This window comes from Eschrichtius robustus, chromosome 2 (genome assembly GCF_028021215.1).
Source record: "Eschrichtius robustus isolate mEscRob2 chromosome 2, mEscRob2.pri, whole genome shotgun sequence".
Classification (NCBI taxonomy): Eukaryota; Metazoa; Chordata; class Mammalia; order Artiodactyla; family Eschrichtiidae; genus Eschrichtius; species Eschrichtius robustus.
This window is the reverse complement of record NC_090825.1, coordinates 127728019-128016376: the sequence shown is the minus strand read 5'-3', so window position 1 is coordinate 128016376 and position 288358 is coordinate 127728019. Positions and strand designations below refer to the sequence as shown.

At 45.2% G+C, this 288358-nt stretch overlaps 3 protein-coding genes and 1 pseudogene across 10 annotated transcripts in view; 3 read left to right on the top strand and 1 right to left on the bottom strand.

Annotated features, from left to right (window-relative positions):
- The window catches only part of SPARC (secreted protein acidic and cysteine rich), a 22821-nt gene extending 19754 nt beyond the window's left edge, over positions 1-3067 (top strand). The window contains exons 9-10 of the mRNA XM_068536251.1: positions 1228-1376; positions 1843-3067. Of these exons, the coding sequence (XP_068392352.1) occupies positions 1228-1376; positions 1843-1871 (178 nt within the window). The 3' untranslated portion in view covers positions 1872-3067. The remainder of the gene's footprint in view (positions 1-1227; positions 1377-1842) is intronic.
- A 55174-nt stretch (positions 3068-58241) lies between these two features.
- SLC36A1 (solute carrier family 36 member 1) lies at positions 58242-220229 on the bottom strand. 8 transcript variants are annotated; one of them, XM_068536247.1, is made up of 12 exons: positions 220121-220229; positions 208696-208843; positions 202640-202730; positions 201689-201777; positions 201120-201215; positions 198987-199071; positions 198192-198410; positions 192314-192412; positions 187921-188087; positions 177367-177536; positions 131783-131861; positions 130161-130334 (listed from the first exon to the last, which is right to left on the bottom strand). In XM_068536247.1, the coding sequence occupies exons 2-11, from the start codon at positions 208836-208838 to the stop codon at positions 131800-131802; spliced, it is 1221 nt and encodes a 406-aa protein (XP_068392348.1). In that variant the 5' UTR covers positions 208839-208843; positions 220121-220229; the 3' UTR covers positions 130161-130334; positions 131783-131799. The 8 variants fall into 8 exon arrangements, with proteins under 8 accessions (XP_068392350.1, XP_068392348.1, XP_068392344.1 ...); XM_068536249.1 differs by lacking the exons at positions 130161-130334; positions 131783-131861 and adding an exon at positions 58242-58336; XM_068536243.1 differs by lacking the exons at positions 130161-130334; positions 131783-131861 and adding an exon at positions 163019-167467.
- Positions 63329-64208, top strand: LOC137758541 (uncharacterized protein NKAPD1 pseudogene; annotated as a pseudogene).
- Positions 90185-151644, top strand: FAT2 (FAT atypical cadherin 2). The gene is made up of 23 exons (XM_068536241.1): positions 90185-93437; positions 95210-95524; positions 101690-101748; positions 103112-103423; positions 104417-104627; positions 106188-106327; positions 106975-107256; positions 108325-108535; positions 111803-115861; positions 117681-117877; positions 119942-120095; positions 122383-122616; positions 124946-125329; positions 127471-127685; positions 128636-128773; positions 129383-129526; positions 131160-131357; positions 135214-136024; positions 138985-139130; positions 144261-144702; positions 147153-147306; positions 149592-150049; positions 151106-151644. The coding sequence occupies exons 1-23, from the start codon at positions 90185-90187 to the stop codon at positions 151642-151644; spliced, it is 13056 nt and encodes a 4351-aa protein (XP_068392342.1).
- Positions 220230-288358: the final 68129 nt, after the last annotated feature.

The following is a 288358-nucleotide window of genomic DNA, read 5'->3' as shown; positions in this document are numbered from 1 at the left end:
CTCCCCTCAGGGAAGCTCACCGCTCCCTCCTGGTCCAGCCCCTGTGCCTGGAATCTGCCCACCCTGTGGGTGATCCGGGGGGCCTGGGGTCTCCTGAGCACCGGGAAACTCCCTGCTGCTTCTCTCCCAGGCTCTTTCCGTGGCTGGGATCCATCTGAGTCATACTGTGGAGGGGAGGGGAGGGGAGAAGTCAGGGGAACATCTGGAGCTCAGGCTGAGCAAGGAAGGGGCCAGGAGGGAGGCTTCTGGATGGAGCTGCAAGGACTGTGAGTCTGGGAAAGCGCTTCAGCCTGGGTCAGGGGATCCATCCTTCCCCTCTCCGTGTCCCAGAGCTGCCTGGTGACCTTGCTTGAGTCCCCGCCCCTCTCGGGGGCTCAGTTTTCTCACTGGTATATAATGAAGGGGGGAGGGTTCAGTTCAAACAGTGTGTGATTCCTTCCACGAGCTGGGTGGGGCAGGAGGGCCTGGGGGTCAGAGAGAAAATTGGAGTCAAGTTGTAGTCCCTTGGGGAAGAGTGTTTTGAGGACAACTAATTGAGGGCTCTGGGGAACAAGGAAAAAAATCATACATGTGCTCCGGAGTCCAGGCCAGCTGGAAGGACAGGAATGGAGGACAGTGGGAGAGAAATCAACAGGCCTCCTTCTCACACATGACACAGTATACAAATGATAAAGTTCTATCGACCCTCCCTGCCAATCCCAGTCTCTTCCCACGCTCCTCCCCAGAAGTCAGCGCTTTCTTCATTTTGATGCATCTCTTTTTAGCCTCTTTAATGTGCATTTGCAGCTGTGTAAATGTGTGTCCACAGAAAACATGCATTGTTGTTCCATACCAGATTTTGATCTACCAATAGCAGAAATGCTGAATATTTTCAGTTTAAGTTTCTGTGCCCTCAAATCTTAGCCAATTAGGAAACAAATGCACCAAGAGACCTGTGTTATGAACCCACGGACATCAGAGCTGGAAGGGCCCTTAGACATTATGGTCAACTCCTCCCCCTTTGATGGAGGGGCAAACCGAGGCTCAGGGTGGGGCAGGGCTGTGCTCTCAGAAACACAGCAGGTCAGTGGCAGAGCTGGGGAGGAGACCCAGGATTCTGGCTTCTCGTCTTGCATTGAACATCCTTTCCTTCGGCCCCGAGGGGCAGGCTCCCTGCCCCCGTCTCCCCATGCAGGGGTGTGGGGCTTTCTCAGGCTCTCAGGCTCTCCCCCACCTCATCCCCTGCAGGTACCTGTCTCACACCGAGCTAGCCCCACTGCGTGCGCCCCTCATCCCCATGGAGCACTGCACCACCCGCTTTTTCGAGACCTGTGACCTGGACAAGGACAAATACATCGCCCTGGACGAGTGGGCTGGCTGCTTCGGCATCAAGGAGCGTGAGTGTCTGAGCAAAGGGGCCGCCGTCCTCTCCCTCCCCCTTCGCTGCCCTCTCTGCCGTCTATCTCTGCTCTCTGTGCCTCATTAACTTCTGTCTGCTCTCCCCGCCTGGGTGGGCCTCGCTCTCTCAGGCGGCTTCCTGATCCTTCTCTGTCCATCCATCGGGTGTCTCTTTCTCTCTCCCTTCCTCGAGCATCAGCATGCACTCTGTGTCTAGCACTCCTCTGGGAAGTGGCAGGCACCTGGAGAGGAGACAGGGAGTGTAACTTGGCAGTGGGTGTTAAGTGACAAGGACCGGCCAGGGAGGGGGAGACCAAAGTTCTCAGTCATAGGCTCCCTGGGTGACCTTGGACTGGTCACCTGGCCCCTGGTCCCGGGGACGGGTGGGATCCGCCAACTCCTTGGGAAGCACATCTTCATCAACACCGACCTCCAAGTCTAATGCCGCTTCTTCTTGCTTTACAGGGGACATCGACAAGGATCTCGTGATCTAAATCCACGTCTCCACCTGCAGAACCAGATTCTTTCTCTTTGACCTTCCCCCTCCTGTTTTCCCCAATGTTTAAAATGTTTGGATGGTTTGTTGTTCTGCCTGGGGTCAAGGTGCTAATATAGACTTAAATGAGTACATTAACGGTGCTAAACATGGAAATTTTAACCCAAGTCATGCCATTCTTAGCTGTAACTCAGCTATCACGGCCTCTTGCTCATCTACTAACGGTCCCACTTTTGTCTTAACATTTGCACCTCTGCCCATCGTCTTAGTGGCATATAGGTGGAAATTTTGATCTGTTCAAGTCTGCCTTCAGCACACGTTGCATCTTTAGATTTTCTACTTTTCTGTTTGAAACTAATACTCACCGAATCAGACTTTGTGTTAATTTTATTTCAGGGTATTGGCTGCCAGGGGGTCATCCCTACGCGGTCTGAAGGTGGGCAAAGGGAAGTAATAGACATGTGACGTTGGCAAGGATGTTTCTGGGGCTAGAGGATCAGTGGTGGGGAAAACCTGCAGAACCCACCAGCCAGAACCGCAGATAACAAATCTTGTTTGCCCGGGGCTGTAACTGAGAGAAAGAATGCAAGACTGTGTTCTGGGAATACATAAACTCTCACATAAACCCGGTTCCTCACCATTCCCCGACCCCCTCACTTTTCAGTGCTGTTTCTTTTCATATGAGGCTGTTTGTTCAAACTTTTCAGAGCCGTGGACCATCAGTTCTCTAGAATCCACCACACCTCTGGGGGGCAGATCACCATATTGTACAGGGCTGCTCCCCTCCGAACTGTCTTTGGGAGATGCAGGAGTGGGAGGGTGTTTCAGCCAGAAAGGCCAAAATCAAGAAGTGAGGCTCAGAATGTTGTAAAACAGAAAAAGTGCAGTTGGTGAATAGGTTTTGTTTAGGGTATTTTTTGGTTTTTTCCTCTTTTTTCACATCTGGATGGCTGTCATGAGGGATCTTTCCTTTGGTTGCTAGCATGTTGCTCCTCTTCTCCCCCACCCCTCTCTTTTCTTTCTATTAATCAAAAGAAACTTCAAAGTCAATGGGATGGTCGGATCTCACAGGCTGAGAACTCGTTCACCTCCAAGCATTTCATGAAAAAGCTGCTTCTTATTAATCATGTAAACTCTCACCACGATGTGAAGAGTTTGACAAATCTTTCAAAATAAAAAGTACTGACTTAGAAACTGCCTTCCTGAGTGGTTTTGCATGTGTCTTAGTGACCTCATTTCCCTGACACGCCAACACATGGACATACGTGTCCGTACACAACTGTACAAATGCAAAGTTTTGCAAACACACTTTTATGCTTTTGTACACACACGTGCACACACACACACAGGCTTGCTTATACACAGGGAAGGTATGGTGCTTATAAGCACAGATTTAGCTTACTTTTAATTTTATGACCTGGGGGCTGACCTTTTTCATGACTGCACTTCATTATCAGAGCACCAGGCTAAGCAACTCTCTCCCTTCACTAACCACTCACTCATTCAACCATCCATCCATTCAGTAAATGTTTATGACATACCTACTCTGGACAGATCCCTTTCCAGGTGCTATAGGCACAAATGTGGCAAAGCAGACAAAGCATTTGTTCTTCTGGCTTTTACAGTCTAATATGGAATGGATTAAAAAATGTACAAATAAATATAAATTACAAGATGTGATAGGTACACTGAAGGGAGAGTATAAGAAACCAGGAGTGTGTGTCACAGGAGGACACAGGATTATTCTAGAGTCCCACTATCCCATATGGTAGCTTACGACCCATGCATGGCTATTGAGATTTAAATTTAAATTAATTAAAATTTAAAATTGAGTCCCTCAGTCACTCTAGAAACTTTTCAAGTGCTTAATAGCAATACGTGGCTAATGGTTACCCTACTGAACAGGTAGATCCAGAACATTTTCATCAATACAGAAGGTTCTATTGGACAAGGCTGTTCTAGGGCTTCCTTGAGAAAACTTGAGCTGAGTCACAGAGGAAGAGAAGGAATGAAGTGTTTGGAGGGGCAGAGGTGAGAGAGGGGAGAGGTTGGGGAAAGGGCATTCCAGGCAGGGGGAACAGCCCAGGCAAAGGTCTTGAGGGGATGGGGAGCATTATGAGTCCCACGCCAGTGTGGCTGGTGTGTAAAACGAGGGCTTATACTGGATGAAGCTGAAGAGGTGGGCAGAGGCCAGACCCTGCAGTCTGGTAGGCCATGATATGGAGTTTGGATTTTATTTTTTTTGTTTGCAATGGGAAATTGTTGGAGGGTTTTAAACCAGAGAAAGCGAGAGACAAGATTAGAATGGCTTTAAAAATAACACTCTGGTTCTGGAAAGATAACGGCATCCTAAGTCCACAGAGCACATTTCGAAGCTCTTGAGTGCCCACCACGCTGGTATGATATTTCAGGCTGGTGTTCTGAGGCACCCCTTCGAGACAGAGAAACAGTTCCAGGAAGTGTGCTCCGTTGCAATGGACCACAGAGCTAGGTCTTCAGATGCCAAGCCGAGAGCTGGTTTATTCCTCACTTATTTTAAATTATTTTCAAACTACTAACATAATACAAACTCATTAAAAAAATCATAAAACTCATCTCATAAACTTGTATTCTGGTGTTCTGTTTTCACACCAGAAGGAGGAGAGACTGGCCAGTTTGGTTCTGGCCATTTGAGGAACTCAAGACCAGCACTAGTCTCATAATCTCTGGGAATCTAGGCAGAGACGGATAGGGTAAATTTCGGTAACGGCTCATTCATTCATTCAATGACGTTTACCAGATGCCTGCACTACGCTAGGCATGTTCTATGTTCTCATGAGTAAGCTCGGGCATGGCCCCTGGTGCCCTGGAGCTTTCATTCTGGCTAAGCAGACAATGCACAAGTCAGACCATTTTGGGTAGAAACATGTGCTGTAAGGGAAATAAAGCAAAGAGCTCTGATGGAACATGGCTTGGATGGGTTGTTCCTTTGGGTAGGGAGGGAGATGTGATGTGACATTTTCCCTGAAACTGTAGCATGCAGTCCTTGTGCCTTGGTCAGCCTGGAGCAGATCACCCGTGCAACACACAGCACCCACTATCACAACAGCTCTGCCACCAACTTACTCACAGATGAGGAAACTGAGGTTCAGGGAGATTGAGTGACTTGACCATGTGACGAGGCAATGAAAAATGGGGGGAACTGGAATCCAGAGCTTTCTCCCCCATATCTGGATGCCTCCCTCTAGGGAGTTTCTCAGAGTTTTCAAGGGAAAGGCAGCAACAGAGAGGCAAGGAGCATGAATCAGCCTGGGGCCCTGGGAGGACAGGGTGGGGCTTCACTGCCTGCTGGCTGCAGCAACACTGATCAGCTGAGGTGAGAGGGGCCCTCAGAATCCTTAAAGGCAGTGTTTTCACATTCTCCTTCTATCTGCGCTTCTCCTCCCTTTAAGTCAAATCTCTTAAAAACAAACAAAAAACAAAACAAAACAAAAACTTACCATTTAAAGGAACTTATCTCATTACCTTGGGTGGGAAACCAGTATCATTTACCATAAATAGAGATAAACCTTAAAGATAAATTTAAAAAAATACAGTGGAAAAAAATGTCACCCAATTATGAATGTCCCCTGTGCTTGAAGGATGCTCTGTTTCTTGTCAAAAGAAGAAATCTAAGAGACTTTCTCTCTGATAATCCAATGATCCAGAAGAGAACTGAATTACACTTAATTCAGTGTTCATTCATGCCAAATCTGTAAGTCTCCTAAAATCATCTCCTGCTCCAAAGTGGTGGGTATCTCTCCCTTTGAGCAATTCCTCTTTTCCTTGAAGGGGGTATGGGTCCCTTGGAGATCATCTAGATCCTGGTAACAGAAGCCAGCCTCCCTCCCTCCCCCCCTCCCAACATCTGCTGCAGAACTGGATTGAGCCCCATTTAGTCCAATGAGCAAACACTGAGCTTGTTTTCCTCACCTGTAAAATCCTGATGATAATGGTCAGGAGGAGGATGATGATGATGATGATATTCCCAACTTAAATGTGAGGGGCCTGCTCTTTCCCCACTGCCTGGACTGGTCCTTTATCCCTGGTCCTCTCTCACTTGTACGGTTTCAAGACCACATCCCCCTTGAGAAGGGACTCAGGCATGTCACAGTTGTTAGGCTGTGCTGGGCTGCCTGGCGTCTGCGTTGGTTTTGGCTTTAAGACTGCAAGGGCTAAAATATGTCCAGCAGGAAGCAGAAATAAGGGCACCCTAAGGAGGTGAAGAGGCTCTGGATAGGGAATCAGAAGTCTAGTTTCCAGGACAAGGGTGTGAGCCTGGACAAGTGCCTTCCCCTCCAGGGTCAGTCTCCCCTTCTATATAATGGTAGAGGGGGAGCTGGGTGAGATGGTCTCATCTTCAGAGACTCCATGAGATCTCCCCATCTCTCCTTCTGAATAAGTTATCCTAGGGATGAGTAAGGACCTGGGGCCATCGAAGCCTAGCAACCCGGTTTCCAGATGGCCCCCCAGAGCCAGAGGGACCGAGCAGTCTGCTCCCTGAGCCATAGGCCTGGAGCCCGCTGAGCTGAGCCAGGGCGCCCTCTGGTGAGGCAGGGGAGAAGGGCTCCCAGAACAGTGGGATGCATCTAAACTGACTGCTACAAGCATCCAAGCCATAAGAACCCACAGAAGTCATCTAGCCCAGGCCCCCTCATCTTCCAAACGGGGAAACTGAGGTTTGCAGGAGCGGAAGATACCCCCTCAGGTAGGAATGCCAGATAAAACACAGGACTTCCAGTTAAACTTGAATTTCAGATAAACAACAATTTTTTTTTTTTTAGTGTATGTCCCATGCAATGTTTAAAACATGCTTCTATTAGAAAATTATGCATTAGCTATCTGCAATTCAAGTTTAACCAGGTGTACTGTCATTTTCTTTGCTAAATCTGGCAACTCAACCTCCAGTCTACCCATTGAGTTAATGTCTGAGCTGGGACTGCAGCCCAGATATGGGTCAGGTCTTCTTCCCCACAAATACCTGACCAACGTCTTTTGCTAGCAGCTCTGCCCAGCACTCAGGCACATGGAAAATACTTGTTGACATTATTCTGGGGGAGAGCAAGTGGAAGGATATCTGAACATGACTTTGATGATCCTAGCAGTGTTTCAAACAGAACAAGGGAGATGGGTCCTCCTCACTCCATGCCCCTCTCCTCCCCACCCCTGGCAACCATCAAAAATCCACCTTTTTGAGGTTTGGGTCATAGAGCTGCCTGACATCCCTGCCCCAATCTGATTTACAAGGTTAGGGAGGAGACTGGGCATCTGCATTTCTAAAAGTTCCCCAGGTGACCCTGATGCATAGCAAAGATTAAGACCTCCTGAGTTGGCTATAAGGAAGAACAGGCAGCTGCTTGATGGGGCAGATTTTAACTAGCATATATCAATAATTGTCAAACTTCACTATGCATAGGAATCGTGGTGGGTGAGAGAGGAGGAGGGAGGATGGATTGTTAAAAATGCACATTGCCAGCTCTACTTCCAGAGATTCTGAGTGAGTAGACCCAGGCTAGGGCCTTGGAATCTGCACTTCGACAAACACTCAGGCTTCACCTGTATTTGTAACGTGTTTTATTTCTTAAGAAACAAAAACAGAACTGTAGCAAATATGGACGAATGGTAAAGTTCTTAAAAGCAGATAGTGAGCATATAAATATTCGTAATTCTATTTGCTATAACGTAAACATTTCACTAAAAACACTTTCAAAACTTAGGAACATTTTAGGGGACTGTGATACAGGTGGTCTGAAGACCATAAGAAACCATAAGACCTTGAGAAACATTGGCAAGAGAGTGAACAGAGCCGCCTGCTTCAACACATACTAGGTGTCCCCCCCATCACCCATGTCTAAGAGCTGGGAGAATCAGGGGAGTTTCTGGGAGGAGATGGATAGGAGCTGGTCTTGAAAGGTGGATAAGATTCAGAGAAGTAGAGGGAAGTATCATGGTCAGGAAGCAAGCAGTCTGAGCAGATGGGAAAGTAAGTGCCAGGAGACAGGGTTGTGTCTTGTTTACAGATGGTGTCTAATAAATGACCCCTCTAGCCTTGTCTCCTAGCACACACCCGTCAGCCACTATACTGGAGCCACGATGGCCTCCTTTGTGTTCCTGAAACAGCCGAGGTCTGCCCTGCCTCAGGGCCTTTGCACTTGCTGTCCCTGCCATTGGAACTACACTCTTTCCCCAGCTTTTCATTAGTAGGCACATTAAAACAGTTTCATTAGTAGCTTTTCATTAGTAATGAAAATATTGCCTCTTCACCACTGTCAGGACTCAATTCAAATGTCACCTCCTCAGAGAGACCTTTCAGGTCTACCCCTCTTACTCTCATTTCCTCCCCTTCATATCAATAATCACAATTTATAATTATTATCTTGTTTATTAACTTTTGTTACCTGACACCCCTCCCCCAATGAAAATGTAAGGTCCATGAAAACAGGGACCTGATCTCTTTTGTTCACTGCAGTGCCCCTAACCCTGAGCACATTTCTTGGAACATATTAAGATTTCAGTGAATATTTGCTATGATAATTAATTAATTAATTAATGAGAGGTGGGGCAAGGTCAGAGTAGGAAAAGCCTTGTAACCAAGAAAAAGGGCAGGTGGACACTGGGTCTGAGAAAACAGGGAAAAACTCCTTGACGTTGGTCTTGGCAAAAATTTTTAAGTATGACACTAAAAATGCAAGCAACCAAAGCAAAAATAAACAAGTGGGACTGCATCAAACTCAAAAGCCTCTGCACAATGAAAGAAACAATCAACAATATAAAAAGGCAACTTACAGAATGGGAAAAAATGTTTGCAAACCATCTATCTGATAAAAGATTAATATCTAAAATATACCGGGAACTCATACAACTCAACAGCAAAATACCAAACAATCTGATTAAAATATGGGCAGAGAACCTGAATAGATATTTTCCCAAAAAAGATATTCAAATGACCAACAGGTACATGAAAAGGTGCTGAGCATCATTTATCATCAGGGAAATGCAAATCAAAACCACAATGATATATCACCTCATGTCTATTAGAATGGCTGTCAGTAAAAACACAAGGGTAATGGTACTGGTGAGGGTGTGGGAAAAGGGAACTCTCCTACACTGTTGGTGGGAATGTAAATTAGTATAGCTACTGTGAAAAACAGTATGGAAGTTCCTCAAAAAACTAAAAATAGAGCTTCCATACTATCCAGTAATCCCACTTCTGGGTATATATCTGATGGAAATGAAAACACTATTTCAAAGAGGTATCTCCATCCCCATGCTCACTGCAGCATTATTAACAATAGTCAAGACATGGAAACAACCTAAATGTTCAGGAATGGATGAATGGATAAAGAAAATGTAGAAAAAAAATGATCACATGGAAACTAAACAACATGCTACTGAAAAACCAGTGGGTCAACAATGAAATCAAAAAGGAAATCAGGGCTTACCTGGTGGTGCAGTGGTTGAGAATCTGCCTGCCAATGCAGGGGACACGGGTTCAAGCCCTGCTCTGGGAAGATCCCACATGCCGCGGAGCAACTGGGCCTGTGAGCCACAATTACTGAGCCTGCGCATCTGGAGCCTGTGCTCTGCAACAAGAGAGGTCACGATAGTGAGAGGACCGCGCACCACGATGAAGAGTGGCCCCCGCTCGCCGCAACTAGAGAAAGCCCTCGCACAGAAACGAAGACCCAACACAGCCATAAATAAATAAATAAATAATTTTTTTTAAAAAAGGAAATCAGAAAATACCTGAGACAATGAAAACACAACCTTACAAAATCTAAGGGAGGCAGCAAAAGCAGTTCTAAGAGGGAAGTTCATAGCAATATAGGCCTTCCTCAAGAAATAGGAAAATCTCAAATAAATAACCTAACCTATCACCTAAAAGAATCAGAAAGAGAAGAACAAACAAAACCCAAAGTCAACAGAAGGAAGAAAAAAATAAAGATTAGAGAGGATATAAAATAGAGATTAAAAAAAACAATAGAAAAGATCAACAAAAACAAGAGTGGGTTTTTTGAAAAGATAAACAAAACTGACAAACCTCTAGTCAGGCTCACCAAGAAGAAAAGAGAGAGGACCCAAATAAACAAAACAAGAAATGAAAGAGAAGAAATACCAACCAGTACTGCAGAAATACAGAAAATCATTAAGAGAATACTATGAACAGTTATATGTCAACAAATTTGACAACTATAAGAAATGGACAAGTTTCTAGAAACATAGAGCCTATGAAAATTGAGTCACAAAGAAACAGATAATTTGAACAGATTAATCACTAGAAGTGAAATAGAATGTGTAATTTAAAAAAAACAAAAACAAAAAAACAAAAAAACTCCCTGCAAACAAAAGTCCAGGACTGGACAGCTTATTGGGGAACTCTACCAAACATACAAAGAAGAACTTATACCTATCCTTCTCAAACTATTCCAAAAGACTGAAGAGGAGGTAACACTCCCAAATTCATTTTATGAAGCCACCATCACCCTAATACCAAAATCAGAAAAAGACACTACAAAAAAGGAAAATTACAGGCCAATAAGTTTGGTGAATATAGATGTAAAAATCCTCAACAAAATATTAACAAACCAAATCTAACAATACATAAAAAGGATCATACACAATGATCAAGTTGGATTCATTCCCAGGATGCAAGGATGGTTCAACATAATACAAATCAATCAATGTGATACACCATATTAACAAAAGAAAGGACAAAAGCCACATGATCATTTCAATAGATGCAGAAAAAGCATTTGATAAAATTCAACATCCATTCATGATAAAAACTCTCACCAAAGTGGATACAGAGGGAACATATCTCAATATAACAAAAGCCATTTATGACAAATCCACAGCCAACTTAATACTCAATGGTGAAAAGCTGAAAGCCTTCCCGCTAAATTCAGGAACAAGACAAGAATGCCCACTCTCACCACTTCTATTCAACATAGTATTGGAAATCCTAGTCACAATGACCAGACAAGAAAAGGAAATAAAATGTATGAGATTGGAAGGGAAGAGGTAAAACTGTCATTATATGCAGATGACATGATACTCTATATAGAAAATCCCAAACACCCCACACAAAACTATTAGAACTGATAAATGAATTCAGCAAGGGAGCAGGATACAAGATTAATAAACAGAAATATGTTGCATTTCTTTACGTTAGCAATGAAATATCAGAAAGTGACCCAAAAAAATCCCATTTAAAATTGTGTCAAAAAAAATACCTAGGAACAAACTTAACAAGGGAGGTGAAAGACATATACCCTGAGAACTATAAAACATTAATAACGGAAACTGAAGATGATTCAAAGAAATGGAAAGATATCCCATACTCTTGGATGGGAAGAATTAATATTGTTAAAATGGCCATACTACCCAAGCAATCTACAGATTTAATGTGATCCCTATCAAAATACCCATGACATTTTTCACAGAACTAGAACAAATAATACTAAAATGTATATGGAACCACAAAAGACCCAGAATTGCCAAGGTAATCCTGAGGAAAAAGAACAAAGCTGGTGGCATAACCCTTTCAGACTTCAGACAATACTACAAAGCTACAGTAATCAAAACAGCATGGTATTGGCACAGAAACAGATACACAGATCAATGGAACAGAAGAGAGCCCAAAACTATATCCACACACCCACAGTCAATCCATGACAAAAGAGGCAAGAATATACAATGGAGAAAAGGCAGTCTCTTCAGCAAGTGGTGTTGGGAAAGCTGGACAGCTACATGTAAACCAATAATATTAGAATACTCCCCCACACCAAATACCAAAAAAACTCAAAATGGTTTAAAGATCTAAATATAAGACATGGGACTTCCATGGTGGCTCAGTGGTTAAGAATCCACCTGCCAATGCAGGTGACATGGGTTCAATCCCTGGTCCAGGAAGATCCCACATGCCACAGAGCAACTAAGCCCATGTGCCACAACTGCTGAGCCTGAACTCTAGAGCCTGTGAGCCGCAACTACTGAGCTCACGTGACACAACTACTGAAGCCTGCATGCTCTAGGGCCTGTGTGTTGCAACTACTGAGCCCGCGTGTTGCAACTACTGAAGCCCACGCACCTGGAACCTGTGCTCCGCAACAAGAGAAGCCACCACAATGAGAAGCCCGCACACCACAACGAAGAGTAGCCCCTGCTCGCCGCAACTAGAGAAAGCCCACACGCAGCAACAAAGACCCAATGCAGCCAAAAAAAATAGTAAAATAAATAAATAAATAAATAAATAAATAAATAAATAAATAAATAAATAAAAGACATGACACAGTAAAACTCCTTGAAGAAAACGTAGGCAAAACAGTCTCTGACATAAATTGTAGCAATATTTTCTTAGATCAGTCTTTCAAGGTAAAAGAAATAAAAGCAGAAGTAAACAAATGTGAACTAAGCAAACTTAAAAGCTTTTGCACAGCAAAGGAAACTATCAACAAAACAATAAGACAACCTACAGAATGGGGGAAAATATTTGCAAACCATGTGACTGACAAGGAGTTAATATCCAAAATATACAAACAGCTCATACAACTCAATATAGATAAAACAAACAACCTAATAAAAAATTGGGCAGAAGACCTAAATAGACATATCCCCAAAGAAGACATACAGATGACCAACAGGCACATGAAAAGATGCACAACATAGCTAATTATTAGAGAAAAGTAAATCAAAACCACAGTGAGGTATCAGCCCACACCTGTCAGAATAGCTATCATCAAAAAGTCTACAAATAATAAATGCTGGAGAGGGTTTGGAGAAAAGGGAACCCTCCTACACTGTTGGTGGGAATGTAAGTTGGTGCAGTCACTATGGAAAATAATATGGAGGTTCCTTAAAAAAAAACTAAAAATAGAGTTACCATATGATCCAGCAATCCCACTCTTGGACATATATTCAGAAAAGACAAAAACCCTAGTTTGAAAAGATATGTGCACCCCAATGTTCACAGAAGCACATTTACAATAGCTAAGACATGGAAGCAACCTAAATCTCCATCAACAGATGAATGAATAAAGAAGATGTGGTATATATACACAATGGAATACTACTCAGCCATAAAAAAGAATAAACATTGCCATTTGCAGCAACATGAATGGACCCAAAGAATATCATAAGTGAAGTAAGTCAGACAGAGAAAGACAAATATTACATGATATCACTTATATGTGGAATCTAAAAAATAATACAAATTAATCTGTATACAAAACAGAAATAGACTCACAGACATAGAAAACAAATTTATGGTTACCAAAGGGGGTTAGAGGAGGGGAAATAAATTAGGGGTATGAGATTAACAGAAACAAACTACTATACATAAAATAGAGAAGCAACATGGGTTTACTGTATACAGGGAACTATATTCAATATCTTGTAATAATCTATAATGGAAAATAATCTGAAAAAAATATAACCAAATCACTTTGCTGTACACCTGAAACTAACACAATAGTGTAAATCAACTATACTTCAACAAAAAGAAAAGAAAATGTGTACATACACACACACATCACACACACACACACACAGAGATTGCAATATTATTCAGCCATAAAAGAAGGAAATCCTGCCTTTTGTGACAACATGGGTGGACCCTGAGGGCATTATGCTAGGTGAAATAAATCTAACAGAGAAAGACAAACACTGTGTATTTTCACTTCTATCTGGAATCTAAAAAAGCTGAACTTACAGAGGGTAGCATGGTAGTTGCCAGGGGCTGGGGAAAATGGGGAGATGTTGGTCAAAGGGTACATACCCCCAGCTATAAGATGAATAAGTTCTGGGGATCTAATCTACAACCTGGTGAATATAATCAAAACGTGTTATATACTTAAAAGTTGTTAACAGACGTCTTAAATGTTATCACCACACACACAAAAAGAGGTAATTTTATGAGGGGATGGAGGTGTTAACTAACCTTAGTGTGGTAAGCATTTTGCAATACGTACGTATATCAAATCATCACATTTATGCCTTAAACTTACATGTCATATATCTGTAATATCTCAATAAACCTGGAAAAAATTAGAAAATAAAAAACAAACAAAATAAAACCTCTGCATTTCATATACCTCTGTTAATTTAGTAACATTTAGCTCTCCATCTGTTAAAAGAAGTCTCAGGTCTCTCTGGTTATGGATTTGCCAAAGGATATGGCTACAAATGCACGCAGATACAAGTGGGTGGAAATGGGGACCACACAGGTGTCCCTGGTGACGTGGTTTTATGAGACGGTGAACAACTCTTGGTAAAGTTCTGGACAAAGCAAAGAGCAAGCATCATCGATTTACAGGATGGTTGCAATTCAGTAGACCCTAAAACAGTGCAAAACAGAACAGCAACAAACAAAAACGCAAAAGACTTTGTTAATGTTTGTAAAGGAGAGTGAGTTTCAGGCTCAGACAATTGTGAACAGGATTTCTTCATTGGTTCATTCAAAAGCCATGCAGGATGTGAGACAATTCTTCACTGTGCAGGACTGTCTCAAGCCTTGGAGGATGCCTAGGGTCTCTCAGCCCCTGCCCGTTAAATGCCAGCTGCGCCCCCCCCCCAACACCGCCACATCCCCAAACAACTCCACACATCTCCAAAGGACACCCAAGGGGCGGTACAACCACCCTTCAGAACCTCTTTCTTGGAAGCTTCCTGAGCACTTCCTGAGAGGCCAGCAGGGGGAAACCTGACACAACAAATGGGAACTCCCAGGCTTGTGTGCCCCAACTCTGGAGGTTTGCCAGGAGCAGCCTGGCCTGTCTGCCCCTAGGACACTGAGGGATCACCTGCTCCACCACACTCCCTGACACACACACACACACACACACCATGTTACAGGTGGGGAAACTGAGTCTCAGGGAGGAAAAGGGAAAGTGGCTCCATATCTATTCTTAGTGGCACAGCCAGGAAAGGAATTCCAGAAGCAGAATCCCAAAGCCCTATAATGTCATCATTCCTGTGCCTGTAAGTATCATGAAGTATCATGAACATAATAAAGACCTACCCAACAGCAAACTCCAAACTGTGCAGAAGGACATAAAATGTAATTAAAAGGTCTTCTCCTCAGCTTCCATTTCATTTCCTCAGCTGTTAATATTCTTTATATATCTTTTTGGAAATATCATAATAACACACAAGAATATATGTGTGTACATACATATGTATATATACTTTTTGTTGCACAAATTGGGTTATACCATATGCTTTATTGTGTGCTTTATTTTTCATTTAAAGTATCACCAGTAATCTTCCCTTAGCAATGGTGTATATTTGCCTCCTTCCTCCTCCGAGTGCCTGCACAGTATTCCATAAAACGAATGCCCCACAGGTTATGCTGCACCTACCGATACCCACACCCTGTGCTGTCTCTGGGGTTCTTGCACCGACAAAGTGTGCACTACAGTGAACCTCGTACACACAGCTCTGTGCACACGTGCAAGGATTTCTGTAGGATGAATTCATAGAGTGGAATTTCTGGGTCCAAGAATATATGTGTGTTTAAAACATTGACAGATGTTGCCAAAGTGTCCTTGAAAATGCATCCATTCCAATTCCTCCTCTGGCATAGAAGGCCACCTCCCCTGCTGGCCAGCAAGGGGAAGTACTCACCTTTGGGGTCTCAGTCTTTTCATCCATGGGATAAAGGTTGGACTGGATGATACCCACGGTCCCTTGCAGTCCTAACTTTCTAAATCTGTGATTTTTTTTTTTTTCCTCCAAGATGTCCAGCTTGGGGAGTGGGACTGAGCCTGGAACTTTAGCAGGTCTCTGCTCCTCTCCACTCCCCTCCCCTCCCTCCCTCCAGTCCCAGGAGAGTGGAAAACGCAAGAGGCTGCCAGGTAGCAGACCCAGTCCCTGAATTGCTGTGGGAAGGAACCGTGTAAGTCTCTCCGCGCCTGTCTGTCCATTTCTCCACCTGGTTCAGCAACTTCTGCCTTCCCTCCCAGGGCTCCCATGCGGGTCTCTTGAGATAACATCTTATGAAGTCCTGTGCCAAAAGCATGCCTTTTTCTGCCCCTGGAAGGAATTATTTTCACTTGTTCTGAAGAAGAGTCTCTGCATGTACTTGTAACTCCTGCCAAGAAACCTGAGAGGTCCCGAACTCCTCGGCGCCTGGATCCCAGAATCGCCTAATCTGCCGGCTGCTCCCTTCCAAGGGGCACTGAGATGATGGAGTTATGAGCTGCTTAAAGGCTTAGAGAGTGTCAGCCTGAAGGGAGAAGAGAGTGAGGGAGCGTCTGCCACCACTTGGTTCAACCTCGCAGATGAAAGAGTTTGGGAGAAGGGAGTGTTTTTGGGGATCAGTGCAGACACCCTAGAGGGGCCAGAGTTCCCCTTGGGCTTCCCAAAGATGACAGAGGCTTGACATCATCAGAGCCCCTGAGGAAGACTTTCTACTCCTAAGTCACTTAGCATCAGGATCCTAAGAGCCTGAAGGCTCATGCGGATTGAGCTGCTCATGCAGTCAGGGCTGCTTCACCTTGCACAACTCCAGGGGGCTCTGTTTACGTTAACTACACAGTGAATGGTGCCCTGGAGAGGTACAAAGTGGTGTTAATGACAACACTACAGCAGCCAGCGTGACTTTTTTAATGTTAAAAGAACTCTAATGATTTCTTGTTATACTCAAAACAAAATCCATACATCTCTCTGCACCATCCAGCCCCATTTTCCTCTCCAACCTCATGTCCTGCCATCACCCTGGCTCCCTAAGTTCCAAACACATTGCCTGTCTTTCTGATCCCTGGTGGCCCAGTGGCCCACTTAGTTCCTGCCTCAGGGACTTTGCACAAGCTGCCTCTAGACCTTCCCAAGTTTGGCTGCTTCTTGTTAATAAATGCTTACTTTGCTTTCGGACATGGGCTCTTTCTATTCACTCCCATCTTACATTCAAAGTTCTATCCACAAGGAGCCACAAGTATCCATTCTCAATTCGCTTTTCCTTTTCCCTACCATATTATTTCCCTACCACTTATCTCACTCATGCTTATATCCATAGAGCCAAGACAATGCCTGACACCTTATAGATGCTCAAAATTATCTGTTGAACTGTTGACCTACAACAAATAGACTGCTGGATAGTTCTCCAGCAAAAATGAGTTTATTTGGGATCAGCAAAGAATTGCAATTTGGGAAATGCAACCATGGTGAGCTATGTGCAAGTCCCTGCACAGCTAGGAGAGAAGAACTCTTCTATAGAGGGGAAAAGGCAGGTGGAAGGGTTGTAGTTAAACAAGAGTCCATGGCTTTTCATTGGCTGAGTCCTTGCTAGCAAAGAAGAGGAGTCTTTCTTCTTCCTGCTGGGCTCTGCAGTGGTGCTGGGTGTGAGAGGTCCCTCTTCAGGTCTCCAAATTCTATTTCATTGAGGCTTCTGTTTATTAATTTTTTACAGAACAAGCATTGAATTGAATCAGGACAGTGACAGCACCTTGGAAGCTGTAAAGTGCTACACCTTGGTGAAAACCATCCCAAGCAGCAGAAAAGCAATGAGTGTTAGAGAAAACTTACCGTCTCCTAGTTTCATGAGCAGTTCTTAAAAAGCAGAGAACTTTTTTTTTGGTGGGGGTGGGGGGCGGTCAGCCCATCATTTTCTCCCCCCCGCCAGCACCCCACTTACACAGGCTGGTAAATGGTGGGGCTGGTGGTAATCCTTCCATCTAACCCCTTTGCCATAATGATGGGAAAACTGAGGCTCTCCCCAAGGGGCAGAAGATACCAACGTTGATAGCTGAACCGAGACTAGGGGCTCAGGTCCCCTTCTTGCTGGGCCACAGCACCCCAGCGTCCATTGCATAGACAAAGAACGGAGGGGGAAGTATACTTGAGGGGCAACCTGATCTGCCCTGAGAAACCTGTCACAGTGCCTGGGTATTATGTCTCCAGAAGATTCCTATTGAAACAGAAACACTTTTGCAAAATTTCATCTCTTAGAAGAGATTTGTTTCTGAGATAAGCCATGTGAAGAAGCAAAGAATGACACCCTGAGGGGGGGGGGACATTCCAACGGTGGTGGTCGTGGTGTCTGTTATAAAGGGGAGCTTGGGGTCTAGACTTGGGCAGGAGAGTGGAAGAGAGGTGTGGCACCCATGTCTACCTCTGCCAATCTCATTTTGCCTCAGGCTGGCCTCAAAGCTGAACCACAGAGAACTGTTCAAATGCCGACAAACAAACACAAGCAGCAAACAAAGAGGTGTTTGTACTGGGGATAACCAGTCCCACGGGTGGTTTGGGTGTAGCGGAAAGCAAGGTTTGGATTTTGGAACAGATGGCGTTTAGAAAGCTGAGGAGGAGAAAGGGTCGTCCCCTACGGCCCTGTGCCACCCTGCCCAGCATCCCTGTGGTGAGGGAAGAGTCTGCATCAGAGGCACCTCCTGGGGGGCTGGACCACACAATCAGAGCCCTTCTTCATTCCTGCCCTCCTGGAGGGTGGGGTGGGGAGGACGCAGGGGGCTGCCTATAACTGCTTGGACAGCTGGAATAGGCAGAAAACAAGCAAGTTCAGCAAGACTTTGATATTCTAGCTAAAAAGCTCAGAACTGTACACACCCGGCTCCCTGCAGTCAGCAACTAGAAACATCTATAAGAAACTCAATGGAACAAGTAATATCACCAGTGGAAGTGGACCTGAGCATCCCCTGGTTTGTTCCATTCATCCTCTGCTCCTCCAGGGAGGGAAATGAGGCCAGGACCTGCTGCCAGACCTTAGTTTGAGGGCTGCTGGGTGGGCCTCCAAAGTGCATAGAGTTTTTCCTTCTTCTCTCCCTATTCAAAAGCTATCACTTCTTAAAGCCTCAGTTAAAGTCCTTTCCAGCCCATGGCGGCTCTCTTCCCCCTGAGCGCCAATGGCTGTTTTCGTCACCTGGCACTTTGCACAGGCAGCCTCGCGTCACCACTGCTTATCAATGCCTTACATCTCTCCCCCGTTCATCATCAAGCTCCTTGCAGGCACGGTGCTGAGCACATAGTAGGAGACCCTGATAAAAGCCTGGCGCTGGATGGAACCTGAGTCACCATGATTGTACACTCCCTCCATATTACAGATGGAGAAACTGAGACCCAGAGAGGGCAAGGGGCTTGCATGACAGACAGCTGGGGAGGGCTGGGGTATTTGCTGAACTAAGAAACAAGGATAATGGTGGTCCCGGTGGTGTGTCTGCATTGGCAGGCATGGAAGGCAGCATTTCAACTGATGAATCTGAGATGTTCTTCAACTTTTGGATAACTGCATTTTAAGAAATCAAATCCTATGTTAGCTCTTTGGGGGCATTGTGGTTAAAGAAATTATACAGGATATTGTTCCTTAAAAGTCAATGATCAGTCAAGAGTCTCTAGTTGTGAGCAACAGAAACTGACTCCAGCTAATTCAGGAGAAAGGAAATTTACTGAAAGGATGTGGGGGTACTCGAAGAATAGAAGGAAGAACTGAGACACCAGGATAGGAAAGGGCTGGGAACTGGGCAGCTTTGGGGATCCAGGTAGGAGGAACCTGCAACAGAGACACCACAAGCGACCACAGGTTTGATCAGTTTCAACACCTTGTCCTTGCTTCAAGATAGGAAGGCCAGATAGAAAGGTCCAGCTTGGGCCATGTGCCCACCTCTTGGCCCGAGCTGGGCAGGTTACCTTGACCAACAAGATCACACACAGGCAACTGAAAGTGTGGGTGCAGGAGGCGAGGAACACTGTTACACCTGCTTGCCACATTTTAGCGTATTGGTTTAGAACAGGAGTCAGCAAACTGCAGCCCACTGCCTGTTTTTGTAAATAAAGTTTTACTGACACACAGCCACGCTTGTACGTGTTTTCCATGGCTGCTTTCCTGATACGGCAGCAGTGTTGAGGAGTTGAGACAGAGATCCTGTGGCCCAGAGTCTAAAGTATTTACTACCTGTCCTTTCACAGCAAAAGTTTGTCGACCCCTGGTTTAGAATCCTGTGCCACCTCCATCAGTCCCTCAAGGCCTGACTTTGAGCAAGACCTTTATTCACCAGCCTCAGTTTGCTCATTTGTTAATGATGAATTTGAGCTGTGCCTTCCTTCATGTGTCTTTCCAGAAGACTTAATTTAGCTCCATTGTTCTATAATTAAGCTGGTACAAGTAGTTTTAAAAAAATAGTCTTTGCTTCACGCCCATTAGGGTGGCTATTACTGAGAAAAACAAAACAAAACAGGAAATAACAAGTGTTGGCGAGGATGTGGAGAAACTGGAACCCTTGTGCACTGTTGGTAGAAATGTAAAATAGTGCAGACACTGTGGAAAGCAGTATGGTGGTTCCACAAAAAATTAAAATTAGAATTACCATATGATCCATCAATTCCACTTCTGGGTATACACCGCAAACAATTGAGAGCAAGGTCTCAAAGAGACATCTGTACATCCATATACATAGTAGCACTATTCATAATAGCCAAAAGGTGGAAGCAACCCAAATGTCCATCTGCAGATGAATGGATGAAGAGAATGTGGTATATAACACAAGGGAATATTATTCAGCCAAAAAGGAGGGAATTCTGATATACACAACAACATGGACAAACCTTGAAGGCATTATGCTAAGTGAAATAGGCCAGTCACAAAAAGACAAAGGCTGTATGATTCTATTTATATGAGATACTTAGAGAAGTCAAATTGATAGATAAAGTAGAATGGTGGTTGCCAGGGGCCTGGGGTGGAGGTGGACAAAGGGGAGTTGTTTAATGGGTATAGAATGTCCGTTCTGTAAAATGAAAAAGTTCTGGAGATTAGCTGCACAATGAAGCAAATTAGCACCACTGAACTATACTCTCAAAAATGGTCAAAACGGTAAATTTAATGTTATGTATATTTTAGCACAATGAAAAAAATTTTTTGAAGAAGTCTTTAAAGCTCTTATGTGATTTAGCAAATCATGGACGTTCCCCGAGGGCAGGGATTTTAGTCTGTTCTGTGCACTGCTGTACCCCTCACTCCAGAACTGCGCCTGGCATGGAGCAGGGGCTGAGTACATACTTACAGAGATAGAGGGACCCCCAGCCACTTTGCCACGCTGTTTTAGTCACAGCCCCTTTAAGGGTGAGGGTGACACTGCAATTGCTGTTTGAAGGTCAAGCCAAACCCCAGAGGGTCCTTGTGGGACTTGCCCTTTCACCTGCTTCCTGCCACCAGCTGAACTGGCACAGCTGGCGCCAGGGCAAGGCAGCAACCTAGCGTGGGCTGTGACAACCCACAATCTAGCCTGCATCACACCTCACTAGCATTCTTACAGGTGACTTAAATAAACAGCCATGTCTCAGAGCACTGTTAATTTGCTCTATCACACATGAATATGTCAAACAATATCTGAAGCTAGGATGAAACAAAACAAATAACTCTGTCCAAGAGGCACAGCATACCTCACTTCTGTTACAGTAAACCTGTTGTGGCCGTGTTGGGTAGGAATCCTTCTCTTCTCTGACTCCAGAAGGCGGAGAGCTGTGACTGGCTTTTATCCTTTCTTCTGCATTCTTACACAATAGTGGGAGCTCCTCAAATGACAGCATTTTAGAGAAAGAAGAGCTGTTATTATAATTTTTTAAAAATAATTTTATTTATTTATTTATATTTTTTGGCTGCGTTGGGTCTTTGTTGCTGCGCGCGGGCTTTCTCTAGTTGTGGCGAGCGGGGGCTACTCTTCATTGTGGTGCACGGGCTTCTTATTGCAATGGCTTCTCTTGTTGAGGAGCACGGGCTCTACGTGCGCGGGCTTCAGTAGTTGTGGCTCGTGGGCTCAGTAGTTGCGGCTCGCGGGCTCTAGAGCACAGGCTCAGTAGTTGTGGCACACGGGCTTACTTGCTCTGTGGCATGTGGGATCTTCCCGGACCAGGGCTCGAACCCATGTCCCCTGCACTGGCAGGCAGATTGTTAACCATTGCACCACCAGGGAAGTCCCTATAACTTTCATTATGCAAAATTTCAAACAGATACAAAGGTATATAATATGGCATAATGAACCCCTGAGACCCATCCCCTAGCTTCAGCAACTCACATCCAATTTGTTTCATCTCGATTCACCCATTCCCTCTGCTATCTCTTTTATACTTTATGTAAACGTTTATTGAAGCAAGATATATATCCAGAAAAGTGCCCACATTGTAAATGTACAACTCAATGGATTTTCACAAATTGTACACATCCGTGTAACCAGTGCCCAGTTCAAGAAACAGAACATCGCCAGCCTCCAGAAGCCCCCTCACGTTGCCTGGAATGACACTGAATTCTGGTCCAATATTTTCATTTCGTAAAGGAGAAAATTAAGGCCCAACAGGGAAAATGGCTGTCCCAAAGTGACAAAGTTCAAGGCGCTGCTACTAGTTTATAGTCTTGGAGATACAATGACTCCCACACAGAACATATCTCTCCGGGCTGCAGGCACAAGCATGTACAGAACATAACACGCTGGGTACCTAATGCCCTCTGCCTGAGTATGCCGAACTCAGGGCATGGTCCGCATCTGCCCTTTGCGGGGATGATTTTTACATCCTGGCCATTCCCAGGGTTTCATACAGAACTCTCACCTGACCACATGCTCCCAAGAAGCTCTTAACAAGATTGTGCCAGAAGGACCCTCAGAGAACCAATCATCATATGGTTTGCTTAAAAAAGAAAAAGAAAAAACCCATGAAATCTTATTTTTAAAATTCTCTAAATTAGTGGGTGGTTATTATTTTTAAAATTCTAAAAATAGAGAAATATACCAAGCCAACGTAGAATATTCCCTTGCCTGGACTGTAAATTAGTCAGGAGTACAGGTGGCTGTGTGGCCAATAGGTTTTATATGTGTGTGATTTTTTTAACAGCTAGAGGAGAGAGCTGCCTCTTTTTCTTCCCTCCTCCTTGGCTTTCTCTCAAAGTCACTGTTTTGCTGCCAAAAGCTGGATGGGGAGGAGATGGGAAGGGGTAGAGTGATTGCCACTGGCTATGTACCACAAAAGCCCAGCTTCTCATTCACTTCTGGTGTCGTGCCTTTGTGTGTGATAGAAACACAGAGCAAGAAGGGTATTCTCAGCACTAAGGTCTCTATAAACAGGACCATGTACTAGAAAACACAGAAGGTTGGAGTGAGATGCAGCCTTAGTGTCGACCACGTGATCCTTTGTATGGATGATGATGGGGAGACCAGAGCAGCTGTGCGGTCTCCCAGGCTCTCTCTCACCAGAGCTTGGATTAATTGCAAGTCTCCTGGCCACCAGTGCAGTGCTCTTTGAGCTATTCCACTTGAGTTCCCAGGACAATCTCAATTTTTCTACTCTGTTTTATTTGCTCCCCAAACATGTATTTGTACTTGTAGTACTGTGGGTGTCAATTCTGGGTTTGTGAAACAAGCAGGAACTCAGAGAGCCTGCCCCTTTGAAGAGCTGAGTTGGCTGGTAATTTTTTAAGGTAGGCATGTGTAGCCATCAGAACCAATTAGGTTGCAAGTGACAGAAACTGAGATTAAATGAGTTTAAGTAGAAAGATAAGTTATTAGTTCATGCAACACATAAGTTGAGACTTCAGGCATGGCTGGATCCAGGGCTCTCTTCTCTCCATCTCTCAGTTCTGCTCTCTCTGCCTGTTGGCTTCTCTCTTTTGCTGCTGTTGAGCTTCCTCTACATGAATGGGTGTGTGAGCTGAATAATAGGCCCCGAAGATGTCTATGTCCTAATACCCGACTTGTGAATATGTTACCTTACGTGGTAAAAAGCAATGTGTGATTAAGTTAAGGATCTTGTGATGGGGAGGGTATCATGGATTATCCAGGTGAGCCCAGTGTAATCACAAGGGTCCTTATAAAAGGGAGCAGGAGGGTCAGAGTAGAAGGAGATGTGATGACAGCAGAGGTTAGAGAGGGAGAGAGAGAAAGAAAGAGCTTTGAAGAAGCAGGAAGGAGTCATAAACCTAGGAATGGAGATGGCCGCCAGAACCTGCAAAAAGTCAAGGAGTCTTGTAGTCTCCCCTAGAGCATCCAGAAGGAATGTGACCCAGCTGACAACTTGATTTTAGGACTTCTGAGCTCCAGAACTATAAGATAATAAATTTTAAAAATATATACTTATTTATTTGGCTGCGCCGGGTCTTAGTTGTGGCACATGGGATCTTTAGTTGTGGCATGTGGGATCTAGTTCCCTGACCAGGGTTCAAACCCGGGCCCCCTGCATTGGGAGTGCGGAGTCTTAGCCACTGGACCACCAGGAAAGTCCTACAAGATAATAAATTTATGTTCTTTTGAGCCACTAAGTTTGTGGTAATTTGTTACCACAGTAATAGGAAACTGACACAATGGGCTTACTTCCCCAGGTTTTTATCTTCTCACATATGGATCCAGTAGTCAGTCCATGGGGGCGGGGAAGTTTCTTTCTCCCAAAGTCCCCACAGGACTCCCAGAGGAAGATTCTCTTTGGTCACAGTCAGGTCATGGGGTTGCCTGTTGTCGTACCAATCACTGGTGCCAGAACAGGGGAGTGAGAAAGTCCGCCCAGCCTGGGTTACCTGCCTGGGTGGGGACACTGAGCAATGGGCCCTCTGAGTCACTTACAATGGAGAGAGGAAGGCCTGCTGGACAAACTAAAAAATAACACATATGCCCTACATTTGGGAGTATTTGGAAAGTGATGTGAGGAGCTGAGACCAAGGGCTGGATTAGGAGGTGCTGACCATAGCAGAGAGGTGAGTGAACCAGGGGAGGGGACGATAGAATTGCCTGGAAGGTTCTGGATCCTTCAGAACCACATGGGAATTTTGTTGCTACGTCACAGAGTTGTCAGTGTGATAGTGTTGGAAGAGAAGATTCGGGGGTGCGTGCGTGTGTGTGTGTGTGTGTGTGTACACACACAGGAGGTAGCAGAGTGCAGTGGTTAAGTTCTGAAAAGTCTGGGTTCCTTATCTCAGCTCTGCTACTTACTGGCTGAGCAACCTCACACAAAGTTCTTCATCTCCCCTAAGACTCGGACTCCTCATCTACCAAATACGGACAACAGTCATCCCTACCTCGTGCGACCATTGTGAGGAGTGAAAGAGATCAGGCATGTAACGTGCACAGCAGAGCGTCCAGCCACAGTAAATTCCACATCAATGGTACCTGTTATTATTATTTTAATTAAGGAGAAACACCTTCAACACATGAAAGATTTTCAGGGGACAACTTGCTTTGTGCAGTCCTGGAGGGCAGAACCAGGGCCAAAGAGTGGAAGCCATAGTTCAACACAAGGAAGAACTTTGTCTGGAGTCTTGGAAGAAGGGCCAGGCTGCCTTCGGAGGTGGTGACCATCCATCACTGAGGTACTCAGAGTGGAGGACCACTTGGAGGGGATGCCATGGAGGGGATGTATTTTAAATAGGAGGTTGGTGTGGTCACCTTTTAAGGGTTCTTCTTGTTCCAAGAGCCAGTGGTTCTCATCCCTGAGGGGAGCATTCCCCATGTGAGTTGGGCCTCTGTGGTTTCAGAAACCCTCCAGGATCCACTGAGTCCACACATATTTGGTTCTGACACTCCTGGCCTGGGATTACTTCCAGGCTTTACACTTGCAGCTCCAGAACTTGACTCCATCTCCGACTTGTTCAGCTGCAGCTTAGCGAGCAGAGGAACTGACCTGTATTCAGTAACCACCTCAGGAATCATGTGTGAAAGGCTTGGGAGAGTAGCTTGTCTTGGGGATAAGATCCCAGCCCTCCCAGGAGAGCTGAAAATAACAGCATTAACAGTCTTTGACCACTTCCAAATTGTCTGGCACTGTGCAAACTCTGGTATCAACTAGAATTCAGCATAGCAAAAAAGCCAAATAACCATAGTTTACACATAAAAGTTTTGTTTTTCTTAGGTACAGAAGAAGTATGGACACAAGCAGTTCTGGGTTGATGTGACGACGCCATGCAATTACCAGGAGCCAGAATCCTTCTACCTTTTTCTCTTTAGAGCAGCATTTCTCCAAAGGGTGTTTGGTCTGATAAATTTGGGACACACTACAAACTATAACCCTTCTTTTTTTTTTTAAATAATTTTAATTGGAGTAGAGTTGATTTATAATGTTGTATTAGTTTCAGGTGTACAGCAAAGTGTATAACCCTTCTTTAGAAGTCACAAATGAGCCCCAGAATGCTCAGGACCTGCACTGCTTCCTGGTGCTTTTTTTTTTTTTTTTAAAGGAGCTCAGAGGGAGCTCTCTGCCCTCAAAGGTACTTCTTTCTATCTATCTATCTATCTATCTATCTATCTATCTATCTATCTATCTATCTATCTATCTATCTATCTATTTATGGCTGTGTTGGGTCTTCGTTTCTGTCCGAGGGCTTTCTCCAGTTGCGGCAAGCGGGGGCCACTCTTCATCGCGGTGCGCAGGCCTCTCACTATCGCGGCCTCTCTTGTTGCGGAGCATAGGCTCCAGACGCGCAGGCTCAGTAGTTGTGGCTCATGGGCCTAGTTGCTCCGCGGCATGTGGGATCCTCCCAGATCAGGGCTCGAACCCGTGTCCCCTGCATTAGCAGGCAGATTCTCAACCACTGTGCCACCAGGGAAGCCCCCTGGTGCTTTCTTAGTATCTTTTTTTTTTTTCTTTTTTCTTTTGGCCACACCGCATGGCATGTGGGATTTTAGTTCTCCGACCAGGGATCAAACCCGTGCCCCTTGCAGTGGAAGCTCGGAATCTTAACCACTGGACCGCCAGGGAAGTCCCTCCTGGTGTGCATTTTTATGAATAATTTTTTCAAAGTATTTGCTTTTTTAACCACACAGTTCATATTTGCTATAAAAAACGTTCTTAAATATAAACAAAGCTGAAAAAAAAAGAATAAAAAAGAAATTGTCCATATCTTTTCACTCAGAGAGAACCCTTATTAGGAAGTTGGTATGTTATCTAGATTAGATATAAAAAATATACAAACATAAATATGTACAAAACTGGGATCATTCCCACATACTATTCTATAACCTGTTTATTCCATTCAGCAAGATATCCTGACCATCTTTCCACGCTGAGAATTACGGTCACAGCATCAAATTAATTCATTTGTTTATTCAACAGTTGATTCAGTGTCTAGAAAGTGACAGGTGTGAGCTATTCCAGGTGGGTTGGACAAAACCAGAAGCTGTCTCTTCCTCTTGGAGCTCATGGCATTGCTCCCCGCACTTTGTTTCACCTCACGGATGCATGACCGCACACACACACACACACACACACGTTTATACAGATATGACTGTTTATTGACATGTACATAGAGTGAGGGGTCGACACCTCAGGAGCGCAGCTCGATGGACTTTTCCACAAGCATGCATCCCCGTAACCACCACTCACATACTGAACATGTCTGGAACCCCAGAAAGTTCCTTCCTGCCCTTTCCCAGTCACACAGAATCCTCTGAACGGAAACCCCTTTTGGAGTACGTGGATTTTTTCACGGGAGTGAGTTTTGTCTCTAGAACTAGACAGAACTTGAGCTCCTCGGCACAGCCCCTCCTGGGCTGGGCTCCCCTCTGGCCCTTTGGGACAGGGCAGGCCGGTGGGCACTACTGACGACTGTGGGTGCGCCCCCTGGGACCTCCAGACACCTACCCTCCCTGGGGGCACTGGAGGCAGAGGCTTAGGCGTCCTGTGCTCCCAGGTCAGAGAGCACAAAAGCTCTCCTCGCGGCGGCACCTCCTGTTCTGTCTGGCCTGGGCAGGCCTCAGCGGAGCGGGCAGGGGAAAGGGGCCCTGAGCAGGAGGCAGCGGGTGAGAAAGAAAGGATTAAAGGCCTGAGTCAGGTTCCCCAGGTGAAAGGGAGGGGCACAGGGGTAATGAGTAAAAATAATCGCCAGTTCTGAGGTGGGGCTGGGGGCACGACTGAGGACATTTGAATATGGACAGTATATTAAATAATGACACTGTATCCAAGGTAAATTTCTCGATTTTGATCGTTATACTGTGGTTCTGAAAGGGAAATATTCACTAACGCACTGAGGGATACTGTATTTGAGTTGACCTCAAATCGGGGTGTGTGTGTGTGTGTGTGTGTGTGTGTGTGTGTGTGTAAAGAAAATGGGGCAAGATATAAACAAATGGTGAATCCGGGTGAAGGGTTTCTGGGAGTTCCCTGCACTATTCTTTCAACTTTTTGTCAAGTAAGTTTAAAATTATAACACCAAAATCACAGAACATAATGGTGTCTGAGACCTGCCTGAGTTTCAGATGTTTCCATTCTGGCGCCGGGGAACAATGTGATCTTGGGCAGCTTCCTGTCTCTTTGGTCCTAATGTTCTACTTTGTAGGGGTGAAACTGGATACCAGATGGTCTTTGTGAGACAGATCAGCTCTGGCTTTCTGGAAACTTAAGGCTCTGGGTTTGTACGGATAGAATCACAGGATTACCCAGGTGACCCACCAGGTGACTGATGGGTATGGGGTCCCTCTATCTTAACCTTCCCATTTTCACCAGATCACCTGGGGCGTGGGGTTTGCTTCCTGCTGGGGAGGATGAGAGGAGAAGTGGTGATTTTCCAGTGGTTGCCTGTCTCCCAAATTTAAAGTAACAGAAAACTTGTAAGTATGGAAAATAGGGAAATGACACGCAAGTAGCCAGGCCTCTACAATCCCACTACCCTAATGTTGGCACTTATTCAACAAATACAGGCTGTTAGAATAGAAGGGAATCCCTACTCGCTGTACTGCTGGGGAAACTGAGGCTCAGAGGTGGGGAGTGACTTGCTCAACATTCCATAGATGCCCCCTAGTGGCAGGGTCAGGATTAGAGACTGTGTTGTGACTTTCAGACTAGCCCAATATTGGTGTTTATTATTATTATTACTTTCTTGGCCAGGCCTCACGGCTTGCGGGACCTTAGTTCCCCGACCAGGGATTGAACCTGCACTCTTGGCAGTGAAAGCATGGGTTCCTAACCACTGGACCGCCAGGGAATTCCCCCAATATTGGTGTTTGATATATGTTATTTTCTTCTCATTATGTAGGAAATATAAAATATGGAAAAGTCTGAGAGGCCATATCAGATGGATTTGCTTGATGGCTTTCTTGCTCTAAGAATCTCCAGATTCCAGGTGGAGCGTTCCTCTCTGCATTTGGGTCCCACACCTGGCCCTTCCTTCATCCAGCAGCCTGGGCAGGGCAGGGTTGGGCAGGGCAGCGCAGGGCTGGACTCCATTCCTCAGCAGGGTGTTAGTGGCTTCCAGCTGACCATCAGTAAAACACTCAGGCCCTGAAACTTCCCTGATGGTTCCTTCTCATCCCCCCATGGAAAGTTGGGCTGGGGCTAGCCCATGGGCTGGATGTTGTACAATATGCGCCGCTCACAGAACCTGGCTTTGGGGGATCAGGAAGATAAACCACCTGTGCATCGTTTTACCTGAAATTTCACAGTTAATGCTTCATTCCTTTAACTTAAACTTTGGCCAAATTCCTCCGGTAGCCAGGTCCACCTCTAGAGTTCATCAGAAGATGGGGGTCACTCTGTTTGTGGGGAGAGGAGGTATCCTGCTCTTCTTTTTCTCACTCCCCAGAACCCCTTTCATGCATATTTTCAGCGAACATCTGTGTTCTGCTCTGGGGCCATCCCTGGATGGGGCTTATTGTGATCTTGAGGTTGGGCAAAGTAAGAATGTCTGAGGGCAGATCCATTTAAGTTGTTTTATAAAATAAAGCAAAAATAGTGATGAACTTAATGTTCATCGAGCTGTTATGTTGGGCTAGGCACTCTGCTAAGTGTTTGAAATGCATCACTTCTTTTAATGCTCACAACGGCCCTATGAGGTGTATATTTTCTTCTCCCTGGTTTATTCTTGTGGAAAAACTGGCTAGAGAGACTAGATTACACACAACTGGAAAGAGTAGTAGGGATGGGGTCAGGGATGCAAAGCCAGGTCTGGCTCTGGGAGGAGGGGTCACCGTTGCTATTGGGGATTGGCTATCCTTCAACCTCTAGACCGTGTCTATCGCTATGTCTGGCCCTGGGCAAAGGCTCTATCCCTTCTCCCTCCCCAAAGCCCCACACCCTGCTCACACTGCTGCCAGGTGAGACTGGGAATTGCCCTCAGAGATGATCCACACCAACCCTCGTCCTCACTTTTCGTAGGAAGCTGAGATGGGAGGCAAGGCCGCTGGGTTGCACAACTCCAGGGGCATCGTTTCACTGTCTTCCATGTGCATGCTACTCCCTGGAGCTGTGCGACACAGGGCCTGTGAGGGAGAGGCAGGGACTAGCCCAAGGCACCCGGACTAGAAGAGCCAGCCCTTGAACCCAGAGCCAAGGCCTTTCCTGGCAGTCAGGGCGGTCCTTTCGGTGTGTTTTGGGGCACGGGGAGGGTTAAGTCTTGCAGGGGTGTCTGCCCTGGAGGCAGACCTCGGAGGCTTGGCGTCCACTCCAGCCATTCCTCAGGGCAGCGGCCCCCAACCTCTTTGGCACCAGGGACTGGTTTCGTGGAAGACGATTTTTCCATGGACTGGGGGTGGGGGGAGAGGGGATGGTTCAGGCGGTAATGCGAGCGATGGGCAGCGGCAGATGAAGCTTCGCGACCCCCGCTCACCTCCTGCCGTGCGGCCCAGTTCCTACCAGGCCGCGGACCCGTAGCAGTCCACGGCCCGGGGGTTGGGGACCCCTGCCATAGTGGGGCGGCCTTCTCTGCAGGAGGATCCACAGCCTCCTGTATTTGGCCCCAGAGCACAGCTGGGAGGCAGAGGTGCCCGTGTGCAGCTGTGCAGCCTGACGGGGAACCCTTCTTAGCCCATCCTGGCAGCTCTTCTGGAAGGCCCAGCAGACAGCAGGAAGTGGTCAGGCCTCCTCCCAGAGCCGGCCCCTGGCCTGGTGCCCATCCTTTCACTTGTTGCCGGTGAGCACAGGGCATAGCAGGTCTCTCCTCCGTTACAGAACCTTCCAGGATGCCCCACAGCCTGCAGGATGGAAGAGTCCAGACACTTCTGCCCACCTTCCAAGGTCGGCCATAACCAGGTTCTACTTTTCCAGCTGCATCTCAGGCCACAGCTTTCTTTGCACTCTATCACCCCCAGACCACTTACAACTATCACCAATCACCTTGAACTCTCCTGTCTCCTGCCTTATCTCAGTTTGTTCTCAGCTCCCCAAACACCTTTCTCCTTTCTTTTTTTTTTTTTTTTTTGTCTTGCCTCCTACATTACTTAAGAAAGGAGCTATGAACAGTTTGTTCCCTATATTCAGCTTAAAAAATTCTGGAGACCAGAGTAAGCTGAAAGCATCGTTTTTTGTGGGATGCTTTGGGTCCCAGAAACTATTTGAGAGACCTTCCTTTCTCCTTTCTAACCTCTTGTTCTTACCCTGCTGAAATCTTGCCCATCCTTAAAGACTCTAAGAAGTATTATAATCAGAATTAACTTCCCTCTGGGTTCTGAAAATATTCAACTGACCATCCATCCATCCATTTATCCAACCATCCATCCACCCACCCATCCATTCATCCATCCATCCATCCATCCATCACTCCGTGTCCTATGCTTAAAGATTAAGTATTTAATAAATACTGCTTGGACACTGCCGTCAATTAGCTGTAAGTCAGAAGGCAGATAACTAAGCAAGGAATGTTGTAAGTGCTGCCCTGGGGAAAGAGAGGTCCTCAGCAAAAGCCTCACAAGGAGATGGGACAGTCAATTCTCCTTTAATAAGTAAAGGAGATCTACGTGGATTCAACTCCACACTACATTCGGAATTAAAAGCATAGTTGTTGGTGACAAGCAAGTTGTCCAGCATGCACTGTTTATCACCAGCATAATTGTGTGCCCTTAATAACTCCCCATATTAATGTTTTGCTTTATTTATTTTGCTGCATGCTTTCTTACGCATTCTCACTTGGGTCCCACGATAATCCTCTTATAGATTAAGACACTGAGGGTCAAATAGGTAAAGTGACTTGCCCACACCACACAGCTAGTAAGAGGCAGAGCTGAGACTTGAACCCAGGTGTTCTGATTATAATCCACTGGCTTTTCATTTCCATCTCAGCTGCCTCCTTTTGAGCTTCTCGCTTATATCCACTGGCTCCATTTACTGCACAGCCAACACAATGGACACAGATGCTCCCTGCCTTTATAAATGTGGAAATTACAGCCTCTCACCTCTAGCTTATTGAGGTGGTCAGCCATACTTTGGCTGGATGACCTTGGGCAAGTAACTTAACCTCTCTGGGCCTTGATTTCCTTATTTATAAAGGGGGAAATCCTTTCTCCATATATATGTTCATTAACTACTTTTAACTCCCTTTGGAGGAACTTATGATTTAATATATATATATATATAACTAATAAATAAAATATATACGTAATATATAAATATAAAATGATGATTTAGAGCTTGGGCTCTGGAGTCACACAGATGTAGTCACACAAATCCCAGTTCTGCCACTGACCGGCTTTGTGACTCAGAGTCACTTAACCTTTCTGTGACTCTGGTTTCATGTCAACAAAATGGGGATAATAATTGGCAACTTCCCAGGGTTTTTGAGGAGATTAAATATTACATGAAAAGAATTTAGCTCAGTGTCTGGCATTTTATTTTATTATTATTTTTAATTTTAAATATTTATTTATTTATCTTTGGCAGCATTGGGTCTTCGTTGCTGTGTGTGGGCTTTCTCTAGTTGCGGCGAGTGGGGGCTACGCTTCGTTGCGGTGCGCGGGCTTCTCACTGCGGTGGCTTCTCTTGTTTTTGAGCACGGGCTCTAGGCGTGCAGGCTTCAGTAGTTGTGGCACGTGGGTTCAGTAGTTGTGGCCTGTGGGCTCTAGAGCACAGGCTCAGTAGTCGTGGCGCATGGGCTTAGTTGCTCCGAGACATGTGAGATCTTCCCGGACCAGGGCTCGAACCCGTGTCCCCTGCATTGGCAGGCAGATTCTTCACCACTGTGCCACCAGGGAGGTCCTTTGCTTGACTTTCTGTTTTAACATTTTACCATTCTCTCCTCCTCTCTCCTCTATCCCTAACATCTAATCATCTAGAAAAACTGTCCAACTTGTCTTGTTTTGGTTGGTCAATGAAAAGACATTATCCTATTTCTTCTTTTCTTCAATAAACATCCCCTAATAAGAGCCCCTACCACATCCCAGGTGCTGCAGCCAACAGAGCAAAAAAGACCAAGAGGGTCCCTGACCTAGGTGGGGAGGCAATGAATAATGAAATAAGTCCATATGTAATTATAACCTGGAAGTGCTCTCTGGATGACACAGCAGAGGCAGGGGAGAGCTCAGGTATCTTAGACTGAGGTCTTATGTAGATGTGGTTTGGCCCATGAGACTGCAGATGGGGTGCATTTCACATCGGGACAAAATCAGACAGTGGAGGATCCCCATTCCAAGTGTGCCCAGGTGCCTGTAGGTGTAGCGAGTGTGGGGATGGAGGAGGGCCGTGCTCAGTAGGACAGCTGGTGCGAACGGGGTCTGCTAAGTGACTGTGATGAATCACCCGGCCTCTCTGATCTGCTTAGCTTATGTAATGGGAGCAAGAAAACTGACTTCCCTCGGTCCCAGGAGGGTATGCAGAGTCCTCTGACATGAGGGAATTATTCACGTGTACCTTCATTTATTCGTAAAAGATTCCTTGAGTGCCTACCTACTCCATGCTCTGTACAAGAGGAAGATGAACCCATGGGCTCTTGAGAGGCTCATCTTAACAGCCAGGATTTATTGAGCTGTTATTATGTTTCAGGCACTTTACCCATATTAAGTCATTTTATTGTCATAAGACTCTTATGGCAACAGTTATTACTGTCCCATATTTTATAAGCATGGAAATTGAGGCACAGAGAGGCTGACTGACTTGTCCATCGTTCCCAAGAGTTTGGCCGTAATCACTACACCAGTGACTCTCATGGAGTGGCCTGGGGAATCCTGAGGGTCCCAGAGACCTTTGTTCATGGTCCAAAAGGTCAAAATAATTTTCTTTATTAGTAAGAACTTGGTTGCCTTTTTAACTCTCATTTTCTCATGAGGGCACAATGGAGTTTTCCAGAATCTACATGACTTATGATATCACAGCAAGCAGCTGGTAGAATCCCGGTATCTTCTGCAGAGATGTGCAAAAATGTAGAACAATGCCACTCTCCTCACTACTTTTTTATTTATTTATTTAATAAATTTATTTATTTATTTGTTTTTTATTTTTGGCTGTGTCGGGTCTTTGTTGCTGCGCACGGGCTTTCTCTAGTTGCAGCGAGTGGGGGCTACTCTTCGTTGTGGTGCGCGGGCTTCTCATTGTGGTGGCTTCTCTTGTTGCGGAGCATGGGATCTAGGCATGTGGGCTTCAGTAGTTGTGGCACGCAGGCTCAGTAGCCGTGGCTTGCAGGCTCAGTAGTTGTGGTGTACGGGCTTAGTTGCTCCACAGCATGTGGGACCTTCCCCAACCAGGGCCCGAACCCATGTTCCTTGCATTGGCAGGCGGATTCTTAACCACTGCACCACCAGGGAAGTCCACTAATGTTTTATCTTGAAAACATTTTTCATAAGGATACTTTTTGTGAATATATGATGGGTTCATTGTTATTTTTAAAATAAATTACTCCAGATTGGAAGAATTAATATTGTGAAAATGATTATACTACCCAAAGCAATCTACAGATTCAATGCAATCCCTATCAAATTACCAGTGGCATTTTTTACAGAACTAGAACAAAGAATCTTTAAATTTGTATGGAGACACAGAAGACCCCGAATAGCCAAAGCAGTCTTGAGGGAAAAAAATGGAGCTGGAGGAACCAGACTCCCTGAATTCAGACTATACTACAAAGCTACAGTAATCAGGACAGTATGGTACTGGCACAAAAACAGAAATATAGATCAATGGAACAGGATAGAAAGCCCAGAGATAAACCCACGCACCTATGGTCAACTAATCTATGACAAAGGAGGCAAGGATATACAATGGTGAAAAGACAGTCTCTTCAATAAGTGGTGCTGGGAAAACTGGACAGCTACATGTAAAAGAATGAAATTAGAACATTCCCTAACACCATTCACAAAAATAAACTCAAAATGGATTAGAGACCTAAATGTGAGACGGGACACTATAAAACTCTTAGAGGAAAACATAGGAAGAACACTCTTTGACATAAATCACGGCAAGATCTGTTTTGATCCACCTCCTAGAGTAATGGAAATAAAAACAAAAATAAACAAATGGGACCTAATGAAACTTAAAAGCTTTTGCAAAGCAAAGGAAACTACAAACAAGACGAAAAGACAACCCTCAGAATGGGAAAAAATATTTGCAAATTAATCAATGGACAAAGGATTAATCTACAAAATATATAAACAGCTCATGCAGCTCAATATTGAAAAAACAAACAACCCAATCAAAAAATGGACAGAAGCCTTAAATAGACATTTCTCCAAAGAGGACATACAGATGGGCAAGAAGCACATGAAAAGCTGCTCAACATCACTAATTATTAGAGAAATGCAAATCAAAACTACAATGAGGTATCGCCTCACACCAGTTAGAATGGGCATCATCAGAAAATCTACAAACAACAAATGCTGGAGAGGGTGTGGAGAAAAGGGAACCCTCTTGCACTGTTGGTGGGAATGTAAATTGATACAGCCACTATGGAGGTTCCTCAAAAAACTAAAAATAGAACTACCATACGACCCAGCAATCCCACTACTGGGCATATACCCTGAGAAAACCATAATTCAAAAATACACATGCACCCCAATGTTCACTGCAGCACCATTTCCAATAGCCAGGTCATGGAAGCAACCTAAATGCCCATCGACAGACAAATGGATAAAGAAGATGTGGTACATATATACAATGGAATATTACTCAGCCACAGAAAGGAACGAAATTGGGTTATTTGTAGAGACGTGGATGGATCTAGAGTGTCATACAGAGTGAAGTAAGTCAGAAAAAGAAAAACAAATATCACATATTAACGCACATATGTGGAATCTAGAATAATGGTACAGATGAACCGGTTTGCAGGGCAGAAATAGAGACACAGATGTAGGGAACAAAGACGTATGGACACAAAGGGGGGAAAGTTAGGGGGGGGTGGTGGGATGAATTGGGAGATTGGGATTGACGTATACACACTAATATGTATAAAATGGATAACTAATAAGAACCTGCTGTATTAAAAAATAATAATAAATAATAAATAAATAAATAAATTACCCCATAAAGATTTAGAATATTCTTCTCAGTTTTAATTTCTAATAAACTAAGAGTGTAAAGGGGTCCAGAGACCAAAAAGCTTGAGAACCATTGTGCTACACTAAACAGAAATGCTCCCCAATCATTGTAACATGAGACTAATGCTCTAAGAGGCCTGTTGGAGGTGTGGTCCCAGTGCTGCTTGCCAATATCATTAGCATTATTAAGAGACAGATCCCTGGATCATGTGACATGGTGTGGCCTGTGTGAGAACCAGCCCCATCCCAAATCAATGCCTGTGATTCAGAGCGTCTGCCCTTGTGACTTGCAATATGGGAGTTAAATTTTAAAACCCTCTTTGTGTTTCTCTTTCTACAGCTTCCTCAGGGCTATGGCTTGTCTCTCTTGATCAGCCACCCATCCAGGGTCTAAGATGACTTCCCTACTCTTTGAGATGCCCCCCACCTGAGCCTTGCAAAATAAATTTTGTTTCCTACACAGCTTATATTTTACACAAGATGCTCACAAACATTCCCACTAAATTTGGTGACCATCCATCTAGTTGCTTTCACTTGATAAGGTGACAAATCAAAACTGAATAATAAAAATGATAACAACAATAATACCAGGAATTCAGTAAACATTAATGGCCTGGAGACAAATGCCAAACCATGGCAGATCTGAAGAGAATTCTGTGAAAACTTTCACAAAATCCGTGTAAGTGTCCCTTGTGGGGGAGTCTGGTCTTCTGGATGACAATCTTGATATTATCTTTTAGATTATTCTCTCTACCTGGAACTCTGCAGGAAGCTTCTTGGAGGAATTCCAAAGGACGTATATTTGAAAAGAATTTCATTCCAGAGATACTAAGTTACGATCTGACACGAACATGATTCTAACTTACAGTGTTTCTATAAAGGTTTCTTCAAAAGACGAGAGCTAAGTTTTTCAGCCACACTGGTTAAATTACTACACTTGTACAGGGTGTGTTAAGTCTCTATACAGACTCACCACAGAGCATTCTATATCATGCCTGGCAACTTGGCTTCACCTGGCTCTGCTCGGAACTTTGTAACTCATTCAGAGGCTTGCCTAAGAGCTGATCTTGTTTTGGAAGCTTACGACAGCACGGTGTCAAAGGAATGAGCTTCAGATCTGACCTGAAAAAAATAGTGCAGACCACAGATTTCAGCTCCTGAATCAGGATATTCCTGTGTGATCCTGGCTGAACTGTTAGACATTCTAGAGCTTCAGCTCCTCAACTGTCAAACGGAAAAAGACATCTACGCTTCTTAGCCTTACAGCTTTGTTCTAAGGATCAAATGAGGTAAAACACTTTGAAAAACAGAAAGCTCTTGTCTCTCTCCTGAGGCCTTCGCACATGCCATTCTTACCTGGAACCAGCTCCAACCCCGCTCTGTAGCTGCTCCTAAGCTATGGCTTGCTCTTGTCCAGTCATGCTGCCCTGCCCTGCAAGTCTGTCTCAGGACCTTCGTAGCTGCCATGCCCTTTGCATGGAATGCTCTTCCCTCAGGTACTGCGTGCCCGACTCCCTGATTTCCTTTAGGTCTCTGCTCAGATGTCACCTTATCAGAAAGGTCTTCTCTGGACACACTACACAAACTAACATCCAACCCCCAGGAGTTGGATGTTATTCCCCTTACACCACATCCATGTTCTTCAGAACATGTGTGCAGTTTATAGTTGTTTACCTGTTGATTATCTGACTAAAATGTCAGTTCGATGAGAACAGGGGCTTTGCTTTGTTTGCTATAACCCTAAAGGTTAGAACCTAGCATGCATGCCCTCCTCCACCAAAAAAAAAAAAAAAAAAAAAGAAGAAGAAGAAGAAAAATCAGCAGACAGCCATATCAGGGTACGAGACAGGGTGGGCTGGGTGGAAGAGACTCTAGTGGGGCAGACCAAATAGAGTAAAGAGGAGGCCCCATGTTCCCTCCTGCTCCGACTCCCACCTCTTGGCTTAGATGTATTAGAGCAAATCCTTAGCGTAATTATGGGTATTTGGGTTGTTTACTCCCTGTTAACCACCCTCTTTGCTCACTTAATTGATCCAAAGCCTGTGGCAGGAGTAACTAAGTGTGCAGCAATTTGGCATGCGGTGAGCCGGCAGCGGTGGTGTGATCGCACAGTGAGGGCTGCACTTGCACTAACCAGGCTCTGGGTGCTCCTCGTGCAGTAATGGAGTTCAGACGGACGGCTACCGCTGCCCACAGCACCTTTGATGTCCTGGCAAACACACTTGGCAGGACTTGCTCAACCCCAGCACCTTTACTCTGGGCTTCTCACGGGGGTCTGATTGGTTGCTCAGATTCCATGCTCTCTGAGCATCCTACCCAAGTCGGCAGAGTAATTCACATCCCTGCTTCAGGGGGAATAAAACCCAAGCTGCGTATGCATGGCCTGGCTTCTGCTTGCCTGGCCACCTCACCTCACAAGTCTCTCCTCCACATTCAACTCCTACTTCCTCTCCTGTACAGGTCCTGCCTCAGGCCCTTTGCACTAGCTGTTTTCCCATATCCTCACATGGCTACCTCTTCTTATCTGTGTATCAGCTTATATGAATGATTGGATGACTTTGGGCAAGTCCTGGTCTCTCTCTGAATCTCCATTTCCCCATCTGATAAATGGGTAGATGGAGTCAAGGTCTATGTTCCTCTCTAAAACACATGTCTGAGCGCTGTGCTAGTCATCTAATGAGGCCACAAAAATTTTTGGAGACTTTACTGTGTACTGGGTTCTAGGGGTTAGGTAGATAGTGGTGAAAAAAGAAGATAGAAATCCTGCCCTAAAGGGGCATACGTTCTAGTGGGAAGAGATTGACAGACCATAAACATAGAAACAGATAAATAAGATAACTTCAGTTATTGTAAGTGCTGTGACAATAAAAATAAAAGAATGTGATGGAGAATGAGTGATGGGGGTGGGCTTCAGTTAAAGTAGTCAAAAAAAAAAAAAGTAGTCAAGGAGGGCCTCTTTGAGGTGGTGACTTTTGAGTTGAGACCTAGACAACTCCCAGTTGAGCTGGGATGAACATTCCAAGAAGGAGCAGTAATTTCAGGGACCCAGAGAAAGGAACAAAGTGTCATCTTCTAGGAGTAGGAAGAAGCAGGGAAGATGACCAGTAGGTAGGAGACAGAGTATGAAGGTTTTGTCTAGGGGCCGTGGTGCCTCTGCACCTCTATGCGTTTCATGCTAAGGGCCATGGGATGTCCGTGGAGGATTTTGGGAGAAGAGTGACTTACATCTTACAGCAAATCATTCTGACTGCTCCTCTGAGAACAGACTACAGCAGGGAGGCAAGAGTGGAGGCGGGGGAACGGCCATCTAGGGGATAAAAGGAAGCAACAACGGAACTCCCTGGTGGTCCAGTGGTTAAGACTCCACACTTCCAATGCAGGGGGCGCGGGTTCAATCCCTGGTCAGGGAACTAAGATCCCACAAGCACACGGCCAAAAAAAAAAAAAAAAAAAGGCAGCATCAACATCTGGGTCAAGGACAGAGAGGCTGGTCAAATTTGGGGTGTGTGTTTTGGAGGTAGAGCTGGGAGTGCTCACTGAGGGACTGGATATGCTCGTGAGAGAGGGAGAGGCATGTGGGATACAGTTAACACATGTCTGATGAATAATAAACATAGCTCTGTGATCCCTCCGGGATGCAAGTTTGCCAGAGACAAACTCACCTCATTGGGGTTTAGGCACATCTAAAATGACAGAGTGATCTTTGTATTTCCCACTTGTCATTGTCCTCGAGGGCAGGAACCATGTGGGTTTGGTTGCTTTACCCGGGGTGCCTAGCACAATGCCAGGCACAGAGTGGCACTTATAATGGTTACAAATAGCCCCTGGAGCGTCTATCTTCCAGCGACTTCACAGGGAGCCTGGGCCAAGAAGGCACTCCTGGGCTCACAAGCCACATGATACCTCATAGTCCTATCGGCCCCTTGATTAACCAATTCCAGCAGGCGAGGCAACCTTGCCACATAACCACTGCCAAACACAGATCACCCAGAGCCCTCTTCCTGTCCCAGGCTCCCAATTTTGATGCAATCTGGCTACTTTCCCAGCTCAAAAATATGCCCACTGCTTAAAAGTCACCAATAGCCTGGACCCCCAACTTCCTTCTTCCCCTGTGCGTCACATACACATTCACAGAGGCCTTTGAGAGATCCGGGAGTCTGTTTCATACTAAGGGTGGAATTTCAACTGTATGGGGGAAATGTTAGGGGCAGGGGTACTTTGGGGAAGGGGTGATCTGTATTAATCCAGGCTTCTTTTGGCTAAGGAGCACCCCACTTTGTCTATGACTGGGGCTGGTACAGGAAAAATATACTCCTTTTTCTGAAGGTCCCCCCAAGATACCTCCAGAGGGGGGGAGAGGGCTGCCCCAGAGAGCTTCTCAGGGAAGAAACTCCAACCCTTGCATTCTTGGCTCAGCCTGACTATGCAGGCTTCGCCCTGTTCCAGGGCTAATAAGAAAGCACAGCCCCAAGGCACTGGGGCTTTGTATTAAATTTTTAATAGCCACAGTGGGTTTGATCCCATACTCCTGGGAGAATTAGTCACTGCAAGTTCAGGTGAGGAATTTATGGACAGGCCTCAACAATCTGCTTCTAATTTGGGGATGGAAATTCTTTGATTCAAGAATCCCAAGAGGCAATATGGTATAGACAAGGAGGCCTAGGTTCCTACTGTTCACAAATTTGATTAATCTATGTGTCTGGTATTGTGCTACTCCAAGCTCCTTCCTATGAGTCTAAAGCTGTGTGATCTTGGGCAAGTTCCTCCCCATCTCTGGGCCTCGGCCTCCTGACTTGCAAATGATAGTGTGGGACTCTTCCCAGCTCTGATGCCCTGTGTCTGGGTCTGTGAAGGACAAATGGCATTTCCAGCTGCAGCTGCTCTCTGGGAGGCCTCCCTTACGGAAAGGTGGCTTTGGAGGCAGAGCAATTCCTAGATGCCCAAGCATGCCCTGCCGTGCAACCCTGCTTGCCCTCCTGCTGCTTGGGGAGGCATGGAAGGGGTTAAAGTTGGTTCAGCCAGGCAGGGAAAGACTCACTCAATCCCCTCCCTCTTCAGGTCCTCCCCTCTTTTTGTTCTCAGGGATTTGCTCAGCTTGCTGAGGTTAGATAAGCCTTCCTGCTGGGCCAGGAGCCATGCCCCTCTGCCTCTCTGCTGTGTGAGAGAGCTGAACTGTAGCAACTTGCCCTAGCTCTTCCCCCAGGCAAGAAATCTGAAGCTACCGCAAGGGGTGGAGAAATCTTGGAACCTGAGATAGTGATTCCAGCTGGAGCCAGAAGTGGCTTTAGAGATTATTGAGTCCAACTAACTCCTTTTGCAGATGGGGAAACTGAGGCCCAGAGAGGGGACTTTTCTTAGGTTCACCTAGAGAGTGAGGGACAGACTCAAATGCAGGTTCCCAGACTCCCAAGCCACTGGGCTCATTTCTGGAGTTTGGTGACAGTCTTTGGGGCTGAAGGTGTCATGAATAGGTCATGTCGGGGTCGGGGGCAGGCAGAAGGAAAGCAGAGGGGGCATGATTCCAGGTGTCATGAAAGCAGGAAAAAGGGCCTGACTCTTTGTTGATGCTTCTTGGAGCTGCCTTCTTGACACTTATCCCTGCCTCTACCAGGTTGCTCCAGGCACCCCAAATGTCTACCCCTCCAATCCTCAGATTGCAGTATACAGGTGTGTTTTTACTAAGAACCCGGTTTGGATGGAGGTTCCTTTGTTTACAGCCCAGTTTTGTAAACAGACCCCTGCCTCAAGCCCCAGCTTCTCTTCTTATTAGCTGTGTGACCCTGGGCAAGTTGTTTAACTCTTCTGACCCTGAGCTACCTGTCTGAAAAATGGTGGTGCTAATAGTTCTTTCTTCATAGCATTGATGAGAAATGAACAAGATAATGTAGGGCCGGGCATAAAGTAAGTGCTGGAGAAATCACAGCGGTTACTATCACTCCTCAGCTTCCTTCTCTTCTCTAGAATGGACCTATTTCTGGTCCTGCCCTCCTCACAGGATAGTGTGAAGCTCTAATAAGACAATGGAGATAAAGAAGCTTTATAAGGACAATATGCAACCAGTGGTCTCTCTTGGTGGTCCCTCTGGCTAGACTGTCCCATGGCGCTGGACAATCCCTGGGTTGACCAGTTGTCAGTCGGCTCAGGAGGTGGTGTAGGGGAAACACCAGGAAGCCAGATGCACTGGGATTCATCCTAATCACCTGTGAGTTAAATGGCTCTCTCAGATAGTTATGCCCACTGCAAAATGGGACAAGAATCCCTGCATTTCCTAATTCATAGGTCTATGGTAAAACTGCAAAGCTTTAGGCCTGCTCTGCATTCATTCCCCCTTCCTCTGGTTCCACATCTGATTTTCATGAAGGGTCCAGTCGACTCTAACCTTCAATTTTAACCAGTGGTTTTGGGGCAGATGACCCAACCTTTGCTCCAGGGTTGGGGCTGAGACATGGCCTTGCCAATCAGAGCCCTGAATTCCCTATGGTCACCATGATTGGCTCGGGAATGGGCCTGTGACCCAATCACAGCCAACCAACTTTCACCCTGGAACTTCTGCTTGTAGTGACAGGGAGAAATGACTCACTCTCTTTTCTGCTAGACCAGAGGTGGGGTGAATGAGAGCTTGGAGCTCCCAGGCACCATCGGGTGAGGAGAATTTACCTGATTATTAAGCAAATACAAAAGAAAAAAAAAAAAACAGAAAGTGGAGAAGGGCAGTCTTCTGCTAATGCTGTTTGCACATTTGGCCCCAGACTTACCTAAAGCCAAACTATTCCTGGGCTTCTCAGGAAAATGAGTCAATTAATTTCTTTTATTATTTCCCTTCCTTCTTTCTTTCCTTTTTCTTTCTATTAATTTTTCTATCTATCCATTTCTTGATTTTTGCTTAAGCCAGTCTAATTTTGGTTTCTGTCATTTTCAATCAAAATTTCCTAATTGAGACCAAAAAAAGAATGATGATAGTTACTGGGATAAACAGTGTTAGCTGCTGACCCAATATCTATTTTTCCCTCTTCTTCACTAACAGAACCCTGGATAGAGGTTGGGAACAGGGAGAGATGGCGTGATAAGTCCCAGGAGTGATGTTTGGTCTAAGCTAATCATGACACCCCTGTTTCATGTTTTTCAGAATCCCTTGTACTGACAGTGGTCACGTGACCCAGTTCTAGACCATGAAACAAGGAGAAATCTGCTGGGAAAGGAAACACAGGGAAAACAGACATAGCCAGCATCACTCTATCTCCCTCTTCCTGACTTGAAAGAGGATGTGATGGCTGGAATTGCAGCAGCTACATTGTGACCATGAGGCAGAGGCCAAAAGAACTGCAATGACACCAGTCCTGACATAATTGAGCCACTGAACTAATGCCAAGAGCTCTCTACCTGTGTTTTTCTTGTAATAAAAACAAAGACCTATTTGTTTAGGATACTGTTAGTTGAATTTTCTGTTACTTGCAGCTTGAAGCATAGGAATGAGTCATCTTAGTCATGCAGAACTCAAGCAGCTACCCAGCAATGTCACTGACCCAAAACTCAGACAGGAATACTAGTTAAGAATAAAACAAATAACCCTTATTGAGTAGCTACTATTGCCAGGCAGTGTATAAAGTGCTTTTATTGCATATAACTTTACATTTAGTTGCAGTAACCTTACAAGGCAGATACTATTATTCATCCCATTTTATAGATCAGAGCTGTAGAAATATCTTTTTAGGCTCACATGGCTAATACATGCTGGAAAAAAATGGCTTCTGAGTAGCCACAATAAATTCTACCATGTATTTCACTCTTAGGAGAGCCCCTTGCTTAGACAATATATGTTCTCATTTTCTACACAACGTAGATGTGCAGTTATCAAACAGATTCACTGTTGTAAATAGAGCGAGAAGGGCCCCTAAAATAAGTGTCAGCTGATACTTCTGCAATGAACAAAGAAAAAATATGAAAAAGAAAAGCCTGGGAACTTCCCTGGTGGTGCAGTGGTTAAGAATCAGCCTGCCAATGCAGGGGACACGGGTTCGAGCCCTGGTCCGGGAAGATCCCACATGCCGCAGAGCAACTAAGCCCGTGTGGCACAACTACTGAGCCTGCGCTCTAGAGCCTGCAAGCCACAACTACTCAGCCCATGCACCACAACTACTGAAGCCCACACACCGCAACTACTGAGCCCATGTGCTGCAACTACTGAGCCTGTGTACTTAGAGCCCATGCTCTGCAACAAGAGAAGCCACCACAATGAGAAGCCCGTGCACTGCTACGAAGAGTAGCCCCTGCTCACCGCAACTAGAGAAAGCCCACACACAGCAACCATGACCCAATGCAGCCAAAAACAAATTAAAAAAAAAAAGAAGAAAAGCCTGGCTCTTGCAATGCAGGGGCAAATAGCCTAACATACCTTCCCAGCCCTTGAAGACATTCCAGCATTAACACTCAATTCAATCATTAATGTTTTATAATGGCCCTGAGTCATCAAGTAAAGATGAAGTCACGCTTAGCCTCTTGTTTGGGAAGGCAGGGAAGCAGTAATACTGTACAACTAGGGAAGGTTCCCACCTGAAATACTTAAATGAAGGTTGTAGCATGTTAATCAGCAATACCTTTCCCCTCGCCCCCCACCCCCCACCCCAACTCTCCCTGGAAAAATCAACTCACAGAATGCTTCCACCCCCAGAGGCCCAGAGGCCAAGGTGGTAGAGGACTGCATTTTTCATCACCATTTTCCCAAAATGTTCCCTTCCCAAGCCTATAAATGTCAACCAGTGGGCTTCTAGCAAAGGGGATCTTAATTATAATGCCTGGGGATTACCAATGGGCACTCACAGCAGAGAACACAGCAACAGCGTGAAGACTCAAAGAGCAGGACTTGGTTGGGACCTCGGTTCACAGCCTGAGCTGGGATCAGGGGAAGTTGTACAAGGAGTGGGAGAAGGATCTGAGAGAGGCAATTAAATCAATCCAATGTCAGGATAGACAGGGGTCACTGAGCAAAGGTGTTGAAGGTAAAAACCACACCACGCTGGACTTCCCTGGCCGTCCAGTGGTTAAGACTCCGTGCTTCCACTGCAGGGGGCGCGGCACTGCCAAAAAACAAACAAACAAACAAACAAACACCACACCATGCTGAGACTGGATGTGGCCTCTGATGTCCGTTAAGTCCAACTTGCTCTTTTAACAGGGCAACTGAGGTCCAGAGAGGGAAAGAGACTTACTCAAGGTCACACAGCAAGGTTATAGCAGAGCTCAGAGCTTTGTTTCATGACTTTTGACCAGGGCAGAAGGGGACAATGGACAAAAGTCTGAGGGTTGGAGAGGTCAGCTGACACTTGTGTCCTGAGCTAGGAATGGGATCAACCTGGCTGAAGTCCCTCTCGCATCCCCCTGTTTGGGACTTCTGGAGCTTCTCAGGGAGCTGGGCCAGGTGGGAGCCTCTCTGAGATATTAATTCAACAAATGGTATTGAGTATCTATTATGTTCCCACAACAGTGAGAAAAATAGGAAGTGGTGCCTGTCCTCAAGGGGCTAACAGTCAAATGCGGTGGTTGAAATTACCGGTTGTGGGATCATATGGCAGGAGCCAAGCTTGGGGTCTCTTGCTTGCTGCACTAAGACAGGTCACAGAGGGAAAGACAGACCTGTAGATCCGCACAACAGAGACACACCGGCACAGGTGCAGAGTGACCTACACATTCACACACAGACGTAGACACTGCATACAGAGACACAAACACATAGATGGGTGTATAGACAGGTGTGCCCAGAGACACACACGAACCTATCACATGCAGACACATGCACACATGCACACATGTACACACATGAACACACACACAGAGCCTTCTCATTCCCCCATAAGCATACTGCAGCAACTCGAGAGATGACATCTACATATTTTCCTGGAAAAACAGACTTCTTCAATGCTGCCTGACCCAACACCAGGGGTGCTTGGTTCTCCATCCCCCCCACCTCCCTGGCTGCTACAGGTATTTGCTGAGTAGAGGCTGGAAACCAAGATCCGAGCCACTCCTGCCTGATTCACTCCTCTCGGGCCGCAGAGCTTCCTCTTGCCTGCTCACAGCCGCTCCCCAGGGCTCTCAGCACCTCGACTTCTGCCCCTGACTCATCCTGCCTTAGCACAGTACACAGGCCTGTGGTTTGCTCAAGTCAGGGCACAACCCAAGGTGGGGATGGGGTGATCTTGGCGGGGGTTGGGGGTCATTATTAGGTAAGGGCCCAGGAGGAGGTAAGGGTGTGGGCTGTGTGCTCACAGGGAGTACAAGGCGTGGGTACCAATCAGTCCTGCTGGAAAGCCGGCTAATGGGGCAGGGAGGGGGACCTAGCAGTAACCCCAGGATCATTTGCAGTTAGGATACCCCTCACGCTGGAGCTACGGGACCCTGCCCTGCCCCTCGTCCAGTGGCATTCTTCGCTTGGGGCCAAGAGTCTGCGGGGCCAAGGGGATGGCTCACCCCAAGCCTGTGACCCCTCCCGCCCAGTTCCCTCTGCGTCAGGCCTCTGCCAGGTGCCTTCCTCCAAGGGTTGGCAGTGCATCCCTAGGGAGATCTAAGCAGGGGCCACGTTGGTGCTGTTTGCTGGGCAGGAGTTAGGGTGGTGTGGGTGGACCTTGGGCTGGGAGGTGTAAGCATCTTCCTTGTTCGGAGGGAACAGGTAAGAAGGGAAGGCAGGTGGGCTGGAGCCACGGGGCCTTGCATTTGGACTCTTGCTTGTCGCTCCACACTATTAAGGGTGCGCCTGAAGTTGGTCGCTCCTGGTTCAGGGATGTGGAGGCCTCCCAGAAGGGGTACACCAGGCTGAATTTCTATTCTAGAAGCAAGAAGCATGAAGCTGAATGTCGGAGAACCTGGGTTCTGGCCAAGTTCTGCCTAAGTGTTCCACTGGATAGGAGTAGAGGCTCTGGGGTCAACTACTCTGGGGATTTCTAGCTGGGTGACCCCAGTCAAGATCCCCTCCACGAGCCTCAGTTTCCTTCTTTGTCACGTGAAACCAATAATTGTCTCTACCTCGTGCTGACTGATTAGCATGACCATCTGTGACCTTGATAAGTCCCTTGCTTTCTCTGAGTCTCAATTCTCTTTCAGGAAAGGGGGAGGGGTTGATGATGCTAAATTCAATGATCTTTAAAGTTCCTTCAGACGCTCTTAGTTCAGGATTAGGCCCCAGGGAGATGCGTCTCAGTGCCCTGAACGCCCCACTGACAGAGAACAGCAAGCACACAGGACGTTCTCCAGCACCAGCTCTCTGCTCTAACGGATGGTTTGAAACCGCAGAGCCTCATCAAAGGGCTCAGAGAGGAAAGTGGTTCTCAGAGAATCATACTCCCCACCCCAGGGCCTTTGCACATGTTCATTCCTTTGCTGAGAACACTTGTTGTCTTCCACTTCTTACCAGTTAACTTCCACTTAGGTTTCAGGTTTTAGATCAAGTAACCTTCCTCAGGAAAGTTCAGACCCTCTGTTATAGGTTCTCCTTGTTCTTTGGATCTATTCCCATCTATAATCATATATCTATGCAGGTGACGTTAGATGTCACTTCCTCTAAGGCCTTCCTTTCAACCCTGTCAACGTCTAGTGCCCTCCTGCCATGCTCCCAAAGCACCTGCACTTTGCGTTTCGCCTTTCATCCTGGAATTCTTTGTATTTCATCTTTGAGGAGTGGATGAAATGTCGTCTCGTCATGGAGGCACCGGATCGAGACAGGCTGCCCTGCCGCATGTTCCCCTAGAGCTTCTTACTCTCCTTTCACAAAATGCACTGCACCTGTCAAACTTGTCATGAGTTACTGAATGTCTGTCTTCTCTCACCAGAACAGGAACTTCCTGAGGCAGGAACACACTTGTCCTCTGCACAGCTGTATCCCTAACATATAGAACAGTGCTTAGCACATTGAAAGAATTAGAGCAATATGCCTACCCTTTCCCCTCTGCAAACAAACACACACACGCACACACGCAGACCTGCTTGTATCCTCAGTGTCTATGACAGTGCCTGGGACAAGGTAAAATTCTCAGTGAGCACTTGTTGAATGAATGATTCCCCTTTATTGGATTAGAAGCTCTGGGAGCCAGGGATCATGTCTTCAATGATGTTGTTTTCCATCTCCTTGTGAAAATGGGATCAAATGAGATCCCCAGAGAAATGTCCCTGTTATAGGATCAGATCTCCTGGCTTCCATTCCACGCAGACACATCAGGGCCTCCATTTCCTCACTTCTCAACTGTTCACAACCTGCCCCATTCTCCCATCTGGTCCCAACCTCTCTTTCCAATCTTAATTTCCACAGTCTCCCCTCAACCTTGGGTCTCAGCCATGGGGCCCCTCCCATGGTTCCCTGAAGCCCCCTGGTTTTCTCCATTGTCCAATAGCTACCATGGAGAGCCTCATGAGAGAAAAGGTGCACAAGTTCAATGGCATAGGGGGAAACTTCATTGAAACAGTGATATTTGACGCTGACCTTGAAGGGTAACTATCTAGCTAGCCAGGCTGAGACTGTGAGGGGTGGAGTAGAAAAGAGCAAGGGAGGAAAGGTATTTCAGGCAGAGAGAATGGTCAGCAAAAGCTCAAGGCAGAACCAGCTGAAATGCCCGGCAATGTGGCTACTCCCCTAAGGACACTGGGGTCCAGCATTATGGGGGTAGCAGAATGATTGACAGGGGCTGGAAGCGAACCCGAACCTCGTAGCGTTTTAGAAAAAAGTAGTATTATCATCAGCAATAGAAAAACTAAGAGGTGACCTTTCCTTTTAAAGAGACCATTGTGTAACCGTCCGTGGGACCTTGCCTTCCTTAGGCCTCAGTCTCCTGATCTATCAGATGAATGTTTTGGTTGAGGCGATCCCTCCAACTCTTTCCAGCTCTGAAGTCCTGTGACTGAAACTAAAGTCTTCTCTTGGCTTCTCATTCCTGTTTCGGGCCAGCCCCAGGACTTGTGACCAGATATGAGGTCAGTCTTGCAGATTTCAAGACAAATGAGGGCTCAGTCTGTGCAGCTGGTGCCCATTTCCTGTGCCCAGGGTTTTGCTCTTGTGCTTTGTGCAGCCGGCTGTCATCACGTCCATGGCGTCACCTGCTCCTACCAGCCTTTCATCCTCAGGGATCCTGGAGCATCCCTGGAACTTGGCCAGGGGGAAGGTGGCACAGCAGGTAAGGGAGGGTAGGTGGGCAAGAGGGATCCTACAGAGGGCTGGCAGGGCATTGCGGACACCCTGATGGTCCTTGGCTCGATGGCCAGGCTTCCGTCTTTTTTTCCTATACCCACATATGTTTTTTGCAGCCAATAGATTTTGGAATGAGTCAGACCTGGCTTTGAATTCTCTCTTCTTGCCACTTAATAGCTGTAGGCATTTGGCCTAGTTTAGTTGTCTGTTTACTACTTATTTCATTTGTCCATTAGCTCAATTTGCTTGTCGATGCATCCATGCATGCATTCTTCAATAAATGTTTATTGAATGCCTACTATGTGCCCACTCAATGCAAGTGATGCAGTGGTCAACAAGCTGACTCTGTCACTGCCCTCATGACAGCGTGACAGGAGTGTTGGCCTGTGTGTCCAACACAATAGCCACTAACCATCCATGGCCATAGAGCACTTGAAATCTGGTTACTAAGATTAAGGAACTGAATTTTTAATTTTATTTACTTTTTATTAATTTAAACTTAAAAGCACATACTTGGTTCACTTTTAAGTATGTTTGATATAACTCAGGAATGTGAAGCTACTTTTTCAAATGTAAATTTTGTGAAATCTAAACACAGCTCAAACAGTGCTGATGAAAATTTAGCATTTGAATCAAGATGTGCTGGACAGCTATAAGAACACACTGGATTTTAAAGTGTTAGTAAGGAAAAAAAGAATGGAAAAATATCCCACTAGTAAATGTTTAAATGTTGATTAATGTTGGAGAGGATAGCATTTGTGATATATTGAGTTAAGTAAAAGTATATTACCAAAATGAATTTCATCTGCTTCTTTTTACCTTTTTAATGTGGCTCCTGGAAATTTTACATCACATATGCAGCTCACATGGTATTTCTCTTTTTTTAAAAACAAATTTTATTTATTTATTTATTTACTTTTGGGCTGCCTCGGGTCTTCGTTGGTGTTCGTGGACTTTCTCTAGTTGTGGCGAGCGGGGGCTGCTCCTCGTTGTGGTGCGCGGGCTTCTCATTGTGGTGGCTTCTCTGGTTGCGGAGCACGGGCTCTAGGTGCGCGGGCTTCAGTAGTTGTGGCACGCGGGCTCAGTAGTTGTGGCTCGCGGGCTCTAGAGCGCAGGCTCAGTAGTTGTGGCACACGGGCTTAGTTGCTCCGCGGCATGTGGGATCTTCCCAGATCACGGCTCGAACCCGTGTTCCCTGCATTGGCAGGCGGATTCTTAACCACTGTGCCACCCGGGAAGCCCTCACATGGTATTTCTATTGGACAGTGCTGTGTTAGGCAATTAAGCAATGTGACATAAACTGACAAGATTGTGGTGAGCATTAAATGAGATTCATTTAAAGTGCTTAGTTCAGGGTAAGTACTCAGTCAATATTAGCTACTTCTGAACATCAGACATTGGGCAGTACCCCCGCATCACTGCTTTCCCTCATCTTGACACTGGTGCCTTCTTGGGGCCAAGATCTGGTTCCCCTAGTGGAGGGTGACTTTTTTCCCAGGAGTCTCTTGGGCCTTTCCTGCAAACAGGGTCTTCCAGATCCCACCTCTCAGCCCTTCAGACACTCTAAGACGTACCTGTTACACCAAGGCCCCACTTGATGCCCTCTCTGTCTTCCATTTTCCTCCCCAGGAGTGCACACTCTCTGCCCTACCTCTAAATCTGACCCACTCTCCAGAACTTTCCAAGTCACTTTTGGATCTCACAGATTGATAAAATTCCCCACAATTTTGCGGGCCCAGTACAGGATTTCTTTTCTTTTTTTTTATTTTTGGCTAAATAAGGTCTTTAAAAATTACTGTCTTCTATCACTTTATTTCATAAAAGAAAGAACACTTCTAAAAATGAGACCTTTTTTGGGTAGAATTTGACAAACTAATTCCAGAATTTATATGGAAATGCCAGGGACTCAGAAAAGCCAAAACAATCTTGAAAAAGAAGAGCAAAGTTGAAGGACTCATACTTCTCCATTTCAAAACTTACTACAAAACCATAGCAATCAAGACTATGTGGTACAGGCAGAAGGACAGGCTTATAGGTCAATGGAAGAAAACTGAGAGCCCAGAGATAAACCCTTACATTTATGGTCAACTGATTTTGATAAGGGCACTGAGACAATTCAATATGGACATGATAGTCTTTTCAGCAAACGGTGCTGGTATAATTGGATACACAATGCAAAAGAATGAATCTGGACCCTTATATATCATCATATAGGAAACAGCTCAACATGGACCATAGACCTAAATTAAAGCGCTATAAACTCTTAGAAAATACAGGTGTGAATCTTTGCAACTCTGGATTAGGCAATGATTTACTAGATATAACACCTAAAGCATAAGCAATAAAAGAAAAAAACTGATAAATTGGAGATCAAAATTTAAAACTTTTGTGTTTTAAATGACACCACCAAACAAGTGAAAGGACAACTCACAAAATGGGAAAAAAATATTTGTAAATTGTATATCCAATAAGGGACTTTTATCCAGAATATATAAAGAACTCTTACAACTCAACAACATAAAGACAAACAACCTAATTCTAAAATGGGTAAAGGATTTGAATAGACATTTCTCCAAAAAAGATACACAAATGGTCAATAAGCATATGAAAAGGTGCTCAACATCCTTAGTCATTAGGGAAATGCAAATCAAAACTCCAGGGCAATACCATTTCACACCTACTAGGTTGGCTATAATCAAGAAGGCAAATAATAGCCAGTGTTGGCAAGGATGTAGAGAAACTGGAAACTTTATACACTGCTGGTGGGAATGCAAAACGGCCGCTTTGGGAAACAGTTTGGCAGTTCTGCAAAATGCTAAGGATAGAGTTACCATATGATCCAGCCATTCTACCCAAGAGAAATGAAAACATATGTCAAAAAAGAAAACCCCACCCCATATACATATGTGCATAGCAGCATTATTCCTAATTCCTAAAAAAAAGTAGAAAAAGCCCAAATGTCCATCAACTGGTGAAGGGATAAACAAAGTGGGGTACACCCATACAATGGAATTTTATTTAGCCACAGAAAGGAATGAAGTACTAATACATGCTACCACATGAATGAACCTCAAAACCATTATGCTCAGTGAAAGAAGCCAGGAACAAAAGAACACATATGATTCCATTTATTTGAAATGTCCGGATTAGGCAAATCTATAGAGGCAGAAAATAGATTAGAGGTTGGCAGGGGCTGGAGGTGAGGCATGGGGATTGGGGAGTGACTACTAATGGGTATGAAATTTGGGGGTGGGGGTGATGAAAAGGTTCTCAAATTATATTAGGGCAATCGTTGCATAACGCTGTAAATAAACAAAAAGCCATTGATTTGTACACTTTAAATGGGTGAATTTTATGGCATGTAAATTGCATCTCAATAAAGCCATTGAACATAAAAGTCAGCCCTAGGACTGATGGCATATTGGTTAAGAGGGCAGAGCTCTGTGTCCCAAGGGCCTCAGAGTGTCTCAGCTCTGCCACTTTTCAGCTGTGGGACCGCAGAGAAATTAGTTGACTGTGCTAAGCCTCAACTTTCTCAATTATATGGGGGGCGTGGTGAGGATTAAACAAGAACATTTGTGTAAAATGTCCAGGACACAGCCAATGCTCAACAATCACCAGGCGTTTTTGTTCTTAGATAGGTTTTCATCTCTGATTCAAGTACAGTCCTTTAAATGAAATAAAGTAAAATTTCTGGAAATCTCACTGGCTTATCCTTCTTTTTCTCATTTTGTAAAAACTAACGAACGCCTCTTTACCAGCCAGCATCTCCCCCGACCCCCCAGGTAGCAGGGTGCTCTCACCCACAGCTGCATCCCTCTCTTGGAGAAGGAGACTGCCAGGGCTGGAAGATCTTTAGGGATCATTTACTCCAGTCCTTTCCAAACATGTTTTAGAAGTGGAATCAGTCTTCACATGAAATTAAAACACTAATAACCACGATAATAGCTAACGATTATCGAGCCTTTACCATAAGCCAAGTTCCAAGTGAAGCATCTCAGGTGCGTTATCTCTTTCAACAACCCTCAGGGTACTCAAGGTCTGTTAGTAAGAAGCAGAGTCCTCAACTCAAGACCTTATTAGTTTAATACAAAACACCTGTACTCTGAATCGGGGGCCGGTTAAAAGGGGCCTGACCACAAGCCTTTGCCTCCTAGCTCAGATCCTAGACAGAGTACTTAACAGCTCAGAGCCTCCGTTTCCTCATCTATAAAATATATATGCTCATGATACAAATACCATGCAGGGTAACTGCAGTAAGCACTCTGCACACATTAGCACACGTAATCAACCAACATCGTGGGAGGGTTCGGTGTTTATTTTCGTTATTACTACACATACTTCCTCATGAGGAAACCCGGAGTGTGAAACAGATGAAAGTAGGCGGTTCTGGTTGAAAAGAGTGAGGGCCCCACTTCTATCCGTCCTATCTTCTGCTGCCCCTGCCCCCAAGGCAGCCCTAAAAACCTCTCTTTGGGACCCGAGGGCTTCTTGAAGCATAATTTGAAACTACGCTTCTTACCACATCCTCGTTAATTGCACAGATGAGACACCTGAGGCCCAGAGAGGGCAGGATACCCACGCAAGTTCACACGGTCACTTGGGGCAGAGATAGGACTACAACCCTGGCTTCCTGGCTCCCGACCCAGTTGTTGCTGAGGCAGTTGGGGTCCCCAGGTCTCCCTGCTGCCTCAGAGGAGGTTGTGTGGCTGTCAGAGCTCCCAGGTTGGGCTCCCTCCCCTCCCCCAGTCTCAGGGATAATCCTTTAAAGAATTAAGTGCCGCAATGACGGGGCTGAGACGGAGGTTTTGTTACCTTTTGGGAACCGTCGGGCATCTTGCAGGGTCTCATTTACTGTCAGTTGAGTACGCAGAGAGAAACCCTCTCGCTTTCCACATCTCCATCAGAATTTCCTCCCAACCACCTTCCCCTTCAATTCACGGCAACTCCCCCCCGCCCCCCGACACCTCCTCTCCTGGCGCTCCCAGCTAGCGCAGCAAATCGCACCAAACAAGCAAAAACCAGAGCAAAACCCCAAGCAATAAATAGTCTCAAGCTACCTTCTAGCGTACGGTTCTCCTGTTCAGAGTGGAGGAAGGAGTTGAGTCTTGGAGGAAGCACAAAACAAGGCCTGGCTGCTGCTTTTCCTTCAGCCTGGAATGTTCCTCTCTGACCTGTGTGGCTGGCTTCTCATCACTCTGGGGTCCCCTCAGGGGTCATCTGTTCAGAGCGGCCTTTGCCGGCCACCCCACCGGCGTGATGCCAAGCCACTCTGGCCCTTCCTCTGCTTTATTTTCTTGAGCGCTCACAGTTAGCTCCCATCATCCAATTGATTGATTTGCTAATGTGTTAATTCTGTCTTCTCTTGCAGTGGAAGCTCCGGCAGGCAGGAAACGTGTCTATCTCACTCACTTACTGCAGGCCCAGCACCTAGAGCAGTGATTGGCATCTGGTAGGGGCTCCACAATACGTGTTAAGTGAACGGCAGGAGGAAGGAATGGGGAGAGCAAAGTGCAAAGAAGTGGGAGTTGGGAAAGGATTCTAGTTCCACGTCCATCACTAACTTGCAGCGGGAACTTGGGCAAGTTTCATAGCCTCTCTGGTTAACCTCCTTTTCTTCAATTGCAAAATTAAAGAATTAGAGTTAACAAATCTTTCAGCTGTGTACTCACATCTCTCTATAATGATTTTCACATTGAAGTATAATCTTGTCTCCAGACATCTGTCTCACCCACTAAGCTCTATGTTCCTTGGAGGCAGAGACCAAGTTTTAGTTTCCAGTCTAACCTAGCACAGTACTAAACATACAGGGGAGCTAACAGTGTTGGGTGAGTGGATGGATGGATGGATGGATGGATGGAAGGCTCCCAGAAGTTCCTGCCAGGCCTCAAGACTTAGGGTTCTAGGGTTCCTGTAAGCATGGGCAATTAAAAGAGGAAGTAGGTATCCAGGTGTTTGTCTCCTTTGGTGTCTTAGCTTGGATGTCCTCCTCAGAGTCTTCCCAAATCCATTCCCGGGGTTTCAGGCTGTTCCTCCTCTCCCAATCCCTAAGGCAGAGAACTATCTGCCCCACCGGAGGTAAGACTGTGGAAGGAGTGGTACAAAGGTGGCATATGACACTGTCTCATTAAAGAGTATAGACAGGGCAAATTATCTCATTATCCAGACAGCACAGCCTGTAAAGGTGATACAGCAACAATCCCGTGGACTGGGGGGACCTAGAGCACAGGCTGGCACACTTTTTCTGCAAAGAGCTGGACAGTAAATATTGATATTTTAGGCTCTGTGGGCCATACTGTCTCTGACGTAACTCCTCAACTCTGCCATTGTATCATGAGAGCAGCCATAGACGGTACCTAAATGAGTGAGCATGGCTGTGTTCCCATAAAACTAGGTATGGACACTGAGATTTGAATTTCTTTTAATGTTCACGTATCACAGAATATTATGCTTGATTTGATTTTTTTCAATTATTTACAAATCTAACACCCACTCTTAGCTTGCGGGCAGTACAATGGGCTGCGCTGGCCCATGGGCCATAGTTTACTTGCCCTTGACCTAGAAGGGAGAGGACAGGGTTAGGTGGCCTATCTGGGGGGGCTTTCTGGAGGAGGGACCTAGAAGCCAGGGAAGGAGTTGGCTAGGAGAGCAGTGGCGGTTCAAGTCCAAGGTGAGCTAGCAGGGCACACGCTCAGATGCTAGCAGAGGCCAGGGAGACCTAGGGCATGAGAGAGGCCAGCCGGGAGGGACTGGGGGAACTCACATGCCTGTGTCCCATCGAAAATCTGCAGCATCTGAGCTCCAGTCCTTTGCTGCCGACATGCCCATTTTTCAGATCAACCAACATTTCAGGAGAAGCCTGGATTTAAAAAAACTCATTGATAAAAATGAAAAAAACCTGGAGTGGGTTAAATAGAATGTGAGGAGGGGTGATTGTGGCTCAGGAACCATTAGTTTGTGACTCTCGGCTTTGGATGTTTATGGAGATCATTCAAACTGGAGTGAGGGGGAAATCTTCTTAACTTGGGAGTGTGCCTCCAAGGAGAGGGGACTGAAGTCCACTGGATAAACAAGGCCTATACTCCTGAAGAGTCCACTTTCCTGAAACATTCTGGAGGAAATCATTGTTAAAGTGCAAACATATTTGGATAGATTGCAAAAATTACATGTTTTTTCTTTTTTTTTAATTAAAACATTTTTTAAAAATTGGCATTACATACAATAAAGTTCACTTATCTTAATAAGTACAGCTCAGTGAATTCGTTTTGCCTGTTCCTGAACTTCATGTACATGGAGTCATATAGCATATTGCTACTTGGGGTCTGGCTTGCTTCTCTCAATGTGTTGTCTGAGATTCATCCACGTTACTACGTGTAGCAGTGGTCTGCTAGTTTTTGTGTTCATGTACTATTGCTTAGTTTACTGATTTTACTGTTAATGGACATTTGGCTTGTCTCCAGTTTTTGGATTCTATGAATGACATCGCTATGACCACCCCTGTGTGTGTCTCTTTGTGGACATAAGCACTCACTTTCCTGGGGTATGTGCCCAAAGTGGACTTCCTGGCAGTCTGGCTGATGTGTGTCTCAAAGGAAAGATGTGCTTGCTGTGAGTGATTTCAGACTCTGACCCCATGCCCTCAGGGGCCCAAGCCCTCTCTCCTTTGCAGTTAGGTGCCCCCACTGGAAAATTTGAGAACAAATATAGGGGCAAGAGCATGGAATGAAGAGCCAGAAGACAGAGGTCAACAGATGGTACCATTATTAGCATCCTTTTGCACTAAGGCTCAGTCAGAGAAGTAGGCTGATTTGTCCGAGGTCAGGTAGATATTAAGGAGAGACCCTGGGTTTAAATCTAGATTCATCCAACTCCAGGGTCCTATTTTTAATTGCTCTGCTCTTAAACCTGGGAGTGGGCACCTGTATTTTCACCCACTCAGCGTCCATTCCTCTCCTTTTGGTAACAGCGCCACAGATACCCCTTGGGGAGGCATCCAGGGGCTATGTGATGCAGTCTTAGCGGGCTGTCACTCCAGGTACCCTCCTCCCTGGGCCAAGGTGTAGGACCAGCACTAGGGTGAGGGGAGTCAGGTGTCTAAGGCCCCCCGGGTGCAAAATTTAAGGAGGCACTCACTCTCAGGGTCACACAAGTGCAGGATCAGCCTCGCCCTCATCCCAGCCCTGCAAGGGACCCAAGCTCAGCCAGCCCAACCCACCGGCAGCAATCCGGATCTTGAGAAGACCAGCTCACAGAGAGGAGGGGCATCCTTCTGGTGGCGACGGCCTGAGTGGGTTGCCCATCCACTCCTGGCTCCTGTCTTTTGGGAGGTCTAACTGTGAACCCTACACTCTCATTTTGTGTCGCTCATAACTGTGCATTAAATCCCCCTTCTGCGTAAGTTGGGCAAGGTTGATCTCTGTGGCTTTTAAGGAACACGCTATGCGTTCTGGGGCACGTTGCCTGACGTTTCTGAGTCTCACTTACTGCATCTGGAAAATGGGGATTCAATGCTTAGCACTCCAGCTGGAAAACACAGCAAGTCCCTGGGTAAGGGATACCTCTAGCCATTGCTTCCCAGCCTTGGCTCCACATTGGCATCACCTACTGAGACTTAACAGTCCGATGCCCAGGCTTGCAGACATTCAGAATCTCTGGGGTGGGCCCACATAATATTTTGTAAAGTTCCACAGGTGATTCCAGGAGGCAGCAAGGGCTGAGAACAACTGCTCTCAACAACTTGGGATTTCTGTGGGTAATTAGCAGCTCTACCTCCCCTGCAACGTCCCCGTGGCTCCTTGCCTGGGACTTCAGCAGCACATTAGCGTGGCTCCCATCTGGGCAGCAGGCAGATGGCAGGAGAAGCAAGAACCTCTTATCTCCATTAGGCCTCCCTTATCCCTGGGTTTTCAAGGGTCCTAGGAGCAGCCTGGTGAAAGCCGGAGGGCTTAGTTCAAAATCCTCGGGCAGTTGGAGAGGCTTGTGTCTCAGAGCTGCTGAGGAGTCTGCAATCTCAAAGCCTAGGGCCATGGAGAGGTCATTTGGGCCACTTCCTTGCAGGAGACACTGGCAGAGGGGCTGGAATAGGCAGCAGGAGAGCTGGGTTCAAGTCTCAATCCTCAACATCAACCAGTGAACCTGGGAAAACAGCAACAGCTGCAAAATGAACAGATGTTTATTGAAGAATCATTGTGTGCAAGGCACCAAGCCAGTATCCTCACCGGGCACATCAAAGGACACTGATGTAGAGGATGGAAGTGGGACCCCAGAATCTGTACTTGTCAGTGGGCATCCAAGTGATTCTGATATTGGTGGGCTCTGGATACTGACCCTGAGGCTGAGTAATCCAGGTGATTCTGAAGAGGGAAGCAGAGTTTTTTTTTTTTTTATTTTTATTTATTTATATATTATTTTTTTAACATCTTTATTGGAGTATAATTGCTTTACAATGGTGTGTTAGTTTCTGCTTTATAACAAAGTGAATCAGTTATACATATACATATGTTCCCATATCTCTTCCCTCTTGCATCTCCCTCCCTCCCGCCCTCCCTATCACACTCCTCTAGGTGGTCACAAAGCACAGAGCTGATGGGGAAGCAGAGTTGAGCGTCACCGCAGAAGGTGCTCTGTTCGGGAGGAGTGGCATGCTTTGGATGGTGAGACAAAGTGAGTAAAGCCAGACACTGACCTCAAGCAGTCCCCAAACATCAGGCCCTTAGTTTGCTCCACAGGTACTTGATAGAGTAGGTCCTACAGCTGTGTAATGTACATTCCAGCTCCTACATCTATTCCTCCACCAGTCTCTCAATGTGCCAGTTCTGCATTGTCCTCTTTGTGTATCTAGGACCGAGAAATCCTTTAGATTTGCTTATAACCACAATCCTCTGACACTTACATGCAGCTTTATGCAGTTCTCCCTCTCATCTACTATTTGAGACAATTCTTATAATTTCCTGGGGAAGGTGACAGGTTGGACTGATAATCCCTGTTGTCAACACAAAACTCTCATGGTCACGTGGCCAATAAGAGTCAGTAAGCAGAAGGGCCCAAATCCAAACTTGGACATTGGACCCTACATCCGGTGAGCCTAGACTAAGATTATCTGTCTGTCTCTCTGCTTGCTCATCCATTTGTCCGTCATCCATCCATCCATCCACCCATCCATCCGTGTGTCCATCAATCCACGTGTCCATCCAACCATGCATTACTAACTTACTTTCATCTGCTTATTTCTGTCATCTATTTAATATACTCATATATTTATATTTATCCATTTAACACAATTTGGTATCTATAACAATCTGTTTATTGCAAATATTTATCAAGTCTGTCATGTGTCATACTCTCCCTATCTCCTGCTTTCACTCTCCACATACCTCATTTTCCCTCTGAGTGCTTTCTCCTCTGATCTCTTTGCAGGACCCTTAGTCTGTGTGACCACAATCTCCATTTGCCTGTCTCCTAACCCACACTCTTCCCTGATCACTTGTGAGCCGACCCCTTGTCCTTCCATGACTGCCCTGACCTGGCTCCATTCCTCCCCATGCTAGACTCCAGGGAAATACTGATTGACTCGATGACTGGACCCCCAGCTGGGCTGTCTGCAACTCGAGGGCAAGGACGATGTCTTTCAGGGTTCCATCCGCCTCAGTTCTCAGTCTAGGGCTATGCACACGCTATGCATTTTGTTCACACTGGTTGGCTGGAATCTGCACTCCTTGGGAGTTGGAAGGGGCTTTTCAACTATTATTCATTCAACAAATCTTGCATAATTTTTCTTGCTAGATGCTCTTGCCAGGCATAGAGATTAATGAGTACAACCTTATGGACAGATGGGGACAGGGAAGCCCTGAGAAGGATAAGGGCTTCTTCATGGTCCCACAGCTGTGGCAGAATCTTGAGGACAGTGAGGAGAACATCACTACTCCAGACCCAGACAGCTCCTGGGTCCCCCACTGAGCCAGATGGCATATGCTGGAAGGTCCCCAGCGAGGAGGTATTGGGAAACCCTGGGCTGCTTCACCAAGTCAAACCAGTTAGCCTCCATCAAGAGCCATGGGGAGCTGCCTTCCGGGTGGCAGGGAGAGCCTGAGTCAGCCTTGCCAGCACAGATGACATCAGGATGACCAGGGACTGGCAAGGGAGGGAGGGAGTGGCCCTGAGAGTGCTAAGGGAAGGGAAGTAGGGGACCCTAGCTGGATCCCAGGGTACCACACCCTTGATACGGGATATCTGAGCAATGGAGTCCAGCTCCAAGGGCCAAGGACACTCTAATTAGGCTGGACCTTCCCTCATGGCTGGAAATATCCTGCTCTCCCTGCCCCTACCTTATGCTAAAATTAGACTCATAAGATGTGATGTCAGAATTCATCTAGCTCAGAGGTTCTCAAACTTGAGTGAGCCACAGAATGAGCTCCAAGCGTGAGGTGGAGCTATGTGTACTCCACGAAAAGACCCCAATACACACCACTGACTAAAAAAGTTGCAGAAGGACACACAACATGCTGCTTTAACAACCCCCATTCCCACCCCCTTGAAACAAGCAAAATACCCAAATGCTATATATTTCCTACTGGTATGTATGTATATATATATATATTTTTTTAAATTAATTAATTATTTTAGGCTGCATTGGGTCTTCGTTGCTGTGCGTGTGGGCTTTCTCTAGTTGCGGCGAGCAGGGGCTACTCTTTGTTGCGGTGCGCGGGCTTCTCGTTGCGGTGGCTTCTCTTGTTGCAGAGCACGGGCTCTAGGCATGTGGGCTTCAGTAGTAGTGGCACGCAGGTTCAGTAGTTTGGCTCGCGGGCTCTAGAGCGCAGGCTCAGTAGTTGTGGCGCACGGGCTTAGTTACTCCGTGGCATGTGGGATCTTCCCAGACCAGGGCTCGAATCTGTGTCCCCTGCATTGGCAGGCAGATTCTTAACCACTGCGCCACCAGGGAAGTTCCCCTACTGGTATATTTATGTGTCAATGTAAGTATCTCGAAACGTTACACACCTAAATGATTATACTGTTTGCCTTTGGAGAAGGTATTGGTGGTGGCGGCAAAGAGGGCTTTAGCCTTAAATGTAACATTCTATTATTTTAGAAGGAAAATATACCATGTATTATTTGTGTAAATGCAACACTTTCACTCATTTTATCTGGTTGGAAGTCTGAGAATCTGCATTTTAGCAAAGTTTCTGTGCTTCTGTGGAGCTGATCCATGAACTGCACTTTGAGCAAAGCTGGTCTAGTCCCATCATTGTACAAATGAGTAAGCTAAGAGTCAGAGAAGGTCAGGAATTTGCCTAAGACCACACAGCATGGTAGTGACTGAGTTGGGACTTGAGCCCAGGATGTCTTACTCTCTTGCACATGGTGACATGAGAAGGAAATGCATGAGGAGAGAGGAGATGGGGTGGGGGGGGGCGTGGTTGTCCACAGGCAGAGTGTGAGCAGATGGGGCTCGGTGTACCACTGAGCTGGGATTGTTAGCAGCCTCTGTGAGGGACAGGGGTACAGGGATGGCGGTGGGGAAAGAGGGGGAATTATTATCCATCTTTCTAACTTTTCCTTGAGCCACCCTGTTCTCAGCTCCTTTTCCTTTCTGGATTTCCCTGCTCTTGTGCATCTTGTCTCTGAGGCCCTCTTGTTTCCATCAGGGGCAGTGGCTCCCGTTTGGACAGCCTGGTTGCTAGGTAACCTTGGGCCATTCTCTTCCCTCTGTTGACTGCATCTTCTTTGTCTCTCATCTATACAGTGGACGGAATCAGAGGCTCCCAAACCTGATTTTGCACCCTCTTGGAGGCTCATTTAAAAATGCAGAATGCTGGGCCCCTCCATAATGGGGGCGGTGGGACCTGGAACATGCATTTTTTAACAACCTGTCCCTCCATGAGGCCTGCAGAGTCTTAAGTTAGAAAACCGCTGTGCTGCTAGTCTTTTTCCTCATGAGCAGCTCCCATAGCACCCCCAAAGGAGCCTTGGGCCTTGGGCGGCCTGAGGTCTGGCCTGTGAGGAGCACTTGTGGTGCTGAGGAATCCAGAGCGCCAGCAAGCCTGGTCCCCAGGAGACCTCTCTCCTTGCCATCCCCTGTCTAGTGGTTCCGGATTTCCTCCCTCCGGCTGGCCTCTTCCTCGCCTGGGCAGAATGTCTGGAATGTGGCTGCCGAGGGAGATGGGGCTGGTGGGGCTGCCAGAGCTGCCTCTGGAATTCAGGCAGCAGAGAGCAGACTCCTGCCCCTGAGGGGCCCTGCCTTGCTGGCCTGCAGGTGACCCAGCAGGACCCGAGCACCCGAGCAAGCAAGGAAGAGAGGGCGGTGGGCCCCTGAGCAGGCCAGGAAATCTCTCCAGGCCTCAGTTTCTGCATCCGTAATCATGTCCTACTCTCTACACGTGTGGCATTCTGGCACTTGCAAAACAATTTCACATCTATCCCTCCTCTGCACCTACCACATTTCATTAGCACTATATGAAGACCTATTGGAAATTCATAGATGAATTAGACTCCAAACTGATCCAGAAAACTACCATTTTTCGCCTCAGGCACACTGCTTAGTTTTACTGATTCATTACCTTATTTAATCCTGACAACCCCTGCAAGATAAGAACCCCATTCGGCCACCCTCCATTGCCACCTCCATTTGGCAGATGAGGAAACTACTTCCCAGAGAGGTTAAGTAACTTGTCCAATGTCACACAGCTGCAAGATGGCAGAGCTGGGTTTGAATCCAACTGTCTAATCTCAAGTTCAAACCGCCCCCTGTGCCCTACTCCCCTCACAAGTACAGCAAAGGGGAGGAGGACCACACAGTGGTATCCTGCCCTGACCTCACTGTCAGACCAGAACACAGCAATCTGTGCTCCACAAAGAGCACAGAAGCCCCAGCAGTTCATGGGGAGGTGTGAAGAGGGAGGCCAAGAGACGCTCCTGGATTGGGCAACCTTGTGATGGATCTGGTAGGTGCGGGCGGGATGGCAATCCAGGTAGACACCCAGCATGAGCCAGTGGAGGGTGATGGGCTGAGGCTGGCTGATCTGCAGAACCTGCTACCTCATCTGCTTGGCCCAGTGCAAAACGACCATGGGTGAACCTCATTCAAAAGTTATTGGGGGCGGGGCTGCAGCGCATGGATCGAGGGATTGAAGAATGTCCTGAGTTCCCTTGGGGACAGTCCTCCTGAGGGACGTCATCCGGCACATAGATGCTCACAGTAAGATTCAGGAGGAATCAGATATGTGGAAAATAAGAGAAGTGGAGAAACAGATGGAAGATGCGTACCGGGGGACCAAAAGGAAAATGTTACCCAGCAGTTCAAGCCGGATGCGTAGTGATGGTTTTGATGAAGAAAGTCAAAAGAGACTACTGGAGGCCAAAGGATGAAATTTCTGGGGCACTGGATGATGATCTTCTTAAGGCTAAATCCTGGAACAAGAAGTTACATGATTATGAAGCTAACATGCCAGACAGATGGGGTCACAGTGGATATAAAGAGTTATACCCTGAAGAATTTGAAACAGTAGTGATCAGCAAGATATTACCAATGGGAAAAAACCTCTCCCCAGGTAAAAATCATCTACCCATGAATCTCACAAACACAAGAAGTCAAAGAAATTCCACAAAAAAAAAGCAGAAAAAAATGTCACACAAAAAAACAGAAGAAAAGAGAAAAGGAAGCCACAGATATAACAGCAGATTCCTCAAGCGAGTTCTCAGAAGAAACTGGGGCTTTTAGTACCAGGAAAAGGAAACAACCCCATAAGCGCAAGAAAAAATCCAGGAAAAAGTCTCTCAAGAAATCTGCTTTATTCTTAGAGGCAGAAAATGACACTTCCCAGTCAGATGATTCTGCATCCAGCAGTTCTGAGGAAAGTGAGGAAAGAGACACAAAGAAAACCAACAGGAAAAAGAGATAAAAAAGCCCACATCCCGTATAGCTAACAATGAAATACAGGAGAGGACAAACAAACACACAAATTGGAAAGTGGCTACAGATGGAAGGTCTGCGGAGCATTCAGAGGATGACTAAATGAGAAAGAAACATTCTTGTTTCCTGCATGACTCTGGATATTTACAGCTCTTACACCTTGGGGATTTGCCAATGACGTTATTGCTCAGCACAGGGGGCCTGAGGTCAGAGCTGTCCTGTGCCATCTATAGACATTCTGACAGACTTCTTGTCTTCTATTTTGGCTTGTTAAACTTGATCCTCTAATTGTTAATAGGGAATCTGTTATTTTGTTATGAAGGTTTCTTGAAGACACTATTATTATTATTATTTTTTGTACTTAATCACATTTAGTGTAGAGTGCATATGCAGCCAATTAAAGGACCCAGAAAGCTGAATCCAATAATGACCTGGGTATACCAATTGGAATGTTGAATTTGGGGAAAGCAAGGGCTGGGGTCAAGAGATGGATTGGAACTAGTGCTGTATACAATGGTATGATAAGGGGACATCGTGTTGCTCTTGTCTATTTACATAGTAGGTGCCACAGCTTGACTTTTTTTGTCTTTAGCCTTGGTGCTTGGACCTTTCTGTATTTTGGGCCCACAGGTGTGGTCCAGTTTACTTAATGAGGAAATGAGCATAAGAACATTTTCTATTCATGATAACATCCATACACAGCTGTTATTGGAAGAGACTAGGAGTTCTTGTCAAATTTCCCTGCTGGACAGGGTCTGTGGCTACACTCAGTATATCCCTAAACATGGTAATTGGATCGTAAAAGTTTTCTAGTTCCATTGTTTATTGCCTAAATGGACTTGTGTTCAGAATTATTTCTTCAGTTGTCTTAGGTTAAGTCCTCAACCAAATGAGGAAGAATTAGGCATTAGTTGTGCTAATAGGGCTCTGAACAGGATTCAGGGCAGCAACAGCTATTTAAGTGTTGTCTTCCTTGTTCATTTCTTAATCTGTTAATGAACTTAAGATTTTTCCTGAAACTAGGTGGAATCAGTTCCAAAGTGAAACAGGCTTCTCGGGGACATATCCATTTCTTCCTAGTCTGCCTTTGGATTAAAGCACCAAGGAGAGACCTTGTTACTTCCCTTTGCCATATACTGTGATCCCTACTATGTTAATTCTTAAGAAACCAAAATACCACTGGAAGAAGGCTGGCAGAACACAAGTGAATTTTTTCATTAAGGCAGGTCAAGTGACATTGTTTTTTCTTGGTTGTCACTTCATGGGTGGAGTAAAAAGCTTGAGAGCTCAGACTTTTGGTCTTGGTTCTGCCATTCATTGGTTATGAGGTCCGGAGCAGGTAAGTCAACCTCCCTGGCCTTACTTTCCCTATGTGTAATACAGAAATACTTCATGGTAGCATGACAGTGTACGACACTAGCAATAGACTATAACTATGACCACATTCCACGAGGTGGTAATGTTTTGCAGTTCTAAACTATTAAATTTGTTCTCTTTACAGAACAGACTTCCAATAAAATGCTTAGTCATAAAATAAAAAAAAAATTGTTTAAGTTATTGGGATTTGTAAGACAGAGACAGCAGAGCATTGAATCAAGAACGGGGCCTATCTAGATATAGGCAGCATGCCCATGGATCCAAATCCTGTGATTGGATTGGAGCATAACAGAGGGCGGAGGTTAAGAGCACAGGTTTTAGATCTAGATAAACTTAGTTCAAATCCCGGCTCTGCCATTTAAAGGTATGACGACCTTGGACAAGTCACTTTAAACTCTGAATCTCAGTTCCTTCCTCTGCAAAATGAGAATGATAATAGTAGTACCTTACTGGGAGGATCTCTCTGAGGATCAAATGAGATGATGCTTACTTAGCCTAGTACTTAATAAATTAGAACAAATATCAGTTATTCATATATTCACCACAATTGTTATTGTTGTTGTTACTATACAAGAGGGAGAAATGGGAGATGATGCTGGAAAAAGTGGTTCGTGGTTGTGGAGAAAGGGACATGGGAGGGATACTGGTTCTCAGGGGGGGGCAGGGCCACATCAGAGCCCCCCGTCTGGGGGCAGGTAAAGGTGGGGATTACATCAGGGGTTCCATTTCACGTCCTCAGAGTGGCCCCCCGTCTCCCAGCTCCCTGTTGGGGTGACCTAACCAAAGCCACTGAACCAGCCAGCCGGGCTCTAGGAGCTCTCAGCGCCACCCCACCTCCCAGCACCAGCCGGAGGCAGGCTGACTGAGGGCTGGATTGGGCAGATGAGCTCATTCCTACTATAGCCTCACCAACCAGGCCGGACACTTCTCCTGGCAGGAGCCTGTCAGAACTGCCAGCTGGGGGTCAGGATGAGCTGGAGGGCCTGGTGGTGCCCAGATGCCCATGGCCAGCAGGTCTGCTGAGTGTTTGATTACATTCCCGGGCACCCCAGGCAACACCAGGGCTGGCGGTTCCCACTCCTGCTGGGTCCCGTCTGTCAGCCACACAGCTGACATCCCCAGCTCGGCCCCCTCAGCCCACCTGCCTTCCACCTTCTGCTTCTTCCTCTTGGCTGCAGGCTGCAGCCCTCACGGAGCCAGGTGGCCTCATCCCCTGATGACTTCATCCTCCTTAAAGGCATCTTGTCCCTTGGACAGCCAGGCCTCTGGAGCCTTTCCTGTCCACAGGTCCACAAACCAGGCTCCAGGGTCTCCACTCCGTACCCACTCCCATCCTGCTATATGTGACTCTCCCCGGGAAGTATGACAGAAGGGACCCCAGCCCTGGATATGACAGCTTGCGTCTCGTGTTCATTGAACATGCTGTCTCACGGTAACCAGTCCATCAGCCAACTGGCCCTATGAGCTGAATCTTTTCTCCAGACTGGTCCTCCAAGTTGGGCCACACTCACTCTGCACCTACTCTGGGTATGCGACTCCTGTGGGGCAGTGATGTAGCAGTTCCCTCTATTAGGGTGACGGACGGTTCCCATTTCCCTGAAATGGCTTCCCTGCATCCCCGGAAGCCCCTCAGTCCCGTGCCAACCAGGATGTTTGTCAGCCAATCCTGCACATGCATCTGTGATGCGCTTTCATGATTCGTGTCTATGATTTTCACTGAATTAACCTGAGCCTTTAGCCTGCCCCGGAAGGAATCAGAGGGGTTCAGTCTATTAAAAATGAAAATAATACTCTCTGTGCTTCCAGAATCCATGGACACCCTGAAACTTGTCATCTGGTTAGAATCTTCATCACTGCTCAAGCCCCTCATTTATACTCTCTACCCCACGGTGAACATGGACAGATCGCTCTAGGAAGGAAAACCTAGGAGGGAGGGAGGAAGCGCTCACCCAGTCCAGCTTTCCTCAGGCAAGTAGGAGAGTGGACGGTGATAATTTGCCAGGTCTTTCTCTTGAAGCCTACAACATCCGATGTCAAGAATGTTAGAGCTTTAGAATACTAGAGTTAGATGTCAAAGATCAGAGTTCAACACCTGCTTCAGTGAGACGGGGAAACTGAGGTCCAGGCAGGGGATTCCGAATCAGATGTAATTCTTTTAATGCCTACGAAGTGGCTGACACTGCTGGGAAAAACTGATGCCCGGGGCCCGCTCCCAGGGAGTTTGATGTAATTGGTCTGGGGCGTGGGGCCTGGGCACCATGATTTGTAGAAGCTTCCCAGGTGATGCCAGTGTGTAGCCTCGGTTGAGAACCCCTGGGTTAGACAGAGATCCATCCCTGAAGAGCTTAAACCAGAGTGGGGTGGGAGGTGATGTGAAAAGAGGCACCCACAAAAGTAGAACAAAGCAGAGGGGCACACAGGAGGTTCAGCCAGAGGGCTTGCGGGGAGGAAGGGGAGAGCTGGGGTAGTACAGCCCGGTGGTTAAGAGGGTCCAGACAGGGCTTCCCTGGTGGCGCAGTCATTAAGAATCCGCCTGCCAATGCAGGGGACACGGGTTCAAGCCCTGGTCCAGGAAGATCCCATATGCCACGGAGCAACTAAGCCCGTAGCGCCACAACAACTGAGCCTGTGCTCTAGAGCCCACGAGCCACAACTACTGAAGCCCACGTGCCACAGCTACTGAAGCCTGTGCGCCTAGAGCCTGTGCTCCGCAACAAGAGAAGCCACCGCAATGAGAAGCCTGTGCACCTCAACAACGAGTAGCCCCCGCTCGCCGCAACTAGAGAAAGCACACGCACAGCAACGAAGACTCAACGCAGCCAAAAATACATAAATTAAATAAATAAATTAAAAAAAAAAAAAAAAGAGGGTCCAGACAGAGCAGGGCTTGCAACTTAGCTTAGTCTAGACCAGTGACCTTGGGCAAGTAATTAAAGCTTTTCTGAGCTTCAGTTTCTTCATCTGAAAACTAGAGAATGATAACAGCGCTTAATCCATTGTGGTGGCGTTCAGAGAAACGAGATAATCCCCGAAGAGTGCTGAGATGAGTGCCTGACATAAAGATTAGCTGCTATTATTATTATTATTACTTCTCACTCAGGTCAGGGCCATGGTCTGGGGGAGCTCACAGAGGGGAGCTGGCATATGGGCTGTACCAAGATGAATAGGTACCATTTTTGATGTCCGGGAAGCTGTGAGCAGGGGCTCAGGAGTGAGAAGTTGCAAGCATGCTTGGGGGCAAGTGAGGAGTGCAATTTCCCTGGGGGACTGGAGGCCAGAAGGTCGCCCAGTTAGGTCCTGGGACCCGCAGAGTGGGGGATCAGGGCCTGGGGCAGGAGTGGTGGAGGAATTGGGGAGGAGGGGACGGATGTCAGCAGCGTTCTGCGGTTCTGCGACCCATCCCAATCCTCATCGCCCCCTTACCCCCAGGCTGCAGACATCCCTGCACTGGACAGCCTGGAGGCCAGCCTTGGCCAGGATGGGGAGCCCAAAGGCAGATGGTCACACACGACTAGCCAAAGGGGCCGCACAGCCACCTTCCTCGGGTTAATGCCTAATCGGCCCAGACTCGGAGACTTGGGTGGCAATCAGCCGAGTGGATAATTGCCCAGGTTAGCCTTCCCATTGGCGTTGATCGCAGCAGTCCCCCTTATGCTGTAAACCCCTAGGCCTCTCATGCAGCTTGTAGGAGGGACGCCTGGGAGACTCTTCCTGTTAGGGGGCCCCTCTAGATGTCTTGGGCAACACGTGGAAGCTGCTCGACACATGTGGTCATCCCTGACGACGGTGACAGATCCCTGAGGGCATGGCCCACAGTGGCTGCAGCCACTCCATGAATGAATATCTCCTGAGGGCTGGGAAACCACCAAGAGCCTCACTACTCTTCCATAAACAAGACCAGAACCTTAATGCTTCCACTTAGCCATAGGGTCCAGACTGAACTTCTAGAAAACCAAGTCCTAGCCAGAGAATCAGGCCTTAGGTTTTGTCACATGGCAGAGGAAATAGATCTGTTCTGAGTGGCCCCAGCAGTTTTGAGCCCATTTAACAAATGAGGAAATAGAGACAGCAAGCTGACATCATTTGCCTTGAGTCATATAGTTATAATAATAGTAATAATAAAGATATGTAGACTTCTTGTTTATTAACCTTCTTGTTCAAGGGCTGCTGCTCAGCTGAACATCAGGTAGAACTGCTGAGTCAGAACTGACTGCTGGAAGAGGTAGTGAGCTCCCTGTAAGTAGAGGTACGCAAGCAAAGACTCATTTATTTGCCAGGGAAGCTGCAGAGGGGTTGTAAGTCTGGCGGCCGGGGGAGAGCGGGGGGATTGAACAGGATGGTAACAGAGCCATTTTCAGCTCTGTGGGGCAGGAACTATTTCATTTACCTCTATGTCACCAGTGCCCAGTACAGTACCTGGAAAAGAGATGCCAGGCACTGTGCTTTGCACTTTACACACATTATCTGTCTCACGATTCTGCACAACCTTATGAAGTAGGGATTCCTGTTACCCCCATTTCACATCTGGGGAAACCAGAGCTCAGAGAGGTTAAGTCACTTACTGAGGACGGCACAGCTAATAACAATGAGAAGAAGAATTACCTTTTATGGGGGGACTTTCTCTGCCAAGTGCCTTCCCTCAACCGTTATCTCATTTAATCCTCATAACAACCTCAGGAGGTAGCGAGTTATTAACCAGACCTTGCGGGGAAGGGTGACTGTGGTCGTTCATCCAGATCTGCAGCGTGGGGAGGAGAGAGGAGAGAACACTGGCCGGAGAGCTGAGCGACCTGGGTCCTTTCCCAGTGCCTCATGGTCTCTCTGTGTCCTCAGGCAAGTACAACCTGTCCAGGGCCTCAGTTTATCCCTCTGTAAAACCGAGAAGGGAGGTGGAGATGGTCCCGATTTCTCAGCAACTCTCCAGCCGTCATTTTCCATAACTTGATTCCCCACTGTGAGTTCTGGGCCACAACCCAGTTGGCTCCCTCCCTCCACTCCAGAGCTGGCAGGAGGGGATGATCCGCCTCAATTCTCCCACCTCCTTTTTCCTCCTCCTCCTCCTGGGCTGGGACACACCTACTCCAACTTTCTCAGCAGCCTCTTCGAGTGTGCGCCTTCCTGCTCTGAGGCTCTGCGCCTCCCTCCCGAGCTTGTCAGCCTGGGGCTTGTGAAAGGGGCTCCAGACCAGCAGCCCACCCCGGGGCACCCTCCCCGACCTGAAGGGCACAGGTAAGAACTGCTGGAGGATGGGAAGTTAGGGGGTGGGAGTTGCAAAGTTCATCCATTCTGGTCCCCTGAGCAGGGGCTCCTGGAAGGTGGCGACAGAACCAGGAGATGGCTGGGGCAGGCACAGCAGGGGTAGGACAAGGATACCTGGGTCCTGGTCACCTAGGTACACTGAATGAAGCCAGCCCGAGCCTGGGGGCTGGGGATTGGGGCCCAGGAATGGACAAGGCTAGGGCTTTGATCTTCGGGAGGAGCCAGGTCATATTTGCATGTATGGAAAGTTGGGCTCCTTTTCTTGGAAGAATGAAATCCCCTGCTCAGGCTTTCTGGGGCTGAGCCTTCAAGGGGATGTGGAGACAATTTCCTCCTTGATTTTAGGAGGAAGGGCTGGGGCCAGGGAACCGAGAGGTGCTGAGTTCTCCTGTGTGTCCAGGAGGCACGGGGTCCCTAAAACAGACAAAGCCACCTGGTGAGGGGGAGGGAGGGTGGGAGGGCCCGAGGGAGAGTCAGACAACCTGGCTGGCTCTGGCTCTCGTGCGACTCTTTAGAGGCACCCAGATTAGAACCTCAGCTTTCCTGGCTATCGGATGGGGGTGCTCGCTGTCTCCGAGGGCTGCGAAGTGGCGAGTCTCAGAGGCCAAGGGCAGCCCTGGGGTGGGTGTGGGGAGTGGGAGCAGCTCTTGGGGGAAGCAGGAATCTGATGCACATCTGTGGGGGAAGGAGAGCTAGAGTGGAACACTGAACAGAGCCACCGGGCCAGAGTTCAGCCCTCCACCTGGGGGGGGGGGGGGCGGGTGCTATTTGCCCCAATGTGGGAAGCAGCAGGCCATGCTGAGGTTTGCTAAGGGCTCAGAAAGGCTGCCTCTGTCCCCAGGCGCACAGCACTCAGGGGCAAGGCCTGGGCTCAGGAGAGCAGGGAGGTAGAGAAGCAGGCTCAAAACGCAGCATTTCCAATCCTTCAGCTCCTTTTAAAATGGGGGTGCGGAGCCTGGGCAGGTGAGCAGTGCCCTCCACGCAGAATCAACTAACAGTTTTTATCCCAGCTGATACCCACTGGATGCTTCCTGTGTTTGGGGATGGGGCTGAGGATACACGGTCATTTGAAAATGTTGGGTGTTCAAAGCAGGCAGGGGGAAAAGAGAATTTCATTATTCACATCCCTGTAACTCAAAGGCGGTGTGGCCTGAAAGAGTTTCATACTGCTCTGGGCCTACCTATTTCCTTACGTTTTCAATAATGGTGGTTGGATTATTGTTAAGATCTGTTCTTTTTTTTAATTAATTTTTTTATTGGAGTATAGTTGCTTTACAATGTTGTGTTAGTTTCTGCTGTACAGCAAAGTGCATCAGCCATACATATACATATATCCACTCTCTTCTAGACTCCGTTCCCATATAGGTCATTACAGAGCACCGAATAGAGTTCCCTGTAAGATCCATTCTTAATCAATTGACCCCAACAAGGCTGCTGGGTAGGCAGAGCAGGAATGATTGCATTTTGCAGGTGAGGAAGCTTTGGAACTCACCACCCTGGTGCAGGAAGAGGCAAGCTCGGGTTCGCCCCAGGGCTCTCCACGGAGCACAGGTTACACTTCTGGCAGGAAGGGGCTGAGTCCAAGAGTTGGCCAGGGTGGTGGAGTGAAACAGTGAGGCCTCGTCATCCACAAGCTCACTGGGTCTCAGTTTCCTCATCTGTAAAGTGGGGAGGAACTGGAGGGAATCAAGGTTTCTCTAGAACTCCCCTGTTTCCATGACTCTTAGTGGTCTCCTTAAGGACTCAGAGAACCAGACCCAGAAAGACACTGACACTCTTCAGCCCCTACGTGTCAGCTGTGCCTGTGCTTTCCACTGGGAGGGGCTGCCAGGCCCCCCTGCCCCAGACCTCTGTGAGCTGGGCCGCCACGCTCCGCTGCCTGCACGCTCTTCCCCGGGTATGAATGAACTCACCTCGGCCTGGCGGCTTTCCTTCTTGTTCTCGCCAAGTACGCGAGAACGTGGGGCAGCCTTAGTGGAAACCAGTGTGTGCTAGGGACGATGGGGTGGCATAGTTGGGGACCTTCCTGTACCTGCCGGATGGGCCCTGCCTTTTGGGTTCCTTCAGTAATGTGTGCGCAGAGCCCCTGAAAGCTTCCCATGCTTCCTGGGTCCCCAGCACAAGCTGAGTTAACTCAGAAGCTCAATGTTACTGTTTCTGTGACTAATGGAACTAAATGCTTACATTTACAATAGGGGTTTCCAGACAGGTTTAAAATGAAGAGTGTGGGCCCAAATCCTGGATATTATCGGTTGTACGACCTGGGCCTCAACTTCTTTAAACCTCAGTCTCCTCATATGAAAAAATGGGGCGAACGATAGTCCCTTTCTCAGAGATTGATGTGAAAATTAAATGAGATAATGCATGTAGTGCCAGGGCCTTGTTTATGCTGGTCACAGTCATCAATTATTTGCCTCCTCTCCGCTTCCCCCTGGGGTGGAGATCATCTCACGGCACCCTGAAGTGTTCCTTCCTAAGACAGATCACAATTGTAATTATTAGTTATTTGCGTATATTTTGTTTGATATGGTCTCTCCTACTAAGGGCTGCTCACTGCTCCGGAACCCGTGTCTAGCACAGCACCTGGCACGTAAAAGAAACTCACTGCATATATGTAGAGAGAATGAATGAATCTTCACTTCTAATTCACAGATGAGAACTGTCGCTCAGAGGAACTAAGTATTAGTCCAACCCCATCATAGATAAGAGTGGAAGGGTCCCTAGAGATCATTGAATCAGACAGGTAGAGACACGGAGGCCTCCTTAGAGAAGGCTGATAATTTGGCTGCGGTCACACAGTGAGTGAGTGGGGAAAGCAGGGCCACGACGCAGATCTTTTCACCCTCCTTTTCCTCTCTTTGCCCCGCCCAGCTCAGGAGACAGTCCTGCTCCCTGTGTGGGTGGTCAGCCTCAGAGGCCAGTGAATGGCCCCCATACCCCCTGGAGGCAATTTGGGATCAACAACAAGATTGATCCCTAAACTGTAAGATGCCTTTCAGGGGACAGGGGACATACACCTCATCAATCAGACCCCTCCCCTAACACCTATCAACACACACACACACACACACACACACACACACACACACACCCCTGCACACCATTCCCTCACTATTGCCAGAGAGTCAGCAAGAATCTGCAACTGTACAAGTGGAAGGTGTTCAGGAGTTCCCTGAAGTCTCCCGTCAAGAATTACTGGTTCCATTTCACAGATGGAATCATAGATTTGGAATTATTTGCCTAAAGTCAGTAGCCAGTTTCCAGTGGTGTCCTGGGTCAATGCACAGCCCTGAACATGGGATTTAAAGGTTGAAAAGAGAACTCTGATATACTGAGCCCCTCGATGTGCCTGTCACCAGGTTAGACTGTGTCACATATACCTTCTCTTCTACTCTGCACAACCGCCCTGCGGGCCCGCAGTCATGATCCTCTACCACTTCTTTTTGTTGTTGCTATCGCTGTTTTCAGCGTGGACATGAATAGAGACTCAGAAAAGCTAAGCCACTTCCTTTCAGTCGCACAGCTTCTGTTTTCTCAACAGATCCTTAGTTCAATAGACACTTAGCACTTACGATGTGTCAGGCCCCCAGAAACTCACAGCTGGTAGAGGCGGCTAAGTGGGTGGTTTAATACCTCGAGGTAGGTGGTAAAATAGAGGCAAACTGGGGCTAGCAGTGGGGCCCAAGGAGCCATACATAGATAGCCCAGTTATGAAGTTGGTGGAGGAAGGCTTCTAGGAGAATCTGAGACTGAACATCAGTTTTGAAGACTGAATGAGGCTTAAAAAAAGAAAGAAAAGTGGGAAAGGCAATTCAGAAAGAAAAAGTAGCATATGAAAAAGCATAGCAGTTAAAAGAAAACGGCATGTGTGTGCAGAAAACTATCAGCTGGGTGGGGAACATTTGGAGACGTGCTCTGAAAGGCAGGATGGGGTCAGGTCACTGAAGGCCATGTGTGCCAGGCCAAGGAGTATGACTTTTAAAAAAAAAAAAATATATATATGTAATTTATGTATAATTTTTTATTAATGAGAAATTATAGAAATACCAAAAGGAAGCAAAAGAGTATTAAAAAAAAAATCACTCAGCTTCAATAATTATGTTTCCCCTATACCTCCACCAACTCTTCCCTGATCAGATTATTTTGAAACAAATCTCATATACATAATTGCATCTGAAAATATTTCGATATACATCTTTAAAACGTTAGGATTTCAGGGAATCATCATAGGGGCATGGCTTTTGTTTTGTAAATATTGGAGGACCACGTTGAAGAAGTTTAATTCAAAGAGTGTCTAGGCTGTGCGTGGCTGTGGGGTGGAACCAGAATTTAAGGAGGGGTCAGAGCAGAAGGTGATGATATCCTGTTGTCTCCCCCTTGGCCAATCACAGTGCCCGACTGTCCACCATTACCCACTGATTGACAAACTACCTCCTGAATGAGGTGATGCTGTAAGCGTTTTCCAGTTAGGAGCCTGCAGAAGAGACAAATGCCTTCCCTGCCCGCCTTTCTCCATTCCTGAGACTTGTGGGTCACTGCAAGGTGACCTGGAGTGGCAGGTAAATGGCAGCTGCCCATCCCCTGGCTGAGGGCAGGGAGCCCACAACAGAGAACTCTCCAGTTCCCATTCAGCTCCAGTGCCCACAGCAGTTGGCCTCGGTGCCAGCTGAGCAGGATTGTACATGCCAGCTGTGGGGTAACGTCAGCATGTATGTGCCTGTTGGCCCACATGTGCTCACGTGTCCCAGGTTAGAGCTGCTGTCTGTCCCTGCAGCATCCCCTTCCCTCTGGGTCCTCCCAGCAAATGCAAGGCTAGACGGCACAAAATGCATCACTGAGATGCTTAGACACTTAGCCTTGGGAAGCGGCAGACCTTAATAGCAGTATGGCACCATGATGCCATACTGGAGCCAGGGTGCTGGAGATCTGGTCCTGGCTTTGCCGCTTTCCAGCTCTGTGACCTTGGGCACATCATTTCACCTCTCTGAGGGTTGTGGGCTGGATAATGTTATCTATCAATACCTCACAGAGCTGCTGTGAGTGGGTCCATACAAAGCTCTTAAGTTCTTAGCATAGCAGTCAGCACATGCCAAGAGCTCACTAAACGTTAGCTACTATTACAGATTTGGGGGCTCCTGAAGTCTTGGGAATTGACTCAGAGAATCACAGCATCTTGGAAAATTCAAATCCTAGAATCTCAAACTCTTGGAAGCATGTAATTAGAAGAACTCTATTGGATTTCTTGTATAAATCTCTACTCTGCGTAAAGATTGCTTCTACGGTGTCTCTGACAGATGGTTGGCCTGACTTTTTTTTTTTCCTTTTTGTAAACATTCAAAAAGAGGGTGTATCAACTGTAAGTTATAGCTTGATGAATTTTTACAAAGTGAATGCAAACGGTGGCAAACCAGGAACCAGAGCAGACATCACCAGCACCAGCGCCCCTCAAACGCCCTCCAGATGCCCCTTGTCAGTCACTGCCCCCCACCCTAAGCATAGCTATTATCCAGCCAGTCGGGCTGTTCTCAAATATCTTCTGGAGGGGTTGTGTACCATTGTTAGGAGGACTCTAATTATTAGAGAGGCTCAGTGAGTTAATCTGGAAGCTGCTAAATTAAGCTTAACCTTTAAATTATCTTGCTTTTACTGTCTTATTTCAGTGGCAGCCAGTTTAGAGCTGAGCATCCCAAATGCCTAGGGCTGTTTTTAAAAATACAGATTTCTCAGCCCCATCCTGAGTCTACATCACTGGAATGTGTGGTCTGGCGGTGGAGCCAGGGAATCTGTATTTTTACAAGCTCTAAGGGAACTCCAGGTGAGGTCCAACTGGGTTTGGGAACCACTGGACTGGCGGTTCAGAGCTTCGACTCAACTCAGACCATTTCTTCCAATCCATGCTCCACACTTACTAGGCATTGACCTTGGACAAGGCACTTGGACTTTCTGACTTTTCAGTTTTTTCATTTGTTAAAATGGAAATGATATGATAGTACCTACCTCCTTGGGTTATTGTAGGCTCTGAGACATTCCCAGGGAAAGTGCTCACTAATTGATAGGTGCTATAATCAGCATTGCTATTACTGGGAAGAGACCATCTGCAGTGTAGCCAAGGAAGTGTTGGATTTGGTATCTGAAGCCTTGTGTTTGAGTCCTGGCTGGGCCGCTTGCTAGCCCTTGCTAGCTTTGGACAAGTCTTTTGAGCCCCATCTCGGTGCCTCAACTTTCCCATCTAGAAAATGGAAATACTTCTTGCTCTACATTTAGGGTCTTTGAGGGGATCAAAAAAGAAAATGGGCCAGAAAACTGCTCTGAGGACAGAAAAATGCTGCATGAAGCAAGCCCCAATGAATGCGAACTCAGCTGAACCTGGGAATCCAGTGCAAAATGGGCTGTCATTGTCCTTGCGGTTCTGGGGAGGGCGGGCCATGGGGGGGTGGGGACAGGAACTGCTGAGGCATCGGTTTTCCACAGCCCTGGTAGGACCTGGCATGGCGCCCGAGCTCTTGGGTTCTGAGAATTGTCTCCTTCCTGGTTCCTGGGACAGGAAGAGTCCACGATCCCATAGCCATGAAATCCCATGCAATTTGCCACAGTCAGAAGTCACCTGGAATTCCCTTTTATTATTTAAATGCTTTTCCTTTTATTAAAAGTCTTCTTTGAAGTCCTTTACTAGCACTTTTAGAAAACTTTTACATTAAGTATAATATGCATACAGAAAAATGCACAAATCCTAAGTGTGCAGCTCAATGAACTTTCCAGAAACTGACCAGCTCCCAGATAAAGAAACAGAACATTACCACCATTCCAGAAACCTTCTTTGTGTCCCTTCCAGTTACTAACCACCCCTCTTCCCCTGCCCAAGGGTAACTTTATCCTAATGTAATCCATAGATGAGTTTTGCCTGTTTTAAAGCTTTATATAGTTGGAATAGCACAGTATGTACTCTTTTGTATATAGCTGTTTTCACCCCACATTATGTGAAGGGGATTCATCTCTGTTGTTGCCTAGAGCAATACTTTCATTTTCTTTGATGTATAGTATTCCACTGTATGACCAAGCCACAATTTACTTAGCCATCTGCTCTTGATGGACACTCAGGCTATTTCCAACAGAGGGCTATTATAAATAGTGCTGCTCTGAACATTCTCGTGTGAATCTTTCATGAACATATGTACACACGGCCACTGTGTAAATGCCTAAGAGTGGAATTATTGGGCCCTTGAGGTATGTGTGTGTGGCTGGAACCCTTTGATTTTTAGCTCAGTTCTATTCATTGCAAGGGGAACATGGTTCACGGGGCTGTGTCTCTATCTGGGACAGACCTGTCCGCAAGAAGGTAAACAGTTGTCTCTGGGGTTTGAGATGCTATTGAGTGGAGAGATTTGCAGACTCAGAGACTTCCAGGTGAAAGGCGCAGGAATCAGATCTGTTGTTTCCCTCTCCTGTCTGCTCTTCTGTTTGACTTTAGAGATAACCTTGTGGCTGCTCTGCCCGGGAGCCAGTGTTCCCCATCTACAGGGGCAAACACACCCTCCGAGTTCTACCACAGCCCTATGAAATCAAACTTCTTAAGAATGAGGCTGTGATTTTTAACACACTGACATTTGAGAAGCACTTGTCTAGCCTAAAAGAGTCAAGGAGATTTCAGTCTTTTCCTAACTTCCCCACCCGCCTCTCTCCACTGGGGCCAGGAGAAGGCCACATATGGGATATCAACTTTGCAACAAGGCATGGTAGAACACAGGATCCTAAAGAAAGCGATTACCACCTTCAGCGAATCCCAAACACCAGTCACGAAAATCACCCCAGGAGCTTGTTAAACATCTATCCCTGAGCCCCACCCCTAAGGGTTTTGATTCAGTAGATTTGGGGTGGGGCTTGGACTATGTATTTGTAACCCCTACACCCACCCACTTCGGGAATTCCCAAGATGTAGCCCCTGGTTCAATTCAATGGCCAGCCCTGTCTGATGAGAACACAGCAGGCCCAGCAGTTCTGGTGAGTTCTGTGTCCGCCAGTGGCTGGGTGGAGCACAGAGTTACCATGGGTAAGAGGAACCGGTGTGGACAGAGCCCAGGGGGCTTGAATGTGGGACTCTGGGCTTGAGCTGGAGTCCCCGGCAGAGGTTCATTTGCATCTCATTGGTATGCACCTTGATGCTCCCAAATCATCCCTAACCCCACTCTTGCCTCTGGCCCTACGGTTCAGGTTCAGCCAGCTCCACAGCAGGACCGCCAACAGCGGAGGGAGCTGCCTGTCTTGCCCCACTGCTAGAACCAGCCCCTCACCTGCCAAGGCCTGCCTACTTGCCAGCTTTGTCCTCAGCTGTTCTGCTCAGAGAGGACTGGACTTGGACGGACAGACAGCGCTGCTGGGCTGAGGGAAAGAGACAGACAGCCAGAGGGAAAGTGATGGAACTGGAGATGAAGGCTTTGCTGAGAATCTGTGTTTGCTGGTGGGAGAGGACATACGGTTATATGATCCCTGGTGTGGGGGAAGGATCATAAAACTCTCCCCCTCCCAAGAGCTCTTTCCAGGCTGTGGGCATCGGCAGGGGGCAGGCCAGGGAACTGTTAGACACCCAGGTGATCTGAGTTTTAATACTGCTTTGGTTGCAAACTAGCTGTGTGAACTTGGAGCTTAGGTAACCTCTCTGAGTCTCATTTATCCCTTCTGCAAAATGAGGGTAATTACAGGGTTGCTGTAAGCCAGCTTCAAACTGATAATGCATGCCAAGCGCATACCACAGGGCCTGGCGCATAGTAAATGTTCAGTAAACATCAGCTATGACCAGGGCCTGTGCCTCTGTAAACATTTCCTATTCCCCCAAATGTTGCCTTCTTCATTTGACAACAGCTCAGTGGAGGGTTACCCAGGAAGGCAGGAGAGCAGGGACTAATCCCAATTCCCAGATGGAGAAGTGGAGGCCCCATGAAATGGGGGGGTTTGCTCAGGGGTCTCCGGCTCGGTCCCCTCCCGGGCCCTCTGATATATTACCGAGGCCCCTCGGCACCAAAGGAGTGCTAAATGCTTTGCATGCGTAAGCTCATTAAATCCTCCAAGTAGGTAACCGTTGCTAGCCCCATTTCACAAATGGGGAAACGGAGGCTCGGAGAGAGGAAGCCAGGCCCCCAGACGAAAGCAGAGGCAGGATGGGGGAGCAGGTCTGACCCCGAAGGCTGGCTCCTTCCCCTGCACTCTCCTGAGTAGGAGGCCCTGCCTGTGTGGGTTCCTGAGGACCCCCAGGTTGGGAGAGGAGCCGGGTCGCAGGGAGCCACTTGGCCAGTGCAAAGCGCCCAGGATGGGGAGACCGGGTTCTGGTTCCAGGTGCGCCACCAACGTGTGATGTGACTTAGTACATGGCACTATGGGACTTCCCTTCTTGGGGCATAGTTTTCCGATCTCTACAAAATGGAGATTAGACTCCTAGCAGTTTGTAAACTGTGCCCTAGGGAGGCTTGGGAACTTCACAGGGCTGCCTCAGAAGGCGAAGGGGGGAATGAATGGGCACGGGGCTCAAGGCAGCAGCTGGGTTTCAATCCAGTTTCCATAATGATAACGATCGTTTTTAAATAACAGCCAATATTTATTTAGCAGTTGCTAGGTATCATGCACTGTGTTAACTGTTTAATATGAATCATCTAGTCGAAACTTCAGAACTATCTGAGGTGGGTTCAGTTAGTATCTCTCTTTTAAAGATGAGGAAAACAGAGGCTCAGAGGTTCAGTTAGTGATCCAAGTCACCCTGTTGGAACTTGATGTCTAGATATCTGAAAACTCATCCATAGTTCCTGGAAAGGCACAGGATTTCATTGGATCAAAGAGTTGCAAGGAATGCAGAAGAGGAAGAACCCCGCCTGATGAAGTCCATGCAGCAGGGACATTCTGGTCTCTGCAATCTTTTCTACCCTCTGAAAGGAGCTTTCCGGTCCCCCGGGGGAGTCTATCTCTTGACGTCAGAACACAAACTTCCAGGCTTGCAGAGAGCCATCCCCAAACCCAGTCCTTCAGGGCAGTCTCCTCCCATACAGGAGGCCTCCTGGTCCCTGCCTGGCCAGAGGCTGCCCCACCAGGAGGAGAGACTCCAGGGTTCCCCCTGGCCTTCCATAGGGCTGAGTTCACACTGTGCCCTGATGGATCCCAAGGCACAAACGCAGAACTTAGAGGAGGTGCTCTGCTCCTCTTGCTTTGTCTCCAGAGCTTCTAAATGATAAATAGGTTCAATGCCCTGCTGAACTGGAGCTGGTTTTGATCTTACAAACCCCTCTGGACAGAGAGCCCTGGAAGAAGTGGGGCAGGATCCGCCCTCCGTCCAAGCCCTCTGATCCTGGGACGCCCTCTGATTTAGGGAGTTTTCAGCTCCAGATGCAAAGCTCATGGACCCATACAGGCAACCCCAAGACGAAGAGATCCCTTGCTCTCTCTGGGGCTCAGTGAGTGTCAGGGGCTCCAAACTCAAATGTCTACAGCTGGCGGGAGCCTCAGGGGTGAAGCAGGCCCAGTGTGTGGACAGAAGGCCATCCTGGATTCTATTTTCTTCACAGTTTGGAAAGAGGTGTAGGTACAGATGTGTGTCTCTTCTATTAGAAAACTACCTTGGAGATAAACGGTAGCTGAAATGGCCTCCACATCTGGGAGAGCCTGGGGAGGGGGGACTAGAGAGCCCAGGCCCCATCTAAAGGGGGCAGCCACCACTCAACTCCAGCCAACCGTGCCATGGGTGCACACAGACAGTGCCCTCCACTTTGGTCAACAGAAGCTGGAATCTAGATTTTTGGGTGAAGCTTCCCAATGTTTATATGTTAACTAATTAAGTAGAAAACTGTCAAACAACAAAACAATGTATTACAGGCCCAACAAAACTAATTGCAGCTGGACAGCTTGTATACCACCCCTTGGCCACAGGGGATGGTCTTGAAAGGCTCTAAGATTTTATGTCCAGCAGCACGACCCTCCCTCCTTCTGCTCCTTATAGAACCATCATGTAAATCCTGTGATGGGATCCCACCTCACTACAGGTCTTTTCTTTGGGCTGAATTGCCCTGGGCCACCTCCCTGATCTTGCAGGTACCCCTCTCTCCTTGCTCCCTCTAGTCTGTCTGCGGTCTCCTTGCTCCTGCCCCAGGGCCTTTGCACTGCCTGTTTCTTCTGCCTGGAACTCTTTCTCAAGATGGCTTTGTGGCCCTCCCTCTGCGCAAATGTCACCTTGTCACGTAGGATTTCCCTGACCGCCCTTTCAAAAACAGCGCCGCCTCCATCACTCTCTAACCTTGCCTTGCATGATTTTCCTTCAGATCACTTTTCATCACCTGATGATAGTGTATATTTTTTTATTTATCATCTCCCTCTCTCTGCCACTAGAATCCAATCCCCACAAGAGCAGGGACCTCACCTGTCCTATTCTCTGTTCTAGAATGCCCTCACAGGGTAGGCCCTCAAAAAAGAAGTATTGAATGAGCGAGTGAATAAATGACTTTGGCAGAGGAAGTCCAATAACAAAACACTTTCTCATCATCTCCCACTTTGTCTCTTTTCTTCCTTAAAGCCCAGGTGCCTGGAAGCCCTGTGTTTCCTTCAAATGTCTATCTCCCCAGGGTCACATTCTGACTTTCAAGGGCCCTAGTCACCTTAGCTTTTGTGGGCCCCTTCCTCCATGAAAAAAATTAGAAATTATATTTAAGGACAACATTGGTATAAAGATGAATATATGGGCTAGTGGCTCCCACACTGGACAGCTCAGACATAGAACATTTCCATCATTGTAGAAAGTTCTGATGGAGAATGCTGCTCTAGAGAATCAGCCCCAGCCACTCCAGCCCCCTCTGAGTCTCTCTTCTTGGAATATGGATTCCTGTTCTGGGTCAGTACTTGAATCCACCACCTACTAGACGGGTAAACCCAGGCAGGAGCTATCCAATTATCTGAGCTTCAGTCTCTCATTTACAAAATGAGAGTGATAATAAGTGTCACAATAAGGATGGGGTTGATACAATAACTAACTGGCACTGAGTGTTTCCTGTGCTGGGAATGTACCATGCATTGACTCTTGCAGCCTTCTCAACAGTTCCATGAGATAGCTGCTACTCTCATTTCCCTTTTTCTGGGACCAGAGAGGTTAAATAACTGCCCAAGGTCACACAGCTGTTGAGTAGGATTTGAAAGCAGGTGTATCCGACTCTAGAGACCATTTTCTTACTATTAATTCTACGCAATAATGGGTCTTCTCCCCGAAGACCAACTGAGAAAATGCATGCAGATGTGTTTTGAAAACATATAGATTACCATCCAGATGTAAGACAGTACAATTTTTGTCATCAATAATAATAACCAGAATACTGATAAAAAAGGGGACCCCAAGTCCCAGCTCCCTTTCACCCATGCCCTAGGCGAGAACTTCCTTTTCAGTCGTTTCTCTTCCCCTTAATTCCAGGCTTGGATAGGCCTTGCCTTTACAAACAGCTCTCCTGAGACTGCCTCTCAGTCCACTGGTGGTTCCAGCTGCCTTTTACCAAGCCATTATTGGTCCTAGTAAGGTGTTACTCTGCGTCTTTCCTCCCTATGCTTTCTCCTATCATATTACCTGTCTTTCCTCCAGCCCTGGGAAGTAGGTAGAAGTAGCTACTATTATCTCCATTTTACAGACAGGTAAATTGAGGCTCAGAAGAAGTTCTGTGGCCTTCCCAAGGTCACATGGCCCATCCAGGGCTCAAGCCTTTGGTCCTTTTCCTGCTCGTACGCAGTTCTTTGATTTGTTTTTGTTACACGAGGACCCAGCAGCGGCTGCCTACAAACTAGCACATGACTCAAGTGTTCATCCAAGTTTCTCAGAAGTAAATCAGTCCCTCCTACCAATTCCTGAATTCCAGTTGGCTTAAACCAATAGAGCTGGTGTTCAAGCCCAGTCCACACTAGAGTGGGAATCTTGAATGTGAAAATTCCCCTTTTGATCTGATGTTAGATTACTCTTCCTAGCATATAGTTCTGCTCTGGTCCTGCTTCTTCTCTAAAACCTTCAATAGCTCCCAAAGACTAAGTAGAAAAATTATTCCAGTAGCTAAAGACTTCCTAACAAGCAGGTACCTGGAATGTCAACATTCTTTCACTTAACGGTTTTAATCTGGCTCAAAGGCACAATCCCTCCTAATTCCTGCTCCCTGGTCCCACGCTCCCCCACTTCCCAGCCTTCGTCATAAACAGAATATATTTAGGATTCTTTCTTGAGAGCCATAGGAGCCAGCCCTAACACTGGATGCCTGGGACAGAGATGGGGAATGGGGGTGGGAGGTCGGAAAATAAATGCTGAGGGCACCCAAACCCATGGTAAATTCACATTCAGATTTTTGGGGGAGAGTATGGACCTTCTGCAATCCAGAGGGATGAATCCAGTGACTCCTTCCTTCATGAAAGACTCTCCAAACTTTGAAAAATATCTTCCCTCATTGCTTCTCCCCTCAGTCTAGGAAATCCAGAGCACCCAGCTTCAGGAAATCCGGCTCTCTGTTATCAGTACAGCCACCCCCTTCTGGGTGGCCTTGGGTGTGCCAGGTAAACCTCAGTTTGTCTTACCTGAGAAATGGGAGTAAAAGGACAGATGCGTTTCCTAGGAGTATTCTGTGGCTATTAGTTAATGTCTGTGTCATGCCTAAGAAAAGGGAAGGTGCTGGGCCACGAGGGAGAATGTCATTGCTGATCTGTGCCTGGGTGATGGGAGGAATTTCATCGTCAGAAACAAAGCCTGGGGACTTCCCTGGTGGCACAGTGGTTAAGAATCTACCTGCCAATGCAGGAGACACGGGTTCGATCCCTGGTCCGGGAAGATCCACATGCCGTGGAGCAACTAAGCCCGTGTGCCACAGCTACTGAGCCCGCATGCTGCAACTACTGAAGACTGTGTGCCTAGAGCCTGTGCTCCGCAACAAGAAAAGCCACTGCAATGAGAAGCCCGTGCACCGCAACGAAGAGTAGCCCTTGCTCGCCACAACTAGAGAAAGCCCACAGGCTGCAATGAAGACCCAACACAGCCAAAAATAAATTAAAAAAAAAAAGAAACAAAGAAACAAAGCCTGGCATTTTGAACAAATTCGGTAGGAGCTTCTTTAGTGGAAGTTTGATTTGGCTTTGAATTCCTTCAAGTACATCTGCTTCCCCATGGAAGGGATAGAATTACCGACAGCGTCACAGGCTCCTAGAACTAAAATGCCTGAGCCACTGCACATGGACCATTACGGATACAGGTCACAGAGCATTAGAATCACAGAACATCCAACCACACCGCTTAGAACATGTAGGCAGGACACAGGACGTTAGCATAGCAGAGCCCCCGCTTGTCAGATCTGGAGGGGCTCTTAGTCCAGTTTTTCAAACCTGTGCTTCCCAAGGGAGTGAGGGACAAACCTGGGGGCAGGGTCCTAGGCCTCGAGCCCTGCTGCAATAGTGCAGCTCTGCTTTTATCTGTTTATAGGCTGTGTTTCCAAGTAGAATTTCAGCAGGAAAAAAGAGATTCTGCCCCTGAAAGCAATAGAGGGGTCTGAAATCACAGATCCATTCCCGCCCCTTCCCCCAACATACACACATCATTTACAGATGAAGAAGGAGGTCCAGAGGGCTTAGGTGACTGATTTGACCAGTCACGGGAATAAGTGACTTTAGACCTAGGTCTCCTGAGAGCCAGGTCAGCTTACTACACTGACCCCTGAATAGGCATCGGCGAATGATTTTCCTGATCCACAGCCAGAGGAAATCCCATAGGCCTGCACAAGCCGAAGAACCTACCTGTATAAGATGGAAAGGACTTTAGAGCTCTCCTTGTTTCCCCCAAGGGCACCTATCCCGCTAGAGTAGCATATCCTTCCCAGGTGGCCACACAGAATCTGCTTGGATTCCCCCAGTGACGGGGAGCTCTCCACATTGTGAGATGAGTCGTTCCAGAATTGCACTTGAGATCACTAACCAAGAAAATGAGGATAGATCTCAGAGCACTTATCCTGCCAGTTGTGTTCAGACTTTTATCAGTGACTCGGATAAAGACACGGATGTTACAACCACCAAGTTTCTGAACGTTAGAATTAAGATTCTGGGATGCTGGGGCAGTGAGTGAAACACAAGGAGAAATGAATCACAGTCTCATTAAAATCCTATGTCATTTAGTTGCAGAAGATCAGCCTGCACAAGAACAGATTGGGGATGACGTGAAAAGACATCTGAGAGTTTTCATTACCCACAAACTCAACAATCAATAGTCTGAGTTGGCTGCTAAAAAGTAATAGTACTTCATAATATTTTTCAAAAATTGTGCCACACGCCATGTTCAGCATTTATGTACATTAACTCATTTCATTCTCAAAATGGTATTATGAAGTCAGGAAACTAAGAATCAGAGAAGGTAAGCCACTTGCCCAAAGTCACACAGCCAGAAGCTTTGTGCTGTGAACCACCTTCTGCTGCCTTCCCCATGCATGAAATGGGGTTGGGAGTTACATGGAGACAGAGTTTGATTTACACATATGTCCTAAAAGGGTCCATTCACGAAACCCCACACCTGCACTTGCTCACACCCGTGTACACGCAAGCCCCACAGTTACCAGTTTATTTACTCACACAGTACGCATTCTGCCAAGCAGGCGCACACAATTAGCGTACCCACACAATTATTCAAAATTGTCTCCTAAGTGTGTGTGTGTGTGTGTGTGTGTGTGTGCTTTCTTGCAAATGTGCACATTCACCCACATGCAGATTTCTCTCTGAGTCTGGGGAGCCAAGAGCATGAGGCCCCACCCCAGACAAGCGCCTGCTCGCAGCTTCCCAGCAGAGCCTGCGGCTGGGCCAGCAAGCTTAGACTTGACCAGGGACCAGCGGATTCCTGCTCCACTGGGGCACAGGCTGGGCCTTCCACAGGGGGTTCAGTCTACCCCACCCTCACCCCGACCTCAGGCTTTGATTCTGCTTTGGCTTTGAGACTAATATTTATTGAGTGCTTTTCTATGGGCCAGGCACCAATGCTAAGCATATTAATGTACATGATCGTATTTCATCTTCATAAAACCCCAGGAAAGCAGTACTGTTAATAGCCCCATCTTACAGATGAGGAAACTGAGGTTCAGAGAGGTTAACTTCCCCAAGGTTATACAGTTAGCAAGTGGTGGAGTTGGGCTTGAACACAAACAGTTGGATTTACAGGTGAACACAGTTTCTCTTTCTGGCAGCATGGTTGGGAGGAAAGAACCTGGCTCTGGTTCTCACCCTGTGACTTTGGGCAAGTCCCTTTCTTTTTTGGGGACTTTATTTTCCAGCATCAAAAAGGAAGGAATGATTGCTAAATGTTCTTTCAGCTTTCAATCCGTCATTGATTTCCCTAAGGCCAGATCCTTTCATTTTTCAATTAGTATTTATTGAGCTCTGTTATGTACCAGGCACTGATCTAGGCACTGGGAATTCGTGCATGAATAAGATCAAAAAGCTCCTGTCTTCATGGAGCCTAGCATCTAGGGCAGGAGACAGTAAACAAATAAATAAGAACATGTTGGGAGGTGACAAGTGCCATGGAGAAAATGGAGTGATGTGACAAAGAAGGGCATTAGGAAGGAGGCTACATCAAACTGGGGGTTAGGCGGTGACATTAGAGGTGAGAAATGGATAATAACAAGAAGCCAGCCGTGGGAGAATCTTAAATAGAGGGAAACAGCAAGTGCAAAGGCCCTGAGGCAGATCCCAGTTTAGTATGTTTGCAGAGGAGAAAGAAGGCCCTTATGGCTGCAGCTTGGTGAACAATGGGGAGAGTGGTGGGAGGTATCACTGGAGATGCAGGCAGGGCCCAGATGGTGGGGAGTCTTCCAGGCCATGATAACAAGTTCAGATTTTCATCTAAATGCTGTGGGAAGCCACTGGAAAATTTTAAACAGGGAAGTGATAAGAACTGATCTATGTTTTCACAAGAGGATTCAAAATAGTGGTCCTAGGTGCCATGAGGTGGGAGGGTAGCCCAGGGAGCCCATGTGCCCCTGCACCCTGTAAGCCTGTTCACCTGCCCAGGTGTGGTGCCAGAAACAAATATCAGACACAGGCCCTTCCCCCAGCAAACCACTCACCAGGTCTGTGGGTCCCACGGCTTGAACAAAGCCATGGGCATCAAACCCCTACACAAGGGTGCACCCCCTTTGGCATCTTATTGCCCCCCAGGGAGACCCCATCCCTGATCCCTTCCCTGCAGCTCATCTTAAGGACTCCGGCTCTCAAGGCGCCCCTGCAGCTGCTGAGCGGAGTGTCTTGTTGGGACCTGCCCTCCACAGGTGCTGACCTGGTGAACAGGAAGCTTTCCCCAAAGCAGGGCAGGCAGAGCTGGGAGGCTGCACGCACCCTGGGCTCGCCGGGCCAAGGAGTGAGTGTGGACCTGGGACTGGGGTAAGCACTCATTTCCCCTGGGTCTTCAACTTCAAAAGCAATACCATCCTGGGGGAAGGGGTGGGGTCCAAATGATTCAGGGGTCCCCTTGTGCTTGCAGGGGATTGTGTCAGGGATGGGTGAGCGTGGCTTTTGCCTGTGGCCGGGTCCTTCATGGGCTGCGGTGGCAAGCAAGGGGTGAGAGCAAGGGGGCAGTAAGGGTGGGGAGTAGACTGCATCTTTTTCTGTCCCTGGCTTTAGGACCCTAAGCATAGAATCTACCTCCATCCTGCCCCCTCTCTTCTGAGGTGCTGGGTTTAGGGCGCCACCAACAGGATCTCAAGCGAGGGATGGTGGTAGGGAGGCTGGAAGGAGGAGCCCTATTCAAATTCTTCTCTGTCACAGGCTTTCAGAGGCCAAGTTAGGTTGGCTTTTCCATTTCTGCCTCCACCCTCCTTCCCATGTTGGGATGCAACCCACGAGGTCTTAAAGAACCTGCATTTGTTTCTCTTAGGACTCTGGAAAGACAAGGATCCAAGCCTCTCCCTTTCCCCCTTGCCCTGGAAGTTTAACTCTTCCTTGCCTTTGAAGACCAAGGCAACTGGAAAAACAAGTTTTGCCTGTTTCCTCCAAGAATGCTCGGCACATCTGGCTGGTAGCCATGAACTCCACGGAGTCAAGACTCCCAAGGGCAGGCCGGCCACCAGCCTGGTGTACGCAGCCTCACACATTGCTTCTAGAAGACCCGGTTTGGCAACCAAACTCTGCCCTCCCCGGTCCCCCTCCCCATCCTTGGCTCTGATGAGTCTCACATTTTGACCCAGGCTGGAGTTCAGGGACGAGGCATTCGGGAAGCAGCAAGGAAGAGGATGGGGAAGAGCAGCAGGTCTTAGAGGGTGAAGCGTTCACTCACGGTTAGTTCAACAATCTCCAGGGGCTGGTTCTTACCTGGCCACCCACCTTGGGACTTGGGGCAAGACCCCTCCCCCACCTGGGGCTCTATTTCCCCATCTATGCATGAGAAGAGGGATCTGAGCTCCATCATCTCTCAGGGCCATTTCAGCTCTGACAGTCCAGGAAGGGAGGGGTTTTCTCTGTTCAGGGTTACAAGGCGAGTCAGAATCAGGCTCTGTCCAAAGGAACTTGTGGTGGGACAGGTGTAGGTAAGCCTGGGATGGGGGAAGCAGCCCTGGCCTGTGATGCAAGGAACTCCAGGTCTAATTCTTGCTTTGTTTCTATCTAGCTGTAAGGCCCTGGGCAGGTCCCTTCGCTTTATGAAACTTAGATTCCTATGACTAATAATAGCTAATATTACCTTAAAACTTACTATGTGCCAGGCACTATGCTAGGTCATTTACCTTTGTTATTTCACTTGATTTTCACAACAATCCAATGAGGTAGTTAATATCCTTATTCCTATTCTACAGAAGAGGAAATCGAGTCTCACAGAGGTGAAATTGCCTGCCTAGAAAGTCACCCAGTTAGTAAGTGGTGGAGCCAGGCCTGACAGCCTAGCAGCCTGATGCCAGGCCTGTGATCGTGGTCCCTTTGCTCTTCTGCAGCCCCTACATATGCAGACACAGCTCAGTTCAACTGGAGCTGAGCCCTGATGGAGGGGTCTTATCAGAAGTACTTAGGGCCTGACTGCTAAGCTTGGGTACCTGGTCAGAATGATTTCACCATCACTGGGGAGCCGTTGAAGGTTTCGGGAAAAGGAGGGAAGTGGTAAGGACAGTGTTGTATCTGCCGGATGCCCTTCAGAAAGCACTTAAACTAGTCTGTTATTCTTCAAACACAAGGTTTCGCAATCTCAGCCCTACTGACTTTGCTGTGGGGATCTGTCCCGTGCGTTGTAGGATGTTTAGCAGCAACCCCGTCCTCTATCTACTAAATGCCAGTAGCACCTCCTGCACACAAGCTGGGGTAGCCCAAAATACCTTCAGACATTGCCAAATATCTCCTGAGGGGCAAAACCACCCCAGTTAAGAACCACAGCAGTAGGAACCATTTCTTTCCTAACTTGTACCCTTTCTTTTTCTGCCCAGGGTTTCGGGAGGTTTTCCATCATGATTATTGCCCTGTTGGGGTTTGCCATTTTCTTGCTCCATTGTACAACTTGTGAGAAACCCCTAGAAGGGATCATCTCCTCAGCCTGGCGCTTCACACACCCCCTTTATAATGTGACCATCTATGAAAACTCTGCTCCCAAGACCTACGTGGAGAGCCCTGAGAAAATGGGCATCTATCTCACAGACCCCCAGTGGGCAGTGAGGTACCGGATTATCTCTGGAGATGTGGCCAACGTGTTTAAAACAGAGGAGTACGTGGTAGGCAACTTCTGCTTTCTGAGAATAAGGACAAAGAGCAGCAACACAGCCCTTCTGAACAGGGAGGTGCGAGATAGCTACACCCTCATCGTCCAAGCCACGGAGAAGACCTCGGAGTTAGAAGCTCTGACCCGCGTGGTGGTCCACATCCTGGACCAGAATGACCTGAAGCCCCTCTTCTCCCCGCCTTCATACCGAGTCACCATCTCTGAGGACATGCCCCTCAAGAGCCCCATCTGCAAGGTGAGCGCCACGGATGCCGACCTGGGCCAGAACGCCGAGTTCTATTACACCTTTAACACAAGGTCGGAGATGTTTGCCATCCATCCCACCAGCGGGGTGGTCACCTTGGCTGGGAAGCTCAACGTCACCTGGCGAGGGAAGTATGAGCTGCAGGTGCTGGCTGTGGACCGCATGCGGAAGATCTCAGAGGGCAACGGATTCGGCAACTTGGCAGCCTTGGTCATCCATGTGGAGCCTGCCCTCAGGAAGCTCCCGGCCATTGCCTCAGTGGTCTTGGCTACACCAGAGAGCAGTGACGATGCCACCTATGCCACGGTGGTGGTAGATGCAAAGAGCTCAGGTGGTGACGTGGACTCACTGGAAATTGTTGGTGGTGACCCTGGAAAGAACTTCAAAGCCATCAAGTCTTACGCCCGGAGCAGCGAGTTCAGTTTGGTTTCCGTCAAAGACATCAACTGGATGGAACACCCCCATGGATTCAACCTCAGCCTGCAGGCCAGGGGTGGGAGCAGACCTTCTTATTCCCAGATCAGGGGCTTTCACCTACCCCCTTCCAAACTGGCTTCCCTCAAATTTGAGAAGGCTGTTTACAGAGTGCAGCTTAGTGAGTTTTCCCCTCCTGGTAGCCGTGTGGTGATGGTGAAAGGAACCCACGCCTTCCCCAACCTGAAGTATGTTCTAAAGCCATCCTCAGAGAGTGCAGCGTTTAAACTGAATGCCCGCACGGGGCTGATCACCACCACGAAGCTCATGGACTTCCATGACCGAGCTCAGTACCAGCTACACATCAGAACCTCACTGGGCCTGGCCTCCACCACTGTGGTCATTGACATCATGGACTGTAACAACCACGCCCCCACGTTCAACAAGTCCTCCTACTATGGCACCTTTGATGAGAACATCCCTCCAGGCACCAGCATTTTGACTGTTACGGCCACAGACCAGGATCACGGAGAGAATGGATATGTCACCTACTCCATCGCTCGCCCAAACTCTGTGCCCTTTTCTATCGACCCTTACCTGGGGATCATCTCCACCTCCAAACCCATGGATTACGAGCTCATGAACAGAATTTACACCTTCCAGGTATGGGCATCAGATTGCGGATCCCCATTTCGCCAGGAAAAAGAAGTGTCTGTTTCCCTTAGGCTCAAGAACTTGAATGACAACAAGCCTATGTTTGAGGAAGTCAATTGCACTGGGTCTATCCATGAAGACTGGCCAGTAGGAAAATCAGTAATGACCGTGTCAGCTATAGATGTGGATGAGCTTCAGAACCTAAAATATGAGTTTGTGTCAGGCAACGAACTAGAGTATTTTCATCTAAATCATTTCTCTGGAGTGATATCCCTCAAACGCCCTTTTAGGAACCATACTACTGGTCAACCAATCAACTATTCCCTGAAAATTACAGCCTCAGATGGGAAAAACTATGCCTCGCCCATGACTTTGAATGTTACTGTAGTGAAGGACCCTCATTCTGAGGTCCCTGTAAAGTGTGATAAAACGGGGGTATTGACACATTTCACACAGACCATCCTGCACTCTGTTGGGCTTCAGAATCAGCAGTCCAGTGATGAGGATTTCACTTCCTTAAGTGCCTATCAGATCAATCATCATACCCCTCAGTTTGAGGACCACTTCCCACAGTCCATTGACATCCTTGAGCGTGCTCCTCTCAACACCCCCCTGGCCCACCTGGCAGCCACCGACCCTGATACTGGCTTCAACGGCAAACTGGTCTATGCGATTGCAGATGGCAACGAAGACGGCTGCTTTGACGTTGAGCTGGAAACAGGGCTGCTCACTGTAGCTGCCCCCTTGGACTATGAAGCCACCAGTTTCTACATCCTCAATGTAACGGTGTATGACCTGGGCACTCCCCAGAAGTCCTCCTGGAAGCTGCTGACAGTGAATGTGGAAGACTGGAATGATAATGCACCCAGATTTCCTCCTGGTGGGTACCAGGTAACCATCTCAGAGGACACAGAAGTTGGAACCACAATTACAGAGCTGAAAGCAAAAGATGCCGACTCGGAGGACAATGGGAGGGTTCGCTACACCCTGCTAAGCCCCACAGAGAAGTTCTCCCTCCATCCCCTCACTGGGGAACTGGTTGTCACAGGACACCTGGACCGGGAATCAGAACCTCAATATATACTCAAGGTGGAGGCCAGGGACCAGCCCAGGAAGGGTCATCAGCTCTTCTCTGTCACTGACCTGATAGTCACATTGGATGATGCCAATGACAACTCTCCCCAGTGCATCACAGAACTCCGCAGCCTTAAGGTCCCAGAGGATCTGCCTCCAGGGACTATTCTAACATTTCTGGATGCCTCTGATCCTGACCTGGGCCCTGCGGGAGAAGTACGATATGTCCTGTTGGATGATGCCCATGGGACCTTCCACGTGAATCTCATGACGGGGGCACTCAGTCTGGAGAAAGAGCTGGACTTTGAGAGGAGGGCTGGGTATAACCTGAGCCTGTGGGCCAGCGACAGTGGGAAGCCCCTGGCCCGAAGGACCCTCTGCCGCTTGGAGGTGATCGTCCTGGATGTGAATGAGAACCTCCACCCTCCCCGCTTTGCCTCCTTTGTGTACCAGGGCCAGGTGCAGGAGAACAGCCCCTCGGGAACCTCAGTGATGGCAGTGGCTGCCCATGATGAGGACAGTGGCTTGGATGGGGAGCTCCAGTACTTCCTGCGGGCTGGCACCGACCTTGCAGCCTTTAGCATCAACCAAGACACAGGTACTGGGAGTGGGATGGGATGGGAGGGCCAGGTGCTGCGAGAGGATGGGCCTTAGGGAATCAGGCACTGTGTTGAGAGAAGTCAGGCTATAGGCTAAAAAGAACAATAAATAGGGACACTCCTTCCTGTCCCTTTTATTTTATTTTTAATTTATATATATATATGATATATATAGTATATATATATGTGTGTATATATATATATATATGATATATATAGTATATATATGTATATATACATATGTGGGTTTATGTATGTATATCCATTTAAGTTGAATCAACCATCTCACACACACATGTATACATATACACACACACAAAACCATATATTACATATATATGCTTATAAAAATAATGTATCATAGTTATAAAATTTTTATATATAATTTTAAAATGAATGTTTCTCTGTGTCCCATCTCCCCAGATATAATCTCTATTAACAATTTGTCCTATAATCTTCTAAATTTTTCTCATTGCATCTGATATATTATCACTTTTCATTTTATTATTATGAAAACATAGTACAACAGATACTAATTCTGAAACTTATTTTGTCACCAGGATATCTTATATGTCAGTACATATAAATCTTCTTCGTTCTTTTTTAATGGCTGCATTTGTTCATATACTTTTACTCATATGCAATGAGTCTCTACAGGAAGAGCTCTTAAAAATGGAGCTCTTGGGTCAAAAGATAATATTAATAGATATATAATATCCATATATCCATATATCCATCATCCATAGATATATAATTAATATCAATGCTACTAGATATTTCCAAATTGTCCTCCAAAAAGGTGGCACCAACTTATTTATTCCTCTGAAGCTCCACAGAAAATAAATGCAATTCAGCAAACACTTACTGGGCACCCTCTACTTGTGAGGTCCTGAGGTAGACACCTTGGGAGAGATCCCAGGTGAATAAAAGTAGGTCCTTCTTGATGGGATGATTTCTCTCCGGGGTAGAGGGCAGGGTGATGTGGTAGAAAGAGCATTAGATTGAGAGTCAATTCTAGACCCAGCTCTTCTGCTTACTTGCTACATGATCTTGGTCAAGTCATGCTCTTTCTCTGGGCCTCCGTTTCCCCATCTGTCAAAGGAATAAGGTTCCTTCAGCTCTATGATGCTATGGCTCTGAGTACAGATTTTGCCCTCTCATCTGGGTCTTTCCAGCTGAGTGTGACCCATAAGAACTTAGGCTACAAGCCTCTTCTACTCACTCTTGGACCCTCGACTTCTAGAACAGTGCTAGTTCATAATAAGCAACTTGTAGATGAGTGAACCAATGAATGAAGCCAAGTCTCTAAAATCATGAAGATGAGGAGAGGGGAACAGCAATTTATTTATCAAACCCCTACCCTTGAAATGGTATCTATAAGGACTTGAAACTTGAAGGAACCAGTCTAAGGACAAATGTAAGGAAATCCCACTTAGAGAATGTGAAATGAATAAATTGGACTTGGCTTGAAGTAGTCAGGAGAAAGTAGGTCAACTACCATGGTCTTCTGGAAACACTGCATATGCCCACATGCCCGAGTCATGAGCCTATCTTAGCAGATAAAGGCTCTGAGAGGTTCTACAATAAGGATATGAATTTCCCTGTGTTTAACTCAGCAGCTCCCATGCCATATCAGCCATAGTTCCCTTTTCTCGTGGAATACTTATTAATATCCTTTCCACAGTACCATTTCAGGATTGTTAGGTAAAGTGTTTTCTAAAGCTACTTTGAGCTCTAAAATATTTTGGGTTTGGTGATCGACTATCTCTAGGAATGATTCAGACTTTCGCACCCCTGGACCGAGAATTCATGTCCTGCTACTGGCTGACGGTACTGGCAGTGGATAGGGGTTCCACCCCCCGCTCTTCTGTAACTGAAGTCTACATTGAGGTTTTGGATGTCAATGACAACCCACCCCAGATGTCCAGGCCCGTGTTCTACCCCTCCGTCCGGGAGGATGCACCCCTGCACACCTCCGTGCTTCAGCTGGATGCCTGGGACCTGGACTCCAGCTCCAAAGGGAAGCTGACCTTCAATATCACCAGTGGCAACCATATGGGATTCTTTGTTGTTCATCCTCTCACAGGTAAGGACCTCAGAAATCTGGGTGCATAGGATTATCTACAACAGTGCTTCTCAAAGTGTGGTCCTAGAATGGCATCATGAGCATCACCTATGAACTTGTTAGAAAGTCAAGTTCCCAGGCCCCATCTTAGACCTACTGAATCAGAGCTCAGGGTGGGGACCAGAAATCTGTATTTTAATATGACATCCAGAGGATTTTGATGTGTGCTAAGTTCGAGAAGTGCTGCTCAACAAAGTCCATCTCTATGGGAGAATAAGAATATGTCAGTTTTCTTTCCTTGGAGCCTAGGGAAGCTAAGCAGGTTCCCTAGGTGGTCAAGCTGGGACTATTTCAGACCTCCAAGTGCTCCCAACTGACCATTCCTGAGAATCACGAGCCACAGGTTGAATCTCTTAACTCTAGTCCCAAACTGATCTCAAGCCTGCTCACGGCACGGTGGCCACAGAGATCCACTTCAGAGGAACCAACCGTCTCACAAAGGTCTATCCTCGGTCCAAGCCCATCTTGGATGGTTTAGAGGAATCCAGAGGTCATTGGCTTGCAGCCGTGAACCAGATGTAGCCCACAAAGGTGTTCTGTTTGGCCTGCACAAGCTTTAAACAGTGATTTTTCAAGTTGTTGCCAACATTTAAAAATCTGGAAATTTCGCAAAACATTCCAGATTTCTGGTTGTTCTTAAAATAACTAGAAGATCTGGCCACATGGACCGCACATCCCGCAGGGCCACCACTGCCCGGAGCTGACAGCAGCTCCCTGTGCACAGCAGGTGTGTCCTCTGTGCCCACAGTCCCCTCACGCCCGACTGTGTTATTCCCGCCTGCTTCCTGCAATTATGCTGCCTGCCTGGCTCCCAGCAGAAGGTGAGAGCCAGCTCCCATTGCTGCAGGTACGGCTCCAAGGCCACATGTCCCTCTTGACCATGAACAACAACCCTACTGCAGAGAAGGCTGACATTCTCTCCTTTGAACCCAACTTCCCATTCTCCAGCTCCAACTGACTCTTGTCCTGGAAGGACAGAAGTCTGGCAAGATTGGAGGAAGGAGAAGGGGAGAGTGCTGGCAGCAGCTTCCTGACCCTTAAGGCAAAAGGGAGTCAGGAGGAGTGATGGGCCTGGGGATCCTGAGGCAGACAGTGGGCGGGCGATACAAGTGCCTCTTTGCCCTGTGACATCTGTTTGGAAACTTTGACCTCAGGGAGTGAATTAGTCCTCCTAGAAGGAGGATGCTTTTCTCTTGAAAAACAAGCCTAAGCTGGCTCTCTGCCTGGGCCCCCCCGCTGTCCCTCCCTTTTTGGAAGAGGGAAGAGATCTCTCACCTAAGGCAATAGGTTCTCTACTTCTTCCAAATCCCTGCTCTGTTTACTGTCAACAGTTCCCTGACACCAGGTCTGGCAAAATGCCCCAGAGGGCAGGGAGCTCTGAGTCTTCCTACAGTTGAGAAGAAATTTTTATCAGCATGAACATTTGAAAATAAAATAATAAGTCAGCAATGATCCCCCCCCCACCCACCTTTCTTATCCACATTATATTGTCCTACTTCCATACTTGGATCCCTTGGATGGCTTCCCTATGCCCTTAAGATAAAGCCAGACCCTGCCGTGTCCCACAGACTTGTGCCTGACCGGACCCCTGCTGACCTTTCTGGCTTCATCTTGCCTCTCTTGCTCTATCACTTTCTGGATCCAGCCACATGGCCTGCCTTGGTCCATGCCCTCTCCTGGCACAGGGCCTTTGCACATGCTATTCCTTCTGCCAGGAGTCTCTTCTCTCTGTTTTCAGGCTAACTCCTGCTCTTCTTTCAGATCTTGGCCCAGCTGTTCTTTCCTTAAAAAAGTTTTTCCTGACACTATAATACATCTCCCAGCAGCATCTACTTTTTAAAAACACTTATCACTTAGCACATTATATTCATTTATGTGATTATTTCATTAATTATCCATGTCCTTCACTAGACTTCAAAGGCTTTCCTGAAAAGGAACCTTGATTATTTTTGCCCACTATAATATAAAGTCCTGGCACACAGTAGGACCTCAATAATTGGGAAATGAATGAATGAATCTCTGCCAGCATCCACAATCTTTTGTTAAGCCCAAGACTCATTTATTCAGCAAACGTTTAAAGGTGTCTGCCCTGATGAGGCATTTAAATTACGTGCTGTAGAGAGAGGGGAAGATATAAAACATAATTTCAGGCCTTGAGGAATCCAATCCATCAGGACCATGAAGATCTGGATATAAAAAAAGCTATAGAACCAGTGTAAAGAGTACCACATTGGGACTTCCCTGGTGGTGCAGTGGTTAAGAATCCGCCTGCCAATGCAGGGGACACGGGTTCGAGCCCTGGTCCAGGAAGATCCCACATGCCGCGGAGCAACTAAGCCTATGTGCCACAACTACTGAGCCCACGAGCCACAACTACTGAAGCTTGCGTGCCTAGAGCCCGTGCTCCGCAACAAGAGAAGCCACCGCAATGAGAAGCCCGTGCACCGCAACAAAGAGTAGCCCCCGCTCGCCGCAACTAGAGAAAGCCCACGCGCACGGCAACGAAGAGACAAAGCAGCCCAATAAATTAATTAATTGATTAATTTTTTAAAAAATTATATATAAAAAAAGAGTACCACATTGTTAAAATATGAGTAGATGTGGTGCTGTGACTGTTTATAGGAGAGAGGAAGCTGCTCAGTGTGGTAGACCAGCAACGGCTTCATGGAACAGGGGTGGCTATGCCGAGCTGAAGGATGCAGAGGATTTGACAAGCAGCAGTCTGGCAGGGCACTTGGGCAAGGACCGTGACAGGAGAAATAGCCAGGAGGGAAGAAGACCCAGGTCTTGTTGAAGACAGAGCAAGTACGTCCATTTTCTTTTTTTCTTTTTTTCCTTTTAGTTTTTTCTTCTTTAAAAAATTTTTAATGGTGAAATAATTGTAGACCTACAGGAGAGCTGCAAAGAGAGTTCTCATACACCCATCACTCAGCTTCCCCTAATGTTAACCTAGTACATTTATCAAAACTAAGAATGAATACTGGTGCAAGGCTATTAAGGAGAATACAGACTTTACTAAGATTTCCCCAGTTTTCTCTGCTAACGTCCTTATTCCCATCCAGGACCTCACACTACCTCTAGTCCTCACGTGTCCTTGCTCTCCAGTGTCTGACCGTTCCTCAGTCTTTACTCGTCTTTTATGAGCAAGTAGGCCCATTTTCTAAAGGCATAGCCATTTCCACCACTTATCAAATGTAAGATCTTGGGGAAGTTACTTAACTGCTCTATGTCTGAGTTTGCTCACCAGTAAAATGGAGATAATAATAGCTACCTCTTTGGTGGTTGGGAAGACTAAATGGGTGAATAGACGGAGATATATGAGGAGCTTTGAAGAACGCCTGGACGTGTAAGAGCTCAGTGAGTGCTGGTTCTTATGATTCTGAGGAAGGGCAGAGGGGGGAGAGGAAGCTGGCAGGGTAGGTGGGGTAAGACCTAGATGGCGGTGGGTCAGGGTGAAAAGAGTAGAAGAATCTAGAATCCATTAGAGGTGGAATCAACAGTAGTTATAAAACCACTGGATGAGGGAAGGGACGGAGCGGGAAGGGGCTGAGATGGGGTGACAGCAGGACATTTGTTTGGAGGAGAGAAATGATAAGAGCTGAATCGGCTGAATGCCCGCCTCGTGCCAGGAAGGGTCCTTGGTGGACCCTCACACAGCCCCTTGGGGGTGGTTCTGCCATGTCCCCATCCTACACGGGCACTCCCTGGGAATCCTGACACCAACCTCAGAGGGGAGATGAGGCTGAGAACAGGGGCAATGGCCCAGGAGGCCAGGCAGCAATTCCAGGGACACCGGCCCTGAGAAGATGGGGGGGAGGCAGTGGTGAGAGAAGGGAGAGAGAGAAAAGAAAAACCAGAGATGAAGAAAGAGCGACAGATTCCAAGATGCAAAGAGCGGGGAGGGAGAGAGGAAGCTCTGGGAAGGCAGAGAGAAGGAGGATGGTGAGGGATGAACAGAGAGAGGGGAGAGGGGATGAAGAGAGACCAGCAGCGGGAGGAGAGCAGGACTGAGCCGGAAGGAAGGCTCCCAGCCAGGGCCCTCTCATCCCCACACTCTTCCTGGGGGGCACCCGGATGCTGGGCCTTCCCCATGAGGCCCCTCAGCTTGGGGCCAAGCTGGGTGGGGCACCTGAAACAATATTCACTCTGTCCTAGAGGAATGCATCTTCCTCTCTAGCTGTGGGGCTTTCCAGGAGCCTTCTCGGATTCCTCCCGTGCCTGCCTTCATTGAGGGAAGAAAAGGTGGGATGACACGAAGGCAGGAACATGGCGCAGACAGAGGTCACTCCTCACACCACACTCCCATTTCCAGCACTGGACGCCTCATCCCCAACACCGGATCCCCGTTTCTCTCATGGAGCCCCCATCCCCACACTTCAGTCCATTACTCCATCATTTAATTGCCTAAACAAGATGAAGAAACTTACTGAAAGTTTTTAAAACACCCACTGACCCCCTACCAATAGCTCTGCTTTCATCGAAAAGAGACCTCCCTACCCAGCTAGGACCTCTCAGTCTATGGGCGTGGATGTCCCTCCGGGCCCCCGAAAACCTTGAGCTTGACTTTCCTGATGCTTGCAGAGAACTGGCACCTTCTCGCCTTTATGGCCTCAGTTTATAGCCATAGTGTCTAGAAAATGAAAACCAGAATTACAGATCACTAAGTTCACCTTCCTGAATTTACAGAGGAGCGCTCCTCTGGCTCATCTGTGCCAGCCCGGCATGGGAAGAGCCGGTCCTAGGTCTCAGATGAACAAGAGAATTACAACAAAGGAGTAAAAAGCCACCCCTCTGTGATTTCTCGTGAACTGAAGGCAGTGACCGTGATCCCTGTTGTAACTCCTGATGAGCTGCCTTTTTCACTCAGCAATATACTGTGCTCAGCACCCTCCTCATGGTGAAAGCAGGAAGTAGGTGGGAACCTCCGCTCATGCCATCACCTCAGCTGTCCTCTCCCCTTCCTCTCTTCCCCTCCTTTCTCTCCAGAGTTCCATTTCCCCTTCATGCTCTTGCTCTCCAAAGACGAGAAGAATTCTGATCTAGGCTTTGAGTGTAACCCTTGAATTCATCCCAGTAAAATGGCCCTGGGCAGAAGACCTAAATAGACATTTCTCCAAAGAAGATATACAGATAGCCAACAAACACATGAAAGGATGCTCAACATCACTAATCATTAGAGAAATGCAAATCAAAACTACAATGAGGTATCACCTCACACCGGTCAGAATGGCCATCATCAAAAAATCTACAAACAATAAATGCTGGAGAGGGTGTTGGGAAAAGGGAACCCTGTTGCACCGTTGGTGGGAATGTATATTAATACAGCCACTATGGAGAACAGTATGGAGGTTCCTCAAAAAACTAAAAATAGAACTACCATAGGACCCAGCAATCCCACTACTGGGCATATACCCTGAGAAAACCATAATTCAAAAAGAATCATGTACTGCAATGTTCATTGCAGCTCTATTTACAACAGCCAGGACATGGAAGCAACCTAAGTGTCCATCGAGAGCTGGATGGATAAAGAAGATGTGGCACATATATACAATGGAATATTACTCAGCCATAAAAAGAAACGAATTTGAGTTACTTGTAGTGAGGTGGATGGACCTAGAGTCTGTCATACAGAGTGAAGTAAGTCAGAAAGAGAAAAATACCACATGGTAACATATATATATGGAATCTTAAAAAAAAAAAAAGTTCTGAAGAACCTAGGGGCAGGACAGGAATAAAGACACAGACGTAGAGAATGGACTTGAGGACACGGGGAGTGGGAAGGGTAAGCTGCAACAAAGTGACAGAGTGGCATGGACATATATACACTACCAAATGTAAAATAGATAGCTAGTGGGAAGCAGCCGCATAGCACAGGGAGATCAGCTCAGTGCTTTGTGACCACCTAGAGAGGGGTGGGATAGGGAGGGTGGGAGGGAGACGCAAGAGGGAGGAGGTATGGGGATATACGTATATGTATAGCTGATTCACTTTGTTATAAAGCAGAAACTAACACACCATTGTAAAGCAATTATACTCCAATAAAGATGTTAAATAAATAAATAAATAAAAATAAAATGGCCCTGGGAGCCCTTTGCTCCAGTCTCCCTCCAACCATCTGTCCCCCAGGTCTCCTATCCACTGCCCAGCAGCTGGACCGAGAGAACAAGGATGAACACATCCTGGAGGTGAGTGATGCTGCTGAACCCATCCACTAGATTTGAAAACCTCCTGCAGGAGGCCAGGCTGGAGCCAAGCCAGGCCTTGGGGCCACACGCACGTTTCCAGGCAGCGGCTGAGGAGGGTGCTGACTCAGAGAGGAGTTGCTGCTTAAGCTGAGCCTTGCTGTGGTTGGTGGTGGAGACTCTCAGGGTCTTCGCTGGCTCTCAAGCACTGTGAAGGGAAGGAATCTGAAACCATGTGAGGGCTGGATAGGAAGCACTGATGGATTAGCAATGCCTGCAGTGAGTACAGGAAGACGCAGCAGTACACATGGGCTATGCACTTGTCCGGTCTGCTTCCCAGTCCATCCCTACGCTCTAGAGAGAGTCACCCAAGGTCAGACACTAGGTCAGTAGCAGAGCCAGGATGAAAACCCAGACCTTTGTCCTCTAGCTCTGTGCTCTTTCTAGGACATCTCTGAAATCATATAAGCATCCCTGGCGACCATTCCAATGAGAGGCGTCGGTCTTGACTCAGAGGGGATTAAATCAGAAGGAATCTAGTTATACCCCCTCCTGCACTATCCACAACTAATGAACAAGCATCTCTTCTAGTCTTAAAGACGTCAGCTGGGAGGGACACATATTCCTCAGTAGGAATTTTGCCTTCTATGCTCCCAGTCTCTGGACATTCCCTTTGTATGAAACAGGCATTACTAGTAAGCAGCAGCCAAACGGCCCTCTAGGGACTGAGGCATTCTCCATAGTTCAGTAGAGGCATTTATCTTTAAACAGCAGAATATATTAAGAACTCGGAATCATTTAAAGTGGAAATGTCCCTTCTCATACTGATGCATGGGATGATTTGCCCCTACCTGAAACAGCCCGATTCTGAAATTGTTTTCGTGCCTTTACTCTGTCTCTTGATATCATTTCATGCATTGGGCGGCATGTCTGACTCCAAAGGTACCACCCATGCCTCCATTAACATCTCCTCAATTATTTTTTTCTAACCTCCAGTAGCTTAAGGAAAGCGAGAACAAAGCTTACCAGAATTACAAGCAAATAAAAAGTAAATGGTCTCCGAGAAATGGCCATTTGCCTCCTGAGTAAAGAGTTCTAGCTTTTGTCTAGAGCCTCTACGACTCTTCTTCCAGTTCTTTCTGGTTTCTTTCTCTGTTCTTGCTCGCTTTCCTCTGGGCGACGTTAGCAGAGAGCTGGGTTCCAAGAAGGTGAGGTTATGATAATAAAAATCACGAGCGTATACCAAGCAACAGATGGACGGGTATTTCCGGGCTTTTGAAAGCAGGGGTAGTGGCAGAACTGTGGTGGGTGGCGGTACATATTCACTGCCTTGCGTTTGTCAACTCACACTGGATTCTGTCCCCAGGTGACTGTGCTGGACAACGGGGAGCCCTCCCTAAGGTCCACCTCTAGGGTGGTGGTACGCATCTTGGACATCAACGACAACCCCCCTGTCTTCTCCCACAAGCTCTTCAATGTCCGCCTTCCAGAGAGGCTCAGCCCACTGACCCCTGGGGCTGTGTACAGGCTGGTGGCTTCAGACCCGGATGTGGGTCTCAATGGCAGGGTCACCTACAGTATCGAGGAGAGTGACGAGGGGGGCTTCAGTATCGACCCGGTCACAGGCGTGGTGTCGTCCAGCAGCGTCTTCCCAGCTGGAGAGTACAACATCCTAACGGTAAGGGATGGATGGAGGCCGTGGAGGGGGAGTGGCATACCTGGTCAGGGATTTTCTTTGAGGATACAGGAGGAGGGAGACAGCCTTCAGGCTTGATGGAGGTAGTACCCTCCTCTGTGGCTTTCTCCCAAAGAAACTGGGAATCCCGACTTCAGCCAAAAGATCAAAATTCTGGGCCTTTCTCTTTGAGGGCAATAAGGTCTTTGCCTGGGAAATCCCCCCTATTCTTAGAGACAAAGATTTTGGTGAGAGGAGCAGGGCTTTGAAATCAAGATAAGCCTGGGTTCCAAACCTAGCACTGCCATTTTACAACTGTGTGGCCTTGGACAAGTCACTTAACCCTCGTGAGCCTTTGTTTCATCATCTGTAAGATGGGCATAAGAACATTTTCCTTATAGAAAGCCAATAGAGCAAGTGGCTAGGGCCTCGGCTCTCATGTCAGTAGCCTGAATCCAACCCCAGCCTCACTACTGGCCAGGCAGTCATCCCAGGCAGGTGAATTCACCATGGTGAGCCCCGGTTTCCTCCTGCCAAAGGGAGGTGATAACAGTACCTCTCCGAGGGCTGTCAATAGGATTAAATTAGATATTGCACAAAATGCTTTTAGAGCAGGGCCTGATAATAGGGAGAGCTCAAGAAATTCTAGTTTATTATGTTGATGGCTGTTGGGAAGGGTAAAGGGCCCATGCTTGGAAAGTCCAGTTCAGGAAGTAGCACACAAAGCCTTCAGATAATAGTGGCTTTGATTCATTTTTTACTGCCTATGAGTTTCTGGAGCACAGTTCTATGTTCTGTTCACCACTGTGCCTGCTGCAACTGGCTTGGTGCCTGTTTACGTAAGCTCTCAGCTGTGTGTCGAATGGATGAACCAGTGGACGAAAGGCCAGCTCAGTCAGTCACAGGGTGCTCTGTCTCCTGGCCTGGCCACCTGGGTCTTCTTGTTCCTTAACCCCAACCCTACAGTCAAAGCCTCAACTTCCGGCCTCTTTTCAGGTCAAGGCAACAGACGGTGGGCAGCCACCGCTCTCGGCCAGTGTCCGGCTGCACATTGAGTGGATCCCCCAGCCCCGGCCCTCCTCCACCCCACTGGCCTTTGATGAATCCCACTACAGCTTTACAGTCATGGAGACAGACCCCGTGAACCACATGGTGGGAGTCATCAGTGTCGAGGGCCGACCTGGTCTCTTCTGGTTCAGCATCTCAGGTGAGGGTCCAAGGGTCCCATCCTTGCAGACCAGCCCTAGTCCTTAGGACACAATCCTCCTGAGCCCTCTCAAGGTCACGCTCCATGGCAGCTGCTGTTTTGGCCATGAGTGGTGATTGCCTCTTCCCTGGTCCTTTGGGGCAGTGGGTAGTCAGACCACTGCTTCTGCCAAGCTTTCCTTCACACCAGCTGTGATCTCAGGTGCAACCTCCACGGTCTCACTGGTAACCCCAGCCAGAGCCAGACAGGGCCTCAGTTATCCCGAGTTCCTGAGAGACCTAAGACAGTGGTCCAGAGAGACCCAGAGGAGAAAGCACAAGTTTTATGTTTCCTCTTCTGCCTCAATGTGAACATCAGTGTAGAGCTGACTTCATTGACCATGAGCCCGAGGCCAGCTGTACCCTGGGGCCCTGCTTAACGTTCTGGTCCCAGGTTCCATCCTCAAGATCAGGGAAAGGGTCCATTCTTGTAGTAGGAGACACTTGGGTCCAAGCTCTCATGGCCTCCTCTGAAATTCCTTTCTGTTTCTAAATCAAGATTTTGTTAAAACATCTTGGGGTGGGGCATGGTTCATAGATTCCTTTGGGAACCTGATGAATGTTTAGGTCTTCTTCCCAGAAAGATGCATGCGATTGCACGTGCGCGCGCGCGCGCGCACACACACACACACACACACACACACACACACACACACACACCCCTGCATGCAAATTTAGGGGTTTTATAGATTCTCTGAAACCCAGTCAGGGATTCCAGGTCAAGAATCTCTAATCTAAGCTTCAGTACCCCCTGAACCATGAAGTCCTATTACAGAGATTCCCAGCCTGCTTCAGAGGTTGGATACCAGCCTGTCTCAAGCTTTTTGACCTCCTAGATTTACTTCTGGTTCTGATTCACTGCTCTTTTTAAGTATTTGACTTTTTTTCTTATAGAACATTTAGAAAACACAAATGAGTACAGAGAAGAGAATAAAAATCACCTAAACTCCCACCAATCCGAAGATAATCCCGTTATCATTTTTATGTTTCCCTCTAGTCTTTTTCTTTATACACCCATACACTTAGGATTATATGAAAATATTGTCATATAACCTTTTAAAATATAATATATCATGAACATATTTCCATGTCACTAAACAAATTTCTACGAGCAGACATTTAAATAGCTGCATGCTAATTCTATATTTTGGATTCTCATAGTTTATTAAAACAATTCCCTCTTGTTGAACAGAGTTACTTCCATTTTTTCCTGTGTCTAAGCTGCTTTAGACTATGCAAACTACTTGTAAGCCATGATGCAGAGCTCCATTACTCCTGCATGTTTCAATGCTGGTAGCAGAATACATTCTAGCGCAAATTTTGGTCTTCCTCTGGGACTCTTCAGTCCTTATAAGTGTACCTTTTCCTGAATCATCACTTGGATCTTCAAAATAATTTGACAATAAGTTGAGAGGATCAACTACCACCTCCTCTAGATCTGCCAGCCACATCCCATAGTGCTTGTGTTACTACTGCCTACATCACTGAGGTCGTGTGTGCTTTCCTCCTACCACCCGTCCAGGTGGGGACAAGGACATGGACTTTGACATTGAGAAGACCACAGGCAGCATTGTCATCGCCAAGCCTCTCGATACAAGGAGGAGGTCAAGCTATAACTTGACCGTGGAGGTGACTGATGGGTCCCACACCATTGACACCCAGGTGAGAGGCCTCACTGGGAACCCTGAGTTGAGAGGAGATGGGAGGCCTCCTTGGTTGGAAGGCAGCTGTGCTCACCACTGTGCCACCATTGCACACTGGGGCCTCTTTGGTTGGGATGAGGATACAGAAGGCTCTCTGTGCATGTGGTGTACCTCAAAGAATACAGAATTTGGAATCAAGGTTCTGTGCTCTAGTCTTGTCTGATCACTCTCTATGTCTGTGATCTTGGGAGAATTCTTGTTCCCACTGTGGATCTCTATATAATGAGGGGTTTTGTCTAAATGAGCAGTTTTTAATTAAAGGTAGAGTGCCACAGGGGCTACCATAGACATAAGGAATGATGGTAAGTGGGGCTCTGGATTTCTACTCTGGTTTCAGCCAGTTTTATTTGTTTCATATACTGGAATTTCACCCAAAAAATTGCATCTGAAGAAAAGGCCCTTTAACAAGAATTTTGTTTTTGAAAACCACGGAACTGCATACCATCTGAAAGCCCTGTGATTTTGAAATCCTATCATTCATTCAACAAATATTTATCAAGTGACTGCTATGTGCCAGGCCCAGTTGTTATGGTGGAGAACCAGACAGACGAGGTTCCTGACCCCCTGGAGCTTACAGTCTATCTTCTCTTTCATTCTCCTCCCTAGGTCTACATCTTCATGATTGCCAATGTTAACCACCATCGGCCCCAGTTTTTGAAGCCTCATTATGAGGTCAGAGTTCCCCAGGACACACTGCCTGGAGTTGAGCTCCTCCAAGTCCAGGCTACTGATCAAGACAAGGGCAAGGGCCTCATCTACACCATACACGGCAGCCAAGACCCGGGAAGTGCCAGCCTCTTCCAGCTGGACCCAAGTAGTGGTGTCCTGGTAACTGTGGGGAAATTGGACCTGGGCTCGGGGCCTTCCCAGCACACACTGACAGTTATGGTGAGTTAACTGAAAAACTGGGTAAGGATGTGCTTGCATGCGATGTGTGGGGTGGACATGCTAGGAGGCGTGCTGAAGGTTCCCTTTCTCCTGCTGAGCCAGATGTACTGATGCTCATAATGATAATCCATGAGATGAGTTGTGACACTTCACAGCCTGCCAGAGGCACCTTCCATAATGGATGCCTGGGAGTGAGGAAAGAGATGGGACAGCTGCCAAAGAACCCCCTGCAAACTTGGCTTTTTCTGGGCTCACTCCAAATATCCCCCAAGAATTCTCTCCTTGCTCCATGACTGCATGATCACACAAACTCACATAGCGTCAGAGCTGGGAGGGACCCAGAGACCATCCCACCCAGAACAAGTAGGTATATAGGGCACAAATGAAGGAGGACTTGACTCTTAGGGTCACGTGCCTGCAGTTTTATGACCCTGAGAGTGACAGCTTCCTTAAATTTATGCCCTACATACCTCATTTGCCTCACTCTAGTCCCAGCCCTGGTCCCACCCATTTCTCTTATCTTACACCTGAGGCCCATAGAGGAAGAGAGACTTGCTCACCATCATACAGTTCTTTACAATGGAACCCAAATCAGAGCCAAGCCTTCCCGACTCAAGGTTCTTATGTGTTAGTTTATCATCATCTGGGCACTTAAATATGTATTAAAGGCTCTGAGAAGTCCTGCAGCAAAGAAAACTTCAACTTCATTTTAGTTCAGTGCTCCCTAAATTTATTTGACCATAGAATTTTTTTTTTCCTAAATAATGTGTTGACATCTTGAAGAACTAATATTCTCTGAGAACCAATTTGGAAAATACTGCTTCTCTGCTTATTTCTGCCTTTCTCCTGAAACGGAATTATCCCTGAAAATAGCTAAGCCTAATAATCACGAATCGATAAATTTATTTAAGAAGAAAAAAGAACGTAACTGAGAGCAAAATTTAAAGGAATACAGAGAGTTACAATTGTGTGCCTTTTTCACTGGCATTCTCTGTCATCGACCTTAATCTAACCGTGCCTCCTCCCATTCCACTTGCTGCTCATCCCATTGACCCCTTGGACCCACAGGTTCGCGACCAGGAGATGCCCATCAAGAGGAACTTTGTGTGGGTGTCCATTCACGTGGAGGATGGAAACCTCCACCCTCCTCGCTTCACCCAGCTCCACTATGAGATGAGTGTTTCTGACACCACAGCCCCCGGAACAGAGCTGCTCCAGATCCGAGCCATGGATGGTGACCGGGGAGCCAATGCTGAGGTCCACTACTCCCTCCTCAAAGGTGAGAGGCCTGAGTTCGGGACATGAGGGGAGGGACCTTGGCAGTAAGGGAAAGCACCAGAGGCATGGATGTGCAAGTTATTCAAGTGCCAAGCTCACTAAGCTTTGGCAAATTATCATTCTAAAGCACTCCCTGGGACTATAGTGACCTAAGTTAATGCACTTTCAAAGGTGGAAAGAACAGTAACAAAGGATTACTCAAGTTATGGGAGAATTTACATAGAGAATACATATATATTCACCAACAACCACACATGTAAAGGATGCTTATGAAGTCCATGCAACATTTTAAAAGATAACATCTTTGTGTATGTACAATAAAAGGGACCTATAAATACTTGATAAGATATACGGCATAGTTTTAGGAGTATTTTCTTCTAAGGCCACATCATGATTTCACATCTATTATATATTTTTTAACCTTAAAAATAGGAATATTATCTGTGCCAGAAACTCGTTGTAAAGATTAAAAGAGAAAATGTATGTTAACACATGCTGTAAACTGTAAAATATTATACAAGTGCCAGGGGTTATTACTATCATTGATAAGTGTTAATTATAAGTAGTTAATAGGACAAAAATGATAATATCCACTACCCAACTAATTAATCACGGTTAGATTAAGGTCGATGACAGAGAATGCCAGTGAAAAATACACACAATTGTAACACTCTGTATTCCTTTAAATTTTGCTCTCAGTTATGTAATGTCTGATAATTCATAATTGATATTAAATAATTATTGTTATCTTTAATATTCATTAATACTTCATAGAGCTAGCTGCTGTGGACAATCAAAGATGAGAGTGACTTGCTCTCTGCCCTAAAGGGGCATAATAATGTTCATTTATTGCTTGTCAGTATCTTATATACTTTAAGGATTCAGAACTTTTTACATTTTCTTTTTTTGAAGAAATGGAAGTTGTCATACCGTGTCATACGGCAGAAATCTATTCATCCCTGAGGAATAATAATACAAATTATAACCCATTAATTGCTTACTTTTTGTGACTTATGAAGTATAATCACATCTTTTATCTCACTAACAACCTCATTGATATCATTAATTTTATTTTACAGATAGGGTTAGTTTTAAAATATTCTTCTGATTATAGAAGTAACACATGCTGATTCTTTAAAACCTGGAAAAACCAGGAATGTATGAAGGAGAAAATAACATTCAGACATGGTTCTCATGACCTAGAGAAAATAATTTCATGTATTTCCCTCTTATTTTATTCTATGCATCTTTCTGCAGTGGTAAGATCAAAATGAATATACGATTTTGTTCCCTAATTTTTTCTCTCAGCAGTAAAATAAAAAATTATGATTATGTTAAATAGTTTACTTGGCTACTTTTAATGGAACTACTTTTAAATTGCTGTTTACTCATTAAAACCATGTTCTTTGACCGAACGTAGGATTTGTATCACAAAGGCAAATTGGGAAATCACCTCACTAGTCAGCTGGAAAAGGGCTTCCATGAGTGGGAGAATAAGATGGAAGGTTTTGTGGTAAAGCCTGGCTATTTACTTTGCCACTGAAATAATAAAATATCATAAAATATGATAAATGAAATAAGAATAGTAATAAGCAGTACTCCTCTGAGTGAAGGACCTGTACCCCTGAGCAAAATTATTCAGGTGTACGTCATGGTGTTAAACAGGTAATGGTCTCATCACAAGAAAAAAATGTATTTGTAACTATGTCAAGTGATGGATGTTAACTAAATTTATTGTGGTGGTCATTTCACAATATATACTTATATATATATCAAATTATGTTGTACACCTTTAATGCAATGTTATATGTCAATTATATCTCAATAAAACTGTAAAGAAGTACCAGTTATGCAAGCTGAATACGTTCTAGAGATCTCTGTATGACATTGTGCTTATAGTTAACAATACTGTACTCTAACCTCTAAAAATTCAAGAGGGTAAAATCTCATGTTACCTGTTCTTACCACAGTATTAAAAAAGGAAAGGAAAAAAAGGATAGTTGCAGTCCAAGTAAGGTCAGACTCTAAAAACTGTGATAACTTTGAGAATTTTTTTTTAGGAAAATATGATTAGTTTTCAACATTATCTTTTGTGAACTATGTAATGTCGCATAATCACAACTTTCCTCAAAACTTAAATTTGAAATGGTACTATGTATTTATCTAAATAAACATTACATTTAAAAAGGATTACAAAAATGATAGGTAATCAGACATGGAGAAATTACTCCATTTTCGATTCTCATTTGGGCTTCCTCATAAGTCAAGGAAGACTCCTTTGGGTACTAGAATCTCTTCAGTTCTCTAATACTCTCTACTCTTCGCCAAAGAAAGCCTGTAGTTCTCAGGCCCAGACCCTTTTAGCAAGCAATAGATTTTAAGAAAATATTTTCCATTGACTGGTTTTTACGGTAACCTCTTATTTATGACAAGCAATAATGGTTTTCTTTTTAAAGTACCAATATAAAGTTGCCTGTTAAAAATATTTTAAATTTAAAAAATAAACCAATTTAGAGTAAAATATCCATTAAATAATGATATAAATCATATACTATACTATTGTATAGGTAGTGGCTGAATATTAAAAAAAATTGTAAAGGTGGTGTGAGAATGCCTGAATTTTAGGAAATCCAGGTGTGGTGGAAAGGGCATTTGATCAGAAGCCTCAAGATCTGTGTGTGCTACCCAGTCCCTCCCCACTCAACCCGTTGCCACTCACTCCCAAGCCTGACAATGGACTTTCCCACAATAGACTATACGAGGACTAGACAAGGTGGTTTTTCCAGTCCGTATCAGTTTTGACAATTTATGACTCCATATTTACAATATTCATCTATCAAGTATATAATCAAAGCTATTACAAGTTATCTAAAGAATGGGTTAAAATTCTAAATAATGTAACTGAAGTTTGTCCTGTAAAAGTCAACACTGAAATACAGAGTGGAGTGTGCTTTTCCTACAAAGTATGTCTCGTTTCTTTGCTCCAAAAACCTACTACTGCTTTGGTTTATAGCTTAAGTTGCAGCCCAAACACTTAGTGATCATTGAAGCTTCTATTTATGGAGCACCTAATATGAAAACCACATAAGGAATTTTGTAAAGTATATATCTACCCTACACATTATATCATAATTAAATCCAGGGTGGGGCAGGATGTGGATTTTGCCCTGTCCAACTTCTGTGCGATTGCCTTTTACTGATCTAGAAAGCCTAGTTGGTACCTCTTGAGGGTGTGGTAAACTTCAATTTATCTTGTCTTTTGTTTCAGGGAACAGCGAAGGTTTCTTCAACATCAATGCCCTACTAGGCATCATAACTCTAGCACAGACACTTGATCAGGCAAATCATGCCCAGTATACTCTGACAGTGAAGGCAGAAGATCAAGGCTCCCCACAATGGCATGACCTGGCTACAGTGATCATTCATGTCTACCCCTCAGATAGCAGTGCCCCCATCTTTTCAAACTCCGAGTACTTTGTAGAGATCCCTGAATCAATCCCTGTTGGTTCCCCAATCCTCCTTATCTCAGCTACAAGCTCCTCAGAAGTTACCTATGAGTTAAGAGAGGGAAACAAGAATGGTGTATTTTCCATGAACTCATATTCTGGACTCATTTCTACCCAGAAGAACTTGGACCATGAGAAAATTTCATCCTACCAGCTGAAAATCCGAGGCAGCAATATGGCAGGTGCATTTACTGATGTCATGGTTCTTGTTTATATCATTGACGAAAATGACAATGCTCCCACGTTCTCAAAGTTGACTTTTGTGGGCCAAATTAGTGAAGCAGCTGCACTGAACAGCATGATAGTGGATGAAAACAACAACCCCCTTGTGATCCGTGCCTCTGACAGTGACAAAGAAGCTAATTCCTTGTTGGTCTATAAAATTTTGGAGCCAGAAGCTCTGAAGTTTTTAAAAATCGATCCCAGCATGGGAACCCTAACCACTGTATTAGAGTTGGATTACGAGAGCATGCCCTCTTTCCAATTCAACGTCTTTGTCCATGACCAAGGAAGCCCTGTCTTATTTGCACCCACGGCTGCCCAGGTCATAATCAATGTCAGAAATATAAATGACTGTCCTCCCAGGTTCTCAGACCAGATATATGAAGTAGCAGTACTGAAGCCCATCCACCAGGGTATGGAGCTCCTCATGGTGCAGGCCAGTGACGATGACTCAGAAGTCAATTATAGCATCAAAACTGGCAATGCTGATGAAGCTGTTGCCATCCATCCCATTACTGGTCGCGTATCTGTGTTGAATCCTGCTTTGCTGGGACTCTCTCGGGAGCTCATCGTCAAGGCTTCTGATGGCCTGTATCAAGATACTGCACTAGTAAAAATTTCTTTGACACAAGCCCTTAACACAAGCTTACAGTTTGACCAGGATGTCTACAGGGCAACAGTGAAGGAGAATTTGCTGGACAGAAAGGCACTGGTGATTCTTGGTGCCCAGGGCAACTGTTTGAATGACACCCTATCTTACTTTCTCTTGAATGGCACAGATATGTTTCATATGGTCAAATCAGCAGGCGTGTTGCAGACAAGAGGTGTGGCGTTTGACAGAGAACAGCAGGACACTCATGAGGTGGCGGTGGAATTGAGGGACAGTCGGACACCTCAGCGGGTGGCTCAGGCTCTGGTCCAAGTCTCTGTTGAGGATGTCAATGACAATAGCCCTGAATTTAAACATCTGCCCTACCACACAATCATCCAAGATGGCACAGAGCCAGGGGACGTCCTCTTTCAGGTATCTGCCACTGACCAGGACTTGGGGGTGAATGGTGCTGTCACATATGCATTTGCAGAAGATTACAGATATTTTCGAATCGACCCCTATGTTGGGGACGTATCATTAAAGAAACCCTTTGATTATCAAGCTCTAAATAAGTATCACCTCAAAGTCATTGCTCAAGATGGAGGAACCCCATCCCTCCAGACTGAGGAAGAGGTACTTGTCATTGTGAGAAATAAATCCAACCCACTGTTTCAGAGTCCTTACTACAAAGTCAGAGTGCCTGAAAATATCACACTCTATACCCCAATTCTCCACACCCAGGCCCGGAGTCCAGAGGGACTCCGGCTCATCTACAACATTGTGGAGGAAGAGCCCTTGATGCTGTTCACCGCTGACTTTAAGACTGGTGTCCTAACAGTGACAGGCCCTTTGGACTATGAGTCTAAGACCAAACATGTGTTCACAGTCAGAGCCACAGACACAGCTCTGGGGTCATTTTCCGAAGCCACGGTAGAAGTCCTGGTGGAGGACGTCAATGATAATCCTCCCACTTTCTCTCAATTGGTCTACACCACTTCAATCTCAGAAGGTTTGCCTGCTCAGACTCCTGTGATCCAACTGTTGGCTTCTGACCAGGATTCAGGGCAGAACTGTGATGTGTCTTACCAGATTGTAGACGATGGCTCGGATGTTTCCAAATTCTTCCAGATCAATGGGAGCACAGGGGAGATGTCCACAGTTCAAGAGCTGGATTATGAAGCCCAACAACACTTTAATGTGAAGGTCAGGGCCATGGATAGAGGAGACCCCCCACTAACTGGCGAAACCCTTGTGGTTGTCAATGTGTCTGACATCAATGACAACCCCCCAGAGTTCAGGCAACCTCATTATGAAGCCAATGTCAGTGAGCTAGCAACCTGTGGACACCTGGTTCTCAAAGTCCAAGCTCTTGACCCCGACAGCAGGGACGCCTCCCGCCTGGAGTACCTGATTCTTTCTGGCAACCAGGACAGGCACTTCTCCATTAACAGTTCATCGGGAATAATTTCTATGTTCAACCTTTGCAAAAAGCACTTGTACTCTTCTTACAATTTGAGGGTAGGTGCTTCTGATGGGGTCTTCCGAGCAACTGTGCCTGTGTATATCAATACTACAAATGCCAACAAGTACAGCCCAGAGTTCCAGCAGCATGTTTATGAGGCAGAATTAGCTGAGAATGCAAAGGTGGGAACCAAGGTGATTGAGTTGTTAGCCATAGACAAAGATAGTGGTCCCTATGGCACTGTAGATTACACCATCATCAATAAACTAGCAGGTGAGAAGTTCTCCATAAACCCCAGTGGCCAGATCACCACTCTGCAGAAATTGGATCGGGAAAATTCCACAGAAAGAGTCATTGCTATTAAGGTCATGGCTCAGGATGGAGGAGGACGAGTGGCCTTCTGCACTGTGAAGATCATTCTCACGGATGAAAATGACAACCCCCCACGGTTCAAAGCATCTGAGTACACTGTATCCATTCAATCCAACGTCAGTAAAGACTCCCCAGTCATCCAGGTGCTGGCCTATGATGCAGACGAAGGTCGGAATGCAGATGTCACCTACTCAGTGGACTCAGTGGAGGACTTGGAAGACGAGGTCATTGAAGTCAACCCAACCACTGGTGTTGTCAAGGTGAAAGAGAGCCTGGTGGGATTGGAAAATCGGGCTTTTGACTTAAAAATCAAAGCCCAAGATGGGGGCCCTCCTCACTGGAACTCTCTCATGCTGTTACGACTTCAGGTGGTTCCTAATGAAGTATCCTTGCCCAAATTTTCTGAACCTCTATATACATTTTCTGCATCGGAGGACCTTCCAGAAGGGTCTGAAATTGGTTCTGTTAAAGCAGTGGCAGCCCAAGATCCAGTCATCTATAGTCTAGTGCAGGGCACCACACCAGAGAGCAACAAGGATGGCATCTTTTCCTTGGACCAAAACACAGGGGTTCTAAAGGTGAGGAAGGCCATGGATTATGAGTCTACCAAATGGTACCAGATTGATTTGATGGCACATTGCCCCCATAATGACACTTACTTGGGTTCCTTGGTCTCTGTCAACATCCAAGTGAAGGATGTCAATGACAATAGGCCTGTATTTGAGGCTGATCCATATAAGGCTGTTCTCACTGAGAATATGCCAGTGGGGACCTCAGTCATTCAAGTGACTGCCAATGATCAGGACACTGGGAATGATGGCCAGGTGAGCTATAGGCTGCCAGTGGACCCTGGCAGCAATATCCATGAGCTCTTCGCCGTTGACAGTGAAACTGGCTGGATCACCACACTCCAGGAACTTGACTGTGAGACCAGCCAGATCTACCACTTTTATGTTGTGGCTTATGACCATGGCCGGACCATCCAGCTATCTTCTCAGGTCCTGGTTGAAGTCTCCATTACAGATGAGAATGACAATGCCCCCCGATTTGCTTCTGAAGACTACAGAGGATCTGTGGTTGAGAACAGCGAACCTGGTGAACCTGTGGCCACTCTTAAAACTTTGGATGCTGATATCTCTGAGCAGAACAGACAGGTCACCTGCTATATCACAGGTAAGTACACCTATCTTGGAACAGAGGCACTGGGGTGCATTGAAAAAAGTCCAATAAGAGGTTCCCTAAGACATGGCTCTGCCACTCATTAGCAATGTGACCTTGGGTAAATCACTTAACCTCCCAAGACCTCAACTGCTCCATCTATAGACTTGGCATGCCTGTTCTCATTCAACTCACAGGGATGCTGGTAAGATCTAACTTGAAAAAGCTTTGAGAGCCCCCTATACATTGCGAAGTGCATTGTAAAGAGGATTTCTTATTACCTTAGATGGAGTAGATAGACTAGAAGTGAGATTCTGCAACTGTTCTCAGTTAGCTTCTGGGAGGCAGAGAGGGAATCAATAGTTGTGTGGTCCATGAAAACTCTGTGAGGTGACTGTCCTTGTAGAGTAGTATTCTGCCTAGGGCAAGTTGTTGATAGTAGAAAACGCTGCCTAGTCAACCATAGTACTTAAGTGTTGGAGCAAAAACACTTTCTTGGATATGATTCCAGCCCAATCCCCTCATTTCATACATGGGAGAACCAAAGCCCAGATAGGGGAAGAAACTCAGCCAAGGTCACACTCCAAGCTTGCATCAGGGCTGGATTAAAACCATACCCTACAAACTGCTTTCCCCAGTGGATACCTCTTGTAAACCTACATTTCCCCAATCTCTGCCCAGTGGCTAAATGAGCCAATTGGTGGCTAAAAGAGAGTTTCTTTACTCCTCAGTGTCCCTTTCCCCATCTCCCGGATACCATGTCATTCCATTCCCATAGTCATGGTTTCTTCTGCTATCACATCTGTCTGGTGGAGAGTTAATGAGCCTAAAGTTCCAACCAAGAATCATAGACTCCTGGAGACAGATCCTGGATCAGAGCTGTTTGAAATATGGAGTCTTAGTGAAATAGAATCTTGTCATCTTATAATATCAGACTCTTAAAAACACAAAAGTCTTAAAATCTCTGAATAATAGAATAATAAATGTCAATATATCATCAACGCTTGGAATAGTTTAATCTTAGGACTCTGGAATCTTAGAATCTCAAAAATCCATCTCTCCTCTCAGTGATTGGTATCAAGGAAAGGTAACTCAGAAGCAAATCTAGTGATCCATCTGAACCTCCACTTAGCCTGTGTCCTCAGTCATAAAATAAAGCCTCAGAGAGTTTATTTATTTATTTATTTATTTATTTAATTTATTTTTGGCTGCATCGGGTCTTCGTTGCTCCGTGCGGGCTTTCTCTAGTTGCGGCGAGTGGGGGCTACTCTTTGCTGTGGTGCACGGGCTTCAGTAGTTGTGGCACGTGGGCTCAGTAGTTATGGTGCACGGGCTTAGTTGCTTCACAGCATGTGGGATCTTCCCGGACCAGGGCTCGAACCCGTGTCCCCTGCATTGGCAAGCGGATTCTTAACCACTGCGCCACCAAGGAAGCCCCCGCAGAGAGTTTTTACTGATCACTTCCCACCCCTCCACTGTTGAACAGATACTAGATACTAGACGGTTCTTTTCTAGAATTGCAATCTGCTTCCCTTTAACTTCCTCCGATGCCTTCCAATGCACAAAAATAAAAAACCTGCCCTTCAGCCACATATTTTGGAGCAGTGTTTCTTGCAGTGATAATTCCATTTAATGGAGGCCTTTGAAGTTGGTAGAGGCTTCATAACACCAGATAAACTGACTCGTTGCAGAATTATGGGTCCTTAGTTAAGGGAGGAAATTTTTGCCTTTCCCAACAATCCTAAAAAAAGTGTCAGGTGGGCAGCCACATAGGGCACAAAGCCTGGTTTGTCCCTGTTGCTTGGATTCAGGAAACTCTGTCCCATCTTTTTAGAGGGAGACCCCCTGGGCCAGTTTGGCATCAGCCAAGTTGGGGATGAGTGGAGGATTTTCTCGAGGAAGACCCTGGACCGTGAGCACATGGCCAAGTACTTGCTCCGAATCACAGCTTCCGATGGCAAGTTCCAGGCTTCAGTCCTCGTGGAGATCTTTGTCCTGGACATCAATGATAACAGCCCGCAGTGCTCAGAGGTGAGAGCCTGGTGAGGGTGGGGGAGGAGTAGAGGCAAGGAAGCTGGAGTGAAGGGCAAGAGGAAGGAGAAGAACTCAGGGTACCATCTCTGGGACTGGACATCGTTGACCACACTTGCCCTTGCTTCTCCTTGGCTGGCCTCGTAGACTAGTGCCCTAGGCAAGGGCGATTCTAGGTGATTCCTCCTGCCCCCCCCCCGCAAAGGGATGTCACCAAGCTCTTTAGGACCCATGGTCCATACCTCTTCCCCTACACTCCATAAAAAGATCCTTTTCTCCGCAAAACATATCCAGAAGTAGAGTAACTTCTTCATTCTCCAAACAGCCTGCTATGCCCAGTGGGAAAGCCCCTCCACTGCTCAGCTTGTTAGCATGGCTCATTGTTATCAAATACATCCAAAGAGACCTGCCCCAGAGACGCCCCACACCACTCGCCATGCCTATATGGGCCTATCCCTACATATGGATAGGTTATACAGACCAACAGAGACCCTACTCCAGGTTATATGTATAAACAAACATGCAGACAGGGCAGTTACACTTTTGAGAAGGGAGACTTTCCTGAGGACTTCATGTAATTCAACACTAAATTTCCCAAGGAAAATGCTGAATGGTGTGTGTGTGTGTGTGTGTGTGTGTGTGTGTGCGCGCGCGCACGCACGCGCGCGCGTGCACATGCGTAAGGAGAGGAACTGCATTCTTAGAGGGCATAAATCAACAACCACTGTCATGTAGCATTTCTTTTAAACATTTTTTTTAAACACAGTAAATAATTTTTAACTTTAGGGAGATTTGCATTACTTCAAAGTTTGCAGATAAAGTTAAACTATTAACATTTAAATTTTATAACATCAAATTAGCATAATTCAAATTTATATAAAATCCAGCTATTTAGTATATATACATAAATGCAAACTAATACGTAGGTACTCACACACATGCATAGTCAAAGGATCATGTACAACTCTCTATAAATATGCAAATACCTATATATATATATATATATATATATATATATATATATATATATATATATACACACAAGGATACACATAAGCATACACCTACATACCCACAACATTCATCCATAAGTATACCCATCCATATACACAAATGTACATCTATAACTCACACATACTTACATATGCATGTGAATATATATATACTTCAATTCTTCATACTTTATTTGTCCACACACATATATACGGACACACACCTTGGAACACACAAAAATCATATATCCTATCACCTTTTCTTCCACTGTCTTCCACGCTCCAACCTCATAGAAGCAGAGTAGAAAAAGAGAACCTGGGTTATCAAGTGGGGTGCATGGAAAAAGTCTTTGCAGGATCCAAGATGACCAATTTTTGGGTGGTCTCAGAAGGGCAGCCTTTTGGGGGAGAATGGTAGCCACACCTTCCTCCTCTTTCCCCTCAGCATCCTTCCAACCAGCCTGCACCCTCCCCATGCTGGAAGAGGCTGGGGCCAAGTTCACCCTGGCCTTCTCAGAGGTGGTCAATAGCATCACCAGAGCCAGGGGAAGGAGGCCTGGGGTCTGTCTCCACACAGCCCCCCAGGCACAAAGCCCCCACCTGGAGCACGTACAGGTGTCCATGCTCAGCCACACCATGCAGTGGGGGGACTGGTTTGCTTGGAAGCTGTGCCCAGAGCCAGCAGCTGGAAGAGCACTGGGTTCTCAGGGAACTCCAGCCTCTCCCCTGTGCCACCCCTTCTGCAATGTGGCCCCTGTGGAGTAACAGATTGTGGCAGGTCCTTCTAGCCCTGAGTGTGAGCTTTCAGATGGTGGAAATTCTCTCTCATTCTTTGCTTTTCTGACTATGTCTCTTGTCATCATTCTCCTTGTTTTTAACCTCTATTTTCCTTGCACGTTCCATCTTATTCTGTTCTCCTCTCTCTCTCTCTCTCTGCTTCTCTCCCCTATCCCCTTCCATCTCTGCTCTCTAATCTCTCTCTCTGCTTCTGTCTCCCTCTCTGTCACTCTGCCTCTCTCTGAATCTCAGTGCATCTCCCATAATCCCCCTCTTCTTTGTCTTCTATCTCCAGCTTCTCTACACTGGCAAAGTCAGTGAAGATGTACCTCTAGGACACTTCATTTTGAAAGTTTCTGCAACAGACTTGGACTCCGATACCAATGCTCAGATCACATATTCACTGCATGGTCCTGGGGCAGATGAATTTAAGCTGGATCCTCACACAGGTAGGTTTCCTGAGCTGCAGGATCAAGCAAAGAACTTATACACTGAATAACCAGTGCCCAGTACCCAGGCTCCTTAGAAAAGACACAGGAATTTACTTATCCATCCATCCATCCGCTCAGCAAACATATATTGGCACTGTGTGTCGAGCATTCACTAGATGCTACGGACATAAACTGATAAGACAAGACCTAGGTCTTTACAATCCAGTGGGAAAGGCAGTCATTGAATCAGTGGTTTGACGTGTGCTAAGAAAAAATGCAGGATGCTAGGGGAGGTTTGACAGTAGGACTTAAATTTGGGATCAGGGTTAAGTAAAACTTCTCTGAGGAAATGTAGCCAGGGGGTAAGGGAGTGGTAGGGATGGATATTCAAGGCAGAAGGAGATTTTATACGAGGACCTTGTTTTGGGAAAGAGCACGCACATCTGAGGAACTGAGAGATAGCCAGAAATTGGTACACAGAACGGGGGGAGGGAGAGAGATCAAAGGATGAGGCCCTCTGAGCAGGGGGGCCAAATCCCACCTTTAGAGCCATTAAAGGATTCAAGCAGGTGAGAGTCATGGTCAAAGACATGATCTCAAGATTGTATGCTGCAGATTGAGATAAAATCTCATCGCATTGTTGCAAGGATCCCAACAAATAAAGTATACAGAAATCTAGCCCAGGTCTGGCACATAATAAGAATTCAGTAGATATGGTTTCCATTGTCAATTATTATCAGTTAGGGGACAAAGCGGAGAGTGGGAAACAGAGAGCCCAGCAGAGCGGACCATGAATACTTGGGAGAGGTTGGCCTGTGAGCATCTGGTGGAGAAGACAGGGTAGAGACTGCTTCCTTTAGAAAAGGAGGGATCCCTGTCCTGCTGCTACAAGGAAGGGTGTGGAGACGGACAGCACAGAAGGCCCAGGTGACAGAGAGCCAGCTGCTGACACTTGACTTGGAATCAGTCGCTCGAAGGATGCCTTGGAGATTCCTGAGCAGGGAGGTGGCAGGTGAGAGCTGGCATCCCAGAAAGCTGTCTGGATAGGAGGAGACAGCATTGGGACTTCCCTGGTGGCGCAGTGGTTAAGAATCCGCCTGCCAATGCAGGTGACATGGGTTCGAGCCCTGGTCCGGGAAGATCCCACATGCCACGGAGCAACTAAGCCCGTGCGCCACAACTACTGAGCCTGCGCTCTAGAGCCCCCAAGCCACAACTACTGAAGCCCACGCGCCTAGAGCCTGTGCTCCACAACAAGAGAAGCCACTGCAGTGAGAAGCCCACGCACCGCAATGAAGAGTAGCCCCCACTTGACGCAACTAGAGAAAGCCCGTGCGCAGCAATGGAGACCCAACACAGCCATAAATAAATAGATAATAAATAAATAAATAAAATAAAATAAATAAAAAGGAGACAGCATTACCCTTTCTGACCCCAGCATGGGCATACTGAGTCACCCCAAGTAGGTGACCTAATCTCTGTTGCTGTTTGTCCAGCTGCAGGATGATCGGTGGGGTCTTAAAAAAAAAAAAACTCGGCGGTTTTTCTGAGTATGGAAATAATACACGCTCATTATTCAAAAATTCAAACCACGTAGGCATGTATTATGTGGAAATTGGAAAGTCTTCATGATAACCAGCCTCTCCCCCAAAGATAAGCACTCTTGGTATATATTCTATCAGACCGGTTTTCCACGCATCCCCCAAATCTCTATGTAGCATACTACTTTGTGACTTGCTTTTTTCTCATAGCAATATCTTGGTGCTATTAACAAGGCAGTACATAAAGCTCTATCATAATTCCTTTTCTGTTGCATAGTATTTTACTATATAGCTAAATGATAATACATTTAACCAGTACCTTTTTGAAAGACACAGGATATTTTCAGTATGTTGCTATTTATAAACAATGCTGCAGAGAATATCTCTATATGTATATTTTATCTTTGGGTTGATTATTCTATAGGATACATTCCTAGAAGTAAAACTGCAGGCCAAAGGATAAACCCATTTTATATGCTGTTAGAAATTGCCTAACTGGCCTTTTAAAATGTTGTGCCTCTTTGTAGCTTGTTGGCGTGGATCTTAAATTGGGGATGTGGTGGTGGAATGCGACTAGGGAGGCGAGCAGGTGTGGGAAGCTACAAGAATGAACCTCTTTGCTAACAATTTGTACACAGGACTGACCCCTTTTCTCTGTGACAGCATACCGTATGGCTGGGTTTGTCTCACATAGACATCGGGAAGTCACATGCTGGGGTCATGGACCCCAGAGAAAACTCACTTGCTGTCCTTTCTCCGGCCAGGGGAGCTGACCACACTCACAGCCTTAGACCGAGAGAAGAAGGATGCGTACAGCCTTGTTGCCAAGGCGACGGATGGAGGCGGCCAATCGTGCCAGGCAGATGTGACCCTTCACGTGGAGGATGTGAATGACAACGCCCCCCGGTTCTTCCCCAGCCACTGTGCTGTGGCGGTCTTCGACAACACCACGGTGAAGACCCCCATTGCAGTGGTATTGGCCCGGGACCCAGACCAAGGTGAGAAAGAAGGATTGGAGGCCATTTGCTTACAGGATCACCCTGGGCGAGGGTTTGGCTTTCTCTGTGTTGCTCTGAGACTGGCAATACCTCACTCCTGAGCCTACAGACACGTACAAGTAGAAAATGTCCACAAACTGCATACCTAAGTTCTAGGTATGAAAGATTTTGGCAATGTTTCAAAGCTGGTATGGGGCATTTGGCAATGTTTCAAAGCTGGTATGGGGCATTTCAGCCTCATTGTTTCTCACTGCCACTTAGACCTGGAGCCCTTTCAATTCCACCATTTAACCTCAAGGACATTTGAATACAAACATTTAATGTGAAATATACCAATCAGAATTATTCAGCTGATTAATTGGCCACAAGAAAGAAACTTAGGGCACAAACTCCATTAAGTCTATTAAATTCTTGGATCAATTTTCTAGTCAATGAAGTGGAATATTTTACATTTTATTTTGCATTTTAATTTTAATGACATTGTTTTCATTAGGGTTAATTCTTTTCCTTTTACTATTTACAAGGCAAACTGGATTCATCCAGGAGTCTTCATTCCATATTATACCAATTATAGCTTCTGACATCATGAAGTGTTTCATTGTGGAGCTCTCTATATCTATAGATATATGTATATATATACATGTTTATATATATATATATATATATATATATATATATATATATATAGACACATATACGTGTGTGTATATATATATACACATCCAATTTTCTTGAATTACATTTTATAATTTAGGTGGGGTAAAAAATACCCTCAGGGTCAAAGTTGCCAGAGGAACATAGGATATGACAATGATGAAGATGATGATGGTGTTAAAAGAGGAATCAAAACACCCTGCTTTGTTTGACACCAACAGAGTAAATTTAAGACTTCTTAGAGGAAGTGAGTTTTAGCTTGGCATTGAGGAAGGTGAGAGATTTTGGAGGAATGCAGGGGTCCTAGGGAGGGCAAATAGCAGTGCAAAGGCATCTAACATCTAAGGCCCTGCAAATGCTCAATTAGCCAGTGCTTGCACACCTCCAGGGACAGGAAGCTCCCTACTTCCTAGGCAGCCCCTTCCTTCCATGGTACCTCAGATAATTATCAAGTGTTACCTTTTTGAAGCAGACATCTGTCAATCACGGTCCTGCCCTCTGCAGCCACACAGATCTCCCAGACCCTCGCCCATGACAGCCCTTCAGAGACTAGGAGGCGGTGACTATCTGCTCCAGCCTCAAGGTTCCCTTTCTGGGTAGAAGGGCCCTAGTTTCTTCAATCTCGTGTTTCCAATCCCACCTCTCTTCTAGGATTCGTCCTGTGGCCTTGCACCAATTAACCATTAACGCTTCAAAGCTGTTATTATTATTCTAACCCAAATATTCCACCTCAATATTCCAAATGTAGCCTGACCAGCACCTCTCTCTCTCTCCAGAAAATTCATACATGGGAGAATGTGCATAGTATGCACATTTATTTCATGTAAATTCAATGAAAGGGCTGTGTGTCCCCACGTGTGTATAAGACTCAATCCCTATAGACTCAGAGCCTGTGCTTTTCCCACTGGGTAAGGCTCTCATGGCTGAGCACTAAATGTTGGTGTTCTTCAGACCCTATGGTCCCTACACGAGCCAACTGCTTCATCTGGTCCACAACCAAAGGAAATAATAGCACCTGAGTCAGAGCTGGAAAAACACTACATGCTTTGATTTACTAAGAACTTTCCGTGGGTGTGTGTTTTTTTGTTTGTTTGTTTTGTTTTATTTTGACATAATTATAGACTCATAGGAAGTTGCAAAAATAGTACTGAGAGGCCCAGCACCCTTCACCCAGCTTCCCCCAAAGGCAGCATCTGCAGTATGATATCAAAGCCAGGAAACTGGCCCTGGGACATTACTGGTAATTGGACTCCAGTCTTATTCAGATTTCACAGTTTCTATATGCTCGCATTTGAATATGTACGCAAACACCACCACAATCAAGATACAGGATTGTTCTATCACAACCAAAGAACTCACTATGGGTGCTTTTGATCTTGCACAATTTTTATTTTGTGAGCTGACACTGGACCCTAACCTCCACATAAACAGCTTCAGATATCCTTAAGGGTTTGCAGAACAACCCTCCCCTTCATAAGAACCTTTCTATGAGGCCTTGAACCCCATCCTAGTCAAGAACTCTCACATGAGAGAGTCTCACTGCTAACAGCCTAAGCATGTTAGCCTTTATGGGGACCCTGCCCGCCAGGCCCTCCTCTGGCTGAAAGCTCTGCAGCAGGCAGGGCCAGAGGAGGGTCCCTCTGTATGAATCATGCGCTCTGTCTGCCCCCCACAGGCACCAATGCCCAGGTGGTTTACTCTCTCACGGACTCTGCCGAAGGCCGCTTTTCCATCGAGGCCACCACGGGCGTGATCCGCCTGGAGAAGCCGCTGCGGGTCAGGCCACAGGCAGCACTGGAGCTCACCGTCCGTGCCTCTGACCTGGGCACCCCAATACCGCTGTCCACGCTGGGCACCGTCACCATCTCCGTGGTGGGCCTGGATGACTACCTGCCCGTGTTCCTGAACACCGAGCACAGCGTGCAGGTGCCCGAGGACGCCCAGCGTGGCACGGAGGTTCTGCGGCTGGCCAGCCTCACTCGCCCGGGTGCCGAGAAGACCAGCTACCGCGTGGTCAGCGGGAACGAGCAGGGGCGGTTCCGCCTGGATGCCCGCACAGGTGAGGAAGCAGCCCCCCTACACACACACACACACACACACACACACACACACACACACACACACACACACACACACACACACACACACACAGAGTCTTGGGGAACACTGGATTCCGCGCATACCATAGTCCCTTCCCAGTATCCTTCAGCCCCTTCTTCACTCTCCATCTCTCCAGGTACCAAGTCCCTTCTTGCAGCATGGGGCCAGCTTATATGGAAACAGCCCTCATTCCACTACATCCCCACCAAAGCCTCTGTTGAGGACTCTCTCCTCCCAGTTTGCAGCTTCACAGTCCTGGCTCACACCCAGCCCCGGGAGGCTGAAGCCACCCTCCATCCTTGGCTGCCGAGGCATGAAGCACTTGCTAGAATCTGGGGCTTAAGCAGCCCAAGGCAAGGCTGCCTGCTTCCCTCCTGAAGCCTTCCCGAAACATCCGGGGACCCCCGAATTTGCCCTTAGTCTCATAAAGAGAGAGAACTAGGAAACCGGCTTTCTTCTATCCTCCTAGCCACAGAAGGATCTAAGTCAGACTCCCAGAATCCCATGGAACGGAGGATTCAGAGGCTGCTCAGGTCAGACCAGGCTCCATGTGGATTCCTCACCATAACACCTCTGCAACGGCACGCTCTACCTCCTAAGGCAGCCGCCTTACTGTTGAGCAGTATTTTTTTAGTTTTTATTACAGAGACTTTAAACATATAAAAAATAGAGGGAACAGTATAATGGACCCCATGTTCCTATCACCCAGCTTCAGTAATTATCAATATTTGTCTAGTCTGGTTTCATCTTTGCCCCCCATATCCACCCACTGCTGAGTTATTTTAAAGCAAATCCCAGACATGATATCATTTGGTTTGTAAATACTTTGGTGTGTATCTCTTTCTAAATGATAAGGACTCCTTGTATAAACACAACCATAATACCATTATCACACCCAAAAGATAATAATTCCTTAATACAGTCCAATACCCAGCCAGACAATTTTTCAGATTATCTCATAAATGTCTTTTAGAAGTTGATTTGCTTGTCAACATCCCCCAAATGTCCACATATTGCATCTGGTTGATAGGCAGTATCTTAAGCCTCTTTTAACCTCTAATGTTTTCCTCTCCCTCTTTATTTCCTGCTGCCATTTATTTAATGAAATATTGGGGTCGTGTGTGAGGCAGGATTTTTAAAATAATTTTGGATTGGCTAATTGTATCTTTATGGTGTCATATAACATATCCCTCTAGCCCCTGTATTTATTATAAATGACATTTGGATCAAAGACCTTGATGCGCTTCAAGCTCAATTTTTTGCCAACAAAGCTTCATAAATGATGCTGGGCTCTCCTTTGCACCACATGAGGAGGCACATAATGGCTGATTGGTTCTTTTTTCTGAGGTCAAGATTGATGGTGGGTTCGGGGGTTGTCAGCCTGATCCATCCAGCTCTTCTTCTAATGGTTTTAACAGCCTTTAATGATAATTTCCCAGACACATTATTTCATTAGGGGCTGCAAAATGGTGATTTTTCTAACCTTATCATTCCTCATTCATTTACTAACTGGAATTATTTTATAAAGAAGAGTTTTCTACCATTAACTATTCAGTTATCCAGGAATGGCAGGATAAATCGTTGTTCTTTTATTTTCCAGTGTTCACAATAATAAATCTCTGCCCTAATAATTTGTTAAACAGCTTTGGGTATTATAAAACTCTATAATCTAAGTTCTGTCATTTACCAGCTGACTGAGCTTGGGCAAGTCACATAGATGTTCGGAGCATCAGCTGACTTACCTAGAAAATGGAAATCACACTTGTTCCTGCTCTATAGGGTTATTAGAGATCTACATGAGATAGAGTCAATATTATAGAATTAAATGAGATTTCAATGAAATTATACATAAATAAATGAGAGAAACACTGCTGTTGAGAATGGTAATAAGGAAAATGAGAGGAGATGGAGGGGAAGGGGGAGGCTATGGGAGAGAGAAAATGAAGAGGGAGGTGAGATGATGGAGGAGGTGATGCAGGAGCTCTGTCTCTCCCAACCCAGTTGAGCTGCTTCTCCTGGGGTTTGGCTCAAGACCCCCTCAGTACTCTGCCTTTGTGGTCCCAACTGCCTCAGTGCTCCCATCACCCCTTGTTTCCTCAGGGATCCTGTACGTCAATAAGAGCCTGGACTTTGAGACAAGCCCCAAGTACTTCCTATCCATCGAGTGCAGCCGGAAGGGCTCCTCCTCCCTCAGTGACATGACCACAATCGTGGTCAATATCACTGATGTCAACGAACACCGGCCCAGATTCTCCCAGGATCTGTACAGCACGAGGGTCTTAGAGAATGCCATCATGGGTGATGTTGTGCTCACGGTAAGGATCTGCAATTTTGCACTTTTGAGGGGCACAGACTCTGGCGTGGGTTCTTATCTCCCCCTCCCCCAGTCATCTATGAACATGGATTATTTTATCAATTAATACACTACAGACTTGACTCTGACTTGTAGCCACTCAACCAAACTCTCTCATGATAAAATTTCTCAGAGCCACATTTAATAAGAACTAGATCAGGTACAGAAAGAATGGGGCCTGGGAGAGGCCCCAGAGGATGGCCCGACGGACACTGAGTGTCAGCGTGGGAGGGGAGGAAGAGAGGGGACACCAAACAACACCTCTTTGCATTTAAACATGTAATTGCTCCCCACTTCATGGAGTGAAACCAAACTCTGTATGTCCACATTCGAGGTTCTCATCTCCTTCCACCCCCTGACATGCACCCTATGCTCCAACCACACAGGAAGAGGTACCTTTCCCCAAACATCCTCTGTACTTTCATACCTCTGGGCTCATATTGTTTCTTTTGCCTGGAATGCTGGCTCCACTCCCAGAAGCCTTCAAGTCTTCATGAATCCTCTTCTAATTTCCCCAGGTGAAATTTATTCACCATAAAGTTGATCATACTTTGCCCCAAATTAGACTTGTCCATAAAATTAGACATTAAGCTTCCTGAGGGCTTATTCATTTTGGCACATTCCTCAACTCCTAGCACAGGACCCTAGCACCCTGTCAGTTATGAGTGAATGAGTGAATGAATGAATGAATGAATGGATAGATAAATGAATGAACCATGCATGCTGACATCCATACTAGGATGTAAATGAGGAGATTCCCTTGGCAAGGACGACTATGGTCCAGGGATTGCCAGCCCAAGGGCAGTCTATGGGGCAGGGACACATCTGTGCCCCCTACACTCCCAGGCGCCAAGATTCCTTTCTGTTCCTTCTTGTCTCTCCAATCACAACTGTCACCCACCTCTACTGCAGGTGTCAGCGACTGACGAAGATGGACCCCTAAATAGTGCCATCACCTACAGCCTCATAGGAGGGAACCAGCTTGGGCACTTTGCCATCCACCCCAAGAAAGGGGAGCTACAGGTGGCCAAGGCCCTGGATTGGGAACAGGTGAGTCATGTGGGAGGGGCCCAATCTGAGCTTATCAGAGCAGAATATAGCCCTGCTGCATGTCCAGAGGGTGAACTGCGTTCAACACCCCATCCTGACACTTCTCCAGACCTGCCCTCAGGGTCTTCCACTCCTTTTCTCTGTGGGTCCCCTGTGACCTGTGAGGCCAGCAGCAGAAGAGGGGCTGAGTAACCTTTAACCTTCCTGAAAGAGCTCAGGCCAGCTTCTCACTATTAACCAGGGATCATTAGATCATTACAACAAGTTATCACTTATTGAGCACCTGCTCTGTGCCAGGAACTTTGCTAAGTGATGTACATACATTACACCATTTGGTCCTTAAAGTTATCCTAGGAGGTAGGTCCTGATACCGTCCTCACATAAGTTTAGTCACTTTCCCAAAGTCTCACAGCTAGTAAATGGTTAAACTGGAAGTCAAACCTACTTCTGCCTGACTACAGAACCTGAGCCCTAAAATGCTATGGGAGAGTAATGGGGGCAGGCATAGGGGAGTGTCTCCATCTTATTTTTCTAAAAACATTAGTCATGAATCAGGGGGCAGAACTGAGTGGTCTTGTTGCTAACTCTCCCCTGGGCATCTTGCTGTAGATTTGTAGCTACTCCCTGAGGCTCCGAGCCACAGACAGTGGGAAGCCCCCACTGCATGAGGACACAGACATCGCTATCCAAGTGGCTGATGTCAATGACAACCCACCAAGATTCTTCCAGCTCAACTACAGCACTTCCATCCAGGTATGCTCAAGCTTCCCAAAGCATCGTAAATCCATCTTCCCTTCACTTCCCTCCTAGTGGAGGGCACTCACCACCAATACCAGTCCACCCAAACAGTGACTGTGACCTTGCATTGATATCCCTAATGGCAACACGGTCTGCTGAAGGGGATTATGGATTACACAATTAAAAATTATCAGGCACTGTGCTAGGCAGGTCCACATCCATTATCTCATAGGGGACTTACACAGCCATATGGAAGTAGACAGTACCCATTTTATAGATTTTTTAAAATGGAGGTATAGAAATGTGCCACAGTCAAAATGTGGCAAATTTGGGATTTGAACCCAGAAGATCTTCCAGATCCCAATCTATTTCCACCATACTAATGGTTTGTGAATGGGATTTGGAGAGAGTCTTAAGATTCCGTGGGGAATTGTGACCACAAGGGGTGAGGGAGGTGAGGAAGTAGGTAAGAGGACAGAGTTCTGTGTCCCACTATGCATCAACCAGGGTCACCCCACTTACACCTGTTTTGTATCATGAGTATGAGTTAGGATGCTTTGGCTGCAAATAACAGATCACCTGACTAAAAGCTTATCAAATAATAAGGCCTTATTATTTCACATAACAGAAGGTCTGCTAGTGGGAAATTCTATTCCAGAATTGGTTATTTCAGCAGGAAACTGATATCACAACTTTGGGTTACCTTCTTCAAAATTCCTGTACCTTCTTCCTCATGGTAACAAAATGGCTGCTGCAGCTCCAGCATCACATCCTTGCTAAACCATCTTCAAAGGCAAACAGATGGGGACTTCTTTTGCAGAATCTGTTTTTATCAAAGAAGAAGACTTTTCAGAACCCCCGCCTGGTAGACTCCTCCAATGATCAGAACTGGATTACGTGATCACCCTTAAATCCAAAAACTGGCACAGGGACTCAGATTATTGTAACTGACTTAAACCAATCATAGTCCATCTCCTCTTAGGAGGGGTATATCTTTGCTGAGGATATTGCCACCCAACACCTGAACAAAAGTCGGGTTTTGTAAGAAAGGAAGGAAAGAATGCCTGTTGGATAGGCAACTACCAGTTTCTGCTCATAAGATACTGTTTGTAGATAAGGTTATGATGCTAAAAAAAGACAGTTAACAACCACTGTGTTACAGCATACTGAATCCCCGTGTTATAGAACAATGACTGGAACAATATCCAGGGGATCCATTTTTCTCTGTTAATTCCTAATCATCTTTGAATCTTCTCATTGGCCCTCTAATCAGAAAACCATTTATAGGTTTTCAATGGACCCTATGAATCACAAAATTCCCACATGGACCCCAGGCACTAATTTATATACATGAGTCATCAGCTATGTGACTTCGGCAAGTCACTTCTATAGGATAAAGGGACTCTAAAGACCCTTCCAGCCCCAATGGGCTTTGTTTCTAAAAAGCAGCACTGCCCTCAGGAAGCTCAAAAGTCAACAACTAATTCACAGATGGGCAGAATGAATGAATGACATCTCAAGATGCAGACATGACCTGGGAGCAGCCAGAGTGCTGAGCACTCATCCCAGAGAAGGGGACCCAGAAAGACGTGAAAGAAAGGAGTGGGACTCATTTTGCTCTTTGATTTCCTGTCTCTCTTGGTCTCAGGAAAACTCCCCCATCGGCAGCAAAGTCCTGCAACTGATCCTGAGTGACCCGGACTCCCCAGAGAATGGTCCCCCCTACTCATTCCGAATCACCAAGGGGAACAATGGCTCTGCCTTCCGAGTGACCCCGGACGGATGGCTGGTGACCACTGCAGGCCTGAGCAAGAAAGTCCAGGAATGGTATCAGCTTCAGATCGAGGTGAGAGCTGTGTTGGGCCACTGGTGGTGACCATGGGGACAGAAAGTGTGCAGACAAAAGCACCACCAGTGCTTCTCTTATTAGAAAAAACAATATACAGAACCCTTCCTTTGTGCCAGGCACTGGCCTAAGTGCTTCACGGGCATCACTGCATTAAATCCCCACAACATGCTTTACGGTGAGTACAGTTATCACCCCCAGTTTCCAAATGTGGTAAGTGAGGTACCCAGAGGTTAAGTTACTGGCTGAAAGTAATGCTACTAATAAGTGGTAGAGCTGGGCTGCTTCAAACCCAAGCGCTCTGACTCCAAGCTCTTAATTCCTCCCCTGCTCCCAGGCAGAACAAAAACTCCCTCACCCTGGCTCTAACTCCTTAAGTTTGGCCAGGACAGCTCTCTGAACTTCAAGTCTTTTTAAAGACCTACCTCGAGAATTGGTGTTGTTATCGAACCAGGTTCAGTTTGTCCAACCGCGCTGCAAACTGAAATGCTGAGATGCCGAAGTCTGCAGTAAAGAGAGGGTTTATTAGCAAGGCAGCCAAGCAAGGAGATAGGAGAACAAGTCTCAGAACCGCCTTCCAAAAGGCAAGGGGCTTGGGGCATTTATGGAATAAAAAATAAAGGAGCAGAGCAGTCTGAGGCGTGGGAAGCATGGGGAGCAGGGGGAAAGGTGACTGGAAAAAGGTGCAGTAATCATAGTTCTGCCGCAGGTGTAACTAAGCTACAGGCCTCTGCACGTTCAAAAATGGAGGCAGTTAGCACTATCTGAGGGTTTTCTGCCCTCTGATGTCAAGGTCGCCAAGCAGAACCTTGGGCATGCCCAGTTAAAGGGTCGGCGGTCCTACCCAGTCTTAACCAGCTCAACTCCAACTAGTCACGGTTGACTCCAAGTCCTGGAAAATAACTCTGGCAAACATCTTATTGCTTAGGATATGTGCAGATGCAAGCCTTTAAATGACCTTGTTTAGTGAAGGCAGGTGAAATGAATTTGACTAATCCATGGATCCACTAATCCATGATTACCCACAGTTTCAGTGCAGAGGTCAAATGAGAGAACATATACATACATGGAGGGGATTATAGTGATATTATTATGGGTTGTATGAGAACTGCCCAAGGAAAAGTGGCCAAGATGGTGATCAAACATTTCTCCCTCATTTCATTCCCCCAAATCCCTTTCCTAAATCTCAAATCTAGTGGATCCTACTATTCTGTGAACTTCTCTGGGCTCACGATGACGTAGTCATCCATTCAGCCAGCCAAGCAGCGAGCCAAGCAGCCAGCCAGCCATTCGTCATTCAACAAACGTTTATAAGTACTTATCATATACTTAACATTTATGAGTACTTATCATATGCCACATGAGTACTTATCATATGGCATGCTAGCTGCTAGTAATATAGCAGGGGAAAAAAGGGGATGATCCCCATCCCCGTGGGCTTTTGATTCTAATTATGGAGATAAGCAATAAACAGATGAAGAAAGTGACAGGAGGCTCATAAGGCACAAGAGAGACACTTTCAGAGGGTGGCAACCCTTGTGAGGAGGGGGCATTTGAGCTGAGATCTGAGGAGCTGGCCATGTGGAAAGTGGGCAGGAGAGCATCACAGGCAGGAAGAGCTAGATGAGACCAAGTCCCAGGGTGGGAAAGAGCTTGAAGTGACCTGAGGTGTTGCCACGTGGTCAGTGCATGGTGAGCATTGGTGGGAATGAAGTTGAAGAGATGGGTTGGGTGGATCATGGGGGTCTCATAGCTTGGATGACCATGTTATTTGAGGCCCAAACTGTGATATTCTTGAGAGTGAGAGAGGCACTAAAAATAGTTAATTGGTGATAAGTGATCCACAAAGGTGAAAATCAAGACTGTCCTGGGCTAACCAGGAAGTAGAGTCATCCTAATGATAAGCCTTGATAATACGTTTAGATTCTAATCCAAGTGCAGTGAGAAGTGATTGAAGGGTTTCAAACAGAGAAGTGACCCTTCTTGTGTCTCAGGAGGCTTGTTTTTGAAGCTCTAGAGAAAGTCAGTTGAAGGGGGCAGGAGCGGTTGAGGGAGACCAGTGAGAATTCATCTAAGCTGGAGGTAGTGGTGATGAGATCTTGAGGTGATGGTGAAGATGAACAAGTGGACATATCTGTGACAGGTTTTGCTTGGAAATAAATGGGAGTCGGTGGTGGATTGGATATGAGGAGAGAGAGAAAAGAGAAGAATCAGGACCACTCCCAGGTTCCTGGCTCCAGTAAAGTCTGGATGGTAGGGCCATTTATGAGACTGGAAGGACTTGGGGTGGGGGAGAGACAGGTTTATGGGGTAAAATGAGGGCTCTGCTTAGCATATGTTACCTTTCAGGTGTCCATGAAATATCTAAGTAGAGGTGTCCAATAGGCAGCTGGGAATGGGAGTCTGCAGCTCAGAGGACAGGTGTGGGCTAATGTAGAGGGTCCTCAAAGCCAAGGGCATGGGTGTGATTGTCTAGGGAGGCAACAGCTTCCTGACCTCTGTGTACTGGCCCAGACAATCACTCAGTAACTATTGGCATCATCACTCTCTCTTGCATTTGTCCTGTATTTCTGCTTCCGTTCACTGGGAGGCACTATAGGCCAGCAAAGAAACAGGCTATGAACACAAGAAGAAGTTCAGATTCTGCTCTGGCCTTACCTGCTGTATGACCTGGGCACATCACTTCACCTCTTTGAGACTCAGTTATATCTTTTGTAAAATAGGACACTTCAGGGTACTTACCTCATAAGAAAGATAAACTATGATCATGCATTTAAAGCATTCAAAAGTGACTGGCACACAGTTTGTACTCAGTTAATATTAGTTATATATTATTCTTAGTAGTAATATTATTACTGTTGCTATTTATATCTCATCAGTGTTATGCACAATTCCCAGCAGCAGGTGTAATATTGCACCTTTCTCCCGCACTCAAAGCGAATCCACATGAACAAGATATTACCGTAGGGAAAACTGTGAAGACCCTGCTGACAGCTGAGAAAGTGATAACGTTACTGAGGAGAGGAAGGAAAGCTTCCTCCTTGCTAAGTCCAGACAGAAAGTTGCAGAGATGCTTGGTGAAATGTGCAAGGGAAAGGCATTTCTAATTTACAATCTTTCCTTGCTTAAGTGAGGTCACGTTGATTCAAACCTGCAGTGGCTTTTCGGGCCTGACTTAAATCCAACCTCGTGCTCCTCAGCCCATCAGCGACGGCCTGGGCTTCCCTCTCTACTCACCTCTGGCCCTCGGCCCTGCCCGCTCCTCCAGCAGCAGTGGTCCCTTCCTGCTGTGTTGAGCATTCTTTCCCACTAGAGGGCCTGACGCTTGCTGTTCCCTGTCTGTCACCTCTTCTCCGCACCTCTCTTTTCTCCTGATCATAGCAGAGGGCCTGGCCCATACAAGGCGCTCAATAAATATTTGTTGGCTGAGCTGAAGAAGACATGCCTACCCCGACACCGACCCCAGTCACATAGTAAAGAGGAGTAAGAGAACTTCCTTAGGCTGACAGGGGCCATGAAGGATGTACCCTAGAATCACTAGGAGACCTTTGATGACCCTCCTAAGGAAAGAGACAGAATGAGAGAAGCTCAAGAGGTAGGAGGCCGCGTGTGGCTGGAGAGGCTTAGGACGGGCTCAGAGAAGTGTCAGATGGAAGGTGGAGTTAAGTTTTACCACCCACACCGGGGATGTGGGATGTAACTCCCTCCACAGAGCCCTCAGCGCTTTTGGAGTTAACGATTTTCCCTTTCAAATGCGACAACACGCTGAGCCTGCCCTGGGGCAGAGGGACGTGGCTCCCGGGGAGGCCCCGACAGCCACGGTCCTATGGTAATTCAGTGCCCCCTTCGCCCACAGGTGTCAGACAGCGGCACCCCGCCCCTCTCATCTTCCACGTCGGTCAGGGTCCACGTCAGGGAGCAGAGCCACTACCCACCCTCCGCCCTCCCACTGGAGATCTTCATCACCATCGGGGAGGAGGAGTTCCAGGGCGGCATGGTGGGCAAAATCCACGCCACAGACCGAGACCCACAGGACACGCTGACCTACAGCCTGGCAGGAGAGGAGAGCCTGGGCAGGCGCTTCACAGTGGGCACGTCTGATGGCAAGATCATCGCCACCCAGGGGCTGCCTCGGGGCCGCTACACGTTCAACGTCATGGTCAGCGATGGGACCTTCTCCACCACTGCCGGGGTCCACGTCCACGTGTGGCATGTGGGGCGGGAGGCTCTGCAGCAGACCGTGTGGATGGGCTTCCACCAGCTCACACCGGAGGAGCTGGTGAGTGACCACTGGAGGAACCTGCAGAGGTTCCTCAGCAACAGGCTGGACATCAAACGAGCCAACATCCACCTGGCCAGCCTGCAGCCTGCAGAGGCCATGGCTGGGGTGGACGTACTCCTGGTCTTTGAGGGGCATTCGGGGACCTTCTCCAAGCTCCAGGAGCTGGCATCCATCATCACTCACTCAGCCAAGGAGATGGAACACTCGGTGGGAATTCAGATGAGGTCAGCCATGGCTGTGGTGCCCTGCCAGGGGCCAACCTGCCAGGGACAAATCTGCCAAGAGACCGTGCACCTGGACCCCAGGGTTGGGCCCACGTACAGCACAGCCAGGCTCAGCATCCTGACCCCGCGGCACCGCCTGGAGAGGAACTGCTCCTGTAACGGTGAGAAATGGGACTTCCCCAGGACAACCAGCGCTGATGGCCCAGCCAGACTGACTCCGGGGATGGAGATCCCAGCAGGGGGCTCTCCGGGGTAGTTAGAGGGACATTTCAACAGGGTTAAAGAGCAGGGACCACCACGAGACAGGTGCGGCCTCACAAAATCTAGTCATGGAATAGCACCCTAGCTCTGGTCACTTTTTGGAACTTTGAAAATAATGGTAAGAATTCAAGAGGCAGTTCAGCATCACAGCTGAAAGCATAGACTCTGGCATCAAGTTGCCTGGGTTCAAATCCCAGCTATGCCACTAGCTAGCCAGGTGACCTTAGGAAAATTATTTAACCTCTCTGTGCCTTTGCACTGTTGTAGGGATTAAATGAGAATTAAATATCAAGTGCTTGCTTAGAAAAGCGCCTGACCTATAGAAGGTGGTCAGTTAACCCGAGTTACTAGCACTACTACTATTATTACTATAGCCTGATAGTTTTAACCTCAACGTTTAGACTGAGCAGCTCAGGTTCAAACCCCAGCTCTGTCATTTACGAGCTGTGTAACTTTGGGTGGATTACTAAAACCCTCTGAGCTTTTTCCTCATCTTTGAAATAATGAAGATAGTATCATCTGCCTCCTTGAGTTGGTTTGGGGAGTAAATTACTTCATGGATATGAAAGCATTTTAACCCCTTAGCTGTCTCACACTAAGCACCCCATCAGTGGTGGCTGCCATTCACACGGTGGGAGTTGTGGCTATAAGGACTCTGCTATGTGCCAGTCTCTGTGTGTATGTTACCTAAACTCATCACCACAACCTTAGGAAGCAGGATCATTAGCTCCATCTACAGTTGAAACAGGTATGGGGATTGTATGGGTTTGCTTGAAACTGTACAGCCTCCAGTGAAGGGCTGGTTATTCAAATACCTGTGTCCCACTCTAAAGCCTGAGCTCTTCGCCAAACTCTTTGGGAACTTGGTGTTCTGACAGGACTTACCCCAGTCCCCCTGGCATTAGGACCAATGCCCTGGATCAGCTCAGGTGCATTTGCAAAAGGGGAATGACATCACCCCCGCCCCCTTGCCCCCTGCCTGGCCTGGCCTAGGGGTCCATCCAGATTGCATTAGGGAAATTCTAGGAAGATTTCTGGACTTTCTCCAGGGCCCTCTGGATTTAGGCTAGGTGAGCTACTCTAGGGGTATGGGGTGGGCTGGGGCGGCAGGTGTTCCCTTCTTGTGTCTCTTACCCTGGAGTGGGCTGCAGGGAAAGCTGTGATGGCTGAAGGTTCTCTCTTGACCCCCTGGCATCAGATAGCAGAGGTTCTAAAATTCAAGATTATGCAAAATCACCTGGGGAGCATGTTTATAAAGTGACCTGCTCCTGGCTGTCACCTCCGGAGTTTTTTATTTAGAAGGTCTTGGGTGACGCCTGGAATTGGCATTTTTAGCCAGCACCTCAAGCATTTCTGAAGCAGGTGGGCCAAGGGCTGCACTTTGAGAAATACTAGGTAGGCTGGCTCACCTAACACCAGAATCACTTGGAAAGAAGTTTGGTTTCTGTTTGTTTGTTTGAACATTTTAGTGAAACAGGACATACAGAAAGATCCATGTATCATAAGTGTACAGCTCAACAAGTGTTCACAAATCAAATACACCGGCGTAACGAGCCTAGATCAAGGTAATCACCTAGATCAAGGACCAGAATATGATCAGCATCTCAGAAACCTCCCTTGGGCTCTCTTCCAGTTGCTACACCCATCATGGGGCGATTTTTAAAATACAGATACCCAAGTGCCACCAGAACTACAGAATCTTACTCACTAAGGGTAGAGACTAGCTTTCTGTATTTTAAAAGACTCTTCAGCTGATGCTGATACTCAGCCAGGTTTGGGGATTCTTGATCTAGATCATCTGCAATATCCCATCCAACAATGACCTACCGGAATGGAATTGCCAGCATCAGAGCGTTTTAGACGTACGATATGACAGCATCTTAGGATCTTGTAATCCCATGGGCCTCACTTTCTGGTTCTTCCTCCTCCTTTTGGCCTGTGTTCCCTCTCTTCAACAATCCTCTTCCCTAGGAATCTGGAGCCTGTACTGCTCACCCCTTCTCCTGACAACTGATAAGCTTATTCACACTGAGGTTTTAGGGATTTAATAACTAAACTCGCTTCTGAGGAGGGTGGATTTAAAAAAAAAAAAAATCTGGGGTGGGCATGGCTTAATATAACACAGCATGTCCCAAAGGAGTTTCCACAGAATGCTATTTCCAAGGGCTAAGGGTACGTAGTCCACACTAGAGGGTCCCGTGGTCAAATAAGCTTGAACAACTCAAGTTTAGGTGAAGTCTCAGACTCCTCACTGTGCAATTCTGCATTAGCAATTGCTATGGAGGATGGAGCATATGGAAGTTCTGGCCACACAATTTATCACTACCTTCTTCCTTTACCACAGAAGTCTCTCGACTTCTCAGCAGCATTTTGTGTGGGAAGTGCTTACCCAAATGATTACACTCCTGATGATGAAGAAGATGTCTTGAGGCAAAAAGCCCTCGTGGTGTCCCTGAAATCACACATATATGCAAAATCCTCTCCAACTCGACCTCCTTCTTCCCCAAGTGATGTCAGAAATCACATGGAAAATATGGAGGATAGAAGTTTTGACTTCTGCACACTTGACTGATGACCTTTCTGGCTTGATTCTTGCTTTCTTAATGGTTTGAGTTCATAGTTTCTGATCCAGGCCAGGACCCAAGGCGAGGGTCCCTGGGGCCAGAGGAAGGTGTGCCGGGTGATGGCCCCTGTCTAACTGTGTGACCCTGGACAAGTAACCCCACAGCCTCATTTCATCTGTAAAATGGAAGCAATGACCTTGCTTGCCACCCAAGGGTTGAATGAGACAAAGTCAGTTCCAGGGCTCCGTGGGGACCACTTTGTGTGGAGGTGACAGTGCCTCTGGTTGCTTTCACAGGTAGTGGCGCGAGGTTCAGCGGTCAGAGCTTCGGGCGGTACAGTCTCCCAGAGGCTCAGAACTGGCACATCCGTTTCCGCCTGAAAACACTCCAGTCACAGGCCATTCTCCTGTTCAGCAATAAGACAGTGTGTCTCTCCCTGAAGGTAAGGCACTGCCAGCCTGAGAGATTTCCTGTGGGTGTGCCAGGCTGGGGAGGTGGGGCGGCATAGGGGTGGCCAAGAAGGCTCACTTCTGCAAAGAAACCCCTGCGTGGTTTTCAGGGGTACTGGGTGTGACTCTTAGTTAGAACACGAGACTTTCCAGCCATGACGGCCAAAGCCTCCCCACCTGGCAATACATGTCCAGGTACAACAGAGGTCAGGCTGTTCTGTGGGATGACAGAGAGCCTCTGAAGATAGAAAGAGAGATGGGTAAGGCCACCTAGACCTGGTTGATGCTTTTATCATTTTTGCTGAGTAACAGACCAGTGTTTCCCAAGATGGGTGGAAGCCTGGGGTACATTAAGGTACGTGGAATCCACATGGAGGAAAATGAATTTCCTTTCAAGGGTCTTTTAGTCCTTCTGATTACGTCTTGTAGAAAGTGTCAGAGTACCTGCCTGATCTTAACATCTCTATCACAGGTGTCCATCTCCCATTTTGACAAAGAGAAAGCAGACTTTGGCAGTTAGTTAGAATTTAATCCATTCAACAAATATTTATGGAGCAGCTACTATGCAACAGGCACTCTTCCAGGTGATTGGGTCTCATCAGTGAAAAAGACAAAAACCCCTCTTAGAGCTTTCATCCTATGGTGGGAGACTGACCATAAACGTAAAAATAATAAATCAGAAAATTATAGAGTTTGTTCAAATGTGATAAGTGCTTTGGGTTAAAAGAAAAAAAAAGGTTAAGGGGGATCAGGAATGTGGGAAGTTGCAATTTTATTTTTTTTTTATTTTTTTTAAACAAAAGAGAGAATTTTATTGGCTCATGTAATGGAAGAGTCCAAGGATTGACCTCAGGCTTGGGTAGATCCAGGTGTTCAAAGTATATCAACAGGATCCTTTTCCTTCCCGCTGTCAGATCTGCTTTTGTTCAGAAGACCACAAATATCCCCCCAAGTGATGGCAAAGGTGGTCCCAGCAGCCCAGGCTTTCATTCTGCCACCGAGCCAGCCCAGCAGAAAGGGAGCATCTCTTTCCAACAGCAGTAAAAGTCCCACCTCAGACATTGATTGGCAGGTCTGAGTCATGTGACTATCCCCAAGGCTGCCAGGGAGAGGGGCCAGCCTTTCCAGAGCAACGTAGACTAAGTTGAGAAGGAGGGGGAGTGTCCCAAAAGGAAAAGAAGAATGAGGGGCACAGTAACAACTATTGTCCACCCCTAGCCTTGTGGACCTGTCCACCTGCAACGCGGAGCCCTGCAGCAGCAACTTCGCGGAGGTCAGCTGCTCAGAGAGCAGGGTGGTGTGCAGGAGAGGCAGCCTGCAGAATATTTCTCTTCTAGAGTCACAGTCCTTTTGTGCTTTTAAAGCTCTCAAATAAATCATAAGCCTGGAGGTTATGATTTTCATGGACAGTCTTCTTTATATTTTCCCTTTTCTGCTATATTATTCTAAATTCTGAAAATAGCTTTATGGGGTTCTTTTTAATAAAAATGACAGATACTTATTGTAATAAATTAAAATGCTATAGGGAAATATACTGAAGAGAGCCAGTTGTTCATGTCAGGTGCCTGTGACCAGCACATGTGCATGGCTGAGCTCCCATTTTCCAATCCCTGCTCAGGCACTCGGTCCTTTGGGCCAGAGCCTCAATCTCACTACATCTCGATTTACTCATCTATGAAAATGGGACTCATCCTTTTAGAGTGGTCATAAGAAAGTACTGAGCCCTTGTTGTGCCAGACACCTTATTGCCTGTGTTATAGCATTTAGTCCTCGAAAGAGCCTTGTAAGGTGGTGACTGTCATCATCCTTGTCCTACAGATGAAGAAACTGAGGTCTTCTGCCAGTGTTCAGTAGGTGTTCTGTAGGAGTTGTTCCACATATAGATGTAGTTTTGATGTATTTGTGGGGAGGAAGGTGATCTCCACGTCTTACTCCTCCAGCATCTTGAAGGTGCCTCGTACATTCTGTATTATAGCTGCTTTTCTCCCTCAATGAAGACGAGCCTCTAACTGCTATGTTGTCTACCAAGCCAGAGTGGAGGAGATCATGCTTGCATTCTGCCCTTTTGTGGGAAGTTGCAATTTTAAATAAGGTGGTTAGGGAAGGCTTCATTGAGGTGATAATTGAACAATAATTTGAAGGGGGTGAGGTAGTTAGCCACGTAGACTTCTGGGGGAACAGCATTCTAGGTAGAGGGTATAGTCATTGGCAGGATATTGCTTGGCATGTTTAAGGAATAGCTCAGATGTCAATATGACTTGAGTGAAGTGAGCAAGGGGACAGTAGTAGCAGGAGTTGAGGTCAGAGATGTAATAGGATGGGGTCATACCTATAAAGGTCTCATAGGCTATTTAAGGACTTTGAGTTTTATTCTGAGCAAAGTGGGGGGCATTAGAAGGTTTTGAGCAGAGAATTAACATGGTGTGACATATGCAAAAAGGGTCCTCATGGCTACTGTGTTGAGAATAGATTTTAGAGGAACAAGGATGGAAGTGGAAAGACCCAGCCAAAAGGCAGTAATTCTGGTGAGAGCTGATGGCAGTTTAGATCAGGGGAATGACAGTGGAACTGGGAAAAAGAGTTCAGATTCTGGAGAGATTTTGAAGGTAAGGTCAACAGGACTTCCTGATGAACTGAATGAGGGCTGGGAGAGAAAGCAAGGAGTAAGATATTGACCTGAGCAACCTGAAGGAATGGAGCTGCTGCCAACAGACCCGGGCAAGGATACAGGCGGAGCAGGTTGGGGAAGGGGGATGACCAGGAGTTCCGTTTTGGACATATGAGCTTGAGATGACTATTAGACCTACTAGTGGAGCTGGACAAACAAAATCTAGCGAGAAAGGTCTGGGCTGGAGATGAAGATCTGGGATTCTTCCACGTATACATAGTATTCAAAGCCATGAGACTGGGGAGATCACCAAAGAGTGTAGACTGAAAAGAGAGTAGACTAAGGATTTATCCCTGAGATACTCCCAACACTGAGAGGTTGGGGAAGAGGAGGATCCAATAAAGGAGAATGAAAAGATACAACCAGTGATGTTGGAGAAAAACCAAGAGAGCATTGTATCTGGGAAGCCAAATGAGGGATGTGTATCAAGAAGGAAGCAGTGATCAGCTGCGTAATATGCTGCTGAGAGGTCAAGTAAGATGGGAAGTGATATCAGTCATTGAATTTGGCAACACAAAGGACGCTGAGTACCCTGACACCAGTGGTTTCAGTGTCATGGTGGGTGGGAGTAGAATTTTGCTGCAAAGGGAAAGCAAAGAAAGAAAGTGCTATCTGGCAGGAAAAGTGGGTTCAAGAAAACTTTTTTTTTTTTTAAAGATTAGAACAATAACAGCATGTTTGTATGATGACTGGGATGATCCAGTAGAGAGTGAACAAAGATGTAGGAAGGAGAAAGGAGAGTCAGTGGCATCTTGTCCTTTAGGAGGTAAGGGGGGTGGGGTGGGATCTAGCGCATGAATGGAGAGATTGGCTTTGGACAACGTGGACAGATATGATGGTGAGAGTGCCTGGAAGTTTCCATCTGATTGCTGAGAGCGAGGATGGGGAGAGAGGCATTAAGGGTCTGAGGAGAGAGAAGTTGTGAAAATAGTCATCTGAGAGAGTGAGGGGACTAAGCAAGATAGTACGATCATTGGGTAGCATGAAGGGCTCATTTGAGACTCATGGTCATGAAATTAAAGGGAGACCAATAAGCAAAAGCTGTGTGTTTTTCTCCAGCCATGTTCAGCTCCGTGATACTTATATATAGAGGGAGAGTTGGATTTTACCGGATTTGTGTATTTGCCAAGTGAGTTCTACCAAGTAAAACAGGGACAGGAATTTGGTTATGGAATTTAAGATTGGTAAGGAGAGGAATGAGGACATTACAGAGGGGAGAGACAGTGAAAAGATGGAGGGATCAACAGATCTGTGGTCCTAGGTAAGTGAAAGGAGTGATTTAATGACAATGTTTTGTATAAGTTGTACTTATTTTTGTCATTGTCTTTTCTTAATGGCAAGTTATATTGGTTTTCTATTTACTATAATAATACTGTTTTCTTTTTAAGGAAATAAAGGTATAGGTAGAATTCAACCAGGGCAAAAATCAGGAAGATGGTGTACAAATGTCTAACTTCTGGAAAACACTGGGTTAGATCTTCACATTTCACCCAGAGAAAGCACTACCTAACCCAGAGTGACAGGAAAACTATTTGGCCACAAGTAGTCCCACTTCTTGAGGGTGAGGGGAACTAAAATGTTCTAACCCAGTGATTCTCAGACTTTTTGATTTTGGGACTTTTTGTACTCTTAAAAATAATCGAGGATCATCGGGAAGTTTTGTTTATGTGGGTAATAGCTATTGGCATTTTCATTATTAGAAATTAAAACTGAGAAGTTTTAAAATAACAAGAAACCCATTACATGTTAACATAAACCCATTACATGTTTCCATATTTTTAGGAAAAATTGTTCCATTTTCCATATTAAAAAAAGAGTGGCATTGTTTTACATTTTTGCAAATTTCTCTTACATCTGGCTTAATAGAAGCTAGCTGGCTCGTACCTACTTCTGCCTTTATCTGTTGTGATGGCGCATGTCTAGAGATCACCACTGTATATTTGTGACAGAATCAGAGTAGAAGAGGCAAATAATGTCTTGGATTATTATGAAAATAGTTTCACCTTGTAGATGCCCTGAAATCATCTTAGAGACCCACTTCAAGAACTGTTGAACTGTTGAGTAAGGGAGTTGGGGTGAGAGGGAGATTTCTGGTATCCCTGAAGGCTGAGGAGTATAGAATACTGGAGAGGCCTGTGAAGAAGAATCCAAAAGACAGGGTCTTGATCAGCAAGGCATCTCTGGGCCTCAGTTTCCTCATCTCTGAAATGGACATATCATCCCTGCCTAGGCCATCCCATGGAGAGCGGCGAAGGCCAAATGAGACCATAGAAGAGCACTTTGAGGGTTTCTACACTCTATAAATACAATGTCTAAAACAGCCTTGAAAATCACCAAACACTACCCCTCCTACCTGTGAAAATAAACTAACATTCTTTGCACTGGCAGCTTCTGAGCAGGGATTTTTATAAATACTTCTTGGCTTTGCTGATGGCCATTTGGATTTTCTTTACAGCTGGTCGATGGAGTGCTCCAGCTGGAATACCACTGCCCAGGTGGCTTCTACAGAAACCTTTCCTCCCGGTCTCGTGTGAATGACCAAGAGTGGCACTCCGTTCTGGTGGAGGAGACAGACACTTCCGTTCACCTGTCGGTTGACAGTGTAGCCAACACCTCCCTTGCGCTCCCAGAGAACTGCTGGAGTCTGAGGCCTGAAAGGGACCTCTTTCTGGGTGGCCTCGTCCTCTTGCATTCTTTCCCAAATGTCTCCCAGGGCTTCGAAGGCTGCCTGGATGCTGTCATGATCAACGGAGAGGCGCTGGAGCTGCTGGCCCATGGCAAGAAGGTGGCGGGCATGCTGGAGAGGCGGGCCCTCACCCAGTGTTGCCTCCACAGTGACCAGTGCAGCCAGAACCCGTGTCTCAATGGTGGGAAGTGCTCACAGACCCGCGGGGCAGGTAAGGCTAGGGCTGACCCCGAGGCTTATCCCAGGAGGCTCTGCAGAGGACCCTGCCAGGTTGAACTAGCAATCGTGTATCACCGTAGAGTTTACCAAGCAGATTCCTCCACCACAGTCCCATGAGGGAGGGAGCAGGGTTGGGGGGAGCGGGGAAGAGAGCCATTAAAGCTCCATTTTACAGCTCAGGAAACCACTGGGCTACGTAAGGGATACCCAGAGAGGTAAAGGAACTCACCCAAGGTCACAGGGCTGTTAAGCGAGAGGCATGCTCAGGGTGCAGATCTCAGTGGAAATATCCCCCTCTTCCCCTTACTGTCTGGTGAGTAACGAGTTGGGATCTGCTAGGTTTACACCAGGGGAGGCCAGGAGTCTTCTTTCTCCCTCAACAAGAACTATCTTTCTTTCTCCTTTTTTTTTTTTTTGGATGGGGGAAGTGTACAAATGGGGACCTCTGATGTAGAAGGCTGAAGTCATCACACATCTCAGTGTCATCATTGGTGCACGCTAAGTTTCTCTCTCTTTTTTATTAAAAAAATTTATTAATTTTATTTTTGGCTGCGTTGGGTCTTCGTTGCTGTGTGCGGGCTTTCTCTAGTTGTGACAAGCGGGGGCTACTCCTCGTTGCGGTGCGCGGGCTTCTCATTGCGGTGGCTTCTCTTGTTGCGGAGCAGAGGGTCTAGGTGTGCAGGCCTCAGCAGTTGTGGCTCATGGGCTCTAGAACGCAGGCTCAGTAGTTGTGGCGCACGGGCTTAGTTGCTCCGCGGCATGCAGGATCCTCCGGGACCAGGATTCTAACCCATGTCCCCTGCATTGGCAGGCGGACTCTTAACCACTGCGCCACCAGGGAAGCCCAGTTTCTCTTTCTTATTGCCCTTTATACTCCACTGCCTTCTCCCTTCCTCAAACCCATAGGCAAACGTTTAAAGTTTTAAAATGAGTTCTTCCAAAATGTAAGAACTGTTTGTCACATGCTTCAATTTCTAACTTATATAACTGGTATATCATGTTTTACACTTTTCCATCCACGCTGCCACGAGTAATTCTTATTCGTTGCTTTTAATTGCGGCTCAATACTTCAAGGTGTGCATGCGCTTACCTTTCCCCTCTGGACTCTCCCAGCAATGGACATCCCACCCCCATCAACAATGCTGCACTGAACATCCTCCCACGTCATCTTACAAACCTATGTGAGAACTTTTCACACATACACACATACATACGCACCACCCAGAGATGGAATTCACATACCCAGAATATGCAAATAGTTACTTTGACTAAATCGGGTCAGACTGCTGTCCAGCATGGCCGCAGCAGTCTGTACTTCCAGCAGCAAGTGTGTGAGATTCCTAGGCACCTACATCTCTGTCAACACTTGGCATTCTCCCATTTTCTAATCTTTGCCTGACAAATAATACTGTCATTTCTACCTAAGATACCCAAGGAGTCCATCACTTCTGCGTCCCCACCGCCATTGGTCTGACCCCAGCCCCCATCACCTCTCTTCTTTTCTTCTGCACCAGCCACCTCCCTGCTCTCCTGCTTCTCTCCCTCCACTAGCATCTTCCAGCAGGGCACCAGAGACATCTTTATACAATGTAGATATGAGCACAGCGCTTTCCTGCTTGGAATCTTGCAGTGGCTTCCCCTTGCTGTTCAGATGGAGTCCCAATTCCTAATTCCTGCCTGTGGCTCCTATGCCCTGGCCCTTCCCACCTGCTGGTCTACCCTGGTGACATGCCACACCCTCTCCTCCAAACCTTTGCACACGTTCTCCTCTGCCTGAAACATCTTCATCTTTGCCCCTCTATCTTTTTGCCTGGCTAATTTTTACTCATCCTTCAGGTCTCAACTAAAATATCACTTCCTCCAGGAAACCTCCCCTGGCGCCTAGTTTAGGCTAACTCCTACCCCCAACGCTTCCCTTCAATAAAACTAATTTTTATGATAATTACTAATATACTGATGTTATCTATAACTGTCTCAGTTTGAACCCCCAAATTGCCATTTGCTTGCTGTGTGACCTTGAGCAAATGTCATGCATTCCCTGAGCCTCATTTCCTGACCTGCCATCAACTTGTACCTGTCCCTGATGAGGACAATATCAGTAACCAATCTCAGGGCTGTCGGGAGAATCAAATGAGCTGATACATGAAGATTCTTAGAACAACTATTACAATAAATAGTGTTGTCTAGGATGACGATACCCATTATTATCCTTTAGATGCCTATTCTCTGTAGTCTGTAAGTTGTTTGAGGGCAGGGATCCAATCTTCTTGTCCAGCAGGGCACCAGTGCCTACCATGGTGCATGTGGCAGAGAGAGGCACTCAATAACTAAGTGTGAACACTGGGATCTGCAAACACACGAGGTCCCCCTCCATCCTGGAGGACCTGTCCCCTGGGGCTACTGGACCAGCGTGCTCTCTCATGGCCCTGCCCTTCTCCCCAGGCTACGTCTGCACGTGCCCCTCACAGTTCTCCGGGAGGCACTGTGAACAAAGGAAGGAGAACTGCACTTCGATGCCCTGCCTGGAAGGTGGAACTTGCATCTCTTCCCCCGAAGAAGCCCCCTGTATCTGCCCTCACCCCTACATGGGAGACAGGTAAGCACAGGAGAGGTACCCTGCCATTGGTTCCTCTCCCTGAGTGTGGCACCACTGGGGGATGACCTCTGCACTCTGACCCCTAGAGAGGCCAATGGGCAGCCAGGGGCTGAGTGCTCTGGTTACCTGGCTTCTTGGCCTTTTCCACGTGTCAAGGCTTCTCCCTCCCACCACCTGCATCAGAACACCCTGGAAGGGGAGGTGCTCGTTACAAAGACAGATTTCCCAAGCCCTATTCTGAACCTACTGAATTGGACTCACTAGGCTGGGGCCAAGGAATCTGCACTTCCTACCAGATCCTCGGGCAGTTCTGATCGTTGCTGAAGTCTGAAAGTAGCTAAAGTTCTTATTCTCTTGCTCTGGACCATGACTTTCCAGAAAGCGGCCTGGGGGTAATGATTCCACTCGATACAGGCACTGCTGTGGGTCTCAAACCCCACCACTAGCTACCTGTGCCTTGTATTATGCTGGCCTGGGGGGGTTGTAAGGGAAGGAGAATCATCCCTAGAATCCTAGATGTAAAGAGGCTTTGGCAATTCTCTCATTTTATGGCTCCCCAACTTGGAAACCTTTAAAAATCATGAGGGAGACTTGTGAAAAATACAGATTCCTGGACCAACTAAACTGGAATCTCCAAGGAAGGAGGCCAAGGATTCTATTTATAACAAGCTCCCAAGGGACCCCCTTGCTGTCAGTGGGTGCCTAAGAGATCCAATGATATAGTCCATCCACCCAATTTACAGATGAGGAAACTGAGGCCCAGAGAAGGAAAGGGCTTGTCCAAGGCTCCCCCTTGTGTTTAAGATCCAAGTCCTTTCTCTCAGCACCTGGCATTTCCAGCCCCACTGTGCGCCTCACTCTGCAGCAGGGGATTCTCTCCATCCAGTAGATGTGTTAGGGCAGGGGTCCCCAACGCTCGGCCAAGGACCGGTCCGAGGCCTGTTAGGAACCGGGCCACACAGCAGGAGGTGAGTGGCGCGTGAGTGAGCGAAGCTTCCTCTGCTGCTCCCGATCGCTCCCCATCGTTCACATTACTGCCTGAACCATCCCCTCCCCACACCGGTCCATGGAAAAATTGTCTTCCATGAAACCGGTCCCTGGTGCCTAAAAGGTTGGGGACCATTGTGTTAGGGGACACTTCCTGGCTGAAAGTGGTGTTTGCATTTTAAAAGAGAATTTGGGGAGGCCAACATATAACCCAAAGGACAAACTGTTGGTGGTGAAATTTCAGGCACTGGGACTCACGTGGGATGGAGGGAGCCTTTCCCAATGTCCCTCAAAAGTATGCTAACGCATATATACGGAACCAAAAAAAAAAAAAATGGTACTGATGAACCTAGTGGCAGGGCAGGAACAAAGAGGTAGACATAGAAAATGGACTTGAAGACATGGGGTGGGAGGGCAAAGCTGGGGCGAAATGAGAGTAGCATCGACATATATACACTAGCGAATGTAAAATAGTTGGCTGATGGGAAGCAGCAGCATAGCACAGGGAGATCGGCTAGGTGCTTTGCAATGACCAAGAGGGGTGGGATAGGGAGGGTGGGAGGGAGGCTCAAGAGGGAGAGGATATGGGGACATGTATAAGCATATGGCTGATTCGCTCTGTTGTTCCACAGAAACTAACACAGTATTGTGAAGCAATTATACTCCAATAAAGATCTATTAAAAAAAAAAAAAAAAGTAGGTAAAGCAGACTATAGAAGTCTCCTAGGAGCCTCACACCAATGAAAGCCAAGCTGAAGGTGACCTGAGAGGTCATATGGTTCTAGGTGTTCTCTCTGAGAAAGGTGTCCCGTGTAAGGTCTGTGTGGAGCCATGCTGGGTTCCTGCAACCTCCTGGTGAGGGACAGAGGGAATACTGGCGCCTGGTTGCCATTGCTGGGTGACTGCTGACTTGTATCTGGGACCCTGACCCGAAGGACAGCTAGGTTGCTGGCTGCCTCTACCGCAGTATATGATTGGAAAATTGACCTCAGTTGTAGGCAGTGTATCCAATGCCTAGATCTCACGGGTGGAACATAATGGACTTGCCCAGAGCCTAGATTCGAATGGTCATGAACAAGGGTATTGCTGAGTCTCATGCCTCACTGGTAGAGGATGATGTGAAACTGAAGTTGATGTGTTGATATGTGTGATAATTACTTTTTTTTTTTTTTTTTTTGGTGGGAAATTGGAGAGGCAGGCTTGAGTGCAGGGGTTTTTATCCCATATATCTTTTAAGAGGGGACATGGAAAGGGCAGTATAGTGACTCAGTCCCCTGACTACTTCTCCGTGTCTGCAGGTGTGAAATGGAATCAAGGGGCTGCTCAGAAGGACACTGTCTTGTCACCCCTGAGATCAAAAGGGGGGACTGGGGACAGCAGGAGATTCTGATCATCATAGTGGTCCTACTGGTCATCGTCATAATCTCTGCTGGGCTTCTCTTCTACTGCCGCCGTTGCAAGTCCCACAAGCCCGTGGCCATGGAAGACCCAGACCTCCTGGCCAGGAGTGTTGGTGTTGACACCCAGGCCACACCTGCCATTGAGCTCAACCCCCTGAGCACAAGCATCTGCAACAACCTGAACCAAGTGGAGCCCAGCAAGACCTCAGCTCCAAATGAACTCGTCACTTTTGGACCCAGCTCTAAGCAACGGCCAATGGTCTGCAGCGTGCCTCCCAGACTTCCGCCAGTGGTGGTCTCTTCCCACTCTGATAATGAGGCCATCATTAAGAGGACCTGGTCAGGCGAGGAGATGGGTCAGTACAGCCACAGGCCTTTAGCCTCTGGGATTGATGGAACAGGGTAATAGACTGAAACACTCCCTTATCTGAGCCACCATCCAGTCCATGAAGGGATGTGGTCAAGGTCACGGGGCACTAGTGGGCTGGACCAGATCCCAGGCCTCTGGACTCAAGAGTCTGGGCCTCATCCCACCGTACCATGATCTACTCCTCTAAATTCCAAGACATTCCACAGGATTGATGTCCATGGCAGAGACCTGTAGACCCTGGATGGGGTGGGTAGGATCCCTGAGGTGAAAAGGGGGCTCCTGTATATTTATGCGTTTCTGGAAAGGGAAAGAGAGGCAGTCGTCCAAGCTTCTGGTTGCCCAGTCTAGAGGTACAGCAGCCTTGGGCCAGACCTGGCTGACCCAGAGGAGGGACCTTCACCCCCTCTCATCTTTGGCTCAAAAGGAGGTGTATTTGTAAAGCACTTTATATTTTCTGGCTTATTCAGTAATAGTCAAAACAAGTATTTGCTCTTTCTGACAGTAGGGTAATTGGGACCCATAAAGACACAGTGACTTATTCTAACTCACCCAACTATTCAGTAGCAAGGACAGAGGGAGGACCAAGGATGCCTGATCTCCAACCTTCCAAGCCACATCTCATTTAACCGCCCTCTGTGATAGATGCCATCACACCTCCTAGTCCAAAATATGTGTTTGTTTCCTTCAATTAAGGAGAAAAAACTCACCAGTAGGACTTGGGATAGAGCTGCTGTCTCCAGGAATGGGGGTGGGATGCATGGGGCCATTCAGATTCTTCCCTTATTCACTGACCCTTGGATCAGTGGCACAAATTTACAAGATGGGCTGGCTTTGAGTTAAATCTCTGGCTTTGAACTTGGCCCCATTGGATTCTAGATATTAATCTAAGCTGCCAGAGACAACACACACAGACGGGCCACATACCCACCAACTCCTCGGCCCATCTCTACCACATGCTAAGTCATGCAGAGCAGCTCTAAGGCCAGCTGGAACTTTCACCAGGGAAACTCAGAGCTCACCCTATCTTGCTGTTCCCTTTCAGTGTACCCAGGTGGAGCCACAGTCTGGCCCCCAACTTACTCCAGGAAGGAACGCTGGGAATACCCCCACTCCGAAGGGACCCCCGGCCCTCTGCCGCCATCGCCTCGCTGCCACCGGAACCCAGCTGTGATGCCGGACCCCACTGGCCTCTACGGGGGCTTCCCCTTCCCACTGGACGTGGGAAACAAGCGAGCACCCCTCCCACCCCGTTACAGCAACCAGAACCTGGAAGATCTGATCCCCCCACGGCCCCCCAGTCCCCGGGAGCACCTGCTGGCCCCCTGTCTCAACGAGTACACAGCTATCAGCTACTACCACTCGCAGTTCCAGCAGGGAGCAGGAGGGCCAGGGCCCTGCCTGGCAGAAGGGGGCTACAAGGGGGTGAGCATGCGCCTCAGCCGGGCCGGGCCCTCTTACGCCGACTGCGAGGTAGGGGGCGGGCATCCCACGGGCCGGGGCCAGCCCCCGGCCCCCCCCAGCTATGAGGGCTCTGACATGGTGGAGAGTGATTATGGGAGCTGCGAGGAGGTCATGTTCTAGCTGTCCTCAGACAGAGGCAAGGGGGAGGCCGAGGACTTGGCGCCTTCCCCTGTCTGGCGGGGAGCGAGTTGAGCGTGGCTGGGAAAGTGGGAGGGAAGCCTCCATACCCAGTCCGGGCTGCCACATCTTGAAATGTGCTCTTCCAGACCCCCAGCTAGTCCCTGAGGATGAAGGGAAGCTGAGGGTACAGCTCCAGAAACAGGACTAGGGCCCCCAGCAGAAAGGGTGTGCACAGAGCCGTTACCCTGGAAACCCCAGGAAAAACTGACTCCTGGGATGGGTAAGAGGCAGTGTGCGTCTCCCTGACAGTCCCCAGGGAGTCAGGGCCTGAACGGGCCTGTCTGGCACGTTCTTAGACCTGCCTGTTGCTGCACTCTGCAGGCTGAGGTGGGATCATGCCTCACAGGCAAGCACCACACCTGCTGAGAGACAAGGTCCAAGGTCACCGACCCTGCAGGGCAACAGGGTGTCCTCCTAGGGGCTGACAGGTGAGCAGCAGGGGAGCAGCTACCACATGTCACTTGTGCGCCCTGCCTGCCTCGCTCACATGCTCGCTGCAGAGTCTGCTCCACGTCAGGCACCGAGCTAGGCATCGGGCATAAGACAGTGAACCATGGCGACAAGGGTTCCCGAGGAGCATCACTTGGCCTCAGTCTCCTGGAGGTCCCACTCCTCTAATCTAATTCCAAGCACCTTGAGCCTCCTCTCTAAGTCTGACGTAAAGCCTGACTTTCTACCAGCCAGGGCCTGCCAGGATCTGTGTAGCCCCTGAACCGTCTTTGTTAAAGAATTCAGACCTCATGGAACTCTGGGTTCGTCAGCCCAAGTTTCGCAAGCACTTTGGGCCAAAGGCAAGAAGGACATCATTCTTCATTTTTAAAAAAATTCTTAGGCACTTTTCAACCTTGCTGTCTGGATGAGTTGCCCCAAAGGGATTTTTCTTCCCTAGACACAAGGAAGTCAGAACTCCTTTGCAGGGAACGGTGGAGAAGCAGGGAGCCGGACATCAGGAGTGTCCTTTCCTGCCCCTCTGTTTCAGAGGCCTGCCAATCCAAGTGTTACCTGCAGCGACTCAACCCTATGCATGGAGGGTCATTGTGGGCACGTGTCTGCACATGTGGGCGCTCACGTATAGTACGTGTGTACACATGTGCAGAACATATGTAGCCAGGAGTGGTAGGGACCAGAGACTTCTGGTGGCCTTGCCACTCCCTCGCCTGCCAATCCCCGTCTCCGGTCCACTGCCTTTTCATGTGTGTTGCTTCTGGAGACAAAAGTCTAAAGGAAGAGCAAGAGCCACTCTCACCCACAGGGCTGCTGCCTCCAGCAAGAGGGAGCTGTGTGGGTGACAGGGTGTTTGTGTGCATGTTTCATGGCTGTGCGGGCGACTGTGGGCGTGAGTGATGGGATGCCTGGTTTCATTGGTCATTTGTGGTTGTTGTTTTTTTTTTAACAATAAAATATCTTTTTTACTGTTATTTTCCGTGTCACTTAGGCTGTTTGGTCAGGGGAAGGTCACAAAGGTCTACAGGCCCTTCCAAGCTGAGGTTCGTGGGATTTGGGGGCTGGAAGGGACCCCAGAGGTCATTAAGCACCATGATTCTCAAACCTTGCAAAATGGCTAAAATACAGATCTCTGAGGCCCACACATACAAAATCAGAACCTCTGGGAGAAGGGCCCAGGACACTATTTGGAAAAAAGGCCTCTAGTTCGGATACAACTGTGCATAGTTAGTGGACACGTCTGCTACGCAGCAGGTGAATGAAAGGCCCTGGACAAGACTTCAGGACTGCTGACCGCCACCCCCCGCAACCCCCGGCCAGCACCCTTGGCAACACATCGCACTGGTCAGGGAGAGGGGACAATATCGCAGGTCTTGGGAGGCCAGCCTCCTGATGCCCAGAGTCAGACTGTGGCACTGCTCCACAGCTCGCCCCGAAGCCCAGCTGGACATGAATGTCTCCAGGCAACCTGGTCCGTGCGGGCCTTGAGGGTACAACACCAAGACTGGACAGTCCAGTCCCTGCCGACAGGCTCCCAGTGCAGGTGGGCAGAGAAGGCACATCCATGGGAGGCACCACAGCAGACCGTGGCTCTGGGGCCCAATGGGCTCGGTTCCTAACCTGCTGTGCCACACACTAACGTGGTCTCAGGCAGGTATGACCGGGCCTCTCACTGTTCAGTAAAATGAAGAGTAAATAATATCCCTATTCTCAGGGATAAGTTCAAAGAGCTTATAGCAGTATAAACAGTAACTGGTGACCATTATGCTAGGGAACAATACTGGGTAGTACACAAATAGGATTAACTTATCAGAACTGTGCGGGAAATCACAAATAATCTAGTCCAGTGTCGCCCAAATTTCTGTTGCTTTGCTTACCACTTTTATGATTTTTGTCCTGATAGAATAACACCTGTACTATTATTTATTTAATTTTTTTTAGTGTATTTAGATTTTAAAAAATGTTTTTATTCACCTTAAAAGGATAATATCCATAAAAGAAAAGATCTGAAAATTCCTATTTTTTGTAGCGCACATGAAGATACATAAACATTCTGGTTTTCCAAATGACTGTCTAAGGCCCTCTAAATCATCTCTGGGAAACACAGATCTTGTCCATCTTTGTTCTCAATGTTCCTCACCCTGAGGCCTGCAGAGGAGAAGGGGTTTGTGCGAAGTTCCACAGGTAGAACTTCACAGCAGTGAGACCACATTCAGGTCGGACACCAGCCTTGGCATCTCCCTAAAATACCACATGCTCTTCTCCTGGATGGGGAGCCTCTCTCCACCCAGCCCACCTCTCTCCCCACCTGGCCCCTCCTTCCCTTTGTCCTCCTGAGCCTGCACCTTCATGGATCAGCCACTAGAGGGCTCTCTGGGACCAAGAAGCAGAGCCGCAGAAGAGAAGGTTGTCAGGGAAATCCTCGCATCTCAAGGCACTGGGGTTCTGATTCCAAATGTCCTGAGTCTGACACAGCATGACAGTGGCAGAGAAAGGCAGAGACCCAGACCTCGGCCTCCTGACTTGACCCAGGTGGAAACACAGTTCATCATAATCATCCTCACCACCACTACTGGCACTTGCTATATGACAGGTGCTGTGCAAGCACTTGGCATGTCTTATCTCATTTAATCCTCACCAAAAACCCATCATGTAAGTACTGTCATCTCTGTTTTACAGATGAAGGAACAGGGGGCATCCAGAAATTAAGTGGCTTGTAACTTACAGTAGTGACTCAAAGTGAAGTCACCCAGTTCATGAGTGACAGGGTCAGGATTCAATCCAGGGCTGCCGGACTCCAGAACTATACCTTACATTTGGGTTCATGAAACCAGTTATAAATACAGGATATCAGAAGACTGAAGAACAGCAGAAACTAGTCCAAGGATCCAACTGAGTTCAGAGGCCAAGAACGTCACTATAATTCTAAGTGGTGTTAACAGCTGGAATGTCTGCTCAACCCCAAGGCTCAACTCCAGACCACCCTTGTAATCCTGCATCCAGTTCTGAGGCTGGGCCTTAAGAGCAACACGGTAACCTTGGGCATTGCTAGAGGAGAGCAGCTAGGAAGGGGGCGGGGCTGGGGGGGCGCGGCGAGGGCTCACAACCATGTCCCACGGGGAAGGGCAGCCGTAATCCACCAGGGGCACCTGTAATCCACCAGGACCAATGGCAAGGGAATTGTGAGACAGCTCCTCGGATGGACAGCCTGCACTGCCGCACCATCACACGGAGTTTCTCAAGGCCTTATGGAGAAGGTAGATACATCTTCCAGGAATCAGAGCAGTGCTCTGGAGGGACACACGTCAGGTCTTGGGGGTAGAGCCACAAAAAGTGAGTATCTGGGGGTGGAAGAAGGGCAGACAGAGCCAAACCACTCTCATGTGGACTGAAGATTATGGAGATTCTATAAGATAGAGGGGGAAAAAAGATACAGTATGTAAAGTTTTAAGATATGGAGTGACTTGCCCAGGGCCCACGCTGGTTCCGTAGAGAACAGCTGCCCCATCCTCCTGGTGCCACACCATGAATGGGTGAAATGCCTGCCTGCGAAGACTCCGGGCCCAGGTGCAGAAAAACAGCCCACGCTGCAGCATCTGAGGACAGCCTTTGGGAGTTCTTGGTGACTCTGCCAGCTCCACCTTGAGGAGAGGCACAGGCTGCGGCACCGAAAGAAGAGCAGGATCATTCTCAAGGACAGGGCTGGGGAATGACAAGCCTTTAGAATTTTCTCATGATTCCTCAACAGACCTACAAGGTCCAACCAAGGAAAGTGCTTGGTTAGATCGACAGGAAACTCAAAATAAATAGAGTGATGTCAACTCCTCACAGGCAGGGACACCATTCTCTCCTGAAGGAGATGACACTGAATTTAGTAACCAGCCAATTCCAGATACATGATTAGCCCCACAGACTGGCACTCAGCCCGATCCGATCAATACCACAATCAACTCATGATCTGGGGAAGTGGCCAAGTAGTCACGTCTCTCAAGCATCAGTAGCGAGGAGGCTAACCAGAGAAGCAGTGTTACAGCATTACTGAGAAGGAAGCCATAAATTCTGACAGAAGCGGCCAGGGAAGGTTCTAGAGAGCAGCAGCCATTGGAGCGGGGTCTTAAAGTTGAGCTTCAGATTGAGCACAGGGAGAAGGGCCAGCTGGGCTAAGAAAACAGCCCAAGAGGAAGGCCTGAAGGTTTTCAGTATTTCAGCAGTGCTGGGTAGTTCTGATGGGTGGGAGTGGAGGGACTGTGGAGCACAGGGCGGGGAAAGCATCCTGGGGTCGGAAGGCGGGAGGAGCTAGGTGCCCAGACCAGGGCCTGGAGATATACTGTGTCCACCCAGGGATGTGAGGGGAGGAGTGACAGAATCAGGTAGCAGGGAAGTGAATCCTACGGGCAAAAACATGAGGTCTGGAGTCAGACAGACCTGGGTCCACCATTTAGAAAATGTGTGATCTTGGGGACTTCCCTGGAGGTTCAGTGGTTAGGACTCCGCGCTTCCACCGCAGGGAGCGTGTGTTCAATCCCTGGACGGGGAACTGAGATCCCGCATGCCGTGTGGTGTGGCCAAAAATAATAATAATGATAATAGAAAATGTGTTATCTTGGGCAAGTCATTTAACCTTCTATGCCTCAGTCTGAAAAGTGGGGATATTACCAGCACCTTCCCTCACTGGATCTGAGCACCGAAGAAAATAATATAGGTAAAGTGCTTAGCACGGTTGGCATAGTCAATGTTTAGAAGATGTTAGATATTTTATCACTGCTATTAAAGAGGCAGATCTTTTCGTAGTATCCATGACCACACACCTTTGTTCCATAGCCAAGACAAAAAGACATCCCCCCAGCTTGGGGTAGTTAGGGGCTAAGTGTACTAAGGCAGTGGTTCTTGATAGAGAGGGTGGTGATTTCCAAACATGCCCCTGCCCCAACACACACACACACACACACACACACACACACACACGGACCTTTGACCATGTCTAGAGACACTTTGGGTTGTCATAACTGGCAGGGTGCAAGTGGCGTCTAGTGGGTAGACTAGGGATGCTGCTAATCACCCTACAGGGCACAAGACAGTCCCCACAGCAAAGAACAATCCAGCCCAAAATGAACATAATATCAAGGCTGAGAAACTCCGTCCTAAGGAAACACATGTGGCCTTTAGGTAACACGGTAGCAGCTGGGAACCTGGCCTGAGGCAAAAGTACACGTAGGCCAAGAATTGCAGTTACGGCATATGGTTTGCTCATTTATAAAAAGGCACCATTCTGGGGCTTCCCTGGTGGCGCAGTGGTTGAGAATCTGCCTGCCAATGCAGGGGACACGGGTTCGAGCCCTGGTCTGGGAAGATCCCACATGCCGCGGAGCAACAAGGCCCGTGAGCCACAATTACTGAGCCTGCGCGTCTGGAGCCTGTGCTCCGCAACAAGAGAGACCGCGATAACGAGAGGCCCGCGCACCGCGATGAAGAGTGGCCCCCGCTTGCCGCAACTAGAGAAAGCCCTCGCACAGAAACGAAGACCCAACGCAGCCATAAATAAATAAATAAATAAACCCAAAGTTTAAAAAAAAAAAAAGTTGTGCCATTTAAAAAAAAAAAAAAAAAAAAGGCACCATTCTGGATCCTACATTTGTCAGAGTAAATATCAAGGTGAGTGAAAAACAAAAAACAATTCATGTATATATTATGTATAATATATATATATATAATATAAATATTCCATGACCAAGTGGGATTTATTCTAGGTAAGCTAGGCTGATTCAATATTCAAAGATGAATCCATTTAACCTACCATATTGGCCAGTGAAAACAGAAAAAATTTAAGATTATAGCAATTGATGCAGAAAAAGCATTCAACAAAATTAAGCCATTCAATGTTTTCAAGAAAAATCTCTCAATACAGGAATAGAGGGGAACTTCTATAAACATCTTACAGTTGGCATCATATTGAAAGGTGAAAGACTGAAGGCTTTCCCTGTAAGATCAGGGACAAGGCTAGGATGTCACTGGAACCACTCTTTTTTAACACAGTACTGAAAGTTCTAGCCAGTGTAATAAGACAAAAAAAAAAAAAAAAAAGGTATATAGATCAGAAAAGAAGTACAACTACTTCTATTTGTAGACAACATGTGGTATCTACACAGAAAATCCCAAGAATTTTAACCAAAAACTCATAGAACTACAAAGTGAGTGCAGAAAGGTCATAAGACAGGTTTAACACTCAAAAATAAATTTCATTTCTATATACTACCAATGAACATGTGGAAACTGAAATAAAAAACACATTACCATTTACAATTGCTCCAAAGAAAATTAAATACTTAGGTATAAATCTAACAAAACATTTACAAGATCTGATAAATGGCTAAAATAAAAAATAACATCACCAACCAAATGCTGGCAAGAATGCAAAGAAACTGGATCATTCACACATTGCTGACAGAAATGTAAAATGGTACAGTCACTCTGGAAAATGGTTTGCAAAATACTTTTAACACTAAAAACGGGCTTGCCATACAACCCAGCAATTGTACTCCTGACATAACATCCCAGAGAAATAAAAACTTATCTTCATAAAGAAACTTGTACATGAGTATTCACAGCAGCTTTATTTGTAATAGCCAGACCTGGAAGCTATGCAAATTTCCTTCAATGGGTAAATGGATAAACAAACTGTGGTACATCCATGCCACGGAATACTACTCAGCAATGAAAAGGAATGAACGCTTCATACATGCACCAACATCAACGATCCTCAAGGAAATTACACTGAGTGAAAGAAGCCAAACTCAAAAGGACACATAGAGTATAATTACATTTATAGAACATTCATGAAATAACAATGACAGAGATGAAGGACAAACAGATTAGTGGTTGCCAGGGGTTAGGGGATGTTGGGAAGGTGCAGGGCATGGCTGTGTCTGTAAAGGGGTAGCATGAAGGAGTCTTGTGGTGATGGTACAGTTAAGCATCTTGATTGTGGTAGAAGAAGCCACACATGATAAAACTGCTTTGAGCTACACACACAAACACACATACACGAACATGCACACACTCAAATGAGTGCATATATAACTGGAGGAACAAGAATGAGCTCTATGGATTGTGCCAACGTCAATTTCCTGGTTTTGATAATGTACTATAGTTTTCAAGCTGTCAACACTGGGAGAGACTGGGTGAAAGGTGCACTGGATCTCCCTATTTCTCTGCACCTTCCTGTGAATCTATGATTACTTCAAAATAAAAAGCTTAATTTTTTTAAAAACCAAATTTTAAAGGAGGAAAATTATTTGAATGAATAGCTTACTAAAGAAGATAGACCAGGGGACCAGGGAACCAAGGAATCAGGGAACTTGGGAGCCAAGAAAAGAAGGAAAATGGTCAACTTGATGAAGAGGAAGGTGAAGGAGGAGGAGACAAGGTGATCAAGATGCTGGTTACATGGAGTAACAAAACCAAGAAACAGAAAACAGCCTTGTGCTTGCTGCCGGGGAATGAAATACTACAACATGGACCTTGACAACATTATGCAAAATGAAAGAAGCCAGAAAAAAAGGTCACATATTGCATGGTTCCATTTATATGAAATATCCAGAATAGGCAAATCCATAGAGACAGAAAGCAGATTAGTAGTTGCCAAGGGTTAGGAGGAGGGGGTGTATTAATCATGTTTTCTATTTTCTGTATTTTATGATGCTTTGACATCTTGGGGCCTTGTGGACCCAGAGGGGGATTGCCCCTCCCAGAGTCAGCTAACTCCTGGAGAAAGCAAACAGCTTGCCTGAGGACATCCCTTTGAAATGCAAATCAATCAGTCCTGAGTGCAAACCCCAACCCAACTCATTTAATCAGTCTGGAACACAGTCTCTGCCCTCAATCACCCCAGGACCAGTTATGGACAACTAGGGACCACCTCTACAGCCCAGGCTGCTCAAAGTGTTTACCTACCTAACCCTAAGTCTGCTCAGCTTGCTAACCCTGCCCTGCCTTGCCTTTCCCACAAAAACCTCAATAAAGGCTCCTGCCCACATTTCCCCCTCTCTTCTTCTGCCTCCGGATCACCCCTGGCACTTCGCCAGGTGGCTCTGCCTCCTGTTTCTATGGATCTGTGAGTATAAAAACTTCATCCTTTGTGACAGTCATATCTGTTTCTGTGTGCCTTACCATACCTAATTAAAACAAATCCCAGGTACATTTTAAAATGGGGGAATAGGAAGTGTTTCATGTGTATATGGTTGTCATTTGGGGTGATAAAAATATTCTGGAATTAGCTAGTGGTAATGGCTGCACAGCACTGTGAATGAGCTAATTGTCTCTAGCGGTAAATTTTATTCTGTATTTCTGTACTTTGCATTTCTACATGGACAATCATGTTGTCTATAAATAAAAGGTTTTCTTTCCAAAAAAAGGCCAATGGTAAATAAGTCCAGGAAAAGATGCACAGCATCAGTAGTCATTAGGCAAATGCAAATTAAAATCACAATGAGGTACTACTACATATCCATTAAGATGGGTAAAATTTTAAAAACCACAATATGAAGTATTGGTGAGGATATGGAGCAAATGGAACTTTCACAAATTGTTGGTAAGAATCCAAAATGGTACATCCACTTTGGAAAACAATTTTCCAGTTTCTTATAGAGTTAGTATACACTTAACCATACAACCTCACAATTCCGCTCCAAGGTATTTACCAAAGGGTAATAAACACATATGTCCACACAAATATCTGTACATGAATATTTATAGCAGCTTTATTCATAACACCCCAAACTGGAAGCGACCCAAATGCCCAACGACCGGTAAATAAATAAACAAACTATGGTTCAGCCACACAACAGAATATTATTCCACAATAAAAACAAACTCCTGATACATGTCACAACAGAGGTGAATATAAAAAGCATTATGCAAAGTGAAAGAAGTCAGACAGAAAGGACCATACTTAACGTTCCATTTATATGACATTCTAGAAAAGGCAAAACTACAGACAGTTCAGTTGTTTCCAAGGGCCAAGTGGCATGGGGATGGGATTGCAGAGGGGCGCAAAGGACCTTTGGGTGGTAAACATTCTGATCTTCATTGAAATGGTGGCCGGCTGACTGCATGCATTTGCCCAAACTCATCAAATTGTGCACTTAAAAAACAGGTGACTTAGGTAAATTATACCCCAAATTTTTAAAAAAGAGGTGGGGGAGACCAAAGGCCAAGGGTCTAGTAAAGGGTACCAGTTGAAGACACACAGTTTCTTGGCACATGTCTGCAATGGGCTGGGTCTGAGGAAGCCAGCCTACTTGGCAAAACGCCCTAGCTAGACTTAGGACCCAAATCCAGTCCCTGTCACTCAATTTATGTCCGTGCAAGTGCAGTGGGCTTACCTTGAGGGCCTTGGTTACCTGGAAGGGGGGATTATGGCATTATGTACAGACATGAGCAGGAATAAAAACATAAAGAGGTGAACAGTCTAAGAAGGGTTGAATGCTCTGCCCAAAGCCAGTGAGCAAGACAAGATTATAATGAATGCATAAGCAAAAAAAACAAGTAAAACTGCTTTTCTCTAAGCCTTGGTTTTCTTCAATTCAGCTAATGTTTCATAAAATGTTTCATAAGCCCTTCATGCCAGGTACTTTATAACATTCTCTCTAACCCTCTCAACAGTCCCTAAGGGTGGCCCTCCCTCCTGAGGCTGCAACAAAGAGGGCAAGGCAGCCACTGCCTTGGGAAGGGCTTGGGTTCTGCAACCACAGGGCTCGCTCACGTATCCCAACTCTGCCCCTTGCTGGCTGGTGTCCTGGAACAGTCACTGAATGCCTTTGACCCCCCTATCCACCCACCGCCAGTTCCAGTAGTAACACTGATCGTAGAAAACAGTCATCATACTTTCCCCACCTTCCTCTGTCAGTAAAGTTTTACACCTCAACAGTGTTCCTTGAGGGCTCTGCTTTTAGACATGTCTAATCTAGTCAGCCAATGAAGATCAGTATTCAAATCATCTCAGGGGCAGCTTGGATGGCCTTGTTTTTCCTCTTAAATGTGACAAAAAGGGAGTCATCTCTTGCATGTCCTGAAATCTATCTTGTCAAGGTAGGTGTTACCTCTTGTATCAGTCAGGTTCTTCAGAGAAACAGAAACAGTAAGATGGAGATATTCATACTTACATATATATAGGAGGTGGTGGGGGGAGAGAGAGAGGAGGAAACAGAGAGAAGGAGAGAGAGACACAGACAGGCAGACAGACATTTCAAGGACTTCAGTGATTGTGCAGGCTGGCACGTTCAGAATTTACAGGGCCAGCTAGCAGCTGGAAACTCTCGGGCAGGAGTCGATGCTGCAGTCTTGAGGCAGAATTTCTTCTTTCTCAGTGAAGCCTCAGTTTTGCTCTTAAGGCCCTTTAGCTGATTGGACAAAGCCCACCCACATTTTGAGGATAATCTTTTTATTTAAATGCAACTGACTGCGGACATTAACCACATCTATAAAACATCTTCAAGGCAACACCTAGGTTAGTGTTTGACTGAATAACTGGGTTATTCACTACAATCACCCAACCACCTTGACACTTAAAACTGACCATCACACCTGTCCTGGGGGGTCATCTGACACACACAGAGGGGGCTGAGAATTCCTACTCAAGTTTTTGAGAGAAGCAGGAGCACACTTAGGAAGGGCAGGATTGTCTAACAGAAAAATAACTACCGCCCTTTCTTGGGGAGTCTCCATCCACAGATGGTTCTGCTGTTCCCACTACACCCCTGGATGAGCTCTGTGACATAAACCAGAAACATTTTGACATAAGATCTAGTAAAGGGATCTGAGTGACCAAAAAAAAAAAAAAAAAAGTGAAAACAAGGACACAGACTGCAACCTCTCAAAAATCAAAAATAAAATTCATTTATTAAGGAAAAGTTTAACACATGATGCGTGTGCAGAACCCAAAATAAGATCTTCCATGAGCTCCAGCATGCTCCACATCCCTATACATACCATGCGGAAAACACACATCCAACGCAAACACATAACATATACAGGACTGTCTTGTTATTAAGACCTGCTGGACAGTAGTTTTTCATATTCCTCTTATTCACACATCCACTGACATGTTCTACAACAGAGCCACATAATTTTATTGTTCAGTAAAACAAAATCACTTCTACAGCACCACCTTGATTGAAACAAAAGAACACAGCTGACAACAGGCACCCTCACCCTCACTCCCCACCGCAACTCTGGCAACCTTAGATCAGCACCATTTATGTCTCCTGGGCAGGAAAGGACCCAGTGGTACAAGGACAGGGAAGAAATGCCACAGGCAGATGCTGTGAGAGCAAACAGCCTTGCAACCAGCAGGACTGCCTACAAGTATTGACCGTGATTTCAAAGACAAACCACTCTCTTTTCCCCTTGGAGACGTGTAATGTACTTTGAAAAATTTAATTCTAAGGCAGACTTCGAGCCAACTCCTGTACACCAAGTCATGCCACCTGCATTTTTTATTTCCACTGTGACAAAGCAGCTTTGTGTTCTGACCGGGGCCGATGCCGGGTCTCGCCTTAACATCCAATCGGCCATGAAATAAACTGATACAGACCCTCTAGCGGTGAGTAGTGAATAGAGAGAGCTGTAAACAAACATAAATTGAGATTCTGCACTTCCAAAAAGCATGAGGTGAACATGTAGTATTAAACAGAGATGATGTCCTACAATTGAAGAAGGGAGAGATTTTAGAAAAAAGAGAGACAGGAGAACAGGGAGGGGGAAAAGGTTTTCCTAATGTACCTGCTTGCCTGGGGCTAGAGAGTGAATGGTGAGCATCAGCCCGTGAATTTGGCTGGAGAGGTGAGTGACAGAGAAGGAGGGTGTAAGCGGCAGGTTCTAGGCTAAGACATGCCACACAGTCACATATCTCTGGCCAGGGCCTGTGCAGATGAAGGGCTCCTAGCAGCTGGACGACAGCACAACATAAATATAAATAATGCCACTGGTGAATGGTACAACTTCTAGGAGAAAGTGAATAGCAGATGCCAGGTCATGCTGTTCCCAGCAAGAACCTACATTTACGGAGAGGTATACTGCCTACAGGGAGCTGGAAACCTGCTCCCGATAGTGGCATTTGCAGGACAGAACAAGGGGCTCTGAGAAGCTACCTCTGGGCTGATGGAATCTGGGGTTGCCCTGGGGAGACTGGAGAAGGACACAGAGCCGAACAGCACTGGGCCCGAAAGCCCCACGGTTTGGTTTGTTCTGGCAGATGTGGTCTCACACTCCTGAAAGCCTTTGCTCTGTTGCTCCCTGATCAGTCTCTTACTGATGCTGGGGCTTTCTCACCAGAGACTAAAGCAGGGCCCAGGAAGAGGCTGGGCAGCTGGTCCCTGAGAGCACTGGGAGGAAAGCAGGGAGGGCTCCCTGACTGAGAAGCCCTGTGGGCAGCAGAGGAGTAAGCTTCCCTGAGCTGGCCCCGCGGGCTGCTTCCAGAAGACGAAGGGCTTCCGCCACTACGACCTCTGGCCGACCCTTTACTCAACACCTCATTGCTGTGCAACTGCACAAGCGGGAAGGTCCCCATGGGGTCCGCCTTGCCTAGGTCTCCTGAAGCAGCCATGCAATCGGGCTGTCAAAGCAGCAAAAGCACGGGAAAGCAATTGAACAGGACGAAGGCCAGGCCAAACTAGCTTCCCGAAGCCCCAAGGCTAGACCTGTCTCTCCTATGCACCACCTTCCCTGGGCAGGGGCCCTGAAGCAAGAGACCTGGGGCCAGAGGACCTCAGTATTGTGCCATCCGGTCCTCAGGTCCCAGCATCACAGGCCGGGTCTCAAGACCCACCTGGAGAGGACTGCCTCTAGCAGTGCCCAGAGCCTCTGCCCTGGAAGCTGTGGGTGGGATACACATCTGACTCCCTTCTACTGGCCTGCACCTTCTCGCTGAAAACAACTCTCAGGACTGCTCTGGAAAGACTGCTGGAACCGGGGCTTGCAAACAGGAGCTGACAGTTCTTGAAGTTACATTTTGGTACTAGAAGATACTTAGAAAGCCCGAGGGCAGGGAAAGCCTTCAGCAGGCAGGGCTGCTGCCACCTCCAGCTAGAACCCTGGTCATGTAAGCACCTGTGAGTGACCACCAAAGAGCAGAAAGGATGGGGGAAAGTGTCATTTTCCTAAGGGAGACCAAATCACCACTGACTGCATCTTCCTAAGTGAATAAATTATTAGGTAGGTCAGGAGTCACTGCAATGAGAGAATCTGGCTTTGGAACAGAAGAGAAAGAAAAAGCTGGGGCTGTGAGGGCGAGTCACAGCCCCTAGGAGCTTTGGTGAAATACAAAAACAAAACCCCTGATAAAGTGGTGCTGTTCTCCCCACTTTCAGGTAGGAGCCTGGTAGCAGGGGTGGAGGACAGCAGAACCCTGTTATATATGCAGGGGAGCACGCACACACACACACACACACACACACAGAGCTCAAGAGATGGAGAGTCAATGAACACCCTTCTGCAATACCTCTCACACCAAGAGGGAAGACGGGGCAGCCAAAAGCAAGGCAAGGGACCTTCCTCTGCCTTCTTGGCAGTTTGTTCCCAAACCTGAAGGCCGACCTTGAGGTGAGTCAGCCCTGAGGCTGTTTCTTTTCTGATACCCAGGGAGGCATGCGGGGGCGGGGAGGGACAAGGGCACGATTAGTGTTTAGAACACTGGAGACTGAAGTCCCAACCAAGTGGTTCCTTTAGAAGTCCAGGTCCTGGAGGCAGCTTGGGGCGGGGCACTGTTTCTGCCCATCCTCCTCATCCTCCGGGGATTGTAAACAACTGAGCACCACTCGTAGTGTCGGACCAGCTGCTGCAAACTCTAGGGACTGAATTTCACACGCTCTGGGCACACTGGCCTCGTCTTCTTGTCCATGGCAAGAGTCTGGGTGTCTTCCTGGACGCTGCCGTGCCACTTGTCTGTCAGGGGCTGAGGCTGGGGAACAGGCCTGAATGCACAAAGCAGCCATTTTCTAAGGCTCCTATGGAGAGAAACACCCCACGTGGCCATCCTTCCCCTCGGCCTTGTGCGCCGGCAAACATCTCCTGAGTCCTACATGTCTTCTCAGTAGGAAATCTGGCTGGTCAACGGGAGGCAAAGCCCATGGTGCCCCACAAAGGTCCACACTCTGATGATCCTGATGAAAATCTCTGGGGTCCTGGGCCAAGGGTGCTGAGGGTCTAAGCAGACATCTCCTGCACTAAGCTTCTCCTCAGCGGGAGAAGCTGAGTAAGAGTTTACTGAAGAAGGAACGATTCACAATAGTCCCAGATCCAGAGACGGAGTCTAAAAACAAAGGCTGATTTTAAATAAAAGATAAATATTTTCAATTTTGGCAGCACTTGATACCTTCCAGGAGTTCCAGCAACTAAGATAATAACAGTACCGTGACCCACACGAGGAAACCGGAGAAGAGGAGGTGTCGCCGAGGATGACAGCATGCCAGAGACAGTGAAGGCTAAAAACTCCAGCTTTGGGCAGCTGGTTTTAAACTACTAGGTAGGCTCCACTACGAGGTGGAGACTTGAACAGGTAGGAGAATATTGAGGTAAAATATTTGGGAGAGAGATAAGAGATGGGCCTGGCAAGGGCATAAAGAAGGGCATTCCCACTGACTTCATCTAGGCCTGGCCCGGGCAAGGAGAAAACATGAGGTGAGAGACACTAAAATTTTTAAATAAAGTGAGCTGTGCAACAGGAATAATTTGGATGAGGTGGGTCAGAAGGAGAAGGGCAGGCAGTAAGGGAGGAGGCGTGATCAGGGAAAAGAGTTGAAAAGTTCCGGGTTAAAATAAGTACAAATGAACAGAGATGGCACTGCCCCTAGAGGTACCTCCTGCATATCTGCTGCCCACCCTCTACCTTGCCCTCATCCCTACCTGGCTCAGGGAACCCAGGTGCCAGGTAAGGGTACGTGGATGGCAACCTTGCCTTTCCCCAGAGCCTGGACCCTACCTGAGGCTCTGGGGCCAGGTGCTGGGGAACATACAGGGCGGAGTGGGCCGGTGCAGGGAACGCACCCAGCCTGCTATACAAAGGCACTGGTGGAGTTGACGAAGACGGGAGTGCTGCTGGGCTGGATCAGCTCATAGAGGGTCACATACGTCCCCACCACAAAGCCCACGAAGCCCAGGAGGCTGATCAGGGCGTCCTTGGCGATGGTGACGGGGCTCATGCCCTCTGAGTGGTAGGTGGCGATCTCCAGGAGGGGCGGGATGATGAGGGCCAGGGCACTGCTGCTCACGGAGCCCACCAGGGAGATGACCAGGTCCAGGCGGGGGATGAGGATGGCCAAGACGCCTGTGGGAGAGAGGACACGCCTGTTGATGACTGCCCAGAGCTGAGAGAGACCGCCTCACTGTTCAGCAAGTCTAGCAAGTGTTCTTCTCATAGTATGGAGAGCTCCAAGGAAGCTGAGACATCATCCAGTCCAATCTCTCATTCCACAGATGAGAAAACTGATGCCCGGAGATGTGGCATGACTCGGGTCTCACAGCAAGATGGCAGAACTGGGACTGGAAACCAGAGTTCCCAGCTTCGCCTGCCACAGTCCTTGACTTCCACCTTTCTGAGGAAAAGGAGCCAAATTACATTCCAGGGTCACCCTGTCCTAACAAAGGAGAGCAAGTGGAGAGCAGGAGAGGAGGTGAACCTTTTCTGAGCAACTGCTCATCTTCTTACCGCTGAGGGTACCTCCGACACAAACCGCTCTACTTGAATGACAAGAAGCAAGGCGGGGAGAACACCCTCCTTCTTCTGGAACGATCCCATGTCAGCCCCATTGCACAGAGCGTTTTCATACAGGGAAAGGAGAAGCAGGTCTGTGGGCAGGCCAACCTCAGAAGCAAGGCCCCCCATGAGGACTGCGTCCCTGTGCCAGGACAAACCAGTGGCTCCCACACCTGAAACTCAGCCCAGGTGTACACGAGGAAGGTGCAACTGATGATAAAGGTGAATGGGGAGGGACTTCCCTGGTGGTCCAGTGGGTAAGACTCCACGCTCCCAGTGCAGGGGGCCCGGGTTCGATCCCTGGTCAGGGAACTAGTTCCTGCATGCCGCAACTAAGAGCCCACATGCCGCAACTTAGGAGTCCACATGCTGCAGCTAAGAGGTCTGCATGCCGCAACTAAAGATCATGCGTGCTGCAACTAAGACCCAGTGCAGCCAAAATTAAATAAATAAATAAATATTTTTTAAAAAGATGAGTGGGGGCTGCATGAGCAAACGCCATCGGCTTCCAGAGCACACCAGCACCTGTACCACCAGCCAGCTGGCCAGACGGCTCCGTTTAAAGCCAAGGGGAGGAGGCTCCACTGACCACACTTATTCCAGTGCCCACTGACCCCACTGCTCCCACCTAACTCTGCTCTCCACTCGGGGGTGAAGGCCAATGTTTCACAGGTTTATTGAGGATTATGGCCTCTGGAATCAGGCACTTGTGTGCGAACCCTGGCTCTGCCTTGAGTGACACATGGCTCCTTTCTATTTTCCAGTTTTCTTGTTGGCAAAACAGGGATACAAAAAGCTCTTACATCACAGAGATGTTGCGATGATCAAAGGAGATTACACAGGCACTTAACTAGAGTCCTGGTGTACAACAGGCACATAATACAGTTAATATTATTCATCACTGGTATATATCTTGTTGCTTATGGAAAGTGCATTGTTAACTCGTTAGTCATCGAATGTATTTTGATGGATCGTCCTCCCCGCTGCGGGGCTCCAGCCGGAGGTCCTGGGCATTGAGACAGCGATCCAGGGCACATCTGTAACCTCACTGATCCCTATGAGAGGCTCACACCAGACACGGGGGTTTCAGTTCTAACTTCATTTCATAAAGTAGAAATGTAGTTAAATTGCTCTGAGGAAGGCACCACAGTGGTGAGAGGCCAGAACGTCTTGTATTGGCCAGAGTCCAATACAGCCTTTTTACCCTCCAGATGGACTGTCTGAATCGATCGCTGCTTCTTTGGCTGAGCACCAGACGAAAGCAGTGGGCTGCATCTAGAGGCCAGGCTTTATGAGAAACATCTACTTTTAAACTGGAATACCACTCCATGCGGTAAAGGGAGAGGCATGCTGGGAGCCGGGATTTAGCAGGGGAGGAGCAGGGTCACATCACCTGTCTTACACTCACTCTGCAGCTGTGCTGTCCGATAACGCCGCAGTCACTAGCTGTCTCAATCTAAATGAATTCATTCCCCAATCACACTGGCCACATTGCAAGGACTCAACTGCCACCTGTGCCTAGTGGCTACTGTCCTGGACAGCACACCTAGAACACTCCCAGAACATAGACCGCCTAGTGTCTAGTAGACAGCACTGGGGAGCATCCACTCACTGAGCTGAACTTCCCTCTGCTCCACGGGTACGGAACTCCACAACATTATTATGGTCCCTGTGGAAGGAAAGGTCAGAAGAATTTAAATGATAGAAAGTGACAGAGCTGGGACTAGAGTCCAGGACCTCAAGCCCCTGCTACAGTCACATCATAGACCTGATGATCAAGAAAATACAGAGTCGGACTTCCCTGGTGGCGCAGTGGTTAAGAATCCACCTGCCAATGCAGGGGACACGGGTTCGAGTCCTGGTCCGGGAAGATCCCACATGCCACAGAGCAACTAAGCCCTTGTGCCATGACTACTGAGCCTGCGCTCTAGAGCCCGCAAGCCACAACTACTGAGCCCAAGCACCACAACTGCTGAAGCCCACGCGCTCTAGGGCCCGCGTGTCGCAACCACTGAGCCTGCGTGCTGCAACTACTGAAGCCCGTGCACCTAGAGCCTGTGCTCCGCAACAAGAGAAGCCACCGCAGTGAGAAGCCCGCGCACCGCAATGAAGAGTAGCCCCCACTCACTGCAACTAGAGAAAGCCCGTGCACAGCAACGGAGACCCAACGCAGCCAAAAAAGAAAATACAGAATGATACATGCAGCAGGAGGGAGAACAGGGGATCTGGCTGATCGGCGGAAAGATCCTGTCTGCGAAGAACTGGGGGAGTCTGATATCGGGTTAGCTTTCCCAGGGATGCACCACAATCGTGTGGTAGAGAATCCGGTACAGGTCAGCCCTGACCTCTCTCTGCTTTGTAGAGGACACCAGACAACGATTTTGAAGCCTGGATAACAAAAGGGGGTACAAGGAAAATGAGTCTCAGATCTGCCTCTGCCGCCCAGGGTTTTATAGCACTGGGGCAATCCCTTCCTCTTTCTTTCTTCTATATTCAACCATCATGGCAATTATCCATGAATGCCCTCACTGTTCTGAAGCCTTCAGAAAGTCTAAAAAAAGGATAAGCTTTTAACTTGCTCTGCAAGTTAAAAATAGTCTGTTTCAGCCTTTAGTTATTTCTAAATAGAGTTGGTGATGTCCCTCAAACCTTCAGGGTTGAATATGGAGGAAAGGTGGAAGTGAAGTGTCTGTAGGCTGATGACAAAATGGCATTCTCATCACGGATAACCTGACGCTCAACAAATGTTGATCTGCTGTGTGACCTGGAATAAGACACTTGCCCTCTCTGGGGTCTGGGTCTCTCTCTGCCTAATGTTTAACCACACAGTGGTGGCTCCAGATGTTCTAGTTTGGGTGAGCAGTGGGGTGGAAACAGCTGAGGCAGCCATCAGACCTAAGCCTGGGAGAGGGCTGGTATAGGAGTGTGATTAAAGGTCTGGACTCAGAACCTAGGCTCCAGTCCACCACTGACCAGCCAGTTACTTAACCTGTTTAAGACTCATCTCCCATACTGCTAAAAAGGGATGGTCAAATGAGATCATTCACGTAAAGAACTTAGACTGCTACACACATAACAAGTGCTTCATACATGTTAGCTAATAGCATAACCCGTCCCTGCTCAGTAGTAGGCTGTGTGTGACCTGGGGGGAAATCAGTTCCCATTCTGAGCCTCAGTTCATTTACCCATGAAGCATGGTGATTGTATTAACATTGGATGATCACTCAAGTCACACTCGACTCTGAAATTTTAAGGAACTGTGCAATGCAGATTTAGTCACGTAGGAATGTGTTCTGGGATATGTCCCTCAACTCACTGTCAACTGGGAAGCAACGTGTGCTGCGCCAGAGTGGCAGAGCGGAGAGACGGGATTCCGCTCTAAGAACACATGGTTGGGCCGAAAACGTAGCTTCTAGCCTGCCTGCTTTTGTACGGTTAAAGGGAGTGTGAGTTATTCCTCCTGGTCCCCAGGATGATCCAGCCCACTCAAGAGAAGGGAGGATTTTATCACAGACAATGAGCCCCTGGAGGAGATAAGTCAGAGGACCTGCCCAGTCCTCCCAGCTCTGACAGTCTGTCCTCTCCCTTCCCTCTCTCATATTAGCCTGGAGGACAGATGGGTGCTTCATGATATGAGTTAAGTGAAGTCACTCGTGCGTCACTCTGATAAGAATTAAGTGAAAACAGAAACAGAAGCTTGTGAGATCAGAATCTTTTCTCAGATTGGATGGAGATGTTCCATTTCATCATGACTTTAAAAAGCAATCTAAACACTTGCTCTTGTTTTTACTTCAACAGATATACAAGATAAGTAGGTTTACCAAAAATATCCTTAATAGAAATGTTTTTAAAAGGGCAAAACTTTTCTTTTAAAGCCAGGACCATAGGGTTGCAAACGGAGCACTGTCTTCCTGTCCTACCAGGCCTGGATATTCAGCTGAACCAAAATACAGCCTGGCATTGGAGACAGATAATGGAGGGAGGAGGCGGGAAGAGTGAGCCTCCCGCTAATACACTGGGGGAAGAGGAAGAGAAAGGGACCCAAACTGAGGGCTCACTAGCCAAGGCATCTGTTTACCACAAGGCAAAATGTGGCAAACTAGTCTTCACTAATTCCAGAGGTGGGAATCAGTACTTGGGAAAGATACAGGAGCAACTAAAACCTCTTCTAGCACTGAATGTCTTTACTCCATAAGTTAAAATAAAGCCCTCTAGAAAGAGAAACCCAAGAAGGCAGAGATCTCGGGAAGCAGCCAACTGGGAATACCCTATCCCTACTCCTCCACGAAAACAGCACTCCATGCAAAGAGGAAGACCACAAACTCCCAACTGGCAGTTGCCAGACCTCTGCATTAGCTTAGCTGTGGCATGAACAGAAAGGGGGCCCTGAGGACAATCAGACCACATGATTAGTGAAGAGGGCTCCAATTGTATTACAAAACATCTTCCCTTTGGGTTAAGAAACACTGAAAATGTGACTTTAACTGCTGAAGCAGCAGGAGGCCAATGGCCATGTTCAGAGAAGGAACTGATTGGGATTCTGGAGCCTGTGGTTGTAGACCAGCGGCAGAAAGAGCTGACTTATGCACAAGAGGACAGAAAGCACTTTAGAGACAAACACGCACTGACAGAAATCCCTTGGATACTTACAGCTCCCGTGTCCAGAAGTGCTTACTGCTATTTATTATGATCAGTGCTGGTGAGGCCCACCTGTGTGACTCTTAAATTGCTAGAAATCTGCCTTTAAAATTAACAGCAGTCTTGGACAGGATATACAATTTCATTTAGTGGGAGTATAAATTTTAAAAATAATACAAAAGCACGGGAAACAACTTACATGTCCAACATTAAAGGAATAGTTTAGTAAATACAATTCATCAATAAAATGGAATACCATGCAGTCATAAAAATATTTATGAAGGATATGTATATTCATGATGTAATTTTAAACAAAATGCAAAAGGCAAAGTTATATGTACACTAGGATGGCAACTATTTGTAAAAAGCGCCCATGAGGGACTTCCCTAGTGGCACAGTGGTTAAGAATCCGCCTGCCAATGCAGGGGACACGGGTTCGAGCCCTGGTCCGGGAAGGTCCCACCTGCCACGGAGCAACTAAGCCCGTGCGCCACAACTACTCAGCCTGTGCTCTAGAGCCTGTGAGTCACAACTACTGAGCCCACATGCTGCAACTACTGAAGCTCGTGCACCCAGAGCCCGTGCTCCACAACAAGAGAAGCCACTGCAATGAGAAGCCTGCGCACCACAACAAAGAGTAGCCCCCGCTCGCTGCAACTGGAGAAAGCCCACATGCAGTAACGAAGACCCAACGCAGCCAAAAATAAATAAAATTTTAAAAAAGAAGAAAAAAAGCGCCCATGAGGATTAACACAGAAGATAAAATGCAAAAAAAAATTATTTTAAGTCACTGGGATACTGGGAATTTCATTTTTACTTACTCCAGATCTAGACAGTCTTCAGGTGTTTTTACATTAACTTTCTTTTTTCGAGCAATACTTTGGTAGAAATTCAAAATCAGGCTCAAAGTAGCTGTGCAGCATCACAGAATTTTAGACATGAGGCGATCGGATACCCTTCATATCTTACAGATGAAGAAGCTGAAGCCTTGTGACCATCCCCGCGGTGGAGACAGGGAGTACGGTGTACAGCTATTAATGCTGCTGCCCTTTTTCTTTACAGCTGCAAGACCAAGATGTGGGAAAGGCCAAAAGGCATTGAAAAACCGCTTTGTTTGGACCTGGAAGCTTCATGCTCTAAAGGGTCTGGCTGCTTGGAATGTTCTACATTTTAGTCTAAACAGGCTTCTTAATTGAGACGGTTTTGTTGTTATTCTATCTTCAATAACAGGTTTGTGACATTCTCGTACCTAACTGAAGTAAAATGTTTCAAGTGGCAAATGCCACAGAGAATCAGTTCGAACCACTGAAGGACAGGTTAGGGCCTCAAGGAATCCAAAGAAACTACTCTTCGTACAGCCCCGGCTGCCCTCAGGTGGAGCCAGCCTCTTCCAGCCTCTTGTTCTACACAAGTTCTGGACATAAGGTGGCCTGCTAAGCCTGCATGTCCAAACATACAGGCTGGCAGTAACTACTGTCCCACATGAAATCATAAGAAAATGAGCACCAGTCTCTGACGTGTGTTATTTTCCTTTCCTTTCCTCTCCAACAGTGTGAAATTAAGCATCAAAAAGTAGACACAGGGCTTCCCTGGTGGCACAGTGGTTAAGAAACCGCCAGCCAATGCAGGGAACATGGGTTCCATCCCTGGTACGGGAAGATCCCATATGCCGCAGAGTAACTAAGCCCGTGCACCACAACTACTGAACCTGCACTCTAGAGCCCATGAGCCACAACTACTGAGCCCGTGCGCCACGACTACTGAAGCCCACGTGCCTAGAGCCCGAGCTCTGCAATAAGAGAAGCCACCTCAATGAGAAGCCCGTGTACCGCAACAAAGAGTAGCCCCTGCTCGCCACAACTAGAGAAAGCCTGCGTGCAGCAATGAAGACCCAACGCAGCCAAAATTAAATAAATAAATACATTTATTTTAAAAAAAAAGGAGACACAGCCATCTTTGGTGGATGGGGAAGAGTGGTGAGAAGGTTGAATTCCAAGTGGAAAAAAAAATGAGGCTGGACCAAATGCTCCTGCTTCCCTTGGGGTCAAGGGTGAGGAAGAGGAGAGAAAGTTGAGACAATGACAAGAAAATATCCAAACTCGCAATAAAATGAGCTGCCATTAAAATTTATAGGTATAATTGAAAACAAACAGTTACAGCAAAGATCTAAAATCACATACCAATTAACCTTCTGCAAAAGGATCTGAAGGTACAGAGAAACAAAAACAAATGAACTCAGATAAATGCAATTAAGTTGGTGCTACAGTAAAATGCCTCTCCTGAATCCCACAATTACTTCACAGTCTCCAGGGAAAGCAAGAGAAGCCTAGGGCTGGGAGATGAAGGGGTTGCACCCTTTAATAAGATGACAATGTAAGGCTAAGTCACAAGCGACCACAGCAGAAGGGAAAAACAACCCAATGCGCTTGAAGATCTAAAGCGGCTCATGTTGGGCTTCCCTGGTGGCGCAGTGGTTGAGAGTCTGCCTGCCAATGCAGGGGACACGGGTTCGAGCCCTGGTCTGGGAGGATCCCACATGCCGCGAAGCAACTGGGCCCGTGAGCCAAAACTACTGAGCCTGCGCGTCTGGAGCCTGTGTTCCGCAACAAGAGAGGCCGTGACAGCGAGAGGCCCGCGCACCGCGATGAAGAGTGGCCCCCGCTCGCCGCAACTAGAGAAAGCCCTCGTACAGAAACGAAGACCCAGCACAGCCAAAAATAAATAAATAAATTTATAAAAAAAAAAAAAGCGGCTCATGTCATTTGAGAGTCATGCTGTAGAAGGGAGGTGAGACCCACAGACAGTGCCAGGAAAAGCAAAGCGAAAACCAAGAGGCATCTAAGGATAGTATGAGGTCTGTGAATCAGAGACTGCTGGTTCCTGCGGGGCGCAGCGGAGAGGAACCTGGCAGGAAGCACAACACATGGTAGCAGAGGCTAAGCCAGGCTTGAGAAGAAAATGAAAATGGGGCGGTGAGAGGAGTCAGGGCCAGCTCAGTGCCCCAGCTCTTCCGGCAGGGACAGCACATTGTACCCAGACAGACCTGCCTTCTCTCGAGGAACCACTCTGAAACAAAGCCCATTATTTGAGCTATCCCTAACCTTTCTTCCAGCGCCCCTTGGATTCAAGAATCAGGGCCCTGAGAGTTGACATTATGAACACTTTTCACGTGGAAGCTGTCTCCTCAACACTCAGAGCTAATCCATCCACAGAGGAAACATACATATTTGATCAAAGCCTCCAGAGTTGCCAGCAGGAGACAGGAGTAAAATCTAGAAGCGTCCAAGCATCCTATCTTTTCACACATTAAGGCAATTTACTGGAAAAGCAAGCTATATCACATTCCTTCCTTTCAGTCGCTTTGGGGCAACAGTGGCCTGCAGGCAGTGGGTTGTTTCTCTAGGCTGGTCTAGGAGAGAGCCGGAAGGGCTGTCAAATAAAGGCTATAAGGAGTCAGATTCTCGGTTGCCATCAGCTCTCTGGGGCTGGGGAATCCAAGGTACCCAAGGTCCTACCCAGGTCCACCCTATAAGAAATCTTCAGCAGGAGAGCTGCCCAAGATTAAGGTCAAGGGACAGTCTTTAGTTCCTCAGCTCCAGTAAGCTTTTTCCACGCAGATCCAGGATGCTGAACTTCCACCTACTGTCCTAGAAGTAATATCAGGAAGACAACTGTAGGTGGCTTGAGGAGGTCCATTCCAGGATGGGCACTAGTCTGATTCCCACGTTTGCTTGGGTAAGGATGGACAGCCTCTTCCCTGTCCTCCTCTTGCTAACAGTTAACCAATAAAGTCATTTCTGACTTTCCATACTATGAGTGCATGCTAGACAACTTTCACATCATTCATCCCTAAAACATTCCATTCTGGTCTAATTTAAAAATCACATAGACCTATCTTTACTTTATAGAGGCTTGGACTGGATAATTTAAAGAAAGTCCCAGGGAAGTCTCAATATAATAAGGAAAGACGTTTCTTTTCCAAAAGAATAAAATGAAGGGGAAAAAAAAAAAAAAACTTAAACACAGCCAAAAAGAGAAATCTATGATTGAAGCATTCAATTTGGAAAGAAACTGCAAATCGCCTAGAAATTTAAATTAGATATTATAGACCAATTTATTCAAGGATTCTCTATTCTATCAATTCACAGAATCTTCAAAAAAAAAAAAAAAGAATTTATTTTTAGTTTTGAACTTATACCAGTTTTAACCAAAAGCAAATAGGGTGATATCTCGTCTCTCAACTCATGCTCCTGGGTGTGTGGTCAAGGAAGAGGAATAAAACACAAAGTGATAAGTCAAACACCTAGGTTAATCAACAGAAATTTTCTAAGAAACATATTTTAGTAAGACCAACATCCAAAAGTGTCTAGAATAGTATCAAGCAGTCTCAAAATGAAATCCAAGGAATAGACTGTCATATTGGAAACACGATTATTTGAAAAAACAAACAAACATACACCTGCTATCAAAGTAACCTATAGTACTCATTATGCATATGGGTTAAATGGCTCTCTTTTAAACTTTTGCCATATTTCATATGGAATAGTAATTGCGCATGTTTACCATGAATTATGACCATCGCCATTGCATTTTAGGCCATATCTACAAATAAAGCACCATTTCCATTCCTGTGTCCTTTAGAGCACATCTATAATCAATTCACTCCCTTCATGGACGTGCCTCAACTCTGAAGCTGAGACTGCACCCCAAGTTCTCTGCTCACACAGCACTGGCCATTTCACTATGATACAAGTTCTCTCTCATGAAAGCCCTGGGGACTCAGTGCCCTCTGGAAGAAAACACACAAGGCAATGATCTTGCCCTCTACTCACACGTCAGGCAGACCAGCATGGTGCGCATGGATAGGTCTACCACCAGCTTCCAATGCTCAGGCACACGGGCCACGAAGAAGGGGATGATGATCTCGGCCGGGACGTAGAACTGGAGGGCGTAGGTGAAGAAGATGCCGATGGAATAGAGCAGCTTAACTGACTGGTACAGCCTGCAGAGAGAGCCGAGACACATTCAGAGCCGGCTCTGCACGCTCATACACCAGCAATGAGAGTGCAAAACAGTCCCAAGGTGATTTGGCCATATCTATCCAAGTTACAAGCGCACGTGCCCTTTGGACAAGCAATTTCAGGTCTAGGGATTTATCTTGTAGATATACTTGCACATGCGCACATAAACTTACATAAAAAATATGTCACTGCAGCATTATTTAAGTCTGAAAGACTGAAAAGAGTTTAAATGTTAATCAGTGGGGAACTGGTTAAATAGATCATGGCACCCCCATATAACTGTTAAAAAGTAGGAGACAGAACTCTAGGCGCTGATATGGTACGACCTCCATGATATACGATGAAGCAAAAAAAGCATGAAGCAGAACAGTGTCAACAGTATGGAAACAACTGTCTAAAAAAGGAAAAAGAGGGAAAAACACTCCCCTTCACACACACATACATGTGACATTCGTACATACACCAAATCTTCAGGAGGAAACACAAGAAACTGGTAATACGGTTGTCTCTGAAATGGAAAATTGTAAAACTGGGGTCCTGGAGAGGCAAGTGGAAACTTAACATTTTCTGTATGCCCTCTGAACATTTGGAGTCTTTTCCACAGGCATATATCCTTTCAAAAATAAAAACAATTAAAAATACAATGTGGAGGAGCTTCAAGATGGCAGAAGAGTAAGATGCGGAGATCACCTTCCTCTCCACAAATACATCAGAAATACATCTACATGTGGAACAGCTCCTATAGAACACCTACTGAACGCTGGCAGAAGACCTCAGACCTCCCAAAAGGCAAGAAACTCCCCACGTACCTGGGTAGGACAAAAGAAAAAACAGAGACAAAAGAATAGGGACGGGACCTGCACCTCTGGGAGGGAGCTGTGGAGGAGGAAAGGTTTCCACACACTAGGAAGCCCCTTCGCGGGCGGAGACTGCGGGTGGCGGAGTGGGGGAGCTTCGGAGCCGTGGAGGAGAGCGCAGCAACAGGGGTGCAGAGGGCAAAGTGGAGAGATTCCCACACGGAGGATCAGTGCCGACCAGCACTCACCAGCCTGAGAGGCTTGTCTGCTCACCCGCCAGGGCGGGCGGTGGCTGGGAGCTGAGGCTCGGGCTTCGGTCAGATCCCAGGGAGAGGACTGGGGTTGGCTGCATGAACACAGCCTGAAGGGGGCTAGTGCACCACAGCTAGCCGGGAAGGAGTCCAGGAAAAAGTCTGGAGCTGCCGAAGAGGCAAGAGACTTTTTCTTCCCTCTTTGTTTCCTGGTGCGCGAGGAGAGGGGATTAAGAGCGCTGCTTAAAGGAGCTCCAGAGACAGGCGCAAGCCGCGGCTATCAGCGCAGACCCCAGAGACGGGCATGAGACGCTAAGGCTGCTGCTGCTGCCACCAAGAAGCCTGTGTGCAAGCATAGGTCACTCTCCACACCTCCCCTCCCGGGAGCCTGTGCAGCCCGCCACTGCCAGGGTCCCGTGATCCAGGGACAACTTCCCCGGGAGAACGCACGGCGCGTCTCAGGCGGGTGCAATGTCATGCTGGCCTCTGCTGCCGCAGGCTCGCCCTGCATCCGTACCCCTCCCTCCCCCCGGCCTGAGTGAGCCAGAGCCCCCAAAGCAGCTGCTCCTTTAACCCCGTCCTGTCTGAGCAAAGAACAGACACCCTCAGGCGACCTACACGCAGAGGCGGGTCCAAATCCAAAGCTGAACCCCGGGAGCTGTGCGAACAAAGAAGAGAAAGGGAAATCTCTCCCAGCAGCCTCAGAAGCAGCGGATTAAAGCTCCACAATCAACTTGATGTACCCTGCATCTGTGGAATACCTGAATAGACAACGAATCATCCCAAATTGAGGAGGTGGACTTTGGGAGCAAAGACATATTTTTTTTTCCCTTTTTGTCTTTTTGTGAGTGTCTATGTGTATGCTTCTGTGTGTGATTTTGTCTGTATAGCTTTGCTTTTACCATTTGTTCTAGGGTTCTGTCCGTCTGTTTTTTTTGTGTTTTTTTTCACTATTTAAAATTTTTTTCTTAATAATTATTTTTTATTTTAATAACTTTATTTCATTTTACTTTATTTTATTTTCCCTTCTTTCTTTCTATTTTTTCTCCTTTTTATTCTGAGCCATGTGGATGAAAGGCTCTTGGTGCGCCAGCCAGGCGTCAGGGCTGTGCCTCTGAAGTGGGAGAGCCAACTTCAGGACACTGGTCCACAGGAGACCTCCAAGCTCCACGTAATATCAAATGGCAAAAATCTCCCAGAGATCTCCATCTCAACGCCAAGACCCAGCTTCACTCAACGACCAGCAAGCTACAGTGCTGGACACCCTATGCCAAACAACTAGCAAGACAGGAACACAACCCTATCCATTAGCAGAGAGGCTGCCTAAAATCATAATAAGGTCACAGACATGCCAAAACACACCACCAGACGTGGACCTGCCCACCAGAAAGACAAGATCCAGCCTCATCCACCAGAACAAAGGCACCAGTCCCCTCCACCAGGAAGCCTACACAACCCACTTAACTAACCTTAGCCACTGGGGACAGACACCAAAAACAACGGGAACTACGAACCTGCAGCCTGCAAAAAGGAGACCCAAACACAGTAAGTTAAGCAAAATGAGAAGACAGAAAAACACACAGCAGATGAAGGAGCAAGGTAAAAACCCACCAGACCTAACAAATGAAGAGGAAATAGGCAGTCCACCTGAAAAAGAATTCAGAATAATGATAGCAAAGATGATCCAAAATCTTGGAAATAGAATAGAGAAAATACAAGAAACATTTAACAAGGACCTAGAAGAACTAAAGAGCAAACAAACAATGATGAACAACACAATAAATGAAATTAAAAATTCTCTAGAAGGGATCAACAGCAGAATAACTAAGGCAGAAGAACGGATAAGTGACCTGGAAGATAAAATAGTGGAAATAACTACCGCAGAGCAGAATAAAGAAAAAAGAATGAAAATAATTGAGAACAGTCTCTGGGACAACATTAAACGCACCAACATTCAAATTATAGGGGTCCCAGAAGAAGAAGAGAAAAAGAAAGGGACTGAGAAAATATTTGAAGAGATTATAGTTGAAAACTTCCCTAATATGGGAAAGGAAATAGTTAATCAAGTCCAGGAAGCACAGAGAATCCCATACAGGATAAATCCATGGAGAAACACGCCAAGACCCGTATTAATCGAACTATCAAAAATTAAATACAAAGAACAAATATTAAAAGCAGCAAGGGAAATACAACAAATAACACACAAGGGAATCCCCATAAGATTAACAGCTGATCTTTCAGCAGAAACTCTGCAAGCCAGAAGGGAGTGGCAGGACATATTTAAAGTGATGAAGGAGAAAAACCTACAACCAAGATTACTCTACCCAGCAAGGATCTCATTCAGATTTGATGGAGAAATTAAAACCTTTACAGACAAGCAAAAGCTAAGAGAATTCAGCACCACCAAACCAGCTCTACAACAAATGCTAAAGGAACTTCTCTAGGCAGGAAACACAAGAGAAGGAAAAGACCTACAATAACAAACCCAAAACAATTAAGAAAATGGGAATAGGGACATACATATCGATAATTACCTCAAATGTAAATGGATTAAATGCTCCAACCAAAAGACATAGACTGGCCGAATGGATACAAAAACAAGACCCGTGTATATGCTGTCTACAAGAGACCCACTTCAGACCTAGGGACACATACAGACTGAAAGTGAGGGGATGCAAAAAGATATCCCATGCAAATGGAAATCAAAAGAAAGCTGGAGTAGCAATTCTCATATCAGAAAAAATAGACTTTAAAATAAAGACTACTACAAGAGACCAAGGACACTACATCATGATCAAGGGATCGATCCAAGAAGAAGATATAACAATTGTAAATATTTATGCACCCAACATAGGAGCACCTCAATACATAAGGCAAATACTAACAGCCATAAAAGGGGAAATCGACAGTAACACAATCATAGTAGGGGACTTTAACACCCCACTTTCACCAATGGACAGATCATCCAAAATGAAAAGAAATAAGGAAACACAAGCTTTAAATGATACATTAAACAAGATGGACTTAATTGATATTTATAGGACATTCCATCCAAAAACAACAGAATACACTTTCTTCTCAAGTGCTCATGCAACATTCTCCAGGATAGATCATATCTTGCGTCACAAATCAAGCCTTGGTAAATTTAAGAAAATTGAAATCGTATCAAGTATCTTTTCCGACCACAACGCTATGAGACTAGATATCAATTACAGGAAAAGATCTGTAAAAAATACAAGCACATGGAGGCTAAACAATACGCTACTTAATAACGAAGTGATCACTGAAGAAATCAAAGGGGAAATCAAAAAATACCTAGAAACAAATGACAATGAAAACACGATGACCCGAAACCTATGGGATGCAGCAAAAGCAGTTCTAAGAGGGAAGTTTATAGCAATACAATCCTACCTTAAGAAACAAGAAACATCTCAAATAAACAACCTAAACTTACACCTAAAGCAATTAGAGAAAGAAGAACAAAAAAACCCCAAAGTTAGCAGAAGGAAAGAAATCATAAAGATCAGATCAGAAATAAATGAAAAAGAAGTGAAGGAAACAATAGCAAAGATCAATAAAACTAAAAGCTGGTTCTTTGAGAAGATAAACAAAATTGATAAACCATTAGCCAGACTCATCAAGAAAAAAAGGGAGAAGACTCAAATCAAAAGAATTAGAAATGAAAAAGGAGAAGTAACAACTGACACTGCAGAAATACAAAGGATCATGAGAGATTACTACAAGCAACTCTATGCCAATAAAATGGACAACCTGGAAGAAATGGACAAATTCTTAGAAATGCACAACCTGCCGAGACTGAATGAGGAAGAAATAGAAAATATGAACAGACCAATCACAAGCACTGAAATTGAAACTGTGATTAAAAATCTTCCAACAAACAAAAGCCCAGGACCAGATGGCTTCACAGGCGAATTCTATCAAACATTTAGAGAAGAGCTAACCCCTATCCTTCTCAAACTCTTCCAAAATATTGCAGAGGGAGGAACACTCCCTAACTCATTCTACGAGGCCACCCTCACCCTGATACCAAAACCAGACAAAGATGTCACAAAGAAAGAAAACTACAGGCCAATATCACTGATGAACATAGATGCAAAAATACTCAACAAAATACTAGCAAACAGAATCCAACAGCACATTCAAAGGATCATACACCATGATCAAGTGGGGTTTATCCCAGGAATGCAAGGATTCTTCAATATATGCAAATCAATCAATGTGATACACCATATTAACAAATTGAAGGAGAAAAACCATATGATCATCTCAATCGATGCAGAGAAAGCTTTTGACAAAATTCAACACCCATTTATGATAAAAACCCTCCAGAAAGTAGGCATAGAGGGAACTTTCCTCAACATAATAAAGGCCATATATGACAAACCCACAGCCAACATCGTCCTCAAAGGTGAAAAACTGAAACCATTTCCACTAAGATCAGGAACAAGACAAAGTTGCCCACTCTCACCACTATTATTCAACATACTTTTGGAATTTTTAGCCACGGCAATCAGAGAAGAAAAAGAAATAAAGGGAACCCAAATCGGAAAAGAAGAAGTAAAGCTGTCACTGTTTGCAGATGACATGATACTATACATAGAGAATCCTAAAGATGCTACCAGAAAACTCCTAGAGCTAATCAATGAATTTGGTAAAGTAGCAGGATACAAAATAAATGCACAGAAATCTCTTGCATTCCTATACACTAATGATGAAAAATCTGAAAGTGAAATTAAGAAAACACTCCCGTTTACCATTGCAACAAAAAGAATAAAATATCTAGGAATAAACCTACCTAAGGAGACAAAAGACCTGTATGCAGAAAATTATAAGACACTGATGAAAGAAATTAAAGATGATACAAATAGATGGAGAGATATACCATGTTCTTGGATTGGAAGAATCAACATTGTGAAAATGACTATACTACCCAAAGCAATCTACAGATTCAATGCAATCCCTATCAAACTACCACTGGCATTTTTCACAGAACTAGAACAAAAAATTTCACAATTTGTATGGAAACACAAAAGACCCCGAATAGCCAAAGCAATCTTGAGAAAGAAAAATGGAGCTGGAGAAATCAGGCTCCCTGACTTCAGATTATACTACAAAGCTACAGTAATCAAGAAAGTATGGTACTGGCACAAAAACAGAGATATAGATCAATGGAACAGGATAGAAAGCCCAGAGATAAACCCACGCACATATGGTCACCTTATCTTTGATAAAGGAGGCAAGCATATACAGTGGAGAAAAGACAGCCTCTTCAATAAGTGGTGCTGGGAAAACTGGACAGCTACATGTAAAAGAATGAAATTAGAACACTCCCTAACACCATACACAAAAATAAACTCAAAATGGATTAAAGACCTAAATGTAAGGCCAGACACTATCAAACTCTTAGAGGAAAACATAGGCAGAACACTCTATGACATAAATCACAGCAAGATCCTTTTTGACCCACCTCCTAGAGAAATGGAAATAACAACAAAAATAAACAAATGGGACCTAATGAAACTTAAAAGCTTTTGCACAGCAAAGGAAACCATAAGCAAGACCAAAAGACAGCCCTCAGAATGGGAGAAAATATTTGCAAATGAAGGAACTGACAAAGGATTAATCTCCAAAATTTACAAGCAGCTCATGCAGCTCAATATCAAAAAAACAAACAACCCAATCCAAAAATGGGCAGAAGACCTAAATAGACATTTCTCCAAAGAAGATATACAGATTGCCAACAAACACATGAAAGGATGCTCAACATCATTAATCATTAGAGAAATGCAAATCAAAACTACAATGAGGTATCATCTCACACCGGTCCGAATGGCCATCATCAAAAAATCTACAAACAATAAATGCCGGAGAGGGTGTGGAGAAAAGGGAACACTCTTGCACTGTTGGTGGGAATGTAAACTGATACAGCCACTATGGAGAACAGTATGGAGGTTCCTTAAAAAACTAAAAATAGAACTACCATACGATCCAACAATCCCACTACTGGGCATATACCCTGAGAAAACCATAATTCAAAAAGAGTCATGTACCAAAATGTTCATTGCAGCTCTATTTACAATAGCCAGGACATGGAAGCAACCTAAGGGGCAAGACGGGAATAAAGACACAGACCTACTAGAGAATGGAATTGAGGATATGGGGAGGGGGAAGGGTAAGCTGTGACAAAGTGAGGGAGTGGCATGGACATACATACACTACCAAATGTAAAACCGATAGCTAGTGGGAAGCAGCCGCGTAGCACAGGGAGATCAGCTCGGTGCTTTGTGACCACCTAGGGGGTGGGATAGGGAGGGTGGGAGGGAGGGAGACGCAAGAGGGAAGAGATATGGGAACATATGTATATGTATAACTGATTCACCTTGTTATAAAGCAGAAACTAACACACCATTATAAAGCAATTACATTCCAATAAAGATGTTATAAAAATAAATAAATAAAAATAAATTTAAAAAAAATACAATGTAACTCCAACAAGCCTATTTATATCCTTCCCATCCAACTCTGTGCTCCCTAGAATCAGACAGTGACCACACAGGGCAAGAGGCAGGAGCAAAATCCATCTTTCCATTCCACTAGGGTTACTATCCTACTACTGCTTCATGGGTAGCTTCTCAGGGAGACTGCTAACTCACCATGGGACATCTCTATCTTATCCCAGGCCTAGGACTGTGCAGAGGAGAAAAAAGGCCTGATCAGTAAGTATTCACAGATCTGACTTGATCATTAAAGGGAAGGACACTGCCCCTAAGCAAAGCTCCACTTCAAATAAGACCCTCATGCATTATGAAGCGAGAAACACGGACCTCCCTCCCTTGGAAATCTATTTAAAAGTGGTGATTATATTGTGCATGATGCATACTGAATTCCTCTGTGGTCGAAATTAATACCTAGAAGATGTTCTAATGCTATGAGCAGAACACCCTGGGAGAAACTGAGATTGACAAAACGTCTTACTTGCTCCAAGAAGAGATGATACAAATCCTTGGGGAAGAAACCAGCTAGTGGCTCTATAATTAAACTCAGTGCAGCACCAAAGCCTTCTGGAGTGCTGGGAAGTCTAGAATCAGGATAGTCACCTGCTGGGATGGCCAAATAAATCACACCCGAATGGAGGCAGAAAGATTAGGGTAGGTGGGTTTGAAACATCAGAGGAAAGAAGACAGATGCTCAGCTATGGCTTCAGATTATGTGGGCTGCTTCTGCGGCTCCTGATCCATTTATCTTCACTTACGCGAGCTACCACCCGACTCTTCTCTCTTGAAAGGGCAGGAACATTTGGAAATTTAAAAGCAGGCATCAGAGGGAAAGAGAAGGACTTTCAGAAAACAAAAGCCCATTTCAGGGCTACCACTTGGCTGGCCATACAACAAACCTAGTTCCCAGAGCCCTGCTGATTAGGGTGTCCTGTGGGAAACACTGATACTCCTGAAAAAATGTTTTTCTCAATTTTCTCAATCTGTCCTTGTACAATGCATCACTGATCAGAGCTCTAAAACCAGACTGGCCTGAAAGGTTATTCTGATCCCTAGGGCATTCGACAAGCTTCTCAGAATCTGCTCACGGCTGCTCTCTGCAATGAAATTGTAATCTTCCGAAAAGAACTGCTGCTTAAGACACACCCTGTGACATCTACCTTCTTAGGAAGCATTTCAGTATGTCTCAGTGCTTCTCTACAATACAGCAACCATGACTTAGGGAAAATGAGATACAGAAGGGTTCCCTAGCATCCCAGGCCCACGGTGAGAGGCTCCAGCTGCACCTGCACATGGAGCAGGTGACAGCCATGGGACAGGCACAGCAGAAACTGGGAACCAAGCAGGTTTGCCCTCCTCTTTCTCTGTCTATTTAGAATGGCTCAAGGTCAATGGACTGGATGCTTGACCCTTCTGGGCTCAGATCTCTGGGGAGAAATGGCACCGTCAGTCAGGGGATCAACCAATCCATGCAGCATCCATTTCCATCAGAATGACTCACCCAAAGCATAAAGCTCTCGCAGCATCCTACTTCTCCATAGTGCCAGTACAGTATTAGAAAGCTCACACACATCTTTTGATCTTCATGACAATCCCGGCAAAAATGACTATTCTTATTTCCCAGAAAGGGAACTGAGGCAGTGAGAAGCTGTGATCTGTCCAAGGCCATAGAGCTGGGACACGGCAGATCACCTCTATCCTCTGTGCCCCACTGGCTTCCTGGTAACCTCTCCTCATTTATAAATGCCTCACAGTCTCAGCGCTTAGTCCTCCTTTTCATTCAAAAACTTTTCACTGGGTTTTGATCGTATGCCAGGCATTGTGCCAGGGGCTTGGAGCAAAATGAAGAACTGGACAGTTGCTGCCCTCAGAGCTTACAATGTAGGGAGATCACAGTACAGGTAAACGGACAACTACAACACAATGGGAGAAGAATTAGGACAGGATCCTCACGGGACTCCAGGGCAGCAGAGAGGAGGGCCACTGACCTAGACATGAAGTTGCTGCGGCTGAGACATCAGAGAAGTTTCTCAAACAGAGTGACACCCAGGCTGAGTCCTCCTCACTGAGAAGGAATAAGGTAGGGGTGGGGCTAGAGCCTGAGTGGCCCTGACTGTACCTGAAGGTTTCCTCTTTATCATAAGAACTAAAGGAAGCCTTTGAACCTTCTCAGTGGGGAAGTGCATGACTGGACTAAGGGTTAGACGGCTCACACGGGTAACAGGAAGAGAACAGATCTGGAGAGAGAGTCAGACCCAGGCAGGGAAACCAGCCAAAAGGCTTACTGGGCAGCCAAGGAGGGATGGTGCTAGGCTGGGGGCTGGTGGCAAGGGAGAGCTAAAGTGAAGTGGGCTGGGGCTTCCCTGGTGGCGCAGTGGTTAAGAATCCGCCTGCCGGTGCAGGGGACACGGGTTCGAGCCCAGGTCTGGGAAGATCCCACATGCCGTGGAGCAACTAAGCCCGTGTGCCACGACTACTGAGCCTGTGCTCTGGAGCCCGCATGCCACAACTACGGAAGCCCGTGTGCCTAGAGCCCGTGCTCTGCAGCAAGAGAAGCCACTGCAATGAGAAGCCGGCGCACCGCAATGAAGAGTAGCCCCCGCTCGCTGCACCTAGAGAAAGCCTGCCCGCAGCAACGAAGACCCAACGCAGACAAAAATAAATAAATAAAACAAATAAAATTTTTTAAAAAAGTGAAGTGGGCTGATTTAAGAGATAGGGAGGAGGAAAAATACAGATTCTGACCCTCATTCATTTTTAAAAAAACCCGGTGCTCCCAGGGTTCCATCTTCCCCCACATACCAACAGTTGGGCAGGTTGAGGGTTATGCTCCCTTGGATCTTAGCTCCAAATTGCAGGTATCCCAGACTCCCCAGGCTGATGTAGAGGACAGTGATGATAGCCATTCCCCCATAGAGGATGAACGAAAACTTCCCGGGATCCTTCATTTTGTTTTCAAGGGGCAGAACCTAGGAGAGTAGTGAGAGAAGAGAAAGCATAGAATAAAGCAACATTAATGGCCAATGACAACAACAAAGTAATAGTCTCAGAAAAAAGTAACTTCTCTATTCCCAAATTCCCCCAAAGCACATCTGTCCTTGACTAGACAGACAAATGCAAGCTGTTCCTCATTAGTTACGCTTGCCGAGCTGGAGGAGCTCTGGAGCCTGCTGTCTAAGCAGGAAGTCCCAGGAGGTAAGGGCGGGCAGGTCCCGAAGCCAGGACTCCTGGCACAGGCTGGCTCTTTGCCTCCGGCTACAAGATCCCTGTGGGCTGGGAGTGCAGTTTGCCCCTCGGATGCAGGTGGCATGGCACCCAGCAGGCCCTCTCGCATCATGCCCACCCAGCGCAACAAGGAAGAGACACGGGTGGTGGCCCAAGCCAGCTGTACCTCACCTGAAATCACAGCTCTGCTAACCTGTCCCAAGAATGCAAAATGCAGGTCAGGGAAAACTGCCACTCCAGTTCCCAGAAACTGTTTCCTTACCTCAAAAGGGGTAGGCACTAGCAGTGACAAGTGAAATCTCCAAGTTAGAGAAACCGAGAGGACCCTGGAGATTGAGGATCGTGGAGATGTATAACAAAACCCAGTTTCCAGACTCCTATTTCAAACCACTGATACTCACGGCCTTCTCCCTCACAGCAGAGGACTTTTTTTTTTTTTAATTAAATGTATTTATTTTATTTTTGGCTGCGTTGGGTCCTTGCCGCTGCACGCGGGCTCTCCCCAGCCGTGGCGCGCGGGCCTCTCATTGTGGTGGCCTCCCCCGTTGTGGAGCACGGGCTTCAGGTGCATAGGCTGCAATGGTTGTGGCAAGCAGGCTCAGTAGCTGTGGCTCACGGGCTCTAGAGTGCAGGCTCAGTAGTTGTGGCGCCCAGGCCTAGTTGCTCCACAGCATGTGGGATCCTCCCGAGCCAGGGCTCAAACCTGTGTCCCCTGCATTGGTAGGCGGACTCCCAACCACTGCACCACCAGGGAAGCCCAGGACTTTCTTTAACATTAGCCAAAGCCAAGGAAAGGCCCCTTTTTTTTTTTTTTTAGTACTTATAATTTTTATTATGAAAATTTTCTTTTAAAAATTTTTATTGAAGTATAGTTGACTTACAATGTTGTGTTTAATTTCTGCTGCACAGCAAAGTAACTCAGTCATACATATATATATTCTTTTTCATATTCTTTTCCATTATGATTTATCACAGGATATTGAATACAGTTCCCTGTGCTATACAGTAGGACCTTGTTGTTTATCCATCCTATATGTAATAGCTTGTATTTGCTAATCCCAAACTCTCAATCCTTCCCTACCTCTGCCCCCTTGGCAACCACAAGTCTGTTCTCTCTATTTGTGAGTCTGTTCTTGTTTTGTAGATATGTTTGTTTGGGTCGTATTTTAGATTCTAATATAAGTGATATCAGACGATACTTGTCTTTCTCTTTCTGACTTACTTCATTTAGTATGATAATCTCTAGTTGCAACCACATTGCTGCAAATGGCATTATTTCATTCTTTTCAATGGCTGAGTAATATTCCATTGTGTGTGTGTGTGTGTGTATGTGTGTGTGTGTGTGTGTGTATGCCACGTCTTCTTTATTCATTCATCTGTCAGTGGATATTTAGGTTGCTTCCACGTCTTGGCTATTGTGAATAGTGCTGCTATGAACATAGGGGTGCGTGTATCTTTTCAAATTATAGTTTTGTCTGGGTAGATGCCCAGGAGTGGAATTGCTGGATCACATAGCAACTCTATTTTTAGGTTTCTGTTTCAATAAATTTATTTTCATTTATTATTTATTTATTTATTTAGGCTGTGCTGGGTCTTCGTTGCGGCGTGTGGGCTTAGTTGCGGTATGTGGGATGTTAGTTCCCCAACCAGGGATCGAACCCGCTTTGGGAGCGAGGAGTCTTAACCGCTGGACTACCAGGGAAGTCTCTGTTTTTAGTTTTTTGAGGAACCTCCATACTGTTAGGAAAGGCCCTTAATGAAGGCTGGTTCATATAGGGACAGGGAAAATAGCAAGTGTGACTGTGACAACCTTCATGATCTGCTGTCAACTGCCCCTGGCTGGTCTGACTCCCGAAACGTGACTCAGGGCAACATCAAACTGCCCCACCCCGTCCCCGACTGTCTTTGATCTTGTCATTATGCTCATTTTCCTTGAGGGCCTGCGGCCACCAGGCAGAGCAGGTCTGAGCCAGACACACCCGGCGATGGCAGACACTGCGAGCCTGCTGCAGGCCTGGGGCTCTGGGGCGCATCACTGCTCTGCATCTCCAACTGGCCCTCAGCAACGCCCCCGACTGGCTCAAGGGGCTCAAGCTTCAGTTGATCCACATCCAATGAGAAACAGTTTCTAAGCTTTCCTTCGGTTTCTTTCTATGGAGAGTCTCAGGAGCCAGAGGGCAGGGTGCCCGTCTCCTCCAGCCCGGCCAGCCCAGGCCAATGGTGCAGAAACAGAGAGAGCACGGGAAACCCCAGTGAGTCCAGAGCTCTTACCGGTCATGCCCAACAGCCCTCAGATCCAAACTAACAGTCAAAACAGCAGTGTCTATTGTAAAAAGAGAAAACATGGACAAATCTTGAAGTAACAGATAATGACAATTACAGAATCACTCCGTATCCAAGCCTCAGCTAATGAAATGAAGCAAAGAACAATTTCTGCCCTGTGCTGTTAGGGAAAACTGACAAATGCAGTACAACGTTCCTTAAGAACCCAGGCAACTTTCCGCACTCACTCAGCCTCTTCTTTCCAGCCCCGAGTGCTCAGGACCTCTTTCTCCTGCTATAATACAGGCCCCTTCAGGCCTCTCCCCCAGCAGCAGGGAAACCTTATATGTCTGTGAATCAAGATGAGACATTCTGGGGCTTCCCTGGTGGCGCAGGGGTTAAGAATCTGCCTGCCAATGCAGGGGACACGGGTTCGAGCCCTGGTCTGGGAAGATCCCACACGCCACAGAGCAACTAAGCCCATGAGCCACAACTACTGAAGCCCACGCGCCTAGAGCCTGTGCTCCACAAGAGAAGTCACCGCAATGAGAAGCCCACGCACCACAACGAAGAGTAGCCCCTGCTTGCCGCAACTAGAGAAAGCCCGCACACAGCAACGAAGACCCAATGCAAAAATAAAATAAATAATTTATTTTAAAAAATTAAAAAAAAAAAAAAAAAGATGAGACATTCTTCTTGGGCAATGAGAAGCCCCAAGAGCAAGCACAGGGAAAGGTTCAAAACCTCAGGACAATCACATACACACAATCACTCAAAAAGCCTTCCCCATGTTGTTAGAGCCTCACATTCCATGGACACCACCGGGGCAATTCCTCAAATTGTGACAAAAAATGTCCAGCTTCTAGGTTTTCTTAAAAGTGTATAAGGTGACAGGACAATCAAATGGGGACAAAAAGATATTCCATGAAAGAAGTGTCTTCCCATTTCCTAAGCCCTAGGCCAGCAGAGCTAATAACTTTCTTCAGAGAAGAATTCTGGACCTTTATTATGAAAAACACAAATAAAAACCAAAATAGGTACACCTGAGTGACAGATTCCTCCCTTTAGGAGAAGAATTTGGTGAAATCACAGCACCAACATGGGGAAGCTGAGCTAGGAGTAAAGGCTACTCATTTATACAAGGAAAATACAGCTCAACAGTGTTCCAGGGCAGAGAATTCATTCGTATGTTTATTGATATAACAATAAAATCAATAGTATTATTAACGAAAATAAAAAGTACTTAATGCTCACCATATGTCAGGGACCATACAAAGCACTTTACACATATCTCATTTAATCCTAACAACTACTAAACATTAAGCCCACTTTTCAGAAGCAAACAATGAAGGCTCTGAGAAGGCGAGTCCTTGCACAAGGTCACACAGCTACTCTCTGGCAGAGCCGGGACTCACCCCAAGTCACTCTGAATCTAGACCCTGTGTTCAGAATTGCCCTGCACTGCTGCTTACTGCACACACAGGAGGTGAGTGTGCAACAGAGAGGGACTGAAGGGAAACATTCTCAAATTACATACAACTTACTTCCAAAAGCTGGAGCTGGGAAACTTCAGTGGAGTCTCTGAAACACTGTTCATTAACTGGCCAATAAGACTCAGAAGATAATTTCTAATAGCATTTCCTCAGCATTCCTTAAAGCAGACCTCAAGGACACTGAGGGCACCAGAGAATCACAGTGCAACTCTTACCATCCCGATGCCTTCAAATGCAAAAACGGCCGTGCCAAAGAACAGAGGGTAGGTCTGCCAGGATGCCACCAAGGGGAGTAAACTGGGGTCTGGGATATCCTGAAAGAGAGAAAATAAAACAGAGCAAAGGCTATATAGACATTCATGATTTCAACCCCAGCATCAGACAGGTCAAAACTTTCCTAAGTCCAAGATCCTCTGAAGGGAGAAAGTCTAACATTTGACAGATGATTTGGGGTCATTTATAGCCTTTCTTTTTTTTCTTCCATCAAGCCGAGAAAACCCTACTTGCTTTGGGGAAAGACTAGCCCAAAGTACCATTAAAAACTCAAATGTTGGGACTTCCCTGGTGGCGCAGTGGTTAAGAATCCGCCTGCCGGGGCTTCCCTGGTGGCGCAGTGGTTGAGAGTCTGCCTGCCAATGCAGGGGACACGGGTTCGAGCCCTGGTCTGGGAAGATCCCACGTGCCGCGGAGCAACTGGGCCCGTGAGCCACAATTACTGAGCCTGCGCGTCTGGAGCCTGTGCTCCGCAACAAGAGAGGCCGCGATAGTGAGAGGCCCGCGCACCGCGATGAAGAGTGGCCCCCACTTGCCGCAACTAGAGAAAGCCCTCGCACAGAAATGAAGACCCAACACAGCCGTAAATAAATAAATAAATAAATAAATAAGTCATTTAAAAAAAAAAAAAAAAAAGAATCCGCCTGCCAACGCAGCGGACATGGGTTTAATCCCTGGTCCGGGAAGATCTCACGTGCCACGAGCAACTAAGCCCGTGCACCACAACTACTGAGCCTGCCCTCTAGAGCCCACGCTCTAGAGTCCACGAGCCATACTACTGAAGCCCACGTGCCACAACTACTGAAGCCCATGCGCCTAGAGGGCTGCTCCGCAACAAGAGAAGCCACTGCAATGAGAAGCCTGCGCACCACAACGATGAGTAGCCCTCGCTCGCCGCAACTAGAGAAAGCCCACGCACAGCAACAAAGACCCAACGCAGCCAAAAATAAAAAAATAAATTTATTTTAAAAAAACTTCAAATGTTAGAGACTGCATAAAAAGAATCATGTTCTTTCACTAGGTAATCCCATCCCCAGAAATATAATCTAAGTAGGAAAAAAATGATGAAAATATGAAAAAAGTTGAGCAAGGCTTTTTAACAGTAAGTGATAACAAATGCTCCCAAACATCTGAACAGTTAGTTTACTGCACATCCAATAAACCACAGAATGTTATGCACTATTTAAAAAGTAAAGAGTGGGATAACTAAGTAGTACATGAAAACTGCTTATGAAATAGTAATGAGAAAAATATTTTTAAAATTTATATATTCACCATGATACAACTACATAAACACTCCACACAGATAAAGCTGAGGGAAAGGTGGTAGATTTTTAGATGAGCACTTTCTCTTTTTTTCTCTACTTCCCTTTCTCTCTTTTTTCAAAAATTCTGTAAATCAACACTTGGAAAATATTTTTGATAGGCACACGACAGGAGTATTGGCACATATGGGGAAAAATATAGCAAAAACAGCATTTTTAAAAGAAGGCAAATAAAAACCAAGGCACTTGATAACTGCAGGTACAATGTAAGCATGTACCCACCTAGCTGACCAATGGGCAAGAGTCTCCAGTGATGGACAGTATTGAAGGAGCAGGACTCAGAGGAGAGAGAAGCTGCCATCCTTTCAGAATTTGGCCTTTAGATTAAAAAATGACTTTAAAACTGCCTTTTACAATCTTTTAAAACTGATTTCACTAAAGAGGTCTCTAGAAAGATATGGGGCATGTTCTAATAGTGTGATGGAATAATATCAGAGAGCAAAAAGATATCTACTATTCCTCTCTGTAATAGGCTTCTCTTTAAAAGATTTCAAAGCAATTATATTATAGTCTTCCTAAAATATAAAGGATTTTTTAAATGCTTTCTTTTTTTTTTTTTTCTGAGCCCCTGCTAAGAAATCAGTTAGATCTCTCATAAGAAGCACTTCAGGGACTTCCCTGGTGGCGCAGTGGTTAAGAATCCGCCTGCCAGGGGACATGGGTTCGATCCCTGGTCCGGGAAGATCCCACATGCCGTGGAGCAACTAAGCCCGTGTGCCACAACTACTGAGCCTGTGCTCTAGAGCCTGCGCTCCACAACTACTATAGCCTGCCCGCCCTAGAGCTCATGTGCCGCAACTACTGAAGCCTGCACGCTGTAGGGCCTGCGTGCCGCAATAACTTAGCCCGCGTGCTGCAACTACTGAAGCCCGTGTGCCTGGAGCCTGTGCTTCGCAACAAGAGAAGCCACTGCAATGAGAAGCCTGCACACCGCAAAGAAGAGTAGCCCCTGCTCGCCACAACTAGAGAAAGCCTGCGTGCAGCAATGAAGACCCAACACAGCCAAAAAAGAAAAAAGAAGCACTTCAGTTCCTAGAACGAAGAGAAGACTCGTAAATATTTTTGTTCTTTGATGAAATATGAGGGTGAGATCACCCCGTAATTATCCCTGAGTCACAGTGTAACTAAAGTTCCTGAAAACAGGAGGTTAGTGGATCTGTTGGTTAATGGATGACTACTGCCCAGAGTCATACATCAGATTGGGCTGAGATATCAGAGAGGGAATTTCAAAATACATATCTGGGGATACAGGGGTGAATGAGACCAGCAGAAGGAATTTATAATTCTACATATGTAATGACTGCTACTGCCTTACACCCCAACGAATTAAACTTGGGGAAAAACTTTCATTTACAAAGAAATGTACAAATTAAAATCGGCTCACTTGCAACATATTATCTCCTCATTTGTACCACATTATCATATAATTGTAACAGCTTTTTGAAAAAATGCTGTTAAATGTACATAAGGATTGTCAGATGTACTCCAATTTTGGAAACACTATTAACTGTGAAAAAATACATCTCAGAACCAAGGATATCCCTGGCAGCCCAGTGGTTAGGACTCCGAGCTCTCACTGCCATGGCCTGGGTTCAGTCCCTGGTCAGGGGACCTAAGTAAGATCCCACAAGCTGTGCGATGCGGCCAAAAAAAAAGAATTAAGGATATGCAGTGATAACACATTTATTGGATTTATTGGGAGCCCTTCTGGGCAAGGCACTCTGCTCAGAACTGTGCCATTTGTCATGCACATGATGAAGACACCTGCTCGCGTGGAAGGCATCAGGCGACTTCCTACAATGGCATGAGCCTGAGGCGCAAGAGCACGGTCACGTACAGGCTCGGGTTTAGGTGAAAATTCAGGAACTTTGGACAGCAGGAGGAAACATCAAGGTAACGAGGGCAAAATGCCAAGATGAGACAGAACTAACAGCAACAACAAAAACAACCCAGAGGGACATCTTTAGCTGTGTACCACATCAAAATGAAGCTCCTGGACACACAGCCAGACCTGGGCAGATAGCACTATCAGATCACAACCTACCTCCTGGCTGAGCCCAGAGACAGGCTCAGAATCGCTCTCGGGAAGTCAGCAGGGCTGCCTCATCCAAAAGTGCAGGTTGTACGAGGCACAGACAATGCCCTGGATGGACACTACCTTCAGGGGGAACTGAGATGCTATGGAACCCATATTCCCATCCCAGCCCTCCGATCACAGCAACGACCACAGTCCAACAACCTGCAGTGGTTTGAAATTAAATGCGGTGTCTACGTGAGCTGGCATCACCCGTTTTTGTCTTTAACGTTCACTGCAGTGTGTCCTAGGCACTGACTGAGATCTCTAATTACAAAGTTAAATCATACATTCATTTACCCTTGCTTGTTTTAACTTAATTGGCCAGATAGGGAAAGAAACTCTCCGGAAATGGTCATTCATGTGTCCACAGGTCCTCTTTCCAGTCCCATAAAAAAATGGGACATGGACAGCTGTCTATTTTCTGCATTAGAAAACAGTTCTGCTTAGATCCTTGGCTAGTTTGATTTGGTATTCTTGCACCTTGACTGCTAGTAAGAATATTGCAAGGCTTTTTATAAAGGATATCACTTACGTTACCAGAACCATAAAAGATACTAAAATAAAGCTATAAACAAAACTATGAATAAAATATATATAATGAAGACATATACTTACATGATTATTATATGTAGATTATATATTTTAAATCTTTTTATATTGTTTTTGCAATATGTTTTTGTTTGTTTGTTTGTTTTTTGCTATTTATGATGTTAGAAATGGTAAAAAGCACCCAGAATAAAAAATTTGTATTCAGAAAAAAAGAAAATAGTTCTGCAGGAGAAGAGTCAATATCTGCCATCCACCTGACTTACTGGGAGAAGGAAATACCAGTGAATGCTCACTGAGGACACTGTTAGTCTAAATGCATTATGTCATTTCCTCAGTACAGGAAGTCCTTGTATTTCATGACTCACTGCTTTCCTAGAAACCTCATCAGGGGGTAACCGGGTCACTGTTAAGCAGACTGTGAAAATGAGGCAAAGTTCACCTGTCAGACTGAGCCAAATTTAAAAGATTGATACAGTGTGGCTAGAAGGGGTTGCTTACAAACTGTGGAAGGGAGTCAACGTGAAATTGGTAAATAGCTTTTGGAAAAAGCAACTTGGCAACATAAGAAATTGTACAGTGCACACTGTCTAGCAATTGCGTCTCTAGCACCTCTAGATGCTTATCTTGGAGAAGTATTTATACATGTCCACAAAAAGGAAGGCATACGAATATTCACTGTCATAATACTAAATGACACTACAGATGATACATGACTTGACAGGCTATGAAACTACAGCACGTCTATTCTCTGAGATACTATTTAGCAATTAAAAAGAATGAGATAAAACCAGGTATATCAGCATGGAAGTCTTTCTGAGACACTGTCAAAGAAAAAAAGCAAGGCAGATGAACACTACGTATAATAATTTTTTAAATTATGTTAAAAAACCCCCACCAATTTTTGCTTTATATATTTCTCTACATAGGAATACAGTGTGTAAACGCATTCGCAGAACCTAGAAACACACAGAGGGTCCCAGAGTGGAGGAGACTCAGGGTGGAGACGGAGTGTTCAAAAGGTACTTGTGTTGTCTGTATTTTAATAAGTATGTATTGATGAGTTATTTGGGGAATTAAATTTACATACCTTTTTTAAAAGTTATTCTTTTATTCACATGCTTTCAATTTTTCCTTTTCTCAAGTCTTGGCAAATGTCTATAATCAACCAGTGTTTAAGGGCCCATTTTCCTCAGCCTGATCTTCTACCCATCTATATACAGATGTCTTCTCCTGTACCTCCCCACAGACCTGCCCACATGGGCTATGTGAGGTGGAATAATCACCGGATTTACCATTCTGACAAATAAATATAAAACTGGAGTGGTAAGGAATTATTTACTGTTTGAATAAATATAAAACTGGAGTGGTAAAATAATAATATAATATTCCTTATTACAATATATTGTATAATAAGATGATTCTTATATTATTTAATATAAGAATATAAATGTTATGAGTTAATATAAGAATCATCTTAATATTTTTCTCTCTTTTCCAATCTATACAATGATCATGTCTTAATTCTCTAACTGGGAAAAAGTCTAAACCAGTGATCTCAGTGGGGGTGATTTTGCCCCCCTGGGGACATTTGGCAACGTCTGGAGACACTTTAGGTTGTTGTAACTTGGGGAGCGGTTGTTACTGGCACCTAGTGGGTAGAGACCAGGATGCTGCTAAACATCCCACGATGCACAGAAGGGCCCCACAGCAAAAGGGTTATCCGGCCCAAACGTCAACAGTGCCCACTCTGAGAAGCCCTAACCTAAGTACACTGCTCATAAGTAACAAACCCCTATTTATGTTCTACTTACTCACTTTCTTTGTTTCTCTGATTATTTAAGAGGTGGAGCGGGGAGCCTGGGGTCATACCTGAACAATGAACTGGTAGATCATAACTAGGCTGACCACCATGGTGATGTTGGCCAACAGGGAGAAGATGGACAGGGCTCGGAGGTTTCTGACGAACACCAGAAGCACCAGGAAGGGCAGGAAGGCGAGCATGTAGAGTCTCGAGTCCATGGTGGGCGTCAGGATCACCGTCTCGTTGTTGTGGCAGTTGGTGGTGGTCCCATTGGCTGCTTCTATCACCTAGAATGAGGGGAAGAAAAGCAGCAGAGAAACCCTCTCAAATGACAAAGGCCAGTGGCCCTCCCACCGGAAGGGGTTCTTGGCTAAAGGCTCAGTGTGTGAAGAAGGCCACATAGAAAGTTAGTGGTCGGTGAACTGTCTTTGGAGATCTTCATAATTGTTAGCCACCTGAATGTCTGAGCTGGGTTTGATCACATCTTACCTAAAGACAGGACAGCAAGATATCTTGAGGTTTCTCGACACCCTGGGTCTCTATAAAGTTTTTTTTTTTCTTTTAATTTTCATTTATTTATTTATTTTTTATTTTTTTTGCCACGCCGCGCAGCATGCAGGATCTTAGTTCCCTGAGCAGGGATCGAACCTGTGCCCCCTGCAGTGGAAGTGCTCAGTCTTAACCACTGGACCACAGGGGAAGTCCCACGCCCTGGGTCTTTAGATAAAATCAAACGACACTGACACTGTTCTACGTAAAGTGTCAAGATCTCAATTCTTGTGTTGAACAAAACTGGCTTGGAAGAGATCCTAAACAGAAAGTCCACCCATCTCTTGCCAGTCTCTCTTTTTACCAGGGCCTACCTGTTTGAAGTTGTCAGCCAGAAAGACAAAATAGACACAGCAGAATCCCAGCTGCGTGACGATTAGGAAGAAGTCCACAATGTGCCTGCAGGTGGGGAAGGAAGGAAGACAAAGATCGTAATGATAGCAAGCAAGACTGCCAGAGAGACAGGTGTTTGAACAGCGCTTATTCCCAAGTCATCACAGACCCTTCCCATCAGGTGACAAGGATGAGTGTGCCCAAGAAAGAGGAGAAAATGTGCCATGTGCCACTGGTCTAGAGCCTTGGAGGAAGGTGAAGGAGGTGCTATGTGTGTGGTTCCCCAGGTCCCCTTCCTGGCTTCGTGTCAGGAATGCTGCACGTGGTCAGGCAGACTCGAGATAGTCCTGCGACTGTACTGGCCGGGGCGGAGCACATACACCAGGACCACTACCCAGCCCCTTGGCTACCCTCCTTCCCATGGCCCACCTATCCCCTCTCACACTGTTTGTCCTAAAGCTACAGGGAACCCTCAGCATAAAAGCCCAAGAAGTGGACCCCTTCACGGATCTCTTTCTATAACTTGGATCTAAGAACCAACTGACTCTCACATAAGGACACAGAAATAGATGTACCGAAACAGGCTGCTGGTTGAAGCACTGTTACAACAACAGCTGGTAACAACCTAAGGGGTCATCAAAAGGAAAATGATTAAATTATAGGTCATTATGAGATAAAACAGAATACAGCAGGTAAAAAGGATATCTTAAATCTACGTGTGCTGATAGAGAAATGTCTAAGACCTTTAAGGGAAAAAAACAAAACAAGTTTCCAGTCAGTATGCATAGTATGGTAATTAGTGTAAAAAATGTTAAGAATGTGTGTATGTTTGTATATATTCAGAAAATTCCAAAAGAAAACCCATGCAACTGTAACCAGGATATACTTTTACTCTTCACTTTATGTTCTCCTATCTTGTTCCCAAAAAAAAATTTTTTTTAACCACAAGCACACATTAATTTTATTAAAGGAAGGAAGGGAGGGAGGGAGTAAGGAAGGAGGGGGAAGATATGGGGCTAGAGGGAAAGAGAGGAGGAGGAGAGAGGAAAAAACAGAGATGAAGAAAGGAAGAGGAGAGAAGAAGAGAGAAGAAAGAATCAACTAACAGCCAACCAACCAACAGTGGTCACTTGGCAATCTGGCTTCTCCCAGGCACAGAAAACGACTTTGCTGAAAGAATTACATAATCCTGCATCACAGGAAGAAGCTGACTATGTGTGAAGGTAAAAGTCTCCCTATGACCACAACAAGGAGTTTTTCTGGAGAACATAACTTTAATGTGATTCAATTTTTTTTAAAAAAATGATTCAGCCCTCGATGTTATCAATTTTCTATATCTATATGCACCGTTTCCTCAAATAGGAAACAAACAGTAGAATATTTCTCTCCAGGCATCTGAAAAGTTACCATAAGTAGAAACTTCCAAACACCTCCCAACCCAGCTCCTGAAACGTCTCTTTCCCTAACAAACCCATTTTTTCTGGCTCACCTCACCTCCTTCTTGAAGCCTTCCTTCTCCTGCCCAGTGCCCTGCCCTGAAAGCTCCTATCATGTGCGCTTCTCATCTGGCACGGCGGACAAGAGCGTCTTTAGAGCTCCTCCCTCTCAGGGCTCCTGGGGTGTATTTCTAGCTCATGACTCTCTCTACTGGTATATCCTATTTCTTCCTGATCTCTTGTTCTCAAGATTCCCATGCATCTTTCTCTGTCTATTGGAGGGCCAGGACTACATAATATCCCTCAGGGAAATCCCCCTCCCTATACCTAAAATTGTTTTGTACCACTTATAAGAGTGTGCTTAAATATATCTGTTGACCAAACAAGGGGATGAAATATAATCACTGGTCACAGGCTGTCAAAGCTGGGAGAGCCCTTAAATATCTTTCAGGCCAGGCCCCAAGTTTTACCAATGAGGAAACTGAGGCCCAGGGAAGGGAGGGGTCACACAGCCCAGGGTCACACAAATGCCCACTGGCAGAGCTGAGCTAGAACTCAAGTCCACAGACCCAAGCAATGCTCTTCCCACTAGCTGCACGGTCTCCCACACCTCACCTCCCTATCTGAAGGCCTCCACACCGGGCGGCCACAGCAGCAAAGAAAAAGGAAACCCATTACCTTCCCCAGCGGGCGTTGTTCCGGAGCCAGGAGATGGGGCTGGCTTCCAGGCCGTACATCACCGTATCCCCATAGTCCACAAAGGGCTTGTTCAGTCTGGGAGGAGGGGAGGGAGAGGAAGGGCAGAGTGCAGGGGTCAGACAACGACAATGACAGAACAAACATAGCTCACGGAGACCTGGGCCCGTTCCCCATCAGCCACCCGAGACATACCACTGAGTCCTGGGTCTGATGCTTTCAAGGAGCAGAAGTCTTACGTCAATGGGATGGTTACCTTCCTTATAATTAACAACCATCTGGTAAACCTTTTCAATGGGGTAAATATTACAAAGCACGTAAAACCAGAATGTGGTCTCTGTCCACTGGATATAAGTAAGTGCGACAGATGACAACAAGCTAAGAAAGAACACAGAAATCGCCAGGGAAAGGCAGTGCTGTGATGACTAGCAGCCACCTTCAGGCAGCACAAAGAGTCCAGAGTGATCTCTGTTAAGTGCTCACTTTCAGTGCTGGCAACGGAACCCCAAAGGACAATCTGTCACTCGAGAGGTGGCCCGGAGGGCTCTCACCTGTGGCAGAAGTGGTGAGCGCACTTCACCAGGATACCCATGCAGTGCACAGCCACGAGGCCTATCACCAGCAGGCTGAGGGGACCCATCTGCGGACAGGCGTTGTGGGTAAGAGGGGGAGAGACAAGCAGACAGAATTAGAACTGGATTTGCAAATGATCAAAACTTTACTAGGGAACCTTCCAATGACAGAACTTCCAGCAGAGCTTTTGAGAGACAAATGTGCTCACAGAGATGAGCTGAGTAGGACGGGCACCATCTGAACCTCAGCAGGCCTTCTAGAGAATTAATCTCCCGGAGGAGAATGACACAAGATAAGGCTATTCCAAGACTGTTGCCAATAGGCAGAATAGAAGGCTCCTGGGACTGTCTGGGAAGAAGAGACAGGCTAGGGGGTGGTGGAAGGGGGAGAGTTCTCTCTAGAGCAATGCCACAAGACCGTCCTTAGCTGAGGACAATCCCCGTCTCTGAGCTTCTCCGACTTTAAAAGAAACCAGAATGGCTTTGGACAGGCAGCCTATAAGGGGAGGATCATGAAAGACAAAGATAAGATTCTCAGAGTTGGCCATCTAACGGCAGGGCATGGAAGGACTGTGTAGAAAATGGACAGACTTCTGTTACTAACTCATTAGTTAATATTATTGATAGAAACTGCCAGAAACTTTTCAAGTACCTCCTCCTCGCCTCAAAGTAAGCTCCATGAGGGAAGGAATCGTCTGTTTTTATTCACTGATAATATTCTAAGAGTCTAGTATAGTGCCTGGCACACAGAAGATCCTCAATAAATATCTTTAGATGAATGAACACCTGAACTTTGCTTTTTCTCAACTGAATTTGAAAAAGAAAAGCTTCCCATTTTAAAATGTTTTCCATGAAGTCAATTAAAAAAAAAAAAACCACTGTCTCTTAAAATTTGTCACAATACTTCCTTGCACCGACGCAGACCCTTACCAAGATGCCTGCATTTCTCACGGCCAGAGGCAGCCCCAGGAGTCCTGTGCCAATGTTGCTTTTTAATAGGTGGATCAGGGTCTGGAACCATCTGAAGTGGGAAGAAGGCAGACAAGGGCATGTTAACAATAATGAGAGCTAGCATTTACTGAGCAAGCACTTAGCACTGTGCTAAGTGCCTTCATGAGTTATCTCATTCAATTTCCAGAACAACCCTATGAGATAGGTATTAACTTCACCTTATGCATGAGGGAGCAACTTGCTCAAGGCCATGTACCTTGAGTGTCAGCCTAGATTCAAACCCAGGCTGTCTAGCCCCTGAGCCCACTCTCTTAGTCACTGGGCTATAAACTCTGTTCCCTGAGGCATCTGAAAAGTCCACCTCTCTTGGAGATTAGATCAGAGGGACAGTGGGGGTCTGCAGTCGTGATGTACTTTTTATTAAAAAAAAAAAAGTCAAATGCCTAAGATTGGAGAAGCCCTCTTCACACAGTCACCTAGTTTATCCTTCTGCCTTGAGGACACAGTTTTCCCTCATCTGTTGTACAGACTGTCCGCCTGAAGCTGCAACTGTAAAGTTTCTCAAGTGTCCTCATTATTTTTTCACTCAACAAATACCATCTATAATGTGTAAAACATTGTGTTAATGCAATGGTGGAAATCAGCATGAACCAGATACAGACCTCAGTCTCTGGAAACTAATAAAAGTCTCCAAGGAGATAAGGCAGACACATTAACAACCACCCAAGGTAGAAAGATCCCTGTCCTAGGAAAAGCCCAGGAACAGTGCCCAGGGAGGGGCAGGGAGGTGAGGGTTTGTAGCGTGCAGAGACCTGGGCTGAGCCCAGCAGGGACCTATGCAGGGCTCTGTGTGTGTGCCAACAGGGCAGAAGAGCCTGGGAACACGCGCCCAGACACAGGCGTGAGCACCAACACAAAGGAGCGTGTCAGCTCTGTGGCCGCTCAGGTTGGGTGAGGATGGGCATTCCATACAGAATGGGAGCTCCTCAAAGGACTGACGTCAGTGGCCTCATCTTTAGCATTTTCCATCCTCTGTTACTCCAGCAGGATACGGAAAAGATCAAACATGGTACCACAGACTTAATCAGGATTTGGCCCCTGGCACTGTCTGGAAATTCTTCTGCGCAAATAACCTAAATACCTCCTAAATGATGCTTCCATATATTTCTTCAAATCTGCAATTCAGTAGAAACTGAAAGCAAGTCTTGTGTTAACTTGTGAAGACCGTAATAAATAAGACCCATCTACACTCTCTGGAAAGGAATTTTACTTTCGGTAACCTTTCTCCGTCTACCTCCAGGAAGAAAATCTCTTGACCTTCCTACTGTCTCCCAAGCTTCTCAGGCAAGATCAAGAAAACTGCTTCAAGTCTGAATGAGACGAGGCAAGCGCTCTCCTGGATTAAACTAAAGGACTGTAAGGGTCCAGGGGTGACTCGTTCATTATCAGTGGCCAGTGACCAGGAGATTAAGTGCAGGATGATGGACTAAGCAAATTTCTATCTTGGCAAATGTTTAATCCACTTAAGGTCAAAGATAAGCACTGTACCAAAACCACCTGCCTACCAGAGGCCTCCCCAAAACGCCTCTGAGCTAGGTTTCATGGGAGATCAGGTCCCTCCAGCCCTGGCTCTGCCATTAACTCCATATGGCAATTCCCTTCCCTTCTCTGGGCCTGTTCTCTCATCTGTAGAGTGAGGCGACTGGACCAGAACAGCATATTTCAGCTCTGAAACAGCAGGATTCCAGGCAATTGACCAAAATCATGCTTTTTAATCAATGGCCATGAGCTGGGATTACCCAAAACCATACGACCTATCACAAAATCAACTCCATGGACTGCAGAGTCTTAACTGCGGGGGGTGGGAGGGAGAAATAAGCCTCACAAATCTCTGTTGTCTCTTGACGCTCCAAATCTGTTCTTATACTTGTTTGGTCTTAGGTCCCCTTTATACACTTATAAATTATTGAGGATCCCAAACAGTTTTTGCTTATATGGATTATGTCTGCTGACGTATATTATATTATAAATTAAACCAAGAAATTTTAAAACATTTATTAATTTAAAATAACAATAAACCTATTATATGTTAATATAAATAACCAATTTTTAACAAAAAGTAACTCTATTTTCCAAAAAGTATAATGTGAGAAGGACACTATTTTACTTCTTTGCAAATCTCTTTAATGTCTTGTTTGACAGCTGGACTATCTACTTCTGCATTCAAGCTGTTGTGATATGTTGTTTTGGTGGAAGTACCTGAAGAAAATCTGTCCTCACACAGACATGTAGTTAGAATGTATCTTAATGGCCTCTTCTGACAATTGTGATAATTTTTCTTTGATACTACACCAAAACTCGACACATGTAGCTTCTTAGAAGTTAGTTGTAATGTGGAATCTGACCTTTTCATCCTCTATTACATGAAAACCCACCGGTGATCTTGCGCCTTGGATGGATCTTTTACCCACGCACAATTTTCTAACATCGCCCTTTGGTCATCTGGGAAGATACTGATTCCCTGAGCTATGTGGATCTTCCAAATGCTGGCACATTTCATTATACGATATCAAAAAAAATCACATTCATTAATATCATCCCTAATCTCATCAGAAAAGTCTTTGAGTAGAGGGAAGCTGCCAAGGTCACAGTGCTGGATATGAGGTTTTTTTTTCTGATTTTGCTCGAAAGCTCAAATTTCACTGTGGGCAACAAATACTACTGATTGTTTTTCTTGAGGTGACGGTCTCATTACTTTCATTTTCAAGAAAATGTCTGCCAAGTACTCAGGTCTGAATGACCTATAGTTTGTTAGTTGTTCAGTAGAAGTATTGCATGTGTACTTTCCATTTTGTCACACAGAATATTAAAAGACCTGTACTGAAGGGTCAAGATTTAACAAAATTAGTAATTTGACTGCTTCATCAAGGACGCGCTTAAGTGAAACTGGCTTATTTTTTGTATATGTATATGTATATGTGTGACAGTGAAAAATACGATGACAAGCATAATTTGGTGCCACCGTCTTGATTTACACTAAGGTGCCAGCAATTTTACCCATCATTTCTTCTGAACTATGAGTGCAAATGTCAACACAGTGAAAAAACAAATCACATCTTAGTATTATTATGAAAACAGTTTTGACTTCGTGGGCTTCTTAAAATGGTCTTGGGAGCCCTAAAGGGTCTGAAGACCATACTTTGCAAGTGGCTGCTCCAGATAACCTACAGAAGACCAGTTTCAGTCATCTGGTTTCTCAGCCTGCCAGCCTGGAGAAAAAGTAACAAAGCCTGATCAAGAGCAGTATAATGTAGCTCAATAGGGCAACAAGAAAACTTTGCCCAGAAGAGTAAAAAATGAGGCTGTCATCAAAGTAGTCGACAGCTTGATAACATTCAAGTGTCAGGAAATACCCTCACCAAACACATCATCATGGAAGCATCTGGGGTTCCTACTTGCACTCCTGATTAGGGATTTTTACTGAGCCCTAAACACTTAGAAGAGCCTGGTTTGTACATGCTCTTTGTACATGTAACAAAGTACATATACTTTGCTTCTTGTACTTTGTTCCATGCACTTTTTCCATATACTTTGTTCCTGGGCAAACTAGATAACGTGGTGGGGCAAGTCCCAGTAAACAGGAACCCAGCTCAAAAACTTGTCCCTAACACTTCTCACCTATTGAGCTAACTAGGTCCCAAATCAGCTTATACTTAATCATACCTGGCATGTTTCTACACATAACATGCCAGGCTTGTGTGGATCCAGGCCCCAGGAAAGTACTCAACCAACCCTCCAAGTCCCAAGGGAGTACTTTTCCCTGCACCACTTATGATGGGATTGTGATACCTGCCATCACTTACAGATGGGCTTTCCTGGTCACCTACCTTGTATTACAATGTCAGGGCAGGATGGGCCCTCAGAAAAAGTACACCCTGGAAAATGTCCCAAAGCAAGGACAAGGGAAGTACCTTCCAATTGGTCAATTTCCAGCAAACAAGGGGAGATAATTTGCAGTTGACCAGTAGTTATAATCCAATGTGAACAAAAAAGAGAGATATTCAGAATAGCTGACAACCACGCATTATCTTCAATACATACAAAACCTATGAGCTGGGCTTCCATGGTGGCACAGTGGTTGAGAATCTGCCTGCCAATGCAGGGGACACGGGTTCAAGCCCTGGTCTGGGAAGATCCCACATGCCGCGGAGCAACTAGGCCCGTGAGCCACAACTACTGAGCCTGCGCGTCTGGAGCCTGTGCTCCGCAACAAGAGAGGCTGCGATAGTGAGGGGCCCGCACACCGCGATGAAGAGTGGCCCCCACTTGCCGCAACTGGAGAAAGCCCTCGCACAGAAACAAAGACCCAACACAGCCATAAAAATAAATAAATAAATAAATAAATAACCAAACAAACAAAAAAAAACCTATGAGCTACCACCCTGATGTTACTAGCTGGTTGGTTTTGAACTTCAGAGAAGTCCCTTTAAAAATGAAAATCTAGGGAATTCCCTGGCGGTCCAGTGGTTAGGACTCCGCGCTTTCACTGCCAGAGCCCGGATTCAATCCCTAGCTGGGGAACTAAGATCCCGCAAGCCTCACGGCCAGAAAACATAATGACAAAAAAAAGAAAAGAAAAAAATAAAAATGAAAATCTAGACCCCATACGGCAAGCACTGCATAGACAAGCTGATGCCTAAGAACAAGGAGCAAAAACTGGAAAGGAAACTAGAGAGAGAGAAGCTTGGAAGAAGTACTTCACAGTAACAAGAGTGACTTCTGAAGGGAAGCTATCAAATGTCATTGGCTGCATCTGACACTCCTTCCACCTGGGGGAAGCCAATTAGGTAGGTAAGGTTAGGGAAAAAAGAGGAAAGACAGGCCTCACTGCTGCCAGTTGTGGTCTAAGCAATCTTTTCCATCAGCTAACACTGCAAGCAAATGGGGGAATCTACAATAGCATGCCACAGGAGAAAGAAGTTATGGAGACTGAATCTTTATGAGCAGAAAACCAGCTAGAGGTGGAGAGGGGCTTATAATGTGGGCCGACCATCTCCTCTAGTTCTGAGTTCACTAGGGAAAATGCCCTGCACTGGGAGAGATTGCAGCCAGGCAGAGCTTCACCAGTAATGAACTCCAAGAGAAGCTTCCATGGTCTCCTTGGGCAGTCACAGTGGGATAGTGTGAGTCAAGGACATAATGGATCCCTCAGTAAGTCACACCCAACCCACAAGGGAACATAGAGCGGGTGATGACAGAGCCTGAGGAATAAACAGAAGGGCTGCAAAAGATGGAATGCTGGGGTCCAGAGAAAATGTCGGGGCTCTGCTGACTTTCAGAACTGAGCCAGACAACTCAATGGAGTAGAAAACCCTCCTCTGAATCTTTTCATTTGAAGGGTGAGTCAGTATAGCTTCACGGTGGGGGTCCAATTTTATCTTACATTTGGAAAAACTGAGGCCCATAGAGGGCCAAACTCACCCAGATGAGACTTGGAATTCAGTTTCCAGGGGAAGACTTAAGCCCTCCTAAGGGCATGCAAAGCAGATCATCTTTAACAGCCCCTTGAATCTTTTAAGGGCAGGAGAAGTTATTCCTCCCTCTTCCTACTTCTTCCGCCAAATGTCCCAGTTGATTGGTGATGGGGACAGAAGTCTGGGGGAGACTTTGCAAAGGAGGCTTCCAACTGGACTTGGAGGCATTTAAGGTTCTAGCACAGACGACTCATGGTTCTAAATTAAGAGAATGTTCTCTCTAGAAGTTTTTCTGATGTTCAGGCTCTTACTCGGCACCAGCCTTCTGGGACCACACAGGTGAAATGAACAAAGAATAAGAAATAGACTAGAGAGTGGCAGACAAGGAGCGCAGATCTCAGCACCATTATTCACTCAATCTCTTTACCTCTTACTTTCATCTGTAAAGTAGGGAATTGATAAAATAGGGGAGCAAAAATAACTCTAATGGAGATTACGTTACTAATACAGAATTTAGGAATACGAATCCCACCCAGGAGGGTAGACAGAACAGCTACTTACGTTGTGCCGTTGCTTTCCCCGAACCGCTGGTAGGATCCCGAGGAAGAGAAGTTGTTCAGGCCTTCGGACGGACTCTCCTCCGGGCTCACGTCGGTGGAGCTGTAGTCACGGTAGTCCTCGTTCCGAAGTCTCTGCGTGGACATGGTAACTGGGGGGACAGGGGCAGTGCTAAGACCACCAGTGGCTGGGGTCTTTAGCTCCAAGCCTGGGGTCGGCTCTGGGGCAGAAGCAGCCATTGCCACAGTAGTTCAGTGACAGCTGCACTATGGATTAAGTACAATGAGGTTGCCTGATACCAAGAGAAATGAAAAAGGTACAAAGTACACATGGGCGGGCTGAGCTCTCTTGGCTTCTCCCTCGCAACCTATCTAGTCGATGCCACACTCACAAGTTTCTAAATTTGCCAGCACACCTGGACAGAGCAAAGGTGAGGCACGGCTTGGGAGGGATGGGGGAAGATGCAGACAGGCACTTCTAGGCAGCCTTTCCCGTTCCTTAGCCTGGGATTAACGACCCCTTCCTTTGAGCTAATTTCTTGGACCCTGAACAATACTGATATTGTATCTACATCCATCTTCCCCAAGAGCAAGCTCTCAGAGGATGGGAACCTAAATATTCCTAGCTGTATTCTATTTTTCCTCTGCATTTGGTCCAGAAAGAGCCTTCTGCATTCCAGAAATCCCTTCTAGATCATCTAATTCTGCTCAAACTCGCCACCAGGTCCCAGAGCCACAGATGACCTTCTCTTTCTCTCTGCCATGACTTCTGGTATGTCCTATACTCTTTGGACATCATCAGTGATGCTCATTCCCTCATCCTAGGACTCCTTTCTTGCAACCAGCCTGCATACTTTGAAATGGCAGCTGAAAGCAGCGCAGAGGAAGACCAGGAGCATGAGAGGGGCTCACCACTGGCCCTTGTGGCAACATCTCCCCGTCGCAACCCTTCTCCCTTTTGCCAATTTTTCAAAAGCTGGTGAAAGAAGAAACCCTTCCTATTGTGTGCTGAGGAAGGATGGTGAGGGTGGTGTCCCATGAGTGGAGTTTTTTAATAATTATACACCAGAAAAGAGAAATACAAGGACTTCGCTAAGATACACTATGAGGATACATTTTGAGAGCTGTGTAGGCTCCCAGAATCCTAGAGATGGTTGCTAAAAGAGCCTTCGGAGGTCACTCCAAACTACTCATTTCACATATGAAGAATCGTTCCCCCAAAAGATGAAGGGACCTGCTCTGCTACACCCAGGTAGCACCAAGCCGTAAACATACATCCTGACGCCCTGCCTAAATCTGGAAACACCTAATGAATACACTGCCAGTTGCAGTGATGGAGTATCATAATGAAAGAGAGTCAACTTCCTCCAAGAATCCGCAATCAAGTAAGGAAGAAAAAGGTCCATGAACATTAAAAATTACAAATAAAAATCCTTCTGACACTTGGCAGACTGGCACAACCAGCTGCCTATAAGGGGCTCTCCCCCAGCACGTGGCTGGATGCCCATCCTGAGTCTGATGTGCTACCTCAGATGCCTGGTGAAGAGACAGGACCTCTGATGGCCATCACAACACGCCGTCCCGCCCAACATCCATCACTAGCTGCCAGAGAATAGACAGCTCTGTGTCAAGTGCTCCCAGAGGTCCAGTCCCAAGGGACTCTTTGGAAACTGACCCCACCTAGCACCTGAGTGATCCAAGGGTGATCTCATTTTCTCCCACCAACTATAATGGAGGAAGGACCCCACGTAATCTCGCGAGGAAAGTGCTTGACAGAAAGCCAGTGAAGGGCTTGGAAGTCCCAGAGACTCAGGAAGTCCCTGCCTCACTTCACCACCAGAGCCAACTCTGCTAGATATCTAAGTCTGCATCATTTACTCACATGGTGGGGGAATTCAAGGAAGTCATCTAAGCTCTGGGGCAATGAAATTCATAAGAGGGCCAGGAAACAAAAAATCTATTTAGTATCTCAATATGAACAGTTGAAAGCTGCTATTCAGGCAAAAGCAATTAAATTAATTTCTATGACTGTCAGAAGGCCTGGGTGCTAAAGCTGCCTCTAACACCAGTTTGCTCAGTAGCCTGGAGCAATTCTCCTTATTTGTCTCGGGTCTTAGCTCCACATGCTCAAAAAGGCGGGGGTGGGATGTATGGTGTACTAAACTATTGCTCTAATATTCCAGGAATCAATTAATGCAATTCTTTATGCAAACAGCAGCTAATTTCTAGTCTCTTCCAATATACCGAAAGCGTCTGAGGAACACAGCCTTCCAGGTGAACCCTGCATATTACTGAGGGAGAGGGACAGAAAACAGGCACTGACAAGTTCCCCAATCCCTCCTCATCAACCAAAAACCACTCTTGCTTACTTGGTACAGACGCTCAATTTATTCCAAACACTGTAAAGAGGGCTCTTTATGTTGTGACCCACAGCAGATTATCACTAAGAAAACTGCTCAGAAAGAAGCTGAAATCTATAGATCAAAAGTCCAATGAACAACTGCAGGATGTGGAAGATGTGGCTTGGCAACTGTGTGCATGTTGAAAAAGGAAAAAAAAATGCTACTTATGGGTTTTAGTTGTTGATAAGCTCAGCAGAAATCAATGATATCATAATAGACACCAATTCAACTAATGCAATTCTTGGTTGCACTACAACAAGAGATAACCCCAGGGAGATGACAGACTGTTCTTTTCTGCCATACCTTGTATTCTGTTCCAGGCAGCACACTATAAAGGGGATAATGATAAACTGCGGTATAGCCAGGGGTCAGCACCAAGGTCATGAGGGGGAAGAAAACCAGCTAAATGAAGACCGGTTGGAAGCCCTGAGAAGTTTCAACCTGGAGAACTGGCAACTCGGGAGGTAAAAAAACTGTCTTTAAAATCTGTCCTAGGGATCAGATTTGTTCTGTGGAGCCTCAAAGATTACTCAGAAACGGATCAGTAGGTGGAAAGTAAAGGGAGGCAGGTCGTTGGCTAGACATAAGGAAGACAACTATCAAAAGGAGTTGTCCAGGGCTTCCCTGGTATCACAGTGGTTAAGAATCCACCTGCCAGTGCAGGAGACGTGGGTTCGAGCCCTGGTCCAGGAAGATCCCACATGCCGCGGAGCAACGAAGCCCGTGCACCACAACTACTGAGCCTGCGCTCTAGAGCCCACAAGCCACAACTACTGAGCCCGCATGCCACAACTACTGAAGCCCGTGCGCCTAGAGCCCATGCTCTGCAACAAGAGAAGCCACCACAATGAGAAGCCCGCGTACCGCAACGAAGAGTAGCCCCTGCTCACAGCAACTAGAGAAAAGCCCGTGCGCAGCAACAAAGACCCAATGCAGCCAAAAATAAATAAATAAATTTATTTTTTTAAAAAAGGGAGTTGTCCAAATGGATCGCTCTAGGAGATAGTTCCTTATCCCTGGAAAGATCCAAGCAGAAGCCCCCTCTCAGAGCTGCTAAGCAGGAATTGAAGCACTGTAGAGGGTGGGTGCGGTCACTCCCTGGAGTGCCTTCTAGGGCTCTTTCTGGCAACCAAGGCCTCCTCCTCTTCTCTCTAGCTGTCCCCACTGAGTGCAAGCCTCCATGGCCACCTTGCCCTGGGCTCTCTGTGATGAAACCTGGTTTCTACCGTCTAGTGCTATAATTGCCATTTCCTGCCCTGTGGGAGATTTTATTAGACCCTGTTAACTGTCCAAATGATGGATGTAATATTTAAGAGTTCAAGACCAGCTCTTCCATCAGGTTCTTGAGGACAATGAACAGAGTTTATACAATATGTGTGGCCCATCAACACAAAGTAAAAATCTCCATAAGATATTTAGACTCAAAAGAGTGTACTAAGGGACTTCCCTGGCAGTCCAGTGGTTAAGACTCCGCACTTCCAGCGTAGGGGGTGCGGGTTCGATCCCTGGTCAAGAAACTGAGATCCCACATGCCACGTGGCACAGTCAAAAAAAAAAGTGTACTACATAAGAAAAGTCTGCATGTTTGCTGGCAGATATATATATGTATATATTGTTTTTTCCAAGTGTACATTCAACCAAAATTGCATTGAAATATCAACTATTTGTATAACCTTGATAAACTTTCTTCTTTTTCCTCATATAAACTATTTTTAATTAATCAATATTCTCATTATTTTAAGGTTTTTTTCCACTTATTTTATATCTACTCTTCCTTGAATCTACACAGTACACACACTGATGATCTTTAGTTGTAATATAATGGTCCGTCATTATATTAATAAAATAATTTGATTCACTAGCTCCCAACTGTTGGCTTTTGAGCTTTTTTTTTTTTTTTTGGACTATCTTACATCATAGCTAAAAAAATTCCTACAAATAGTTTTTAGTTTTCAAGTCATATCCTTGGAGTAGAACTAGTGGTTATCACCATACAAATGACTGAACTAACATACAGTGTCACTAGCAATATATGGACATGCCTATCTTTGCATAACCCTGCCAACTTTGGATTTTATCTTTTTTTTTTTTTTTTTTTTTGGCCACACTGTGCACGCAGGCTGTGGGATCTTAGTTCCCCGACCACGGATTGAACCTGGGCCCCAGCAGTGAAAGCACTGAGTCTTAACCACTGGACTGCTGGGGAATTCCTGGATTTCATCATTTTTATTTTTGCCATTTCTGATGAATGGGTGGCTCCTTGTATTTATTTTATTTTACATTTCTTTAATTTCCAACAAAGACCACTGATAATAAAAACTGTAAGAGCATCTTTCCCCCACCTATCAGACTCATACTTTTGAAAATACTAAACTCATTTTTGAACTTACTTTTGAAAATACTAAAATGTTCTCAAGATAGCTATTTAAGACTTAGTGATTAAATTCTATTCCAAATTCAGTAAAATAAACAAGATGAATTCCAATAAGGGAAGGAGAATCCATCTGTACGAGTTTGTAGGTCTCTTTCAGGGCACACGGGAAGGTCGGGGAGAGGAAACGAGAGGAGGGAGGGAGAGGCAGTACTAAAGTGTTAGCTTCATTACTAAAATTTAAACAATACTTCTAAGGGTGACTTGTAAACACATAAAAAATTATCCTCTAAAAACCATTAGAACTAATAAGTTCAGCAAAGTTGCAGGATATAAGATCAATATACAAAAATCAGTTGTATTTCTTTGTACTTTCAATGAACAATTTGAAAACAAAATTGAGAAAACAGTTCTATTTACAATAGCATCAAAAAGAATCAAATATTTAGGAAGAAATTTAGCCAAGTAGGTGTAAGACTTGTACATGAAAACTCTAAAACATTGTTGAAAGAAATTAAAGAAGACCTAAATAAATGAAAAACATCCCAATATTCATGAATTAGAAGACTTAATACTGTTAAGATGGCAATATTCCCTAAATTGATCTACAGATTCAATTGAATCCCTATCAAAATCCCAGCTGCCTTTTTGCAGAAATTAACAAGCCAATTCTAAAATTCATATGGAAATTCAAGAGGCTCAAATTAGCCAAAACAATTTTGGAGAAAAAGAACAAAGTTGGAGGACTTCCCAACTGCTACACAAAGCTACAGTGACACCAAGACAATACAGTATTGGCATAAGGACAGACAGATAGATCAACAGAATAGAATTTAGAGTCCAGAAATAAACTCTCATACCTACGGTCAATTGATTTTTGACAAGGGTGCCAAGACAATTCAATGGAGGAAAAAATAGTCTTTTCAACAATTGACACTGGGACAACTGGATATCCACGTGCAAAAGAATGAAGTTGTAACTCTACTTCACACCATATATAAAAATTAACTCAAAATAGGTCAAAGACCTACATGTAGGGGCTAAAACTATAAAAACTCTCATTAGAAAACATAGGTATAGGGCTTCCCTGGTGGCGCAGTGGTTGAGAATCTACCTGCCAATGCAGGGGACACAGGTTCGAGTCCTGGTCTGGGAAGATCCCACATGCCGCGGAGCAACTAGGCCCGTGAGCCACAACTACTGAGCCTGCGCGTCTTGAGCCTGTGCCCCGCAACAAGAGAGGCCGTGACAGTGAAAAGCCCGCGCACCGCGATGAAGAGTGGCCCCCACTTGCCACAACTAGAGAAAGCCCTCGCATAGAAACGAAGACCCAACACAGACAAAAAAATTAATTAATTAATTCATTAATTTAAAAAAAGAAAATATAGGTATAAACTTTTGTGACCATGGATTAAGCAGAGTTTCTTATATACGACAGCAGAAGCACAAGAAAAAATAGGTAAACTAGACCTAATCAAACTTTAAAATGTATATGCCTCAAAGGATACCACCAAGAAAGTGAAAAACAACCCATAGAATGGGAAAAATTTTCTGCAAATATATTACACTTCAATAATAAAATGAAAACCCAATTAAAAAATGGGCAAAGGATCTGAATAATATTTCACTGAAGATGTGAAAAAAGCCAATAATCATCTGCAAAAATACTCAATATCCTTAGCCATCAGGTAAATGAGAAACAAATATCACAATGAGATACCACTTCACACCCACCAGGATGGCTAGACTCAAAGACAGATAATAATAATTATCCGCAAGGATGTAGACAAATTGTAGAGGGTTCCCTCTTACACTGCTGGTGGGAATGTAAAATGGTGCAATCACCTTGGAAAACAGTCTGGCAGTTCCTCAAAAGGCTAAACATAGTTACCATAAGATACAGCAATGATTCCACTCCTAGGTACATACCAAAATGAAAATGTATGTCCATAGCAAAACATACACACAAATGTTCATAGCAGCTTTATTCCTAGTAGCCAAAAAATGGGGGAAAAAAACCCTGATAAATGGATAAATGAAATGTGGAATATTCATACAATGGAATATTATTCAGCAATAAAAAGAAATGAAATACTGATAGATGCTACAGCACGAATGAACCTTGAAGACATTATTCTAAGGGAAAGAAGTCAGTCACAGAGGATCATATAGTGTATGATTTCATTCATATGAAAGTCCAGAATAGGGAAACCTATAGACAAAAAGTAGATTAGTAGTTGCCTGGAGTTTGCGGTAGGGAGTTGGGAGGGATTAGGGGGTGACAGCTAAAGGGTTCAGAGTTTCTTTTGGGTGATGAAATGTTCTAAAATTGATTGTGTTGACGGTTGCACAACTTTGTGAGTTCAGTGGAAAAGCTATTGTACACTTTAAATGGTTGAATAGTATGCTATGTGAATTATATCTCAATAAAACTGCTAAAAAAAAAACAGAACAGATTTCTGGGCCCAATCTGATTCAGCCTGAGCATTTTAATTTTAACAAGCTTCTTAGATGATCCCGATTACAGGCAGATTTATATAAAGCACTATGAAAAACAACACATATATATGATCTTATGATAGGTATACCGCAGGCCTCGCCTCCTACCAAAGTTCATGGATTGGTGATGTACGCAAACTAAAAGTGCTACCTATTATTCTGAAACAATTACATTCTCTGGAACCCAGAGAAACAGCGAATTCTCTAGATATACGTTCTCTTCTCTGTTGCTGGAATTCCAAAAACATGAACAAGGACACAGACTGTGTTCCTATATGTGGTCTACAGAGAGGGAAGTGAAAATTTCTGACATCCGCATGATTTATTTTAGAGGACATCAGATAGGATGCCATCTGATCTACCAAAAAAGTACATTCCCTAACTTGAGACTCCTGCCTGAGAGGGTCTGGTGCAAGGACAGCCGCAAAACAGCTGCTGATATCAGCAGGCTCTGCACGGAAGCAGCTGAAAGAGCAAACACACTCACTTTTTACCCACAATTATAAAAATCTCTAAATGTTAGGACCAGGCATGACTGACAGGTGACCAAGCTCCAGTTTCCCATTTATAGGTGAGAAAACCAAGGCCCCAGCTGGTTAACAGTTTGGGATTAGAATCCAGCATACCAGATTCCTAGTCCAGTGTGCTTTCTAACAGACCATCTACTCTCCCTAAAATCTCCCTGGGAACAAAACTGGGGCAGGATTAGGTCTACAGGGGGAATCCTGAATAATAAAAAGTGCATGAGTTCAGAGCCTAGTTGTGTGACCCTGAACTCCCTTTGTCTCAATTTCCTCATCTGAAAAATGTCATTAAGAATGCTTACATCACAATATTGTTATGAAGGTAGACGGAAAAGATGTTAATTATGTTGCCTGGTACATAATGGACCCTCATTAATGGCAGCAACTGTGTTATTACTAGAGAGAAGTTCAAGGACAGAAGTCAGAAGTTCAAGTCAGGGAGTCACTACACAAATAAAGCGCTGCAGGACTTCCTCCATTCCATCACTCTGGAGAGCTGAGCCAGGTCTCCATCTTGGAAACAGTGATCTATGTGCCAAGAGCATCCCAGTAACCCATGTAGACAGATTCCTGAACTTCCTGGAAAAGGGAAGCACAGAGGAGTCTTTCCTACTAGAGAGGGTCATTGAGAACTGGCCCTGGGTGTCAAGGATTCCAAGAGAAATGTATGGGAGGAAAAAGAAGAGACAGCACCAAATACAGCATCAGGAGGTTTCTCTTTTGGCATATGCAGAATATCCTATCCACTGGACCCCACACTCATTAAATAGAGATTAGCTTTGTGTGCTCAGACCCAGTAAGGCCTGGCCAAAGGAAGGAGGTACAAGATTCCGCCAAGATCTGGGTTAAGACAATGTGAGCTTCCTCTATGGGAAAAAGAGAAACCTAGCCTAGGACTCAGTGGGTAGTACACACCTCTGGAAGAAAGTATGAGGACCTGTCAGCAAAAGTAGAAACCAAAGTGGAGAAAGCTAGCCTAGGACTCAGTGGGTAGTCACACACCTCTGGAAGAAAGTGTGAGGACCAGTCAGCAAAAGTAGAAACCAAAGTCGAGAAAGCTAGCCTTGGACTCAGTGGGTAGTCACACACCTCTGGAAGAAAGTATGAGGACCAGTCAGCAAAAGTAGAAACCAAAGTCGAGAAAGCTAGCCTAGGACTCAGTGGGTAGTCACACACCTCTGGAAGAAAGTGTGAGGACCAGTCAGCAAAAGTAGAAACCAAAGTCGAGAAAGCTAGCCTTGGACTCAGTGGGTAGTCACACACCTCTGGAAGAAAGTATGAGGACCAGTCAGCAAAAGTAGAAACCAAAGTCCACTCACTCAGCCCAGCACTAGGATCTCACTTCAGGTCAGGATGGAAAGAAGGAATATACCATTAACAGCAATGACTCGTCAGCATCTGACCCTTCAGCATCTGACCCTGGAAGAGGTATCAAGAACTTAAAGAACTGAGACACTCACTGGGGAAGAGAGGAGGTATAAAAAGAAAGAAAAACTGGAATATTTAACATGAGAATTGTTACCTGAGCAAAGGGGAAAAATAAAGCATTCACAAAAGTGGACCTCAGTTCCATCTACTCTACCTCACATCCCACATGCTAACAAGTCCAGTCCTAGAATTTCAAAGAACTTCTGAGTTAGAAGAAAACTTAAAATTTTATCTAGTCTGACCCTCTACCCAACACAATGACCTAATCTACAACATTCCCAAAAGTAATTGCCCAGTGACAATGACCTCCAGAGACAGGGACTGCCATGCTCTGTGTTGCAACATGCTAGAAGGCTAATTCTTTTAAAGTTCTTAGGCTCACCCAAAAACCACTTCCTTTATGGCACTTCCATCCACCGGTCCCAGTTGTGGTCTCTGGAACATTACAAGAGAAATGGAATCCGCCTCCTTACACTGCCTTTAAAATAGACAAAGCTCTGAGCACTTCAAGCTGCCACAGGGATGAGGCCAAATGAACAGATACATGCTTTAAAGGGAAAAACAAGGACTCAAGAGTAGACAATTATAAATGGCACAATCAGAAAACAAAAGGAGAGAGACTTAATAAGATCATCAGAGCAGGCTCTGTTGCATAAGACCTCCACCCCAAAGTCTCAAACCCAGAGCGAAGGGTCAAGTCTTTTGTGTCCTCTTGACTTCAAGAACATCTTTTAAAAAAACACACTCTAAACATACAGTCACATTAATTACTGTAGACTAGGCTCTCAACAAGAATCAAAGAGGGCCTTGATCATATTTAAAATAATAAAAGTCAAAACCATTTTCAGCTATCAGCATTTAGCTTAGATATAATACAGAGATAGGTAGAAAGAGGAGGTGGATTTCACGGTAACCTAGAAATAAGTAGGGAAACTGCTTCCTGGACAACTGAATTAAACCTTTTGCAAGGGAAATACTAATACACGGGAGAAAAAAATCTCTCTGAATAGAAAACAAACAGACTGAGATGCAGAGAATGTCACAGCAGAAGGAGACCTTAGGGATTCCACCCCATCACTGTTCAGACTGGGAAACCTAAACCCAAGCAAGGATGGGAGTCACCCAAGGTTGCAAAGCAAGTGTCAGAACTAGAACAAAATCTCCTGATTCCCCAGTCTCAGTTCTTTCCATTACACCACGCTGCTATCTTCTTTCGGCAAGCCTCAAATAACTGCAAAACATCCATCCGAAAGACCAGCATTCCCCAAATCTAACAAGCTATATTAAAAATAAAGCAAAGGTCTTGACATTCTTCAAGTTAATGTTAGGGCTCTCCACAACCTCAGCTGGGAGCCACCTACATTCCCAGGAGTATACTCTGCTTGTTATTTCATATTTCGGTATGACTTACACAAAATTGCAGAACGGTTAGGAACAAAACCTACAGAATGATGAGTTTGCAGAAAAATCGGTGAACACTGAATCAGGGAACCACACCCAGAGCCAAGCCGATCCCGGCGGCGACGGAGAATGCAGAGCTAAAAAATGGAGAGGAATGAAAGAAAAGGGGACAGGAAAAGCGTGCTTTTTCACCTGTCAAGTTTTCTGCAGGAGGCAGTGTGGTGAAAAGCAAAAAGCCACTGGAGCTCAGGTAGACTTGGATTCTAGTCGCAGGGCTGCGACTAACTCACTGGATGACCTTAGGCAACCCCTACCGCTTCTTGGACCTCGATTTCCCCACGGCTCTAGAAAGGGGTTGCGGAAGATAATTTCGCAGAATACGGGTAGTTTCGGTATTCTATGACCCAAAGACCCGCTATTAGCAAGTCCCAAGCAGGGTTCCTGCAGCTGGCGGGTAACCTGCCAGCGACGTCCGGACCCCTTTAGAAAGCGCAACAGAAGCCCTAGCTGGTCATTTCGGTGATTCTTCCCGTCTCGGGACCTCAGTTTCCACACCTGTCAAACAGGTCGAGGAGGTCAAGGGAGACAACGCGAAGGACTAGGGATTCTCCAGCTCCCCTCATCCAGGAGGAGTGCCCGCATCGCACCGCAGCTGCGACCGGGAAACCGAGGAGACTCGGACCCGCAGCCCAAGCCGGTCGGTGCCTGACCCGGAGCATCCGCTGAGCCCGGAGGAAGGCGACGTGGGTCCAGCAGAAGGCGACGACCCGCCGCCAGCCCCAGGCCATCAGCGTGCGGACTCACCGCTCGGGTCCCGACACCGGCTCTGGCTCCAGCTTCAGCGCAGCAGCCCACCACTCCCTGCCTCAGCTTGGAGCCCTAGCCATCCCCACCCTCCGCGGCCCAGGCAGCCGCTTCCGGGCGCCGTCACGTGATCCAGGCTCCCAAACCCGAGGCCCGGGTCACATGCTCCCGCGCGCGGCTGCCCCGCCCCTCTCGCCGGGCTCGGGGGCTCGGCTTCGCAGCACCACCTGGCGACGGGAGCTGCCACTGCGGGAAGGACGGTGCTCGCGGGAACTGGGCCTGAGCCGGGCGTCGAAGATCCAGGCCCGGCGGAGAGCGCGGTCCCCTGAGCTGTGGGCTTGTGAAAGGTGGCTCAGTTTTACCCTCGCCGTACGTTAACACGTCTCACTGAGCATATGTTGCGCTTAATAATCGAGAAATACTGCATCTTTTCAAAACGTCCGTCATACTTTTAAACGTTTGCCCAAACGTGTGGTTGCGACTGGAAATGGGGCGGTGAGGTAAATCAACACCCTCTTTTTAATATGTTTTAAAAATGTAAGTAACATTTTTTAATGGCAACAGGGGGTGTATGTCTTATCTACGCTCCTCTCCCCTCCTCCTAGCAGGTTTTACTTTTAAAAATTATGCAGCAAAAAAAAAAAAAAAAAAAAAAAAAAAAAAAGCTATTGGAACAGGTACAGAATGGATACATCTTAATTATGCTGAGTGAAAGAAGCCAGAAAAAAAAAATTCTGTTTATATAATATTCTAGAAATTTTAAAATAATCTACACTGACAGAAAACACATCAGTGGTTTCCTGGGAACGGCTGAGGAGATCAGGAGAGGAGAAAGTGATTATGAAGGGACATAAGGAAACTTTCAAGGTGACAAATATATTCATTATCTTTTTTTTTAACTTTTTTCTTAATATAACTTTATTTATTTTTGGCTGCATTGCTGCACACCGGCTTTCTCTAGTTGCCGCAAGCGGGGGAGGCTACTCCTCGTTGTGGTGCGCGGGCTTCTCCTTGCGGTGGCTTCTCTTGTTGCAGAGCATGGGCTCTAGGCGTGCAGGCTTCAGTAGTTGTGGCACGAGGGCTCAGTAGTTGTGGCTCACAGGCTCCAGAGCGCAGACTCAGTAGTTGTGGCACACGGGCTTAGTTGCTCCGCGGCCTGTGGGCTCTTCCTGGACCAGGGATCGAACCCATGTCCCCTGCATTGGCAGGCAGACTCTTAACCACTGTGCCACCAGGGAAGTTCTTGCCTAACATTTCTAATAAGAATATGTTACTGCATTATATAATTTTTACTGACTATTTTAACAGTTTATTGTGGTTTAATTTATATACAATAAACTGCACATAATTAAAGTGTATAATTTGATAACTTTCAACATATATATTCACCTGTGAAACCATCACCACAATCATGTGTTGGTGAGGATGTGGAGCAACTGGGACTCTCATCCCTTGCTGGTGGGAGTGTACAATGGTGCAGCCACTTTGGAAAACTCATTGGCAGTTTTTCACGAAGTTAAACGCATACCTATCCTATGATGAAGCAATTTCACTCTTTACCCAAGAAAAATAGAAGCATATCCACACCAGGCCCAGAGCCTGGTGCCTTGGGTGGAAAATTTAAGGAGGGGCTCCCTCTCAGGGTTGTGCAAGTGCAAAGTTGGCACTTACAGGTACACAAGAGTGAGGGCCTCCTTAAATTTTGTGAACTAGGTTTCCCGGCTTGCCTCACCCTAGTCCTAGCTGTGATCCATACGAAGACTTGTACTCACAGGTTCACAGCAAGCAGCTTAATAAAGCTAAATTAGTAACAACTCAAATATTCATCAGTAGATGAATTGATAAACAAATCGTGGCATATATAGCAGGAAGGAACTACTGATAAGGATGAATCTCATTATGCTAAGTGAAAGAAGCTAGACACAAAAGACTACATGCTACATGATTCAATTAATACAAATATATAGAATGAGCAAAAACTAATCTAGTGACAGAAAACTGATCAATGGTTGCTTGGGATGTGTGGGGTTGGGACTGACAGCAAAGAGACGTGAGAGCTTTCCGGGGCCGTGCTAAAATGCTGCATCTTGATTGGGATGATGGCTACATAGGCTTAAACGCTGGTCAAAAGCCATTACCTGGACAATTAAAATACATGAACTTTATTGTATTGAAAAGGTTAATTTTAAAATTTTAAAGAGATTACCAGATATCTGAGAAAAGCCTCTAAGAAGAATAATCAAATGCACAAACACATGAAAGCACCTTGGAAGAAACTATGCAAAACATAAAAGCACAAACTGGGGTCCCTGGACCAGCAGTATCTGCATCACCTGGGAACTTACTGGAAATGCAGATTCTGGGGTCCCACTCCACACTTACTGAATCAGAAACTCCAGGGGCGGGGCCCAGCAATCTGTTTCAATAAGCCCTCCAGGTGATTCTGATGTTCCGTCATGTTGGAGAAACGCTGCCCTAAAAAACCTCAGAGAGATAAGATGTTGCAATCATGAAATAAAAACAATATGCTTTAAAAGAGAATATTCTGAGAAAAATAAAAATTATAAATGTTATATTTTAAAATTAATTTTAAATTAAATTAAAATTAAAATTTGGAAATTTAAAATATAGTAACAGAAATTAAGAATCAAATCGAACAGTAAGAAGATAAGGATGAGGAAATGTGTTCATTTTTTTTATCAATAAGTATTTATTGAGTATCATTGTGCCAGGCTCTAGGAATACAACAGTGAACAAAATAGGCAAAAACCCCTGCTCTTGTGCAGTTTATATTTTAGTGGGAGGAGTCAGGCAACAGAAATAACTAAGAATAACTAAGTAATATACATATGTCAGCGGTGTATCTGCTATGGAGAAAAATAAATCAGGAAAGTGGAAGAGGGAGTCTGGAGGCAGAGGGAAGGGATTGCAACCTTTTTAAATAGTCAAGAAAGGTCTCTCTGAGAAGGTGAAATGTAAATAAAGACCTGAAATAGGTGAAGAAACAGGCCATGTGAACACCGGGAAGAGCATTCTGGGCAGAGGGAATAGCATATGCTAAGGCCCTGGGGTGGGACTGCGCCGCATCCGTTTGAAGAATGACAAGGAGGTCACTGTGGCTGGAGCAAAGAGAGCTAGGGAAAGAGAAGTAGATTAGGTCAGAGCAACAACAAATGGGTGAAAATTGTATAGCGCTCTGTGAGCCACTTTAAGGGCTTTGGCTTTTATTCTGAGTGAGATGGGAAGATACTAGAGGAGTTTCAGCAGAGGAGTGCCATGATCTGATTTGGGTTTAAAAGGATGCTTTGTCTATTGGGTTGATATAGGCAAGGGCAGAAACAGCGAGACCTGTTGGGAGGCAGTTGTAGTAAGCCAGGATAAGATTGTGATGACTTGACAAGAGTGACAGCAGTGAAGGCGGTCAGTTTCTGAAAATAATTTTATCGTAGGTTGGACACATTGATGGACTGGGAGGGAGGAGCCAAACACTTTGGCCTGAGCAACAGGAAAGATAGAGTTGCCTTTTCCTAGAACAGAAAGACAATGGCAGGGGCAGGTTTTGGTGAGGAGCAAGGGGAGACTGTTGTGTGTGAAGCGCCTGTTAGACATCCAAGGGAAGAGGTCAGGTAGGCATTGGGATGATTGTGGAGAGGAGAGAGGTCCAGCCTAGAGATAAAAAACGGGCCGTTGTCAGCATATTTATGGTCGTTAAGCAAAGAGACTAGATGAGATCACCAGGGAAGTGAGTGCGAATAACTATGAGAGGAAATCCAAAAATCAAGTCTAGGAGAGTATAGAAAGATGACTAGGAATGAGCAAAAGGAACCACGAAGGCATGGTCACTGAGCTAGGAGGAAAACCAGAAGTGGTGGTGTCCTGGAAGCCAAGTGAAGAAAGTTTTTCAAGGAGGGGAGAGACTACCTATGTCAAATGCTACTGCTTGTTCACATAAGAAGAGGACTGAAAACAGACCATTGTATTTAGTAAAGAATGACCATTGATGGTGTTCAAAAGAGCAGATTTGATTGGGTGCTGGGAGTGAAACCAACTCTGTTTGGAGAGAGTTCTTGGCCAACGTTATTTATCTGTATCCCAACCCAATACCATCACCACCACCACCGCCCCGATTATCTATTCCCACCTAATGCCCCTGCACCCTAAATTATTTTGAAGCAAATTCCAGTTATATTCCTAAGGGAAAAAATGAAGAGAATGGTGATACAGCCTTTTGTATAAAAAGGAGAGGGTATATGTTTATTGATTGTGCATGTCATATGAGTCCTGCTCTATTTCCCCTTTTTCTCTCCATCTCTTCTTTCAGGATCCCTTGGGTCCCCGATCCATTTCCTTCACACTCTATGACAGATGGGGGAAGTGCAGTCCACAGCCAATTACTTAAGGGGGATGGGAACCAAAGGTCAGTCCCCTGACTTTAAGGTGGGACCAGCTTATGATGCAACTTGTGCTCCAGAGCTCCCTGTGGGATCAGGCTGAAGCTAGTCTCCAGCTGAGACTGCATCCTCACTTAGCTTTTCCCTTTTTCTTCCCTTCTGCTTCCCTCACACCCCTTCTCCTGAGAACACTCCCTTAGTAAATCACTTCCTCAAAAAACCCTGTCTCAGCTTCTCATTCTAGGCATAAGGCATTATCCCCATTTTACAGATGAGGAAAGAGGGCTTTAGAAAGATTTAAAACACTCAAAGTCGCACGGCTGATCATTGCTGAAGCCAGAATGCCAGTGACCACATACTTGACCATCTCACCGCACCCACCACTCAGCAGTGCCCACAGTTAGTGAAGCAGGAAGGTGGGGAATGCCATCAAAGGGCAGAGAACACGCAGGAGCCCAGCCTCCCTGGAGAAGCTGAGCAAATGCCTCTGCAGGTTATGGGTACTGGGGCAAAAGTGTTGAGATACAACTTCCCAGCCTCCTATACCCCTGGACACATGACATGACCTCTTGGGGCTTAACCTCCCTGAGCCTCTGCCTCCTCATCTCTCAGTCAGAAGAGGGTCCGATGGGTTTCAGAGCACTTGGCGCACTGTACTGATCAATATACCCACAAGAGAGGTGATTCTCATTACCCTCACTGTCCGCATCCAGTGGAGGGACAGAGCTGGTTAGCATGGGGGGAACATGCCTGCTTCACCTCTCTGGGTTCTGCACTCAGGAACTGGGAGTTGTTTGGCCTCATGAGGATGGGAAGGGGAAGGGCGACCTACAAACACCTTAAAGGAAGGAGAATTCCTGCCCCCGCTGTCTCAGAGGGACCCCAGGAAAAGTGATGACAATGATAGTAAGATCTCTGATTCACTGAGTGCTATGTGCTTTACAAACTCATTTACTTCCCCGTAAGATCCTATGAGGTCGTTATTTTTCATTCCACTTAATAGATGAAACTGAGGCAAGGAGACAGGAAAACTATGCCCAAAGTCACACAAGAATATAAGTGATAAAGCCAGGGTCAAACTCCGTATAACTCCACAGCCAGTGTTCTTAAAAAACATTGTGAATTGAAACCTATTTTTTAATAAATGAAGTCCATACTCACACTTTGTGAGTCTAGGCATCTTGCTGCTTCCTTCCTTTCCCCTTCTTTTATCAACACATATCTGCTTCTTCCCGTTTCTTCTTGTAGCTGTTTCTTTTCCTTCCCCTTTGTTCTCTTTTTCTTCTATTTACATACCAAGACATCAAGAGAATGAGGGATTCTTCCAGGGAGCCTCCTTTAACTCTAGATTATCAGAGCTGGAAAGCCCCTCTTGGGTCAGTGAGTCCAACCTCTCATCCTTAGTGGAGAAACTGAGGCCTAGAGAGGAGGGGCAACGCACCCAAAGTCACACACATCGTGTGTCTCTTGGTTCTGGCTTCCCAGCCCTTGGCCCCCACATACATGGAGGTTACAAAATAGCACACGTAGAATGAGCACATTTGGTTAAAGAAAAAACAAAAACACCCAGGGTACACAACACGGTCTCTGTATACATAGCTGCATTACATGTATTTAAGATGGTGTGGTATAAAAATGTTAATGAAGTCCTACCTCGTATGCAGAATTTAGAGTGTTTAGAATCCTACCCAAATTTAAACTTTCACGAGGTATCTCATAATAGCCTGACTGATGTTCAAAAGAGTGAACTGTAAAGTGTGCTACACTTTGGCTGGGACACAGAAGTGCCCACCCATTTTTGTCAGAAACCGGAGAGAAATGCCGTTGTTCACATGGAACTTCTGTGGGTGGATTGAGTAATTATCTGTAGTATAAGCATTCTTTGTTAGTGTAATTTAAAATATTCTATAGGCCATAACAGTATAATTCAAGAATTCATTAAGTGGCACAGTGCCAAAAAGTTCACTTAAAAATTCTTAATTTGGGAATGGAAATTAGAAATGGCTATAGAAATTAGAAATAGTTGTAAAGAAAGCCAAACACCATCATTATGTAACATGCTGATGACCAAGGAAGGTGCATCCTGTTCAGTAAATTAGCAACGCAGTTGAAATGAAAAGCAGCCGTTAAAGCAAGGACCCCACTAAGGGAACAAACACCAGCTCAGATACTAGGAAAAGTGCTGGTGCCGTATCTACACTATAATGTGCCTCTGAGCCAAGCTCTTGTGACTTTTGATGATTAGAAAGGAGGTAATGATGATAAAATGTTTTACCACTAACGTCTTTGTGGTAAACGAAGTATGTTTAAAGAAAAAAAAAAAAAAATGTGTTACAAAGTTAAGAGACGTATGCACTCTGAAGACCCAGAGAAAAATTTTGCAAGCTGTCTAAAAAGCCCATCCAGAGAATCTAGTGGGACCTCTCTGCCACCAACACCAACACTCTTGATGCCTGGGAGAATGCACGAGGGATGGGGAATTCTGCAGGGACACAGAACCAGAGGGCATATGGGAAAAGATGCCAGCAGTCTGACAACCTGAACTAACCTGCAGGCAGGATTGCAATGACAGAAGCATCAGGGCATGTGTATGAGAACCCGGGTACATTCCTTAGAATTAAATGCTGCTCACACAGGAGCATATCAGAAGAACAGGCTTTAAAACATATTATATTGCTTTAGTGTAAGGAAGACTTTCCAATGGTATGCAGTGGCCAATGGGGTACCATAAGTGGGTTATAGGGGTGCTGAGATGTTGATACTTTTGCCCCTTGGAGCAGCCAGCAGGGTCCTAACGTGGCCAGAGCTTCTGAGACAATTACCTCTAGTCATGAGTAGGCTTGTTCTTTTATCCTGAGGATCTATAAAATGTTATCATTTTCCACATGTGTTATGGTATAAAAGAGATTGGGAAACATTGGATAAGTGGGGTGTTATAATTTTTTGTTCAATTGGAGACACTTTTGAGAATAAAAGGGGCTGTATTACTATTTTTTTAAACATCTTTATTGGAGTATAATTGCTTTACAATGGGAGCTGTATTAATAGTTAAACCAGGACACCAGGCATATAGTGGGACTGTTCCAGGGAAACTGGGATGTATGGTGGAGTAGGCAGAATAATGGCCCCCAAAGCTGTCCAGGTCCTAATCCCCACAGCCTGTGAATATGTCACCTTAGATGGCCAAAGAGACTTTGCAGATGTGATTAAGTTAAAGATATTGACAAGAGGAGATTATACTGGATTATCCCAGTCGGGCCTAATGTAATCACAAGGGTTCTTAATAGGAGGGAAGCAGAAAGGTCAGAGAAGAGAAGATGCTACTCTACTGGCTTTGGAAATGGAGAAGGAGCGACAAGCCAAGGGAGTGCAGGAGGCCTTTAGAAGCTGGAAAAGCAAGGAAGGGGATTCTCCCTATAGCCTCCAGAAAAAAACACAGCCCTGCCAACATCTTGATTTTAGGACTTCTGACCTCCAGCACGGTAAGATAACAAATTTGTTTTATCCACAAAACATGTGGTAATTTGCTAAAGCAGCAATAGGAAGCTAACACAAATACTCTTTATAATTTATAAGTTTATCTTTATGCTTATATAATTTTTAAAAGTACAAAGATAAGTAAAAAAGAACTAAAAGTGAAATAATTATATTGAGAGGAGGAGTGGGGGAGATTGACAGGTATAAATTTTCATCTAACATCATGTTGATTAGTTGAGAAATATCATTAAAGTGTATTATACAAAGAGATGGAGAACTGAAGAACTAAAACAAAAAACCAATTTAAAAAAAAAGGCTAGCCTCAGAAAGAGGAATGGAAAGGGTCAGATAAGGAGACTCTAGCTTTAATTATAAATCCTTTGATTAAAAAAATTAAGGATTTAACTATGGACATCTTTTTTAAAATGTGAATATTATTATTTTTTTGGGGGGGCTGCGTTGGGTCTTTGTTGCTGTGCACGGGCTTTCTCTAGTTGTGGTGAGCGGGGGCTACTCTGTTGCGGTGCGCAGACTTCTCCTTGTGGTGGCTTCTCTTGTTGCGGAGCACGGGCTCTAGGCACGTGGGCTTCAGTAGTTGTGGTTCGCGGGCTCTAGAGCGCAGGCTCAGTAGTTGTGGTGCACGTGCTTAGCTGCTCTGCGGCATGTGGGATCTTCCCGGACCAGGGCTCAAACCCATGTCCCCTGCATTGGCAGGCGGATTCTTAACCGCTGCGCCACCAGGGAAGCCCCGTGAATATTAATTTTTAAAGTAAGAGCGTGTGGCGAGAAGCCTCCGAGAGCTTACTGAGCTCAGCTTCTCCAAAGCTCTAGCTTCCAATCTACCTGAAACCAACTTACAGCTTCCAGCTTACCCACAGATCCTCCCCTAACCTCTTACTCAGCCAACAGCTTCCTTGATCTCAGTCTCGGCATAAGACAGCGCCAACTGGTAGGTCCTCCTGAAATAAGGCAGGAAAAGGCAGCATTGGGTGAGGAATATTCCCAGGATTGCGACCAAGCCGTCTAGCAAGAGATCTGGAGCAAACCCACTAAGCCCCTGTAGGGCAGGCAGACCTTGAGGTTACCTCACAACGGTAACAAAGGACCTGGGAGAGCTTAGAAGAGAGAAGTGCCTCCTGTTGCCAAAAAAACACTGATGTAGGAGCCCAAAGGAAAGGGCTGAGGCTAGCTCTGCCATGTACTAGCAAGTCCCTTTCATCCGGGCTTCAGTTTCTCACCGATGAAATTAATAGCGGAAGAAATTCATCTCCCAAATCTTTCACCTCTGTGAGTCCTTCTTTTCCCTGCTTGAGCAACACCCCTCCCTCCAAAGAAGACTGGATAGGCCCTCAGTCAGCCACAGAATCATTATATATTACACTTTAGAGTTTCTTTGAGATGGTCTGCTGCAACCCATTCATTTTTTTTTTCCTTTTTTTTTTCCTTAGCCACACCACTTGGCTTGCAGGATCTTAGTTCCCTGACCAGGGATTGAACCCCAGGCCACAGCAGTGAAAGTCCTAACCACTGGACGGCCAGGGAAATCTCCCATACATTTTATATATGGGAAATTGAACGTCAGAGAGACAAAGGTGTTTGGTCAGGGTCACACTTGGTAAGAAGTGTGAGAACCTTTGGGTTCTCTTCTGACCCCTCACTTAGACCCTAGGGTTCCGTGGTCACGATTTGCCATATGAAGGTACAGAATGGTACCTGTTTAATATGCAAATAACTTGTGTCTGAGTTTTTAAAAATACAATACAAGATGCCACTATGGAAAAAACATAACAACCATATAAAAAAAGATGAGTGGTTATATTAATTTCCTATTGCTGTGTAATAAATTACCATAAACTTAATGGCTTAAAGTGACATACATTTATTGTCTCACAGTTTATGTGGGTCAGGAGTTCAGGCATGGCTTAACTGGGTCCTAAGCTTATAGGGGCTCACAGGCTGCAACTACATGTTGGCTGAGCTATAGTCTCATCTGGAGGCACAACTGGAAAATAATATTCCTCCAAGCTCGCTCAGGTTTCTGGCACAACTAATTCCTTTGCTGTTGTAGGACTGAGGGCCCCAGCTTCTTGCTGGCTGTCAGCTTCTTGCTGGCCCTCAGCTCCTAACCATATGGGCCTCCTAACATGACCACTTACTTCTTTAAAGCCAACTAGACTTTGAAGTCTCTAGAGTCTGCTAGTAAAACAAGACCTTATATGACAATGCAATCATGAAAGTGACATTACATCATCTTTGCCACATTCTATTGGTTAGAAGCAAGCATAGGTCCCACCCACACTCAAGAGGAGGAGATAAACAAGGGCATGAATACCATAAATACCAAAGGAGGTGGAATCTTAGAGTCTATCACCACAGCGGTGAAAATAGTGTGTGTAAAAAGGACTGAGGACTTCCCTGGTGGTCCAGGGGTTGAGACTCTGCACTTCCACTGCAGGGTGCGTAGGTTTGATCCCTGATCCCTGGTCGGGGAACTAAGATGCCACATGATGCGTGGCACGGCCAAAAGAAAAGGGGGGTGGGGACTGAAATGTCTACTTCTGTCAAGACAAGTGAGAAGAGGGCTATGTTTTAGCCATTGGATTTGGCAACAGGAACCATCGTTGCCATTGGCAAGAGCAGTTTCAGTGAAATAATAAGGATGAAAGTCGGCTGAGGTAGATTCAAGAGAATGGAAAATGAGAAATTGGAGAGAGTGAATAGAGACAACTCTTTTAAGGAGTTTTGCTATGAAAGGGAGATGAGAGATTAAAGGTACTATGGTATGTTTATATGTTCATGGGAATGATGCAGTAGAAAGGGTAGGGCTGATGATGCAAGAGAGAGGGAAGGATCATTGCAGGAGGAAGGCTCTTGAGTAGGTGAAGGAAAGGGGACGAGATCCAGTGCTCAAGATAAAGGGACTTAGGACAGGATGAGCATGGCTCAGCCACTTTCATGGGAGAAAAAGCCTAGTACATGGATTCAGACACAGGTCAGTGGGTAGATTTAGTGGCTGGAGGATAAGGAAGTTCTCTTCTGATTGCTTCTGTTTTCTCAATGAAATGAGAGCAATGCCATCCACTGACAGTGAAAAGGGGAGAGTAGTGGAGGTTTGAATAGAGAGAAGAGGTAGGAAATAGCCCTCTTGAAGAGTGGAAGAACAGCATAAATAAGACAAAGAGTAGATTTTCCCTGCGGTGCTAGGACCCACCTGAGGTTTTCATAAATTTAAAATGTGACGGGTTGGCAAATCCGGCTGTTGTTCTCTAGGCACATTCAACTACTTGGGTGTAGTCTCAAAGTAGAGGCAAAGGTGCATCCGGTCAGTGTTGTGGCTTTGGAAGGTGGATACAATACAAGGAGAGGGACAAGAGGGATGAGAGTGTATGGCAGGGAGACTCCACAACTGACCAGTCACTGGGTAAAAAGGGGAATGAAGCTATGAGGGGGCGAAGAGCAGTGGATGGGTCTCAGCAGCATCGGTGGACTGGAGGCCCTGACGTGGTCAAAGATCCAGTAGGGTCTGCAAATTAGTGGATGTGAGATGGACCAGTAGGTGTTGGCGAGGCACCCAGAGAATGGGATGCTTGAAATAGAGACTTTGAAAGTGGTGCAGGAACACAACATTGTAAATCAACCATACTTCAATAAAACTTTTTTTTAAAAAGCGGTGCAGGTTTTGATAATGACAAGGTCTGGGGTATGATGGTGGGAGTCGGTGTGTGGAGGACAAACTGGAAGAAAAGGTGGTCAGGGACGTAAGAGGCTGGAGTACAGGTGATTCCTTTATGTGGTTGAACTCATTAAGAATGATCATAGGGAAATGGTGGAGGGAGAGAGAGAGGGCAAGAAAGGGAGAAAGAGAGAAAGAGGGTGTTAAGTGGAAGAGGGGGTGGTCCTGAGGGCTGTGCATGCCGCAACAAGTAGAGGTGCTGCGGACTGCTGCCATGTGTTCCAAGGGAGCTGTCTTAGGGAGGAGAGAGGAAAGCAGCTCTCTCTTAGAGGCCTGCAGAGGAAGCAGTGACCTCGGGGAAGCCACATGTTGTTAGAGCAGCAAGGCGAAGAGAACATTGCTGTGCAGGGGACTTCCCTCTTTCTCTGGAAAACCTTCCTGATCCCCTTTATAAGAGTAACTGCTTTTGTTACACACACTCAGCCTTGCTAAATTTTCCTTCAGAGCGCTTATCACAGTTGAAAAATTTTTAATTTATTTATGGGAAACCCTGATTGATATTCATGATTTCCATCTAAGCTCATGGAAGGCAGGGACCTCACCCTGGCCCCGGTGGGTCCCCAGCACCCAGTGGAATGGCCAGCATGGGGGTACTTCTTCAATATTTGTGGCCAGAAGGAGGAAGAGAAAGAACAGACTCGTAGAGCAACTGTGAGGCGTCTCCGTGTTGAGGGTAGGAGAAGTCCATCTATCCATCCATTCATGCTTTTGGCCATTTGTTCTTCCCAAGGAGCAGAGCCTGCATCACAACAGGCGAGGTAGGCAGTGCAGTATTTAAGCTCCTGAGCCTTCTATGGCTCAAGCAGCTGAGAGCTGGGCCTTGCAGCTCCTGCATGCCAAACCTGTGCTTGCTCAACCCGTGCCAAAGCCATGACCACTCCCAGCCCCTCACCCACACGGTGCTTGAGCTCAAGAGTGAGGTGTCTGCCTGCCTGGGGCAGGAGGCACCTCCTTCAGCTGCCAGGCCCTGGATGGTGCAGCCCAAGGAATGCTCCAGTGGCCCCCAGGGAGGGTCTAGCAGCATCTCCACCAGGTCTCCTCCTGCCCGGAGGAGGTCAGCAGGATCTCATAAGTCTCCTTACCTCCCCGACAGGAGCTCCTGGGCCTGAGATCTTGTACGTGGAGACTTTTATGGGAACTTTTTCCTTCTTCTTTCCAGTAACTCCAGGAGCTAAATCTTGACAGACAGGTAAAGAGAGGTTTAGAGAAGTTGTGTTAGTGGCAAAAAATGATGCTCCTTAAAATCCTAAGTGTAACTCTTTAGGGGTCCATTTACTCAACATTACTGAGCACCTGGGCATTGTGGGGCTACAGCAGTGAACATGTGACATCATTCACGTCCCTGCCTCTAAGGCTCTCGCAGCCCAGGGAGGAAGAGATGTGCACACAAAACTGAACTAACAGAGACAATGACATGGGTGAAGTCAGTGTTCTATAAGGGTTTAGAAGAGGAAGGTGTTCTTTCCAGATGGAGAAAATGGGGAAGGCTTGTGTTAGAGGTGACATCTGAGTTAGTCCTTGGAGAAAGGACGTTGCCAGTGAGGACACCTATAAAGCATTATCCACCTCCACTGAAGAATGCAGATCAAGCCCTTGCCAGCAGAATCAAAGAATCCCAGGTTTGACATTGACCTGGTCAGTAGAACATTGTGGAAAGAAGCACTGGTTTTGGAGTCAGACAGACCTGAGTTAAAATCCCAGTGCTACAACTTACTAGCTGTGTACGTAGCGTGGGGCAACTTACTGAACCTGTCTTAGCTTCAAATTTCTCATCTGTAAAACGGGGATAATTTTATTTACCTCAGATGATTATTGTTAAGGATCAGTTGAGGTAATCCATGCAAAGCACTTAACATGTGGTAAATTGTTACCTGGCACATGGTAATTGCTCAGTAAAAAGTTAGCTAATTCTAGCCTGGATCAGCCGAGCTGCCCAGACTGTGAGCAACCCGAGGACAATGACCAGGCCTCATTCACCTCTGTATCTTCCCAAGCCTGACACCGAGCCTGGGCACAAGGGGCTTAGTGAAGGTTTGTAAAACGAGTGCATGAACAAAAGAGGCATTCACTTTATCAGCCTCTTAAATTTCACAGGAGGGAAGGGGCTTTTTTTTTTTTTTTTGGAGAATGAGTATAGTTGAATCTTAGAAGGTATTTCTAAAGAAGTCTGTGTTATTGACAAAGGTCTTTTAAGAAGATAAATTGTCATCTGTACTTAAAGGTTTAAGGGGCCGCACTATTTACAATAGCCAGGACATGGAAGCAACCTAAGTGTCCATTGACAGATGAATGGATAAAGAAGATGTGGCACGTATATACAATGGGATATTACTCAGCCATAAAAAGAAACGAAACTGAGTTATTTGTAGTGAGGTGGATGGACCTAGAGTCTGTCATACAGAGTGAAGTAAGTCAGAAGGAGAAAAACACCGTATGCTAACACATATATATGGAATCTAAAAAAAAATGGTTCTGAAGAACCTAGGGGCAGGGCAGGAATAAAGATGGAGACATAGAAAATGGACTTGAGGACACGGGGAGGAGGAAGGGTAAGCTGGGACGAAGTGAGAGAGTGGCATGGACATATATACACTACCAAATGTAAAATAGATAGCTAGTGGGAAGCAGCTGCATAGCACAGGGAGATCAGCTTTGTGCTTTGTGACCACCTAGAGGGGTGGAATAGGGAGGGTGGGAGGGAGACACAAGAGGGAGGAGATATGGGGATATATGTATACGTATAGCTGATTCACTTTGTTATACAGCAGCAACTAACACAACAATGTAAAGCAATTATACTCCAATAAAGATGTTAAAAAAAAAAAGAAAAAAAGGTTTAAGGGGCTGCACTGCAAGGCTTGCGTGATCTTAGTTCCCAACCCCAGGGATCGAACCTATTCCCCCTGCAGTGGAAGCACAGAGTTCTAACCACTGGACTACCAGGGAAGTCCCAGGGGCCAGTCTTTTTTTTTGAACATTTTTCCTATTAAATTGGTTTATTGTACCCAAACAAGCACATACGTATATCATTTTATATGAATGAAATACAATATTAATGCCTCAAACATAGTTGATACTCAGTAACTGATGGACAAATTAACTTTTGAAAAACCTGGATTTTCATATCAATTAATTTCAATATACATTACCATGTATAACTGAGTACAATTCAATTGGATAAATGTATCATCATTAATTTCCCTGGCATTATGACTTGACAAATAGCTTGCTTATAACTTTACAAGTATAACTAAGGCTGTAATGAGTACCCTTGAGTTTACATACATGTTTGAACACTCCCTATTATATCCTATAGGTAAACTAAATATAAAATTGTTAGTCAAAAGGTGCTAATTTCCATCTAATACATATTTTCCACTGTCTATTGGAAAGATTGTAACACACAAGGAAGAGGAAACCTTCAAGCATTTTATGGGAGGGGAGAGAACGTTGAACTAGATGGCTTCTAGGACGCTGGACAACCTGTAGTTAAGACCACAGAAAAACATACTCATTCCCATCCTGCTTTTGTGACTTCCATGTTAGCTGTGTGACCTTGGGCAAGCTCTCCCCATCTCTGAGCCATAGGTAAAATGGTGAGAATAAGTCCTATTGCTTAGAGTTGTTGAGAGGGTTAAAGGAGACAATGGGTATTAAGCACAATGTGGGTAGCACTTATAGCAGGGATTTCTCCCTCAGATTGTGGGCAGGGCTAAGTCTGGTTCTGGCATCCTGTGAATTTTCTGTCACAACTTTACCCATTTCATGGGGAGCTTTCTCCTCAAGAGCCCATAAGGCAGCAGAGGAAGGAAATGTTCTTTATCACTTATCCCCAGAAAACCCCCAAGTTAAGGTCAGGCCACCTGTCCTGGAACCCTGAGTACAATTAGGGCCAGACTTGGCATCAGTGCCAAGGGAACAAGAGAGTAGATCTGGGAAGCCATGGGACACATCAAACTCACCTCTGCTTGGGCGAGTCAGGGCCTGGAGATGCAGCCAGGGAAGTGAGGGGGCGAGCTGGGCCACCCCTTTCTCCTGCCAGCATCGCCACATGTGCCTCAGTAAAAACACCGGATTTCGAGGACTGCTTTTTCTGCCACAGAACAATGTGGAGAAGTCATAGAAATTGAGAGTAGGAAACTACATTGGAGGTTTTGCACATCCCTGCCTCCCATCAGTCAGGGTTAGGGTAGGAAACCGTATTTTAGGCAGGAAAATACCAGAAATAGATTTCATAATGGGAATTAGGGGCTTACAGAGCCATTAGGAGGGTCGGAGGAGGGGGCTGTAGACTGGACTTACAGGAAGGATTCTCAGAACAATGCCTCTGAAGTGGCGCACGGGGAGTCACCACCTCCCCCCTAATCAGGAAGGCAGGGGAGCAGGAGCCCCCTGGAACCACTGTGGTCAGGAACCCAAGGCTGCTGCTGTGTCCCAGGGATTGGGACTGGGGCCTGCCGTGGCATGCCTCTAGACAACCTTGAGAACAAAGCCAGGATGACTCTGTAGAAAAACCCCTCCTCTCTACAACCTCTCCTGACAGCAGAAAACAGCCTGAGGCAGCAGATATCCTCCACCACCTTTTGACCTTCCTGTTTTATAGACAGAACTGTAGCTTCCAAGAGTGTGGGATATGTAACTAACTGTTCCCTTTCCAGCCTCTGCAGTAGAGGAAGACACACCAAAAAGATGTGGGAATAGAAACTACCAGTCAACCCTGTCCTGCATACCTTGATCTCTGCTTGAATACCCTTACTGACAGGGAGCTCACTACCTCAGAAGTCTTCTAGGGAGCATGTTGGAGAGATCTGAGGGCTTTTTTATTTTAATTGAAGTATCGTTGAATTACAGTGTTGTGTTAATTACTGCTGTACAGCAAACTGACTCAGTTATACATATATATACATTCATTTTCATATTCTTTTCCATTATGGTTTATCACAGGATATTGAATATAGTTCCCTATGCTATACAGTAGGACCTTGTTGTTTATCCATTCTATATATACCAGTTTGCATCTGCTAATCCCAAACTTCCAATCCAACCCTCTCCCACCGCCCGCCCCCCCCCCCACCTTGGCAACCACAAGTCTATTTTCTATGTCCCTGAGGGCTTTCTTAGATTAATACGAAAGCTGCTGCACCGTACCGCCCACCTGCTGTTGACCTTCACCCCACCTGGATGCACAGCACTGTGTGCTCCCTTATCTTAATGACAGCCCTTCAAGAAGGGGCAGGGCATGAGTCTGGCTGTCCTAATTTCCAGAGTCCCTTCAAGCTCTTCTCCAAGACATAGTTTCCTGGGCCCTGACCTCTTAACTCTCACCTTCAGACAGGTTCCAGTCGTACAAGATCTTTGATAAAGGGAGGAATAGGAACCGAGTCCAGGAGTGCAGCCCCACAAGGAGCTGCCACCTGCACTCTTCAGAGACCAATCCAGGGCGAGAAGTGTGGCACCCAGCGCTTGCTGGGATAGGCAGAAACAGTCCCCCTCACCCTCAGCTTGTGGAAAGCAAATGAGTGGTACCCCTTGGAGGGTAATTTGTTACTGTGAAAACTTTAAAAGTACATGCCCTTGACCTACTAAACCCACTTCTGAGAATGTATCTAACAGGCAAATTCTCATAGATGTAGGAAATCATATGTGCATAATTACCCATTTCAGCTCGGTTTGGGATGGCAAAAGACAGGAAACAATCAAAATACTCACCAGTAGGGGACTGGTTAAATAAACCATGATGCAGCCTCTAACAAAATACTACACATTTGTAAAAAGAATGAAGAATGAGCCACATCTATTACACACTGATGGGCACAATCTTGTTCTTTAAAAAAGTAAAGGTAGAAGTGAATTTAATACTGTATAAAGGGGTATAAGCGTATGTGTGTGTATATCCTGTGGCCCTCCTAAAAGAAACCTGCCCAAGTACAGTCACCCCTTCCCCGGCTCTTTTGAGTCTCAGTTTTCTCACCTATAAAGATGGGTATTGTGGGACTTCCCTGGCAGGCCAGTGGTTAAGACTCCGCGCTTCCACTGCAGGGAGCACGGGTTTGATCCCTGGTTGTGAAACCGTGCACCTCTGATTGGGACTTGAACCCACGTGCTGGGACTCGAACCCAACCTAAACCCAGATTGGGACTTGAACCCACAGTCTTTTAATTAGAGTCACTCACCTGTGTCTGGACTTAACTGAGGCTCAGGTTCTTTGTGTCTCAGCGCAGAAGGAATTCAGCGAGAGGCAAAGTGATAGGCAAGAAGTAGATTTATTAATATAGGATGCTTGTGAGGGATACAAGCAGGCAGGTGAGGGGGCTCTGCCCCAAGGATTAAGCAGGCTACATTTTTATAGTCAAAGGAAAGTGGGGAGGGGGAAAAGACCGCCTTCTTCCTCATTCTTCGAGTAGACATCAGGCTTACATCACTGGCTTCTCCTTTGTGTCAGGCAGGAGAGTGCTTGACCCTAAGAGGTCACACTAGGACTGTCATAGCGCTTATTCAAATCAGCAGTAGGGTGGTAACATATACTAAAATATGTTGAATCGTCTCAGGTTTCTGTATATTGAGGGTCTCCTACTTTGGAATGTCACCTTTCCCTTCAATTCCTGTCCTTGGTCCTAAGGATCCCTGTCTTGCTGAACTCCACCAGCAGAATGCAGGCCTCATTTTTTTCTTTCACTTAATAACCTGGGCATATCTCATCCTTTTATTTATGGCTTTATAGTTAAGCAAGTCTGCTTCGTTCCACGACGACGTTCCGATAGCTTTCTTGAGCGATCATTAACTTACAGTGGTCTCCCAAAGTTCCCTAGGTTTCCCTCTCTATCTATAATCCCCTACTGGGACTTCTACAACTACCGGTGATGGTTAGAGTAGGATTGAGTACTATCCTACTCTATCCCTATCAGTCGAGGAACTAAGATCCCGCATGCCGTGTGGCGTGGCCAAAAAAAAAGGGGGAGCGGTGGGGATTGACAGCCTACTTATTGGAAAGATTAAGTAATGTATGCAAAGTTATTTTGTAAATGTTAGAGTACTTGACACTTAAATGGTTGGTTTCCACTCTTATTTTTAACATAATTATTGGTTAACGATTACTCTCATCTTACGAGTCTCCCTAGACCATGGGTCTTCTTAGGAATTTCATAAAAGTCATGAAATTCTAGGCAAAGTTTAATGATTAATGTTTGCTTTTTCTCTGAGAGGATCAATTCTTTATCTCATGGAAAAAGAAATTTGTGATTCACAAAAAGAAAAAAAGTTGTAAATTTTCTGAACAGTCTAGTGGAGTGATAACCCTTTAATTTTCCCCTTGATTTAGAACTCCATATTATCTTCCCCTAAATGCATTCTTATCTCCAGAGATCAGCCCCTAGAGTCTGTCCTCTGCCTTTCCTTCACCAGTGATGTTGAAACCTCCACACCCTCCATCCTCTGAAGTTTGCTGTGCCCTCGGGGCTCTGCCATTGTTCTCTGTGATGTTAGAGGTAACTGGGAGAGTGTCCATGGTCAGACCCATCTCCTGTCTAACATAAAGTGCTTTTATTTTATATTCTCTGTTCTCCTCTCCCAGGCCACAGAACCTAGAGGCTCTTCCTGCAGAGTGGTGGAGAGGGAGGGCAGAGGAGTCTACCTTCTTCCAATCCTGATGCCACCACTGATCAGCTCTGTGGCACTGGTCAAGTTCCCTGATGCCACCACTGATCAGCGTTGTGGCATTGGTCAATTTCCCTAAGCCTCAGTTGCCCCATCTGTAAAATGGGGCTAATAGTAGAGAGTTGTTCTCTAGATTAAATGAGACAATAGTACTTAGCAAATGGTTACTCTAATTAATTACCCTTATCTTAGGAAATGTTCAAAAAGTTCTGCTCCCAGGAAATAATGCATAAAACCTTAAGAAATAAGAGACCCTTGAGAATTGCAAGCCCACTTTACACAGAGAAAATGGACCTAGAGAGGGGAAGAGACTCGTCCCAGGTTGCACAGCCACACAGAGGCAATACCAGGGTGAAAACTGGGCACTGAGCTCCCAGCACAGGGAGCTCCTGTGCCTCACAAGCCCCACTGGATGGGGGAGAAGGGCAGTTACAAATTCTCTCTTTTTTTTTTGAAACAATGGTTAGCATCTTTTTATTTGCAGGTATCAGGAGCACAAATATATATAGCCAGCTAGTATACTGCTAGTCTCTATTGTGTTGATGGAGCCCATGATAGGAGGGCTTGGTGCCCTTTCTTTATCCTGTTTCTCTTTTCCTTTTGGCTACTTACTGCTCCAGACTACTCTCTGTAGTATCTTGTTGTCTGTCCATGTGAGACTAGTCATATACTTACATCATTAATATCAAACTAGAGTTCTTAGTACCCCTGTCTACATGTCTTAAATATTTGGAGGTTTTGGGGTTTTTTTTAGTAGACTTTGTTTATTATTTATTTATTTATTTATTTTATTTATTTTTGGCGGCATTGGGTCTTCGTTGCTGCACGCGGGCTTTCTCTAGTTGTGGCGAGCGGGGGCTACTCTTTGTTGTGGTGCGCAGGCTTCATTGTGGTGGCTTCTCTTGTTGCAGAGCACAGGTTCTAGGCACATGGGCTTCAGTAGTTGTGGCTCGCGGGCTTAGTTGCTCCGCGGCATGTGGGATCTTCCCAGACCAGGGCTCGAACCCGTGTCCCCTGCATTGGCAGGTGGATTCTTAACCACTGCGCCACCAGTGAAGCCCTCCATGTCTTTTGATGGCTTGATAGCTGATTTTTTTTTTTTTTACTGCTGAGTAATATTGCACTGTCTGAATATACCACAGTTTATCTGTCCACCTACTGAAGGACATCGTGGTTGCTTCTAAGTTTTGGCAATTATGAATAAACCTGCTATAAACATTCGTGTAAGGTCTTTGTGTTGCCAAAAGTTTTCAGCTCATTTGAGAAAATACCAAGGAATGCAATTGCTGAATCATATGGTAAGAATCCATTTAGTATTGTGAGAAACCACCAAACTGTTTTCCAAAGTGGCTGTTTCATACCACTGTACATTCCCACCAGCAGTGTGAGTGTTCCCGTCACTCCTCACCAGCATTTTATGTTGTCAGTGTTGTGGATTTTAGCCATTCTAATAGGTGTGTAGTGATATCTCCATGTTGTTGTAACTTGCATTTCCCTGATGACATATGAAGTGAAGCATCTTTTCATATGCTTTTTTTGCTTTCTGTACACTTCTTTTGATGAGAGGTCTGTTCAGGTCTTTTGCCCAGTTTTTAATTGGGTTGTTTGTTCTCTTATTGTTGAGTTTTAAGAGAGATAACAGTCCTTTTTCAGATATGCTTTTGCAAGTATTTTCTCTTAGTCTATGGCTTGTCTTCTCATTGTCTTCACAAATCCATTTTTGTCCTATGTTCTTCATCCTAACATACCTACTCAACTCCCTTCCTTCTGCCCACACCCCCATCTCCAGCTCGGTCCTGTCAGACTGTAGGTGATAGACTGTGGCCTTGCACCACAAGGGTGTCCTAATGAACTGTGCCCACCACTTTTGCTGCTGGTGAGAGCCTCCGAGCCATCTCACAAACAAGACTTCCTTTGCTTTAGTTCTACCCCCAGGTTCTGCTGGTTCTCCTGCTATCTCTTTATACACATACCAGAACAAGGCCTCTTGATTGTGCTCCATCAGCCAAGAGTTTGTTCCATCACAAAAGTAGTGTCCTTTTTTCACTTTCAACACACGCAGTTTTATTTATTTATTTTTAAAATATTTATTTATTTATTTATTTATTTGGCTGCATCGGGTCTTACTTGCGGCAAGAGGGCTCTTCGTTGTGGCGTGCAGGCCTCTCTCTAGTTGTGGCGCGTGGGCTCCAGAGCACGTGGGCTTAGTTGCCCCCCAGTATGTGGGATCTTAGTTCCCTGATCAGGGATCGAACCCACTTCCCCTGCATTGGAAGGCGAATTTTTAACCACTGGACGACCAGGGAAGTCCCAACACACACAATTTTAAAAATAATATTGAATATGTTTTTAAAACTCTACAGGATTTTAAAAAATAACCTATTTAATATATATGTATATAAATTATTTATACATAATGTTTATAAATATATTAAAAAGGCCTGGACTTAATCACACTACACTGTTAAAAGTAGTTACTTTTGAGGAAAGAAGTGGGAAGGAGAATTAGATTGGGATGAAGTGGGGAGAGGGGTATGAATACGGATGTTCCTTTTTTACGTATATACTTCTGTACCATTTGACCGTTGTATAATAAGCATTCATCACCACTATATTTTTTAACTAAATGGGAAAAAAAGGTCACATTACTTCTCATTTCCTTGAAATTCTGTTGTGCCCTTGGGAGTATGAACCCCTGCACTCCTGGTAAAAACCGTTGTAGTAAGGGGTAGCGTGTATGATAATCTTCATTGCTAGCACAAAGGCCAGCAATTTGTGTGGTGTCTGGGAAGCAGCAGGGTGTAATAGGAAAATCACTGTTGTGGAGCCAGGAGACCTGAGGTCAGGTCTTGAATCAGCCATGTGATCTGAGGTACTCTGCAAACATCTTTACTCACCCTTACTGACTCTGTTAATTGTGGACCAGCCTACACAGAAAGAGCCAAGGGCCCAGGCCGGATAGGACCAAAGTGTAGGATGTGGGCGATGGAAGCCCTTCAGCTCCACTGGCTTCAGCAGCCAGGACCAAGAAGCTAGCAGTTGCAGGTAAGCACAAAAGGCAGAGGGGCCAGGCTAAGGAGGCCCAAGGGCAGTATAAGATGGCTCATGACCCTGAACAGCATGCAGCGACTCAAAGTCAGGCGGATCCTGTGTGTACTTCCTAGAAGATCAGTCCATTCACTGAGAATCCAGCATCTCGTTCACTCATTAATTCATTCATCCACTTACTGAACAAGTGTCAATTGAGTACTCACTGTAGATCAGGCACCATGCTAGCTGTTAGGGAGATAAGGATAAATGAAACAGGTATGATCCCTACCTTGATGGAGTTTCATGACCTAGCGGCAGAGACAGAAAATAAATAAGAAAAGAAGTAAATGTATAATTATGAATTAGGATAAGAGCTACAGGGGGATGGGGGAAACCTGTCTGAGGACGTGAAGTTTAAGCCAAGATATGAAGGACAAGAGCCGACCAAATGAAGAGGCGTGGGAATGGTATCAGCAAAAGGCCATGGAGTGGGAAGAGCTGAGAGTCCTCCAGAAGCTGGTGAAGCATGCTGAGTGAGGAGGAAGAGGTGTAGAAGGAAAGCAGGGAAAGGGAGGCCGGAGCCAATCATGTGCTAGAATGTTATTCCAAGAGTAGAGGAAAGCTCCATAAGGGTCGTAAGCAGAGGAAGGGCGTGATATAATCAATAATTTTTAAAAGATATCTCTAGCTGCTGCATGGATCATAGATTGGCGAGCCAAAAGAAACAGATTCACTCCATGTGGGAAGAGATGGCCAACACTGAGCAGAGTGTTCAGTGTCCAAGTCAAGTCAGAATTTTCAGGGGTCAGAGCCTTCCTTCTCCAAGCAGATGAGACTGGGCAGCAGATAATGGGATAGGGAGGCCAAGGCAGGCCCTCGGCTCCATAACTTCCTGGACACAGAGGTTCTGCCTGGGAACATACCTGGACACATGTAAAAAGAGCCTGCCAGGGCATTCCTGCCTCTTCTTGAGCAGCAGGAGGTCTGAGGCTGCCACAAGGCTTCCTACCTATGGCTGTGGGTAGCAAGGGCACCCAGGCAAGACAGGTGAGGCAGAGGGTAATAACTCCAGCACAGTGGGTGGCCCCATATTCTCTCTGCCTTTCTTCTTTTTATAACCAATAATCTTCTCCCAACACCCACATGCAATCATGTTCTTCCTCCTGCTTGTGGACTAGCTGGGATTCTTCTTTGTGTTCCTCATGTTAGTGCTAGATAACTGTAAACAGGTAGGACAAAGCCCTGGAGCAGAAATGCAAGATGGCAGGAGATATCCCAGCTTGAGCTTCCAGCAGCTCCCTCCCAATCAGCCAAGTTAGTGAAAGCCTAAATAATCGAGCCTTTGCTTTTGAAAGCCTAAACAATTCAGTCCTTATCTCAAAGCAGCAACAGATAAAACCCGAGCATACCTTTTCTACTTGAGAATCTTCAAGGTCTCCCTACTGCACAGGATATATTCTAATCTGGCTCATAAGACTTTGGGCAACCTGGCCCCCACCTACCATCCAGCCTGATTTTCCACTTCTCTTCTGTATGTGTTCTATGCTCCAAAACATCTGAGTTCTCTAGTGCTCCCACATGTATCTCCCCTTTCCCACCACTGAGCCTTTACTTCTGCTGTTCTTCGCACATGCAGTGTCCTTCCTCCTCCACTCTCTCTCTCTGAATATCTAAATCAGGGGTCCCCAACCCCTGGGCCATGGACCGGTACCGGTCCGTGGCCTGTTAGAAACCAGACCACACAGCAGGAGGTGAGTGGCGGGTGAGCAAGCGAAGCTTCTTCTGTATTTACAGCTGCTCCCCATCGCTTGCATTACCACCTGAGCTCCGCCTCCTGTCAGATCAACGGCAGCATTAGATTCTCATAGGAGCGTGGACCCTACTGTGAACTGTGCATGTGAGGGATCTAGGTTGCGTGCTCCATATGAGAATCTAATGCCTGATGATCTGCAGTGGAGCTGAGGTGATGCTAGTGCTGGGGAGCAGCTGCAAATACAGATTATCATTAGCAGAGAGGTGTGACTGCACAGAGACCATAATAAATCAACTGCATGCAGACTCACATCAAAACCCTGTCGGTGAGTGGCAAGTGACAATTAAGCTGCATCTGGTGGCAAGTGAGTTGATGTACTTCAATTGTACAGCTGCATCTGATGGCAGGCTTTATTGAAGTCAGAATCTGACACTTATTTTAGTTTGGGTATGGCCTGCCCATTATTTTATTTACCACTTCCGTCCACACCTCTTTCCCACACTGCACACTTGTCTCAGTCACAGTTTTGGTAAGTCCACAAGCTAACCCTAGCCAAAATGAGTGAAAAACAAATGTCGCTGGGGAGCTTCTTTGAAAAGGGGAAAGACCCAATGATGAGACAGAAGAAGACTCTAAGACCGCTGACAAAAAGAAAGCTGCATTTAAAAGAAAATACCAAGAGTCCTATTTAAATTACAGGTTCATTGCAACAGGTGATTCACATTCTCCAAGACTGCTTTGTATAATATGTGGCAACTGGCTATCTAACAAAGCCATGAAAACTTCAAAACTGCTTCACCACATGGAGACCAAGCACCCTGCATTAAAAGACAAGCCTTTGGAGTTTTTCAAAAGAAAAACGCGTGAACACGAAGAACAGAAGCAATTATTGAAGACCACCACTTCATCAAATGTGTCTGCACTGAGAGCATCATTCTTAGTGGCTAACCACATTGCTAAAGCTAAGAAGCCCTTTACTGTTGGTGAAGAGTTGATCCTGCCTTCTGCTAAGGACATTTGTCGTGAAATTTTAGGAGAGGCTGCAGTTCAAAAGGTGGCACGTGTTCCTCTTTCGGCTAGCACCATAACTAGACGATGAAATAGCAGAGGATACTGAGGCACAATTGTTAGAGAGGATTAATGAGTCACCATGGTATGCAATCCAGGTTGAGGAGTCTACTGATGTTGACAACAAGGGAACAATGCTTGTTTTTGTGCGATATATTTTTCAGGAGGATGTTCATGAGGATATGTTATGTGTACTTTTGTTGCCAATCAACACCGCAGCTGCAGAATTATTCGAGTCTTTGAATGATTACGTCAGGAAAACTGAATTGGTCATTTTGTGTCGGTACATGCACGGATGCAGCAGCTGCCATGACTGTATGGCTTTCTGGTTTCACTACTCGGGTCAAAGAGGTCGCTTCTGAATGTGAGTCTATGCACTGTGTCATCCATAGAGAAGCGCTGGCTAGCCAAAAAATGTCACCTGAACTTAACAATGTTTTGCAGGATGTAATTAAAATTATCAGTCACATTAAAGTACATGCCCTTAACTCACATCTGTTCGCGCAGCTCTGTGAGGAGGTGGTCGCAGAGCACACACACACATGTCTTCTCTTATACACAGAAGTGAGATGGCTTCTAAAGGTAGATCTCTGCCCAGAGTTTTTGAGTTACAAGAGCTGCTCCAGAGATTTCTTTTAGAAAAAGTCACCACTGGCAGCACATTCCAGTGACACAGAATGGGTCACAAAACTTCCTTACTGGTGTGACATATTCAACCTGCTCAACGAACTCAATCTGTCACTTCAGGGGAGAACAACAGCTGTGTTGAAGTCGGCAGATAAAGTGGCTGCATTCAAAGCCAAACCGGAATTAGGGGGGGGGCGACAAGTGAACATTGGGATTTTTGACATGTTTCAAACATTAGCAGAGATTTTGAAAGAGACCGAGCCAGGGCCTTCTTTCTCCCAGCTGGTGCATGATCACCTGTCTCAGCTTTCAAAAGAGTTTAAGCATAACTTCCCAACCACAAAAGACCCCCGAAATGAGAAGGAATGGATCTGTGACCCATTTGTGAATAAGCCAGGTGAATCAACTTTGTCCGTGCTAGAAGAAGATCAACTGCTTGAGATCGCAAATGACAGTGGCCTTAAAAGCATGTTTGAGACAACTTCAAATCTCCATACGTTCTGGATTAAAGTCAAGGCGGAATATCCTGAGATTGCCACAAAAGCACTGAAAAGCCTGCTTCCATTTCCAACATCCTGTCTTTGTGAAGCAGAGTTTTCTGCAGTGACAGCAACCAAAATGAGATAATGGAGTAGACTGGACATAAGCAATACACTTTGGGTGCCGCTGTCTCCCATCACCCCCAAATGGGACCATCTAGTTGCAGGAAAACAAGCTCAGGGCTCCCACTGGTTCTGCATTATGGTGAGTTGTATAATTATTTTGTTATATATTACAATGTAATAATAACAGAAATAAAGTGCACACTAAATGTAATGTGCTTTGAATCATCCCGAAACCGTCCCCCCCCACCGACCTGGTCTGTGGAAAAATTGTCTTCCACGAAACCAGTCCCTGGTGCCAAAAAAGTTGGGGACCGCTGGTCTAAATTACACCCATTCTACATGCCCACCTCCTCTGGGTATTGTTCCCTTTCCTGATCCACACAGCAGAATCGCCACCTTATTTTACCCTTCCCAATTCAACCCTATTTTTTTAAAAAAAGGAGGTAGATTTATTTTTTTCCTTTAATTTACTTATTTAAAAATTTTTTTAGTTCATTGAGGTAACATTGATTTATAACATCATATAAATTTCATGTGTAAGACATTATATTTCGACTTCTCACCACCAAAAGTTTAGTTTCCATCAATCACCTGTCGACTTAAAAAATATTCACAACCTGAAAGTTGAGAGTTATGTTTTATCCAGTGGGAATTTTTAGGACTACAAGCCCAGGAGGCAGTACCTCAAGTAACCCTGAGAGAACTGCTTCAAGGAGGTGAGGGGGGGAACTAGGTTATATAAAAGTTTTGCAACAAAGGGCAGGTAGTCGGGAACATCAAAAGATTATTGCTAATTAAAGAAAACCAGATACCCAAGTTAAGGAATTTAGCACTTTTCTGTGTATGGGAAGATGCAGGAGTCTCAGCTCACTGAACTCATTCCTTTGATATGCATCTCAGCTATCTAGGGACAGTATCCTATATTTTCATGTTAGTTTCCTCAAGGCTCACAGTAGGGAGTGGCTGCAATCTGATGGCTGCCTGATGGCAGGTATTCTTTCCTTCCTGAGTTTCCTCAGGGCTCACCGGCTCACGTTGGAGGGCTGCAATCGCTGATGAGTGTGACATCCTTTGTTTAAATATTCCATTTATCAGTCCCTCCTTTTGGTCAGAAATTTGATCAATGTTTGGGAGACATCCCATGACCAAATTTTGTCCCACAGCGCTGGGAGGCTCATCCCAGATCAGGAGAAAATTCTTGTTGCTATGCCATTCCAGGTGTTAATTTTTGGATTAGGCCCTATTGATAACTAAAGATTCTCTGGATCCTCTGTCTTACTAGTCTACTATGATCTAGGAAATATTTTTCCTTATCGTTTCTTCCCATACCTAGAATCACACTATTACAATTATTTTATAAGAGTCATAAATGTGATTTATTTTTCCAAGATGTTTAGCCATCATCAAATTTGTTGGAGGCCTGATTACCGACTGAGTACTGTAAGAGACAACAATCTTATAAGATAGACAGGATATAAGTAGTGCAGCTAGTAATACTGACAAAGTCATAGTGCAGCAGGGAGACACAAATCATCAACAATTCGGAAACAAGGAACAAATTAAAACAATGATTAGTATAACTAGTTGTAATAAACCATCAAGTCCATAGGAGAGCCAGCTGGAGAAGCCAAATTATGGACAGGATCAGATAGAGAGAAAAAGATAAATGTTTTATCTTTGTTTACAAAGGTATACTTTATCAACTTGTATGTCATAGCATAAGAGAAAAGTTTTTTCTGAAAAACAAAGATTAAAGCTAGTATACTTCCCAAAGTCATAAAAGTTATAAATCATATTCATCAGTTCATTCAGTCCCATGTAATTGATTCCTGTTGATCTGGATGAAGTAATCAGGTTTTCCGTCATTTGTTACACAGTAAAGGCCATCAGAAACTTATGTTTGTTAAAAAAAAGTTCTTTTCATGAGTCTTGAAAATCTTCATTTTGTAAAAGCATCAGGACAAAACTTAAAATAGCGTGGTTAAAGATTTGAGTACAAGGCAATTAGTAGGAAACGTGGATATTTCTGTGACATATAACATTTTAGAATAACTGGAATTATGACTGATAACATTATATCAGGGCATACCAGATGTTAGGAATTCCATATAAATTTTGGAATATCTATATTAATGACATTTATCCATACACTCTAACCTAATTTTCATCTCCAGTCACTTGACATTGTTTCTGAAGTAATTAAACATACGAAATAAACTTAGTTTAACATTCCTCTCTAAGATGTCTCAGACATGTTCCTTCAAAGCATCCCAGAGTCAGCTGGAGGCTAAAAGAGCTTTAGTTGGATTTTAATATTTGGGAAGTTTGTTAAAAATATCAAAAACATTTTAAAACATAACAGGTCACTGTGAAACAATACTTATTCATTTAACCAAAGTCACAAAAAGATTACTTAAGGGCACAGAAACTCACACAATCTGTTATCAAAAAGGAGCACTCTGAGAAACTTTGTTCAAATTCCAGTCTTGTACCGGCTTATTTAACAACAAAATCTATTTACTTAATTAATTTCAATCTAAATTTAGTTAATCCTGACCATGTATAAAACTTTTTCCCCCCCTCAGGGTTTTTTTCCACAAACTTTCATCACTTTCTGTTTATATCAGCCTGTCCCTTATTTATTTATTATTTTTTTATAAATTTATTTATTTATTTAGTTTTGGCTGTGTTGGGTCTTCGTTTCTGTGTGAGGGCTTTCTCCAGTTGTGGCAAGCGGGGGCCACCCTTCATCGCGGTGCGCGGGCCTCTCACTATCGCGGCCTCTCTCGTTGCGGAGCACAGGCTCCAGACGCGCAGGCTCAGCAGTTGTGGCTCACGGGCCCAGCCGCTCCGCGGCATGTGGGATCTTCCCAGACCAGGGCTCGAACCCGTGTCCCCTGCATTAGCAGGCAGATTCTCAACCACTGCGCCACCAGGGAAGCCCCTGTCCCTTATTTTTTTATCCAAATAAACCAACCAGTCCTAAGACATATTTTTTTCTTTTCCCTCGATAAAATGTAATTCCATTCCTCAAACCTTCTTTACTGAAAACACACATTCTACTTTGCTACTGTACACTGAAATGTTTCCGTATTATTCCTGTTAGCTTTAATTACATGTTTAAATTGGAATCCTCAACTCTTAAAAACCTTAATTTCTAGTGAAAGTTAAGAAGTAAGCAATTATGAACTGTCTTTCACATTAGCATTCTGTAGATTGGTGGACATAAATACCAGTGATGATTTCTAAAAACATTTGTTTTCTTATAGAGGACATCTCAGGGTAGCACCAAACATTTTCATTAATAGTCCTAAATACCTTTAGTTTCTCTATTTAGTAATTGATGTCTCAGTATCTTATTTTTTTGGAAATTATCTAGCTATTTAATAAACTTCCATCACTTAAATTAGCAGAACTCTAGAACTTTAAGTTATCAAATATCTGTAAAGATCATTTTAACTAGACATTTCTAAAATATAATTAATTTTAAAGAGTTTACCCAAAAGCTCTTATCTCATTTACATTTACTTTAAAGTTTCAGCATATCAAGTTATTTCCTTGCAATAGATATAATAAGGTCTTATTTGACTTCTATTAAACCTAGGTAATAAAGCATTATACTTAATGTTGATGACTAAGGATATGTCTATAGTAATTAGATCAACAAACAAACTTTAATACCAGATATCAACTTAATATTGAATATTTCCCAGTTCATGTGAACCTGAAAGTCATTTTGACTGGTTTCTTTATTTGTAAGCACTTTCTTTTAAAATTAAATAGAGCTCTTTATAAATTCAATTTTGATAATACTTTCCAGAGGTAGAGATATTTCATATATATAATGTGTACATAGACATAAACAGGCAAAACTAGAGATCTCATGGCTTCACTTTAAAAAAAAAAAAATAGTTATGAATCAGGTATTACGATATAAACTTACCAATTTACAAAGAACAGTTGGAATACGTTAAAGTTGCTTTCTCAGATGACTAAGGCTTTACTATTTGTAAAGTTTGGCTGAGGGAGCATTCCCAGCAGTTTGAATTTTAAAACTGCCACTTTGCTATTTTTTTTTCCTTGGTTTCAGGTCTTGCCAGACTGAGCTAATTAGGCTCAGTCTCAGGTCTTTGTGGCCTGTATTTGCATTCTCAGTTTGTAGAGATTTGCAAGAGAAAGACAGTTGCTTTTAGTTTCCCAAAGAACAGGTTTGTTACCTAAACCATACTAAAAGATTTTATCAGTGACAAGATTTCTAACTAAACTGAAATTTATTTTATGAGTTCTGTGTTCTAGAACTTTAGTGTTTAATTTCTCATGCCTTTAATGGTTTGTATAAGGCATTCAGCAAAGACCTTCTTTCTGAGTTTACAAGTTAGACCAGAGCAAAATCACTGTTTTTCTTTTTATTAGTCCTTGAATGTTACTTCCCAGTTTTACTTATTTTTATGGCTCAGGTAACACTATTGGTGTCTTTTAGTATGTTCAATTAATATTTCCTGAGGGGCAGATTTATATGCCTTGTCTTATAATACCATGTAGGGGAGGTATTTTCCAGTGAAGCATGCCTATCCCACAATATAATTAAACAAAACAGATGTATCCATCTTATATAAAGTCCATTTAAATATATCAATTTTATATATTTGCATCTCAATTCCGTCAACTTTATACTTTTACTTTTCATTAGGATCCAATCAACCAGCTTACAGGAGGAGTTCTAGAAGTTTTTCTTTTTTTTGTTTCCTGTCTATTTTATCTATTTTTATATAAAAGGCTCTGGGATCCCCAGAGTGGGGTTGAGCCAAGGAACTCAGACCCTTTGGCCTAGCTGTTGTCCCAAATCATTGTTGGTCAGGTATCTCAGCGTTAAAAAAAATTTTTTTTTTCTAGCCCCTTAAATATATTTTAAAACTGGGGTAAATAGAACAGACTTGTTTGGCTTTTAATGTTGGGGACCAGTAGGGGGGTCCCTTTTGACCCATTTAACCTTAGGTCATGTAGTAATGTCAGAACCTTGTGTTTTAATTACATAAATGTCCATTTTATTTATCCCATTTTAAATAACCATCTAAAGATTTCTTTATTTATTTGAGATAATTCCTTTAAAATTTCTACCTTGGTGGAAATAGTATCCAGACTTTCCTTACAGGATTTTTCCTGCTTACATTAATTATTCTAATGTTTTTATTAACATCTGTAAGACCCATTGAGGGAAAGCGAAGACCACGAATGAAGTTTCCCAAACCAGTTTTTCTTACTTGTTTTAAACTAAAGAAGTTCTTAGGTTAATCATTAGATGTATTTCTTTTTTCCACCTTTAATTTGATTTTTTTTTTGTTTTTATAGGTACCAGTAAAACAGTTGTTTATGATGAGAGTGCACTAGATTCACCAATTTGTTAGTTTCTCCAGTTTTAAAAGGATCCATCATTTGGCCATTAATAACATATATATATTTATAGTGATTCAAATCATTAAGACGCAAGAGCCTTCCCCATAAGAGAGTGGGGGAGGATGTAACCAAAATAAAATACGAGAGTTTACTCTCAAAAACAGTATGGCAGAGGTTAGTCAAGTTTTCAAAACATATACATACACACATAGACATACATGGAATGTTCTAGGAAGATCAGGTAGAACATATACATCTCAAAGACACAGGAAGAGAAATGCAGGTTTCCCCTTAGAAGGACTTTGTTTAAAGTCAGAATTCTGAAAAGGTATTTTTATCAAGCCAGCTTTTTAACCTTAATTTAACTTAACTGCCTATGCACTAAAAGGGCCTCCTCATTTTTATGGCGAGATTTCCTTTAATTTCCAATTAAGTAAATACTAATTGATACAGATCTGAAAACCCGGGCTCATAGGTCCAGATGGTTAACTCAAATTCCTTAGCAAATCCCAGTGGATTTTTTAAAAAAATATTTATGTATTTATTTTGGCTGCACGTGGGCTCTTATTTGCGGCATGCATGCAGGATTTAGTTCCCCGACCAGGGATCAAACCTGGGCCCCCTGCATTGGGAGCTCAGAGTCTTACCCACTGGACCACCAGGGAAGTCCCAGCAAATCCCAATGGATCTTGGCTTGGATCGGGAAGTTCCTTAGCCAAGGCTCTAAGTTCTGTTTCGGTCCAGGGTGTGTACCTAAACACCAAGGATGGCTCACCTCTCCCTGTAATAGTTTTCTCCTTAAAGAGAGCTATAATCACTTCTGATTTTTTATCTTCCTTTGCTGGGGAAGAGGGAGCAGCAGGAAGTGGAAGAGTTGGAAGAGAAAAAGAGATAGCATCTGGGCCAGGGAATTCTGATAGGAAAGGATACGTGGGAGGAGCAGAGGGAGAGACAGAGTCAAAGACAGAGTGCTAGCAGCCTTTTTTAGTTCTGATGGTTTCAAAAAGTTACTCTATCATTTCCTCTTTTAGAAGCTTCTAGGTACCAATCAATGTAAGCTTCCCATTCAGTCTGGTTGATCTTATGGCCGGCTTTTTCTAACTGTGCACACAAATATAGCAATTTTGGAATATCAGAAGAACGTAAATTTGGCCATTTTAGGTTGAGATCTCCTTTAGTATAATTTCCCCAATTAACTAGGTACTTGTAAGTATGAGCTCCGTACAGTGTTGTACATGAATCTGGCTGGGGTGTTAGTCGGAGGTCGGTTTTCTGATGCCCGTCGTTTCTGTGTTTGAGAGATTCTATTTCCCATTTTAAGTTGAATTTGTCAGGGATGAAATTTACTGGCGAAGTTGTGTGGTGGGCCGGTGTGCTGCTTGTGAGCTTTACTCCTCTAGCCATCACCCTAGAGTCGTTTCAGCCCTCTTCTCCCTTCGGTGGTCTAAGACCACTGCAGGTGCTTGGATCACTGAATGGCCAATTCTTATCCTGGACCCCTGGTTGAGCAAGTGCTTTAATGAATGAGTAGGTTTCCCTATGGGACCACTGCACGGGTATGAGGCCTCTGCCTCCACCACTCCCGAAAGTTTCTCAGTCGCCTGAGAAAGCTGTAACCGGCAGGGGGGAGTCTTGTCCCTTTTCTTTAGAGCAACGCTCTCATGTAATATCTTCACTTTTATCCCGACAAATTCTGTTAAGGCAGCCAAACTGAGGAAAAGCGTCATATCAACCTCTTACCTAACTACTCAGCCAACCACTCAGTCTCCTACAACTGAGCAAACCCTGGTTTCTTTCAACCAGGCACTCCCGCACCCCACCCCACCCTCCCCCCGCCCAGTATCTTTCAACTGGGTGGGTATTTCCCTGGTATCTTTCAACCAAGCCTGGGCAGGGGCAGGTACCTGCTATACACCACCAAATACAACTCAGGATCATCAACCAACATGGGAGGTCCGAGAACCAGGAGAGACTTACCCAAATTCGTCTGGACTCTCCAAGGAGGTGGACAGGCACAAGGGGCCTCTGCTGGTACCAAGGCTCCGGTTCCTCATAGAGTTCAGGCAAAGGAGAGAAGTCCACTCTGGGTCCCTTATTCATGGTCGCCATAACTGTTGACTTAAAAAAAAATGCACAACGTGAGAGTTGTGAGTTAAGTTTTATTTGGGGCAAAATGAGCACTGCAGCCGATGAGACAGAGCTTCAGATAGCTCTGAGGAACTGCTCTGAAGAGGCGAGGGGGGAGCCAGGTTACATAGAAGTTTTGTAACAAAGGGCAGGTAGTCTGAACATCAAAAGATTATTGTTAATTACAGAAAACCAGATATCTCAAGTTAAGGAATTTAGCACTTTTCTATGTATGGGAAGATGCAAGAGTCTGGGCTCACTGAACTCATTCCTTTGATACACACCTCAGCTACCTGGGGCCGGTGTCCTGTGTTTTCACATCCTGCGTTTCCTCAGGGCTCACCGTAGGGAATGGCTGCAGTCTGATGATTGATAGATGGCAGGTATTCTTTTCAATCCTGAGTTTCCCCAGGGCTCGCTGGCTCACGTTGGAGTCGTTGACGACTGTGACATCCTTTGTTTAAGTATTCCATTTATCACCAGTGTGTAACCAGGCCTCCAACAAAATTGATGATGGCTAAACATCTTGAGGAAATAGATCACGTTTATGATTCATGAAATAATTGTAATAGTGTGACTCTAGGTATGGGAGGAAGCAACAAAGGAAAACATTTCCTGCATCATAGTAGACAGAGGATCCAGAGAATCTTTAATTATCAACAGGGTCTAATCCAGAAATTAGCACCTGGAGTGGCATACCAACAGGAATTTTCACCTGATCTGGGATGAGCCTCCCAACACCATGGGACAAAATTTGGTCATGAAATGTCTCCCAAATATTGGTTGAATTCCAGACCAAGAGGAGGATCTGAGAAATGGAATATTTCCTGCCATATCAGTAAACAAAGGATGTCACAGTCATCAGTGACTGCAGCCACCACAGATGGTGAACTGGTGAGCCCTGAGGGAGCTCAGGAAGGAAAGAATACCTGCCATCTAGCAGCCATCAGACTGGGGCCACTCCCTGCGGTGAGCCCTGAGGAAACTCAGGATGTGAAAATACAGGATACTGGCCCCAGATAGCTGAGGTGCATATCCAAGGAATGAGTTCAGTGAGCCCAGACTCTTGCACCTTCCCATACATAGAAAGGCGCTAAATTCCTTAACTTGAGATATCTGGTTTTCTTTAATTAACAATAATCTTCTGATGTTCCCGACTACCTGCCCTTTGTTGCAAAAACTCCTATGTAACCTGGCTCCCCCTCTCACCTCCTCAGAGCAGTTCTCTCAGGGTTACTTGAGATGCTGCCTCCTGGGCTTGAAGTCCAAAAAATTCCCACCGAGTAAAACATAACTCTCAACTTTTAGGTTGTGAATAATTTTTTAAGTCGACACCTAATAGAATATTTCTCTCTTTTTTTTTTTTTAAGGATAAGGTACCAGTTTTATTTATCTATCTATCTATTTATTTATTTATTTTTGGCTGCGTTGGGTCTTCGTTGCTGCGCACGGGCTTTCTCTAGTTGCAGCGAGCAGGGGCTACTCTTCGTTGCCGTGCGCGGGCTTCTCATTGCGATGGATTCTCTTGTTGCGGAGCACAGGCTCTAGGCGCGTGGGCTTCAGTAGTTGTGGCACGCGGGCTCAGTAGTTGTGGCACACAGGCTTAGTTGCTCCGCGGCATGTGGGATCTTCCCGGACCAGAGCTCAAACCCGTGTCCCCTGCATTGGCAGGCGGATTCTTAACCACTGCACCAACAGAGAAGTCCCTCTCTGTTTTTTTTTTTAATTTTATTTATTTCTTTATTTATTTTTGGCTGTGTTGGGTCTTCGTTTCTGTGCGAGGGCTTTCTTCTAGTTGTGGCAAGCGGGGGCCACTCTTCATCGCGGTGCACAGGCCTCTCACTATCGCGGCCTCTCGTTGCGGAGCGCAGGCTCCAGACGAGCAGGCTCAGTAGTTATGGCTCACGGGCCTAGTTGCTCCGCGGCATGTGGGATCTTCCCAGACCAGGGCTCGAACCCGTGTCCCCTGCATTGGCAGGCAGACTCTCAACCACTGCGCCACCAGGGAAGCCCCCCTCTCTATTTTTTAATGCCCAAACTTCATAGCATAAATATATCCCTCCCACTATAATTTTTCTGTACAATATTTATTTAGGAAACATTTACATTTATGTCCCCAGACTCAATACAACAGGTTTAACAAAACAATCTGTGAGAAATATCATGAGATGTTTCTTACACTGTCTTACATCCCAGACACAGCCAAATGTTAGAATCCCACACAGACAGCTTAGAACACGGAACAAATGTCCACAAAGAGGATGTGGAAGATGTTACTGTAAACAAAGCAACTTTTTGTAACAAACACATTAATTTGTGTTCAGTATCACATTGTAAGCATTTATAGCCTAACGTCAGTTAATTACGTACATAGCGACATTCTACTGAGTTTTAGTTATGTTTCAAAAATTGGCTGAGTGTTTGGGTTGATGTGTCATGTGACATAATCTTTCCAATTCAAAATAATAGGAACTTGATTATCAGGCATGCTTGCCCAGGTCAAAATTTTAGGAGCAGGTTACTGATATTAAGAAGGGTTTCTTTTCCCCACAACAAGTAGGTATTTTGTTTTTAGGGAAAAACTGTAATAAGGGCTCTCATTCAACTCAACCTAAAGTAAATAGGGAACAAAAGGAGACTGTATGAGAAAGATCTTGCGAATGTTCATGGAATGGTCAAGCCCCAGGAAGGATCCTGAGGCAGTCAGAGGTGGGAGCAGACACACCCAAGAGTCAGGTCATATCAGGGCTTCCAGTGCCTCTGCTTAGGTTGACTCTGTGTATTGGCTTCATTCCTTTCTTCTGATGTGAACGAGCTCTATCCACAGCTCTTGAGTTTTACTTTTTACCAGAAGGAAACTAATCTGATGATGTCTGGTCCCAATAATCTAGGGAAGGAATTGATTTATTGATTCACCTTGGGTCAGGTGCTACCCCTGAACCAATCAATTGTAGTTAGGGAAGTGCTGGTAGAAACCACAACTAATACAGAAGAGGGATCAGGTCACTTCAGGTATGCGGGGAGGGTTTCTGAGCAGATAATCCCATAGACATCCATGACGAGCCTTGAAGAAAGAAAAAATAAATCAGGAATAAAAATTGGGCCGAGTCCGTCCCTAGCCTTCGGTTTTGCTCATTCAAGAGGCACAAAAACTTACCCCAGACATCCACCATATCTGGAAAGGCTTGAAATGTGCATATGAGTCCTAGCTTTGCAACTCACAAGCTGTGCGGCCCTGGATAAGTCATGCTCTTAGAATGGGGCTAATAATTCCTCTCTTGCTAGGCTGTTGTGGTGAAAAACTACTGGTGAGAACCCAGGGGTTCTTAGAGAGGCAGCAGAGTGAGTTTAGTGAATAGGAGTATAAACTGTAGAACAGTGGTCCTCAATCAGGAATGATTTTGCCCCCAGGGGACATCTGGCAATGTGTGAATTCATTTTTGGTTGTCACAAGTGGGAGGGGGTGCAACTAGTGGATAGAAGCCAGGGATGCAGTTAAACATCCTGTGATGCACGGGACAACCCCAGATGTCAATAGTGCTGAAGCTAAGAAACCCTGCTCTAGAGCCAAGTTACCTGATTCTATTTATAGCTCCACCACTTCAAAATTTGGCAAATTACCAAATTACTTTTCTGTACCTCAGTTTTCCCATCTGGAAAATGGGACTAATACTAGAAACTATTTCCTAAGACTGTTGTGAGGATGGAATAGATTAATACATGTAAAGAGCTTAGGCCCCTGCCTGGTACATATTAAGTTTTCCCTAAATGTAAGCTGTTATCTCCCCCAAACCTGGCTAAGCTTCAGAATCACCTTGAAACCTTGTCTAATAACAGACTCCCAGGCCCTGCCTTAGTTGTACTGGATCTGAATCTTTGGAATTTGGAATCCAGGAATCGGGGGGTTTTAGAGTTCCCCAGCTGATTTTGATCATCAGCCAAGTATGGGGATGACTGCTCCGAAGCATTGCTATTCAGAGTGTGGTCTTCAGACCAGCAGCATCAGCAGCAACTCCGAGCAAACTCCAGTGCGCACACAAACCACCTGGGGGCCTTGGTACAATGTAGATTCTGATTCAGCAGTCTGGGTGGCGCCTGAGATCCTGCTTTCCTAACAAGCCTCGAGGTGAGGCCAATGCTGCTGGTCCTCTGACAGTCCTTTGAGTCACAACGTTCCAAAGCACTTTATACCTGCATATTATGGTTTCCAAGCCCTCAATAATGCTACTGGACCCAAAGCCTGCTGAATGCCAAAGGGCTGAGTTGCAATAGCTGCCATTGTTTCTCCTTCTCAAGAGCCAAAAGCAAAGTAAGGAAAGGATGCTGTGTGTCAACTCTTCAGATGGCCTCTGTCTCCTGAGGACCGGCCCCCACCCCGCCCCCCCCACCTGAGCAGCGACGGAAACCCCCCAGAAGAAAGTCATCCGCTTACCACTCTCCCGGCTGGGAAAGTATCTCCCTGTACCCAGAAAGAATAAAGAACCTTTGAAGGCTTCCGGAGTCCTTTGTTTGTTGTAAGTAACCTGGAGGACATCTTGTTTACAGTGGAGTTTTAGTAGTGTTCCCTTTCATGGCTGATGTCTCTTAAAAAGCATTGTTCTTGAATGTTAGGCCTCACCAGCCTCCAGGATTCTGTGTTCATAGAGTCAGAGATAGGACTGCACCTGGAAGTCCTTTAATTCAGTGGTTTTTCAGTGTGTCTCCATGCCTCTGGTGGTGCGTGTGATGAACTTAGTGGGGAGATGGGTAATGTTTGTTTGCTTTCTTATGTATTTGTGTTAATATGTTCTATTCATGGTGACTTAGAACTGCACTATAATACTTCTTTTTAAAATTTAAATTTTAAATATTGACTTGAGAAAAATAATATAGGTAGAACACATATATGATAAATGATTGAAGTTTCAGACATGCTGTTTCAGTCCAGCTTCCTCATTTTATGGAATAAGAAACTAAAGCAAGAGAGGCCCTGAGCCTCAATTTTTTTATCCTTAAAATAAAGATAATAATCCCTACTTTGTAGGATTGTGGTGAGAATTAAACAGTGCATTTAAAGCACTTTGCACGTTGCCTGGCCCATCATACAGACCTAAGAAATGTTAGCTGCTCGGCTGCTCGTAATATCAGAATTAGATGAGGAAACTTATTAATATGATCACTGGTAGTCTCTCTGAGCCTCACACTCCCCATCTGTAGAGTGAAGGCATCAGATGAGAGGGCTGAGCATCTCTGGCCATCCACCTCCCTCATCCTCTAACATGCCAGAGAAAGCTATCTGACAGAAAGATGTGGGATGTTGAACAACTGTTCTCCTTTCAGTGGGCCTCATTCTATCCATCTATAAAATGGGAGAAGTGAAGATTTCTATGACAATCCCTGCCAACAAGTCAACCTATTTAAACAACCTATTAAACACCATATTAAAAATCTATTTACTTTGGTATGCTCTTAACTGACACATTTGAGTGCTAGAGCTATTTTAATCCATAATGAGAAAAATTATTGGAAAAAATCAGCACTAAATGTATGTACTCACATCCACTCACAGATAATGAAAACAAGGGCTAGAAGCAATGTAGCTTGTCGAAGAGCATAGGGTAACTCTAAAGGCAAGGCTTAAGCGCTCATCTCTCAGCTTCCAGACCAAATTCCCCCTCAAAATTGCTCCTTCTGGTCTTCCTCTTTTATCTTCAAACAGTTTCCTTTTTAGTTCTCCTTTAACAGGACTGTCTCTGGGTCTCCCCACCACCAACTCCCCCACTGCTCCCTCTCTCTCTCTCTCTACACACACACACACACACACACACACACACACACACACACACACACACACACACACACACACACACACACACACACACACACACACACGGAGCAAGGCTGCCTGAATCATTATTCGGAGCTAATGCCCTCACATTCCCACTCTGAGACACAGAATTATAGATCACAGACAGCTGGAGCTGGAATAAAGGAGGAGCACGTAGAGAGTTTTCTAGACAACTAACTCATACCACAAATAGGGAAACAGGTTTCTACAGTCCTGGTGCCTGTTTAATCTGCGTTCCTTTTCCATCCTTTGGACAGGAGCTGCTGCATATTCTGGTGTGTAAGAGCCTCTCCCCTCTCCCCCCACACGAAAGGAATTCAAAATTATACTGCAGCCTGCACACCTGTGCTGCTAGGTCACTTTCCAGACCTAAAATTAGGGATGGTTCTCCCCTGGGTGGTCTGAGCCCAGAAGCACAAGTCCCGCAAAGATACCAGCTTATACATTTTAACAGTAATTTTCTGTAACAGCCATCATCATCATCATCATAATCATCATCATCACCCATTGGACACAGAGCTGCTCAGAAGTAGAGCCTTCCCTGAGGGTGGAAGAGGATACTCAGCTACGGGTGGCTGGACTGGTAGACCCCTAATGTCCTTTTAGTAATTGTTGTTGTTGTAATTCAGTGGTTTCTTGAACCTAGTGGTGCCACGTATTGGAGTTTGGTTTTTTTTTCTCTCTCTTTTTTTTTTTGGCCGCACTCCACAGCTTGCTGGATCTCAGTTCCCTGACCAGGGATTGAACCCGGGCCGCAGCAGTGAAAGCCTGGAATCCTAACCACTAGGCAACCAGGGAACTCCCTGTTTTTTTGTTTTTTGTTTTTTTTCTCTATCAAGCTTTTTGATGGCTGAAATGAATTAATTTAGAAGGATAAACAGCGGGTAAATGGGGTCTCTACATAAATGGAGACCACTGAGTAATTACGGCCCCTCCATTTGCAGGTTTTGCCTTTGGAAAACAAGATACGGGACCGTGCCCAGTTTCCACTCATCCTACATGTGGGGATGTTGGTGATCACCACCCTGTACATAAGGTTCCGGGCCTCGGGCTACCTCAAGTTTGGGGCCACCACCCAGGTAAGCAACACCCTCAACTTCCCCAACTGCTGGTGAGTGAGTTCAGGCCTCAGAGCCAGAAGGATGATGTGCAGGGTGGGGCTGGCTTCCCCTCATCAGAGGGGAGTAGCAAAGACATGAGTGAGAATTAAGTCTTCCGCACAGAGAAGAGATGCCAGGAAACCATGGAAAGAAGTGGAGTGGATAACTCAAGAGACCTGGATTCTTGTCCAACATGGCCATTACTTCTCCTGTGTTTTGGGCAAGATATTTCTCCTCTCATTTTCCCCATCTACCAAACAAAGGGATTAAACTAAATGATTCTTAAGAGCCCCACCGACTTTGATTAGTATTTAGTCAGGTTTCTCTCCTTTATAAGTGACTGAAATCCAATCTAAACTGGCCTAAGTTTGAAAACGAGAAAAGTCCATGCATATATCTAACTTCAGGCATGGCTGGATCCAGCTACTCAAGTGGTATCCCCAGGACTCAGTCTCTCTCCATCACTCAAGCTTGTTTTTCTGCATGGACTTCGTTCAAGTACACTCTTCCCATACAGTATACTGTGGCATATAACTGCCGGCACCCCTCAGTTACAGACCTTTCTTTCATCAGCCCCAGTGTAAAGAGTTTCTCTATTTCACAAGGTCCATTAAATCCTTGGGATTAATTCTGATCCTTCCACTAGGGTCACATGTTCATTCTGAACCAGTCCTATGGCCAGTAGATAAAATACGCTGATTGGCCGGGCCTGGATCACATCCCTTGCTGGAGTGGGTGGGGGGACCCTGAACCTAGTGAACTGAGAGTGGTGACAGAGTGACTCCTGTTAACTGAAGGAGTAATGGTTGCTGGGTCAGTTAATCCAACTGAGGTCTATTAGAGCATATAATAATGATAGCCAAATCTGGGGACCACAGATCATTTAATAGACATTCTTACAACTTCTCAGTAAGCCTCAGGCAAGGTGTGAGACTCATTGAAAAGGGTGGTTAAGTAGGATATCACTATAGGGTAGCTAGCAGCTTCTCCCTTTTTCTCACCATCTTGACTTTCCAAAAGCCCTCAGGGTCTCAGGCACATGGACCCCCTCTTACATTCTGCTCCCCGCTTTATGCCCTTACATTAACATCCTCACTGGGAACGTTCTCTTGTGTCTGTGCATGGGATGAATACAACTGAAAGTGTTCCATTCTTAAAGGCAGATGCAGGAAGCTTCAAATGGTGAGCTACAGCTGAAAGCTGTCTGCCTGGGGCCAGGAGTTGGTGTCAGGATCCCGAGAGGTAAGGTTATGAAGGTACGTTATAAACTCTACACATGTGATTGGGTGGTGATTGCTATTAATTTTGCCAGGCCCACAGGGAAGTCCTTCTGGATTCATACTGCTCTGGTCAAAATCCTGATGGTCATGAAATACTCCAGCTTCTCTTGCATCTTTCACATCACTGACAAGGAGAGTGTGGGTAACAGAGAACTCTGCCGCATGGAGAGGCTGTCTCTCTGAGCCCTTGTGAAATGATTAAGGGTGTGGTTTCTGAAGCCAGTCAGACCTAAAGCTAGGTCCATGCTCCCACTTGCTACCTGCATGACCTTGGTAATATTACTTAACCTGTCAAAGACTCAGCTTCTTCACCTGTAAAATGGGATAATAACAGTACCTGCCTAACATGGATGAATCTGGAGGGTATTATATGAAGTAAGTTAGACAAAGAAAGACAAATACTGTATGTTTTTACTTATATATGGAATCTAAAAATTAAAAGGAATGACAATAACAAAACAGAAACAGGCTCACAGATACAGAGAAAAAACTAGTGGTTATCAGTGGAGAGAGGGAAGAGGGAAGGGCAATATAGGAGTACGGGATTAAGAGGTACAAACTACTATGTTTAAAATAAATAAGATACAAGGATGTAATGTACAACACAGGGATTATAGCCAATATTTCATAATAACTTTAAATAGTGTAATCTGTAAAAATATCAAATCCCTGTGTTGTACACTTGAAACTAATATAACATTGTAAATCATCTTTACTTCAATTAAAAAAATAATAACAGTATTTGCTTCATGGGGTTGTAGTCAGAAATAATCTATATAAACCCAAGTAAATAGCTTAGCACAGTGCCTGTCATATAGAAGTGGCTCAATAAATTTTAGTTATTATTAATATTATCTCCCCAAAAAATGCATTCCCATACACATCATTCTTCTTTCTTTAAAAAAAGAGGAAAATCTAAACCAGGAAACATTTTTTCTTGTGTATGACCCCCTAACTTGAGTTTCGGCTACTGTAAGTTAATGGTCCTAAAGAAAAGAAATTCACATTCTTAATCTAATATATAAATAATGTTTAGAAAAATGTAATCATGATCACTTAGTTTTCTGACTAATTCATACTCATCATTAATAAAAAGGAGAAGAAAGAATAGTAAGTATTTATTGCATGTTTCCCATGTACTAAGTAGTTTACATGATCTCGTTTGTCCTTATCATAGATAAGGACCAAGTCAAGGGATCCTGACATGACTTGGCCACATTCCCTAGCCTCATGGAAAGGTTGACTACACACACACAACCAATTCACAGTCCACGTGAGACGCTCTGTAACCTGGGTGAGGACCAAGTGTCCTCAGAAGGGAACTCAAAAGAAGGAGAATTAATCCTGACCAGGGAGCAGAGAGGCATCACAGAAGCCTCTGAGACTTGAACCATGAACAGGAGTGTAACAGGTTACAAATGGAGGGAAAGGGCATTATTAGCAGAGGGAACAGCATGTGCAAAGACACTGATTGTAAAGGTGTATCTCATGCTCAGGGAATGCCTCTGATTGTCTAGTCTGGTTGCAGTGTTGAGCACATAAGGTGGAGACAGAGAGAGGGACTACATGTATTGTGAGATGAGATAGTGGGAATTAGACTTGAAATACAATGGGCTTTGAATCCCAGGCTCAAGTTTGGAACTCTTTCCTATAGGCAATGAGATACCATTAAAGGCTTTTTGAGCATTGCAGTAACGTAATCACTAATCTTTTCTCTGTCTTTTGTCCACTAAAAAGCAATGTATTTTTTCTACTCTTGATAAAAATTAGTTCCATGTTGTGAGCATTTCATGATCATACACTTTCAATGACCATCATTTCCAGCCCCTACTTTTTAGCATGTACAGAGTATATCCCAATTTTACAGATGAGGCATATGAAGATCAGGGGAAGTAAAGTCATCTAGATAGTGGTAGAGGCTGAGTTAGAATTCAGGTCTTCTGAAACTCAATCCATTTTTTCCAACATACACATTATATGCTCTCTGATCTCATGCAGATTCAATTATGAGACAGGGAGTTATTTTTGAGGTGCAGGCAGTTTCACCCATCACCGCATTCATTGAACAGATGTTTCTGAAGGAGTTGAGATGGGAAATGTGGATCCACATCTTCTCTGTTAGGTCTTGGTCCCTTCATGCCCTTCATAGGGTGAGACTCTTGTGCCTAGAGATATGTCTATAATATTTTCTACTATATGGCCTCTAAACACATTGCTGTATTTTAGGGTGTTTAAGGGATTATTCAAGACAATTTTGACAATTCCCAATTTCTGCCTCATGCTCTGGTTTCCCTGCTGTTCCTCAGCGGGTCCTCCAGGTGCTGCTGGTATCTGCAAATGGATCTTTCCTGATTCCCTTTGCCTTTACAGGTTGTACGAGTCTGTCAAGCTCCTCTCCTTGGATGATATTTACCCCACCAACCCCCCACAGTTCTGTGTCCCCTCAGAGATCATCGTGCACTTCGCTCTTTCCCAGATACTGAAGCTCTGGACCTTCGTGGTAGACCTGGGCATATGTGCTACCATGATCTGTCTGACATGTGAGTAAAAGGCAGACAGCCTTGCTTCTTTCCTATCTCTCCACCAGACCCCAGAAATTTCCAGTAGTCAGGCCACCAGGACCTCCCTAGGGAAACTCCAGGCAGAGAATGTCTTTGTAGAATTAAGGTGAGGCTAAGAGGACCTCATCGGTTAGGTTCTTTGGTGGCAAGCAACAGAATACAACTCTGGCCAACTTAAGCTAAAACAAAGGGGTTTGGGGGTAACTCACAGAGTCAAAGGAAAAGCAAAAGAAGAAGATCTTGAAAAAGACAGAAACCAGGTGGAGCTTAAGATTAAAGTCAGAGGAATGAAGAGACTCTGTCCCTAGGATAAATTTCCTCCACCTGTTTTCTGTCCTTGGGCTCCCTGCTCAAGATGCAGACTCTATGGAGAGAGAGTCCAGTTGCACATGCCCATCCACTGGGCAAGGAAGGTTGGGGCATTCTGATTGACAGTGCCACCAAGATGCCCATGCAATGAGAGAGGGGTGGTACCGCAAATCAAAAATGGGGTTCTGCACCAAAAGAAGAGGGAATTGATGGAGGGTGGGTTGTGTTAATAGCAAGAGATGTACATAGAAAGTGAACATCACCATGCAGATGACAGACGTCCCCAGGTAACGGTAACTGTGAGTAACCAGGAGAATCAGATTTGACGTTAGTCAACTTAAAGAAATGATCATAATATCTTCAAGCACTAAAAACAGTGAAAGTTCTAGATCAGGATGGAAAGTAAGTTCAACAACCAGTCCTCTATTTTTAAAAGGCTTAATCTGAGAACCTGAACAATGATCTATCAACTTTCTGGAATTGTATGCAAACATGATCAGTCTGGATAGATAAAATCACTTTTATTGATTTTTTTGAAACAACTAAATTTTGGTTTCATTGATTGTTTTTCTGTTTTCAATTCCATGGATTTCTCCTCTTATGTGTATTATTTCTTTCCTTCAGCTTACTTTGAGCTAAATTTTTTTTGTATTTTCTTGACATGGGAGCTTAGATCATTGATCAGAGACTTATCTTCTTTTCTTATATAAGCGTTTAATGCTATAAAGTGTCCTGTAAGCCTGCATTAATACAGTAGTCACATGTGGTTATTAAGCATTTGAAATGTGACTAGTCTGAATTTAGATGTGCCATAGTGTAAAAGAAACACCAGATTTTGAAAATTCATTACCAAAGTATAAAATATCTCATTAATAATTTTTATATTGTTACACATGAAATAGTAATATTTTGGATATATTGTGTTCAGTAAAGTATTTGAAATTAATTCTACCTGTTTCCTTTTTGCTTCTGTCAAAGTGGATACTAGACAAATTAAAATTACATATATGACTTGCTTTCGTGACTCACATTATATTTCTATTGGACAGTGCTGCTCTAAACCCTGCTTTAACTGCATCCCACACATTTTGACATGTTGTGCTTTCTTTTCACTCAATTCAAAATATTTTCTAATTATCATTACAACTCTCTCTTTCACACATGGGTTATTTAGAAATGTGTTAATTTTCAAATATTTGGTGGGTTTCTAGATATCTTTCTGTTAATTGATTTCTACTTTAATTCCATTTTTGTCAGAGAACATTCTTTTTCTATGATTTCAATTCTTGTAAATTTGTGGGTTTGTTTTATGGCCCAGAATATAGTTTATCTTGCTGTGTGCTTGTGCACTTGAAAAGAATGTGTAGTCTACTGCTGTTAGATGGAACATACTATAAACATTAAGTAGGCCAAGTTGATTGATAGTGTTGTTCAGGTCTTATATATCCTTACTGATTTTCCATCTATTCTATTGATTACTGGAAGGGGAGTATTGAAGTCTACAAATATACTTGTGAATTTGTCTATTTCTTCTTTCAAATCTATCCGTTTTTGCTTCATATATTTTGAAGCTTTGTTGTTAGATGCATATGCATTTACATCATTTAGATTTGTCTTGATGAATTGACCACTTAATCACTATAAAATGTCTCTCTTTATCTCTGACAATATTCCTTGTTCCAGAGTCTACTTTGTCTAATATTAATACAGTCACTCCAGGTTTCTTTAAATTAGTGTTTGCATGAAATACATTTTATCCCTTAATTTTAGCAGATTTATGTCTTTATAGTTTAAGTGGGCTTCTTGTAGGGAGCATTTAGTTGGATCTTGTTTTTATATCCAATTTGACTATCTCTGTCTTTTAATTTGTGTGTTTAGACCATTTATATTTAATGTGATTATTGATATGGTTGGACTAAAATCTAACATTTTGTTAATTATTTTCTATTTGCTTCATCTGTTCTTTGCCATTTCTTCTTTCTGTTTCCTCTTGGATTCATTGAGTATTTATTAAGAGTCTGTCTTATTATGTATACCTCTTTTAGTAGCTGCCCTATGGTTTATAATATACATCTTTAATTAATCACAGATTACTTTCAAGTAATAATATACCATTTCATGTGTAGTATAAGAACCTTACAATAGTATACTACCAAGTCCTCCCTTCCATCTTTGAGCCATTTTTGTCATATGTTTATTTTTGTGTATGCTATAAACCCATGATACATTGCTGCTATTTTTGCTTTAAACCAGGGGTTGTCAAACTCTTTATTAAAGGGCCAGATAGCAAGTATTTTAACCTTTCAGTCCATACAGCCTCTATTGCAACTACTTAACCCTGCCATTATAACTCAGAAGCAGCCATAGAGGATGCGGGGAAAAGGGAACCCTCGTACATTGCTGGTGGGAATGTAAATTGGTGCAGCCACTGTGGAAAACAGTATGGAGGTTTCTCAAAAAACTAAAAATAGAGCTACCATATGACCCAGGAATTCCACTCCCAGGTGTATATCCAAAAAAAGCAAAAGCACTAATTAGAAAAAAATACATGTACCCCAATGTTCATAGCAGCATTATTTACAGTTGCCAAAATATGGAAGCAACCTAAGTGTCCATAAACAGATGAATGGATAAAGAAGATGTGATGTATATATATCACACACATAAAATACAGCAAACTAGTTAATATAACAAAAAGGAAGCAGACTCATAGATATAGAGAACAAACTAGTGGTTACCAGTGGGGAGAGGGAAGTGGGGAGGGGCATATAGGGGTAGGGGATTGAGAGGTACAAACTACTAAGTATAAAATAAGCTACAAGGATATATTATACAACATGGGGAATATAGCGAATATTTTATAATAACTATAAATAGAGTATAACCTGTAAAAATTGTGAACCACTATATTGTACACCTGTAACTTATATAATATTGTACAGCAACTATACTTCAATAAAAGAAGCAGCCGTAGATAATACATAGTTATGAGAATCACTGTGTTCCAATAAACTTTACTCATAAAACGGACTTCCCTGGTGGCACAGTGGTTAAGAATCCACCTGCCAATGCAGGGGACACGGGTTCGATCCCTGGTCCAGGAAGATCCCACATGCCATAGAACAACTAAGCCCATGTGCCACAACTACTGAAGCCCGTGCGCCTAGAGCCTGTGCTCCACAATAAGAGAAGCCACCGCAATGAGAAGCCCGCACACCACAACAAAGAGAAGCCCATGCTCGCCACAACTAGAGAAAGCCCATGCGCAGCAGTGAAGACCCAATGCAGCCAAAAATAAATAAATAAGTTAATTAATTAATTTAAAAAAATAAAAATAAATTTTTTTAATCTAAAAAAAAACCCAAAAAACATAAAAATAGGCAGCCAGCCCACAGACTATAGTTTGATGATCCCTGCTTGAGATAATCAAATCTCTTTAAGAGCAATTAAAAATAAGTTTAAAAACTTTTATATTTACCTTTCTTTTAACCATTTCCAAAGATCTTTGTTTCTTCTTGTAGATAACTGTTATCATATTCCTTCTTCCTGAATAACTTCCTTTAACACTTTTTGTAGCACAGATCTACTGGTAATGAATATTACCAGTAGAATATTACCATATAGAATATAATGAATGTTAGTTTTTTGCTTGTCTTTTTAAAAAAATCTTTATTTCTCCTTCATTTTTGAAAAATATTTTCTCTGGGTATAGAATTCTGGGTTGACAGTGTTTTTGTGTCAGCACTTTAAAGATATCACTTCCTTGTCTTCTGGTTGCATGATTTCTGATGAGGATGCTGCAGTTCTTATATTTGTTTCTCTGTGTGTAAATGTTTTCCCTGGCTGCCTTCAGGTTTTACTCTTTGTTTTTGGTTTTCAGTAGTTTGAATGTGATATGTCTAGGTGAGTGTGCATGTGTGGTATGTGGTATGTGTGTGTGTGTGTGTGTGTGTGTGCTGGTGTTTATCCTATTCTGTTCTGGTGTTTTTCTGTGAACTTCTTGGTCTGTAGTTTTATATCTTTCATTATTTTCTGAAAATTCTTGGCCTTTATTTCTTCAAATATTTCTTTTGCCACATTCTTTCTTCTCCCTCTGGGATTCCAATAACTTATATGTGAGACTGATTTATATTGTCTTATAGCTGTTGGATTTTCTTATTTTTCCACTCTTCTTTCTCTTTGTATTTCAATTTGGGTAATTTTTATTGACCTATCTTCAAGTTCACAGATTCTTTCCATGGCTTTATTGCATCTAGATAAAAGATAATCCTGTCAAAAGAATTCTTCATTTCAGGAAATCAAAAATTATTCACAGTATTTTTTATTACCAGCATTTCAATTTGATGATTTTTAAAATTTTTATATTATTCAATTTGATAAATTTTTTAGTTTCCATCTCTCCACTGAGTTCTCTATTCGTTCACATATTTTCTCTAAATCAACTTCAGAAATGCCTTGAAGTACTCAGAAATAGTCATGTTCTTAATTCGTTTGCCTTCTGGGATGGTGGGGAACAGTCTTGAGGTTGAATTTGCTGTGAGAACAGCCTTATGTAGAGGACAACCAGGATAACGACCTTGAGATTCTCCACTAGAGTCACAGAATCTCAGAATTCTAGAAGCTTGTCATCTTGGAATCTTGGAAACTAGGGTTCAAAAAATTTCATAATATTTTAGAGTTGAACTTAGGAGCTTAAACACCAAAGACGGGAACTTACCAACTCATAAGGCAGCTGAGGCCAAAGGGAAGAAGCTGTCTTCCTTCAAGTAGGATGATGATGTTAAAGCAGCACTAGAGGGAGTCCCTGTTCATTGTGCCACAGTCACAATAAAAGCAGGATCTCCTCTCTCCTGTTCTCCACCTCCACATACACCAGGAGTAACACAGCCACTGATCAGAAGAAGAAAAACCAGGAAGATCAGCATGCACTTGTCTTCTCTAAAGTGTTATGTAATGTTATTGGATATAGAGTCTTAATTCCTTTTCACAAAAAGAAGGGATAAAAGAACAAGACTTTGCCCTAGCCTCTTGAACATTTTTTTCTAAATCTTTGTTGATAGTTGGAGCTGATAATAAAACAGATTATTATTATTATTATTATTATTAACTAGAGATTTTTTTAACCTCACTAAGCCTCAATGACCTCATCTCTAAAATGGGATAAATTTCTGTTCTGTTTCCCTATTAGGCTTTAAAATGCTGTAATGTAACATCAAAAACTGCTAATGAGGTATTAAGTGAGAAAGGCAGGTAGTAGGGAAATACGTATCATGCAATGTTACTTGAAAAAATGAATGTGTGTGAGAGTGTGTATGTTTATTTTGTGTGTCTAGAAGAGGAGATAACAATCGATCTTTAGGTGGTAGAATTGTGTATATGTTCATTTCCTATTTGCTTATGTATATTTTTAATTTTTATACATTGAATATAGTTTTTAGAAAACGAGATTATAGAAAAACTCCAAAGTTCTATACCAATATAAGGAATGATCATCATTGATCCATGAAAAGTCCCTCCTTGAATTTATTTGTTTATCTTCCTTCTTTATTTACACCAGTGGTTCTCAACTGGAGGCATTCCCTACCCCGTTCCACAGGGGAACATTTGACAATGTCTGGAGACGTTGTCTGATGATCACAACTAGGTTTTATGGTGCTACTGGCATCTAGTGGGTAGAGGCCAGAGATGCTGCTGAACATCCTACAATACACAGGACAGCTCACCACTTAGAAGCAATTTAAATCAGATACTGGCCTCAGGAAAGTTTATATTGAGTAAGAAAGTACAGATGTCATATTGTAATCTATTTAACCAATCTTGTATTTCTATACCATTTAACTTGTTTCCAATATTCTGCTATTACAAATGATGCTACAAATATTATTGCATATGCATTCTTAGGAAACATAGGAAGGTTTCTTCACAGTGGATAGCAAGGAGTGGAGTAGCTGGGCCAATGGGCACATCCATTCTTTTTTTTTTTTTTAATTTATTTTTGGCTGCATGGGGTCTTCATTGCTGCACGCGGGCTTTCTCTAGTTGCAGCGAGCAGGGGCTACTCTTCATTGTGGTGCACGGGCTTCTCATTGTGATAGCTTCTCTTGTCATGGAGCACGGGCTCTAGGCGCACAGGCTTCAGTAGTTGTGGCACGTGGGCTCAGTAGTTGTGGCACACGGCCTTAGTTGCTCTGCGGCTTGTGGGATCTTCCCAGACTAGGGACTGAACTCATGTCCCCCACATTGACAGGTGGATTCTTAACCACTGCGCCACCAGGGAAGTCCCAAGGGCACATCCCTTCTTAGTTTTAACAATATCTATAAACCTAGAAGCATGGATGAAGTATAAAAATAGAGGCTAAATTTAAAAAGCAGGAAACAGAATGAGATTTTAACATAATACCATTTACATTAAGCACACACAGCAACAAAGCAACAATACACACATTAGACGAGTAAATACGAGACAATATACTCTAAATATATCAGAATCATTGCTTATGGTGGGGAAAGGATTGGTGTAAATCAGCATTTCTGTACTTCATCACTGTTGATGTTTTGGGCTGTATAATTCTTTGTTATGGGAACTGTCATGTGCATTGTAGGATGTTTAGCAGCATCCCTGACCTCTACGCACTAGATGCTAATAGCAGTTGTGATAAGCAAAAATGTCTGTAGACATTGCCAAATGTTCCTGGGAGGTAAAAAACGGCCCCCAGTTCAAACCCCTGGTATAAATAAAGGGGTAAGATAAATGAGTAAACCCAGGTAGGAGCCTTGCATGGACCCATGATGACAGGAAAAGTGTCTCCTGACAATATGAGTAACTCAACCTTTGACACCCGAATTTCTGAAAGAGCGATTGAAAAAAATAGTTACTGCCAAATTGTCCTCCAGAGTGGCTCTACAAATTTATATTTCTGACAGAGTATGAAAGGACTTCTTTCCCCACACCTTTGCCAACACCTGCTATTGTTAAACCTCCTTTGTGTTTTACTTTTTATCTTTACCAATCTGACTGGTAAGAAAAAGAAAATTCATTTCATTGTTTCCATAAAGTTGACCATCTCTTCATATGTTTATTGGCTATTTGGATTTCCTCGTCTTTCTGTGCCTGATTTGTATTCACATAGGTCAGTTATACACTTGTGAGTATTTGACATTTGAGGGAGGGGGCAAAAACCTTCTGGGAAAAGTCTTCTTCATGAATGTAGAAAACTTCCATTGCCTCCTTCACTTATGCAGCAAACGTTTGCTATGGGGTAGGCACTGTGCTTTCCCACACATTTTCTGCTGAAGCAGTTTGCAAGGCATGATGGCTATCTCTGTCTGGTATTACACTTCTTGATGGATTGGCAACATGACAGAAGAGAGTTCCTCAAAGCTTCTGAGTAACCGGAGTCCACTCATTCCTTCAATACCTGCTTATTGAGTGTCAGACCTTGTTCCAGATGTGCCCGTTGGCCATCTGTATGTCTTCTTTGGAGAAATGTCTATTTAGGTGTTCTGTCCATTTTTTGATTAGGTTGTTTGTTTTTTTGTTATTGAGTTGTGTGGGCTGTTTGTAAGTTTGGAGATTAAGCCCTTGTTGGTTGCATCATTTGCAAATATTTTCCCCCAGTCTGTAGGTTATCTTTTCGTTTTGTTTATGGTTTCCTTTGCTGTGCAAAAGCTTGTAAGTTTGATTAGGTTCCATTTGTTTATTTTTGCTTTTATTTCTATCAGCTTGGGAGACTAACTTAAGAAAACATTGGTACGATTTATGTCAGAGAATGTTTTGCCTATGTTCTCTTCTAAGAGTTTTATGGTGTTATGTCTTATATATAAGTGTTTAAGCCATTTTGAGTTTATTTTTGCGTATGGTGTGAGGGTGTGTTCTAACTTCATTGATTTATTAACATGTGGCTGTCCAGCTTTCCCAACACCACTTGCTGAAGAGACCGTGTTTTCTCCATTGTATATTCTTGCCTTCTTTGGCAAAGATTAAATGACTGTAGGTGTGTGGGTTTATTTCTGGGCTCTCTATTCTGTTCCACTGATCCACCTGTCTGTTTTTGTACCAATACTACACTGTTTTGATTACTGTAGCTTTTTATGCCTCCTGCTTTGTTCTTTTTCCTCAGGACTGCTTTGGCAATTCTGGGTCTTTTATTATTCCATGTAAATTTTAAGATTATTTGTTCCAGTTCCGTCATGGGTAATTTGATGGGGATCGCATTAAATGTTTAGATTTCTTTGGGCAGTGTGGCCATTTTAACAATATTAATTCTTCCAATCCAAGCGCATGGGATCTCTTTTCATTTCTTTGAATCATCTTCAGTTTCCTTTATTAATGTTTTATAGTTCTCAGCATATAAGTCTTTCACCTCCTTGGTCAGGTTTATTTCTTTTTTTTTTTTTTTTTGATGAGATCTTAAAAGGGATTGTTTTTTTACATTCCCTTTCTGATATTTCACTGTTAGCGTAAAGAAATGCAACAGATTTCTGTATGTTAATCTTGTATTCTGCTACCTTGCTGAATTTATTTATCAGTTCTAATAGTTTTTGTGTGGAGTCTTTAGGGTTCTCTATATATAGTATCATGTCATCTGCGTATAATGGCAATTTTACCTCTTCTCTTCTGATTTATCTTTTATTTCTTTTTCTTGTCTGATTGCTGTGGCTAGGACTTCAAATACTATGTTGAATAGAAGAGGTGAGAGTGGGCATCCTTGTCTTGTTCCAGATTTTAGCAGGAAGGCTTTCAGTTTTTCACCATTGAGTATTATACTGGCTGTGGGTTTGTCATAAATAGCTTTTATTATGTTGAGATGTGTTCCCTCTATACCCACTTCGGTAAGAGTTTTTATCATGAATGGATGTTGAATTTTATCAAATGCTTTTTCTGCATGTATCAAGATGATCATGTGGTTTTGTCTTTTCTTTTATTGATGTGATGCATCACATTGATTGATTTGTGTATGTTGAACCATCCTTGTGACTCTGGGATGAATCTAACTTGGTCAGGTGTATGATCTTTTTTATGTGATGTTGGATTCAGTTTGCTAGTATTTTATTGAGAATTTTGCATCTATATTCATCAAAGATATTGGCCTGTACCACCCCCCTTATTCTTATCATACCCCTTTAAAATGTTCAATTTTTGTTACAAAAACAGCATATATGTCTTTAAAAATCAAAACATTTAAATTAAAACTTAAAATTCCAACCCCTGCTTCCACCCATAGGTCTCCACTTATACTTCTACAGTGTAGGAGGAACTATTGTAAATTCTTCCAGACCTTTTTTGAGCATATACGAACATGGATATAACATGTGTGTGTCTTTGTCCATTCACTCTGCTACACGAAATACCACAGACTAGGTAGCTTATAAATAACAGAATTTTATTTCTCACAATTCTAGAGGCTGGAAGCCCAAGATCAGGGTGGTAGCTTGGTCAGGTGAGGACCCTCTGCTGGGTTGCAGATTTCTCAATGTGTCTTCACATGGTGGAAAGGGCAAGGGAACTCTCTCAAGCTACTTTTTTTTTTTTTTTAATTGTTTCTGGCTGCGTTGGGTCTTCGTTGCTACATGCGGGCTTTCTCTGGTTGCGGCGAGTGGGGGCTACTCTATTATTTTTACTTTTTTTTTTCTTTTTTGGGTTTATTTATTTATTTATTTATGACTGTGTTGGGTCTTCGTTTCTGTGCGAGGGCTTCCTCTAGTTGCGGCAAGTGGGGACCACTCTTCATCGCGGTGCGCGGGCCTCTCATTATCGCGGCCTCTCTTGTTGCGGAGCATGGGCTCCAGACACGCAGGCTCAGTAATTGTGGCTCATGGGCCTAGTTGGTCCGCGGCATGTGGGATCTTCCCAGACCAGGGCTCGAACCCGTGTCCCCTGCACTGGCAGGCAGATTCTCAACCACTGCGCCACCAGGGAAGCCTGGGGCTACTCTTCATTGTGGTACACGGGCTTCTCATTGTGGTGGCTTCTCTTGTTGCGGAGCACAGGCTCTAGCTGCGTGCAGGCTTCAGTAGTTGTGGCTCGTGGGTTCTAGAGCGCAGGCTCAGTAGTTGTGGCGCATGGGCTTAGGTTGCTCCACGGCATGTGGGATCTTCCTGGACCAGGGCTTGAACCTGTGTCTGCTGCATTGGCAGGCGGATTCTTAACCACTGCGCCACCGGGGAAGCCTCCTCAAGCTACTTTTATAAAGGCATTAATCTCATTCATGAAGTCTCCACCCTCATAACCGAATCATCTCCTAAAGGCCTTATCTCCTAGTATCATCACACTAGGCATTAGGATTTCAGTATATGAATTTCAGAGGGATACAAACATTCAGACCATAGCAGTGTGTGTGTTTGTGTGTGTATTTTCTGTGTTTGAGTGTTAGTCTGTGGTTGTGTGTATATGTGGTTTCTTTCTTATTTTTAGAAAAATGAGATATTATACTTATATGTTGAGCATTTCATATTTCACAATAGTATTTCCTGAACATGCCTCCACATCAGCATATACTGATATATTTGAGTCTCTTTAACAAGTACAGCAACATTTTACTCAATAGAATTACAATAGTTTATTTAATCATTTTCCCCTCAGTTTACATGCACATTGTCTCCAGTCTCTTAATGGTGCAGATAACACTGTAGTGAACACCGTGGTGTATAGGTGTACAAGCACTTGTATAGGATAGATTCCTAGAAATGGAGTTGCTGAGTTGAGGGTAATGTGTTAATGAAAATTTTGACAAACATCATCAGATTAACTTCTAGTGCTTCGTCATTGTTTTTAATATGCTTGTCTTTGGTCAGTAGATAGGTCTTGCCATGCTGTCCCTTGCAATACAGCTCCTAATGTTCAAGTTTCATTTCTCCTATGTGATGAACATCTGTTTCTGCTGCCCAGCATCCATCATCCCTTCTCCTGGTAATCGTTCCCTAATTCTCCTTTGGAAAACCACTTCTGCCATCCCCATCTACACAGTTCTGATGAGGCTGGCTCTGCCTCCCACTCAGGGGTGAACATATAACCCAATGCTGGACCATCGGAGTTGCAATGACTGGTTTAGGCATGTGCGCTAACCAATAGCAGTTAATGTCAGGACTGTTTCTGGAGCTACCGGGAGAGAGGGAGAAGAGCCCTGCAGGCATCTCTCCTTCCTGTCCTCCAACCAGAGTAGAACCCAATCCAACAACTCCTAACCCCAGCAGAGGGACCTAACCCCCCGGCGCCCCAGGGACAGGGCAAGGTCAATCTCCGTGGGCCTCAGTTTCCCCTTCTGTAAAATGAGGAGGTTGGATTCTGTGATCTCCAAGGTCATTTTAGCTCGTGTGATTTTGCATACATGAAACACAGAGAAGCATAGGGACTTGTCCAGGTAGGAGATCATTTCCTCTGGAGTAGTTGTTCTGCAAACCTGATCTAATAGAATGAGGACATCAGTATTTACCCAAATGAGTTGAAAACTTATGTCCACACAAAAACACCCACTCGAATGTTTACCACAACAATGTTCATAATGGCCAAAACTTGGAAGCAACCAAAATGTCCTTCAGTAGGTGTATGAATAAATAAACCATAGTACATCCAGACAGTGCAGTATTATTCAGCACTAAAAAGAAATGGGCTATCAAGCCATGAAAAGACATGGAGGAGCCTTAAATGAATATTGCTGAGGGAAAGAGGTCAACCTGAAAAGGATGCATACTGTATGAGTCCAATTACAAGACACTCTGGAAGAGGCAAAACTATGGAGAGATTTAAAAAGATCAGTGGTTGCCAGGTGTTAGGAGGGAGGGAGGGAGAGCATGGAAGATTTTTAGGGCAGAGAAACTACTGTGTCTAATGATATAATGGTGGATATGTGTCATTCTACATTTGTCCAGACCTGTAGAATATAAAACACCAAGAGTAAACCCTAATGTGAACTATGATTCTAGGGTGATGATGATGTGTCAACGTAGGTTCATCACTTGTAGCAAATGTACCACTTGGGTGGGGGATGTTGATAGTAGGGGAGGCTGGAGACTGAGTGATAGGGGTCAGGAGGTGTCTGAGAACACTGTACCTTCTGCTCAGTTTTGCTGTGAACCTAAAGCTGCTCTAAAAAAATAGAATTGATTAATAATAAAAAAATCTTAAAAGACAATGTCAGCTTTTGGTACACATTTTCTAAACTGGAAACCATATTTTGGGTTCTATTCCTGGCTTTATCCCAAACACAGTGCGTCTTTGTGTATGTTCACTGCCCCTCTCTGAGCCTCAGTTTCACAATCTGTAGAATGAAAAGACTAGTCTGTGCGGCGTGCAAGTACTACAAATCTGTGATATCTAACAGGTAAAAAAGAAAGAAGGAAACGGAACTTCCCTAGTGGTCCAGTGGTTAAGAATCCACCTTCCAATGCAGGGGACGTGAGTTCGATCCCTGGTCGGGGAACTAAGATCCCACATGCCATGGGGCAACTAAGCCCACGCGCTGCAACTACTGAGCCCACACGCTCTGGAGCTCGCACACCACAACTAGAGAGAAGCCCATGTGCCACAACGAAAGATCCCGTGTGCCGCAACTAAGACCCGAAACAGCCAAAAAATAAATAATAAAATAAAAATAAATAAAATGAAAATAAATACTTTTTTTAAAAAAAGAAGGAAGGAAAAAAGGAGATGTGTAGGGGGAGAAGAAGCAGAAAGGGAAGCGGGAAGGGACCGAAAACCTGTGAAATCATCGAGTAGTAGATAAGGAACTAAGGAAGAAGCCTGATTAAGCCAGAGCCATCAGTGGTCTCCTCTTTGGGTAAATATAAAGGAAAGTAGGTTGGCCCAGGAGCCACATCTGGGTCTTTAGTCCTCCTTGAATGCGAAAAGATCTGATGCCCCAAGGGAGACTGTTACATTTATCTGATGAGCACTAAATAAGCAGTAATCCTGTGCACAGTTGTGTGCTAGGTAATCTAACCCAGCCAGGGAAGAGAAATGCTTGTATGCAAACACCGCAGCCTAATGGCCAACAGCTTGCTTCTGAACTCAGACAGATCAGGTTGGATGAATGGTTATGTAACAGTGATATGGTGAAAAAATGGCCCCAAAGATATCCATGTCCAAATCACCAGAATCTGTGAATGTTACTTTATATTGGGCTGTGCAGATGTGATTAAATTAAGAATCTTGAGATGGGAAGATTAGCCTGGATTATCCAGGTAGGCACTAAATGTAATCACAGTTATCCTGATGAGAGAGAGTCAGAGGGAGATTTGACTACAGACAAAAGAGAAGAAAACCATTAGATGGAAACAGTTGGAGAAAGGAGACACTACATGAAGACCAAGGAACGGGTCATGAGCCAAGGACTGCAAGGAATGGAGCTCTAGAAGCTGGAAAATCAAGCATACAGACTCTCTCCATAGCGTCTGGGGGGAACATGGTCCTGCTTGACCATGACTTTAGCCCACTGAAACTGATTTTAGGCTTCTGGCATCCAGAACTGTAAGAGGACAGGTCTGTAATGTTTTAAGCCACTAAGTTTGTGGCAATTTCTTACAGCAGCCAAAGGAAACTAGTGTAGGCAAGGCAAACACTTTACCTCTCTGACATTTATTCCTCATCTGTTAAATGGGAACAATAGTACATTCGTTCATCAAATATTTTTGAGAGCCTACCATGGGCCAGGCCTAAGCACTGGAGACATGGAGGTGACCAAGGCCTTCCCACTTTCATGAAGTTCAATTCTAGTGACAGGAGATAAGCAACAATGGGGAAGCAAGTACATAAAGGCAAGATGATTACAAACCAGGAGAAGCAACATGAGGGAAAACAGCGGGGTATGTGACTGAGAGTAACTAGGCATGTAGAGGAGGCTGGCTTTAGGTAGTGTGGTCGGGGGAGGCCCATGGAGGAGAATAAATTTGAACTAAGACCAGCAAGGCAAAATGCAGGGGATAAACAATGCAGGTGCAGGGAGCAGTGCATAGACACCCAAGCAGGAAAGGACAGACTTTGCTGGAGAACAAACAGGAGGTCAGTGTGGCTGGGGTGCAGTGTTCTAGGAAGAGGGATGAACAGGATGAGGTGGGAAGGGTGGCAGGGGCTAGAGCCTGCAGGGCCTGTGAGCCATGGTCAGGAGTCTGGGTTGTATTCTCAGGGGAAGGTTCTGGGCAAGGGAGAGGCATCATCACTAGCCACCGTGAGGACGTAGATTTTAGGCAAGGAAGAGGGAGGCAAAGAAGCTTGTTAGGAAGCTCTTGCTGTCTTCCAAGTGAGAGATGATGCTGGCTTGGATGAGGGCAGAGGGGGTGAGGATGAAAGTCTGCTGTGAACATTAAGTAACATAAGGAGTGTTAAGTACCTGGCACATAGGAAATGCTCAATGAATAGTAGTTCTGATTATGGTATTATTATTTTCATCATCATTATCATCTTTATCACTAGCTTCTGCTGAAAACAAACTTAGCTGAATGAAACTCATACTAGATAGTATGAGCAGAGTTGACACCTGCACCAGGCCAAGAGAGGCCCCATTGTGTCCCCATTCCTGTTCATCAGGAGAAGCCACTTGCTGAAGCCACTGGCCTTCTCCCCATCCCAGCCCCCATCCCCGCCCCCAAGAAGTTCAGTCACTTGCAAATGTGTCTGAGCCCATACCTGCATACATGAATACATCATTAGGCCACTTGGGGGTTCTGAGGGATGGGTTTTAATTTTATAAATGCCATGGTAAGTCCGGTGGGCTTTTGGAGATTAGCCCTAATATAATATTTATGTGAAAACTCAAGATATCATTGACTAGGCCTTTCTCTGTCTCTGTCTCTCTCTCACACAGACAGACACACACAGACCCAGACACACACACACACACACACACACACACACACACACACACACACACCACGGAAGACCATGTGAGGACATAGGGAGAAGGCAGCCATCCACAAGCCAGGAAGAGAGCTCTCACCAGGAGCCAACACTGCCAGACCTAGATCTGGGACTTCCAGCTGCCAGAACTGTGATAAAATAAATGTCTGTGTTTAAGCCACCCAGCCTGTGGTATTTTGTCACGCATCTCTAACTAAGACACAGGCAATTGTTTTGTTGGTTCTCCTTCTTCCCAGTCCTACCATAGCACTCGGCACATGGCAGAGATTTGGTAAATATTTGTTGAATGAATGAATTAAACTTCCTGTTTGTACTGCATTTCAAGGTGCCAGGGAAGTGGTGAAAGCAACACCTGGCCTGGGCTATAGTCTTGGTCCTGCCATGGCACACTACTCTTAACTCACTCTGTCCCTTCCCCTCTTGAGTCTCAGTTCCCCAGTTGGTGAGACAGTACAACTCAATGAGTTGACCTTTCTAGTTCCCTCTAGTAATAAAGTGGTATGATAAAAATAACTCCATCCAGGCACACTGACTGTGACCCAGGCCCTGTACTTGCCTCTTTTCCCTTTGAATCCTCCTTCCTGCCTAGAAAACTACAGATGCTGTCATCAGCATTTCACGATGAGGAACCCAAGGCACAGAGCTTTGACCCGCCAGAAAGGGGAGGAATGCCCTTAGCATTAAAAACATTGTTCTTTATGCTATGATGCATCCCTCAGCTTTGGAGGGTTGGAATGTTCTTTCTTTTAAGAAATGACAGTGATATTTTTAAGGACCTTAACAGAGAAAAATGAGAATGTGGTGTTCAATATGTCGACTGAAAGAAAAAAGCACAACGTAAAAACTGCAAGTTAAGTTTTATTTGGGGACCTTACTGCAGACTATAGCCCGGGAGACAGCCTCTCACTTCCCTCAGAGGAACTGCTCCAAAGAGCTAAGGGAGGAGGAGGCAGCATGTATAGGATGAGTTTTTTTGCTGGAAAAAAAAATGTAGTCAAACATCGAAAGACTACTGCTAATCACAAAGAACACACATCTCAAGTCAGTGATTTTAGTGCTTTTCTTTGTATGGGAAGATACAAGCATCTGAGTTCATTGAAATTATTCTTTAGATTTGCATCTTAACTGTCTGTCTAGGGCCAGTATCCAAAGCACAGAATTCTTCCTGGATTCACCTCAGAGCTCACTGTCAGTGGGCAACTACAGTGGCTAATGGCTTGATCCTTGCAGAACTGGAATGGCAGGCAACATTCTTTGTTTACAGTGCCCTTTGTAAGTAATAAGTTTGACCAAAGTTTGGGGCCAATTTCATGACCAATTTATCCCATTTGTCTAGGAAATCTCATTCCTAGGTCAGACGAGGATTATGTTGATAAGCCATTCAATGTGCTACTTTTGGGATTAGGCCTGTTGATAACCCAAAATTCTCTGAATCTCTTGTCTTACTAGTCTGTTATTATCCAGGAAATGTTTTATCTTGTTGCTTCTTCCCATATCTAGAGTTGCACTATTACAATTATTTTATATAGAGTTATATATGTGATCAATTGCCTCAAGATGTTTAGCCATCATTGATTTTGTCAGCGGCCTGGTTACACACTGGGCAATGCAAAAACACTCATAAAATAGACAGGATATAAGTAATATATCTAGTAACATTAATAAGTCATAGTACAGCAGAAAGAGACACAAAGAGCAAACATTTTGAAAACAACAAAGAGAACAATTTATTTTTTTTTTTCAATTTTTTGGCTGTGTTGTGTCTTTGCTGCTGCACGCGGGCTTTCTCTAGTTGCGGGGAGCAGGGGCTGCTCTTCGTTGTGGTGCATGGACTTCTCATTGTGGTGGCTTCTCTTGTTGTGGAGCACGGGCCCTAGAGCGCGCGGGCTTTAGTAGTTGCGGTGCGTGGGCTCAGTAGTTGCAGCGCGTGGGCTCTAGGGCGTGTGGGCTTCCGTAGTTGTGGCTTGCGGGCTCTAGAGCACAGGCTCAGTAGTTGTGGCACATGGGCTTAGTTGCTCCACAGCATGTGGGTTCTTCCAGGACCAGGGATTGAACCCATGCCCCCTGAATTGGTAGGCAGATTCTTAACCACTGCACCACCAGGGAAGTCCTGAGAAAACAATTTAAAACAATGATTAGTATAACCAGTTGTAATCTGGATCATAATAAGCCGTCAAATCCGAAGGGGAGCCAGCTGGAGAGGCCAAATTCTGGACGGATCAGGCAGAGAGAAAAAGATAAATATTTCATCTTTGTTTGCAAAGGTATACTTTATCAACTTGTTGTGGGTCATAGTTAGAGTAAGAGGAAAGGTTTTCTAGAAAATAAAGATTAAAAGCCTGTGATGTTTCAGACAAAAAGTCATAAAATTATTTATCAGTTCATTCAGTCCCATGCAGTTAATTCCTGTTGATCTGGAAGAAGCCATCAGGTTTTTCATTAGAGTTTTGTAATTCCTTACTAAGTTGAGTGATATGATCTAAAAGTCAGAAACCTTATTTGTCAAAAAGTTCCTTTTATGAATATTCTTGAAGATCTTCTTGAAGCATCAGAGTAAAACAATGACTATCTGTAAATGACACAAGACTTAAAATGGCATGGTTAAAGATCTGACTACATGCAATTAACAAAGAAACTTAGTTATTTCTGTGACATACAACATTTTAAGATAACTAGAATTATGACTGAACATTATAACAGGACATACCAGATTTTTTGGCATTCCGTATAATTTTTGGGTATCTATATTAATGACATTTACCCATACAATATAACCTAAGAAGGTTTATTACCACCTATTTGACAATGTTTCCCATGTAATTAAGCTTACCAAATAAACCTAATTAGTTTAATGTCTCTTTTTGGGATGTTTCAGGGTCCTTTGAAACATCCCTAAGTTAGCTAGAGGTCAAAAAAACTTCATTTAGAATTTGACTTGGGAAAGTTTATCAAAGATAACAAAAGGTTTTAAAACACTTGGTCAGATAAGATCTCAGGTCACTGTGAAATAATACTTATTCATTCAACCAAAGTGACAATAAAAGATTTTAAAGACAACTATAGAAAGTTATACCAGATTGCTTAACCGGTAAAGAAACTTTACAATATGTTACCAAAAGTAGATCAGTATTCTAAGAAAACTTTGTTCTCTTAACATAGAGAGAAAACCGAATTCTAGTTTTTGTACCAGCTTACTTTTAATATTAAAATTTATTTGCTCAATTAAATTTTACTATTAGCCAGTCTTTTTTTTTTTTTTTCCGAAAGAAGGAAGTATTATTACTTGCAGCAAGTAAGGAGAACACTGAGGATCTTTCCCACAGCAGTGTCTCCCCAAACAGCAAAACTGGGGACATTTTAAGTTAAGGGTACATGCATATTCATGAGGGGGCTTGAGCAGAGGAAAATCCAGCATAGAATTGGGGCAAAGGTTGACAGAGTGCAAGCTTTAGTTGATTGAAGTCAAGAGGGTCCACATCATCATTCTGTCCTCCACGTGGGTGGGGGGCCCTCAGTTCCTGCAGAACTCAAAGATGTATTATTACGTATATCCTTTGGGAGGAACTAAGACTCTGCTTTACCACCACATGATTGTTTGACTGCCATTTCTCTGTTCATGCATTCCTTTGTTCCCTTAAGATCATTAGTTACTGAGAACTGTTCAAGGGCAAGCATTGCAGCCAGGCTTAGATCACAAAATTAGTGCAGGAAAGAAAGTGGGGCATGAGAGGGTGGTCACATCCGAAGTCTCAGGCGAATCCCTAGGACAGCTGCTGAGTGTGGGTTCTTGGCTCAGCACAGGAAAGAATTCAAGGGTGAGCCAAAGTGAAAGAAGCCTTATTCAGGGAGATACACACTCCATAGACAGAGCGTGGGCCATCTCAGAAGGCGAGAGGCCAATATTAGCCAGTCTTGACCCTGTACAAAACTTTTCTCGGGTTGCCTTTCCCACAAACCTTCTAAAACTTTCTTTTTCACTTTGAGATTTTGTCCTGTGTTTTCCCTTTCTTTGTCTCTCTCCAGGACAAAATTACTTTCTTTTCTCTTAGCAAAATGCATTTCCATCCCATATACCTTTTCCTTTCATATAAAGGTGTTTTCCTTATTTTCACTTAGTTTCTAGTGAAAACCAAGAAGTAAGCAATTATGAACTGTCATTTACATTAGTGTTCTATAGATTGGTAAACTTATAAATATTATTTATGATTTTTTTAAATGTGCTATTTTTATAGAAAAATTTCAGTGTAGCACCCTGGTGCTTAAATTTCAGTCCTAAATAGCTTTAGCTTCTCTTTAAAAGGAAGCTTATGTTCAGTAATTAATGTTTCAGTATCTTACTTGGGAATGATCTAGATATTTAATGAACTTCCATCATTTAACTTAGCAAAACTCTCAGGTTTCAAGTTACCAAAAATCTGGAGAAATTAATTTTAAGTACACATACCATAACATGTAAGTATTCTTAAAGAGATCACCTGAAAGCTCTTACCCCATTTATATCTACTTAATTCACTTGTTCCCAACAATTATGTTTAGATTACCCATGAAACGTTTAAGAGACATTAGACCAAGTCAGCCATCATTTTAAGCTATTTTCTTACTGGTGAATTTTATTTATTTATTTATTTTAATTGATTGATCAAGTAATTAATTAATATTTTGTTTTTGACGGCATTGGGTCTTTACTGCTGCACGCAGCCTTTCTCTAGTTGCGGTGCAGGGGCTACTCTTCATTGCAGTGCGTGGGCTTCTCATTGCGGTGGTTTCTCTTGTTGTGGAGCACGGGCTCTAGGCGTGCAGGCTCAGTAGTTGTGGCTCGCGGGCTTAGTTGCTCCGTGGCATGTGGGATCTTCCCAGACCAGGGCTCAAACCCGTGTCCCCTGCACTGGCAGGCGAATTCTTAACCACTGCACCACCAGGGAAGTCCTTACTGGTGAATTTTATAAGAGAGATAATATAACCTTATTTGACTTTTAGTAAACCTGTATTAATTAAACCAACAAACTCTAATAACAAATATTAATTTAATATTGAATATTTCCTAGATCATGTGAACTTGAAATTCATTTGGGTTAGTTTCTGTTACATTTAGAAATATTTAATTTGTAAGCACTTACTTTTAAGTCAGTTAAATAGAGCTCTTTTATAAATTTGATTTGATAATACTATCTGAAGGTAGAGACATATCACATGTATAATGGACACACAGAATATAAACAGACATTACCAGAGATCTCATAGCTTCATTTTAAATCTTAGTCATGAATCAGGTATTAATGATACAGTATAAACTTACTAGTTTATAAATAACCATTGGAATAAGTTAAATTTATTTGCTCAGATGACTAAGGCTTTTTTACTATTTGTGGAGAAGACTTTTTAATTTAATTTTATTTTTATTTATTTACTTTGGCTGCTCCAGGTCTTCGTTGTGGCACACAGGATCTTCACTGTGGCATGCGGGATCTTTAGTTGTGGCGTGCAGACTCTTAGTTGCGGCATGTGGACTCAGTTGCGGCCTGCAGGCTTAGAGCATCCTGCGGCATGCACGCAGGATCTATTTCTCCAACCAGGGATTGAACCCAGGCCCCCTGCATTGGGAGCGCGGAGTCTCACGTACTGCACCACCAGGGAAGTCCTGTGGAGAAGACTCCTAAGGTTTGTATTTGTTCTTAATAAATCTTTATGGAGACTGTGAATTAAGATTTTGGATGAGAGAGCCTTTCTAGCAGTTTGAGTTTTAAAACCTTCTTTTTCCCCCTTTGATTTCAGGTTCTATCTGATTGAGCTAATTAGGCTCAGTCTCAGGTCATTGTGGGCTATATTTACATTTCTGATTTGTAGAGATTTGCAAGACAAAGATACCTGCTTTTAATTCCCCCAAAGAACTGGTCTGCCACCTAAATTATATCAGAAGATTGATTTGCTAGACTACGTTTTCCTTAATTTGATTTTTTTTTTTAATATCAGCAAGTAGATTTCCAACTAAACTGAAAATCAAGGGTTCTATGTTCTAGAACTTTAGGATTCAATTTATTATGTTTCCAGAAGTTTGCACAAAGCATTCAGCAAAGGCCCTCTTTCTGAGTGCACAAGTTAAACCCAGAGCAATTTACCCTAGGGGAAAAAAGTCTCCATTATTGCTTTTATTATCCCCTGAATATTAGCCCCCAGTTTTTACTTCATATTGTGTGGGCTCTGGTAACTCTATTGGTTTCTTTTAGTATTTTAATTAATATTGATTGGGGGGCAGATTTATACGCCTTGTCTTCTAGTACCAGGAATACTGTGCAAGTATTCCCCAGTGAGACATAATGTCTATCCCACAATATAATTAGGCAAAAGAGGTGTAACCATCTTATATAAAGCCCATCAATTTTTATCAACTTTCATCTCAATTCTATTAACTCTTATACCTTTAACTTTAGCTTCCGTTAGGACCCATTAACAAGCCTTGGTCTTACAAGGAGTCTCAGAAACTTTCATTTTTATCCCCTGGCCATTTTATTCATTTTTGTGTAAAAGGCTTTGGGGTCCACAGTGATGGGTTGAGCCAAGGGACTCAGGCCCTTTTGTCAATCTTTTAACTTGATTAATTGATCTAACTGTTGCCCCAAGCAATTGCTGCTCAGGTATCTCAGTGTAATTTTCTTCCAGCCTTATACATTTTTTTTGAACTGGGGTAAATAGAGCAGACTTGTTTGGGTCCCTTTAATGTTGGGGGGGAATGCTAATAGGGTCTCTTTGGCTCATCCAACTTTAGGTGGTGTTGTATCAAAACCTTTGTTTTGGGCTTCCCTGGTGGCACAGTGGTTGAGAATCTGCCTGCCAATGCAGGGGACACGGGTTCGAGCCCTGGTCTGGGAAGATCCCACATGCCGCGGAGCAACTAGGCCCGTGAGCCACAATTACTGAGCCTGCGCATCTGGAGCCTGTGCTCCTCAACAAGAGAGGCCGCGATAGTGAGAGGCCCGCGCACCGCGATGAAGAGTGGCCCCCGCTTGCCACAACTAGAGAAAGCCCTCGCACAGAAATGAAGACCCAACACAGCATAAATAAATAAATAAAATTTATAAAAAAACAAAACAACAACAACAAAAAAACCTTTGTTTTAATCCCATCAATTCATTTTATTTATCCCACTTCTTAATAACCATCTAAAGATTTCCGTCCTGTTGGGCGAAGTACTTTTAAAATTTCCACCTTGTTGGGGAGAAGTCTCTTGACTCTCTCCTCAGCATCTTCTTTGTTAATCAACCTAATTAACATTAATTAATCTAATATTTTTATTAACATCTCTAAGACCCATTGAAGGGAAGCCAAGACCACAAATAAGGCTTCCTAAACCATTTTTTGTTTGTTTAATTTGTTTTAAATTAAGGGTGTTCTTAAGATTAGCTGTTATATTTTTTGTATCCACCTTCTTTTTTTTTTTTTTTTTAAACTTTGGGTTTATTTATTTATTTATTTATTTATGGCTGTGTTGGGTCTTCATTTCTGTGTGAGGGCTTTCTCTAGTTGCGGCAAGTGGGGGCCCCTCTTCATCGCGGTGCGCGGGCCTCTCATTATCGCGGCCTCTCTTGTTGCGGAGCACAAGCTCCAGACACGCAGGCTCAGTAATTGTGGCTCACGGGCCTAGTTGCTCCGCGGCATGTGGGATCTTCCCAGACCAGGGCTCGAACCCGTGTCCCCTGCATTGGCAGGCAGATTCTCAACCACTGCGCCACCAGGAAAGCCCTGTATCCACCTTCTAATTTGGTCTTTCCATGGTACCAATAAAACAGCTATTTATAAGAGAACTCTCTAAAAATTTACCAATTTAGAAGTTTCTCCAACTTAAAGGATCCATTGTCTGGCCATTGATGAGTAGTATTTTAATAGCAACTCAAACCAAGACGACACAAGAGTCATCCTCAAGAGAGAATTCAGAGGATGTGTTACCGAGTCCAGGCTCACTGCTCGCCACACGACAGGCCAGTACATCGGGAGACGAGGTGTTGAGGCAAGGAATAGCACCTTTATTTGGAAAGCCGGCAGACCGAGAAGATGGCGGACTAGGGTCCCCCAAAACCATCTTATCAGGGTCTGGATGCCAGTTTCTTTTATAGAACAGAGAGGGAGAAGAGGTGAGGAAGTCAAGTAAAAAGGCCATTTATCTTGCAAAATAGGAGGAGATCTGTTAATTTCTTCTTTTCTGCAGCCATTCACAGGTGGGTAGGGTCAAAATGTTTCTCTGTGAGCTGAGCAAAGACACTTTGGTACCCTGTGGCAGGATGCTTACAGCCTTAGACAGTGATTATAATAACAAAAACAATGAAAAGCAAAGGTTAAAGTAAAAGAAACAGATCCAACATGGATTCAGAATTGGCTCTTCCCTGTTACAGATGCAGCCTTCACAAGATCCAGAAAGTTTACTCCCCAAAGTAGTCTAAGAAAGTAAAGGCCTGCATTG

What these genes read in the sequence shown, in the direction of transcription:
- FAT2 (XM_068536241.1), top strand. Translation starts at nt 90,185, where the DNA reads ATGATTATTGCCCTGTTGGGGTTTGCCATTTTCTTGCTCCATTGTACA. An exon ending in GAGGAACTGCTCCTGTAACG is followed by an intron (nt 136,025 to 138,984) that starts GTGAGAAATGGG and finishes TTGCTTTCACAG; the next exon opens with GTAGTGGCGCGAGGTTCAGC. An exon ending in CACCCCTACATGGGAGACAG is followed by an intron (nt 147,307 to 149,591) that starts GTAAGCACAGGA and finishes CCGTGTCTGCAG; the next exon opens with GTGTGAAATGGAATCAAGGG.
- SLC36A1 (XM_068536243.1), bottom strand. Translation starts at nt 208,838, where the DNA reads ATGTCCACGCAGAGACTTCGGAACGAGGACTACCGTGACTACAGCTCC. An exon ending in GGGGAAAGCAACGGCACAAC is followed by an intron (nt 202,731 to 208,695) that starts GTAAGTAGCTGT and finishes TTCCCACTTCAG; the next exon opens with ATGGTTCCAGACCCTGATCC. An exon ending in CTCAACCTGCCCAACTGTTG is followed by an intron (nt 177,537 to 187,920) that starts GTATGTGGGGGA and finishes CTCTCTCTGCAG; the next exon opens with GCTGTACCAGTCAGTTAAGC.